The 288358-nt window shown below is 33.6% G+C and overlaps 2 protein-coding genes and 2 long non-coding RNA genes across 7 annotated transcripts; 1 reads left to right on the top strand and 3 right to left on the bottom strand.

Moving 5' to 3' along the window:
* Nucleotides 1–16131: 16131 nt before the first annotated feature.
* LOC122515602 (uncharacterized protein DDB_G0271670-like) lies at nucleotides 16132–17511 on the bottom strand. Its single transcript, XM_043633002.1, has 2 exons — nucleotides 17377–17511; nucleotides 16132–17142 (listed from the first exon to the last, which is right to left on the bottom strand). Exons 1-2 carry the CDS (start codon nucleotides 17509–17511, stop codon nucleotides 16132–16134), a joined length of 1146 nt encoding a protein of 381 aa, XP_043488937.1.
* A 111-nt stretch (nucleotides 17512–17622) lies between these two features.
* Nucleotides 17623–209835, bottom strand: LOC122515501 (neural cell adhesion molecule 1). Of its 4 annotated transcripts, XM_043632879.1 has the most exons (8): nucleotides 209711–209767; nucleotides 31157–31789; nucleotides 20610–22071; nucleotides 19107–20332; nucleotides 18733–18901; nucleotides 18354–18541; nucleotides 17940–18194; nucleotides 17623–17783 (listed from the first exon to the last, which is right to left on the bottom strand). In XM_043632879.1, exons 2-8 carry the CDS (start codon nucleotides 31227–31229, stop codon nucleotides 17623–17625), a joined length of 3534 nt encoding a protein of 1177 aa, XP_043488814.1. In that variant the 5' UTR covers nucleotides 31230–31789; nucleotides 209711–209767. The 4 variants fall into 4 exon arrangements, with proteins under 4 accessions (XP_043488814.1, XP_043488816.1, XP_043488815.1 ...); XM_043632881.1 differs by lacking the exon at nucleotides 31157–31789 and having other exon boundaries at nucleotides 209711–209835; XM_043632880.1 differs by lacking the exon at nucleotides 209711–209767 and having other exon boundaries at nucleotides 18363–18541; nucleotides 31157–31963.
* On the top strand, nucleotides 101632–137079 carry LOC122515503. The gene is made up of 2 exons (XR_006303287.1): nucleotides 101632–101854; nucleotides 136955–137079. It is a non-coding gene; the product is annotated as an uncharacterized LOC122515503 (long non-coding RNA).
* LOC122515502 lies at nucleotides 183249–184137 on the bottom strand. The gene is made up of 2 exons (XR_006303286.1): nucleotides 183414–184137; nucleotides 183249–183304 (listed from the first exon to the last, which is right to left on the bottom strand). It is a non-coding gene; the product is annotated as an uncharacterized LOC122515502 (long non-coding RNA).
* Nucleotides 209836–288358: the final 78523 nt, after the last annotated feature.

Raw genomic sequence — 288358 nt, forward strand, 5'->3', positions numbered from 1 at the left:
TCTATGTATGATATTTGTATAAGATATCACTCTCTCTCTTTCCCCTTCTCATACTTTTTATATTACTATTCTTTATGTTATAAAAGAAAAGAGATAAACTTACCACAGCTGATATCAATATAAAAAAGTAAACACAATTAGACTGTCAATGAATATGAATATTAATGCTGTATTCTGCCAATGTTTGGAAACCTAAAAAAAAGTATAAAATAACATAGCATTGGTAGAATATAAAGAAAATTAAATATATAAGTGTTTATTATACGTGTAACACGTTCCCTGTTAATATTTAAAAAATAATGTACAAAATAAAGACAATATACACTAAAAACTTTGTCACATTGCACAGAAAAACACAATCGTATAGATAAGAAACCAAGTTATAGAAATCTTTAAAACAAATGATATAAAACACTATAGCCATCCTTAAAGAATTAAAATATATTGAAACAAAACAATTGACATCTCTCATGCCAACCATGAAAGTATAAATTCCCATACTCTGTATTGATATGGAAAAACTCTTGTTATTTTAATTCTTGAAGGATGGCTATAATGCTGTATGTCAATTGTTTTTAAAATATCTGCAACGAGGTTTCTTTTCTATACGATTCTGTTTTTCTGTACGGTTTGTAGTGTATAACCTCTTTATTTTATTCCTTATTTTTTAAATATTATAAAGGAACGTTTACACCTAACAGGAAAATAAAATTATTTTTGATTTATTAAATAAATGAATTTTGTGTGTTTTTCTGTTCAGTGTGATAAAGTTTTTAGTGTATATTGTCTTTATTCTACACATTATTTTTTAAATATTAACAAGGATACTTTCATACTTTACTAAAACAAACTTATGATTTTCAGATTTGCAAGTATTTGAAGATTTGGAAAAGAACAGCATCTATTAGGCTTTCTTATTGTTTTGTGTATCAAGTAAATACATAAAAGAAGAGTTTACAAGATTTTAAAATGAATCCAGGCAATTTTTTTATGGTACTTAAACGAGCAAACACCTCAGCTTTCTTCTGTTATAATGGTAAACTTTAATAATTCACATTTTTCATTAGTATAATGTTTATTAATTGTTTTAATATATTAGTTATATAATTGTTTAGAAAAATGTTCTTTCTTTTTTCATTTCCATATACGTGTACATTACGTATACATTAACAATCATTTTAATGCACCAATGCATTTTTCTTATATTGCAGCTAAATTTTACCCTTCAAGTCATCACTGCGCAGAAGCATTAAAATAATTACACAAAATAGATAAAAATACGAAAATCATAACGTTATAATCTTAAAGATTATGTATTAGATGTATGACACCCTTTATACACATGCGCAACGTTAGGAAAATCATATAAACAACATTTAATAAAAGTACTTTCATAGAGGACAACGTCTCATTTCAACGGTGGATTTCGAAGGGGATGGTACATACGTCATATATTCCTAGTTCTTAGACAACAATAGACATTCCTATCGATTATTTAACAATTATTTTAATATTCTAATGCAATCTCTTTATATTTCAGATTGTTTAAACACATATGTACTGGTTCAAACATTACATACTTATTAACATACTTTGAATATAAAATAATTTTAATGGGATATTTTTCTGAACAAAAATTCTATTAACTGAAGTCTCCACTGCACAGGAACGTTAAAACAAAAGTACATTAGTTTAAACAATTACATAAAAATTGACAGAATGTTTAAATCAGAACGTTGCAATGTTATTAAGTTTTTAGTCTATATTGTCTTTATTTTACTCGTTATTTTTTAAATATTAACAAGGAACGCATACACCTAATAGAAAAATAAATTAGATAACAATAATTATTAATTGGATTAATAATTAGATAATTATAATAATTAATAAAATTGATATTTAATTTATGTAAAAAATAAATTATGTATATTTTTCTATGCGGTGTGATAAGGTTTATAGTGCATATTGTCTTTATTCTTTTCGTTATTTTTTAAATATTAACAAGATACGTGTACATTAAATAATAAAATAGAATAAATTTTTTATTTATTTAATAAATAAATTATCATATCTAGCTTGACTAGCGTGGTCATGAAGAATGTGCGTGAAATACATTTCTATATGGTAATTGGGAATTTCTGATTGGTCACTTGACGTCCGAAATGTAAGACCAAAGATGATTAGCGAATCAGTTCTTTTCTTTTTGGCCGTCGTGGAGATCGCACGGAGACTTCGTCGTCCCATTAATCTCAGGTAATTAAAAAATATTTTCTAACGTAAATAATTTTCTTATGTACTAATAGAATCTTCTAGCAAATGACTTCTAAATGATATAATCGAAAGATTACGATAATTTCGAGGATAAAAGATATTAACATAGAAAAAAATTCCATGTACATTGGTATGCATTTTTCTATGCAATTTTATATATATATATGTATCTTGTTTTACGGCATCATTTCTATAGATATCTACTTATAATGATCAATTTTGATTGTTTGGATTAATAAAGTATATATTTCGACAATTGTTATGTTCCTATATCCTATTTTTAACTATTCGATATTTTTCTATAATAGATGTAAACAAATGCAAAATCTCAAGTAGCCATTGGTCAACGGATTTCGCTACTTTTTTTGAAAGTGGACTACCGCGCATACTACCGCGCGCAGCAGATGCGCAGCAGAGGCAACGCAGTGGCAACGCTAGAGGGGTTGCAGGGGAAGAGTAGAGGAAACGCCATTTTCTGTCAGGTGTATATGTTCCAACGTACTGCGTCATTCCGTTTAATCCAGGTAATTAAAAAATAGTTTACACCTTCCTGTTATATATCAAACGATAGCTACATACAAGATTTTCATACGTGAGTGTTTTCAAAACGAAATATTGATAAGTTCGATAGATATATGTGAGAATATAACATCGATATATCTCGGCGTCCCGCCAATTTCACCAATGTTACTTAACAATATTTCTTCTAATTTCCAGCTTTTTTCATGGTATCGATAATTATTACCATCTCTAATGATGCTCTAATTAATTATTTTTCATAATTATGTATTCAAAGATCGCATTTCGTGTTAAATTTGATTTTGATCACATACACACACATACATGCATATATACATAAGTTAGGTTGCTCGTACACATACACTCATATATTTGATTTCTTTATATTGTACTAATGTAATTGTTTATTTTCTTTTACTTTTTTAGATTCCAAGCATTGGGATAGTCCAGCAGAAATACATATACTCAGTCAAACAATAGTGTTTACTTTTTTTTATCTTCATATTCATCGAGGTAAGCGTTCTTCTTTTTTTTAACCCATATAGAAATGTATAGAAAGAGTGAGAAAGAGAGTGAGAGAGAGAGAAAGAGAAAAAGAAAACAAAATATTCTATCTACGGGCAATAACGAATGTGTACGTATATTCCAGGAATTTCTCGAGGGAAAGAGAAGAAACGAAGACAGCCGAAAACAAAACGAAGACAGCCGAACGTTCGACATGAAGGACGCGGTAACGTGCTCATTCCCCTTCCGTCTTTCAACGAGTTAAGATCTAACAAACGTGACGTATTAAACTATTTAATAATTTTATTTCTAACGTCATCACGATTAATTTAATATTGAAGAAAGTTTATTATAGTATTGGATAGTAAAAGAATTAATATAATTGTTAACTTATTCTTCATTGAATTTACTGTAACAGTTATTGTCTTCTTTAGACAACTTTAAAGATTTTTATTAACAATTTTTATTAACATTACATCCTTTGTATGTAATTTCATACAAGTAGAGAGATTAATGCAATTAATATTGCTTGAATTTATATTGATTCTTTATGATAAAATATCTTTGAAAGTGTGCAATGCCTTCAGGAATGATTTCAGGAAATATTGTAATATTTAATTGTATGTAATATAATTTTTAGTATGTTTCAGCTTTTCAGAGATTTATTTAATTTTATTTTATTCATCGTCATCCTAAGGGTAGGATACCCATCCTGCAGTCATCAATGAAGACTGAAAGTAAGTATATTTTCTTATTAAACATTTCTATGATAATTTCAATAGTTTTTTATTGTGAAGGTGATATTAATTGTTCTTTTTTTTTTCTGTTTCAGAACATCATTGCAATCGAGCGCGTAGGCAATGAGGTACTCGTGTGTTGCATCGATAAAATAAAATATAAAAGAATCGGAAAGTAGAATCAGTGTTGATCGTCGCATGTTAAAGTTTCGTTTGCTCGGTTAAGAAACTCGCAAGTTTCTTTTATTCGGTTTAAACGTGTGCTCATCGTCATCTTAAGGGTAGGATACCCATCGGGCATTCATCAATCAAGATAGAAGGTACATTAATTTTTCTATTAAACATTTCTTTAATAATTACTTGTAATTTTTAAATGGTAACAATGATACTTATAATTTTGTTTTTATTTCTGTTTCAGATCATTATAGGAATATTACAGTGTTGGAGGCGTTAGTGAATTGTGTTTGTGAAGTGTTGCAAGTGTTCGTGCATTGCAATCGTGCGCGAGGCAATATACGGGAGTGTTGCATCGTCTAAATATGATTAAAATCTCGGATTAGAATCACGCTCGTTCGTTAATTTTAATTCCGTCGTGTTCGCGAACTATTTTTTACATTTTTATATTAAATTAACTGCGACCAAAGCAGTAATTGCATTAGAGTTTGTTCGAGTAAAGTTATATTTTTTATCTTTAAACAGTCGCACAGACTGTTCGCGTATTAGAATCAGTGCATCAATGAAGATTTTTTTACTTTCATTGACTGTGTGCAAAGCAGTCTTTGAAAACAGTTGTAGATTCAGTGATCGGGCGTAAAACAAATTAAAATCAAACGCGAATTAGAATCAGTGTTGTTCGCCGTATAATAAAATTTCGGTTTCGCGATAAGAAACTCATCTATAGTTTCTTATTTTCGTTATTAACGTGTTATTAGATTCACGCGAGGTGCATCGCCATGGTGCAATTGAACTTCATCCCATTGGAATGCATTGTAAGTATTCATTTTTATTAACATTTTATTCGTTTTTGTTTGATACGATTTTGGATCATATTGCATATAACTTATCATTTTGTTCTATTTTATTTTACAGATATGACGACGACTTTCTACCTTATCAAGGATGTTGGATGAATTCTTCGATGGATCTTCGATGGATCTTCGATGGATCTTCGATGGATCTTCGATGGATCTTCGATGGATCTTCGATGCATTTTTGGTGGATCTTTGATACTTGCATTCTACAATACTTGCTGCGAAGTAGGAGTGTTTTGGAGCCATCGTAGAACTTCTTATGCCGTGAGTTAAAATTTAAAGTCCCTCCGGTGCTCAATCATGTCGAGGATGAAAGGTCCTAATCGGCACGAGTTACTGGTTGTAATTATTTAAAGAAATTATTGACGAGCACATGAGTAATTCCTTTCTAGGAATTACTCATGAAAATTGCATATTGTATTGTATATTGTATTGTATATTTTATTAGTTCAGGATAGGTTTTCTTGTCTCATCGGTTAAATTCATTTAATTAATAATGCAATTAATTAATGCACTTTCTTTTTTATTACGTGTTTTGTTCGTGGTTAGTAGTGGTGAAATCGAGCATTTATTTACTCGTTTTCGTCCAGAAAAGCATGTAATAAATATCTTACATGCGTTGCTTCGTACTTAGTTTATCTAATCGCGATTAATTTCGATATATCGATTCTTCGATATTACAAATAATGAGCAAGAAAACAAACTCATTCGCGACGGATAGATTCTAGCAGTTAAGTGGTGGCTCAAAGCCCAGTTCTTTTATTAGAACAGCCAACTTAATGAAAGGAGTCGTCCGAGGTTTTGAAATAATTAAAAGATATTAAAAGATATTTAAAGTTATTATTTATTAAATAAATTGTAGAGTCCTTAGCCGCTTAGATAAATTTTTATTAAAATGTATTTATGTGTTATATATTTATGTGTCTTTCATCATATTTTTTAGATCAGGATTTTCAGCTTCTAATATACTAATCTCCCGTTTCTCCCCCCTATACTTTCTGCGTTCTCATCTATACGTGTGCCCAGGTGCTACTCGTATGGGTGAGAAACAGTTAGTATAGGTTTAGTTTTAAGTTTTTCCCCTATTGGCGGCTGTCATTGTGTTAGTGATTGCACGATGTACTTTACACCTGTGTGTGCGTATTAGGTAGAGTGTTTTGTACATCGTTTCGCGATAGTTTTTAATTATTGCATTATTTATCACTTAGAATATTACATAGTATAGCACACCTAGAGTTAGGTGTGATATAAAAAATACACATGGTTGTATTTTTCTATTTATATTAAATTTTTCTCATTTTTTTTGTAATATATAAAATCGTTTTGAATAGTAGAGTTACCGCATTTATTTGTGGAAACTTTGATATACTATATTACTAGTATGTATATTTTTTTTGCTGTAGTTTTTTATGCAATAATCACTAGCCTTGGCAGACGATTACAGCAATCAGTACGTATACCCTTTAGCATATAAGTTTAGAAAACGTGGTTGAACTAGGGTGTCGGAGGTGCCCCGGGGCATGCTCTCTAGTTTAGGCTTTTGCACCCTGGTGGTATGTGAGAGAATCGTGGAGTGAGTGGGTGGGTACGTATGTGTATTTGCTCTTTTTAAATATGGGTAATTGGCAGGCAGGTAGCATACTTCTTTGAGCGAATGTGAAAACTTTAATTTTAAGTAGGTAGGATCCAGGAAAGGCACGAGGTTTGCTTCCACTCCGGAGTGGAAATTTCGCCTCCTGGTTATACAGAACTGTTACAAAAATTTTTTTTTTTATTCATTCTATTATGCTTCCTTTGTAAATTTATTTTGTAACTCTTCTGTAATTTTGATTATGTATCATGAGATTCAAAGGAATTTGCAACGATTTGAAAGATTTATTTCTATTTCGATTCTATCTCGAAGGAGATACAGTCGAACAAATTCGCAAATACTTTGATCCATTTGATACTTAGTTTTAAGTATTATAATATTAGCACTTCGCACAGTCGCGATTTTCTCAATTAGAAATATTTGATATAATTCAAAAAAGGAATGAATGAAATTAAAATATTGCAAGAAAATGCATATCATTTATTGCATTATTTATTTCAATTCTATTTTATTTTTTGATATTAAAAGTGCGATGTGTTATTAGGTCATCGATTATTGACTGCTTGGACATTCATTTAATTGTGCTCGTGTATATATCAATGAATTCTAAGTTCATTGATGTTTCACGAGCTTTAATAATGAATAGAGAATGCAAATTAATTGTTTAATAATTAAGAATTAAAATCTTAAAAGAATACGAGCTAATTTGCAAAAGTAGTATGAAATATTTAATCTTGCTTGCACTTAGAAAATGTCCAATGTAGTTTTCAGGAAATGAAGAAAGAAGAGGCTAAATGCTGAAGAGGCTAATGCCGAAGAGGCCCCCACTTAAATGTGGCTGAAGAGGGCAACTACATAGACTATTGAGTTATTTTCAAAAGTTCAACAGCAAGTTCGAACTTTTCGAGAATAGCTCTCTTAGTCATAATTTATATTTTATTATATTATTTGATTGCTCGTCATTAATTTATAGTTGTAATTGGAGATGATGGACCATTCCATCTCCTTGGGACACCAAATTTGTGTCAATATCGTCCAAAAGATGCATATGTGTTTAGTTAGAATCAGAAATATTAAAATTCTCGTATTATTAAATTTTAAAGCTTAAATAACGTTCGGTTAATATTAAAATAATTTTTTTTTTCTTGTTTCGACTTTATGACTTTTCACTGTGATCGTTTTTTATTAAATTTGCAATTTATTTTTATATATTTATAACGTAGTTTAAAAGTATTTTATAATAATTAATAGATATTATTTTTGTTAGTAATTTAATATTTGTACTTTTACCTTTTTTTTTCTCTTTTTTTATATATATTTTATGTAAATGTAAAATCACGCGTTCAAATTTAATTTTATTGCAACGGTACATAAAGATTTGATAAAAATAGGTAAAGAATTCTATTGAAAAGTGCATCTGCGAATGGGACGATCTATATGTCAGGCTATTTCATCATTTGATTGTATGATTAATGAAGTTTTCTTCTTGTTGCAGGTGATCATCGTTGGATTTAACATCAAATCTTCGAGATTGCCTTCTATTTCAACGTGTTAAATGATTACTTTTTAAAATATATGTATAATATAAATGCATTTCTGAAGGCACACACATGTTTATATACTAAAAATTATATATAATTATTTAAAATCTTATTTCACACTGTAATTAATACATTAAATACTTTTTATTTTCAGCTTATTAACAAATGGTAAGATGAATGTTATTAGGAAACAATTGGACTTGTTAGCTTCTATTTACGTCTTTATTATTTGGAATTTTTTTATTTAGCATTGTATTTCTAGTCGGTAAGAAAAATGTCTTACCTCTTGAGTAGTATTTCTAGTCGGTAAGATAAAATGTCTTACCTCTTGAGTAGTATTGCTAGTCGGTAAAGAAGATTTCTTACTTACTCAGTAATATGGCTATGTCGGTAAAGAAGATTTTTAATTTTTGTTTTATGATAAAACAGAAATCTTCTCTCTGATGTATCATCCTCATCGATAAAACAGTTTTCTATTTCTATTAAAAGTTTTAATTTCGTTATTTTTAATGAATAAAATTATAAGTTATTGGCAGACACGGGTTTAAATATTAAATGCAACGTAATGAAAAGTATGCAGATGATAATTTATATACATCGAGAATGGATTTAGTTACATTTTAATCTATGTACATCTAAAAGTAAGAGAGAGTGTAACTCTGTTACATTTATTTTTTGCAATAATAATATTAATAATAATAATAATAATAATAATAATAATAATAATAATAATAATATATTAAATCGTTATGAAAAACGTTGATTTTACGTGTAATATGATAATACTAGATGATTTTATCAGAATTCTTTTTTTATAGATAAAGGGTGAGATATTTTTAATCAAACATTTTTTCGTATACATTATTTTTTACATTAGCATATCGCACATTTATACACGTTCTTTTTTTAAATCGTTCTTTCTATTATTTTTTTCTCCTTTTTTTCTTAATAAACAATAAACGATCTTTGATGATTCTAACGACGACACCGAGTGCTAGGATAGATTAAAATTATTGTGCAAACCCTATATGCTCTAGTATTTAATCTGAATTTACATAACGATCTATCTCGATGAATATTTTATTTTATTTATTTTTTAATCATAAAGTATAGGCTGAAAAATGTATATTTCAATAATTTTGTCCTATTGATGATTAAAAACGATATCAATTCGTTAATCCTTAAATATAATAATTAATATCTTTCGAATTTGTAATTCCCAACATTAGGATCACGTACATTTTAAGATCTAAATAAAATAACAAAAACGTTTGTATAAAAACGAAATAATTATATCCAATACGAAAATAGAAATAACACGAATATATCAAACGTAAATGTTATTGGGTAAAACAATGAACATTTTATTTTTTAATTAATTTTTATCTCTTACTCTCTCTCTCTCTCTCTCTCTCTTTCTGTCTCTCATACACGCGTTATGACAAAGATTTCTTTACGTTTTGAATCATTTTTCAAAATAAGATTTGAAATTGATTACTCGAGCAATTACTCACGAATTTTGTAGAAATTCGTTTTACGGTTCATTCGTGATGAGGGGATAGAGAGAAATGTTCTTTTTTTTTTTTTTTTGCTTTTTTGCTCTACTTTCTTCCTATTTTTCTTTTTTTTTTTGGTCTCTCTCTCTCTCTTTTTTTTCCATTGAAACTATATAAAAACTCATATGTGAAAAGCACGGAGATGAAAATCGAAAATCGTTTGAAAAGCGTAGAACGCGCGTCGCACGGTTCCATTGAACCGATATGAAACTCATCCATTCTAGGATTTTTATAAACTGTCCCCAGCTCGTTCTGTGTGTGTGATTTACAATAAAATTTCTTTTTACAATATGCGCGATAACGATGAATATCTAGATATCTAGGTTGAGAATGAACCCTTCCAGCAATTTGATTTTCTCTTTCTTTCCCTTTTTCTCTCTCTTTCTTTTTCATCTTTTTGTTTCTGATTTCGATCGGTGAGCAATAAAAAACACTTCAATCGCGTTATTCATAATTATTATTAATCAATTATAATTTGTTCTTTCTTCTTACTGCAACGAAAAATTTGTATATACGATACGTAATGATATTTGTTTAAATAATGTTTCCTCACAAAATTTGATGAAAATCGCAACGACGATACTGCTGCTGCTGCTGCTGCTGACGATGACGACGATTATAATAATTAGGAATTAATAATATTAAAAAAAAAAAATAGACAGGGTTATGCAACTTTTCGACGAATATTTTTCCAAACGATACTCTTCTCTTATATTTAATTTTACTTTCGGGTGAACAAAAGTTCAATTTACAAAAAAGAAAAAATTAAAATCATTCGTTGCTTATCGAGCGTGAAAAAAAAAAAGGAAAAATAGAATACATTTCTGCACGTTTCTATTCGACAATCTGACAATTCTCGTTTTCTAAAAGTTATTTAAAACGTTTGCATATATTTTTCAATTATGTCGGAACGAAAAAGAGAAAAAGAAAAAGAGGAAAATGCGATAGAGAGAAAAAATATAAAAAAAGGAAACACTAAAGAAAAATACCAAAATTAAAACGGAAAAAAAGAAGAATTAGATACGTTCGGATAACGAGAGATTCATTCATTGAAAATTTTCACTGAAAATTTGTCTTTTTTTTGGCGTTTAATTTTTTTTATTCTTTTCTTGTCTTTTTTTTTCTTTTTTTATTATTCCGTTATTATTTATAATTCAAAGTTAATGCACGTTATCGTCGTATATTTATAATTCGGCGAACGAATTTGGCCGAGATTATTAATCTCACACATTCTCACTCTTTCTCGTTCAATTCTTTCATACTTTCATACCTTCGACAAAAGAAAAAACACTATATCTCGATTATAGTTAACGCACGAGAATACAATTTTCAATGTGTCCCACCACTTTGTATCGTCATTTTTCATCCCTTCGTCTCGAGTTATTTTTTCTTCATCTTCTTCATCTTCATCTTCTTCTTCTTCTTCTTCCTCTTCCTCTTCTTCCTTATCTTTTTTATTTATATTTTATTTTATTTTACCTATCCTTACCTATCTTCGACTTTTTGTTTTATATATATATATATATATTTTTTTTTTATTTATTTCGAAAAACTTGACGTTTACGTTCTCTCCTCCTCTTCCTATACCTTTTTTTTTAATCTTCTTTATCTTCTTTATCTTCAGTTTCTTGTAGTTTTACTTATCTCGTTTTTTTTCTTTTTTTTTTTATTTCGAAGCACAAACAACAAAACATTATTTGTTCCCTTTTTGTACAAGACGACGCTCGTTAAGATTAATAACACGACGTATACACGTTTTAAGTACTGCAAACGATTTTCTATCTCTCTCTCTCTCTTTCTTTCTATCTTTTTATATATCTTTTTTTTATTTTACAAAAAAAAAATCCATCTATCCAACTCCACCTTTTATTTTCTTCATTCATTTATTTATTTATTTATTCTTCTCCATCATATACAACATTTTTTATCTTTCTCTCTCTCTCTCTCTCTTTCTCTCTCACTCGAGAGAACCTTTGATTTTTATTCAATGGAATAGAATAAAAAAAAAAAGAAAAATTATATTCTACGCTTAAACAAAATTTCCGATCGAATGAAACAAATTTTTTTTGGTTCATTTTCAATTATGGAAATGATCGAAATGCGTGTTCTTTGAAAAATCTACACACGGTTTGGTGCATCATTGTTCTTATTATTAAAATTCTTTATTCTTTTTTTTATTTTTACAAAGAAAGAGAATTGGACGAAAGATAAGAGAATGCGAAAATGAAAATAAAATTAATTAATATTAAAAGGATTAAGGGGTGGGGGTGGGATGCGGGGTGAAAGGGGATGTTGCGTGAAAATCATTCGAACGACGACGAGGAATAAAAAAAAGGAAAAAAAAAAGATAAGGATATCGTTCTTCTGAAATTGCATTACAAACAAATAAAATGAGATCACGAGGATAAATTCGAGCGAACGCGCGGTGTACGGTTACCTGTTTCCTGTACGTGTGTGGGTATGCGTGTGTGTGTGGGTGGGTATGGTGAATATTGTGTTTCTCTCTGTATAAAAAAAAAAAGAAAATAATTTCAATGGAAAATATCGAAAAATAACATAACAAAAATTTTCCTTTCTCAGCTCCCGTCTCGAATAATTTCAAACGATATTACAACTATCTATTAATTATTTCACTTATTTTATTAATTATTTCACTTATTTTATTAATTTTTTATTATTATTTTATTAATTAATTCCTCGCACTTGTATACGTTAAATGAAAATCCAAATAATTATTTAAATTAATCAAATCCAAATAAAGAAACGTTGACAAATTTAGCTGGTCGTTTGTTTTGCAGTATCATTGAAAAAAAAAACAACAAAAAAGAAAGTAATTTCGGTCACTTTAAATAATTAATTGCATTCGAATAATCGTAAGAAAAAGATTCAAATACAATCGTAAATAGAAATGTTAATAGAATTTAATTGCATAATTATTTGGAATAATAATCGAAGGGAAAATATTTGTTGTACAATTTTCGATCCAATCCTTTGACCAATCTAAATTGCATCCAAATAAAATTACAAATAAAAAAATCTTATTGTTAAATAATAAAAAAAGAAAAAACGTGCGTTAAGAAACAAAGATATATATAAAAAAAAAAGAACAATCTTTATCTAATCATTTACTGTACACTTAAATAACATTTAATTATTATATATGAGTGTGGGCGGGGGGTGGGAAGAGGAGAAGGAGGAGGACGAGGATGAGGGGGTGTCTTCTTTCAACTTTTCGATCGATAAAAGCTAAACGAACAAATTCACGTACATCGTACACTTCTGTGTGTGTGTGTGTGTGTATGTATGTGTGTTTCTCTGTGTGTGTGTGTGTTATTTTATTCTAAAGGTAATTAATATTTTTAATAATAATTTTCTTATCGAATTTTTTGTTTTTCTTTTTTCGTTAGTTTCGTTTGCGTTCGCTCACAGTTGGTAGAAAAATATAAACATCAGCAAGAAGGCGTCTTCTTCTCTACTATTTTTAAGTAAAAAAACAAAATCGACGATTATAAATGCGACGACAAAAAACTGAAAAGCGAAGAGACCGACTAATGTGCGAATAATGCACAAATGCACATGCACATTCTCTCTCTCTCTCTCTCTCACACACACGCATACATCGAATGAGACGCACTGATACGCACGCACGCACGCACACACAAAAAGATATTACATACCTAATTTCATTTTCTTAATAATCTTTATATTTCATCATAATCATCGTTATCATCATTATCATCATCGTCATCTTCGTAATTTTTTATTTTTTTTTAATATTCTTCTTTCCCTTTTGTTTTATCATTGTTCGTTTTTTGTTTTATTTTGTTTTGTTTTAATACCCCGTTCCATTATTATAATACACTCTTAAAGCGCGTTTTCTATTCTTTTTTTTTTATAATTAATTAATTAATTAATCATTTATATTTATATATTTATATTTATATTTATATATTTATATATTTATATTTATTTATTTATAAATTGTATTTATATTTATTTGCTCATATTAATCCCCCGTAATTTTAAATTGTCTCGGATTGAAATCATCAAAATCAATCGAATCATTTCGTACGATTTCTCCCAATTTATAATAAAAAAAATAAAATAAAATAAAAAAACAAATTTATAGTGGCAGTAAAAGGATCCTTCGAGAGTATGTGTGTGTGTATGTTTGTGTGTGTGCGCGCGTGTATATTTTTTTAATGATCGTTCGATCACATTTTTCGAGATATACGCGTTAGACGAAAGAACACACATCCGAGTTTTTTTTATTTATTTATTTTTATATATATATATATGTATATGTATATGTATCATGTATATGTATACGTGTAATATTTTTTAAGTACCTTATCAATGCTTAAAAATCTAATATTTACAGGCTCCTACTATCCATGTATGCTCGTGTATCTATTTGTGTAAGTGTGTAGGTACGTAAATTATCATCGTAAGCGAAGGATCCTACTTGATCGCGAGAAAACGTGCGTTATTTATCGTATCGAATCGAATATATAATGGGGTCGTATTAGTATGGCTTTAAAAAATAAAAAAAAGGAGATAAATTTTCAAACTTTGAATTTTAATATATAATAATATTAAAAGTTAATTAATTTTTCAAGTTAAAAGGCTCCAAGTTTTGCACAACCAAAAATTATTCCAATTTATTATTTCATTATTAATTACTTTTAAATTAATAATCCTAACACAAATAAATAAATAAATAATTAAATGATGTTCCCTCTCTACAAATATAATTTCCAAATTCTAAATACCCATTAATGAAATTAAATAATTCATATAAATATATATATTAAAAAACACGCGAATGTTTTTGAGAGTAGATAATAAAAAAAAACCCCATTCGTTGGAACAATCGACGATGTTATTTTTAAATACTTTTCTAATATTCTATTCGATACAAAATGCATCGTTACCTTTGATCGATTTCAATCCGAGTGCGAGGTGTATTTTTAGTTTATTGTTGTTGTTATTTTCGGGCCGGCATTAATTAGTTTTTCTGAACCCTCCTCCCCCCTCTCCCTAACTTTTTCCACGTTCATTTATAAACGGCATACATATACATATACTTTCATACACACACATATATATATATGTATGTATAAAGTAACTATTGCCTAAGGATACTAATCACGTCACATCGATAAATATAACCATTTTTTTTTTGTTTTTCGAACGTACAGCAGACAGAGAGGATCACAATCGTTCGTCCACGATATATAAAAGTATAAAATACTTGCCAAATTTGCGAGTTGGCTATTCGTCGGTAGTCGACGTCACCATATTTTATTATACACATTTGTTCATTCATTTGTTCATTTATTTATAATATTCTTTCCTTATAATTCTCGTGCTTTGAGAATCAGAGATATTTCTTTTCAACCAACTCAAATGCACGAACGCAAGAAAAAAATAAAAAACACACACACGCACACTCCCAATACTGCAGCAATAATAATAATAATAATAATAATAATAATAATAATAATAATAGTAATAATAGTAATAATAATAATAATAATAATAAACAATAAAACAAAATAATAATAAAAACAAATTGTAGACCAAAAAAAAATAGAATGAAATTGTTATCCAAAGTCCCCGATGCAAAAGAAAAAGAAGAAGAAGAAAAAATATAAAGAATATTTGCGAGTTAAAAATAAAAAAAAAGAACAAATGCAACAAAGACAAAAATTATCGATTTTTTTAAACTAATCGAAAATATCCCGGGGACTCGGGAAAACGTTATTACTAACATGAATTCCTACGAAGAATGGCACGTAAAATTGTCAGAGAGAGAGAGAGATTATTTTTTCCTCCACTTTTTTTTTTTTTTTTTTTTGCAATTTTTATGTTTAAACTTAAAGACAGGCCGATATAAAGAGAGACAGAGAGAGAGAGAGAGGAAGAGAGATAAAGAGAAATTGCAAGATCATTTGATGACCTCACTTTTTCCCATTAAAGTGACCTCGACTACCGACGATATTGAGAAATGCAATAAACGCAAGAGATCCTTCCGTTCCTACCTATCATCGTTTTTTTTTCATTTATTTATATTAATTAAATTAATTAAATTAATTAATTAATTAATAGTCCGAGACTCTCGTAGATACTTTTGTTCCTTTTTAATATTTTCTTTATTATTTCTTCTTCTTCTTCTTCTTCTTGGTTTTTGTTTGTTTGTTTGTTTGTTTGTTTGTTAAGTATGGCCTCTTTGTGGCATCATCATCGTCAGCCTTCGCACACACGCTACTTAAATATAATACACTAATAAACGTTCGGCCGTCCTTGATAAAAAAAATCCAATTGTGGATTTTTAATCGGACGGATTTTCGTTCAAGGGGACGACGAGGAGGATCGGCCTCACAATTGTTCCGACAAAATGATCACCGTTAACGTTTGAACGTTGTCATTGTGATAAAGTTTATTGTTGGTAGTATTGTTGAACGAAACCCTACCTTCTTCTAGATTCTCATTGGTCGTATTTTCGCAACCCTCTGCTTCGGCCCTTTCACCTCTCGGTACTACGTCGTTATCGTCGTTCTCATCATTTTTGTCATCGTCATTAACGTTAACATCAATTTTAGACGAGGATAATAATGATAATTCCGAATTAGTTTCTTTCCTATCGTCATTATTAATTTCCTTATCACGAGTAGAATCCATTTTAACGATCTCGTTGTTATCAATTTCGTTTCTCGAATTAGAAGTAAAATTAGGTGAATCCTTGTACGAGTATCTTTCTCTCGATAGGCCAAGCGACGATTCGATAGGAATAAACGTTTCGGTAGACGAAGAAAATCTTATCGATCTTTCATTTGGTAAACCAGAATCCCCATCAGCGCGACGCGTTATGTTAGCAGTTGGAGACATTCTCGAGGTGGTGGCGGTGGTGGTGTTGTTTATGGTGTTGGTGCTGGTGCTCGTTGTACCTGGACTAGGACTTTTCGTTGGACGTAAAAGGGACGGTGAAGGGTTTGAGAATCTCGTCGAAGAATCGTAATTGATCGTTGGCGAACGTACGAGAGCAACTACGTCCGGTGGTTTGATCATGGTCACTTCCTGTACGTTGTAAGGAGTTCGTAAAAGTTCATCCGAACTACGACGATTATTTTCTGGTAATTCCGGAAGAGCTTCTAATAAACCAGAACGATCGACTCGACGTGGTAGAGTACCAGCATGGCCAGCTATACTACTCTCGGCACCAATTGGTCTGCAGTGTCGAAAACGAGACGAGGATGTTGATGATGATGATGATGAAGATGATGGATGATCTATACTAGATATTTCTAACAATCCTGATCTGTCGACTCGTCTCATAGTATTTCCATCGTTGAAATCTTCGATTGTACAACTCAACGGACGAGGACTTCTCTGGGTTAGATAATAATCTTGTTCGGGTATGGTTACTGGCGATTGGTTACCGTAAATTATTGGCGTGCAACGTGACGAACGATGATAAACGTGTACCGCATTCGTTCCTGTCGTAGTTGTCGTTGTCGTCGTTAGTATTGCATCCAAAGATGTTGCTGTTGCTGCTGGTGCTGTCGTTATCGTCGACGTTGTCGTCGTCGTTGTCGTCGTCGTCGTCGTCGTCGTCGTTGTTGCCGTTATTGTTCCTGTCTCGGACATTGCCGACACCGCTGCCGCAGCTGCTGCAGCTGCAGCCACAGTCACGTGGCCAGTTGCAGCACTAGGTGTCACCGATTGACTTTCCGAAGGATTTTCGATGACTATTTCCATACGATGACGATGTTGATGTTGTCTGTACTGCGCCAACGGTTGCCGATGGGGGGCCTGCTGCTATAGCCAAGTAGTACGCGTGCTTCCGGCTCGCGAGCCGGTAGGCAGGTCTCAGACGATTATTTCTCGGATAATTCTACGTCCACGGCTGTTGGGAGTCGAATAACCGGATTCTAAACTCTCGTCGTAGGACAGGCTAACTTGTTGAGGTGGTTTCGTATCCTCGTCGTAATTTTCTTGGTAAGGTAATCCGGACACGTCGTATGGCGAATCTGAAAAATTATGGACAACAAAAAAAGGTAACATCGATTAAACTTTTGTTAGTCTGACTTTGTAGATAGTTAGATTGTAATTATACGGAAAAGAGGAAATAGTTCGTAGTCAAATAGTAAGGAGGAATTTTCCCAGTTAGAAACTAGAGTACCAACCAACGTGTTTCTGGGACTTGACAACCGTAGCAAATGGCTCGGGGCAGAATTGTTGCCGACTAAGATTATGGCTTTCCCTGTAATGTGGGTGCGCCGGATAATCGGACTCGGTGGTGGCGTATCCACCCAAATCATATGGTTGGTTGACGCCGTTTGCTGCCGCCGACTTCATCTGCCAGATAGAATCTTGAGAATTCACCGAACCCCCGTTGTTTGAATTTGAATAGCTATTGTCCATGTAACCCATATTGACACCTGGAATACGGAATACGCTTTATTAGAAATTTCTCATTTCACGAAGATGAATTCGTTTAGGGTAAAGAGAGACAATTATTGTTCCATTATAATACGTGTACGTGTTAGTTCAAACGAATAGGAACTTAAAAGTAAAGTTAGACGTATTTCAACATTTACCATTCTCACCGTTGATGTTATGATTAGGTTGATGATAACCATATCCAGGTTGAGCATAAGCAGGACTCTTGGAATCCTCCATAGCCAGTGCATGATCCAAACTATGTTCGAGTGCTTTATTCTCTGCGTAATAAGGCGGCGGTGCTTGAGTTTGTTGACCATTTCCAGCGACTAAGCTTGGTCGAACACTGGAGAAAAATGAACGGACATTTTTCAATACTCCGTCATGGCTAATCAAAAATTCATTTGTTCAAATCTACCGTAATAGCAAAAGCCCTACACGAGTGTGTAGAATTATTAAAATATTATATGCATATATACACAAGTGTCTAATGCAAATGTAAGATGAAAATATAATACGCGATAATACAATACTTACGCATTGGTATCCATTTCATAATCCTTGGCCTTGGCAGCGTGCTTTCGTCTGCATCGGCAGAACAAAAGTAAGAGAGCGGCGAAAAGCAAGAAGACTGCACCGCTAACTACCAGAGCGATCAACGTTGGCGTTGCTAGTGCACCAGCTTGCGCTATATAAGACGGGCCGACTGTTTAACAGAAAGATATGCGAAACTAAATATCAAAAAGCGTACCACAAAACAACTCGTATTGTACGAGATTTAAACAACTTCAACTAAATCAACAGGGTCAAGAAAAAAATAAAGATAGAGAAAGAGAGATAAGGAACATATCGTCGCGTACAAAACATGTTTCATGGTTTTGATAAAAATATTTTTCAACAAACACACTCACTTTCAGCTTCGGTGTATTCCCCACACTTTTGACGATCAGCCTTGAGACATAATCTGACTTTAATACGCGGTTCGGAGTCAGAAGATTCAGGATCGTCTAAGATATCCTCTCTTTGGGTAGGTGCGCTTCCCAATACTTCCAATGGCCATTCTTCTATGATTCTCGACGGATTATCCGTGTCATCGAATTTTTCGATAGAAGCTACCAATGCAAGGCAAGTAGCGCCAACGTTTATTGCTAAAGTTCCAGTCTCAGGATCATAGCTGACACGTAATGGTGCTGGTATTTTTGCTACCGAGGTAGTTGCAACTACCTCGTCGGAGTAATCCGAATGATTTTTCGTATTGTAGACCTTAACTTTGAAAGTATAGGTCTGGTGTTGCTCGAGATTGCTAACGTTGCAAGGATTCGATCTCCTGCAATCCATTTCCAACCACTGTCCGGCCGGTCCTCTCGGTGGTGCGCAATCAGGTGCTATCACTTCGTCACCTCCGGCAACTCTTCGGTAAGAAACGAAGTATTTCGTGATTGGTAGACCACCGTCGAAACCCAATTCCCAAAGTAATGCCACATGTGTCGGGCCAATGTCCATGGCTGTTATGTTGGTCGGCCTTTCCGGTGCACCTTTCGGTTGTAATCTTATCGTCGAAGAAATGCTACCTTGTGCGTTAGCAGCACGACACGTGTAATCCCCATAATCGGATTGTTTGATATTCGTCACTTTTAACAGGGAAGTGTACACGTCGTAATTGTCGGTGGTCGCTGATATTTCGTAATGACCGTCGCTCGATGAACCTTGCAACGTCGCAGCATTGTTCCCAAAACTCCATTGGAATTCTGGTTTAGGCCAGGCTTGAACTTTACACGCGACTTCTGCTACCTCCCGTAAATTGTACGCCACTTTGCCATGCTGATGTAAAATAATTGGCTCGTGTTCGACCTTTAACATCATCGTTGATTCTACCTTTTTAACTTCGTTCACGAATACACAGGTGTACCTTCCTCTGTCGCTCGCTATGATCTCATCGGTCTTAGGACGTGCATGACCCAAAAAGCTCAACGTCGAGTTCACGGTTATCACGTTACCATGACCTTCCGAAGCAGTGGTTATCACTTTGTACAATCTCTCGTCGGCTGTTAATTCTTGATCGTCCTTCAACCAACGCACGCTAGGCCTTGGCTTTCCCTGTGCCACGCACGATACTTGAAACGATGATTCTCCGACTCTGCGAATTCAATCGAACAATGGGAACATTATTAAAAAAAACATTCAAATGACGGTAAGAAAATCGATCGTGCAAAAATGTTGCGGTTTGGAATCATTTTCAAATGAATACTTTCAAAGCAAGTCTAAGAACTTTTTTATCTCTGCTTCGAAAATAAATTATCGATAATTGGTATCAATTTATCTCTTTGAAGATTGAAAATCATTAAAAATGAGATCGAAGGAATTCGTGCGAGAAGAAAAATAATTTCAGTAAATAATAATAACAGAATACGTACTTTCTCGTGACGTGAGGTTGTAATTTGGTGAGTATCTTCGGTGGTTGATGAACTGTGAGATTGACGGATGCAGCCTCCCCATTTCCAATCTCGTTCATGGCGTAACATTTGTAAGTACCTTCGCTACCCAAATGTATGGAATCTATTTCGTACTTAGGCCCAGAATTTTCCGTTCTAACGGGAATATTTTCACCGTCTCCTTCCTTCCACCATTTGTATTGAGGTTCGGGATAACCGGCAGGACTCGCCATACATGTGAGAATAACGCGTGAACCTTCAACGGCAACCGGTGAGTCTGGGGTAACTCTCGCGGGTCCAGGTTTGTGTCGAATTCTGACGGTGACGTGAGCTTTGGCCGAATGATTTCTTCGTTCACCGCCAGTCGGATAAATGGTATTAACAGCGCGACAAGTATAATTTCCAGCGTGATCGGCCGTGACTCTGGTCAATCTCAATATCGAACCGGATTGTCTGAATTCTGGACGACCTTCGCGAAGCCACTCGACTATGGACGGAGCTGGATTGGCCGATACGTTGCAGTGTACCGTCACGGTGTCTTCCACCTGAGCGATTCTAACGCTCTCACCTTCGATAGACACGGTAGGTGGATAGAGAACATCTAACAGCAGTGAATTCTCGTCTTTCTTTCCTAGACCGTTGTCAGCTTGGCAAGTATACTTGCCTGCATCTTGTAACGTTACCTTTTGTATAACGTGTTGAAAAGTAGTTGCTATGAAACTACCATCCCGCCACCAACGTACCATACCGACAACTGGTTTAGAATCAACGTGACACTCCAACGTTGCGGTACCATTAACTTCAACTTTCAATGGATTTCCAGGACCAACCGTAACGCGTGGAAAATAATTAACATCCAATGTAACAGTTGCGTTTAATGTTTCACCTTCCCTCATAGCACGATTTCTAACGACGCATCGAAAGATCGCACGATCGTCTTCTTTCGTTGGTTCCACCAACAAGGTCCTGCCGGAGTGAAGTAGGGTAGTATTGTTACCACGGTACCATCTTACTTCTGGTTCGGGACTACCACCGTTGGTGTTGCATTGAAGTTCCAATCGTTGTCCTTCGGTTGCCGGGGCTGACGTTGGTGATATCGTAGGTGGTCCAGGTGCTCTCAATACGGTCAAAGTGATATACTTCCTATGTATATCCATACCGGTACTACTAACTTTAACACGACACTCGTATTTCCCATTGTCCCTTTCGTAAGAAACATTACGAATTTGTAGATCGTAACGACCCTCTTCCAAATTCATAAATACTTTGTAATTAGGCGACAACGAACGATTTTCTATCGCCGCGTTGTCGTGATTGTTGTTGGTATGGGTCAACCAAAAACACGTGACATTTTCCTTAGGTGGTTCGAATCGACACTGCAATTGTACCGTTGAACCCTCGTGCGTGTCCATCTGCGTTTCCTCAACTCTTCCCTGGGTTAGAGCTGAAACATCGATAAATCGAATTAACCGTTGTTCTTGTTAATAATCGTTCGCTACAAAATCGATTTAATCAAAGCTCAGGGCTCAATATGGCCAAGAGATCGGAAGGGACGACGATTTTACGGGATACGGGTTACCGACACCGAAGTAAATCAGGCCGTGTGCGTTCTCTGCATCGAAGGGAGTCATCGGCTCGCTAAACTCTGCGAAGTCGTGCGACGCAACCATGCCCGATCGATAAACACTCTCTCTTCTCTTCTTCTATTCCATAAAATAAACTATATCTAATACTTTTGTCACGACATTTTATCGATCCCCTTTCGATCTCTATACACATTCTTATATACGTAGAAATATAATACACTTTTCATTTTTATTTTATTTCCTTTTTGGATTTATATTACGTTCATTGATAATTCATTTTTCCTAATAAAATTTCATTGTAATTCTAAACCCATCGTGTTTGTGTCAATCGAATCAAACACCGTTCGAAACGCCAACCAAATTCCTAAATACAAAATTAGACATAAATTAACAATTGCATCGAGTTAAGTATTTGATAATTCTCATTAAATCATTTAAAGATCCATTCTCTCCAACTATTACTCATTATTCTTAAAATACAAATTTGTATAACGTTTGCAAGCAACATTTCAATGCTTCCATCGATGAAACAGAATATTGGATTTAAACATACGTTTGTACGTGTAAATTACGATTGAAACTATCGAAGACCGAATGAGACGATTGAATGAATTGGTGAGACAGATTAGGAACGAAATGGATTGTTGGATTAAAACATTAGACGGGATTAGGATCTCGATAGCACTACGAGTACCGTTCGATAGTTCAGAACCACAAGACTTCTGGTGTATCTGCGAATGTGCTTCGTCATTGGGTCGCCTAACGGTAAAATCACCGGTTTGACTCTTTAACGATATCGGAGGAGACCTCTCTTCTTCCCTCCTCTCCTCTCCTCTCCTCTCCTCTCCTCTCATCTTTCTCTCGAACGTTCATTTTACAACCGAGCAACTGCGGTAGTCGGATTCTCTTTCTTCTTCTTTTCTTCCTCTTCTACTCTTCCACTCTCTTTCTATCTCACTCACACACACACACATACATACACGTATACACATCTCTCATAGGTTTATGTACCCCACTATCATCCTTTCCTTTTTTTTTTTTTCTTTTTTATTCCTCATCCTTTTTCCACCATATTTATCCGATCCATCGGTTTAACGCGATTTACCTCTTCGCGAGTAAAATTTTCATCCGTTTAATAGAAAAATATCATCGAAATAACATCGTGGAGTAAATAATGTTCTCGATGAAAATTCATCCGTACGAGGTTTATCTTTAGATTGATTGGAATATTGATCCATACGTTGGTAATGTTATCACAGGTGGTTTCTTAAGTATTACGAGTAGTGGGAATCAAGAAATAACGTCGTTTAGTTTTCAGTTTGGAAATAGAAATTATTTTAGATTAATGCTATTTCTTATTAGGATTGCGTTTAACGAATTTTTACGACTGTTGTTTAACGATCGAACGGATGTTAGCTTGAAAGAATAATTATATCTTTTTTTATTTTTTTTTTTAACGGTAATTGCTTTCTGTAACTTTCTACCAAAATTTAGAAAATAATACAAACATTTATTTTGTATATTAAAATCCTTAAACGAATTCGTTCAGTTTGTTAGAATTTGTAGAAAACAATAATTGATTTTTTTGTTTTTTTTTTCAATAAACGATACCCTTTCCCCATCGAAGTGAAAAACTTTGTTCGTTTCTAAGGTGTTGAACACGACAACGTTCTAAGATAACATCTTATATATTAGAACTGAAAATTTCGTATTCCTAAGACGCCTATGCTTCTTAGTTCGTTTCGTTTGGAACGAGCTGGCTGTATTTACAGTCTCTGTGTACCACCAATCCTCACGAGTATTTTGAATAATCCACATTGACTCCACTTCTTCTTCAACTTTTCATTCATTTTTCTTCTTTACTTTATTTTCATATATTTTTTTCTACGAACTATCAAATTTGTTCAAAAACGTGTCGTCATTCATCGGAAATTAAAAAACAAGTTGTATCAAATTGTTGTTAAGAATGTAATATTGTTTTTCATCTTCATCTTCATCTTCATCTTCATCTTCATCTTTTTCTTTTTCTTTTTCTTCATATGACAAAGAAAAATTTAAATTACTTTACCAACGAATATCGATTTTTTTTTGCATTCGTAAAAAAATATGTAAAAAGTAAACAATAAAAAGAAGTAAGGTAGAAAAAAAGATTTTATAAATCGATAGTGTTGGGGGTTATAGTAAAACTATAGTGATGTTCTTCAAGATTAGATTCGTTCGTAGAGGAATAGAAAGCGCCTACGAAATGACGGACGTCCGTCCTCGATTTTCCACGTTCCACGTGAATAAAAAAAGAAAAAAAAAAATAAGAGAAGGAGAGAGAGAGAGAGAGAAAGGTATATATATATAAAGTATACATATACATGCAGATAAAAATTGGATGCGACTGCGTACAACACGTTGGTTGACATTCCTCAGCGCGGAGTAGAAAATGACATAAACAGTGGACCGAGTACAACTACGAAAAATGGTAAAAAGCTTTACCCAATACACGTAAAGGGGAACCTTTCTACGGTGATTCTCTCGAATGAAATTATTCCCAAAAAAAAAAAAATATCGAATAAATTAATACAACAATAACAAAAAGAAGAAATACAAATTCTAGGTTGTTCCATATGTTCTTAACGTTTATTTAAATTGGAAACAAACTTATTGACAAATCTTTTATATATTAGGAGTACCCATAAGTAATCGATTATTTTGAAATCTAAAATAAACTTGATTATTTAATCTCCATTATCATCAAATTTTCAATCCCTTTCTTATAGAAGTGCATAGTTTGTGAACTAAAATATAAAATATAAAATAGGGGTACCCATAAGTAATCAATTATTTCGAAATTTAAAATAAACTTTATTATTTAATCTCCATTATCATCAAATTTTCAATCCCTTTCTTATAGAAATGTATAGTTTGTGAACTAAAATATAAAATATAAAATATATAACTTGATCGAGTGTTATTTAAAAGGATAGTTTTAAATATAAATATTGTTGAATTTGATGGAAGGAATGAAAAAAGAAAAAAAATAATATGAAAAAAGTATCGTTGTAAGTAATACGTTTTGCCAATGATTTCAACGAACGATCCAGTCGAAGTTTTCGAAGTAAGCATGAACGTGTAATGACGTAAGACTCGAAGAGTAAGAGGAGGAAATTGGTGGTGGTCGTGGAAGATCGGGGAGGTGGGGTGGGGTGGGTGGGGGGAGTTGGATAAGGTAAGAGGTAAATGGAAGAAGAAGGGGTATAGAAAACGGATGGGGGGAAGAGAAAGAGAAACGTAGAGAGAGAGAGAGAGAGAGAGTAATGGCGAGTAGTGGGATTAGTCAAGGTGAATAGAACCACGAAGGAAAGCTTCGATGTTAAATCCTAGTATCGTTCACGAGAATGTTTCGTGATTTAAAAATCGAGTTTAAAACCGTACCATTTGAAAAATATCCGTTCGTTTAAAAACAAACAACTCGGAAACAAATAAACAAACAAAACAAAAAAAGAATAAAGGAATACAATAGAAACGAATAACGTTGACTAATAAATAAAAATTACAAAATTGAACGCGAACGAGTTATAGTATTATTAATTTCTTTCTATCACGATTAAATACTCGAAATTATCTATTTGTTGGATGATACAGTCGCAAATTACAATAACGATTGGTTAAAGGGTAGTAACGAAAGAGGAAGGGTGGAAGAAGAAGGGTCGTGGGCGAGGTGAAAAAAGGGGTGGAGGGGGTATGAAGAGTGGACTAATCATTAAGGTGATTTATGATTTGAAAGTGTCATTTTTAACGAGTAACCTTTTCCCTGCAATTTCCACCTTCGCAACGTACAGTATATACCTAACTCGTCATTTGTTATAACTCTCTCGTGCATTCCGATTGGATTGCGTAAAACGAATTACGATGGACTTGTGTATGTATGCATGCACGCTTGCATGCATCATATATGTATGTGTGTGTGTGTGTACGCATTTATGTAAGTACAGATGTATGAGTATCTTCTCGTGTCAAATACATGTGTATATATATATATGTATATGTATGTATATATACATATATATGAGTGTGTGTATTCGTCATCACGAGAATCGAACGAAGAGTATAGGAGAGATGCTCGTTTCGATGCCTTTGCCGAGTCGTTAGGCGATTTCTCCCTCGAGGATTTGGATCCCTATGACAAATCGTTTCGGGATACGGATACGACGAGCTCTTCTCCTCGATGAATGGACCAACGTTCCAGTTTCGATGGTTTCAACCATCGGTATAACACCTACGTTGCTACTTCTTTCAATATATCTTCCTTACACAATTTCTTGTTAATATATTTTCCGTTGTGTTGTTAGTTTTTTTTTAATATTCAATCTATGTCATACGATAATTTATTTCAAAATATTAATCGTGTATCGTGATTATTCGATAATGTTTTGAGTGTATAGCTTTAAAGTAGTTGTTTGCACATATTGTTCGTTTGTTAATAAAATAATAATAACTGGTACGTAGATGTGTGTAGTTGACGTTACATGTTAGTTACAATAATACCTGGATGTAATTTTTGTTATAAGGAAAAAGAAATTTTTGAAAAAGTAAACTTTGCGATAGAAAAATGTTGTCTGATATAACACGTTGATGAAAGTTTAGGGTAGGAAAAGTTATGTCGGATTCGGTTAGGAAGTTTTTCCACGATACTGAAAGTAGAAAAGCATCTTATCGAACTTCATTCCGTTTCGCATCATTAACGGCCCCCCCAGCGTTCTTTTAAAAAAATAAAAAAAGAATAAAAAATATGAGAAAAAAGGATAGGAAACCTATGAGAGAAAAAACGCGGCATAGGATCGGTGATCTGAGGATGTTCGTTCATTCGTTCATTCGTACGTTGAGCCGGTTAGGAGAATACAAAACGCTTCGGGCAACTAGACACACGTTTTTCTTTACTTCACGTTCAAGACTGATAGCTTTCCTCGCGTTTTACGTTTCTTCTACTTTAGTTTTCATTCTCTTTTCAAAGCCAAGATCTAAGAAAAATCGTTTTTCTTATACTTTCAACGATTCTTATCTTCAACCACATCGTTTTCTTGTATTTTCTATACTTTTCTTTTTTTTCTTATCGGTTAGGTATATTTTGATCAGAAAAATTATTATTACGTGAAATCGAATTGAAAACCAAAAAAGAAATGGAAAAGAAAATAGAATAATAGGAAATTATTGGATCATATTTTCGCGTATTATATTTGTTGCATTTTAAAATATGAATTTTATTTACGTAAAAACGAATATCGTACGTCGATGATGTCCTCTCCCTTTTTTATTTTTTACTTTATTTGTATATTATAATATAGTAAACTCGTATTTTTATATATATTAAATAAAAAAAATAGGAAACGAGATAAAGATTTGACCCTTATGCATAAATGCATCTTTTCTGGTATCGTATTTCACGTTCGCGACACGCCAACACACACACACACAGACACTCATGCACACGTAACATAATTTTGACTTTCCTTCGCAGAGACGAACCCCCGAGACTCGTTCGAACTTTGATTCGGAATTTATGATTTCGCCCAGGATGCGTCGCGTCCTACGGTAAAGTGACATAAACTTTGCTTTATGCATTCGCGAATTCCATAAAACGATGCTTGCTTGCTTGCTTGCTTGCATTTTGCTTTAACGCGTTTCTAACTTAAACTTCTTTTTCTTCTTTTCTTTTTTTCTTCTTCTTCTTCTTTTCCCCGTACCCTTCAATTACGTTACCGAACCATCAAAGTTTGCTTTAATCCTAAATGAAATATTTTCATTTATAAGTTTAATCGATTTATTTCCTTCCCCCCCCATCCTCCCCCTCTCTTTTTTTCTCTCGAAAGTGCAGCAAAATTTGAATAACAAAATATTGCATTCGATGACGATGATCAACGATGATGTTGATGATGATGATGTGTGTGTGTCTGTGTGTGCACGATGGTATGAAATTTATTCGATAGAATAGAGGAGTAAACTATGTAGATTCGAAATATTTATGATTTCGATGGCGACACAAGAAACGAAAGCTAAGTATAAAATGGTATAACATCGTAAATCGTACTTCCGTTTGCTGGACTTCGGTCAGCACGAAACTCTGCCTTTGAGATTCGCGATAAGTCGAGTCGTTCAATCGCATAACTTACTCTTCTACCATACTCGTATTCCATGCCATCGTATTTACCGATAACAGAATCGCTCGAACGGACCACCGATCGTCTTTATCTCTTTCGACAGGGGAAAGAAGAAGAAGAAGAAGAAAAAGAAATCCTTTCTCGCAACCATAGTCTCTGGTAAACTTTTCAAAGTAATTCCCCCATACCCCACTCATCAAACACTTCAATACTTTCTTCTAAATATTATTTACTTATAAATTGTATCTTTGTAAATAATTTCGTAGATAGGTGTATCGAATTTTGTTCGTTTGATTTTTTTTAATTATTAATTATTTTATTTATTATAATGTTATCTGATTTATTAGGTTGATCAATAATATCCATTATAGTTAGTGTTATTATTATTATTATTTATATATTTTCGATACAAAAATATATAAATCAAGTTATTATGAAATTCAGTAACGTATTATTATTATTGGAAAAAAAAAATTATTACAAAAATGTGAAATACACGTTTAAAATATTTCTATATCGAAATACTTTTTATATGGGACACCAAAAAACAACAAGAAAAAGAAAATAAATTGTTAGAATGAAGAAGGATGTAGGATGCAACGAAATGTATGCTTATGCAATTATGTTTATTTTTAATTATTAATTATTTTATATATTATAATGTTATCTGATTTATTAGGTTGATCAAAAATATCCTCTATATAGTTAGTATTATTATTATTATTATTATTTATATGTTTTCGATACAAAAATATATAAATCAAGTTATTATGAAAATTCAGCAATTATATCGTACGTGGTACATTAATATTTTGTAACGTGTTATTATTATTGGAAAAAAAAAATTATTACAAAAATGTGAATACACGTTTAAAATATTTCTATATCGAAATACTTTTTATATGGGACACCAAAACAACAAAAAAAAAAGAAAATAAATTGTTAGAATGAAGAAGGTGTAGGATGCAACGAAATGTATGCTTATGCAATTATGTTTATTCGATATATCATGTACAGGTTTAGGTGTTAATACAAAAGCAAGGATATCCTTGATAAGACTGTGTGTATCATCGAGTTTCATACGACCGATCGATCTCGTTTTATTCGCGTTTATTCCTTCGAAAGAGCTTTGAGAAAATCGAAACCATTGACATCGATTCCTTTCCTAAAATTCGAGAGAAAATATCTTCAAAAGTATGATATTAAGAAAAATTTTCAAATTTCAAATGATTATATTATTACAACGGTGATAACATTTAAATATGATTTTAATCTGAGATAGAATTTAATGATTATATTTTTATGATTATCATCGTTTCTAATACCATTATCCTATTATAATAGTTCAGAAATGAATCGTTTAAGAGGTAGAGATACGAGAGAAAATTAGTGTTTCGTGACGTACGCACGTATAGTTTAGAAACATTACCGTCTAAATTCCTAATGCTTCTATACGTTGTTCTAATCGCAGCTAACCGATAATACCATACTTATATATATATATATGTATATGTATATATGGGGAAAATCGAATAAATCATAATCCAAATTTATGCCGTTTATGAGTCCAGATATTTTCGATGCAATTTAACGCTTCGTTTATGTATAATCGAATTATCAATTATTTAACTAACTAAATCTTCATTATAATATATATATATATATATTCCTAATATAATTGAAACTTTCTAATCTAACGATTAAAACTTTGAACATTTTATTATCCAATATGTAATAATTAGAAAATTCGTAGCAATAATAGAGTTTAAAATAATTATTATTAATAAAAAAAAGGCAAAGGAACAATTTTATTTCCATAGTTTTGACAAATTTTTTTCTAATATCTGGAACTCTGTCTTTGTTCTTTGAGAGTAGTTGTTGTTGGAAAGATCAAAAAGAAAATAGGAATAAATTCGTTTGGCTTATCGCACATTCTCGATAAAATCCAATCCCTGGTTATAATTGACCTCGATCATTTGAACTCTCTTTCTCTCTCTCTTTCTCTCTCTATCATTCACTTTTTATTTGTATAACGCGATGAAACGAAGCGCGAGCTTTTTTCACGCGGCCTATATCACGCATCGGTCATTTCGCATTTACGGAAGCGTTGACTCGTAGAAAAAAAAAAAAAAGAGCCACGTTACGCATGGTTGCATTTTGCAATTGCATGTACTAGTAATCTCTCTCTCTCTCTCTTTCTCTCTCTTTCACTCTTTCTTTCTAGTATTTCGTTGAGTACATTGAGTAGGTACGTCACGTCACGTGGTTTAACGATTTCATTGATATGCACGGAATCAAAAAGATCAATTGTTTTACTTATTTATTTTGAAATTCATCGTTACTATTTTTGTATTAATTAAAATACTCAATTACTATATTTAAATATCCAAGTAAATTGGAAGAAGAAGAAGAATGAACATATTTTGCGCGGAAAATAAAAATGGTGATACGATGATATCTCATTTATTATAAAAATATTTAATAAATAATTATAATTTATATGATAGAATAGAATCGAGAGAATATTAAAAACCTATCAATATCTAGAAAAAATATTCTTTTAATTGTATATATATATAATGAGAAACGATATCAAAACCTTATTAATTTTAACGATGATTACGAAAGATATTACAATAGAAGAAAATTCGTGGAACGAATAAATGTTTATCCAGAAATGAAGTAACTTCCTTTCTAATTATATACATCTATATATATATATATGTATATGTATAATTTGAATTATATTAGATATTATTAGCCTAATGAAAAGTGCAAACGTTCCGGAGGTACTCACCACTGCACAGAAGTAAAATGTGCAGCACCGCTATCCGTGTGCTCCGCGTAATCCTGAAGGCACGCTTATCCATATCGAATAAAAATGGAATATCGTATCTTCTTCGATTAATAAATCGAAATATTAAATTTATCCAATTAACAGCACTAATCTCAAGCCCTTGGTTCGTACAACCCCCACTGTACAAATTGGTTCCTCCCTTTTTCTTTTTTTTCCTTAACTATGGACAAATTACGAATTATTTGGTCTCACTAAACATATATTATTCACCTAATATAATATCTTTGATATATATTTTATTCCAATTGCGAATGAATAACACCAAATCGTATCTCCAACGATTCACCATAGATCCACGATAATAATAATCACACGTAGATCTAAATCTCGCACCAAAATCATCTTATTTAGCACACCCCCATAGTCGTCTCGTCTCGTCACGTTCTCCCATTAATTTATATGACAAAACAAAATGTTCACTTCAATTTACACCATCTGGATTGTACGAGAAGACAAACAAATATTCGGAGAGTGTAACACATTCTCTCTACTCTCCACCTTGTAACATTTTCCTTCTTCTTCTTCTTCTTTACGATCACATTGTCGTGGGTAATGATTTTCAATATCGTAATCCTAAATCAAATTTGAAAAATTCGATTTTACGTACGACGATGATAATTTTTTTTACACACACGCGCACGTGTACACCCAACTAAACGAATACGAATTCTTTATCGACGAGATAAATAACGAAATAAGAAAACACACACACACATATATATATATATATAAATACGAATGTCTCGTTTTAAAAAATATAAATAGGTACGCGCATATACGTATATATATAGATATATCTATATATATACATATATATATACATATAAAAATTGATTAAGGGTAGAATTAAAAAATGGAATTTAAAAAAAAAAGAGAGGGAGGTGACAGGAATAAGACGCGGGGTTATGAGAAGTTAGATAGGGGGGAAAAAAGATAGAAAAAGATAGATAGACAGAGATAGAGAGAGAGAGAGAGAGAGAAAAAAATTCAAGACAGTTTGAAGCAATGCGCGCCAGTCAACGGTCGCACGGCAACTGAGCGTGGGGTCGTGGGCTGCCGTTGCAACCCCCCACCGTTTCTCTTTCAAGCGTCCAACCCCCACCACTCTTCTTCTTACACATCAACGGCAATAGCACCATTACTACCCACTACCACCATATGCAATTTCACAAATACACCCGTTGTTCGTACTTATAAACTATACACACACACACACATACATATACGATAAACATATTCGATTGGTTCAATTTGAAAAGAAACATTTCGATTTTTTTTACAAATTTACGAACATTGTTTGAATGGAGGAACGGTGGGTGGTTGAGTAGAGGGGAGGAATTAATATTTACGTATATTAAAAATTAACACATATATTTTTAACAGAATATTATCTAAGTTTTATATATATATATATATGTGTGTGTGTGTGTGTGTAGCAAAACAATGTGAAATGAGTGAATTTGGCTCGGACCGTAAAACTATTGTTTAAATCCTACTTTTAAACTAAATGAATTCCTATTTAAATATTCAATTTAAATCCTATTTAATAAATTTAAAATTTTTTCCTAATTAATCATTTAACATATTTATCGTATTATTTTTTAATGATACACACATATTATAAGATATGTTAAATAAAATTAAAAATTAATGATATATATATATATATATAATAATTAAAATAGGATTATAGAAAAATTGATGAATAAATTGTACGCGTTGAAATGAATTTTTGTCGATTTGGTAGCAGAGTAAGAAACATTATTTGGCGGGGGGGGCCCTTGTAAAATGACGAAGGGACAACGACGGTTGCAATGATTTTCAACGTTGGAGTTAGCGCATTCTGGTGTAAGGGCAAAGAAGCTTAGGGCCTTCTCTTCCGTACCTTCAAATAAGTAATCGGGGGGAGGGGAGGGGTATCCCGCCAGGCAGGTGGGTCGGTCTCCCTCAGGCCTAGCCTGAGGGACGGACCACCGTCTACCCTCCCTTTTATATATATATTTTTTTTTGTCTCCCTTTCTCCCTTTCTTCCTGCCTCCTATCTTTTTTTTTATATTCCCATTTCTTTCTCTCTTTTCCTATAACGAAACCTGCCGCGCCCCGCTTATGGGGCTTTCTCTTTTTCTTTCTTTCATTTTCTTTTTCCTTTCTGTTTCTCTTTTTCTTCGTGCCTCTTAGACCACGTTTTTCGGTTCTTTTGGGTAAAAAGATGGAAAATGAGATCAAGATGGTCTTACTCGTTTCCATGAATATCCACGTTGGATTTCAAGAAGCTTCGAATTCCAGTCGAAAACGTGACTATTTGTATGAGGATACTTTCGAACGAATGAGGGAAAAAAAAGAACAAGAGAAGAATGAAAAGAAAAAGAAAGAATTTGAACATTTCTTGAAAATAAATCAACGCGTTTTCCCCTTATTCGATATATCGATTGTGTGCGCTTCCAATTGACGGACCGATAAAACGTGACAATTTTCTTTAGTTTTTCTTCCCTTTTTTTTCTTTTCTCTCGTCATTCCGAATCGGTTAACGAAAATGTAGTTTTCGGTTTTAGGAAAAAATCGGTGGATTTTATTAAAAAAAAAAAAAAAGAACTGGTGTGTGTACTTATGTACGCACGTAAGAAGTTATACTTCTTTGCCGTACTAAAACGAATATAACCTCAATAACCTCAAAAATAACTTCAAAAAATAACTTCAAAGAAAACAAATAACTTAAAAAAGAAAAATAATTATTATTATATATATATATATAGAAAGAATAAAAAGAAGAAAAAGAAAATATGAAAATATAGATATCAGTCCACACTAAATATAAGAGAAATATATCGAATAACTTGACGCGTTAACAGCCATGGCGCGGTTACAGCATTAATTCTCGCTCGATCATTTAAGTAAAGCAGCGCTGAGTACGATTAGTATTTGGATGGGTGACCCGCTTGAGAAAAAAAGGGGGGAAGAAGAATAGAAGACAACTTCATGCCGTATATTTGAAATCGCTTTGCCGCGCGTCGTTAAATACCGACAAACTTCATGGTGTCGTTTTTCCAGACGCTCGGAACAAAATCAACTCCCCATTACATTTTCCCAAACGCGCCAAAAGAAGTATAACTTCAAAAAAAAGGATGGTAGCAGCATTTAATGTTTATTATCGAAACTCGATGACAAGTTATAAGTGTATTGGGTCACTGGTATCACATACATACATACATACATACATATATATATGCAGATGTTAAAGAGAAAAATCAAAGAGCTTTTCATACGCTTCCTCTCGTCTACTTTTATCGTCGTTTATCGATTCCTGTTGCGGAATTCTGTCACAATTCGCTTCTACGAAGTCGACGTTCGGATATGGCGTATTTGCGAAGGGTTGAAACCGAGCTCAAAAGGATTCGCGAGCGTGCAAATCCGCGAGTAACTCTCTCTCTCTCTCTTCCTCTCTCTCTTCCTCTCTCTCTCTTTGCCTTTCGCACTTTGCCGTTTCTATCCCAAATATAGTTACGTTATACCTAACATACATACTGTCACATATATACAAACATATATACAAATATATATATATGTATATGTATATGTATATATACCTTTTCTTTGAGTGTATGTTTATATATATATATATATATATATATATATATGTTGGTGATATATGTTTGTGTGTGTAGATTGTGAAGCATAACGCACAAGGCGTCAATGCCGTATACACGGCTTCATCCTATTGGCGTACTTTGTCGGTAGTATGCCTATTACATTCCCGTCACAGACGACGGATCTTGTACTCAATCGGCCTATACAAATCATAAACAGTCCCCTATGATTCTACTAATACCGTATTCATATTGCGCATTCAGGCCCTTTTAGTTCTACAGACCGTTCGGAAAATCCCGATGATATGCAACTACGTTTATGTTACCATTTCAAAGCTTATTACATCTTTCTTTCTTTATTTCTTTATTTCTTTCTTTTTATCTCTTTAATATTCTGCATAGTTTTATTTCTTTTTTTTTTGTTTTATTCAATTTGTGTATACGCGAGTAAATATAATTTATTTTCTATTACAATGTTCTCCTACACGGATTTAAATTTTTGTTCTAAACAATGCAGTTTTAGTTTCTTTTTTATTTTTTTTTTATGGATCCAATTGTCACGAATTTTGTGGGTTACGTATATTATTAAAATATTAGACGTTGTTCGATTGAAAATAATTTTGATACTTCGCGTATAGTAAGAAAAATGTTCAGTAAAATTTACATTTTCGTATCACAATGCAGAAATTGAAATATTAATAATTTTGTAATTAATTTTTAATAATTAATTTTAATAATTAATTTTGTTATATTTGTACAATTAGATGACTATTATTTGATTTATTCAATCTAATCGATATCAAAATAAGCTTTATCATTCTAAGTTGCAAGTAGAGAAATGAATTCCTCAATTTAAAGTGAAATTATTCTTAAAATGATTTTTGACAAACGTCGACGCGATTTTTAAATCGGGGAGTATTTTGTGGTTCTTTTTTTTTTTTTTAACGTTTTGTAACTCGACGGGGTTATATATAGATCGATCTTTCGTTGTCGACAAGATGAAAAATTCTAATGACACATTTAAACCTTATCCTGATCTATGAGAACGTCGTCGTCTCGTACGAAAGAACGAACTAACTGATGATGGTGTTCTCATTCTTTCTTTTTTTCTCTCTCTCTCTCTGTTTCTCTTCTTTTTCCTTTCAGTGATATTCTACTAGACGACTTCTTTATCTGAACGACTCGAAATGCAGCTAAGAAGCAGCTAAACTACGACAAACGTAGTCGTGACACGCGAATTTCATTCGTATTAAAACGCGCACCTTGCATTACATTAAATGTACGTTTATTTCAACCTTCTCTCAACTTACTTTCTTATTCTTTCTCTTTTTTTTTGTTACAATTTTTTTACGTATACTACGACCAAAACTCGTGTTCTATTTATCGTTCTGCTTATCGTCGTTGTATTAAAAAAAAAAAAAAAGAAATATAAATAATTGCGTTAAATTTATCGAAAAGATAAGAATACGTCCAGGGAAGTTTAATAATTCACGATTATTATAATATCTAGCGTTTCGGGTTTATTGGAACAACCGAGAATGAAATATTTCATTGGGATCAATTAATTATTAACGATTTCAATCCTGTAATATTTCATTATCGATCGATATTTTTATAATTATCATAATTATTATTACTTTTTTTTGTTTTTTCTATTTCTTCTTTTCTTTTCTTTTCTTTTTTTTCTCGTTTTTTGTAATTAACATCGACGTTAATCAGATTATATTATGCGATTAAATTAGATGGGCGAATGAAATTTTAACGTTTCTCTCTTGGAAATATCATTTTTCGTTTATTGTCGTTTAAAATTTCATTGTAATTATAAGTGACCCGTGAAAATGGTATCTACGGTACAAGTTCATCAATGATTTCAATCCTTTTAATGAATGTACAAGGGTCTACGATATAGTTCGTCAACCATTCACAAAGTATCGCAAAGTGAATAATTCAAATTAATATTTCAAATATTTCGATCGTTGATTAACTTCATTTTAAATTCCTATAAATTGATTAAAGTGTCAGAAATCGTTGTTACTATTATTATTATTATTATTATTATTATTATTATTATTTTCAAGATTTATATTTATATTATTATAATAGATATTATTATACAGTATATTGATCAATTATTTCGTAAACTCGTTCGATCAAAATAAAAAAAAAAGAAGAAAAAATCATTGACAAAATTTATCGTAGACTCGTCGTACGTTTCAATCATTCAACAAAAAATCATTGATAAAATTCATCGTAGACTCCTCGTACGATTCAATGACTCGTCAAAAAATCATTGACAAAATTCATCGTAGACTCGTCGTAAAATTCAATCATTCAACAAAATATCATTGACAAAATTTATCGTAGACTCCTCGTACGTTTCAATCATTCAACAAAATATCATTGACAAAATTCATCGTAGACTCGTCGTACGTTTCAATCATTCAACAAAATATCATTGACAAAATTCATCGTAGACTCCTTGTACGTTTCAATGACTCTACAAAAAATCATTGACAAAATTTATCGTAGACTCCTCGTACATTTCAATCATTCAACAAAAAATCATTGACCAAATTCATCGTAGACTCCTCGTACGATTCAATGACTCTACAAAAAATCATTGACAAAATTCATCGTAGACTCGTCGCACGATTCAATCATTCAACAAAAAATCATTGACAAAATTCATCGTAGACTCCTTGTACATTTCAATGACTCTACAAAAAATCATTGACAAAATTCATCGTAGACTCGTCGTACGATTTAATGACTCGTCAAAAAATCATTGACAAAATATTCAGTATTCGCTCGTTGTTAGAATTTTGTTATATTCTTTGAGACCAAAGTTTGTTCAGGATTGAAGCTGGCCCGGCTTCCATCTTGAGCACGAAGCAGGTGTCTCGTTCTTTCGCTTCCGATTTGCTTCACTACCTGAAAATCGAACTTTGGACCATCTGTCGCGCGTCCTCCCCCTCCCCCCCCTCCTCATCCCCCCTTCTTCACCTTCTCCTCTTCCTCTTCTTCTTCTTCTTCTTCTTCTTCTTCTTCGCGTTTCTTTTCTATTTTAATTCGTTCGTTCGAACGAACAAACCGGCAGACGGATGCTAAGACGACGTGTGTGTGTGTGTGTGTGTGTGTGTGTGAGAGAGAGAGAGAGAGAGAGAGTTCTTTTCTTACTTTTTTATATTTTTTTTCTCTCTCTTTCTATTTTTCTTCAAATTCCAAACGTGTTCCTGCATACGATACACATTTTCGAATTTTTCGAATGCGTCCGCGCATACACGAAACTGATTATTTAACTGTAAAGTCATCGGGGAAACGTGTCTTTTTTTTTTTTTTATTTTTTTCTTCTCTCACTTCTCCTATTCTAATTTAAAATGGGAAGATAAATTTCGTTTCTTTTTTGTTCTCTTCGTTCTTTCTACGTTATTCGATAAATTTAACTGTCCTTGACTTTAGCACGAAATTTCTTTATGCTACTTCCTTTTTTTATATTACCTTTTCACGCTCCTTTTTTTCTAGAAATAATAGTAGTGCACGGGACAGTAATTTGTAGTGAAGTATAATAATATAAATCTTGTAGAAAAATGTTACACTTATCGAAACGAAATAAAAAATCACGTTTGAATATATATATAAATACAACGTTACACAAAAACAGCTTTTAAGGATGATTTGTCGGTACAATCGGAAACAAAAGTTAATGACATTTTCATCAAATCCATATCTCTTAATATCTGTTGAAACAGATGATTTAAACCAACTATTTTTTTTTTTTATAATTGAAATTTTCATATAAAGTTTCTAAAAGAATGAAATTTAGTGATCATTTTAATAATATTAACATAAAAATTAAAAAAATTTAATAATAATAATAATAATATAATATATATAATAATAATATAATAAATATAATTATTAATAATAATAATAATAAAAATTTTAATAATATTAACATAAAAATGATCACTAAATTTCATTCTTTTAGAAACTTTATATCAAAATTTTAATTATAAAAAAAATAATAGTTGGTTTAAATCATCTATTTCAACAGATATTAAGAGATATGGATTTGATGAAAATGTCATTAACTTTTGTTTCCGATTGTACCGACAAATCATCTTTAACAAATTTTATATATACATATACACACATATACATATAAAATAAATTAAACGAATATCTTTTAAAGTAATGAAGAAGATATTTTCCCAATGGTGAATTTAATTAAATACGCGTATCGATTAGACGATTAAATAAATGACATTTTAATCCGTATGAATTAATGTACACACACTTATTTATTACACATAGAAAAATTTATACATATACATATAAAGTAACGAATAAAGATAGGAAAATTGATATAAAGATAAAAAAGAAAAGTTAAATGTTCCCTGTGGTTGTTCGTATTTGAAAGGCGTGAAAGTTGTACTCTCTCTCTCATTCTCTCTCTGTCTCTCTCTTTCTCGCTATTGAAAATGATCGTTTGTCTCCGCAGAAACGGGCCTCGGTTCATCGTCGTTCGTTGCTAAAACCGTTTGCTCGGTACCAAGCGTATAAATATAATACATAGACGATTTCTGCGAAACACGCATTCGTAATTAGGCCAGCAAGCAAAAATACATACCGAGCCGTGCCGTTCAAAATGCAACCTCCTCTCTCTCACACTCTCTCAAACACACACACTTTACCCTTTTATTTCTATCAGTCTTTTTTTGTCTTTGACTAACACGCGTGTTCGAATTTTAGATCGTCGCGATATCGGCGTTCACAAATTTTTCCATTCTCTCTCTGTCTCTCTCTCTCTCTTTTTGGGTCTCTTTTGTTACGTTTATATCAACGTTAATATTTTTCTTTCCACTATCCCGTTATATACTCGAAATAATATCAACAAACTACTCCGTGAAACTTAATAAGAAAAAATAAACTTTTTCCATACGCACCTACGTTGGTTGGTTGGTTGGTTGGTTAAAAAAAATCCGACGAGCAGGGTTAGTTGGTTGGTTGTTTGTTTGTATGTATGTATGTATGTATGTATGTATATGGAAAGAAAAAATGAAAAAAGGGAAACTAAAGCTAACAATAATATTCGTTATTCTCGGTAATATTAATGAGATTTTTCGAATATTCTTGAACACAATCGGTGAAACTATTGGTAAGAAAGTGTATAATTAATTGTACGTAGTAATAAAAAAAAAAAAAAATTGAGAACACACAGATAGACAGACAGACATTCAGACAGACAGACGGACGGACAGTCAGACACCATTGTTATAAAAGTTAACGAGGAGAAAATTCTTCCACGACGTTATCTTTCGTTTCATTTTAAAAATATAGTCGACGGACGTTTGCTTGGAAACAAAATTTATTTTCCTCGATTAAAAATGATTTTTCCACGAATAATTATTCGCATGATAATTGTTATTTATTTTTTCCTCGTAAGGACAAAAAACAAAAGAAAAGAAAAAGAAAATGAAGCAGAAGAAGTAAATGCGAAAATATCCGTTTTGATTTGATTGTAAAAATAAACACAATCAGGAGGATTCGGAGGATCGAAGCTAAGTAAACCTGATATCGATTCCGATTTCGAGGTTTGCGTACAATCTCGATGGTCTTCGGGAGTTGACACGGTTCGTTAATGCTAATCCAAGAGTGAGAGATAGAGATAGAGGAAGAGTAGAGAGATAAACGAGAAGAGGAGGAGGAGGAGGAGGGGTTAAGAGGGGTTAGGAGGGTTAGGAGGAGTAGAAGGGGTAGGAATTGGAGGAAGACTATACCTAGGACGATGCAATTCGGAACGTGATTGTCATCGAGTCACGTTGCTTTGAATCATCGATGATCCTTGATCCTCTTCTATATATACATATACATATACATATACATATACATATACATAAACATATACATATATATGTATAATTGATTTTAGGTTAATACAAAGGCATCTTGCTTATTTCCATTTTCTTCGTTCCACCCTCTACCACTACCACCAATCCCTCATTTATCCCCCCCCACACACACATATACACACAACGAGTTCGCTCGTAGAAATTATTATTGATTGTATTCGACAAAAAATTTCATCCCAATTTTATTTTCAACGACATTATTTTTTGTCGTACAATAATTCTCATTATATTGTATACATTTTTGTATCGATGATATATACATTATTATTAATTAAACGAATCAAAATGTATATGTGTATAGAAACCAAGTCCCTCCCACCCCTTTCCCCTTCTTTTCCCCCGATCGTAGGAATTTTTATTTTTACCCCGTTTTACCAGCACCCATCACCCACCTTCTCGTAAGTTTTCCTATCCTTGTAACGTTTCCTATTATCCTATATCGTTGCGTTAATCATCTTTCGTTAGAATTTTCAATCATACCTATTTTCTATCTTTTATATCAGTCTTTCAATTTTACCCCTTTTACCAGCACCACCACCCACCTTCTCGTAAGTTTTATGTTTACTCTCGTTGCGTTAACTATCCTTCGTTAGAATTTTCAATCGTACCTATTTTCTATCTTTTATATCAGTCCTTCAATTTTACCCCGTTTTACCAACACCACCACCACCCACCTTCTCGTAAGTTTTCGTTTCCTATCGTTGCGTTAACCATCCTTCGTTTAGAATTTTCAATCGTACCTATTTTCTATCTTTCATATCAGTCCTTCAATTTTACCCCTTTTACCAGCACCACCACCCACCTTTTCGTAAGCTTTATGTTTCCTATCGTTGCGTTAACCATCTTTCGTTTAGAATTTCCAATCGTACCTATTTCTATCTTTTATATCAATCCTCTGTTTTAATCCTTCTCCTCTTCCTTCCTTCCTTTCTTCCTTCCTTCCTACTTCCTCCTGTAGCTTTTAACGCACGAACGCCTCGTAATGGTTGTCGAAGACCTTTACTTACTCACGACAAACGAGTAATTCAATTTGTTCGGATTGTCCCGTTAGAAAGATACGATTGGAGGAAGGCAAGAAGGCAGGCAGGCACACGACAAACCTTCGAAACGAACTAGCAAAGCATTGCTTTTGCCATCGATCCTTTTACTTCAACCCCAACCCCAACCCCAACCTCAATCCCTTCCCACCCCCTCCTCCTCCTCCATCTCCTTCTCTTTTTTATCTCTGCTTTTTCCCTATATTTTCTTTTTTTCTTTTTTTTTTCCCCTAGGAAATGCACAAACGGTTGCAGTAGCAGCACCAGGGGGTGGAGGGATGTGGTAGCCAGCTATTCGAACGAATGCAATTAGCTTTTTTTCCCCTATTCCGATTAAAACTCTGTGCGACTGTTTGGAAAGGATCGTTTGCCACTTACAAATCCTTTCCTCCTTCCTCCTTCTCCTCTTACTCCTCCTCCTCCTCTTGCTGCTATCTCTTTTGTTTTAAATTTTATCTCCTCTAACGAATATCGTGGAATAAAAAAAGAAGAAGAAGAAGAAGAAGAAACAAAATCTAATCAGAACGTAATTGATCAAAGCAAACGTGGGGTGGGGGTGGTGGTGGGGGGTAGGGGGCTGTGATTAATATATTTTAAGTATTGCAAAATATACTTTTCGTTGAACAATAATTGATCAAAGCAAACGTGGGGAGGTGGTGGGGGGTAGGGGGCTGTGATTTATCGCAAAATATATTTTTCGTTGAACAATAATTGCGATCAGGTCATCGTTGGTATTTGAAATCCAAAGAGATTTCCGAAAAGGGTTGTTCTGTTTTTGTAATCATTATCATTGTTCCAGTACAGGTGAATCTTGTCGTTTGATCTGACGATAGCGAAATCATCATAATCGTCATCGTCATAGTCGTTGATGATCGTTGCAGTTGCGTGCCCGATCAAGAATTAAGCCGCGGGCTGCTCGTGTTGATTTCCGTGTTATGCCAATAAACACATGCTTTATCTATCTCACTCATTCTCATCTACGATTATCTCTACAGATTTTCTCTACGTGTATGAGTATATATCTGTATATGTGTGTGTGTGTATGTGTGTAAGCAATTGCAAGATATGGCCTTCCGGCATCAAGTATGACCCACATCGAAGAACCAAAGCAAAACCGTTAGGCCGAATGAGCCAAGTTAGTATGAATGAGAGAGAGAGAGAGAGAGAGGTTCCTATGCAAGAGAAATCCGTATGCACTTTGGCAGCAGACAACATGGATACATAAACGCAAACATAAATGTTAGGAAACGTAAGCGAGAATGATTATGCATATGCGAGTGAGATGGATGGTAACGTTGTATCTTCTCGTATAATTTCCAAGAAAATCATTTGTAATCTGTATTTTGTTGTTGTTGTTCTTTCTCAAGATTACAAACTTATCGTTAATTTAAATGTTATTTTATTGTTTACGATGTTTAAAAGAACATTAATGATTTGTTTGTAGTGTTTTTTATTTTTTTTTCATACGAACGTGTTTTAATTATATGTTCAATTTATATTTGCATTTTTAACTGTAATTTATCGTGATAGGTTTAACGTTAAATTATTTGTAAATGTTAATGAAACGTTATTTATTAATTGTTAATATTTCGAAAAAATAAAAAAAAGTGTAGATTGTTGTTTATCGATATACAGGTATCGATCCAATTTCCATACTAACAGTATTATTGTTCTTTTTTTATTTTAACAATTACATCACCAACAATGTTTTATTAATTAATCGTTTACAGTTTATAATAATAATAATTATTATTATTATAGGATTAACATTTGTATTCTTTGATTGATACGTGAAAACGTATAAAAAAAAAAGAAAATTCATAGCTACTGCAAAGTGGTATTATCGAAGTTAGGATTTCACTTCTCTGCTTGATTTTAGCCACCTCCTCCTCCTCCTCCTCCTCCTCTTCCTCCTCCCCCTTCTCCACCTCTTCTATTTCCTTCCCCCTCGTTCTATACCCACCTTGTTAATCTGCTTACTCTATTTATCCGAAAGTTCATAAACTCGATATTGTCGAACCCCGTAGATTTCCAGCTAATCACGAACGACGGAAATTCTCAACGGATTTTCTTGATCACGAGAGCTGCTACTCTCTCTCTCTTTCATTCTCTCTCTCTCTCTCTCTTATAGTTTTCGAATTATCCGTGTTAGGATGCATCTTTTGCGATGCACCGTTATGAGTGCACTTCCATGCTCGGTTATATAATATTATCCTCTCTGTTTTTTTATTTTCATTTTAAATTTTATTTTGTTTTACGGGATACGTTAAAAATAATATTTTATCTCATAGATATGTTAATTGATCCTTGCTTGCAATTGATAAGACAAAATATAAATAATTTTCACCGTTTCGTTTCTTATTCTTACAGTTTATTATAATTTATAATAACAGCAGGAACGTTTTTAAAATCGTAGAAATTCGTAAGGAAATAATTCAACGAAGAAAAAACAAAATAATAATAATTGCACAATCGTCATAATTTCATGATAATCGTCCGTTTATTATTTATAAATATCGTTATCTTAATTTGATCTCATTTCTATCTATATCTATCGTATAATTTTCACCTGTTTGAAGATAATGACACGTAGTGGGTAGACAAATTCGATAAAAAGCAAGCAACCTTTCCGAAAATGATTAGAAATGATAGAGAGGAGTGGAAGGAAGAAGAGAGAAGAAAGGAAGAAAGGGAAGGGGAAGAAAAAAGAACAAGAAACGAGGAGGGGGGTAAGGGGGGTAAAAACTCTTCTAAGAGTTCGTCTCTTTGCTTACGTTGATTGCGAAGGCAAACGAGCACCCTTTTCTACGGCTTTTCTCACTCTGAATTTGGATCGCTTGATCGTCGTACCAAAAAAAAAGAAGAAAGAAAGAAGAGGAGAGAAGGAAAAAAGAAAAAAAAAAAGAAGAAAGGGTTTCTAAGCGCATTCCAATTGCACGTGTGTTGAATTGCACCACACGTAGGTGTACTCCAATTTCTGATACGAGTAGAAAAATGTATACGTGTGTGTGTGTGTTTGCTGTATACGTGTATCGATTGTAATCGTATATATGTCGTGTGTGCGTGTGTGTGTAATCGTGTGTATGTATATTCAAATATACCTTTCTCTGTCTGGTTGCTGCATATCTGTCTTGCGTCTGACTCTTTCTCTTTCTCTCTCTCTTACTTTCTTTCTTTCTTACTTTATTTATTTCTTTTCTTTTTCTTTCTTTTTAGAGCAACCGTCATATTCATGGGGAACGATAGCGCAAATACGATAAATGCAACGAGCAATGCTTACTCGAGTGCCACGAAGCTGGCGCATAAATATTCGTGCTGGCGACTCATTATCGCCGTCGTACTCGGTTCATTACCCTGGCAGGTCCTTTTGACCCCACAACTACCGAGGATCTCATCTTTTCTTCTCTTTCCTATTTTTTTCTATTGGTTTATATATTCAACAAATTTCAATCCAGAGATATATTTTAATTATTAATGTATAATATATAATTTAGATATATATTAGAAATGAATTAATGAAATTTAGATGATTTTAAAATGGTTTGTTTAAATTAATGCATATAAATTTATATAAATTATATTTATTTATTAATTTATAATATATAATTTAGATATATATATTAGGAATGAATTAATGAAATTTAGATGATTTTAAAATGGTTTTGTTTAAATTAATGCACAGATATTTATATAAATTATATTTATTTATTAATTTATAATATATAATTTAGATATATATATATTAGAAATGAATTAATGAAATTTAGATGATTTTAAAATGGTTTGTTTAAATTAATGCAAATACATTTATATAAATTATATTTACGTGGAAAATACATGTATACGTTTATAAGTGTATCTATGAACAAGTTATAAGTATAATTATATGTGGTATAATTTTGAAATTATTTCAAGTAAGATATTATATATTCAACAAATTTCAATCCAGAGATATATATATTATTTAGTGACGCAACCCTGACGCATTTTGTTCGTTCGAAGAACTCTCCCAATAAATTCGAGCTTCGATTTTGTTTAACAAATCGAGAGGTCCGGGGGGACTCGAACCCGGGATCTTTCGCATACCAAAAGAACGCTCTACCACTTGAGCCACGAAGACCTGTTATCCAGAGATATATATATTTATTAATATATAATATATAATTGAGATATATATTAGGAATGAATTAATGAAATTTAGATGATTTTAAAATGGTTTGTTTAAATTAATGCAAATACATTTATATAAATTATATTTACGTGGAAGATACATGTATACGTTTATAAGTGTATTTATGAACAAGTTATAAGTATAGTTATATGTGGTATAGTTTTGAAATTATTCCAAGTAAGATATGATGACGACTGTTGTGTGTCTATCAGACTCCAGTGAGCGTTAGATCGAATTAGAAAATTTCGTTATATTATGATTAACTAGGCTACGTTTTGTGATAAATGTATGTGTATATATATATGTGTGTGTGTATTACTATAGCAAGTTTGACTAAGAAAGTCTGAAGAAACTGTCCCGTAAGATTTTCATGATTCTCTTGAATTATGCTCTTTGATATATAATGCTTATCAACGAGAGTTATGATAAATCGTATTAACTGTTCTTCTTAAGAAACTTAATGATACTTTGCCTCACTTATTCCATTTTCTAAGATAAATTCTATTATCTCTTATTTCATTTTTCTTTTTTTCACTCTTCGATTAACAAATCGTTCATTTCTTTAACTTTCTTTTTATTTTTATTTTTCTTCCCCCCCCTCATATTTCTATTTTTTTTTCTTTGTCAATTTAAATATTCGTAGATCGTTAATTATATTTTATTTTAATTGCAACACGTTTCAAGTGTATCATTTTATTTTTACGCGTAACCCAGATGGGGAATAATTTATACGAAAAATAAAAAAAACAAATCGTTTCACGAATTAACGGATTTTACAAATTAACACCAACGTATGTACGTATCTACTTGTTCCCATATTTTTTCACGCCTCTCCTCGTCCCACCCTTTTTTCCTTCTACTACTTCTCTCTCTCTCTCTCTCACTACGAGTTTATTAAGATTGATGGAAAAGTATTGAGAGAAAGAGAGTGCTAAAAAGCTGCCTCGTGTTTTGATCTATGTATTGACAAGGGCAAAAACTAACTTTAGGAGAAACAAGATTAACGCATATACGTACACAGTAAAAAAAAAAAAAACAAAGTTGTTGGAAAATTTCAACCCTGATTTATAAATAAAATCTACCACTTTAATATATTTCATTAAACAAATTAATTAGTTTTTCCTTAGAAAAACGTTTAGATACGTTTCTTAGATTTTATCGAGAATTTATTTGAAATTAACATGATTATTAATTGATCATTTATACGATTTCGTTTGTTCATAAATTAAATAATAAAAGGTGTAGTATCGTTTTAATAGCCTTATCATTCGATAAACGTTCTAATCGTAATCCGAATTCTCAAACAATCAAGGGGCCGAAGACGCGTTGAAAATGCATTTGATTAAATGGAAACAATTCAGGAACACTGGGTGTATTAATCGATGCTTACCTGCTTTCCCCCCCACCCCCCATTCAATTCTACCGTTCTAGAAATGATTGCGGCCAAAATAATTGCGTTCCGATTTGCGAATTCCGTTGGAGTTTAGCGTTTATATCATTCTATCGATTTCTATGTTAACTATACATCAGAACACAAGTTTTCATAGTTATATTACTTCTATATAGATATATTTTATCACACGTTTCAATTGTTACGATATTATTTATACGTCGAATAAAATATGTCGCATATTTTTATTTTTTAATTTCATTATTTTAATCAGTGTTATTTAAAATTAATTATTATCAGTCTCGTCTAAGTGTTTAATTTTATTTCTCAAGACAATAATACACGCGAATGTTTTAGATTTAGAAGAAGAAAAAATGGAAATGTGTGTAAAAAGAAAAACAATGTGTTAAAAGAATAAAAGTAAAGAAAAAAAAAATGAGAGAGAGAGAGAGAGATAGAAGATGTTGAAGGGTGGCAAGGAAGTCTCCTTGGTGAAACCGTTCCATGGACAAGTCGTTGCCATTCGTCACTTCCGCTTGATAATCCACATAGTTTTTCCATGGCGGACAACGGTCGAGTAGCCGAGTAAAAAGTGCTTTGTCTTCTTAGAAATCGTTGGACGTCGAGTGAACAACGTTCCAACGTTTCCTTCTTCATTACATTCCTCCCTCTCTCTCTCTCTCTCTCTCTCTATCTTATTTTTCTTTATCATGATTTTTGTTCACCAAGAAACACCATCGTTATCACGTACTCTTTCAAATATTTCGTTAAACCAACAGTTACGTTTGTTCTAAACAAAAATCATTGAGGATACGATGATAGAATTACGATTTATTTTACGTATAGAAATATTATTTGATATTATTAAAATAAATAATAATAATAATAAACGTTTTTTGTGTTTGTAATGAATTGATATCATCGTTAGATTATTATGTGAAATTTTGATTAAATTGTAAGTAGGCAATATATTGTTTTATATATTTTTATATATTTTATTTATTTTATTTATTGTACACACGTGTATTATTACGAAAGAAATTTAGAAATTAATTTTTATATATTTTATTTAATATATTAACTGTACACACGTGTATTATTACGAAAGAAATTTAGAAATTAATTTTGATATATTTTATTTAATATATTAACTGTACACACGTGTATTATTACAAAAGAAAATTCAGATTAATTTTTCTATGTAATATTTATTCTATTATTTCTAGATGTGTATTAGGAAAATGTTATTTAAATCAATATTATCGATCGATGGAATGGATCGATGGATCGATATAATCGTAGGACGAGATAATGTAAAATCGTCGATTAAACCGATACAATTGGGAAACTGGAATAATACGATTCGTCTAACGGTTGATAGGAGTACCTATACTCGATCACACTTCGTTTAGTTTGAAATAAATTGTAATTAAAGGCACCCTCACCCACACACACACACACACACACACACACATACACATACACACTCTCGTCATTTCAAAATCGAAACACGAAATCGAACCTTCCGATCTTGTACTCGCAAATCCGATCGATCTATCGATAGATCGATCTTCGTAAACGTCCCTTTCGTTTGGTTTTATCAATGAGAACGAGTATGAGAGTGAATGTTAAAGATTGAATGAACGAGTGAGAGAGATAGCTTAATAATTAAGAGAAGGTTGGATACATCGTTATTGATGAACGACGACGAGTTTCTGTCATAACTTTGGGTTTACCGAATACGATGATCGAAACGTGACCCTTTTCTAATGACCCTTCATGTTCTTTAGATGTTGACCTGACACCTGTTAAAACCAGTTTTACGTTACGATATCGGACAACTGATTTTTATCTTTCACTATTTTTCATTCTATTTCGTTTCCCTTGTGTCTCTTCTTGGTATTTTTTAACGAGAAAAAATTCCATTAATAAAAATACGCTTTCGTGGAATTTATTAACGTCATCGACAGGATGGATCATCTGCATCGGATTTCTTTTCTTTTTTTTTTTTCTTAATCACGAAACTTTAGAAAGTTCATCACGGTTTCTCATTTCTTTTACCGAACACTTTCTTGCAACGTTGATAATTAATTATACAATTTAAACAAAAAATATAATAATATACACTCGAGACAAAGAGAGAGAGACAGAGATAGAGAATATTATACAAAGATTGTTTAATTAATATAATTAAATAAAAAAAAAAATATAAAAGATTTAAAAATAAATATGAAAATGTAACGTTCGTATTAATTTGAATTGAAACGATAAAAATAGATAATAGTAGAGATATCCAACGGTGAAATAAATCTAATAGACAAATTGTTAAGAAAATGTATTCTTCATATTTGATTTGATTTGATTTGATTTGATTTGATTTCTTTGTAAACGTAACACGAACTCGCGTTTATCTCGCGATAACGTTTACCACGGTTTATATGAAGAAAGAGAAAGAGAAAACCCTGAAGGTAATAGGAAGCTCCCAGGCACGAAAAAGGCTCGCAGCAGCCTCTGTTCGGTGTGCAATAACCACGGCTGTTGCCGTTGCTGTAGCCGCCGTTGCTGTAGCTGCCGAGTCACGCGACCATCAAAGATTCAAGGCCCCCGAGGGCCAGCAGATGGTCCCAGATCCAACGTGGTCCCGACTTCGAACCTCTTTCAGCCTCCTCTTCTTTTTCTTTCACTTTCCCCCTACTCCTCCTTCTGCTCCTCATCCTCCTCATCCTCATCCTCATCCTCATCCTCATCCTCTTTCTACTTTTTACTTCTACTTCTTCTTCTTCTTCTTCCTCTTGAACTGGCAACATTGCGTTTCTACCAGCTTCCTTCAAGACTCGAACCGTTAAAAGTCTACACTCCCATAGGATTTTCCATAAAATACGATACTCATAACACATTTGTAAATCATTTTTCCAACGATTTGTTTAAATACTTGGATTATTTTGATGTATTCGTTTGTTCTTCCAGTGTTATTCTTTTTTTTTTCTTTTCTTTTCTTTTCTTTTAATCACTTCGTAAGTTTTGTCCTAAATATTTCCGGTCCTATCGTGTACATGTGTGTGCGTGTGTGTTTCTTATCAAAGTTTGTCTAACGTTTGGTATTTGGTATGCAGTTTTGATTGTAATTGAAGAATATATTTTTATCTGTTGGTTGGGTGAACGCGTGGCAACGTTGGTTGGTGGTTGGCTGGGTTGGTAAGGCCCTCTCCTTGTAGTATACTATGCTCGTGCCGAGTACTCGTGCCGAGGCCTGATGATCAGGCCCGACCCTATTCAATTCCGCACCATTCCAAACGCATTTCAACATTCTACCGAACCGCAAATGCCTTTTGTTGGATTTTCTTTTACTCGGAAAACCATTTATCCAGACACATTTCTTTATCCTCTTATTGAAAATTTATATATGGGGATTTATATTTTACATAGAAATTTTTTCTTATACATTTCGCGTTATAGATTTTTATCATCGAAATTCTTCACCATTGGAATTTAGCATTTTCTCTTTCTATATTTGGAACGAACTAATATCGAAATTACTTTTCCAACAATAATTATCACACTAATTTCTACACGCCTGTATAAACGTTATAATTACTGTTCTACTCGTGATAAGAAAGCATCGATTAAGCAAGAAGTTAAATCGGGTCAAATTATACTACGTAAAGAGCGTGGTTTTAGAACGGAAACGCGTATCACTATTCCAACGATATGTGCGAAGAATCGTAAAGAAAAGAATGAAAGAAAGAACGAACGAACGAACGAACAAAATAAATAATTCCTATTTTGAATAATTAAAAATTCAAACGAACTAGAATATTTAACAATCGTAAAACATACCTTTTTACTTTTTCCACAACAACAAAAAGAAACCTCTAATAAGAATACCAAATACGTGTGATTATATTTCCCTTATTAACAATAAAATTAAATGAACTGAGGAGGCCCAAAAATCAACGAAATTTATTCATCCCCGCGTCTCGAAAGGGACAAAAAAAAAGGTATAAAAATTTTTTAGAAGAATGAGGAATAAAGGAGGACCCCATACGATTAGGTATGGAAAGTGTTGGGCCTTATTGGGTGTTGAGACGATCCTGAAGAAGTGTCAAGAACCGGCTGGCCCCTGACGCCGGCATTGTCTCGGCCTCGGGCGAGCAGCTATAGGAACCCCGTTCACCCCCGCCGTCACCACCACCACCACCACCACCATCACTACCTACCACCATCACCATCACCATACTCGTAGCTGTTATACCGGTATTTACTATCCCGAAGACGTGACCCCCTTTACCAAAGATATACGTGTAACGCCTTAGGGAGATGAAATTACGCCTTTGTCTTTATTATTCGGGACTCCTTCTAAATATCCGTAAATATTCTTACCCGTTAAACTCTATGATGATGATGATGATAATAATGATGATGATGATGATGATGATGATAATAATAATAACGAGATGGTATATACCAGATGGCCCATTTCACGAGTAGCATTTCTCTCCCGTTTCTTCCAAAAATAAACTTTTCCTATCTCTACTTTGAGTATCATCGAAAATAATTAAATACAGTGAGTGTTATACGATCATTTCAATAATAAATATTTCCTCGAGTTAATTTGTCCGTATTATTATTATTATTATTATTGTTATTATTGTTATCATAATAAATCCTGTTAATATTTATTCGATCAAATATATAAACCCATTCGTGTATTTTCCTTGTAAATCAAACTTTTCTCCTTTTCTCTCTGTTCGATCGTTCAGGTTACATTATTATATCGTTAAACGTTGATTTTTTCTTTTTTAATTTCAATTCAACGACACTTCTATATATTTTGTTTAAAAAAAAATTGGTGTGTGTACTTATGTACGCACGTAAGAAGTTACACTTCTTTGCTGTACCAAAACGAATATAACCTCAATAACCTTAAAAATAACTTTAAAAAATAATTTAACAAAAAAGAAAAATTTATTATTATTATTATTATTATATTACTATTATTATTATTAAAAAAAAAGGAAAGAAACATATTTTCAATCGATCGATATATTATATATATTAGAAAGAATAATAAAATATCATAATATATGCCATGGTACGGTGATAGTATTAGTTCCCGCTCGATCATTTAAGTAAAGCAGCGCTGAGTACAATTAGTACTTGGATGGGTGACCCGTTTGAGAATAAAAAAAGAGGAAGAAGAAGAGAAGAAAGACAACTTCATGCCGTATACTTGAAATCATTTTGCCGCGCGTCGTAAATACCGACAAACTTCATGGTGTCGTTCGGAAAAAAATCACTCCCATCACATTTTTCCCAACGCGCCAAAAGAAGTATAACTTCAAAAAAAGAGAAAAAAAGGGAAAACAAAGTATTCAAAGTATTTAAAGAAAAGATATTTGTTGGATTTCTTTCAGGTGCAATAAATTTCAGATATATATCCTATCCCAGCATTGTCTCTCACGTTCTCTCATTGTCGAATAGAAAGAGGTAAAAGGTAAAAGGGGTGAGGTGGGGTGGGAGGGTGGGTGGATGGGTGTTTGACGACGACGACGACGACGACGACGGTGCGAACTATCACAGGTCGTTGGATAATTTCTACCTTTCTCGCCATACGTCTTCATTAAGAAGTTATATTCGTGGTTGGTAGGTGAGTGAAGGAAAGGGGGAGGGTTGGGAAGGGGGTGGGGATGGTGGTAACCGAGTAGTATTCTCTTATAACGTGTTACGTCATAAATCAAATTTCGAAATTCGTCAGACCAGGAAATGCGGACTCTCGGATGACAACCGTGATTCCTATGGGGGTGGAGTAGGAGGAGGAGGGGGGGTGGGTGGGTTATTATACTCTTCGCATCTCTTTCCATCTCTCCTCCCTCTGTGTTCTTCTTATATTCGTGAAAATTTATTCGGGGAAAATTTGATGCATAGACCTGTCCGTCGTCCACCTAACAACCCACCCCCACCATCCAGGTACTGGTTGGTTTTAACTTTAACGTTGACGGGTAATATTAACGAAAATTTCGTTGTAAAAATAATGGATTTGTTTGGTTTCACCTTGCCTCCTCCCTATTAAATATATTCAAAGAAAAAGAAGACAAAATCGTTTAACCAGATACGCTTGACATTAAAAATGGAACACGGTCTGTCCGATAATTGTTCACAACAACGACAATAATAATAATAATAATTATAATAAAGTAATGATTCGATAAAAGAGAAGAAATTCATTCTCTCGACGTTAAGTCTTTAACGAATCCATTGATAATAATAAATGAATAGAATAATAAAAAATATGACCAATGAATGCATAATACGATTGTGATTAAAGAAAAGAAAGAGAAAAAGAAAATGAAAGAGAAACAGACAGAGACAGGAGGAGGGTGGTGGCTGACTGTGAAGAAGGGATAAGTGATGAGGGGGGGAGAAAGGGGTGGGTAGGAGGGTGGGGTGGGGTGTTCGACGAACTAACAAGGCTGTCTTTCATTTCACTCGCAACCAGCACGAGTCTTCTCTCGTTGCTTGCTGCTTCTAAAGATTTCCATGGACAAAGAAATGGAAAAAGTTGGGGGGTACGGAAAGAGAGTGAAGGGGATGCTGGAAGAAGGGTGGGACGGAGGGGGAAGGGGAAGGGCTGGAAGGAAGGAAGGAAGGAAGGCGCCAACCGAAGAAGAAGATTCACCAAAGCAACGTTTTAAGATTATAAAAGTTTAATATCTGTAGTGTGCGATAGAAACCACCCACCCCCTCCCCCTCTGCCCCTCTGGCCGTATAACCCTTTAACCTTCTTCCCTTCTTCCCTTCTTCCTTTCTCTTTCTCTTTTTCATTCGTCTATGGGAAAACGTTAATTGATGCACAATAAACATCTTTGAAATAATATATTGTTAATTATAATTGTGAATTAGATAATAATAATTGTTATATTTATCGAAGCATGTGATGAATAATAACGTCGATATGATTCGATAGAAGTAAAATTAATCAATTTTTGATAGTTGTTGTTGTTGTTGAAATAAAATGTATTTATTTCAAATTTATTTATGCAATCGACAGTTATAAATAATTTTTGTCTAGGACAGAGAATAAGATTTGGAACAACTGTAATATATATATATATGTGTGTGAATTAAACGTTATTAATATAACATAAATGGGTTAAAGTATAATAATCAATCGTTTAGTGTGTCAAATGTAGATATTTACAATACTATAAACAGTTGTGCAAATATGCTTTTGTTACGATTGTCAAGAGTACTTTATTAACGTTTTCTCATTTGTAATGTGCTTCTATCTTTTATTTTATTTTTTTTTGTAAATATGAATAATTATCTTCGAATACGTAAGAGAAAGAGAAAGAGAGAGAGAGAGTGGGAGAGTGGGAGAGTGGGAGAATGAAAGAGCGAGAAAGAAGAGAAAGGATCAAGGTAGGAGGAGGAAGAGGAGGGGGAGGAGGAATGAGGAGGGATAGGAAAGGGTCTTCGGGTTCAACGTTTCCCGAGAGACGACCGAGGCTAAATTTAACCCTTCTGGCGACTTCTCGCCACGTAGGATGCAAGGCCATGACGCGAGAAACACCAACGAACGAGATATATCGGTGATTTTTTTTACTCTATCATTTGTTCGAATTAGAATTTCTTCTCTATGTTTATTACGTTTATTCCTTATTTTCTTATCTATTTTGTTCTTTTTTTTTATTTAAATTCGCGTATTTATAGAATACCGTTTTAACACCTATATAATATATAATAATATATTATTATTATTATTTTCTCGCGAATCGATAATATAATTTAATATTTAACGTTTCTGATATTAATTGTTTAAATAGAAGAGATTAATTGTAAATTAATGTTATCTATTTATACTCGAAAATCATATATATATATATATGTGTGTGTGCATGTAATATGTGCATATTATCTAATTAATTTATTATAATTGATTTCTGTATTTTAGTGGTAACGTATCTACCTTTTGTATTCTTTCTTCTTCTCTTCTTTTCTTGGTTTATTATTTAAAAATATATATATATGTGTGTGTGTGTGTGCATCATATATATATATGCATATAATATGTGCATATTATCTAATTAATTTGTAGAATAATTGATTTCTGTATTTAAGTAGAAACGTATCTACCTTTTGTATTCTTTCTTCTTCTCTTCTTTTCTTGGTTTATTATTTAAAAATATATATATATATATATGTGTGTGTGTGTGTGCATCATATATATATGCACATAATATGTGCATATTATCTAATTATTTTGTAGAATAATTGATTTCTGTATTTTTTAGTGGTAACGTATCTACCTTTTGTATTATTTCTTCTTATTATTATTATATTATTTTCTTGGTTTATTATTATAAAAAAAGATATATATATTCGAAAAGAAAAAAGAAAAGAAAAGAAAAGAAAAGGAAAAGAAAAGAAAAGAAACGATCATTAATTCGCAAAACACACTGGTGAGAATCGTAAAAAGTTAGTGGAAATGACTTTTAAAAAGGTACATCGTAAAACTCGTGGGATAGAAAGTGGAGAATCGTCGTCTAGTCGGGCTTTTTATATCTTTTTTTTTTTTATTTATTTTTTTTCTCCTCCTTTCCATTCTTTTTTCGTTACTTTTTATCTTGCCCCTCCTCCTCCCCCCTGCTTCTTCTTCTTCTTTTTCTTTATATTTTTCTTTTTTTTTTTCTTCTTATATCACACAGGTGGAAATTGTTCCTCGGTGGAAACTCCTGTGTGCTCTTCTTTGAACGTAAGCGAGTCTCTTCTACGAACAATGGGCGAGAGCGTGGGACATATTCGGCCCTGTGCGCATGCTGTTCCTCCTTTCCCTCCTCCTCCTCCTCCTTCCTCTTTTATTTTTTTTATATTCTATTCTTCTTTATCGTACCCTCTTCCTCTATCAGACCTTCCTTCACCTCCTTCACCTCCTTCCTCCTCCTTCCTCTTCTTCCTACAACTACTCCTCCTACTTTTCTTCCATCTTCTTATTCTTCTTCTTCTTCTTCTTCTTCTTCTTCTTCCGTTTCTTTTTTACAATTTCGTCTGTGAGATCATCGAAGAGAAGAGAGAACTAACGAAAATAAAGAAGAAGCAAATAAAAAACGAAAAAGAATAAAAAGTAAGAGAAAGAGAGAGAGAGGAAGGGGGAGGGGGGAGAGGGGGAGAATGGTGTATGAAACTCGAAAGCAACCATGCGTGTTGCCTGTTACTGTCTTTTCGCACTTCTACCGAAGGTTATAGCCATGAACGAGAAAATAATCCACGTTCGGTGCTCCTATCTACTCCGATATTGTCTCCCCTTTCCTTTCCATTCCTTTCCTTTCCTTTCCTTTCCTTTCCTTTAACCTTCTCTTCTCTTCTTTTTCTTCTTCGTTTCTTTTTTTTTTTATTGCTAAAAAGATATGAAAGAAAGCGAACAATTCTCAGCACGAAAGTTTCATCCCATTGTGACATTATGAACGAGAAAGAATTTATTATTAACTTTAGAGATACGTTGAATTATTATTATTATTATTATTATTATTTTGTTTTTTTATTTCTTTTCTTTCTTTATTTAACGAACATTTTATTTTTCCTTGCGTTATACGTTTGACGGATTAATTATATTTTGTTGTTGTGTGTGTTTATATTTTAATTTTTTTAATTCAAATTATTTTTCCAACATTAAATTCTGTTTCATTCGATATTTTATAAGTGTATATACATTTATTTTTTTTTTTTATTATAACCGAGAAAATATTTAACGAAATCGTTAAGAGTTATACGTTTAACGGACTAATTATATTTTGTTGTTGTGTGTGTTTATATTTTAATTTTTAATTCAAATCATTTTCCAACACTAAATTCTGTTTCATTCGATATTGTATAAGTGTATGCACATTTGTTTTTTTTTTGTTTTAATATAACCGAGAAAATATTTAACGAAATCGTTAAGAGTTATACGTTTAACGGATTAATTATATTTTGTTGTTGTTTATATTTTAAGTTTTTAATTCAAATCATTTTTCCAGCACTAAATTCCGTTTCATTCGATATTCTATAGGTGTATATAAATTTTTTTTGCATTTTTTTTTAATATAACCGAGAAAATATTTAACGAAATCGTTAAGAGTTAATAGTTTAGTGTATCACAAAATTTACCTGGCGTCTAACATCGAGTTATTATTAACTATCGTGAAAAGTTTCAGCAAGACTTTCTCTATCTTTCTCTTTCTTTCTCTTTGCATTTTGCTACGAGACGTTTACTTGCCCGGTGTTGTTTTATCAACGTCGAGTTAGTAATCCTTTTTGTTTAAGATGCACGCGAAAAACTTTTCTTCTATGGCAAATTTTTTCTTTCTTTTTTTTCATATCGTTTAATTATATTCTGAAATATTTGTTGAGATTTCAACGTATGAACACTTATCACTTTTTATTTATGTCAAATTTATTTCATACATTTATGTTGAATAAATACTTTCCCATTCCTTTTAATATTTTTATTTCATATTTTTTATTACTTTATTCGTTATTCTAATGAAATTTTATCAAGGAGATCATTTAAATCATTTGTAAGATTATTCGTGTCATACGAATTGTTTCATAAACAATAATATTGTTAGATGATAACAATTTAGTATTTGAAAAGTAAAGATGTAACTCGGTTTATCTTAGCTTATTCAGCCATACTAATCGTTCTAAGGAGTTTAAATTCATAGTACTTGGGAAGATCTCTCTAAGGTATAGTTAACCAAGTTAACTTTCTTAAGGATTATTTAATCAAACGACGACGACTACGATTACAACGTATTCGAATTTATTTAATCGTACAAAATATTGTCACTTGTAATCATTTCCATTCTTACAAAACTTTTCATTCGTCGCATTCAATCGAACGCAATAAATAAAAAAAGAAAAAGTAAAGAAATATTTTTAATATTATTATTAATTTATTATTCGATAATTATATGTGTTATAATGATAAGACATTGTAAAAAACTTTATAAGTTGTGTAATAAAAACCTGATTATATAAAAATTTATTATTAATATATAATTAATAATTATATAATATATAATTTATTATTAATATTAATAATTAATTTAAGAATAATCGAATGTCAATAAACAAATGACAATATTTTACACGACGTAGAAATATTAATGGAAATACAATTTCCAAGTTGTTGAAATAAATAGACAAAAAACAGGGTGGGAGAGGTGAGAGGGAGGAGGTGGGTGAGGATCGTGGAATAAAAAGTTGGAGAAATATTTCGAAGTAGGTCTTCGGGTATATTTTACATGAAAAAGTAAAGGAAAAATAATAGCGTAGGTGAGAAAGAAATAAAGAAGAGGAAGGAAGGAAAGAAAGAAAGAAAGAAAGAAAAATATGTTTCTTTCTTAAGACAGACATTCGCTAAGAAGCAAAAGCAGTCTCGGAGTAAAGGCAAAAGAGGAATGGGTGGAAAAAAAAGTAGGAAAGAAAGAATGAAAGAAAGAAAGAATGAAAGAAAGAAAGAGAAGGGAATAAAAGAGGTGGGAGTGTGGAGAAGAGTCAAAGGGTAGAAAACGGGGCCACGCATCTGGATCACCGAGGACTCCTCCATTTTCGCGCGTTATCTCGAAACATCTGCGAATGAAAACTTCAACGCGAATAGGAGGAAACGTCGTCTACACCTTTTTCAAGAAAATATGAGAATTACCGAGGAATTACTTTGAAAAAAAAAAATAAAAAAAAAGAAAGAAAGAAAGAAAGGAAGGAAGGAAGTCGAGAATAAAAAATAAGATCACATTATATATATAATATAAAGTAGATATTATCTGAGTAGATTTATCATTAGAGAACTCGTTCTTCTACTTTTTCTTGCGTTTTTATTTCTCTCCTACATTTTATTCTTCAAACTGGATTTTTCGTATTTCGAATTTCGGTCAAAATTTGTGTCCACGAATAACGAAGAGAAAAAATTTGATTCGAAACGAATAAAACAATTGTATTACATTTTACGTGTTACTTTGCCGTACCAAAACGAACATAACCTCAATAACCTCAAAAATAACTTCAAAAAACAACTTCAAAGAAAACAAATAACTTAAAAAGAAAAATAATTATTATTATATATATAAGAAAGAATAAAAACTGGTGTGTGTACTTATGTACGCACGTAAGAAGTTATACTTCTTTGCAGTACCAAAAGAAACATAACCTCAATAACCTTAAAAATAACTTCAAAAAACAACTTCAAAGAAAACAAATAACTTAAAAAAGAAAATAATTATTATTATATACATATAAGAAAGAATAAAAGAAGAAAAAGAAAATATGAAAATATAGATATCAGTCCACACTAAATATAAGAGAAATATATCGAATTACTTGACGCGTCAACAGTAATGGCGCGGTTACAGCATTAGTTCCCGCTCGATCATTTAAGTAAAACAGCGCTGAGTACGATTAGTATTTGGATGGGTGACCCGCTTGAGAAAAAAGGGGGGAAGAAGAAGAGAAGACAACTTCATGCCGTATATTTGAAATCGTTTTGCCGCGCGTCGTTAAATACCGACAAACTTCATGGTGTCGTTTTTCCAGACGCTCGGAACAAAATCAACTCCCCATTACATTTTCCCCAACGCGGCAAAAGAAGTATAACTTGAAAAAAAGAAAGAAAGAATGAATGAATGATCTAATCGAGGAACGAGAAAGTAGGTTTTCAAAGTAGTAGTAATTGGAATATAAATCCGATTCGTCTGGTGGGGTTCGTTCGTGTTTATTCTCGTACGTTTACGAGTGTGCCATAGAGAGAGGATCGATATCGACTTTGCGACATTTCGTTTTGCTGTCGTGCCACCAAAACTGTACGAAACTGTACAGAAAGTGTACTAAAGCCCCGTCAGGGGCACCTGTTGCATGGATTTCCGGCACACTTTCCACCACCTTCTCGACTAGTAGACACGAACAGGGAAGGGAGAAACGTACGTACTCTAACGCATTTCTATACACATACACACGCACAAAACACACACACACACACATACACGCGACTATTTCTCTCCTAAACACACAATCGTTGATATTTCGCGTGAATATCTTACACCAATCAAGTTTCCCATTTTTTTATCAGTTAATCAATTATCATTTAGATTCAATTAAATTAATAACATATTTTTCTCATATATTCAATTTAAAAATGATCAACCATACTTAATCTTTATTAAAAATTTTCGTTGCAAAATTAACGTACGAATTTTTGTTTTGTTTTTTTAAACAGTAATTACATTCGTTTTAATCAAATAAGACTCCATATCGTAGATCTTTTAATGAAAAATGAGAAAAAACTTATACGAAACAACAACAACAACGACGAGAAAAAAAAGAGATGAAAGAAGAAAGAATAGGCCATTAGTCAAAAAGTTTTCGATGGTTTTCACGGTTATCTTAAGATGACAATGAACTACCCTTTTGTTTTCATCGTTCTCGTTTGGTCTTCACGAAGAACGAGCGAGCTTTTGATCTCGAGCAGAAAATTACGTACGATCTTTCTCTCTTTCTTTTTTTTTTTTTTTTTATTGCAACGAAGAGAGAGAGAGAGAGAGAGAGAGAGAGTGGTCTATCGTTCCTTGATTGCGAGATCCCAAGTTCAAAATGTTTTTCAACTACGCGATTCGTTCAACTTTTTCCTAACTCGTGTTCTCTTTCCACCCCCTTCCGCCCCCTTTCCCACCCGCTTCATTCTCCTTCAACTCTTCCGTTTCCTCTCTCTCTCTCTCTTTTTTCCCTTTGGTTTTTCCGAGCGGCACTTCGCGAGGAAAACTTTTAACGGCGAACACCTTGAACCCTTTTCAAAACGGGTCCGTCCGTCCGCCTTTATCGGAAGTTAAAAATTTGCAAACTTTTGCGAAAGCGTTCCTATTTCATCTTCTGTTCTTGATTCTCGACGAATTCGTTTGGGGTGTGGGTAGGTGGGGGGGTGGTTTGATGGTAAATCGTTAAAAAATAAAATAAAAAAATTAGTTACGTAATAAATATGATATACTTTTATTATCCGAGAAAAAAAAATGTGTGTTTTTAATTTAATCTCTCATAAATTAAATTAAAATATATATTATGTATCGTTGAAATATCTGACAGATAAGATTGAAATTTATCTGTAATAAGATATCTTGGAAGAAAAGGAACGTGTATTCGTAATAATAAATTTGAAAAGTGTAAAATACTTTTCCGATAAGATACAGATAAGATAGAATTTAATTATAAAAAATTTACATATATAGGACACACACACACACACACACAAACGAGCAGTTTGAAATATCCGATCGATAAAACAAAATTTATTGATAGGAATATACTCGAAAGTTGAAGAGAAGGAGTAATTGATTGGTCGTGGTGTATCCAAAAGTAACGAAATCAAAAATCAAATGATATTTTTGAGACGATAAGATCAGATCAATCGATTATTAGAATTCAAACGTTTGAAGAGAAAAAAAAAGAAGAAAAATTAGGGTGAAATATTTGACTGATAAGACAGGATTTAATAGCAGGAAGATATTCAAAGCTGTATGAATGTATGTGTGTGACGTATGGGTATGTGTCTGTAGCTTTATTCGTTTGAAATTTCTCTAGCAAGCGTTGAAGTTACGTTCAATGGACGTTCCATTGTGTCCCGTTTGATGCTTCTAAACGTGGCCTCATAAAGATTCAAATATTCGCTTTGCGATATATCTCGCAGAGTTCGAGTCGCTCGTAATCCGGTCGACTACTTATAAATATGGTAATTAGTTATCTAGTCGGCATACATCGATGACAGAGTATTGCACAGTTCGTTTAATGCACGCCCAAGGACGTGCATTTTTCATGCTTCAATGAAATGGCGTCGTCGCCAATGTTTTCGTTTCGTTCAAATTATTATCTGTTTTGTTTTTCTTTATACCACCCTATATAAAAGTTAAACACATTTTTTCATCCAATGAATATTCTAATCATTAGAAATGTTGTTTAATCAGATATACGAGCGAAGTATTTTTCAATGGTTTCAATTTTTTCTTTCTAATTAAATTCATTAAAAATATGAATATTTTTTAGTATGTTTATATTATATCAATTGTAAACTGTAGAATATCGAGAGTATTAAAAAAAAGAAACAAAAATGTTGTATAAAAGAATATTTTGTTATTATCCACAAAACATCCACAAAATTGTAGGATGTTTGATTAAAAGTTTACTAGCAATCACGACTACAAAAGGTTAAAAAGATAAAACTGTTAGATATATTTTTTTTGCTCGTTGTTGTTGTTGTTGTTGTTGGATAGAGGAACGATTGGAGGAAAGGTACGTCGAAGTCGATCGTTTGATTCCATAAAGCAACGTATTTCGTGACACGTTTCCAACGTGAAACGTGCAAGGTACTCCTACGTGACCGAGCACCTTGGATACCGTGTTTTTACGCGACAAGGAAGACAAAGTGAATTCTTCGAAGACTTTTCTTCGTCTTACGTCTCCTCAACCCTCGTTCTTCCTCCTCTTCTTCTTCTTCTTCTTCTTCTTCTATTTCTTCCTCAAGTTGCTTCACTCTATAACATCAACCTAACTTACGTTCATTTCGACAAAAAACCCAACTTTCTTCTTCCTCTTCTTATTCTCTCTTTTTTTATTTTTATTCGTCCAATCAGTTTTTTTTTCCTACTTCTTAAATTTTAAATAAATAAATAAATAATTCAAAAATTATTAAATCATATTAATAGATAAAAGTTATCATCATCATCGTATAGAAATAAAAAACAAACTTTCTCAACTCTCCTACTCTTCTAAATTAATAACTTCAATCTTTCGTCAAGTTTATTAGAAATCAAACGTTTGACAACTTCGATTAATTATCCTTAATTCCTTCTTTTTATTAGTTCAATAAAATTACGAATGATATTGCTTTTTAGTCTGATATAAAAGTTTAAGAAAAAAAAAAAGAAATGAAAACTATTTAGAAAATTAACAGATAGGAAGTAAGTAAGTAAGGAAAAGTTTCTTTTAATTATCAAAGATGCGAACGAAAACGAACGAACGAAAACGAACGAACGAAGGCGACCATTTTGAAGCAACAATCTTGATGCAAAAGAACCAATCAGTAAACGGCAGAAGGCAGGCAGGTTCGTCCAAAAATCAGGAGGATGCTTCTTTCTTAACAGCATCTTTCTTCCCTTTCCCCCCACCCCCCACCTCCCCATCACCTAACCATCCATACTTTCCATCTTTTCATATATATACATGTATACGCACACACGTTTAGATTTTTTTTTTACTTGAACGATATAATAAGGAGGAATTCAGCTACCAAGCAAGCAAGCAAGCAGTCAGCCAGCAGTTTTCGACCACATGTTGTCGAGGATGGTAAAGTTGGCAGTGCCGACGAGGGTCGCTTGCGCATCTGCGGACCCGTCATACCGGTCCCACTTTTATCATTGGCGTCAAACCCAAGGGATTTCTATTTTTCGACATTTCATTTTTCTCTAAACCCCCCACCCCCACCCCGCTTTCTTCCCTACTTTGTTTTTTTTTCTCACCATTGTAGTCACAATTTAACACCTTACACATTTTTTGTTGTCGTTGGGCCTGTTTATCTATTTGACTAGCCTTTTCACACATTCAAATATTTTTATTTTATAATAAATTGTTATCACAGACACACACACACACATACATAGTATTTTTTCAGACACATGTTTCAAACGAATATTTTCTTTAGTTCGTTGAACAATTGATGTTATTTTAATCATATACAGGTACTATTTCCATATTCTTTCGTATCTTCAAATTTTATAAGATATATATATAACTGTTTTTCTTGGTTCATTTTCTATTCTGGTCTCTGACAAACGAGGAGAGACGGTTATTAATAATATGAGAAAATCTGGCTGCTGATATCACTTTTGTTAACTTCGTTTATTATTTAACACGTTGTCTTAACTTTTGATTTAATCCTTATTTGATTTGTCATTAAATTTATTACAAACGTTCTCTCATTTAATTACGTATTAAAAATAATATCCAGACTAACGCGAAGAACACGTTTCATTTTTTTTTGTTTCAAGAACTCAAATAAGAATGTTGAATTAAATATTAATCATCGAGATATATATATATATACGTCTTGTCACATTAATTCGATATAATAATTATTGAATTATGAAATAATTTTAAAAATATGTACACTCGTTCAAAATATTTCTGTACAATTTATATTCGTAATAGAGAAAGTTAGGGGAAAAAAACTTGTCGTCATCTTCACGCTCGCACACTCACACTCAGATAAAAATACAGACACAGATAGATACTTTCCATCAAATTGATTTATTCGGGTAAATTTTTAGCTGACAAATCAGAGAGTAAGGTTAACCGATAAGATACGATGATAGATCTAGGGTTAAAGATTGATGATAAAGAATCAAATCTTATGGATCATGTTGTAGTGATCCACGCCATTGGTTTCTTCCAGTCGGGCCAGTTGCCGCTCCTACCACGCCGTTACCTTTCTTTCTCTATCTTTCTTCTTTGTCCCTCTTGTGGATTTACCACACGGTTTTACACTACCTTATTCTCTCTCTCTCTCTCTCTCTCTCTCTCTCTCTCATTTTCTTTGCTCTCTCCTATCGTATGTATCGTACGTATACACATATACACACACATATATGCGTACTTACAACATCGTCACCTAAAGAAACCTACGCTTACACACACACACTCACACACATATACACACTTTCATATATCGTATCCGCTGTGGTATGTCAAAGCATTAAGCTCCTTTCACAACCTCTTTGATCCTGAGATTTAAAGGACCTAAGTAAGGTATAACACACTCACAAACCATTGAAAATCTTTTTCCACTTCCCTTTTTATGTTTTTTTCTTTTTTTTTTTTCATCGATGATATAGGAAAAACATAAATTCATTGCAAATATTTTTATACTATTCTTCGAGTTATTTTATTTTATTTTATTTTTTATTAAGAATGATTGAAACAATTGAATATTTTTATACATTATTTTATCTTATATTTGAAATATATATATATATATATTTTTCATCGAGATTAGTATAATAAAAATATGAATTGGTTGGGGTAAATCCTTTGGTGTTAAATCTTAGATAAGAGGTACTCTCCTTTTGATATTTTAAGTTGGATCATTACTCGTATATTTCGCGAAAAAGGAATAAGTTCCTTTGAGGACTAACTAAAGAGTAGCCTAACTTTAGCTGCTTCTACTTTTTATTTCTTTTATTTGTTCAATTTTATAACGTAGAGTAAGAGAGAGAAAGAGAGAGACCTGGTTAAGAAATACTTTTTCCATTAAAAATTCTTTACTCGCCAAAGTTAGTAACCTACCCCCCCCCACCCGACTCCCCCAACTCCCCCAACTCCCCCTTCGGATTTTTTCATATATATACATTCAAGTATATTATATTTTATACACACGTATACATAGAAGAGCAACTAACCGAAGGAATTTAGTTTTCCGAGAGAAACTTCCCCAGCTTACTTGAATATTATTTTTTTTTCTACTTTTTTTTTATATTTTTCTACATTTATTTCTCGAATTAATTTACTTCGGTATGAAACATTTTTATCGATCGTTCGTTGAATCCCCCATTTTTTTTTTTTTGAAGTTATAATTCTTTTGGCGCGTTGGGGAAAATGTAATGGGGAGTTGATTTTGTTCCGAGAGTCTGGAAAAACGACACCATGAAGTTTGTCGGTATTTAACGACGCGCGGCAAAACGATTTCAAGTATACGGCATGAAGTTGTCTTCTCTTCTTCTTCCCCCCTTTTTTCTCAAGCGGGTCACCCATCCAAATACTAATCGTACTCAGCGCTGCTTTACTTAAACGATCGAAGCGAGAACTAATGCTGCAACCGCGCCATTACTGTTGACGCGTGAAGTTATTCGATATATCTCTCTTATATTTAGTGTGGACCGATTGAAAATATGTTTCCTTTCTTTTTTTTGTTAAGTAAATAAATAATAATAATTAGTTGCTTATGTTCTCATACTTCCAGACCAATATTTTTTTCAAGTTATAATATTTTTGAGGTTATATTCGTTTCGGTACGCCAAAGAAGTATAACTTCTTATATACGACAAATGAAAAATTACGAACGATATTTTTTTTGATTATTCTCGTTCGTTCGTTCGAAAAAAATAAAGAATAAATTTGTAGATAAATTGAATGAAAGTTTTTAGTCTAATGGAAATATATCGAAAGGTCCGAAGGGGGTTTTTTATTATAGAAGTAAAAACTTTCTTCTTCTTTCATGTTTTTGATTGTTCCGGTTTGTGTTCTATTTGAAACGAGTTAGACTTGATACTTTGTGTTTGTTCTGCCACTCGAATTAACCTGAGACCTTTTTGAACGTGTCGTTAACGATAAGAGTGTTGTTGGCCTTTTTGCTTCTCTTCCTGTTTCGTTTTTTTTTTTCTTTTTATCGAGACAATAGATCACGTTTGTTCGTACGTTCTTTCGTTCTATTCGTGTTTCAAAGTACTTGCTTGGCTAGTCTTGACGTAATACAATAAAAAATGCTTTCACATGTCGACCGAGTGAACTACTTCTTTTCATAATGGAAAGAAAGGAATGGAATAATTTACTCTGATTGCTGACACATCTTCTCTACTCTCTTTATATTTTCTTTGACTTATTTCAAATAACTTAATGCGACGTTTTCGATACGCTAAAAGTATCCCCGTTGCTTATTTACTTTCGTTAGTACGTTCTAACGTAAGTTCATTCGCATAAAATGCAAGTTGCTTTCAATCTCTAAAGAGAGAGAGAGAGAGAGACTGTTCTATGTGCACTCGAGCGAAAATTAGGCACGAAAGCGTGAGTGTTCTGTTGTAACACGCGAAAATATTTATTTCTTATTTAAATATTTAATATTTTTATATCATTAATTAATAGAAATGTATATTTGAATATTATACAAAAATACTTATACGTTTTTATAAAATAATAATAAATTAATTTTAATTGATATAGAACAGATTGAAAGAAAAATTATAATAATTCGTACGATTTAAAATATTTTATGGTATTTGTGTTAAATGGATTAGACACACACAGGTGTGAAGAGAAAATATTTATTTCTTATTAAAATATCTAATATATTATTAATTAATAGAAACCCATACATTTGAACATTATACAAAAATACTAATACATTTTTATAAATAATAAATGAATTTTAATTGACATAGAAAAGATTGAAAGAAAAATGGTAATAATAATTAATACAAATTTTTGTATGTTACTCGTGTCAAAAGGTAATATTTGAAAGATAGTTGATTAGACAGGTGTGAACGAAGCTTATAAACTCGTTGAGTTTGAGCTCGTAGTACTCCGATCTCTTATACGCACTCAAAGAACACGGTTCACGTTTGTGACGCACGAAGAATTACGAAGTCTTCCTGCGAACACGCGTAACCTCCGAGTTACGGGATACCATGCTTCTCCAATATATTAGTAAGTTTCTCTATATCACCATGCATATGTGTTTTCACATACACATGTGTGTATACGTTCGTCTCTCTTATATAGAAAAGCTTCTAACATCTCGTACGCGGATACGAGTCCTAAGAAGTATCTACCGGGTGACTCATTCGACAATTTTTTACAACACTTCTTTCAACAATTTCTAATCTCTCTCTCTCGATGATTAATCTCTCAAAATTCTTCGCTTCTCGATCCTTCCAACAAATAAAATTTCCCCCCCCCCTTTACAATCGAATACTATACTTTATCGTTAAAGTAACGAAATTGTTTTAACCAAAATAATTTACACTTTGTTGAACACGTTTGCCCGACAAATAAGATAAGAAACTTCAGAAGGATGATAGGAATTCGTGAATGCTATAAGTCAAGGAATTCCACCCAGTATATATCAAGAAAACATATATATACATGCATACGTATATACCAACATACCTTTTCACGTGCACGTAAATACATTTACGTATGGTTTACTCTTCCTGCATGTATGGATGAGCATCTTCGAGTCTAAGTTGGTTTACTTGTTTTCTCTTTCTCTCTCTCTCTCTCTCTCTCTCTCTTTCTATCTCTCTCTCTATCTCTGTATAATACATATACAAATTCACCACCTACACCTTTCTCACATTTTCCACCGAGTTTCTCGTCTTTTGAATTTACTCACTCGTATCTCTCCTCTCTCTCTCACTCTCTCTTCTCTCTCTTTCCTACTTGAAACGTTATCGTGTCATTTTATAGGATATGTAATTTAACGAGAAATCTTTTCCACGACGTTTCCTCCTTTTTTTTTTCTTCTTTCCTATCATAAAAATCGTAATAAGCGAAAAATTGACAAATCTGTTTTAACGAGTTCGTACAAATTGTTGTTTATAACGAGTAGAAAAAATTTGTTTTCGCGCGACGAGGATGGGGAAAAAGTGGATGGACCGTAGGTGTGGGAACGTGGGAAGAGATCGGAAATTAAAAAAATACGCACGTAAGAAGTTATACTTCTTTGCCGTACCAAAACGAACATAACCTCAATGACCTCAAAAATAACTTAACAAAAAGAAAATTTATTATTATTATTATTAATTTAAATTTATTATCGATATATTATATATATTAGAAAGAATAATAAAATATCATAATATATCAGTCCACACTAAATATAAGAGAGATATATCAAATTATTTTATGCGTCAACGGCCATAGATGGCGCTGTGATAGCACTAGTTCCCGCTCGATTATTTAAGTCAAGCAGCGCTGAGTACGATTAGTATTTGGATGGGTGACCCGCTTGAGAAAAAAAGGGGGGAAGAAGAAAAGAAGACAACTTCATGCCGTATACTTGAAATCACTTTCCCGCGCGTCGTTAAATACCGACAAACTTCACGGTGTCGTTTTTCCAGACGCTAGAAACAAAATCACACTCCCCGTTACATTTTCCCCAACGCGCCGAAAGAAGGTATAACTTCAAAAAAAATTAGAAAAAAAAACAGAAGGGGATAATTACATACGCGGTGTCCTTTTTCTAACGTATCAGGAATTCGAATAGGTTGTTTCCATTGGGGTAAAAAGAAATCAGTAAAGTTCAGAAATACTTGGGTCTGGTGAAACCGAAGAGAAGAGAGGAGAAGTGAGGATACACTTCGATCGGTATTCCCAGTTCGAACTCAACTCCGAGGGAAGAATATCGATGATAGTCTGCGTTTCTTAATACGACGAGGAACGACTTGGAACGACCACGTAGGGAGACATCCCTTTTAACTTTATTCCCACCTCCCTTCCCTCTCCTCCCCCTTCTTCTTCCACTTTTTCTATCCCTCCTTTACTATTTCCTTTACTTTTTTGATCTATCCGTTTCCTTTTCGGTGTTTGCGAAAAGAAACTATTTCAAACTGATAAACACGATTCAATTTCATTTGTAAATTCATTATTAATAAATAAATGGAAATAAAATATGATTTAACGTTGCCGCACAGTTTTACTTTGGTTTCTTTTTTTTTTTTGAGAGGAGGTGGGGGGGGCAATTGTGGTTGCAATTTGTCGGAGTTTTATTATTCGAGATCGGTGATAATTTCCTGATTGATTAGTTAACGTAATTTCGTTTGATTATATTGTTTAGAAATGTAATATTTATTTTCTTTTTTTTTTTGTCTTTTCAATATTAGGATTAAAATCGATGGAAAAATAAATCGTTACTCTCTCTCTCTATTTCTTTTTTTCTACTGATTTCTATCGTTGGGGAAGATTAATTATCAATTCGAACGATTAAAACAGTAGTAGAAATGATTTATCTGACGTTATTTACTGGTCCTTTCTTCTCGACGAATCGAGTAATGATTCGATCGTATTTAATTAAATTTCATTTGATATGACGTGCACTCACACACAACACACACACACCTAGAAAAAGGGTGGTGGGGGGTGGGGGAGGGGAGAACAATGATCTTTTAATTAAAGAGTAAAATGAAGTGCAGTCAATTGGAAAATTCGTAGACTATAAACAAGCCACTGTATACAAATTTTACACACACACATGCATATACACACACACAACGACGAAGAAAAAAATGCACAGATAGGAAAAATAAGTGTAAGTAAGTAAGAAGGAAGGAAAATATTACAAAAATAGTATTCATTGATGATAAAAAGCCAGAGGAAAGTGGGCTATTTTCGTTTTTCCTTTGGCGTTTGCCCGGTAAGGCATTTTTTTTTTTTTTGTTCCGTGAAAGATAAATTTGAAAAAGAGGGACGTGTAATACCTCGACTGTCGGTCGTAAAACGACTTGGGAGAGAAAGGGATAGTGAAAAGGGTGTGAGAAGGAAGGATGGTTTATCTTCGTGCCTGTCCTATGACGCTCGTCAGCCATGAAATATTAACCCAATAAAGGTCTTGCCTTTAACCCCTTTTCCTAACATCGAATGTAGGCCAAACAGCTAAAACACGCTTAATACTCTTTTTTTTATTACTCGTCTAATACTTCAACGAACTATACTATTTCTAAATAATTCCTCATAATGCATAAGAATTTTTTTATCAACAGTTATTTTTTATACACATCGTCTAATTGTTTAATATTAATTATTACTCGTTTAATACTTCGACGAACTATACTATTTCTAAATAATTCCCATAATGCATAAGAATTTTTTTATCGAGAATTATTTTTATACACATCGTCTATTTGTTTATTGTTAATTATTACTCGTTTAATACTTCGACGAACTATACTATTTCTAAATAATTCCTCATAACGCATAAGAATTTTTTTATCAACAGTTATTTTTTATACACATCGTCTAATTGTTTAATATTAATTATTACTCGTTTAATACTTCAACGAACTATACAATTTCTAAATAATTCCTCATAATGCATAAGAATTTTTTTATCAACAGTTATTTTTTATACACATCGTCTAATTGTTTAATATTAATTATTACTCGTTTAATACTTCGACGAACTATACTATTTCTAAATAATTCCTCATAATGCATAAGAATTTTTTTATCAACAATTATTTTTTATACACATCGTCTAATTGTTTAATATTAATTATTACTCGTTTAATACTTCAACGAACTATACTATTTCTAAATAATTCCTCATAATGCATAAGAATTTTTTTATCGAGAATTATTTTTATACACATCGTCTAATTGTTTAATATTAATTATAACTCGTTTAATACTTCAACGAACTATACTATTTCTAAATAATTCCTCATAATGCATAAGAATTCTTTTATCAACAGTTATTTTTTATACAAATCGTCTAATTGTTTAATATTAATTATTACTCGTTTAATACTTCGATGAACTATACAATTTCTAAATAATTCCTCATAATGCATAAGAATTTTTTTATCAACAGTTATCTCTTATACACATATTATTGTATTAATATTTTTTATCTAATAACAATGTTGAATTATGTTCGAGTATATTTCTTATTTTCTTTTCTTCTTCTTCTTTTTACGTTCAGACAAATGCGTAACAATTTGTTAAGAAGAAACTACGAGATGAAAAAATACAACGAAAATAAAAAACATGTATATATAAGTGATATGATGATTATTATTACCATCATAATAATTCACATTATATTTGTAAATTTGTGGTATAATAAAAATTGATAATAATAGTCAAAGTATACGTGTAAGGTTTTGGTAGGCACGACAAAGGGTTTCCTCGAACGATCTACCGAAACCCTCTTGGGGATACTTTAAAAGGAAGAAGAAAAAAGAAGGAAGGAAAAGTAGAATGAAAAAGAGAGAGAGAGATAGATAGATAGGAAGGTAGATAAAGAATGAAAGAAGAAAATAAAACCATAAGAAATCGTAGAATGGGGTGATATGTCTCTTGAAAAGCATGGGACGGTGGCGGCAGCTCGTGTACCACGATTAAAGGGTTTCGATCAAGAAATAAAAAGGGATTCGATAGATCTCTTGTTGAAAGATCCAATAATCGTTTTCTTAGGAGTAAATTCGTGCGCCGAACTTCTTCTTCCTCTTCTTCTTCTTTGCTTTCAACGCGAAAACATGTAAAAGAGAAAAGAAACTTAATAGAAAGAAGGAATAGAAATAGAAAATAAAAGAAAAGGAAAGATAAGAAGAATTCTTTTTGATATTTCGCTAGTAGTGGGGTTATAAAAGTATCGCGAGTTAAACGTGTTTCAAAAACCTGTGTGTTAGTGTGTGTGTGTTAGAACGTTGAGAAGAACTAAAGATAGAAATGTTCGACGCTTTGTTAAGAATCATGAGAATACTTCTTGAAGAAAGATCGTACTCTCTCTCTCTCTCTCTTTTTATTTTTTGTATTTTTTATACGTTTTCTTTGGTTCCCGATCTTTTTGACATTTCAGTTCACGAGAAAAGTGGATTCCGAAAGGAACGCGAGAGAGTATAGGGGTCTCTTTCTCTTCAACAGTGACTCCATTGTACGTTCCCTAAGCATCCAACCACGGTCCACCATATATTTTACTATACTCTAATACGATATAGTATAGTTACGTTATAGTAGTAGTTTCTCTTAGAATATTTCGACCACTTCTATAACGAAAAGTAACGAGAGAGAACACCGGACCGATGAAATATTACAGAAGTACCCATAGAAACGAAACGAAACACATTCGACTTAGAGTCAAGTTTCTCATATGTGATTCCTATAGAATATATGTTACTCTAACTTCTCAAACTTACTACACACACACACCCACACACACATGCACACATATATATATAAATGCATATTTGATAGGGGAAAAAGTTTATTCGTATTTCAATGTATAAATCAAACTTTAATTTTGTTCATATTTTATATTTATCGTATTATTCATGTGATTTGAAATTTATTATACTTATCGATGATAATTAGATAAAATATATGAAAAGATTAGAAATGTATTCGATTATCGATAGATTATTTAAGTTAGAAAATTTGTAAGTAGTCTGTTAAGAAAGATGCGATTAAATTTGTTAGCCTAATTCAATGTATTACTTTGAATGATACGAATTATATTTTGTTCTTTATAAAAATCAGTGGAGTAGTTTGAGAATATACTCGTTTGTTAACATGCTTGTTAGATAAGTCGCTAAATTGACTGGGGATTGCAATATAAGGGTGAGTTTGCTTATAGCAAAGCTTCGTTCAAGAGTCAACGACAATCTCGTCAAAGTTTTATTACCTTCACCCTAGAATTGGATAAATTATTAAATGGACGTTTGAGGGTAGGTTCGTTCGTTCCCTTGGTTGGTTGGTTGGTTGGTTGCTTGCTAGCTTGCTAGGTCGGAGTTCACGTTAACCTCTCGACACGTTTGAAAATCCTAGTTTTAAGAAGAGAAGTACAATTTTCCTTGAAATTATTTAGGTTAATATTAATAATCAAAAAATATGAATTTAATAAATTGTTCTCAAATTGACAAAAAGAAGATTAAATCGAAAATGTGATTTCATTTTGACCATGAAATTATTTCAAATAATTACATTCATTCGTAATTTGTTTGTTTATGCGTTTAAATAAAATAAAGTGAAAAAAAGATAGTAAAAGAATAAAAAAATGGAAAACCTGATGAAAGATTTGATATGTTCGTGTATATTCGATTATAATTCGTATTATTTTTCCTCTCGAATTGAGTTTAAAAATTTGCTTAAAAATCTCACTCGGCGTGTTCCTCCATCAAGATTATTTCCCTTTAGACGGATTAAATCGTCCCAGTTTATCTCGGTTCCTATCTTTTATCTTTATATTTCACCTTCTCTACGTTTGATTCTTATTCTCTGGAATTTTTCTCGTCAGGTTTCTTTCTTCCTTCCTTTCTTTCTTTTTAGAAAGGGAATAGTCAAGGAGAGCAAGCAATAGACTTATTTCCTTCTCGTTCCTATCATTCACTTCCTCCTTCTTCTTCTTATTTCTTATTTCTTTATTTTTCTCCTCGGTCAAAGAATCACGTTTCTTGTTAAGTCGTAACATTAAGCAGATGCCCCCTCCCCCTGCCCCCCGACCCTATCCCCCCCCACCGTCTACGAGAAAGAAGAGAAAAATATCTCTACACTTGAACTCACGTTTCGTAACCACGACGAATAAGAATAAGAATAAGAATAAGAAGAAGAGGAGGAAGAAAATATCATTCGATTTGAAAGAGAAAAACTTTTTTCCTTTTTACGAGACTTGGACAGTTTTTTGACGAAAGTTACTAGGAGAAGTATTCAAATAGTTTGATGTGTACGAAAAGTGTCGAGAAGTTTAGTTTGGGATAATAAAAAGATTTTGATCCGTTAAGTTTTATCTCTTAGAAAAATCAACAAATGACGTTTCGTTTGGTAAAACTATCGAAAGATAATTTATATCGTTCGAAATTATTCACAAAATTATATTCAAAAACAAATTAATGATAATCATTTGATCATCAAAAGAATGCACAAATAAAATTCATTTAAATATTACATTTATTAAACGAGTAACAAAATTATTTTATTTCATTTTATTTCCTTTTCTTTTCTTTTCTTTTATTTTATTTTATTTAATTTGATTTCTTTTTATTTCAGCTCATAAGTCGAGTTCTGCTTTCTGTTCCGCGGCATAGTCTCAGAGAGCTTCTGTAAGAAATAGCAATTTAAACATCGCCACTTTAAATTCTCGCACTCTCTTTCTCCGAACGGATGCATATTCCGGAAGGGGGGAAGGGGGAGGAGGGAGGAAGGAGGGAGGGAGTGGGTGGACGAGGTGAAAACTTTCATAATGAATTCAGAAGCCGAGAAACCGTGAAGAAAACTCACGTGGCAAATTCGCGATATGACCGGGAACCCCTTCCCACCCTCCCTCCCTCCCTCCCTCCCTCCCTTCCACCCTACCAACCCTCTGGAAATTATTATTACGTCCGACGATAAGTATTATTAATAGTTAACTTTATTACTTATAGAAATGATGATAATGATGATGATTATTATTATTATTATTATTATTATAGTTTTGAGTTATCAAAAAGAGAAATAAAGATGATTTATAATAAAAAGAATGAAAATTAAACGATGGGGGGAACGGGGGAGTGAGTTAAACGAATGTTTGAAAATTTCTGCTGCTGCATTGCAACTCGCCAAGTTCTGGTTGGGTAAAAGGGTGGGAGGGAGGGAGGGAGGGGGTGTAAATCGTTTAAAGACTCCGATGTTCCATTAATGTTCGCCATCGACCTCGTAAATATCTTCTTCTTCTTCTTCTTCTTTCAATAGTGAAAGAGAATGAGAAAGAGTAAGAGAGAGAGAGAGAGAGAGAAAGATTTTATGAGTTTTCGGGGTTAATGGCACTTTGATATAACTTCATTCGCGAATTTCTTTTTGATATTTCATCCCTCGCCATTATTTTCTATCCAGATTTCATACTTCATTAGTTAGAATATATTTAATATTTCGTTATTATTATATATATATATATATTTTTTTTTTATTGTCATTGTTTGTTATTTTTATAGTGGTCACTTTTAACTTTTTTTATATTTTTTTTTTTTTTCTTATAAATATATCATAGAAAAATAGATCATAAATCAAAAATATATCATAGAAATATATCGTAGAAATATATTTTTGTAAAAAGAATTTCTCAACGAAAGAGAGAGAGAGAGAGAGAATAATAATTAATCACCGGAAGATAACACAAAAGATGATTATAATAACAATCGTTATAAATGATTCTTCGTTTAAAAGCTTTTATGAATCATGGAGAGGGCCTGTAATTGTACGCACGATAATTAACCAACCGTATCCGGATTATTGTTTAATAATATATCCGATATTATAACACGATATTTGTTTAATACACCTATCGTGAAAATATCTTAATAAATAAATTGTAATTAAAATTTAAATAATATAAAATAAATGTAATTATATAAAATTTACAAATTAATTATTGAACAAATTTAAAAATACAAAATAACAAAATAAACTTATTTCAAACGAGATAATCGTGCGGATAGAAAAATCAACGTTCATCGAAATGAAAAACGTAATTAATAATGTCGCGAATTTATTATTTAACGAACAAAATTATCTATCAACGTGTTTCTTCTTTAACCCTCCCCCACCTTCCCCTCTCCTCAATTTTTTTTAAATCAAAATTTAATTTATGCATGATGTTTTTCTTTTTTATTTTTTATTTCTTTTTTTTTTTTTAATTCCCAACGTTGAACGCATTCGAAAGTTTCAAGGTAAACGCATACACAACGGTAGGTTGCATAGAAATGAAAGGTTAATGGGTGAAGTTGTTAGGAATATGCATTATTCAAAAGGTCCGCACCATTTGGTAACAATCGCACGGCAATTACATTGCCAGTGTCCAACGTAGGGAGATTGTAAATTATTAAAATTAATAGTGCTAATTGGTGGTAAACTCATATATATATTCACGTATACACACGCGCACACACATATACAGAGAGAAAACGTATGACCATAGTACTATAACTAATAGTTGGGAAAATCAACCTGTAAAAGAAAATAACAACTAACGGACACTCTCGTTGAGTAAATAAATTCAATTGTTTTTTCATGGCTAATGTATATTCGGGATAAAAAAAAAGAAAAGAAAAAAAAATACAGAAAAACAAGAATTAATATCTCAGGTATGCGTTTGATTATTATCGATACGCGTTCAAATATTTATCACCAAAGGGAAAATAATTTTCATCCCCCCCTGGATGTTTGGTTGCATATCTTCTTGTATTTTGCATTTCAACGTAATCGAGAATATTTTCATATTTTATGTCCCACGAGGGTGGGAGGGAGTGATATCTATTTATACAAAATAATACAAATAAAAATCTAGGTAAATAGAAATATTTTGTATACGCCAATCGTTTGATATTTAATGTATTTTTCAAATAGAAAATTTCATCCATGTTAAGTTTGTATAATATATTAGAAACAAAATACGAGAATTGATTCGTTGCATTTTGCAAAATTTCAACGAAAAAGTGATATCGTTATTTTTATTACATAATTTTCAAATAAACAAATAACGCAAGTGAAATTTACGAAGGAGAATTTCATTTGAAAAAATAAATCCTACACTCGTTTAAATACACGTTTAATTCATTGACAATTAATTAATTCGTGTGATACATTTGACAAAACCCTTTTTTTTTTGTTTTTGTTTTCAAATCTCTCGACAATTAATTTTACGTAAAGTTGAAAAAATAAATTTGTAGGATAACCGAGTAAAATCCTTTTTGTCTGTTGGAAATTTTTATCTTTTTCTTTTTTTTTTCTATAATAATTTAACGACGAGGCACGAGTATTCCTAAAGGTTAAACTCCTAGGCATTTTGTTTAAACTGAAAATCCGTTTTATTCGCGGCGTGTCGTGTCGTGGGTTTCGCGTTAATCCGAAAAGCTTTGGAAGTTGGCTCCCCACCCACCTACCCCTCATCCACCTACTGAAACCACAAATAATCGCAAGGACTACATAGGAAAAGGTAATGGTGGTAGTGGTGGTGTTAGTGTTAGCGTTGACGGTGGTAGAAAATATCTAGGTATAAGCATTCTAAATGCGTGTTACTCGCGAATTTAATCCATCTTCTGCTTTCCAACGAAATAATATACCAAAAGCACTCCGTAACACACTACTATTGGATTATCATTTTACCGTTTTCGGATTAAAATGAATTTTCGAACAAAATCTTATTTTCCTTTTTTCATTATTCCAAAACAAATAAAATATTCCATACGGTGTCGGAGTAAAAAAAAGAAACAAAAAAATATACTTAACCCCTTGGATAAATTTGACGTCTGAGACACGTCATTCACTTTTTTTCCCTAGGAGCGGATGACGTGTCTAAGACGTCAAACCAAAAATTAAACTCTTAGCTACAATTTATTTCATTTAGTTTTATTTCGTTGTTATTAATTTATTTTTGTTTTGGAATTGTAATTACTCGAAGACATCTTAATACTACATATGTCGGCAATATTTTAGAATTAAATACATTCTTACCCAAAATGTACTACCTTTACATACAATTCCAAGTAACCAAAAATTATTTTCGTTCCACATGCAAATATTTTCTCAAATAAATCCGTACCCAAGGGGTTAATCGAATATTTAGTATCCGATAGATAATTTTGCGAGTTTGCACCTTAAGTTTTAAAAAAACAAACGAATGTGGGATGCGAGCACCTCCAAGCCAAACACTTAAGTAGGCGTTCGTGAGGAGATTGGACGGTGGGCCCTGGATAGCTCAATTGGTTAAAGAGCAGTCGCCCGGAAAGCGGAAGCGAATGATCCGGGTTCGAGTCCCGGTCAGTCAATCCAACGGCCCAATTTTTTCACGAATCCTACACGAGTAAATAGGAATATACAAAAAAAGAAGAAAAAAATAACGATGAAGGAGGAAATTACGAAGACTCTCGCGAGTAGTCGTACACAATTTCAAGCTGGATACCTGATATACTTCTTGAAAGTCGAACTGGCAAGAAATAAAGAAAGAAAGGTAGAAGAAGAAAAGAAATGGAGAAAGAGAGTGGAGGTATTTTTATAATTAAATTTTTAATATTCCACCGACGAGAAGGAGGAGGAAGAGTAGAAGACTCGGCCAGTCTGGGCCGAGAAAGTAGAAAGGAAAATGAGTTTTCGCGAGTAATTCGGTCGTCTGCGGGACCCCTTCTTCTTCTTCTTCTTCTTCGTAAAATAAAAGAACAAAGAAAAAAGAAAAAAGTAAAAAGTAAAAGCGAGAAAAAAGGGGAATCGAAGAGTATAAAAGAAACGGAGAGTGAGAGAGAGAGAGAGAGTGCGGAGGGAGGGGGTAGGGAGGGGGGGAAAGGTGTGTAGGTGAAAAACAGAAGGGAGGAAAAAGTGGGAAACCGCGAAGGGTGGGGTTGGACCTAAAGGAGAGAGAATCAGCAGGGCGTAAGAACGTCAGAAAGTGTTTATCCTTGAGATTGGACGTCCCAGGAGCCATCTTCGTAATCCCCCCGCAGCAATCTCGTAATCCTACCGTATAACTTGTTCTCTTCTATCTCTGTTACTCCGTTTAGGTACTTCCTAAGAAAGATAGAAAAAGAAAGTGTAAGAATAGTAGCAAGATATTATCTCTCTTTCCTTCTCAAGGCCATTGTGTCCGAGACAATATTTTTCATTCATTTTCCCTGGGGTGTACACCGCAACGGAGGCTCGAATAATGGCTAGAAAGGGACGGAAAACACCACCCGCATCTTCCCCTTTTTTTTTTTTTTTTTCTTTTTTTCTATCTTCCGACAAGGGAATTCTCTTCTCTTTCCGAAGGACTCTCCCTGGACGTGGTATTTAAGGATCTCACGATGATCCTTGTTGTCTCACGATCGGTGCAATAACGACCTACTGGATTTTCTATAGTATGGGGTGATACATGAATGGGGTGCGGGTTATCATCAAAGTGGTTTTCAATTTCTCTTCGAAGGCTTCTTCTTTTCAGATTATATATTTTTGGTATATTATTATTAATAATTATATATAAATTAAATGTAATGGCAAGTATAATGCATCTATTTATTAAAGAACGTTTCAAGTTCTTTTTATATTTACTAATGTTTTTATTATGTGAGGGGTGTAATATGTGTAGGTGTTAGGGGGAGTTTATCACTGACGTGTTTGAAATTTTACTAATTTGATTTCTTTGATTTATTTTTACTATACTACGAATTACTATTATTTCTTTTTAAACGTAATGATTAATTATAATTCATATATTATTAAATAATGCGAATGATAATTTTGTTTACGTAAGAAATATTAAATAAATTTTGATTTTGTTGATTTTATTTCGGATGACAATGAAAATAGATCATTTCTTTTAAACGTAATGATTAATAAAATATTAATTATAATTCATATATTAAATAATGCGAATGATAATTTTGTTTATGTAAGAAATATTAAATAAATTTTGATTTTGTTGATTTTATTTCGGATGACAATGAAAATAGAAAGAGGTCTATCAATATTTAACGAGATAAGAAAAGGAATTATTTTTGTATTATAATTACCACCCTTCCCTACCACCCACCACCTTTTTTTCATTTACATGATAGCTCGTCGACAAACCCTTGGGGATAGGAGTCTACTAATTACAGACAAACGATCTCATCGACTTTCTCGAGAATTTCAGCATAGCATTCGCGAGAAAGACAATGAAATAGGTTCGAGATGGTAATAGGCTGTTAGGCTATCAACGTTGATTTAACGAGAAGTAAACTTTTCTAACTTGAAGATATAGATATATTTAACATTTAACATTTTCCATTTAACATTTCCATTTAACATTTCCATTTTTTCCAAGGGACTATTTTTCTCCCTTTTTTCCTACTTCATCATTTTCTTCTTCTTCTTCTTTTTTTTCTTCTTTTTTACATTTAATATACTCTAACCACATTTTGTTTTATTTCAATGAACACATACAATTTGAATATTTTTCATTTTATTTTTTTTATAACAATAACCAGTGAATTATTTTATTCGAATATTTCACGAGGAAACATGTTTTTTCTTTGAAAGATGGAAACGCACCACCCACGGCAGAGAAAAATGCTGTGTGTGTGTGTGTGGGGGTATGGGGGGGTGAACCATTCGAAGAGAATTTCGAACTTTAAAAAGTCGAATAAAATTTGTCGATGGGTGACGTTGAATCTATACGAAGGAGGCGTTACCGAGTTCTCAAGGCTGCTTTCTGCATCATGGGTAGTTTCTTCTTAGGTTCGTTTGCTCGGATGCGTCGGCGTTCTTTTTCTCGGGAGGAGTGCCAGAAAAAGAGAGAGAGAGAGAGAGTGGATGCTTTTCTCACTCTTATTCTAGACCATCGTAAGATTTATCGGTTCACGAGCACATTGGGCGTGTTCGTTGCTTTGCCCTCGAAATGAAAGGGCTCTTTGTTTCTCTATCTCTCTGTTTCTTTCTCTTTCTTTCTATGGTTTTTTTTTATTCATTTTCTCTCTCTCTTTCTTTCTTTCTAGTTTTATTATTTAGACTCTAGAGATTTTTATGCAATTTCATATTTTCTATAGTATTTATTATATTTTTGTATAAAAGACAAATTGTTTGCAATGAAATATCGTTTACAAGAAATTACGATTGAATTTTATTTCACTTTAATATCAGATATCATTTCAATTTATATAAATAGAGATGATGTATATAATCTCAGAGAGAATAATACGTATGTGGTGTTAAATTTAAAAAAGGTACGAATAGAATTGAATTTTTTAATCGGTCGAATGAGACCTAAATTCTATAAATCTGTCGTGTTTTATATTTTAGGTTTTAAGAAATATATTTACAAAATTATTATCAACTGTATAATGATGTTTTTGTTTTGTTTATATGATATTCAATTTACTATTTAAGAATATTAATCATAAATATTATTTTCTTTCAGTAATTCTTTTTAGAAAAATGAAAACGATTAGATAATTGTCGCGTTAAAAAAAAAAAACTAATAAATTAAATCATAATATTGAATTTAGAGTTGTCCTTGAGTGTATAAAGTATGAGAGATGTCTTTTGAGGTTTCAACCTTCGTGCTAAACGATACGCTGAGAAAAGGGACGGTACTCTCGGTAGTAGTAACTCGATAACCTTCTCATAGGAAGCAAGTTGCGCAAAAGATGCGCTTGCTCGATCGAAGGATGCTGTAATAAGAAGAGCTGAGTGAAGGAAGATAGAAAGAGAGAGAGAGAGAGAGAGAGAAGTAAGAAAAGTAGAAGAAGAAGAGAAGACTTATCTTCTTTGTTTCCCAGTGGTCACGCTCATGGGTCGAGAAGAGCAAGCTTTCAAAAGGGCTTTGTGTATAATCTCATCTAATAAGAAATAATATTTCTTTATATCAAAGTTTTTATCGGTTGCTATCAGGGATTTAACAAATATTTCAAAATAATATTCAATTATTTTTCCTTATAAAAAAAAAAAATAAAACAGATTGGAGAATATATTATTTCATAATTAAATGAAAATATTATTTTTTTGTAAGATTAAAGTGAAACTCTCAATTGAATATGCATCAAATAATAATAATAATAATAATAATAGAATTAATTTTCCATACGACATTATAATTAATATTTTCTTTCAAATTAGATTTAAAAATTGAGAAGTATTATTATCTATGGGATACAGATAAGAATTTTTCTTCTATAATTAAATATATAATTAATTAATTACGATAAGAGAGAGAGAGAGAGAGAGAGAGAGAGAGAGAGAAATAGATTGAACACGTATATGAGAATTGAGAACGTTGTCGATGCAAAGGGGGGAAAGAAGGAAAATGGTAGGAGAAGGTAAAGTCATCTTGTCGGAAAAGGGTTGTTGTGTGTGAGAAATATAGGACGACAGGGATGCATTTAGAAAGAGATAGAGAATTGGATGTAAATCGAGTGAGATGCAACTCGTGGGAAAACCGAGTAAGATTCGATACCGAAAGATCTATCGTGGTATTCAAGAAAATAGCGAACACGTGTACACACACACACACACATACATACACACGTTTATTCAAACATACTCATTTCTATACATACACCCACACATATACAAAATACAATATATATAATAATATATATAATTCGTGAAGGGGAAAGGATGAGATAATAGGTTTGAATGTAATGTTAGTTTCCTTGTCAAACATCGTGATGCGTTTCATCGTCAGTTGGATGATGGTACGATACATAGTGATCGTCTCTAATCGAATTATTCCAGTATAGTTCGCGTCGGATAGTAGTAGTAGACCTTCTAGCTAGCTAGCTTCGGCTAATTCGATCGTTGAAACGGGGGTGCAATCGGACGGACTTGAGAGATAACTCGTTTAAAAATTGTCCATCGTTCATCGTCTCCTCTCAACAGAAGCTCGTTTTTGCTTCGACCATTTTCTCTTTCTTTTCTTTCTTTCTTTCTTTTTTATTCCTCTTTTTATTTCCGAGTATTTTACTCTCTCTCTCTCTCTCTCTTTCTCTTATTTTAGTTCTCGTCTTCGTATTCCCTTTTACTCGGTGATCCACAAAACCCACCCCCTACTTTTGTACCACTCCTACCTCTAACCATTCTCGTTCAGACGTATTTTCTTACCAGACGAGAACACCGTGAGACTCTTGGGGATCTCTACTCTCGTACGAGTATAATATTGGAGACTCGACCAACTATATTTCTCTCTCTCTTTCTTTCTCTTTCTTTTTTTTTATTTCTTTTTATTTCTCTTTCTATGTCTTCACGTTTCAAGAAATACGATTATAAAAGTGGCCTTTTTCTTCCAATATTAACCATTCTTTTATGATATATATTTACTTCTTATTTATGTTTTATATATATATATAGATGTATTTTATAGTCACCCTAAATATTTTTGTAGGATTCGTGAAAAAATTGGGCCGTTGGACAGACTGGAGGACCGGGACTCGAACCCGGATCTTCCGTTTTCCGGGCTCTTAATGCTTAATTAAACTGCTCTTTAACCAATTGAGCTATCCAGGGCCCACCGTCCAATCTCCTCACGAACGCCTACTTAAGTGTTTAGCTTGGAGGTGCTCGCATTCCACATTTTATTCATCAGTTTTTCATCTCTCATCTTTTTCTTCTCTTCCTTTTTTTCTTTGTGATTTTTCATATTTTCAGAGGCACGCGATTATTTTGATTAATTTCAATTTTCTTTTCTTTTCTTTTCTTTTTCGTTTATTTTTTAATCTTTTAATTTTCATTATGCGACCCTACGTTTTGAACTTTGTAAATTTGAATGAAAAAAAAGTTGTTGATTCATCGATGCAAAAGCACGCGTGCTTTTGAAAGGACGACTTAATTATCCTTTGGTAGTGCCTCGGCTTGATCTTATCCACTTGTTCCTTTATTTTTTCTCCTGTCTACAGAAGAAAAAGAGGAAAATAAGAAAGACAGTCTAGACGTCTATATAATCTTTCTTATCGTCACGTAACGTCCAGAACGTTAGAAATCAGCTGTGTCACGAGAATAATGATCGAGGAACACAACCAAGATGAATTACTAATTTATTGTTGACTCAATCTTATCGTACTTAATCGTATAATTACTTATTAATCTTATTATTCGTTATTTTGATTATTATATCACGTAACTTGCAGGTAAAACTTGTGTCAATTTAATGCAGTTTCGAATAAGAAACGTGTGAAAAAACTTCATCTTCTATAATCATCAATTTTATAATCACACTTTGTATATATTAAATTATAATTTTATTAGATATCAACGAGACGCGATGAGATATTTTGTTGCAAAATAAAAATTAATTAATTAGTTTTATTTATTATTCGTATTATTGTTCAATTATATTGTCTATCAATCTCTATCAAATTTATTCTAATCATTTATATCAATCATCATTTATATGTCGATATTATTATATCAAATACGTAATTGGTTCAGTCTCATTTTCCTCTCTGAAATGAGACAATAGAGAAATATATATATATATATATATATATATATATATATATATATATATATATATGTGTGTGTGTGTGTGTGTTTATGTGTACATAGGTAGTTACTACTTTCTAGTTCAACCTCATTAACGTAACGTTCGTTGTTTCATCCTCTTGTAGGTCTTCTGTGTAGATCGTACGGCCTCACTCATTCTCAAGGCTTAAACATACGCCAAAAATTCTCTCTCGTCTTTATAGTAATTCATAAGTAAAACTAACACTCAAAGTATATACCTAAACTTAACGTATTCGTTATAAAATTGGTCTCAACCAAAATTTTCATGACACACAAAAGAAAAAAACATCTCGAGAAAGATATTTAATACAATTTTTAAATAATAATATTATAAACAAATATAATATATATTATTATTATTATTATTATTATTATTATTTATATATTATTTTTTCTATATATATATTAGAAAAATAATTGAACATTTTTATAAAAAAAAATATAGAAAATATATTAGAGTGAATTGATGAGAAATATTTTAGTATTCGTATTTGAATATGTTAGATTGAAACTTAAACTATGCTTACCCTAGATTAGAAGTCATGCAAGCATGTATTTCAACTTATTAGCTTCTATTTAGGTCGATAGAAAATAAAACAAGAAATGGTGGAGACAAAATGAGAAAGAGAAAGAAAAAGAAACAGGTGGAAGGGTGGGAGGGTGATAGGGAGGGAGAGAGGGATTAACTTGTAGGGTTATCGGCCTCTTTTCTTTTCTTTCTTTTTCTTTTCTTTCCTTGTCCTTTATTTTTCTATTTTTCTCTTCCGTTTTAATGGACTTCAGAGAAAAATTTGTCGAGCGAATAAAAACAGAGACGGCCGACCCTTCTCGAGTTTCCTATTTAGGTCAAAATCAATATTCCATACTATTTCTATATAGGAACAAAAAGGAACAAAGAGAGAGAGAGAGAGAGAAAAGAAATAGTATTAGAAGAATTTCATTGGAATAATTTGATTTTACGTTTGATCATATTTTTTACCAATGTGTATATTTGTATTTAATAATAGGATAATTTAAGTGTTAAAAATAAAAACAAAAATACTCCGATGCATTTTAGAAACTGCGTCTCGTATTTCGAGTGCATAAAATAGAGACAAAAATTAATATGACAAATAGAAAAGAGATAAGAATTTGTTAAAAACAAAAATACTGTTTGATATCTCAAACCGTCCTACCCTAACAGAAAAATACCACAAAAATTAAATAAACTTAGAAATAAATTGAATTTCATATTTGAAAATATATAAAATAATGGTTGAAAACAATTTAATTAATATCTCCAATGAAATTCGTTATATAATATTTATTAAAACAAATCAACAATATGATAAACGTTGCTAGTATAAAAAAAAAATGTTGATTATTAAAAAAGAAGTAAAACGAACGTTGCGAAATTTCGTTTCTCTTTCGAAAATATATTTTATTAAAGCTCGTTAAAAAATAAAAAAAAAAAAAAAACGAGAAAAAACGAAAGAAAAATAAAATGTGAATGAATTTTCGTTATGAATTCGTGGTGTCCATTGTTTGAAGAAAATTGCAACGTCCAGATGTTGTTGTCTAGAAATCTCGTAGAGGTATTCTCGAAAAATTCTCGAGTATATCCTTGCCAATGTAGACGTCTCGTCGTGTTTTCGTCTGAAGCATTCGTAACGATGTCCAGAGGGGGTTGAAGGAGGGGGTCGGGGGGTTGGGGGGGAGGTGGTGGTTACTCGGTGGTGTGTTGTTTCTAAACATGGCTTACACAGTACTGACCACTCCTCGAGTTTTTCTATGTACGCTTGAGAAAAAATACGAGAAATAGAAATAGAAGGAGGAACGGCACGAGAAGAAGCTGGTGGAGGGAGGAGGAAGAGGAGGAAAAGGTTTCGGGATGAGAAAAGTAGGATCTCTGTTAGAAAAAAAAATAAAAAAACTAGAGAGAGAGAGAGAGAAGATAGGAAAAGTAGATAGGTGAAATTTCAAGCGAAAAGCTTCGAATGTTTTACTCTTTCTCTTCCCTATTTCGAACTTTTTTCCGAATGTGTATTCTCCCCTCCCCCCACGCCACATCACCCCATAATTATCTCTTTTATACTATCTTTTATTTAACGTATAGTTCTTTGTTACATTTTTTATTTATCACATTTATATTTAGTTTAATAATTTTTCTAAACGAGATAATTATATGGAGAATATGTGTTTTTTTTAAAAATGAAAACGAGAACGAATCTCTAATTTTTTCCCAAATTTAATATTTAATTGAATTTATTTTTTCGTTCGCGTATATTTTTTTTTGAGAAATATTTTTTATATTATTTATATTTGTTTTTTTTTTTCATTTATTATATTTCCGGTAGATTTTTGTTATTCCATTAGTGTTTCTCGTTACTCGCGTTGAAAGAGTACGTATATGGAAAATAAAAGGATTAATTTTTTGGGGTTTCTATCGTTTCGTCTTTCTCGTTTCTATACTTTTCTTGATTTTTCATTTTTTCGTAGTATTTCGAAGAATTAAGCGTGCTCCCGGGCCTAGCAAACGACCAGAGAAAAAGGGAACACGCGTAATAGTAATAGAAAAAATACCGGAGAATGTGTCCCGTTTCGTTTCTTATTCGGCATTCTTTACCTTTCCTTCCGCACGAGTTTTTCCTTCGTTCATTTTGATTCTCTTTTTTCCCTTTTATTTCTCTTGTTTTCTCTTTTTATTCTTCTCCTTTTTTTTTTTTTTATTTGTGTTTGTGTACGTTCTTTTTCTCTCTCTCCCCCTCATCCCCCCCACCACCCTCCCGAGCAATTTGTGCCAACGTAAAATCTGTAAGAATATCTTGTTTCTCAGTTTATTTCGTGGGGGGGGGGGGCACTTTCGTCGGTCCCTTTTTTCCTAGTTGAACGAAACAAACCTTCCTTTATTTTCTCTAACAAATATTAACACACACACACACACATACGCGTATACACACATATAAGTACGCGAGGAATACGCGTGCACCAATGCAAATGCGGTGGTACAGGCCGAGGAAAATTTTAATTTTCCTTGAAAAATATTATTATTATTATTATAAAAAAAAACAAAACAAAAAAACACAAGGGGAAGTTTTTGTTTTTTGTGCTCGAGAAGTTAACCACCGACGACAGTCAGCAGTGTAACTTTGAAATTTGAGTGTTCTCTCTCTCTCTCTCTCTCTCTCTTTCGTCTACTTTATGTTAAAGTTAAAATAATAAAAAAGAAACAAGAAAAGAGAGAGAGAGAGAAATACATCGTTTGAAAGTATTTACATGAATTTTCTACGCAATGCACAATGCTTCTTCTTCTTCTTCTTCTTCTTCTTCTATTTAAATTCGTTAAATAAAAACTTTTCTCATAGAGTTAAACTTGCTGCTCGGGACAAATAGAATGGAAAAAAAAAAAAGAAAAAAAAACACGAAAGGAAACGGGAAAATAAAATGTAATAAAAAAAAAAATCCTCGCGAATAATCGTTTGCGCGACATTTTTATTGCTGGGAAAAAAAAAAAATAAGAAAAATATTTCGTAACGAATAGTATTCGTTGAGTAATAATATTGCGATGATACTTTTTTCAATAGGGAAAAAGAAAAAGGAATAAAATGTATGACAGATTTGAATGTAAAATGAAAAAAAAAAGGATAAATAAACGATATTAGTTTAGGGGGATAATAAAAAAAAATTAAACAAAGAAACAAAATGAAATGATTGGGTCTACGAAACGAGTATGAAGAAATTTCTCGTGAAAATTAGAATTGGAGAAGAAGAAAGTATTTCTGTTCGAATGGATGAAAGTAAGAACTCCTACCCCCACCACCACCACCACGACCACCACCCACTAGGAGATAAAAAGAAAGAAAAGAAAAGAAACAAAATGAAATGATTAGGTCTACGAAACGAGTATGAAGAAAATGTTTCTGTCCGAATGGATGAAAATAAGAACCCTACCCCTACCCCTACCCCCACCACCACCACCACCCACTAGAGGATAAAAAAGGAAAGAAACAAATGAAATGAAATGATTAGGTCTACGAAACGAGTATGAAGAAAATGTTTCTGTCCGAATGGATGAAAGTAAGAACCCCTACCCCCACCACCACCACCACCACCACCACCACCCACTAGGGGATAAAAAAAAAACAAAGAAACAAAATGAAATGATTAGGTCTACGAAACGAGTATGAAGAAAATGTTTCTGTCCGAATGGATGAAAGTAAGAACCTCCCCCCTCCCCCACCACCACTACCACTACCACTACCACCCACATTTTCAATTAATTCGCGGTCAATTCCGATGGGCACGGATCGAGAACGTGGACGAGTGATATCGAGTTTAGAGAAACGATAGGGGAGAAAAAGAAAGAAATAAATAAAGTAAGAGAAAGAGAAAGAGAAAGAGAAAGGTAGAGAAAGGTGGAATGGAGAAAGTGGAACGAAGAGAAGGATAGATAACGGACGAGTAGCAGGAACGAACGATCGTGGCGGTGGCAGCAACCTGGAAAAGCAATTCAATCTACATCGGCAACGGGAAAATAATCGAACGGTCCCACTCAAACGGTTCCATTACCGTCGCAAGAACAACGAACAAAAATAAATGTCTAAAACCGACACGCGAGTTACACCGTCGCGAATAATTTCCTTTTTCTCTATGCGGAACTCTCTCATTTTTCTTTTCTTTTTTTTTTCTTTTTTTTTTTCCCATCATTCTACCTTTCAAAAATTCGATACCTCGAGTACACCTCATTTATTCGTTAATTATTCTTATAGTATTTAATAATTGCAATAGTTTTTTCAACTATTCGTTAATTATTATTATAATATTTATTTTTTTTATATATTATTTTTATAATTTTATATTTATTCGTTAATTATTCTCATAATATTTAATAATTGCAATAGTGTTTTCAACTATTCGTTAATTATTATTATAATATTTAGTTTTTTTATATATTATTTTTATAATTTTATATTTATTCGTTAATTATTCTTATAATATTAAATAATTGCGATAGTTTTTTCAACTATTCGTTAATTATTATTATAATATTTAATTTTTTATATATTATTTTTATAATTTTATATTTATTCGTTAATTATTCTTATAATATTTAATAATTGCAATAGTTTTCTTCAACTATTTTTATATTTAGATAATATCATCGTTGTTCGTTGATAATATTGGTTTTTTTATTTTTTTTTTTTTCTTGGATGTTAACTAACGTTTACTTTGCTGCGCGTATTTTTTTGTTTTTTTTAATCGATGTTAACAATTAGATAGAAAGTTCGTACCATTTTTAGAGTTTATCACCATTCTCGTTGTTTAGTTTTACACCATTTTCTTTTTTTTTTTCCTTTTTTTCTATTGATTTTGATATTTATATCCAATACCCTGACACATTAAATTGAACAAACGAAGGTGTTGTCCACAAATGTTTGCGTACTCTCTAACAGTGTATTTTATATTTAAAAACAAAAAAAAATAAATTCGTTTTATTTTCTTTTTTCTGCCTTTTCAAATAAAACGTTCCAAATAGAAGCATTCATTCATTCATTCGTTATTTTAATATCAATAAAAATAGATTTGATATTAAAAACCCGAGCATTTAAAATCTGTTTTGAGTATTGCGTATATCGAAATAAAAAAGAAGAAAATAAAAATCATTTTTATTATAATTTAATCATATATCTTAATTAGAAATATTTTGTTTATTGAAGAAGTGAAGATTAGAAGAATTGAAGATTATTCCAAACGCAATAAACAAAATCGTTGAATAATATTTCAGTAAAAAAATGGAAAAAAAATATCAAAGTATTATAATTACAAAAGTTGTGCAATTACCGTAAAAAAGAATTCCTTCTAAGTATCCGTGCTATTAAATATTTTCTAACGAGACAATTTTTCCGGATAACACAAGGATGAATAATTGTCATTCTCTCTCTCTCTCTCTCTCTCGTTTTCCTTGAAATCGTTAAAACGGACTCGCAGAATCCTTCCTCCTCCTACGACGTGCATTATGTTCTAAGCTCGCGTTGAACGTGCCTGTCGATAGAATATCCTACGACAGTTTTGCGTTGTCTCGAAGGAGAGTAGAATGAAACAACCGATCGTTGCTAAACTTATCGACATTTCCTTTTCATTTCTGTCGGAAGGTCGAACATTTTTACTTAATTACATCTGTAACACGTATGCACAGTTACACGCTCGTCTACTTAATCTTTCATTCTATTCATTCTAATTTTAATCGTATATAATAACATTTATCTTAAATTTTATTTCATATTTTTTATATAAATATATATAAAATTTATATAATATAAATTTTATATAAATTTATAATCTTATATAAATATATTTAATATTTTTATTTTTTTTATTTATTTTTTTTTTTATATAATATATTATAATATTTATATAAATTTATAATTTTATATAAATATATATAAAATTATTTTTTATATAAATTTTATTTCAATATTTCGTTACTTTTTTATAAATCCAAAATTTTGTTCATTACATTTCCATTCGTTCAATATTTTGTCCCCTTCTTTCGATATTTGATTTGATTTGATTTTAATGTTAAACAATCGTCGATCTAATTTTCTTTCCATTGAAATTTCAAAATTCGATCGACTAATACAATTCGAAGGCAGATACTTCTATCGTTTTTTATTGACGAATTAAAAAAAAATCATTTGAAATTATGATTAGTTGGATCAAATCAAATTTATCGATAGAATCAAAGATCAGATTGGATTAGAATGGATTAATGTTAATCCGATTAAATATTAGATTTTCCAGAGAAAAAGGATATCCTTCTGTTTGTTTAAAACCAATAACGGGATATACTATTTAAAGGTATTCGTGTGATACGTAACAAAGTTTGTTATAGAATCTGAAGCATTGGAAAGGTTTCATCATCACGAATCGCATTCCATCGTGACTGGAACCCATGGTTAATTCCATTTACAGTTTATACCGAGTACTTAACCCATGACAAAGAGATTGGATGTCTTTCGCGAAAGATTCATTTTGATATTAAAACGCGAAAGAGAAATAGAAAGACAATATTCTCGGTTATATCGAGGAACTTCGTTAAGCTTCTACGCGAATTTGTCTTTTGTTCGTTTGAGTTTAAAATTCAAAACGCATTATTAGACTCATCCAATAATAAAACGCGTAATCAACTACACTTACGCGTTATTTCAAACACGAAATTGTATAACTTTTTTCTTCGTCTCGTTCATATATCTTTCGATCCGTTATTTTCTAACATTCTTGAATTATATCAGCTTATCACATTTCTTATCGTAAATTTAATTATTAAAATACAATGGGAAAACTAAGGAAAATTTTCTGTTTAAAAAAATCTCTAAATAATTTCTCATCGTAATTTGCGAATTATTATCCGATTAACGTATAAATATTGTTAATGAAATTATTCGTGACATTTTGGTCTTCGAAATAAATCCCATATGGAATATTTATTTTAATTGGGGAATAAAATATCTCGATACAGATTATATATATATAAATAAAAAGTAATTATCGAAAATGAAATAAAATAAGATGGTGTCACATTTATGGGGTAGACTATTCGAGAGTTTCCTGTTATAAAGGTAGGAATATTCTCTAATAAGAGAGAGAGAGAGAGAGAGAGAGAGAGCAATGTAGGATAATCGAGGAATTAAAGTTACAAGCGGTGATTTCCTTCGAGTATAACCATAAGGTTAGTGTCTCTCTCCTTTTCCATGGGTTTTAGATTTGAACGACGTCAACTCGCCATGAAACTACTATACTTTTTGATTTCATAATAAGAATTCGATTGTGCCCTTTAAGAAAATTCTTTCTCTCGCATATTAAATATTTTCAATCCAAACCTCAAAATATTTTCTTTTCAATCACGATTATTTCGTTGAAAGAAAAATATTAAACGAGTACGCAACAATTTTTTCAAATGCGAATCGATCGAATAAATCCATCTTTTTTTCTTCAAATGAATATTTTTTATAATCCTTCGTAACGAATGAAAATATAAAAAACCAAGTTAAAAGTAGACAAAAATGAAAGTAAAATTTATTTCCGAACGAAGACTGTGTATTATATGTGTGTATGTATATGTGTGTGTGTGTGTGTGTCGACCACTTGGAATCGATTTCATCGTAGACTACGTGCGTGTCTTTGACCCGAAGTGACCTCTTCTTCTTCTCTTCTTCTTCTTCTTCTTCTCTACTTCTACTTCCTCTCGTCTCCCTTGCTCCCCTTTCCCCCTTTCCCTATTTCTGTCTCTCTTCTTATCGTCCTCGAAAGGTTCGCCAATGTGCTTAGAAACAGGTCGTTGCTTTATCTCGAAAACTGGATGGATTTCTTCTCTCTCTCTCTCTCTCAGGTTACGAAAAATAGCGGCACGTTTATGGACCGTGACAAAAGTTTGCGAATCCTGTCCACGACAGTAGAAAAGAATATTTATATATTTTTATTTATTTTTATATATATATATATATATTTTATTATATTTTTTTTATATTTTATTTATATTTTTATTTATTTATTTTATATATATATATTTTTATATATATTATTTATTTTTTTATATATTTTTATTTATTTTTTTATATTTTTTATTTTTTATTTTCCCCCTCTACCCCCTCCCCTCCTCCCCCATCCTCCGTTTCTTTTATATTTTATATTTAGTAGTTTTCATTTTTCATTTTCAAGCGGAGACCTATTCTCTCTCTCTCTCTCTCTCTCTCTTTTTCTTTCTCTCATGGATTTAATTCCAACGAGAGTTGAACTCGTCGCGAGTCTTTCTATTGCATTCGTTCGTTCGTTCGTTCATTTGAGGGGAGATAGGAGGATATAGGAGGAGGAGGGTGGGCTGTTACGTATTTTAAAAAGCTTCTTTTAATTAGTATTCCTATCTTTCTTTCTCTATTCTTCATTATTTCTTCTCTCTCTCTCTCTCTCTCTCTCTCTCTCTCTCAGAGTTTTATTCATTCATTCTATTTGTAGATCATCGACGTTTACGTTTTCTACACGTGGTCGGTGTTACTATGCATAACCATAATTCTCGTATTCATTGAAGCTTGACTAAAGACAAAGATAGAAGATAAAGAGAGTGTAAGTGTAAGTGTAAGAGAGAGAGAGAGAGAGGGATGGAACGAGTCGGTCATGCGAATTTTGCTCTACGTACGCTTATTTCTCTGAAGTACTGCTGCTCTTGATAGGCGCTTAGCTTGTTAATGGGTTTATAGAAACCACCGTTTTCACTACGCAACTGTCTAATTCAGACCAGTTTAATAAGTTTCCAAGTTGACAGAGAGAGAGAGAGAGAGGAGGGGGAAGGAGAAGAAGAGGGAAACATTGAAGTAGTAAAACTCGTCAATCGTAGAAAATACCCAAGAGAAATGAGTAATTAATATTTCAATAAAAATCTGCCAAGCGTGTGGTTTTTTTTTTTTTTTCTCAACAATTCCCCCTCCTCTGTCCCTCCCTCTGTTACCTCCGTCCCTCCCTCATTGTTTTGGAATATAACGGAAACCGTGAATATTGATAGGAAGAGGTTTTATTTTATTCCAGATTATACGTAAAAGCATTGGAAATTATTGTTGTTGTTGTTGTTGTTATTATTATTTTATATAAATATAAAAAGAGAGAGGGATATAACGAGGATATCTCGAAAATACTACTCGTCTCGCATTAATTGCACTTCAAAAATTCAATCGTAGAAATTCTATTTCGAGTATCAATAAATGAGAGATGATTTCGTGTTTTTTCTTTTTCTTTTTTTTTTTTCAATTTTATTTTCTAACTATTATTGTTATTATTATTATTATTATTTTTGTTCAATTTAGCGATCACGGTTTTTTTTTATCAAAAGAATATTTTTTAATAATTAATATTTTTGTGTATCGAGAGAGTCAATCATTTTGCAAAGGATTAATAACGATATAAATATATCGAATTATTCGAAATGATAGCAAAAATATATTTGTGAGTACCAATAGAAATATTTTTTCGATCGTATATTCACTCTAGTTTTGTATAATGAAAATGAATTTTTTCTTCTCTCTCTCTCTCTCTCTCTCTTTCATTCTGTTAATTTTTCTCTTTATTTTTATTAGATTTTATTTAGTTTTCTTCCATCCGGTTATAACTCAGTGCCACTATTTCAACATAAAACAGTAAACTTTTCATCTCTTTTAGCGTATCGCTCGTTTCTATATCAATAAGCTAGCTGCCGTGTTGCGGCAGAGATACTCCATTTCATTTTTAATTAACCGTAAGTTATTTTAAACCGTTCTATATCTCTCTCTCTCTTTCTCTCTCTTTCTTTCTTTCTTTCTTTCAATAATATTGCTAAGATTATAGAGTAAAACTTCCTTAGAAAATAATACTACATATATTTATTATTACTATTATTATGCACACTTTTCTTCATATATGTTCAAAAGTTTTGAGAAAATATTTAAATTAACGGGTAATAATTAAAGTATCATTTCAAATTCTATATTTTCTAATTTCCCAATTCGTTCTTTGATTTTTCTATTATAATAATAATTAATAATAAACGATAAATCGGAAATGTATACTCGGTTTGTACTCGGGTCATCATTTTCTATAGCAATCGTTTCGGTTTTATTTTCAAATTAACGCTAAACCAACAAATCCCCCCACCTCTTCTTCTTTTTCTCATTTTTTTCAGTTCAATTATTCTTTTCTTTACCCGTTTTATATTTTTTTTCTTCTCTTATTCTTCTGCGTCAAATCTTATAGGAAAAATATAAAATAAAAAAAAACACAGAGCTCGAATTTAAAATAGAGAATAGAAAAAATATATATAAATAAAAAATTTAAACGCGAATAATTAAGAAAGAAAACTACGATGAATAGATTTGTTTGAGTTTGACAAAATAACAAAATAAAATAAAATAAAAAACAAATACACAGAAAGACAGAATGAGAGAGAGAGAGAGAGATGATCGTTTCGTTGTAATCGTCGAGCCGTTAACGAGACCACGATTAAGGTCTTCCTGTATACTCTTCTTTGTTTTACATTTTTTTTTCTTCCCCCCTCTCTCTCTCTCTCTCTAACACTCGTTCGTATTTTCCGTCTCTTTCTTTCTCGTATTATAAATTCGCGTGGCTAGTCACGAACGAAGAAGTCGTTTAATATCCGGTGAAGCCAATGTTTTCGTAACCCTAGAAAGGGTACGAGCGTACACGTTTCAAGCACGAGCCATGAAAATGCCATGAAAATGCCATAGGCTTATTTCCGGACTATCTCTGTTAAACTACCATTACTTGAGCAGCTTCTCGTGTTGTATCACATGCTGCTACCAGATGCTGAGTGTGCATCTTCTCTCTCTCTCTTTCTTCCTCTTCCTTCATTCCTTTCTTACTTTTTATCCTATTTTTTTCTTTTTTTTTTTTATCAATCACCCCATAAAAACTTCTCCTCGTCCATTCGTTTTCCTCCTTTAATTTTCTTGAATAAAAATGTTCGTTGTGATATAGCTTATTATTGTTATTAATAATTAACTTTTGTTAACGAATATTTTTCATTCTTCTTCTTCTTTTTCTTTTTTCTTTTATTTTACATAATCTTTGGTATTTGTGAATTCGAGAATTTGATAAAAATAAAATTCAACCCAGGAGAGGAATGTTTAAACAACTCGTACCACTTGCAATTGGAAAGATGCGATTTGAAAAATAGATGAACATGGAAATTATAAATTTCTTTGATTTTTTTCTTTATACTTTTTATTTTCTTTCTTTGTATTCGTATTTTTCGATGACAATTGTGAAACAGATTCTACCTGTTCTTTAACTTTGTTTTTTTATTATTCTGGATAGGTGTGTTTCTATTTTTTTTTCCTTCTCCTTCTTCTTTTTTTTTGGAGGAAACGAGAAGTCGGGCAAGGGTTCTCCGTCCTCTTTCTTTTCGTTTGTGCCTGGGAAAAAAAAGGAAGAGGGAGGGTGAAATGAATGGATGAAGGGAGGGAGGGAAGAACTCCGTGTATTTTTCCCATTGAAATTATAATAGAATCTGAAACGGAATTCGTTACCTTTTTATTTCGCATCTCCCCGCTCACTTGTTTCTGAAAATGGGGGAAAAACGGGACGGGAGTGGGAATTCACGCTTGAACGAGTTGAAATTCTCTCCTCTCTCTCTCTCTTTCATGTTTTTTTTTGCACGTAATTAAATACGTCGTTATCTTTTTAATGAACTTTCGCAAATATTTCTCTCATCTGGGATGCGTGCGTTTTAATGGTTTTAGAAAAAAGAACAAAAAAAAAATACAACCTTTCACCCTCCTCCCCTCCTCCTCCTCCCCTCCTCCTCTTTCCGGCCCTTTAAAAGGTTAGGCCACTATTATATCGTACACGCTAATAAGTTCGACTCTGGCTTTCGGATTTTCAAATTTGTGTATTTTGTGTACTTTTGATAAGAAATAAACGTTTATACGTTGCATGCATGCATGCATAGATGCATACAAGCGTTTATATTAACGTTTAAGTCTATCCATTATCAAGGATAAATATAAACGTGTGTATGTGTGTATGTGTGTGTGTGTTTGTATCTTCAAAGTATCCGCTTAAGCATTCATTTGAGAACCGACGACTACAACGTCGTTCGTAGAGCAGAGCTGATTCCATTTTTTTTTAATCTTTTTTTGATTTTGTTTCATTCTGCTTTAGAAGAGAACTTCAAAACGAGGAGTATTAAAAAAAAAAAAAACCATTCGGTAGAAGTAGAGTAAGGGAGAGAGAAGAAGAAGCGTGCTATGAAAAAGGTAACGACATGTATAATTACGAGAAAAAAAAAGAAAAGTAGAAAAATAAGAAAAAAAAAATATAATAGAAAATTCATCCTGACACAGACTCATTAGATTTGGCAAGGTAATGAACCACCACCACCACTACTACTACAACTATCATCCCATATGACGTGGATGTATTTGAATACTATTTAAACATTTTGTCATGTTCTTTTGAAAACCGAGTATAGTTTTTGGTTTGAAAAAATAAAGAAAGAAAGAAAGAAAGAAAAGAAATTGGAATAAAAAAGATGAGCAAATAATTCGACGGTTTTTTATTTTTTTTTTGGCTCGAATAATATCGAAGAATAAAAGAAACGTAACGCGGCGTATTGAATGAGACAATTAAGCTCTGCACATGTGTGTCTGTGTGTGCGTGTATAGAATTGAAATAGAGAATAAAATGAAAAAAAACTCTAGCGCTTTTCTCTGATTATTTTCAACTTTGAAAATACGTTTCATTTCGTTTCGTTTCGTTTCATTTTCTCGCGCGCTTCGACGGATTCGCGAATTGCGAGTATCGTTTTTAGGATGTGCACAGTGGTAAGGGGAGGGGGTGGAAGAAGAGGGTGGCTTGTGGGAAATAAATCAACAAATAACAACAAAAAAATATATATATATAATAGTGTTGGTATACGAATGGGTTGGGAGTTAGTGATAAAATATCTTTTCGTCGTGCTTGAAATAATAGTATCGTATAAAATACTATTTTTAGATCATAACGAAGTGATCTATTATCATTCCTATTTTTTTTATTCGTTCGTTTGTTCTCCGTCCAATAGATTATAGGAAAAAGTAAAAAAGAAAATATTTGTCAATTTGAATTTGAATAAAATGACGTATTTTTTTTTTAATTCTATTCGGTCGCACGTTTGGATATTAAAAAATAAATAAATTTTTGTAAGAAAATGATCAACGTATAAATCAAATATAGATCGATAGATCTTTCGTATAGAAAAATAAAAAAAAAAATAAAAAATGTGCATAATTTTGTTTCACAAATGTTGCATTCGAAGTTTTCTTTCCTTTTCTTTTTTTTTTTTAATTTTATTTGGTCGTACGTTTGGATATTAAAAAATAAATAAATTGTTGTAAGAAAATGATCAAAGTATAGATCAAATATAGATCGATAGATCTTTCGTATAGAAAAATAAAAAAAAAAACAAAAATGTGCATAATTTTGTTTTACAAATGTTGCATTCCAATTTTTCTTTCCTTTTCTTTATTTTTTTTAATTCTATTTGGTCGTACGTTTGGATATTAAAAAATAAATAAATTGTTGTAAGAAAATGATCAACGTATAAATCAAATATATATCGATAGATCATTCGTATAGGAAAATAAAAAAAAAAAAAAAAATGTGCATAATTTTGTTTCAAAAATGTTACATTCGAAGTTTCGTTTCCTTTTCTTTTTTGCTAGAATTTTTATTACAGGAAAGAGAAAATGAAAAAGGGGCGTCGTTAAACGTAGAAGTTGAAATAAATGATTTGAAAATAATGACGATATAAGTGACAGTAAGAAGATGTCTGTTAGGATACCGACCTACTCAATTTCCTTTCGTCGAATGAAGACATTTTGTCGATGACAGTTTCTCCGATATCTCGCATTGAGAATCTCGACGTTCTCGAGTGACAATTTTTATCTCAATGAATCGACAAAAGGATGATTCCCGTTTGAAAATCATTCTATCCTATTCGCAATATCGTATTCGATCTAAATATCTACACGTCATATCATTCCTTGAATTATTAAACAATATTTAACGCGCATTCATTTTTATTTTTCTTAAATACATTGTTTTTTTTCTTCCGTACGTAAAATTAAGAAATAAATGGGAGAACAAACGCACGTGCTTGCCGTTCATTCGAAAAGAAATAAAAGATTTGGATCATACAAATATTTAAAAAAAAAAAAAACGTACATTAAAATTACAACAACCCCCTCTTTTTTTTTTTTCCTTTCGTACGTAAAATTAAGAAATAAATGGGAGAACAAACACACGTGTTTGTCGTTCATTCGAAAAGAAATAAAAGATTTGGATGATCACAAATATTTAAAAAAAAAAAAACGTACATTAAAATTACAACAACCCCTTCTTTTTTTTTTTCCTTTCGTACGTAAAATTAAGAAATAAATGGGAGAACAAACGCACGTGTTTGCCGTTCATTCGAAATGAAATAAAAGATTTGGATCATCACAAATATTTAAAAAAAAAAAAAAACGTACATTAAAATTACAACAACCCCCTCTTCTTTTTTTTTTCTTCTTCCTACGTATATATTTTTACAAAAATAAATGCGTTGGAAGGGAACGAGCGTCGAATGGGGAAAATTTTCGAATGTAAAATGTTACCTCTCGTCTTTTTAAATTTCGATGAATAAAAAAAAAAAATGAATTCGTACGGTTTCATTTTTTTTTTTTTTTTGAAAATTCTTTTTCGTGTTAAGTTGAACGAAAGCATATGTATATATATATATATGTATATGTATATACGCATAACGGTTAACGTTCTCGCATAAATATCAAAGCTCTAATTAGCCTGGCGGGCACGCACGTGCTGCTGCAGGGCCGTCCCCGAAAACCCATCGAATTCGTAATTATGGGTTTAATTGAAAACGCCGGCGGTGGCTTCTCTCTGTCACCGTCACCGAAGTAGCTCGCTTTGAACGTGGGTGGTATTCCTAAAGGGGGGACCTGACAAAGAGAGAGAAAGAGAGGATAGAAAAGAGAAGAGAAATGAATCTTATGGGGGAAGGAAAAGTATTCCATGCTTTTATCCTACGAATGAAATTATTGAATATTTTCTTTCGTTTTGAAAAATGAGTTAGATGGAAATAAGATTAAACAATTTGCAAAGTAGTATTTCTTATTTGATTTAACGAGACAACGATCAAGGTGTGTGTGAGAATCCTTTATGGGGGTAGTAGGGAGAAAAAGAAGGTGACGCTATAAGAAAGTTGCTTGAAGAAAATCAAACGAGAATAAAGTTGTTCATTTTTACGATAGTTTTTTCTCATACGCCTGCGAGTTACCTTGTAACCCCCATAAACGATTTATACTCGAACGATTAGTTACCCCATCCTCGTAACTTAGTTTTAACGTTTAGTATTAGAAAATATTGACACGGGAAAGGGAAAGAATAAAAAAAAAAAAGAACACATTTCATAGGATTGTTTGTATTGTTTTGTGAATTACGATTTAATTTAATTAAATTTTTTGTTTTTTTTTCTTTAAAACCATATGTTTATTGCTTCGAATCAATACTACTATACTACTATTATAGAACTGTTATACTTTTATTTATTATTTACTATTTTCTTTTTACATTAATCTACTTACAGTGCGTTACTACTAATATAATGATAATTTTCATTTTTGTTTTGTTTTATCTATACATTACATTGTACTATACTGTAATTAATGGCCTTTAAGGAGCCTAGGCTCTAGGGTCAATCAAATATTATTAAATAAAATAAATAAATAAAACGAATAATAACCGTGTATAACAGTCGGTTAACGATTCTAATTCAAAAAAAAGAACAAGAAAAAGAAAAGGAAACCATTTTATAGAGAGGGGAGTGGGGGGAGTGGCAAAAAGATGAAAAGGAAGTACCGTAGAAGAGATTGAACGGGTCTTCTTGTTCCCTCTTGTTAATCCAGAAGTCGTCGAACTGTTTGTTTCTCTTTCGAGTCGGAGTAATAACACGAGTCGATCTCGGTTAGATACGAGATGAGATTGTACGTTTAGAAAGAAAGAGATGAAAGAGGAAGCAAAAACGTTATGAAGTCTGCTCGTGAAACGAACAGAAGTAACACAACGAAGGGGGGAGGAGGAGAATAGGTGGGGGTGTGGGTGTGGGTGTGGGTGGGAAGGTTGTGGGGGGGGAAACGTAGTTCAGTTTCGTTCTTTTTTTCTTTACCATCTCAGCCTCACCTTCTTCTTCTTCTTCTTCTTCTTCTTTTCTTACCCTTTGAACCCCACCCCACCTCCCCCTCCTCCCACGTCTGCAACTCTTCTCGTAACTCATATCCAAGTTAAACAAGCAACTGCGAAGCGTTGGCGCGTAAACGTGCGAGCTAGTGAATCCCCTCTCTCTCTTTTTTTTTTTTTTTTTACAGGTTGGTTGGTAGCTAAGTTAGCTTGGTTGGCTAGTTTTCTATCTCTACTTCGTCTTTCGTTTCGGAGAAAACCGAGAGGAAAACGATAAAGAAGAAGAAAAGGAGGAGGAGGGAGGAGGAGGAGGAGACTGGTCAGATAAATCACAGAGGTAAAACGTTCCCAACGCCTTATATATTTTATCGTTTTACGCTTGCGCAAAATTTCTTGACAGAATGAACGTCATCTATGGTTCGTAAAATTTAATAAACTTTTCCTCATTCTCCCCCTCCCACCACCCCCCCATGCCCCACTTTTATCGTATTCGTCGGGTGGGATACTTTTATACGAGGAATATTATTTCATTTCATTTGATTTATTTATTTATTTTTGTTTTATTCTCGATCAATGATTTTTAACAACGTACACACTCTTCTCTTCTCTTTTCTTTTCTCTCTCTTTTAAATGAAATTAATTACATTTATTATAGAATTTTATTTACAGTATCGTACGGTCTGTGTTTTTATTAATCGACGAATTTTTTTTGTTTAATATTCTTTTTTTTACAGAATAAAATAAGATATAATAATTACACGAGAGATTATATAATATTATATTACGTTGATTATATATCTTTTATATTAAATTATATTATTTTATATTATATATATGAATAATAATAATAATAATGATAATAGTTGTGTGTGGATTGATAGATAAATGATAAAGGGATTGTTTAATAGAAACAACGATAATGGGAAAATGGAAATTTTACCAAACGATAATTTCATTTCTAAACGATCATTATTCATTACATTGATATCAACGTATATTACATAATATTCTCTCTCTTTCTCACTCTCTTTGTCAGTCTATACGAGCCTTTTGTAACTCAAATATCTGTCTCGAAGTTGGCCTTGGAAACGTTTAACGGATAGAATACATAGAACGATTGTAACTGCGATGAAAATGATTCAGAAATGCGTTCTAAAGCTAGATCTGTACGATATTTGACTATCCTACTGGCCGATATAATTTTGTAGATCTATCTATCCATCTATCTATTTATCTATCTATCTTTCTCTATCATTTTATCCGAATATCATTGTAGTAGTAGATCGCAAACGTAGAGGAAGATAGAAAGAGAGAGACGTGGATTTGGATATTCGTGTAGAACATGATATCCGAATTATTACGTAGCCGTCGTTCAGTTAGCATTCAAAGAGCATCCACGCTCGAATTAATAAACGTATGGAGTTATTTCATGCATGAGTATTCGCGCGGAAGGGTTCGATCAATGTTATTTGGGGTAGAAGTAATAAACATTCGATCACTGTGCTCTCTCTCTCTCTCTCTCACTCTCTCTTGTCATATTTTTCATCTTCATTTTTTTTGTATTTTCTTTTTCTTTTTTCTTTTTTTTTTTATATGTAGACCACAATTTTTATGATCAAATGAATATCACATTTTCATATTTGACTTGATATATCAGATTTTAAATATCGTTTCTGCTTTTTTCTTTTATGTTTATATCGACGAAAAAAATATTACACGCGTGTTTAATTAAACAGATTATAAAATTGTTCGAATATTTTTTTCGACACCTTTCCATTCGTTCGCGTTTATTTTTTTTTCTTCCATAGATTAAGTAGTTTGAATAATATGCAATTTTAACAGTGTGTACGCGTTGACTGTTGCAAACGTACACATTTGTAGATTCTTCTAAACTAACGGTAAGACTCTTGGAACTGTGCAATGCCAAAAGCTGTCTAATTTCTATTCTTCCTCCCATATATATTTGAAATTCAAATTTGTTATAAACTTTTTATTCTCATATATGTATTTGGAAATGAGGTTCACGGTGTAATACGTTAACAGCTGTCTGCTCTACATGAAAAATATATTTCCTTTTTTTTTTCTTAATATATCATTCGATCGAATTGTAAATTCAGGTTTCTATGCCAAGCTTTTTAAAATTCTAAATATTTCCAATAACGTTCCATTCTTCTTCTTCTTCTTATCATTACTTATATAATACAATAATAATATTATCGAATATTAAAAAGAAAATTAAAACGATAATAGTGATTCACAAATTTTTTATTAAGTATAATAATACATTGTAATAGGTTAATGTTTAATAAACTGCTTGGGGAGGGTTTGAGAAGAAATTCATAAAAGAAAAAAAAAAGAAAAAAAAGGAAGGAAGGAAGTAAGAATGAGATAGAGAATCTTTGAACTTCCTTTTCTCTTTCTCTTTCTCTCTCTTACTCATCAACAAGCTTGAAACAACGTCGCACAAACATTCGCGATATTAACGGCCCGTGAGAACGAACCGGTTGGCTTAATGGCATCATCGTAGGAAACGCGTAGTTACGAACTTGCCTTCTCTCTTTCTTTCTCTTTCTCTCTCTCATCATTTTTTTTTATTATTTTTGTCTCCGTCGGATCCTCGTTATCGTAGTAATTCATGTTGGAAAAAGAACGGACGACGTTTGTCCGATGTACGCCTTCCGGAATACGACGAGGACGAGAAAATGTTCGTTCCGGATGGACGAGTTGTTCATCTTCGATCTGGGAAAATGAATCTAATCGTATGCATCTCTTACGACATTTTAATCGAAGAGGGGTGGGAGGAGGGAGGAGTGGGAAGTCGTGGAATTATCTCTTTCTGAGAGGATGTGAAAATATCTTTCGAATTATAATCGTAAGATATATTTTTATTAATTAAATTTGATTAATTCATTGAATCGAATTGCAGTCATTCAATTCTCGTTATAATTGGATAAATAAAATTTTCTTTTTCTAATTTATTTATCGAATAGATTACTTATCAGTCACATAAAATCATAAATTATTATATTTGTTGATAAAGAAAATATTATATAAATGAGATATTAATATAATTTATAATATATTTTTTTTTGTATTATTTAGTGACGCAACCCTGACGCATTTGTTCGTTCGAAAAACTCTCCCAATAAATTCGAGCTTCAATAGTTTAAAAAATCGAGAGGGCCCGGGGGATTCGAACCCAGGATCTTTCGCATACCGAAAGAACACTCTACCACTTGAGCCACGAAGACCTGTAATATATATTAAATATAATAATTATAATACTATATATTATATATATAAAATATTAATATTTATAATATATATTAAATTATAATTATAAACGAAAAATAAGATTTTACATATGAAAATGATAATAAGATAATATTTAATCGCGTATCGTTTTATTTTTCAAAATGATCGGCGTATGTGTGTTATATATGGGAACGAATATAAAAGTAAAGTAGGATATTGCATGTGTAATAGATAATGGGAAATAAAGATAGGGAACGATTAGGGTTGTAGGTTTATACATGGCTCATTTGTAACGATTCACTTTGACAGTTTTCAGGTACGGGAGAGCTTGCGTGGAACTTTTGTTTATACTATGAACAAAGGTGTCGTGTTCAGCGTGACACGAGTGCATACGAACGCATAGGAGAACAACCGAAGGATTAATCGTTGTCCCGTGACATCTTTGGTCGATGTTTTTGCGTGTACCGATCAGGATTCTCGATAAGGATAACGGTTTCCTGCATAATCGTTCTGTCGAGCTATCGATCGTTCGCTATAGGCTGACTTTACCACCGATTCCTATTTCTCAACGAACTTTAATGACCTATCATTCCATTTAATATATTTGATATTTAACATTTGAAATTGATTCCCAACTTCAATTGTACGTTCCAGCAATTGCTAAATTTATTTTTCAACAGATTGGATCATTTTTGTTTTTATCGTTTTTGTAAGAATGCAATTAAACATATGATCGATGATATTGTTCATTTTCTTTTGGTATTTTAACGTAATAATTATATTTTATTGTTAATTATCTGGCACGTATATATGAGTTCAAATCCTAACTAACTGGTTGTGTTATTTTAAAAAATATGATTAATAATATCGTTTATTTTCTTTTGGTATTTTAACGTAATAATTATATTTTATTGTTAATTATCTGGCACGTATATATTAGCTCAAATTTTAACTAACTGATCGTGTTATTTTTTCTTCTTAATTTCGATGCAATTTTATTTATATAAAAATAGAATAAAATGCAGCGCATAAATTTAGTAAGAATAGATAAATGGTGGGTATGATGATTATTATAAAGATGATTAGAATATATTATATTAGCAAGATAAACAAATCCAGATTCAGATTGAAGTTTCGAACATGGAATCGCTATGCAGAATTTCGTGAAGTTAGAGGTCGAAAGGCATTTCCTGATTAACGCGAGTCTCGTCTGGCCCTTCGTCCCTTTCTCCTCCGCCCTACGCGTTGGCGGTTGTTCGTAGACCGCAGAGAAAATAGAAAGGGATAGGATGATACGAGAGAGAGAAAGGGAAACCTACGAAGGTCGAGGTTCGCGTAAAGATCAGACTTGAAAAAGCTCGGTTTCAAACTGCGAAAGCAAGGAAAACCCTTTTTCATTTCAAGATGGACGGAGTCTCTCGATGCACTTTTGCAAATTGCACCAGCGCCCCTACTCCGAACGGGGTTCTATTTTATTCATTTTAAATTCCAAAATTCTATAATGATCACTTTTCTTTATTTCCCACACATATATAGTGTTTTTTTTTATTTTTTTTTTTATTTAAAAAATCATTTCTTCGTTAACACCATGATATCTCATTTTTGTTCTGTTTTTTTTCTTAAAATTATTTATAATATATATATGATTATTTTGTTGAATAAATCCATACGTATATATATTAACAAATTGATTAATAAATATATGTTGCATTATTAATTGTGAAAATATTCGATAATAATTAGATTTAATTACGCAGAACAAAATTTGACAAAAGTAATTTCAAGATACGTTGCAATTCGTACGCAACCGAATCTGCATTTGCATTTATTATCATTATCCTGATTCGTAAATAAAATTCTCCCTTCCTCTCCTCCCCAACATATATCAATAAAATTAAATAATCAATAACAATAAATAATAATAATAATATTTCATTATAGTTTGAAAAAATCATTTCTATTACACTCGATTAAAATTCTTTTCAAAATTCTTAACAAATTACATTAACAATTCGTTTTATAATTATTTTAATCGTACAATATTATTAATAAATAATATTAGTAGTAGTAATATTATATTATATAGGGTGTTTTTAAGAAATACGAATCCCCATTCTAAGTACTCGTTTTCTTAAAGGATTTTTAAAACCTTCTTTAGCGTTCATTTCCTTTGTAACAGCTACGCGTTTTGCTTTCCTCTTTCTTTCTTTTCTTCGTATATTTTTTGTTGTTCTTCTCCTTTTTATCTCTTTCTTTCTTTCTTTCTTTATCGTATGGTCGGGCAGGTGCGGCCACAATACGGCGAGTACGAAGTGGCACCAGCAATCGTTCTCTCCAGACGGTATTCAAGATGTGCTGTGCAATGAACGTGGTCAGGATGCGGGGGTGAATTTCACACTCACATAGATGTAGATATTTGTGTACGTGTGTCTGTGAGAAATAGAGAGAGAAGGAGAATGAGATTTAAACTCGTCAAACCAGATCGAATTATTAAACCCTTCTCACTGCAGACGACCTTTATTTCCCTATGAATGGGCATCGATTGAAATTCGCGCAAATTCATTCTTCGTACAATTTGAGAATTGTACGAACACGTTTTGGTTGGCACGTTTCCTCTCTCTCTCTCTCTCTCTTTCTTTATTTCTTTCTTTTCTGCTCACCTCAGACACCTTTTTTACACCTCAATTTCATTTAATGAAACATTTTTTTTTAATTATTGAAATTGTTTAACCGCGATCATTTGATTTCAATTGGTATTCTTATTTAATCGTGAAATAATTATCTAAATTTTACATTTGACTCATTTTCGAATTGGGTATTATTTGAAACGCGTGTGCAAAGGGATAAAATTTGTCTAGTTTTTTTTCTATCGAATAATAAAATTTTGATCTCGTTAAAATCATACGGGAGATCGATCACTCGGATTTTTGTTTTTTAAGGTGACCTAATATTTTCATATACGTAAAAGTGTTAATTTATATTCAATTATATTGAAATATGTTTTATACGCGATCATTTGTCTCACAATCGGATTCGATTTTGTATTACTTTCATTCGTATATAAATTTATCGATACATTTGTTGGTAAAGAAAAAAAAAGTAGATAAACGAGTGTACTTTAAAAGATCCAGGTGTAATTTCAATCTGTCATATTTTTTTGTTCCCCTCCTTCCTTTTTTGATATCAACAGTAAGATACGAGATAAAAAGATAGAAAGAAGAATAAAAAAAAAAGAAAAAGAAATAGAGTAGGTATGCTCGATTAAAAGAGGAAGTGAAAATCTGGAGAGATTCAGTGACAGGATAAAAAAGAAAGAAAAAAGAAAAAGAAAAAGAAGAAGGAAGAAAAAAAAAAGTCAAGGGGATGGTATGGGAAGAAAAGGGATGAGTTATCGAGAAGTCGAAAGATAAAGTTGAGAATCACTAGGAGAGTTTTCTAAGACGCGTTCGTAAAAAGATGTTAGGTTCGATGTCATTTATCATATTATCTCTGAAAGTAATTGAACTTTGATGATAGTTTAATTAACAATTAAATCACTATTTTTGTCCCCCCTCTCCTTCATTTTTTATTTTATTTTATTTTTTTGGCGCATATCGGTATGACTGTCACGAGTCGAATCGTCAAACCACGTGGTGGAAGGTTTTCGGATATTAAAATGTCAGATGTGATTAGTTCATTTACTTTTATCCAATAATTTCAATTGAAATGAAAAAGGAAGGAGAGAATAAAAATGAAAGAAAGATTTTTATTCTCTCTTTGTTATTTAATTAATATAATTTGCAAAGAGTAAAAGAAGAAGAAGAAGAAGAAGAAGAAGAAGAGAATGAAGGAATACGATTAACGATGGGAGACATCGTCTACGTTGAAACTCATTCCTTGCCAAGCCAGCAAGCAAGGATTTTGGCAAACTCTCCCACGTTTATATTCCTTGTGTCCTCTTACAAGCTTCTACCAACTTTTTTTTAAACCCTCTTTACCCTCACCGAGATGTCCTCAGCCAGAAAATGCGTTCTTTGATCTTCCAAAAAGGAAGAGGTAGTGGTGGTAGTAGTATAAAAGAAAAATAAAAAAGAAAAAGATATGCAAAGAAAATTCGATTTTGTCCGGTTCCTCAAAGTTTCAACATCTTCGACAAAATTTATTCCAAGTTCTAAGACCCATTTTTAAATTTATATTATTATTTTATATACTCGTAAAACAGTCCGCGTCGATAAAATTTCTAAACAAAATTCAATACGACTCTTTAAAGAATGTAAAATATCGTACGAATTTTTGTTCAAAATTCTGACAGACAATTTGATTAGAATTCAAACAATTGACAATGTTTTATTTTTCTATCGAACGATTAGATTCCAATAAAATAGAAAATAATAATTTTGACGAATCCTAAGACAGACAATTTGATTAGAATTGAAATAATTGACAATGTTTTATTTTTCTATCGAACGATTAAATTCCAATGAAATAAAAAACATTAAATTTAACAATTTCCAATTACTAACAAACGTATGACTATATATGATAGTTAAAATTGTAAAAGGTAAGAATATTAAGCATAGCAAGTGGCTTTCTTATTTCCTTCCTTCCTTCCTTCCCTCTTATTCGTTCGTCCTATCGTGTGGTAGCTTAATTAAAGAGGAAAATTCAATTTCCTTGCTCTCGTGGTCGCGAGTTTCATCTCCCCCCATAGAGAAGAAGAAGAAGTAGTAGAAGAAGAAGCACCATGGAAACCGTAGGACCGACAGAGTGGAGAATCTCGATCGGAGAATACCGAGTGTTCGGATATCTCTTCTTCCGAAGGGAAATCCGATAAAGGAAGCAAAACGATCCCTTCCGTGCTTATGATAACATTGTTAGAAAAAGACAGAAAAAAATAGAAAAAAAGGGGGAAAGAGAGAAGATTTTTCTTTTATTATCTGCTTGAGAGAACGTAAACGTCGATTTCAGCCGATGAAAGTGGACACTCCATTTTGTCCCCGACCCTCTCATCCACCTCCACCTCCTTCTCCCCCCTCCCATCTCGAAGATAAGAAAAAAGACATCTGTTTTTGATGATCGATCGGATCATCTTTTGCAACTTCTCTTATGTAGATACTTTAAACGTACTACATGAGATAATTTATCTTCGTTCAAACGTTGGAGATCTGTTATAAATCGTAAAAGTCATGCTGAGGAAGATTTTTGATAAATATTCGCGAGAAAATAAACCCACCACTCTGATTTTACCACTCCCATCATTTTCCTATTTCATTTTTAATGTACTTTATTTTTTCTTTCTTTTTCTTCTAATAAAATTTCGATATTTTTCTTCTTTTTTTTTGCGTGTGTGTGCAGATATCTCTCATGTATCTCGCATAATACAATTTATCTTCTTTAAAGTTAAATACGTTCTAGATCGTAAAAGTCATCATGCTTGTACTGTAATAGTTTCTTTTTTTTTTTTAAATTATTTAATGTTAGAAAAACAGATCTCTCTTGAAAGAAAAAATTATATCCGAATAAAATACGTCAAACAATTTTTGTTCCCCTCGTAGAAAATCATTTAATCTTCCAATTAATAATTAATCGATAATATTCACACGTAATTCATTAATAGAGCAAAGTAACGAATTCAAAGAAATTTCTAATGCATAATGGAATAGGAAGGGGAGGAGAAAAAAAAGTACACGAAAAGAATGGTTTTAAGAAAATGAATTTATCGATAATAAAATAGTAAATAATCGTAAGAAAATGTGGTGGAAAGAAACGTGATCTGCTCATCTATTGCGATCGGTGTCTCGAAAAATCGATTTGACGAGTAAAAGAAAGAGGATAAGGGTTGAAGCAGGAGTAGGAGGAGGGGGAGGAGGAGAAGGAGGTGGAGAAGGGGGAGAAGGGGAAGAGGGGGTGTAGTAGAATACACGATGTGTTTTTCCCGATGCGATGCGATGTTACGAGGGCTTAGCTAACCGGGCGTGCAACTACCCCCCATCGATCATCCCTCTACGGACTCCTACTCGTGTAATTTTTCACCGACGAAGATACATAGGCTTGTGTGGGCACTCGCTTTGTCGCGCACGCGATACGAGATCGCGTCCAACTTGTAACAAATGCCCCAAGGTTGTGTATTCTACGTTGTATCGTGTATCGTGTGTGTGTATCATGGGTGTGTTTGTGTGCGCACACTTTCTATACTCGTATAATTCGGGGAATAACTATACTTGATTGTTACCTTACTTGATTTCTTCAATAATCAAACGTTATGATATTCCAACTACTTTTTTACTCGTGATAACGTAATTATGATATTCGAAGTAAGGAATAAATATAATTGTAATATATTTCAATATTTAAATGTTATTGCAAGAGTTTTATTAGAACGCGTTTATGTGGGTGTTTGAAAAACAAGTCACGCTTACGTATAATTAATTAATTAATTAATTATCGTTCGATACTTTTCGTAGATTCGCGTTTCATATTTATTATATTTGTTTGTAGTTTAAATAGAATATATTATTATCGTACATAAATAAAGAACAGTAATAATATTAGAGAAAATAAATCGAATAAATGATTTTATTCTAACTAAATTTATTCGTCCTCTTTATCAAGGATTAATTCGAATGATTGATAACTGAACGGAATAAATGGACAAATTAGTATAATTAATCAGATGCAATCTATTCTTCATTCTATGATTTATAACTCGGTGTCTATTTATTTTTATTTCTTTTATATAACATTTCATTGTAATTACCGAGAGAACGTTGCAATGTAACGTGCATAAGTGCAAGTAGAATCTATTAAAAAAAAAAAAAAAAAATACACACACACATACATACAAATCCAACAACAACAGGGCTGCAATTTCTTAGGAAAATTAAAGTTTGCGAACGAACGACAAAAAAAAAAGGTAAAATAATGAATCTAACGTTCGGACTTTCATTCTTTTTTATTTTTCTTTTTGCTTTTCCGTTTAGTAGAGTTAATGCAACGTACGAGGACTAGTTTTTCGCGATAGTAGTAGTAGTAGTAGTAGTTTTTTCCTATGGTGGCAGACGATAAACGTGGAAAAGCATCTTCAAACGTAGATCGGTCGACTCTATTAGCATAAATCGAGACCTGGCCGTACAACGACTATAACAGCTGACTTTTACAACTACTTTTATTGCACTGACTTTATGCAAACGTTATACGCATTCCCCCTCCCCCTAACCCCGTTCTTCTTCCTCCTCCTCCTCCTCCTCCTCCTGTCCTCCTACCTCCTATTGTTTGTCCCACACTTTTTTCTATTTAGTTTTGTCCGCGTTGCTTTTGCAATTACCGTAGGGATTTATTCTAAAACGACAAGGCGTAACAAAAATTGCCTCTGTCAAAAGTTGGGCAATATAAAACCTTGAGTTAAGGGTGGAGGGGAGGTTTGGAGAAGAGGAGGAGGAGGGGGTACTTGTAAGGAATAGAAATAACCATGTAACGTCATGGAATATATTTTGTGGCTCTCGTTTTCTCGTTTATTTATTTTTTTTCTCTCTCTCTCTCTCTCTCTTTTCCTTTTTCTTTTTTTTTTCCTGCTGAAGGTGGAGTAGGAGGAGGACGAGAGTTATTTTTCTTGTTTTTTATTTCTGTTTCCTTCTGTGATCTCTCGACTAAACTTTTTTACTCTTCCCCTGATCTATTTCTTTCTCTCTCTCTCTGTTCTTCGTAATCCTTTTTTTCGTTGACCGGAATCCATATCGATGCTTGTGCACTGTGCTCGTTTGCTTTAACCTTTGTTCCATGGGCTTTCCATTTCATCCGATGATGAAAGGATCAATCATTCGACTCAATCGACTTTTCGAGTGACCGATCATCCTCTTCCCCTTTTTTCCTTTTTCTAGTTTTTTTTTTATATATTTTCCTCCCACCCCCTGCTACCAATTTATCATTTATATTTATATATATATGTAGGATTCGTGAAAAAATTGGGCCGTTGGACAGACTGGACCGGGGGGACTCGAACCCGGATCTTCCGTTTTCCGGGCTCTTAATGCTTAATTAAACTGCTCTTTAACCAATTGAGCTATCCAGGGCCCACCGTCCAATCTCCTCACGAACGCCTACTTAAGTGTTTAGCTTGGAGGTGCTCGCATCCCACATATATTTTTATGTCTTCTAAGTATTATAATATTTAAAGTATTAGGTGTAGTAAAAATTGGATAGAAGAAAAGAAAAGGGTTGGTTACTTCTACGAAGTTTCACTTATTTTTTCTTTCCCACCCTTCCCCCTCCTCCCATTACCCTCTAAATTTTGCTCTCGTTCTCTTCGCATTTTGTTTTCTTGTATATTTTTTTTTTCTTTCGTAGTTTCTTCCACGACTCGCTTTTTACGCGAACGTTTCATTTTCTATTATAAGATTTTCTCTCGTTTTATCGAAGAAAATATCTCGAATGGAAAAATCCTATTCTTCGAGTGTGCGTATAAAATTTGCGTTTTCGTTTGTAAAAACGAGTAGAGAAAAAGATTGGAGCTCGTTGATTCTTTCACGCTCGATTTTGCATCAGACGATAGTATCGTTGCAACGTTCGGATTCGGATTCGGATTCGTTATGCATTGCACGTCGTTGAAGACTTCGACAACGTACGCGTATTTCTTCCCACTCTCTCTCTCTTTTTTTCTTTTTTTTTTTTCTTTATCACACGTCGGTACTCGTACGCGAATTCTTGCACGTTCCGGGATTATAATCGCGTAGTTCTACGTACTTGCATGCATTCTTAACTTAAACGTCATTTCGAATACCCAATGTATCTACTTACTATCGAAATATTTTATTTATTCGACAATATCAAATTGAAAATTATTTGTAACATCATTTTTCATCTTGCGTCACGTGTCAATAATCAAATATTCATTAATTATTCGTTATAAATCAGATTAGTTTAGTTTGATTATTTTTTTTGTTACGTTGGTTAGGTGTTTTTCATTTGATTTTAATACACACATTTGTCTTTTCTCTTTTACGATATACGTATTGTTATTTTGAATACAATTTTTGGATACAAAAGGTATTCGTTTCGTGCGTATATCACTTTTACGTTTCATGAATTACGTTTAGTTTGTAGTTTGATTTTTTTTTATGCAATTTGACAGTATTACACTCGTTTTCATTGGGCTTATCAAAAGCGAACGAATAAAAAAATATAGTTTAAAAAGTAAGTTTAGTTTTCGATGGACGTAGAAGAGACTCGTAAATCATCGCAATAGAAAAATTCGTCAATGTTCTTTGCGATAAAATTCCTTTGCGATTGCGTATGCCGTTAGGATATTCGATATGCGCGGAGATAAATTTCATGAGAACAAATGTCTATCATATTGTATATCTAAAACAAAATATAAAAAAGAAAAAAAAAAACAAGCAAGCGTATAAATACAAATAACAAATGGGAGAATGTATTTCTATCTCGAATTCGAGAAGAAATTTATTTTAAAGCGAGATATTAAATTGTATTTTATCGTAGACAATAACGAAAAAAAATAGGTCTAACGTTTTAAATCAAATCGTTTTTTCAAAGATTGCGTTTCGATTTTTCGATTTGGAAAAATTCTTCGAATGTAAAATCGAAATAATAATAATAATCTAATCGTAATAACGATTCCTTAATATTCGTCGTATTATAATTAAAACAAAACAAAATAATATACAATAAAATATCTATAAAATGAAATAATTCAATCGAGTAGTCACTCGTATAAAGTGAACCTTTCGTTAACCATAATAATTTTCAAACATTAGACAGATTGTCATTAGACTTATCAGAGAGGTAAGCAAGAAAAAAAAAGAAAAAGAAGGGGTGTACGAAACATATGTGAATATAACGATGATAGAATGCAAGTGGGGGTGGGTGGTGTTGTGGGTGGTGTTTATTATTAGTAATATAGTATTATAGTTAGATGAAGGTTCGCACGGAACGGAGAATATTCGGAGATGGGTTACCTATAGAGTTAGGTAGGTAGGTAGATAGATAGGTAGGGGGTTTTGATGGTGGTTTGTAAGCGATCCTAGTGTGTTAGGGTTAGAGTAGGCTAGATATCGTAGCCTAACTCTGGTGTCTCGAACCGATCGGATCTAATAGTAGTAGTAGTAGTAGTCTCTGGGTATGGGGACGACGATGAGGACGAGGTTGAGGACGAGGTTGAGGAGGAGAACGAGGACGAGGTCGTGGTTGTCCCAATAGGTAGATTTCGGCATCGATGGCATGCCACCATCGCATATATGTTCCTGTATAGTAGGACTCTGGACTTCGACTCTCCCCAACCCCCAAACTGTGGACAAGCCTCCTGCTATTCCGACTATTCTAATATCTTATGCTCAGCTTAATGAACCACCGACCGATATTACACCCCCATCTGCTTTGCTCTCTCCCTCCATTAAACGTCCATAACGATTCCAACCAGCCCCAACACTCTCAACCTCTCAACCCTTCAACCCCCGTACCCCTCTACCCTCCTTTATTCCTCATCGATCTTTCGAGGAACGACCATTAACCTCTACGTATAAGAAACTACAATTTATTCATAAAAAAAGAATAGGAAATATAATGGAATAAAGAAAACGTAAGGTAGTTCATACTTTGATCGATATATATATGGGGATTATATTATGGGATTTCATCGTTTTACTTCTCTTTTAAAGGGAATATTTGAAGAGTCAAAAAATAATAATAAGAAGTAGAAGAAGAAGCGGTATAAAAATTTTTAATCAACTGAGAATAGTATGGAAGATGAAAAATACTAGCGTATCATACACATACACGTACACATAGATATAGGATCACGTTTTTAACAATGGAATACCCGTGTATACTTGGACTCAAGTTCTTCATCGAATTTGAAATGGACCGGTTATGGGTACTCTTGTTACTTTCTTTCTTGCTGCTGTTGAACGATATCGTAAAGAAAAAAAAGAAAAGAAAAAAAAAAGGGAAGAAAAAACACATACTAAGGTCGTAAAATAAGACGATATCGTTTGGATTGGTAGCATAAAGACGTTGATAGAGGTAGAAAAGCACTAGTCTAGTAGTAGTAACGCCTAAAGACGAGTGATTTACGCGGTGTCCTGTGCTTTTTCTTTTATGGTGATATCACACACACAGAGATACACAGACACACACATACATAAATAGCACGGGTTACACGTTTACTATCTCTTTCTATCTATCATAGAATCTACTAGGAAATTTATGGGTTCCGAACGTTGGAGAATTGGAGACTCGACCGATGACGTATGGGTTTACTGGTGCTCACCAGTTATGTCATTACCTTTGCCTATTTTTTTTTGTCTTTTTTTTTAGGTTGTCGTACTCCTCTTCTTATTCATGGTATGTACGTTCATGGTATAGTACAACGAGTATGGGGAGGAAGGAGGGGAGTAGGGGAGGAGGGTTACAACGAAACATTGTGAAACTCGTCGAACATGCCAATACGTATCCTGAATATATTTGTTGTTTCTATCTTTCTCTTTCTCTCTTTCTATGTCTCTTTATCTTTCTCAATACGATGCATGGTGGACCGATATATCTATCCACGAAAAATATTCGAGATAGTAGACCTATGGGATTTCGTAGTACCCCCCTTTCTCTCTTTCTCTCACTCACCTGTACACATACGACCCCCCTATTTCTCCTGTTATACAAACAACCAACCCACCCACCCACCCACCTTCCCAGAACGTTCTTTTAATCACATTTGCATAATATTAAAATATCTTTAATGAGCGTGCTTCCTCGGTGCTAGGAATTAACGACCATACTCTTGGGTATCGTCCACTGTTTCTACTACTTCTTGTTTTCTTTTTTTTATTATTTAAATAATAAACATATTTCTTTTTTGTATGGTAATGGTAAGGAACAAATATGTACCAGGAAATGAACGAGAAATAATTATAATTTACTTACGTTGTTTCATTAGAATAGTGTTATCCCCCATCTATGGTGAATTAATATTTATAAATTTATTTTATATGAATAATTATATTATTTTATTTTGTGAATAAATCGTTTGAATTGTTTAGAATCAATCAGGTGAATTAATATTCATGAATTTATTTTATATAAATAATTATATTATTTTATTTTGTGAACGAATCACTTAAATTGTTTAGAATAAATCAGGTGAATTAATATTCATGAATTTATTTTATATAAATAATTATATTATTTTATTTTAAACGAATCGTTTCAATTGTTTAGAATCAAAGAGAATGTTAGATTTAATTAAATCGAAAAGATAATCGTATTGGAAAGAATGATCATCGAATGAATCAAAGAAATGAAGAAGAAATGAATAAGAAAAACGCGTAATACGAATTTTGGGATTACTCTTTTCTATTAGATTTGTATAATTTGAGAAATAGAATGAAGAGAGAGAGAGAGAGAATACTTGAACAGTTCAAAGATTCGAAAAGAATCAAATACTTTCGTAAAATCGTAAGTTTGATCCTTTTTTTCCTTCCGATGTTTCCCTTTCTCGCGATGATTCTCATTTATTCGATTCCCACCCCCTCATCTCCTCCTCCTACAACCTCCTTCACTCCTCTCTTACTTTTCATGGCGAGGAATAATTTCGTTGCAACTCGCTTGGGAACGTTTACCGATTTGAGAAAGACCAAACCAGATTCTTCCTTCCACGCATAACGTTTTCGTTATGGCACCCCAAACCGGGTTATAAACCTTACGATATCGTCTCGAATGTGAGAGAAAGAGATAGGTAAAAGGGGGAGAGGGGGAGAGGGGGGTGGGGGTGGGGACAACGAGGAGAAAAAAAAGATTAAGAAAGAGAGAGAGAGAGAGAGAAAGAGAGAGAGAGAGAGAGAGAGAGAGAGAGAGAGAGAGAGAGAGAGAGAGAGAGAGAGATTGAGGAAGAAGATGGTTACGGGAACGTTTACTCCCACGCGCGAAATGGAACTTTTGCGAAATGAGATTACCTTGGCTTGTCCAACCTCTCTCTCTTTCTATCTATTTCTATCTTTTTCTATCTTTCTCGTTATAGTATTCTACTCGGTCTTCTTGCTGATGCTACTTTCACGGACTACGACGTCTTACCTTCGCTATGGAAATCGGTAAAGAGACCGTTATGCTGATCCTAAGCTTTACCTTCCTATCTACTAACTAAATATAACTATTTTATTATTTTCTTTTTTTTTTCTTGAGAGAGAGAGAGAGAGAGAGAGAGGGAGTTAGAAATTCCTTTCGTTAATATCCAACCCTTTGAAATTGTATCAGTAACATATTAGTGTTTTTAATCGTTGGATTTTTATTTTATTAACTTAATATACAAATATTTATTTTATTAACTTAATATACAAATTTTTATTTTATTAACTTAATATATAAATTTTTATTTTAGGAAGAGGGAGAAGTGCGGTGAGTTCTTTCTAAAGTATTTAATTTTTTATATTTATTCTATTAGAATAATTATTTCTTCGTGAATATCCAACCCTTTGAAATTGTATCAGTAACATACTAGTTTTTAATCATTGGATTATTTTTTTTAACTTAATATACAAATTTTTATTTTAGGAAGAGGGAGAAGTGCAGTGAGTTCTTTCTAAAGTATTCGATTTTTTATATTCATTTTATTATATTCAACCCTTTGAAATTGTATCAGTAACATATTTGATTTTAATCATTGGATTATTTTATTAACTTAATATACAAATTTTTATTTTAGGAAGAGGGAGAAGTGCAGTGAGTTCTTTCTAAAGTATTCGATTTTTTCTATTAACTCTATTAGAATAATTATTTCTTTTTTTATTCTGCGAAGGGATAAAATCTTTCGGGAATCCTCCTTTTGAAATAGTCGATCCCTTTCTTTATTGACAGCAATAGAAAAATGACGTGTTTCTTTTATTTCTATTATTATTCTTTTTCTTTTTTTTTTGTTTTCACGTGAATAAGGTAATACGCGTTGATTAACGATACGAAAGGTAGAATCATCGTAAATTTCGTTTCGCCATACACGTCGAATCGCGTAAAAATGTATGGCATTTTTCTTTTGATCTTTCTCGTTAATCTTTTTTGATCGTTAAATCAAAGAATAAAATTCGATTTAAAGTCGAACGTGTATGCACGTATGTGTGTGTGTGTATGTATACGAGTGTAGGATAATTTTCATGATTATTCGATCGTTAATATTACGATTTGTGTTGTGTTTTTATATTTTTTTTCTTTTTTTTTTAATTATTATTTCCATTTTATATTTTATATACACGTACTCTGTACATTCACATTTCCAATCGACGAAAGTTAATTACGTTAGATTATATTTTACTTGGTTTTATTTTTTAATTTCTTTTTTTTTTAATTTTGCGTTTTACGATTCCACAAAGTTATTATAATTAATGTTCATTAGCGGAAATATGAAAATGAAATGAAACGGTTTCATTGGAAAGCAACGAGATTGGTAACCAACATTCGTATATTTCCTAGAGAATGAAATAGAACGGGAAGGGAATGAAGGGGGAGGGCAGGGGTGGGAGGGAAGGAAGCAGCTAGTCTTTGGGATAGATGGAAATTAGGCGAATTCGAGGATGGCACTCACCCGTACAGAAAGCATAATTCTATGGCACGATAATAATCCAAACAGCTCAATCTCGAAAACGAGCAACCCGAAACTACTCTACTAGTGTTTTGCTTTTCAAGAACGTATGGCATCTCCTCGGATAAATTTACTATTATATTTGATATCTAATTCCTATTCGATTATTCAGATATCCTATGATATTCTATAATATATTTTCACATTCGTTTAATATTTTCTAATAATACGTATTCAAAATCTTAAAATTAGTAATTAAATAAAATGTGCAATGAAAATATAATATATAATAAATATATAAAATTTGATGTTTAAAAATAATATAAATACGTGGTAATTTCTTCATTAATTATTAAAATAGTTAATACAATTGATTTACGAGAAATAGAAAAAAAAAAGAAATCAAATTTTCTATCACGTTATTATTATTTGGAATTAAGTTATAGATCGTTGAATATTTCATTTACTTGTCAGATTATAAAAAAAAAAAGAAAAGTATATCGAGAAGTAGATGGTTCGATTATAATGGGAAATATAATCCAACGTGAATTCGAAGAGAAACGTATCGCTTTCGAGCTCATTATCGGACGGGGGGTTCAATACGACGACGATAAAAAGATTTTTTATTACTTTCCCTTTTTCTTCTCCTCTATCTATCTATCTCTCTCTCTCTTTACTATTTTTTCTCTTTTTTTCTCTCCGTTCTATTTATGAGTTCTACGTTTATACCTTGCTTCCGTACGATCCGAAAAGATCTTACGGAATAACGTCATATTCTATTTTACGTTAGCTTTATTACGCACGAAATCATTCGTTATATTACGGATCACAAATATAAAACGATTTTAGCCCATTTGACTTTTTTATTCTTGTTAATCGAAACTCATCCTTACGAAGATTAAATTCTTTTCAGTATATATATGCAGCATATGCACTTGTACTTGCACATGCACTCGTGCACGTTTACTCGTCTACTCTCTCATATCTTATCTTATTTTATATTTTCAACAGTTCAGTGTAATTATTTCAGGGTTTAACTAGTCATTTCACGATGTGAATTTTCTAGTAAAATTTCTAGTGAATTTTATTGATTTAGTAACGTTTAACATACACATATATATACATGTTCTTATATTTTATAATAAATGTTCATGTAAGATAAAATATAGAAAGTGTGTGTGAGAGAGAGAGAGAGAGAGTATTAGTACGTTCGTTTAAAGGTATATAAAAAATAAAAAATAAAAGAAAACTTTCTTTCTCGTTTGCACGAGGAGAACATTTGTTCTTTGCGCGACAAACTTTTTCAAAACGTCACGATATACTTAGTTTTCTTCTTCTTCTTCTTCTTTATTTTTCATTTTTTGTTCTTCTTACGTCCATTTTCTTTCTGATACCCAGAGTATACTTCTTCTTCTTCTTCTTATTTTCTTTTTATTTATTTAAGAGATTATTTCTCATGAAATATTGCGAGGTTTTCTTATTTTTTCTTTTCTATCTTTTTTTTGGGGATTTTTTTTTGTTTTTTTTGTTTTTCTTACGACTATCGCATTTATCTCGAGTAAACTTTACGAGAGTGCACTTTTTTTTTTTTATTTTTCTTTTATTTTATTCCCAAGATAAACTTCTGTCATATTTAAATTTATTAGCGCCGTCCAATTTTTTCTATTCGAATGGACACAGTTTATTTTTTTCCCCCTCTTACAATTCTATTAGTAACATTATTTTATATTCTCATTTTTTATATTTCCTATATATATATTTTTATTTTTATTTTTATTTTACAAACATACACGCGAGCGAAGAATAAATCCAAAATACGCGATTACATTCGAAGATATATTTTTATACACGTGTACCGCGCATGCTTCTCAATATTAACAACGCATTTTTAATTTTTTTCTTTTTCATTCGTACGTTAGTAGAAAGTATTATTGTCAGTTCGTAAGATAATATTCCGCGTTCGCAAGTTAGAAAAAAAAACAATAACAACTCGCGGTCTGTAAGAACGTTACGTGTTTACGTTTATCTTATCCGAAACAAAGCTCGAGAAAGATCGTTATCATCACCTCTACTCGAGAATAGAAACATCTAGTTTAGTGTTAAATCAACTGTCGAGGTGTGCGGACGTGCGTATTCAAACCCCTCCCCCCCTTCTCCTCTCTCTCTCGAAAAAGGTAATTTCGTTTAATTAATAAAATTATCTCATTATTGTCATCGAGAGATCGTTATTACGAATAATTATACGTTGACGTTTTTATAATTCTATTGGAAAAAAGGATTGATAATTAGTTTTTCAAATTTGCGAATACATACATACATACGAACGTGTATACACACACATACACACACACACATATTTAGTTTCGAGTGAATATTTACGTTGGACGTTTCATTACGTGTTGCAGCATAGCGCATTAATGTAATTTACAATCAGTAGGAAACAAATTCGTGCTTTTCAAGCGGAACCTCGTATTTGTTTTTCATTGCTAACATTTCCCTCCCCCTCCCCCTCCACGCCACTCATAAAGCTTTTAATTTGTTATATATATCTATCTTTTTCTTTTTTTTTTTTTTTTCGTATACTCTTTCGAAAGCATTTTTTAAGTTCAATAAATTAATCTATTTATGTTAATTGCGTCAAATTGAACGCGTATCAAATAATTAGTCTCTTTTCCCATTCTATTTATATAAGAGCTTTTAAAACATAGAAATAATTTTCTTTGGATCAAACGTTGTTCACATCGATTTCGTTTAATTTCATTTTCTTTTCAGAGCGATCAAGATTTGTCCAACACCCACCACCCACCCATCCACCCACGTCACCACACGTATATATGTAATTTATTATATTTTAATTTATTTTGATATCAAGAAAAAAAAAAAGGATATTTATTTTCATATTAAATGGGAATCGAATTTAAGGGGTGAAAATAGTATAGTTATGCGATGTTGCACGTTTTGTCCAACACCCACCACTCACCCACGCCACCACACTTATATATGTAATTTATTATATTGTCTAATATATATTTTTTATTTTGATATCAAGAAAAAAAAAAATAGGATATTTATTTTCATATTAAATGGGAATCGAATTTAAGGGGTGAAAATAGTATAGTTATGCGATGTTGCACGTTTTGTTCAACACCCACCACTCACCCACGTCACCACACTTATATATGTAATTTATTATATTGTCTAATATATATTTTTTATTTTGATATCAAGAAAAAAAAAATAGGATATTTATTTTCATATTAAATGGGAATCGAATTTAAAGGGTGAAAATAGTATAGTTATGCGATGTTGCACATAACTTTGCATATAGACTTACACACGCAAGCAAGCACGTACACGCACACGCATAGACACGGAAACACATATAAACATATACACAGTGGTTAAGGTAATATTAAGGTAGAATATTGCACGGCAGGATAGATCACCTTTCGTATGAAATAACAGTGCATCACGTCTTACGCTTGCACTAACATAATACGATAACTTTGTATTATAAAGGTAACGTTTAAATTCATCATCCTGAAGCAGCTTTTAGAAATGATTTTTAACGATCATATTAAAACGTTAACTTTATAACTTTATAATTCATTTGTCGACCATCAAATGAATAATTGACAACGATTAACAAAGTGGGGGTCTAATGGTTATTTACATTTGAAATATCATCGTCCACGAGTTTTGATTGAAATCTACGATTTAGTTCGTTCGTTCGTTCGTAAGTTCGTTAAAGAGAAACTGTTGGTTGGATTTTCAAGGACTTGGAAGAAATGATCACGTCCGGGTTGCATGAACGAACGGTCATTGTACGGATCGTAAACCGGTCGTTCCTTCGTTTCTTCGTTCGTTCGTTCGTTCGAAGAGAAAAGAGAAAAGAAGAAGAACATCATCCGCGTAGTTGAAACTTTCTTTTAAATCTTTATTTCTTTTCAAGTATTAGAAATAAATTGGACACCGTATATAATCGATTTTTTTTTTTTTTTTATTTAAGTAAGATAGTTCAATTTAATCTACCATTCGTTAGACTTTCTTTTTTTCAAAAAAAGATATAAGAAGAGACAAATTTCGGAAAACACATCAACGTGATAACGTTCCTCTTTCATTTTCTACATGAAAAAGTTTCGGGAAAAGCATTCGGTTTCTTTTTCTTTATTTTTTTTTTTTATTCTGCTGCTTCTTCTTCTTCTTTGAGTTCTCATCGATCGTAACTCGGAGAATCAAGTTCTTCTCGTTCGAGCCGACACTCTTGCAACCGGTGAGATGATTAAATTTCTACTCGAAACTAACGCGTACCTTCTTACGTAAGAAGTTTGTCATTTTGGTAAACCACCGTCGCGTCTAACAAACAATCCTTGCAACCCTAATTACTCTTTAAACGAATTACGAGATAGAGAAATTGGAATTAATACTTCTACACCATACGCGTGTTGCGATCTTTTCATTATTTATTATTTCGATTAAGTTTCCTCGACGTTTCTTTTCTTTTTAAATATATTTTGTTAAGAATTGGTTTCGATATAATTTGTAGTTTTTTATTTTATTTTTATTTTAATTATTATTCATATATTAAAAGTTCATTTTTTAATGAGTTAGCATTTAAGTGTGCAAGTTAGAAATTTCTATCCCTCGTATTTTAATTTATTTTTTTGTTGAATTTATTTTATAACGAATGAACGAATTTATAATTGAAAGATTTTTATTTTATTTTATTTGTATTTTTATCTTCCTACACATGGAATATTATAATTTGATGAAAAATTCATGGAAGTACCGAATTGTAAATCGTTAGAATCGTCGCCAACTCTGGGAATTCTATTCGAGAATCGTTCCTCTTACTCTGACGAATATATTTCTACGAATATAGTAGAGAAAAAGAAAGAAAAAAGGGGGAAAAGATGCACTTGCATCGTGGAAGAATGCGCACCGGTGGTGGGGGAGGGGAAATGAACGAGCGAATTTTGGCAACGAACACCAAAGTCCACTGTTGTTACTGGGAAAAATTTGTAAGCGTGTAATTTTGACTCGTTAACGAGAGAACAACGATCGTTAAGTTTTCTTATCAAATTATTCTGGATCATTTCAACGTTTTATTAAGCGAGGAAAATATAAAAAAATAAAAAACAAGCAACACCACACGGTTATTACAAACGTTAATTTTATTTTTCATCCAATTGACATCGCGATATTAATCGATCAATTTTATTTCCATTCCCTTTGTTTCTTTTTCTTCTTTTTGTGTGTTTGTTTGTTTGTTTTTATTTATTTATTTATTTCTAATTTAAATCATTCGGGACACGCGTACGAAAGAAGTTAGTAAATTTTCATCGAATATTTCATTCATTTTCATTTATTTACATTTACTGTAGGGGGTGGGGTGGGGGAAATTTCTCGTAAAAGCAGAATGCAACTCGTTAAAGTGCGTTCGCTCTATCGTTTTTTCATTACATCATTTAACATGATAATCGGTCGGCTGATTATAAACTTTATCTACTGTTTTTTAATTTTATTCGAATGAACTTTCTCGATGCAACGTTACGATCGATTTATCACGAAACTTCTAAGGTCATTAAAACTTTTCGTATTATTAGATCGAAAAAGCGAAAACGAAAACACGAAAACGAAAAAAAGAAGAAAATAAAGAAAAAACAAATACGTATACGTCATTCTTAATTTTTATTATATCGTATTTTAATTATTAATTTATTTATCAATGAGATGTGAAGCACCACAACATAGAATAAGTTGAAAACGAGGAAACACTTATTTCCGTTCTATTGTATTTCGCACGATAAAACGCATAAAACTTTTTACCTGAAAATATGTGAAAAGTTACAATTATTCGCGAAGATGTATCCCGTGGCTAGGAAAAAAAAGAAAAAGAAAAACAGGAAACAGGAAATGGAACAAAAAACCAACGAAGAAGAATAAATAAAAAAGAAAAGAAGAAAAGAAGAAAAATCATAATATTAAATCAGTCTCTTATAATCTAAAAATAAACTTTTCCCATTGGAGTAACTTTTCCTTTCCCAATTACCCCCACCTTCCCGAGGTGTCGTGATAATTAGAAAAAGAAATGCATGAGATATTTTCAATCGAAATAAAAGAAAACTTAATCACACAAAATGTACTTTTCAATCAAACGAATCATAATCGATGTTTGAGTGACACGAATCTACAATTAGAGTCAGGATTGGTTAATGCGATTTTGTTCGTGCACTTATGTGTGTGTGTGTGTGTGATTTATTGTTAGAGACAATTTGTAAAATAGAAGTTGGCGGGTAAAAGGGGACGAGTTAGAATAATTAGTGGTAAATTTGTAGACCCGATTAGAAGCGTCTGGATGGGTTTCTACGCAACGACTACGACTTCATGTCTCGTGGTTGACTACGACTTTGCTCTAATTTATCGAGATAATGTTACCTTCTGGCGTTACGAAGCTCTCAGTTCAGCTTGCAAGCTCTCTCTCTCTCTCTCTTTCTCTCTCTTGCTTGTGGTTCGACCCAAACGTAACGTTGCACTTTCCTTCTCCTTCCTTCCTTCCTTTCTTCCTTCCAGTCCAATCGAAACTTTTCACCCGGTATATGTATAACTTTTATACTACGTTTTAATATACTTTTCATTTAATCCAATACCATTCACCCCTACACTATTTTTATTATTTAATTATTTAATTATTTAATTATATTGGGGAATGAATTTAATTGATTTTTGTTGTTGTTGTTCAGATGAGTTACGTGTATTATTAAAAATACAAGAAAAATATATATTTTTATATATAGAAAGTAAGATTTTATAATTATTAGAACGAACACGCAATTCTTTATTTTTTTTTTTATATAAATTACAGAACACGATCATTTGATATCTCACGTGATAGGTTTAAACCCATTGCACTCTTATTCATTCATTTTTAAATGAAATAATTTAATTTAATTAAATTTGTGTTTCTTCTTTTTTACATATTTAAATAGCCTTATGTTTTTAATTGAAGAATCAATTTCAAACGAAACATTTAAAAAACGTTGGTTAATTGTCGGTAACAAAAATTGAAATATAATTTCTAATGGGGGAGGGGAAAAAAGGTTAAACGTTGAGAATCGTTTGATTTGTAAATGAAACAAAAAACAAGAAAAGAAAATTATATAATAATATATTAAATATAAAACTATAGAAAAAAAAGATAGATATACATTTTAAGTAGCAATTAGCAAGAAACAGTTTCTAATGAGCCAGAACGTATTTCGATTGATGTTATATCATAGCATATAAATTTAGGATAGTAATAGGAGAATGAGAGGCATTCGAAACAATCCCATTCCGGAGGAAATGCAATCCTCTAGAGAGAGAAGGAGACAGAGGAGAGAAGAGAGAGGGAGAGAGAGAGAAAACATTCGTGGAACATAGGAGGAAGAGAATAGAAGACAAAGATAGAAACTGATAGTACAAGATAGAGATAGAGATAGAAGTAAAGTGAGATACGAGTACTCGAATCGTAATCGATGAGCCGCGAGAATTCGCGTACGGCATTGAAATTCGTGTGGGTGCCTTGTAGAAACGATCGTCTAGGTCGAATTTAGAAACAGAGATAGAGAGAGAGAGAGAGAGAGAGAGGAACTACTATTTCAATGAAAGAGAAAATCACCATGAGAAAGGACAATGACAGACTAACGGGACAAAGATACGAATAGGATGTATATAGGATATATAGGATAAAGATTGAAACGTGATAAATTTACTATTACGAATAGGATACATACATATATATATATAGGATAAAGATTGAAACGTGATAAATTTATCGGGCCGAGTAAAATGCATTTTCCCTTTTCGCATTCCTTGCAATGTAAAAATAAAAGAAAAAGAGAAGTGGAATCGCAAGTTGGAGTCAATAAACGGGGGGAGGGGGGAGGGGGTAAACCCCAATAGAAAATATAAGAAAAAGAAGAAGTAGAAGAAAGAAAAAGAAGAAAAGTGAGAAGAAGAAGATCCACGGAGATATCAAAGAAGATGCGCAATTCAACGGGACTATTGCATACTATGCAAGTTTCTTCTCTATTCTTCTTATTATCCCAGTGAAATTTTCTCTTTCTCTTTCTCTTTCTCCTATGTTATATAAGTATATATGTATCTGTCTCTTTCCAACCCAAGCTCTTTTGTTTCTAGCGATTAGGTATTATCGATCGACTTCAATTTGCATTGTTCTGCTGTAAAGCCGAAGATTTAACGATTCCTCCCCTCCCCACTCCTCTCCTCCCACAATCCTCCTCCTCCTTCTCGTGCACCTTTTCCACCGGTTCGTGTCCCACGAGAACTCAGGAGCCCTGTCTATGCCTACGTTTCTACTTTTATGTATTCGTCGGAATCTCGAAATAGTGCAAGGAACAAAGATGAATATTTTTGATATTTATGGTATGCATGTATACGTAAGGGGAAAAAAGAAAGATAGAAAGGATGATTATTATTAACGTGTAACGTGCTTAACTCGCATTATTTTTCTTATTTTCTTTTTTAATCAATACTCATACTGTTGTTTACTTCAAATTTCAACAGATTTTTCTTGATCATTTAACTGAACGTTAAATTCGTTGATTCGATATAAACGAGAGCTGGCCTTTTTTATGGTGAAGTGTATTTTTTTTCTCTTTTTTTTTTTACACGCGTTTCTCGTTAATACACGAATGAAAATTGGAACTTTGAGAGATGTTTTATCAATTATTTCATTGTACTTTTTTCTTAACGCAAAAGTTTGTTATTCGAAGATCGAAATGAAATCAATTTCGTTCTTAGAAATGTTTGAGAATATATACTTCTATATATATATATATTTTAACAAATTCTCTTATTGGAGATATTCTATAGAACATTTAGTGATTTGAAATTGTAGAATTTTGTAATATTCTCTCGAAGTTATAGTATTATATTGCAAGTTAATAGTAACTTTCTCTCTCTCTCTCTCTCTTTCTTTTTCTCTTTCTCATCGATGATTCAAACGAGTTCTCGAACGATTTCGTCACGTATACTTTTCCTCGTTTACTTCTCTCGAAAGCAATTAATAAAGCTAGCAGCATGAAAGGAACGAATCGTACGGAAGCTCGTGAAAATAATTCTACTGAAAGGACTCTCCCTCCCCCCCCTCTCTCTCTCTCTCTCTCTGTCTCTCTCTGTCTGTCTTTCTTTCTCTCTTTCTTTTTCTATTTCTTTTTCATTCTTTCTCATTCTCTCTTTATCGTCGAAGTCACGTCTCGTCGGTGAGAACGCTGAGATATTGAATTTACATACACCATCACGCAAGAACATGAGATATCCGTACTTTTTAATATTCACCACGAACTCTGTTAAATTCTTATTCCATTGTCCTGAACCCGGGCACACGTCTAGCATCCTCGAATTCGATTATCGTTACGTTACATCGCTACTCTCTCGTAATTATACTTGGGATCCCTTCGTCATCATCAACGTCGTTTCCACTATCCTCGTCGTCATTGTCGTAAGCACACTTGTACAACGGTATATATATATATATATATTATATTATATATTGCATCTCTTTTTCCTATATATATTACTGAGAAAATAGAGTAACTATTATAATTATTATGATTTAATTAACAAGATTATTATTACAAAAAAATATATATTTATATATAATAACCTATTCTCATATCATTATATCATCACCTGTTTTATATCCGCAATTTCCATTTCATTTCGTGCACACCACCTGTGTATATGGGGATTATTTTTTTATCGAATTTTATTTTGATTTATTTATATGTGTATGTATATATATATAGAAACTATTTATGCGTTAAATTTTATCCTTAATTAATTTATTTAATATTAAATTTTAAACATTTTTTCACGATTTTTTCGTTAAATTAATTAACAATGTTTCTTTTTATATTCATTTCCATTATATAAAACATACACTTATACGTTTACCATTTTCAATGTGATATATTCTATATATAAATGTGTATATATCATTCGTTTTTATTTTGTTGAAATCAAAGAAAACTTTGATGCATACAATTTCTATCATTTGTTAGATAAAACAGAAATAAAAGATACGTTTTGTACGTATGTACTTGCAGACGGTGCATAATCTAACAGTAAGCACATGTGTTATAACTAAATAGATACCATGCGTAATGCACGTTCATAGGATATACATACTACAATGCAGTCGAAAGGAGGAGGAGGAGGAGGAGGAGGAGGAGGAGGGGGGTGGGGTGGGAAATTTGTGCTTCGGCGATAATACTGCGTTTCCTTTGACCCTGAGTCTGTGTACGTGTATGTGCATACATATGTATCACACGTGCATCTACGATACATTTGTGCGTGTATTAGATGCATCTATATTAAATCTATGTATACACTTGTTGTATACATGTATATGTATATGTGTATGTGTGTATGCGTGTGCATATTCTAGGTAGCACTTCGAGTCGTTCCACGCCGTTACGGAAAGTGCATAGTGAAAGGATCGTAGAATTTCAACTGGTGTGTTAAACATATTTTCCTTTGTAAAATATAACGCATAAAGATAAAAATATGTGATGGCATGGTATGGGGCTGGTAGACAAAACTATTTTTCCATATATATATATATATAATATTTAAAAAAAAGAAATTAAAACGAGAGATTGCACACGTCAATGTTAATTAACATTTGATCGACAAATATTTAATCGTCCAATTTAATCAACGATCGGATCAATTCTAACGGTAGTATAATTAATACTCGATACTTTCTCTCGTATCGAATGAAATGAATTTTTTTTCTTCTTTATCAAAATGAAATCTTTCTTTCCCTCTCTCTCTCTCTCTTTCTCTCTCTTTCTCTATTTCATTTTATTATTATCTTTTTTAAAGTGAGAGAGAGTAATACCACGTTCGTACGTATGTCTACGTGTATATGTGGATTACACACGTGTATATAGTATATAACTGTATATATATAGCGTTCTCTTTCGTTAGCATAGAAATAGCCAAGTGAGTATACTAATTGTAAGAGTATTGCACAATCGTGAATGCACAGCTCGAATAGTAGTCGTTTGCTGCTGCTGTTGCTGCTGCTGCTTCATGTTACCTTGCGTTCCTTCATGCTCAATGCGTAATACTTTTAATGATTTATATTCTGCGTAAAATAGGTAGCTCGAATATTTATGTTACTCGTTTATATATCTAACCTTCTTTTTTCCTTTTCTTTTATCTTTATCTTTTACCTTGAGAATGATATACCATACGGTTTTATCGATAGTCAATTATATATCGAAATAATTATTATATCGTTTGTAAATACGCACCGATTTATTTATCTTTGTTTTTTTTAAGAAGATAGAAAGATATTAATTATTACTTAACACGATCTTGTTTCTCTAATTATTTATTTATTATAATAATAAATAACGATACGTCGATATCGAATTTATTTGAATGCATTTGTGCAATTATGATTTTTGTTTTTATTTTTTTTAACGAACGAATATTTAACGTTTATTTCCGAATTACACTTAATTCCTAATTTTTTTTATATATAAAAAACAAATTGATTATATCACGATAGGGAGAATGATTTTAAAATCGAATATTAAAACGAATCTAAGTGCGTCGTAAATATGAAACTTACGAGGAAATGATCTTAGGTGTCCCATTATCGTGAAAGCACGTGCGATTTTCTTAGAGTGTTTAACGCCTTCGAGAAATAGAAAAGGAAAGAATAAAGAGCTAGTAGTAGTAATAGTAATAGTAATAGTAGTAGTAGTAGTAGTAGTAGAGTAGAGAAACTGTCTCGAGTAAAATCAGAGACTCGAAACTCGCACCACTCATTCTCTTTCTATCCCCCACCTCCACCCCCTTCTTCCCTCTTCCACCCTCTCACTTACTTTCTTCTTATTCACTGTTAGATGACAACAAAATTGAGAGGAAGACAGTAAGATGAAGGGGATGAAGGGGGGTTGGACGGGGGGGGGATGCTTTACTCGAGATTTGAGAAGAACGTCGAAAGTTTCGAACGAATTGTTCAAATAGAAAAGAGAGAGAGAGAGAGAGATGCCGAGTTCTGGGTGCTCTTAATTATCGCAAATGTCTACGACTCGTTTTCTCATCGTGTGCATGCAATCATTCTACACACACACACACACATAAATGAAGAAGGTGCTGGGTATGCGAATGTGTGGGCTTTTCGCAAAGGTTGCGCGTGAGAAGAGTCGAGAATGCTTACGAAGAAATACGAAAGTGAAGGATAGGATGGTGAAGGAGGTGGTGAAGGAGGTGGGGAGAGGGGGAACGGGGTGGGTGGTGGTGAAGGTGAAGAAGGAAGGAAGGAAGATGGTACGCGTTCGAAGACAATGGGAAAGAGAGGTTTGTCTCCACGGATTACAATGCAAAACTTTTCCTTCTCTTGCGAACGAAGAAGGTACGAAGGTACGAAGGTACGAAGGAAGGAACGAACGGACTTGGCATCGGAACACAAAGTATTTAAACCGCGTTCTTCGTTACGTCAACGAAGAAATTCTTAATAGCTGACTGGAGGAATAATGTAACTAATTATTTTATCAAAATGACGATGTTTTCTTTTTCTTTTTATATATTTGTCAATTTACATATGGGTATGTTAATTTAGGTTTTATTTCGTTGAGATTATTTTTAACATCGTTCGTTCATTTTTTTTCGATATTTTTTGTCCGAGATATTTTCGCGTATGAAAAAATGTATCATTTATTTTGATCTCGATATTTTTCAGGTTTGTTTTTTTTTTATATTTAGAATTTAATTGGATAAAGTGTATAGGGTATTGTTTAATTACGGTTCGTAATTATTTTCCTTACTCTCTGATCGTTTAATATTATTATTAATTGAGTCAAATATATACAGCTTAATTTTATTTGATTTTACTTTTTTATTTTCTTTTTTTCTTCTTTTTTAATTTCTCATTTAGTACGTAATTATTTTCTACACTGATCGTTCGTATTATAATTATTCGAATAACATATCCCCAGTTTTGATCTTAATATCGTTCAATTGTATTTTTAATAAATTAAATTATTTTTTGTTTTTATTTTTCTATGACAGTGTTTTTGTGTATCGTATTACAATTATAAAAACAAATTACAATATAGAATTCGTAGAACGCGTATTCCCATTTCTACGTGTACAACGTTTGAGAAAACGATCAGTGGGGGTAGAGAAGGGGGGGGGAAAGGAAAAAGGGGGATTTTTCCATCTGCATATCTACGTTCGTATTTCTCAAAGCACATTATTTTATTATCTTTTTACATTTGCTCGACATGTGTACATTCAACGTACGAACAAACGAACAAACGAACAAACGAAAGAACGAAAGAACGAACGAACGAACGGGAACTTTGTACATGTTACGAGACAAAGGGGGAAACGACGAGATATAATAACGCGACGAAAAAGCCAAAGATGTGTAGTAATAGTAATAGGAAAGTACTACTACCACTCCTAGTAGTTGTTGCAATAGTAGTAGTAGTAGTAGCTTCGAGTTTCCGAGCAAACGAATCCCTAGAACTGTGGAATACGTCCGATATGCTAGAATATATCGAAATAGAACGAAATTCCCTGGGAGACGAAACAAAAATTCGTAATAATTTTTTTTTTTTTATTCCCATATCTCGTCCCCTATCGTTTTAATTCGTTTTAAAATATAAAACAAAAGAGAGAGAGAGAGAAAAAAAAATAGACAGACAGATAGAAAGAGAGGGGAAGATAGACGTTAATAATAATAATAATAATAAGAAAAATTTGTAGATCTCGATAGTTATTTCTTCGCGAAATTTAATTGTACGATTTACATTTTATAACGACGCGTACGCGGATTTTATGGATAACACGCGAATTAAATATTTAAAAAAAAAATAAAAGAAAAAAAAAGCAGGAAGAGAAGAAGTGAAATATTCTTGCGTATTCCAGGCAGAAAGATTTGCATTCGTTTTTATATGGGAAAGCATCGGTGTCGTGTTGGAACGCAAAAGAGAACGATCTCGACGACTACTACAACTACTACTACTACTACTACTACTACTACTACTATTTCGTTAAGTATCGGACGAGGTTTGAGGGGTAGTAGTAGATACGTGCGACGAGTCATTTGCATTCCCCTATGCCAATTCGTGGGTGGAGATACGAAAAGCCTCCGACCTGGCGCCAAACTGTACCTACACATACAAACATACACACATTCACACGTATATCTATATATATAGATGTATACTAGATTTATAAAGAGAGAGAGTAGTGCTGTGCTATATCTGTGGACTCCTATCGCACCCCTCGTTAAAATCCAGTATATGTATTTATGTATTCCTCAGTAATTCAATACACCACCTAACTCAATCCCCCTTTTATTCCTTTCTAGATCGTAACTGAGATCCATAGAAAAAGAAAATGATTTAATATGATCACTTGTTGTTGTTCGATATATTATATATATATTTTTATTTTTTATTTTTAATCGTTTAGTAGTTTATTGAAATGATCGAACGGTTTAATACCAACACGGTGTATTTCAAATTATTTTGAAAATTTATTTCATTGTTATTACTCGTAGGATTGATTCGTTTTACATTGTTTTTTTTAGATTTATTCTATATATATATATATAATAAAATTGTGGCCAACACCAATAGGGTGTATTAAACATTGATTTGAAAATTTATTTTCGTTCTGGTTATTCATAGGATTCAATTAATTTTTAAGTATAGTTGTTTTAGATTCATTCTTTTTCTTTTTTAAATTATTGACCACCCTTTTCGCGAGATATATTTTATACACATTGTTATTATTTTTATATTAATATCGATCGAGTATTAAGATAAAATTTGATGTAGATTTTTATAGATATTATTTTCAGTTTAATTTGGAGTAAAATTTTAAGAGTCTCTGATATTTGAGATCTTTAAAATTCATAGACGACGACGAGGACGAGGACGAGGACGAGGACGAGGACGAGGATGAGGACGACGATAGCAGTCGGCAATAGTTAATTTGATTTCTCATTCTGCTTTCCTTCCTTCCTTCCTTTCCTTACTTTCGAAGATTCATTTGAGATAGCAGTCGTGGTTAGCAATCGATGTGTTTACCCAACGTCATAGTCGTAGTAGTAGAAGGTGACAGCAGAGTTTTCATTCGATATTTGCAATTTATTACCAGATCGAAAGTAATAACCCGATGGTACTTTCGGTTCTACACAGTTTGATTACACGTGCAAGTATATTTTTGTAATAACTTTCGTGCCTAAAAGCCGATAGGATTACGTTTAACTTATTCTGTATATACGGGTGTCGGATAAATCCGGCGTCAATCCGATGACTTCGATGTATAACATCCTCGGATTATATTTTTCATTTAACGTTCATTTTTAAATAAAAAAATAATATTCTCTCTTCGATAAAATGAAAAACATATTAATTTTATAATAATTTTTGTTTTTCGTGTCTCGAACGAACGTTAGAATAATTTGATTATAAAAAATGAGGATATTGACGCATTTTCTTGTATATATTTTTCTTTTGTTTTTCATACAAGAAAGAACAAACGAGTATATGAACGTTGATATTTCGACGTTAACAAAATTAGATTCAAACTCTCCCTCTAGTTGGGATAGTTCAAAAGCTAGGAGAGCAAAAACGTATTTTCTCGATTCCCTTTTCCACGTTGAAAAGTTCGGTGAGGGGAGGAGGAGGAGGAGGAGGAGGAGAAGGAGAGGGGTAGTCCAGCCATTTAATTCGTTCGTTCCGTTCATTCCGGCAACGATTATCCATTAAAATTCATGCGTCGTGGATGACTGTCCTTGGTGGAATCGGTTAATTAAATTTATCGTATCCTTTACCCCCACCCCTCATCCCTTCCTGCTCCTCTCCCCAACCCCAACCCCTTTTAACGTTTCGTTTAGTACGATATTATTCGCGTTGAAAGAGAATAACCAGTCAAAGTAACGAATAGTGAAATAAGATTAAAAATAATAGTCGAATCTTTTGAATCATCTTCCTGAATATCTTGGATTTTTTTTTAATCGTCGTATATATGGAAAAGAAAATTAGAAAAAAAAAATAAGAAAGGGGAATAAATCTTTGATCAAATAAAACTCGTATACTTTTGTAGTTAACCCCCCTATCAACCAACCCCCAAAGTGTTTAAAGACGTTGACGAGAGATGACACGGTACTCGAATATTCTTCTCTTCATTTGTATATCGTTTTATAAAGAAGATAAGATAAAAAAAAAAGAAGAATGGAAAAAAGCAGCAAAGTGGGGGAGTTATATAAACGAGATCAAAGTTAAAAGTGGACGAGTGGAGTAGAATTTATCATTCGATCGAGTATGATCGAGCAACGAGAGCTCGATTTAACGAGGCTCCGACGACAAAGACAGAAAAAGAGACAAAGAAAAATTAGATAAGGATAAAGAATAAGAAGAAGAAGAAGAAGAAGAGGAAGAGGAGAAGAGGCTTTGTTATTAAAAAAAGAGCTCTGATTTTTTCCGTTGTTATCTCCTAGAAAAAAAAAAAGAAAAAAACGAGAGAGAGAGAGAGAGAGAGAGGGCTGGTCAGAGAGCTTTAATTATAGCTTTGCTAAGCGATTATAAAAGGCACCACCAGGTTGAAATATGAAAATAATTAACCGTGTTGTGTGCTAGGATGTATGCGTGTATGTGTGTTTATACGTGTGTTGTTGCGTATCACTCCTCCCCTTGTGTTGTAAGCCCTTTTTCTCTACTTTTCTCCTTTCCTCCTTTATAACGATGGACTTTTCAACGAGTATGTTTTTTTTTGCTCCCCGTGTGTGTATACATACACTCCACATACATACTTATTATTATTATTATTATTATCATCATCAACACAAAGTGGGTAAGAGTAACTTGCGCACAGAGGGTGGCAAGTAAAAATACATAAAGTGCAGATATGCGGTACATTGCTCACGCCAAACGACTTGCCACCATCACCCACCACCATCACCCACCATCAACACCAACACCATTACCATCACTGACAACACTATCATCGTCATCGTGTTTCTCTTTTTTACTCTCTCGTTCATTCGTAAAACGAACTGGTGCATGTCACACTAGTTCACGATTTCAACTGAAACATGGTGTTTTATAAATTATTATTTGAATAATTGTTCCTTTTTATTTGTCTTCTTGTATTTATTTTGTTTTTTTTTATTTTTCTTTTTCCAACGAGACAATTAAACATCGGATTATTAGCAGACAGTTTTGAAAAGAAACAAAATAAATATCAATTATCGAAGATTAGAATAATTTAGAATTATGAGAAGAAGAGGGGGAAGGGATTGTAAAAAGGGTTGATTAAGAAACAGGACGATTTATGGAAATTTGAGAAAATTTATTTGTATGATAAACCTTTTTTCACAGTAGTAGTAGTAGTAGTAGTAGTAGTAGTAGTAGTAGTTTGTACTTTTGAGTAAACAAAATAGTTGATCAGCCACTTATTCGTTTTTATCTTCCACTTTTTCAACTACTACTACTACTACTACTACTGCTACTTATTTTCTGCTTCAAGTTTTTCTTCTTCTTCTTCTTCTTTTTTTTATTTCATTCCTTTTTCCGTCTGTGTTTCTAGGTTTATGGAAAAGATTAAGGAGGAAGAGGATAGTTCGTTGAACAATTCGACGATACTCGACAGTTAGGAAAGTGCTTTCTGATCGGTCGATTTCTTTCTTAAAAAAAGAAGAAGAAGAACAAGAAGAAGAAGAACAAGAAGAAGATGAAGAAGAAGAAAAGAGCAACAAATATTCTCGAAACGCATCGAAAAGAAATATCGCCCTTTATTCTTCCCCCCCCACTCACCCATCCCTTCCTCCTTCTACTCCTTATTATTCTCCTCCTTCTTCTTATTTTTCTTTTCCTGGGTTTCTTTTCGCTCGACTTGATGCACACGACACGGACAAATGTTATTTCGAGAAAAGACACGTTTACGATCTGATCGTGCGAGTATTATATTAAAAAAAAAATAATAAAAAGACACAACGGGGTGGGGGTAAATATTTTCTTTTCAAATCCTTACGTCAAAAAAATTAAAAACGAAGTAAATCTTTCGTACAGTCGAATCGTATCGAATGGAATTTTTGTTGAATAAAAAAAACATTTAATTTCGAATATTTACAACCCCCCCCCCCAATAAAATAATTACAATTGAGTTGCATACGTTTCAATCTCGAAATTAAGATTGACGAATTAAATCGACGATGGGAAATCTTGATTCAAAACGAATAATGAAATATTTTTCTCGTGTTTTTTATTTATTGCAAATCGATATAATATTAGAAGAAAGAATTAATCACGTTTAACTTGACCATATTGTAAAGCAGGTGAGTGTTGGTTTCGTCCAATTAATCGTAACTATGGCAACCCGTAGGAGGAGGTGGAGGAAAGCTCAGGTGCTCGAAATAACCCCCTGTTCTTTTCACGAAGAAGAGAATAAGAGAGATAGATAGATAGACAAAGAAAGAGAGAGAGAGAGAGGAAACGTGCAATACTCCTTGGTAGCCTTGTTAAAACGTAATTGGTCGGAGCTTTACGTACGTTCAACGCGACCAAATTACAGAACCTGGCACCTTCTCGTTCTCACCTAGGTGATTGCTTCTAGCAAACGATCGGAATGTGAACTCAACAAAAAGAAAAAAAAAACGAATACAACGAAGAACCGATACAAAAATCCGAACAATATTTAAAAAGAAAAAGCGTACACACTGTATAGAAAATAAGGGGAGGGGGGGATGGGTTTGATTGTACTCGTCATTGTTTTTCGATTAATATCGTCTGCTTTCATCCCTACAACCCTTTTCCTACTGTTCCTTTTAGATACGAAGATAAGAAAAAAAGTAAAAAAAGAGAAAGGGAAAGAAAAATCTCGGCTAGGAATGGAAAAATGTTGGATAATAAACGGTGAGAATTATCGAACGAAGTTTCTCAACAATTTCTCTCTCTCTCTCTCTTTATCTAACACGCACACACAAACACAAACACAAAACATATATGAACCCATACCATGTTATGACTCCATTTGGATGATAGTACTACTAGAGCGTGCTAGAGCTTACAGAGAAGCTTGGAAGCTTCGCGGGGATATTATTAGCTCGATGGTATTGCTTCAGGGTTGTAAGCTTATGCGAAAGAGGAGGCGCCTGTTCTAACTCATCCGTGATGCGATCGTTCACACTCTCTCGCACATACCCATGGAAATAATGTCTGTGTAAAATCAACCCTCTCTCTCTCTCTTTCTCTTTCTCACTTTTTCCTTTTCTTTCTAACACATACACATACACATACACATACACTTACATGTACACTCTTTATACACATCTCTTTCTATTTTATTATTATATTTTTCTTCGTGTGCGTATTATTTTCACGCAATCGTTTATTCCAACATTCATCTTATCCACTCGCGATTTTCTTCCACCTAATATTTCACTAATATAAAAATAATAATAATAATTATAATAATATATATAATATATATATAATAATATAATTATATATATATATAATAATAATAATTATTATTATTATTGAATTTATTTTAGATTAATCATGATTACGTTATAGTTTAGCTAGATTTTTTCTATTTAATTTATAATAACAAATATATATAATAAAGCTTCGTTCTTTAGATAATGTATTTATTTAGATGATTAGAAAATGTTTCAGGTTTACGTTGGCAACTTATATAATTGTTATTTAATTTTTAAATGAACTTTTTCTTAAAATTAGAAAATTTACAGACAGTACAGACAGTAGATGTGATGATTATTTATTATTTAAGAATATATTTTTGGTTTATCCAACGAACGTTGTATTTTTATCTCTTTTTTCACAGATAGAAAGATAAATAATATTTGTGAACTCGATCGATCGGATCAATCATTTGCTCGGAAATGATATCAGCGTCAAATGAGAGGATAGAAAAAAAAGAGGAATAGTGGGTGGAGAAGGGGGTCGCAGGATGGGGGGGTGTTGAGAGGGTGTAAGCAAACAAATGCGTCATTCTCTTCGCTTAATTACGCTTTCGTTCTATTGGTTAATGAATTTATTTCGATGGATATCCTGCAAATAGTACTAACATCGATTTTTATTCGATAAATCGTATCAACGAACGAATTTTTTTTCTACCCCCCCTTTCGTTCTCGACTATCCGAGTTCTTTCTCTCTCTCTCTCTCTTTATTTTTTTTTCTTCGCGTATTTTGTTGTTCGTTAATTTGAAATAAATAGTACGAGTTTGTCCGGTGGGGGGGGGAGAATTTTTTGTTATCGATCGTTCGATTAAATCCGACGATTTTATCATTTCCCCCTCCCCCCCTCACTAAAATGTCTTCCGATTAATTTTCTTTCGTTTTTTTTCTTTTTTTTTGTATTTATTTAAATTTGACAATTTTAGATAAATTTTTTTGCGAGATTAAAATTGCGATATCTCGCGATATCTCGAACGAAATGTAAAAAGAAAAAAAAAATAGGCGAACGAGTGAATTATCGTTGGTCTTACAATTTTATGTTTTTTTTTTTTTTCATTTATCGGCAAATTATTCAATTAAATTAAATATGTTATATAACTTGTACTTTTTTTTATCCCTTTAGTTTGTATCGATTTAAATCAATTGACAGTAATGCGTTGGATATTTTCGATATTCGACCACAAAACTCGTACGATCGATACATTTTTTGTTCGAATTTAATCAAATTAGTTTAAAAAAAAAAATACAAAAAAAAAGAATTTCAAAGGGCTGCTCGCGTACGATCAAGATAGAAGATAAAACGAATTAATGGAAGAAAATTTCTATGAGGAAAACGCGGAGCGGGTTAAAGGTGGTGGGTGGAGAAAGGGTGAGAGGGAAGGGGGGGGGAAATAATCGATGAGTTATCTCGTTGAAGAAAATTCTTGCGGTTCGATACTATTATTACTCTTTTAAGTTTCTTTCATAGAAATTACGATGTGTTTTGGGTTTGTATTTTTTTAATAGAAAATACGATTATTAAAAATCATTCAATTCAATTAATTAAATTATTCAAATTCAAAATTCAATGAAAACATTTAAATGAAACACGATTGATCAGAATTTTGGGTTTGATCGAAAGCTTATTAAACTTTTCATTGGATTTTTTTAATCGAATATATAAGAAAAATACGATATATATTAAAAAAAAAGTATGAATAAGGGTTTTATTTCATTTCTGTATGTGCATGTACGTGTCGTAAGAATCTCTTGAAAAAAAAGAAGAAAAAAGAAAAATTTCATCTAAATGACAGGCATGATATTACTTGTGTCCTATATTTCTAGGACAACGAAGTACCTAGGAAGCTAGCTGTCGTCGTAAATTTTCTTTTAAACGTTCCTCGGACAAGACTTAATAACAGACCACTCGTATAACGTTATGTGTATCCTCGAAACCTCGTTTTATAGATGGGGCGAAAGAAGAATAGCAAAAATATCTTCTTCTTCTTCTTTTTAGATTATTTTGTGTGTCTAACTTTGGAAAGAATATAACACGGAAGCCCTAAATTTAAATTTAATAATAAATTGTTACGATGAGATTGGATAATCCGTTATAATCAATCTACGAGAATCAGATGGTAAAGAAGAGATCTTCTTCTTTTCTTTTGTTAAAAAAAAAAAAAATAGAAAAAGAAAGAAATCAAAACGAGCTCACCAGATTCCGCAAATGGTTTAAAGAAGAAAAAGATTCCGTTGGTTCGGTACGTTTGTAGAGCAGTAATTGCTTTTATGTAACATACACTTTCGTGTCGGTTTCTCGTATCCCTGTGCGAGATCTCTTACCTGTAACAAAAACCAAGGTCAACGATCGGTTAGTCATTTTAATTAATTCATTATCCAGGTCGACGCGTCCTAACCTACTTTCTTCTCTAACTTTTTTCTTTATCTTTTTTATTTCTTCACTTTATTATTTAATTCTACTCGCGTGTCAAACACACACGAGACCCAACCGAATTTCGTCGAATTTTTATTATATTTTTAATATATTATATTAATTAATAATAATTTTTATTAATAATTATTTTTAATATTTATTTATTTATTAATTATATTTTTAATATTTTTTTGCAATCGTCAAATACATTTTCGTAGCTGTTTTTATTAATAAAATTTGAATGAGGATAAAATAATAGATTAGAAAACGTTTAGCACGAGATCTAACAGGTGTCACGTTACAATCCGTTATCGTAATTTCTATCAAACCTCTTTTGATTTGTTTCTTTTTTTATTTTAACTTTCTTTACTTTTTGTTTCTACCCCCGATTTGTAAAATCCGTAGAAACGAGAGTAAAATAAAAATCTTTTTCATATTTTTATTTTGTTTATTTCATCGAAACGACCAAAGTGCAAAGTTTATGGATAAATAATAGTCCAATAAAGTAAGAGGAAGGAAAAAGGATATTTTTCTATTGAAAATAGGGGTTGGGGTTGGGGTTGGGGTTGGGGTTGGGGTTGGGGAATAGGATATTCCTTGCTTACTTAATTCACTTCACTATCTTCTTTCTACTAATTCTTCGACGTTTCATTTTCCTTTCCTTTCCTTTCCTTCACTTTACTCTTTATTCTTTTTTTATTTTTTATTCTTGCTTACCCAGAGAATATTTCTTTAAAGGAAAAGTACGACATCGAGAATCAAATTCTCGCATCGTCGCGTCCGCCTCTCGTTTAAGATACTTTCGGGGTCTATTAACAAGTTTCAAACGAGTCCCAAGAGGGGTATTTCTGTCTGCCACTAAATGTCTATCCCCCACCACCCCCTTCTCTCCACCCCTTCACCCCCTCTTTCACTTATTTCTTTTTTCTTCCTCTTCTTCTTCTTTTATTTTTACTTTTCCTCTCTTCCTCACTTTCTTCGCTATATTTACGTCCGCGAATCGTAGAATAAGAAATAAAACGATGTAGAGGGGGTTCAGGGGGACGGAAGTGGATGGATAAAGATGAGCCGAAAGGAGGGAAGAAAAAGTACACCGGGGGTTGGAAAAAGAGGAAAAAAAAAGAATGGATGGAAAAATGAAAGAAGAGGAAGAAGAAAATGGAGATGTGGTTTGTGGAGGTAAAATTTAGCAGCAGCATCCTTAGGAGGATGGGTAGAGGTGGGGGTTGTTGGTGGTGGTGCACCTGTCCAAAGTCCCTCATCTTATTACTTCGACAAACTCTTAAATACTCCAAGGGCCCGAAACTTTTAAATTCCAATAAATATTTAAGTTTTCTCGCATTTTCCCCTTTCACCATTTCCACCTCCACCTCCTTGCTTATATCTAACACGTTCTACACCCCCTACGGTAATACATCCTCCTTTATTTTTCTTCTTTTCTTTTTTATTCTTTTTGTTAAACCACAATCGAGAAGAGAGATGTTTTTCTTTTTCATTCGTTCGGGGGAAAAGAAAAAAAACACATATGTGCCCCCATAATTATAAAAGTGGTCTAAATCATATTTCTTGTTTCGAGATATTTAAAGGATTATATTCCTAATAATTCATTTTTGACAATATCTTTAAAATTATATTGAATTTATTTAGTTTAAAATAATGTTGTGTGAAATAAATAATAAATTGTATTTTTTAATTTTTACTTAGACCACTTTCATAATTATGGGGCACGTGTGTTCCGTTTTGAACATTACATTCAATATTAAATAAATTAATATTGAAAAATAATAATTAATGTTATATTGATTTAATAATAATTAATATTATATTATATTAAAAATAATAATTATTTAATATTAAATATTAAATAATTTCTATATTACGTTTTATTAGACAAAAATTTTATCTCGGAAGTCACCACTGCGCAGGAACGGTTAAATAATTAAATAAAAATAATAAAAATACGAAAATCGTAACGTTTTATTCTTAAATTTTATTGATTAGGTGTATGATGCCCTTCATACACATGCGCAACGTTCGGAAAATAATATAAACATCTTTGAATAAAAGTACTCTCATAGACAACTACGCGTCAGTTTGAAGGAGACTTTCGAAGGGGACGGTGCTCCGAACATATACACGGTGCTTCTAAATTACAATACACATTATTTTCGATTAATTAACAATTATTTTAGTTTTTTAATACATTCTTCTTATATTTCGGATTATTTAAACATATATATACTAGTATAAGCGTTATATAGTTATTAACATATTTTATTTACTTATTTTAATACTTTATTATTTATATATTATTTTTTTTTTATTTACTTTAATTATAAATTTTATTATTTATATATATTATTATTTTTGATTAATTAACAATTATTTTCATTTTCTAATACATTCTTCTTCTATTTTAGATTGTTAAAACATTTATGTACTAGTATAAGCGTTATATACTTATTAACATATTTTATTTACTTATTTTAATACTTTATTATTTATATATATTATTTTTTTTATTTATTTACTTATATTATATACTTTATTATTTATATATATATTTTTTTTATTTATTTATATTATATCTTTATTATTTATATATATTATTTTTATATTTTTGATAGTTTTAATACGTAAGTTTTAAAAAATCCGCATTGACTTAGTTGCCAACCCCAATACTACTCGAATCGAATAACTCATTTAATCATTGTAAGGTATAACATGAGACAAAAAAAAGCCGATGAGGTGAGGAGACAGGGGAGTGGAGGGGAAGAAGTTACTAACTGGGCGGAATCGAATCGTTCAAATGAATTCACTTTTAAGGCCATATAACCCAGGAATACTCGACGATTACACACCCACACATACACACATACATACACACATACGTACACTTACATATACGTTTATATAAAAGTCGATATTAATAGCTTCAACGTGTTGTTAATAATTCACCAGATGGTGTATCAACCAGACGATCACATTACTATGGTCGATTCGTTTGTTCGCTTACAAAGTTCATCTATCGGTTTAAAAAAAGGAAAAAAAGAAAAATCCCATAAAGAAGAAGAAGAAGTGGAAGAAGAATTTAATGAAATTATTCGTTTATTTTCATAAAATTTCTCCGCGTACGTTGACCATACGTGCAACATCAAATTTTAATTCGATTATTATATTCGATGGTACTACTTATTCATCGATGATAATAATAATAATAATAATAATAATAATTGTCTCGCGTTGACCAATCAAATCGTTCGAGATCAAATAATTTCGATAATATTATCCACGTCAAAATTTTGAAATCAATTTCGTATCTTCGTATCGAATCGTTTGAAAGAATTTTTCTTCCTCATTTTTTTTTTTTCGATTTGTTTTTTTCTTTTTCCATCTTCGTTTATCGTAGAATCATTTAACGAGCGCGAAGAAAATGTATTTTGAATAATATCAAGAATACCTCACGAAAAGGCTTAACTTCGTTGCGTGTAGGAAGAGAAAATTTGACCATAGTTCGACCCAATTATCCAAACTAGCAATTAGGTTTTAAGGAACACTATAATAAAAGGTTTCTTCGGGGGTCTCTCTTTTCGAGTGAGGCGGCAGCAGTACCAGCACCAGCAACCAAGGTTTCTTCAAATTTACTGTTTCTCTTTGCACATTCGATTACTTTCTTTGTTAAACGTCAAAAATATCTCTAAAGTGATTTACGGAATACGTTTAAAAACGGAACGTGTAACCAACTCGTATTTTATTACGAGACACTATAATATACAATTTAAACAAAAATGATTAAACATTATAATCATTATAATCATTATTTTTTACGATTTATCTTTACGCGAATAATAAATCGTTCGAAATTATTGATCGATCATCGAATTTTCAATCGATTAAAATTATATTTAATTAAATTATACTCGTTTATTTTTTAATATTTAAATTTGCAATAATAAATACGATGACAGTGAGTTGTTTTTTTTTTTTAAATTATATTTAATTAAATTATACTCGTTTATTTTTTAATATTTAAATTTGCAATCATAAATACGATGATTGAGTTGTTTTTTTTAAATTATATTTAATTAAAATTATACTCGTTTATTTTTAATATTTAAATTTGCAATAATAAATACGACGATAGTGAATTGTTTTATTTTTTAAATTATATTTAATTAAATTATACTCGTTTATTTTTTAATATTTAAATTTGCAATAATAAATACGATGACAGTGAATTGTTTTTTTTTAAATTATATTTAATTAAATTATACTCGTTTATTTTTTAATATTTAAATTTGCAATAATAAATACGATGACAGTGAGTTGTTTTTTTTTAAATTATATTTAATTAAATTATATTCGTATATTTTTTAATATTTAAATTTGCAATAATAAATACGATGATAGTGAATGTTTTTTTTTTTAAATTATATTTAATTAAATTATACTCGTTTATTTTTTAATATTTAAATTTGCAATAATAAATACGATAATAGTGAATTGTTTTATTTTTTAAATTTTATTTTATTAAATTATACTCGTTTATTTTTCAATATTTAAATTTGCAATAATAAATACGATGATAGCGAGTTGTTTTTTTTCTCTTTTTTTTTCTTTCTTTTTTATAGACACGTAAGAAACGAATTGCACTTTTCTTACTTTCCTCTTTAAATTCTCTTTATTACCATAGGAGAGATCAAAAAAGATTTTACCAGAGCGAGCTTGTTTATTGGAAAATCATTTTCCATGCTCGTAAAGGGTCCGCATGGATCCATCTACCATCCTTTTCCAATGTAAAAAGGGGATGGGGATTGGGCTGAATTGTGGGTGGTAGTTGACGGTGTTCCCTCAGCCCTCTCTTTTCTCGAGAAGGGCGTTTTTCATTTTATCCTTTCTCTCTCTCTCTCTCTCTCTCTCTCTTTCTTATTCTAAGTTTTTTTTATTCCCTCCCCTTCTCTCTCTCTCTCTCTTTTTTTTTGTCGTTCACTTCCAACCGATCCATATTTTCCCTCGAAGGAATTTTCTATCTTTTTCTTGACTCTGATGCATTCGAGGCCCCGAAACGATCGGTTTCCCGCTTCTTCGAACGGTAAAGGGCCAACGTATTCGATAAAAAGCAACAAAGACGACTTACTTTTTCTTCTTTTCCTTTTTTTTAAACCCTCATCCTTCTTTCTCTCTCTCTCTCTTTCTCTCAGTTCCAAGACGACCCCAACCACCATCAACCCCGTTTCCACCTCTTTCCTTTCCTATGGAAAAATATGCGCTGTGTATCTCGTCTCTTCTTCTTCTTCTTCTACTTCTACTTTTACTATTCTTTTTTTTAACCTCGTCTTTTATTTATGCGTTGTTTTCCTTCTCCTTTGACCTTCCTTTGACCTACACACACACACACACACACACACATGTGTGTACATCATCGGACCAGAAACACACAGAGTTAGATACACGTTTCTCGACTCGTTCTCATTTTCGTTCACTTTTTCGTCTCGTCATCGAACGAAAGAGATCTACGATTTGTTATAAACAACATAAAATCAAACCAGATATATATATATATATATTTCAAACAAATTCGAACAATTTTGTATCGAGTGTACATACATATAAAACATATTTCAGAACGAAGACAAATTTCTATAAAAGATTTGAAAAATGTTTTCTACCCCAGACGGGTAGATCACAGCCCCATCCCTTCGGAACCCTTTCACCATTCGATATATTATTCCTTTTGTTTTCCTTAACAAAACTCAAACGTAAGTAGCGGTAATAGTAGTGGTAAATAAAATAAAAAAAATAAAAAAGGATATAAGAAAAAGAAGGGTGACGAAAGTTTACGAATTTTGTTTCAGGTCAAAATCATCGTTTTGGAAAGTGTCCAAAAGAAAAGTTTAGGGTTAAGAAGTCGTCCAAACCTCCTCCTCCTCCTCCCCACCTCTTCTTCCTCTCCCCATTCCTCTGCCCACCCTCTAGTTTTCTACGTTTACACGTGGGGATATTTATAAAGGTGGAAAAACGGGGGCAACGTGGGAGAAGGGGGATGGGGGAGGGGGAGTTGTTGTTCTCTCTCTCTCTCTCTCTCTCTCTCTCTCTCTCTCTCTTATACTGCGAGTAACATACTTCCTCAGTAAAGCAGTTTAAGACGTTTTCTTGAAAAATATACGAGATACTCGATATTTGGGTCCGAATTTACCTACATAAAATCAAACACATATACACACATACACATACACATACGTACATACCTAGGTTGGAATTTACATCGGATTTCAACGCGATACGTTGATTTTTTGTTGTTAGTATTGTTTATTTTTTCCTTCTTTTTCTATGAAACATTTTATACAACGCATCGAATACACATAAATGAATACATTTAATGCTATAGAATACGAAGCTTAACTTTTAGTCTAAACGTTTGCTATAGTTTTATACATCGGTTATTGTTTTGTTGTTTTTTTTTTTTTTTAGTTGAAACACTGCATTCATTTATTTATTAATGTCATTTATTTAGATCGGTTACGATAGTGGGAAAGGATTAATGGTTTAATAATAATGTTAAACACACACACATTTGGATAAAAATATAACAGGAAAGGATTAATGGTTTAATAATAATATAAAAAGTTCTTTGACACACACACACGTACACACACGTACACATACGTACACACATTTGGATAAAAATATAAAATGAAAAGAAAAGAAAATAATGTGTAAAAGAGAGGATGCTGTTATCGTTAACAATGCATTCGTAGAGTTAACTGTGTCCATCTGTCCATCTGTCCGTCCGTCTGTCTTCTCTGGTTAAATGGTCTCACGTCTGGTATCGTTATTATAACCCTTTGTATCCCTTTACACGTTCCCTTGTATTTAGTTTTTATTTTTCATCATATTTGGTCCACAAACCGAGCGGTGGTTGGACGTTCAGTTCTTTGTATATCTGTTTTTAGATTTTTAGTTGAAGACAAAAAAAAGTTTATATAGAAAAAACAACAGAAGGGGAAGGAAAGGGAAAAAGAAATAAAAAGTTGGTGTCACGCGTTAAAGGGAAGGAAGGGCGTAGGGAATGGTTAACGTAAAACGAACAGCTCGTTAACATATATCTCGCGAAATGTGTCAAAAGCGTTAGGTTGTCTCATTAAAATAATTCGTCAGAGAATTTCTCTAACTCGTTTATTTTATAATAAATGTACGTTAGTGTGCGTTGGTAGGTGTTTGTATATGCGTATAGGGGTTAGTAAGGGAAGGAGGGGTTGATAATATAATACGAACGCGTAGTTTATGCGAGGGGGTGGTGGTGGTGGTGGTGGAATGGCAAATGGTTATAATGGATTTGGTGGTTTGCAATTTGAAATTTATATTTTACGCTTACTTACAGATCGGGGGATGATTGTTCAATTTATTTTCATTAACTTATTTCATTGTTATTAACTTGTTAACATTTTGTTCGTTCTTTTTTAATATTCTATCTATTTAATAATTATATCTAATAATATATAAGAAATATATATTTATTAATTTATTAATTTATTTCTAATCGTTCATTCGTCACCAAAAAAAAATAATTGATCTGAAGAAAATGGAAGAAAAGGAATATTTGAATTCGAGCGTAAATGAAAGAATTTGTCAACGTTTTATCGGATTGAAATACGAAAGATGGATGGATTATTTTTCTTTTTTTTTTTAACGTTGATTTATTTTTTCTTTTTTTTTTTTATTAAAAGTTGAAGCAAAAGATGCAGCAGTAACAGCTAGCGTCCGATTTGATTCGACAGGTTCGAAGATAATCCGCCTAAGGTGTCTTCGAAAGTTTCGTTTCTTGGGTTATACAGTCTTTTTTCTTTCTCTTTCTTTTTTTTCTTTTTTCTTTTTTTTTCTTTTGGCAAAGGGTCTCGCGTGAACTTTTTAAAGGACTTTACTCTCTTTCCTTCTCAGAGTTATCTTTTTCTAACCATCTGGCATCGTTCTCACGCGATTTCCGTTCTTATCTTTCTTTCTCTCACGATTCTTGCGATACCAACACCAACACCACCACCACCACCAACACCATAACCCTTTTACTTCTTCTTCTTCTTCTTCTTTTTCGAGGTCAAGGGAAATAGATCGATCCTTTGATTTCTACTTTTATACTACTCGAACTATTCGAAATTGGAACATTCGGAACGAATGCAAAGCACGCGAATTTTTTTTTTACCTTCCACACCGAACAAACTTCAAATCCGTGAAGACAAAAAAAAGAAAGGAAAATCTTTCCAAATTCCTGTCGTGCTATCCAAACTAAAAAAGAATAAGAAAAAGAAGAGAATAAAACGAACGGAAAGAGTTAGAAGTGTTATTGCGAGAAAAGGTAAAGTAAGGTAAGGTAAGGTAAGGAGTAGGGGGGGGGAAGTAGATCGTTCAAGGTAATCCGATGGACCGAACGATTTAGGTGAGTGACTACGTCTATGGGTGATTTCAAGTTGAATTTTCTCGAGAAAAAGATCGAAGGACCAATCAGAATCATCCAGCATTCTCTATAAGTTTTTTATCTCTTACCATGGTTAACCATGGTTAACCATTTGTGGTTTTAAAGTAACACAACAACCCTTTTCTTCTCCCATCATTCTCTACTCCTCCTCCCCCACCTTCCTCTCTTTCCATCATTCTTTTTCATTGTTTATAAAAAATCATTTGTTGCATAACAGAAGATATTCCTTAAACAATACACCAAGAAAAAATAAAGAAAACTTTTCAGTGTTATACTCGACACAGATAATATCGTTCAGGATCGTTGAAAATGATCGATGGATAGAGAGAGAGAGAGAGAGAAGCATGGGGTTTTCTTTTTTTCTTGTATATTTTTTAACCTTGGCACGTTCGAACGTACTTCATTGGCCAATATCGAGAAAAATTGTGGAAGGAAGAAAAGAAAGAAGGAAGGAAAACGAACATTCGGAAGCGTTGTAATAAAAAAAAAGAAAAAAAGGAAGAAAAGAAAGAAGAAAGAAACAGACGGGGTTGGTCGATGGGATTGGTAGTCTAAGGGAGGTGGGAGGAGGAGGAGGAGGTGTGTGAAAAATGTTACGAGGTCTACGTATAACAACCTGGCGTAGGATGCTTTGACCATCGGCATTTCCGGATGGAAACTGAGGAGCAAAGGGGTTGGGGACGGGGGTGGATGGGGGATGGTGCAAGGTGAGATCCGGTCGCTTTTATCGAACCGTTGTGTGTCCTCCTCCTGAAAGCAAGCACACAACCCTCCCCCTCCAGACCACTGAGAAAATTCTCTCAACGTTTCCGAGGAGCAACCGATTTCATTCTTTCTTTCTTTTTTTCATTTGGTTTTTTTTTATTCGCTCGGGAAAGAAAGAGAGGAGGGTCAGAGGGTTGGGTTACGGGGGTGGGTTAGTTGATATCGCTTTCTGCGTAACCACTTTACGCGATAATCGATTTTATCAACGATCACTTACGTCCACCCCCACCCCCCACCCCCACCTACTCCTGCCATTTTTTTTTCTTCTTTGTTGTTTTTGATGAACAGAAACACATGAAGAAGAATGATTGGTTAGAATATTCTAATTATTTTGGATTATTACATTACGGTGATTTTTATTCACGTTTTTATTTAATTAAATCTGATATCAGAGATAAATTATTTGAATAGGTTTGTCAAGATTGATCGATTATTCAATCTAATACAATTATCTTGCGATGTTTAATAGATAAGATAGAATTACTCTTGAGGTAGAACAATGGGGTTGATGAAAAAAATAATAAAAATAAGAATTGCAATACAATGCAATATTGTTCAATGCAAATGTGCACAAAATGTGAACAAATGCAATTGTAAATCTTTGATATTATTTTGATATTTGTTCTAAATAGGGGGTAAGGTCTCCCACCCCCTACCCTATCTCTACCTGACGCGTTGGGCAACATTTTAAACGAGCTTTCTTAAATTTTGTAACAATAATTTACAACAACAAGAACAACAATAAAAATAAAAGGAAAGCCAATTTGCAGAGCGTATGAAACAAAGCCGGGGAAATGTAGGACCCGTTTCTATTTGCCCGCTGGTCTTGGAATAAGCCATGGGGAACGTGAGCTTTCAGACCGGAGAAAGATACACGCCATGGTTTTTATTTCCTCTCTCTTTCTCTCTTTCTTGTTCTTTTTCTTTTTTTTACTGTCGTTTTTGTCTGTCTTTTCTTTATTTATTTTTTGCTTTTTTTTTTGTGAGAAGGAAGAGAAGAGATGAATTTTTTTCTTTTCGTTACCCGTTAGAAAATTGTATTAATTAATGCTAGGGCATACTTTTATATACCGTTTTTTATATTTTCAACTCTTTCTTTTTCTATTTCCACATGTTTCTCGTATCTCGTTGAAAAAAGAATTGAATAATTGCGAAAGAAAAACAAAAAAAGAAATAATTGTCCAATAGTAAAATCAACGTTTTTTAAATGTCGAATGACCAAAAAGAAAAAAAAGAAAGAGTAGAAAGAAGAAAAAAAAGAAAAAAAGAGAAAAAAGAAAATACAAAAACACGTATCCTTGTTTCTGAAGCATTAAGTACGATAACGACACCGTTTAAAATCTCTTTTTCTTTTCTATTCCGTCATTGGAAGAGACGTTGGTAACGAGTAAAGCACGTGAGGTCCTGCTACGACGCCTAATCACAATGGTTAGTGCGATTGCTATCGCTTAATGACTGGAAAAAAAAAGAAAAAAAAGGAGAAAAAAAAGGGTACACTCTTGTTAAGGAATACCGACACGATCGTATTAGAAAAAAAAAATATTTTCTTTTCTTTTTTATTTTATTTTATATTATTATCGTTCAACATACACCTACCTACCTACCCTCTCTTCTAACCCTACGATACTCGACGATTAATTTCTTCCACGCGAAAAAACTTTTACTCCCTCTAACTTTAATTATTATTATTATTATTATTATTATTATTTTTCGTTCTTTTTTCTTTTCTAATTATTTTTGTATGTAGATTTTATAACCTCCCCCACCATTTCCTGATTTTTCATTATACTTTTAATCGGTTAAATGTACCGAAATCGAATTTGCAAATAAAAATAATATAAAAATTGTTGGGAGTATAAAAAAAGAAATAAAATTATAACAGGGGGGGGGGGGAGAAAGCAGATTTTAAAACTCGAATAAAAATAAAACGAAGAAGAAGGAATCCTTGTTGGAATAATAACGTCGATGGGGAGAGAGTTTGATTTTAAAAATTGATTGAAACGAATTATTCTTGAAAGAAGATTTGCAAGAGAATGATATATAATTGAGGATTGAATAATTATTTTTTCTTTCCTTTTTGTTTTCTCTTTTTTTGATACGAAACGTTAAAATAAGTCACAAGGATCGGATTAAAAAAACAAAAAAGTGGTATGGTCGAATGATTTATAAGAACGTTAATAAATCGTTTCCTCTTTAGAAATCAATTCAGTTTATCTCTCTCTCTCTCTCTCTCTCTCTCTCTCTCTCTTCTCTCTCACCTATTCTTAAAATGAATAAGAAGGGGAAAATAAAGTGAAAAAAAAAAGGAGAAGTAAGAAATAGAAGTTAGGAATATTTGACTTGGAAGTGTTGGCGGAAGTGAGAATATCGTTATCGTTCTCCCCCCACCCCCCACCCTAACCCACCCCCGTTCATTTTCGTCTCTCCTTTTCGTTTTACTTTGGTTTTCCTTTTTCCTCGTAGTTTTCTCGAGTAATCCCGATAAAAGGTGGCCCACAGTCGAGTTTGCCGTACTTTGAATAGACCCCACGGTGACAAATTAAATGGCCGGGAGAAGACAGACAGGCCCGATGAAAGTAGTAGAAACCTTTAAGACGACGAAAACCCATGAAAAAGCACCTCTTTCTATGTGTGCGAGTGTATGGGTTCGCAAATGTTCTTCCTTCGCGTGTTCATACGACCACGTACGCGATTTATACGAATTTCAAGCCGATAAGGGTAACAAAATTAATAAAAATAATAATGATAATAATAATTACAATTTTATTGAAAATTTAGTTTAATCATATCCTAGATATATCGTAGAAAAATTGTCAATCGTTCTTCTTTTATTCCTTTTTTTAATATATCAAACCGAATGATCGAACAATCGTAACAACTTAAATTTCAATCCGATAAAGGTAACAAAATTAATAGAAATAATAATGATAATAATAATTACAATTTTATTGAAAATTTAGTTTAATCATATCCTAGATATATCGTAGAAAAATTGTCAATCGTTCTTCTTTTATTCCTTTTTTTATATATCAAACCGAATGATCGAACAATCGTAACAACTTAAATTTCAATCCGATAAAGGTAATAAAATTAATAGAAATAATAATGATAATAATAATAATTACAATTTTATTGAAAATTTAATTTAATCATATCCTAGATATATCGTAGAAAAATTGTCAATCGTTCTTCTTTTATTCCTTTTTTTATATATCAACTCGAATGATCGAACAATCGTAACAACTCAAACACGGTGAAATAAAATTAGAAAATTAGAGAAATATTTTCGAGTAATAGTTAATTTGACGATGAGCGTGGAATAATGTTTTAAAAGGAGGTTTAATTATGAAGAAAATGATCTTTCGTGTGGTAGCAATAAATGAAGACCGTTAATAGCGACTTATCGATTTCCCGAGGTGCGTTACGTTATCGAAACATTTCCGATAACCCAATCGGCTGGCTAGTATCGTTTATCCCGCAACTCTAACATTTCTGCTTCTTCTTTTTGTTTTCCTCTCGTTTCGTTCCTTTTTCATTTATCGATCGTATAACGTTCGACGTGTCCGTTCTTTGATTTTAAACAATTGAGGAAAACATCGGAGAATGGAGAGAGGAAAAAAAAAAGGTTGGATAAACTCTTTCACATTTTCACGAAACCACGCGAGTGGTTATTATAATTCGTTCCTTTGTGTTGTTGGAATGAATAAAAATTGAACAAACAAACAAGAAAAAAAAGAACAGAGTTAAATCCGAGTCGATGAATAAATGCCAAAAAAAAAAAAAAAGAAAAAAAAAAGACAGAAAATAGGATAAAGACGGGAGTAATTTTTGTGCTTTTTCTTTTTCTTTTTTTATTCCCCACCTACTCAACCACCCCATTTTATCTTTTTGTTAATTTTTCTCTTTCCTATACGAAGAAGACAATGGATTAGTTCTCAACCTACCCCCTCCCCCATTCGTTCTTTCCTCCCTTCCTCTCGTCTAGGAAAATTCCGTGTCTGCTGCTTGGCCCACCGATTCGAACCAGACGAACGAGATTTACGGCCGAACGCGACCACAATTTCGTCATAAATTACAGCGATACGACGAAATAGTAGATCAAAGAGAGAAAGAGAAAAAGAATATGAGAAAGTGAGAGAGAGAAAAAGAGAGAGAGAACCCAACCCACGCATCTACAATCATTATCCGTCAAAGTTTAACGTCTCTTGCGAGTATACGTCAGCTCGTTGCTTGAACAACCATACTTTTCCATCCTACACACACACACACACACACAAATACATACACTCTTTCTTTCTTTATTCGATAAAAATAAATACCACGTTAGTGTTGTGGTAGGGGTGTGTTTTCTTCTAAAAAGAAAAGTAAAAATATCGATCGCGTTTAATACTAATTTTCGATAAATTTATATCCTCCTTTATTATTATTATTTTCAAATTTTATTCGAATTATGAATTTTTATATTTATCATTTACATTTTGTTCTTGTCGAAAATACTTCGAAGATTTAATATATTCATTTTCTTGTTTTTTTATCATAATATTATATAATTAATTTTCAATTAATTTTAAATACCAGTTTTGACGAGGAGGGGAGGGGAAGGCCTACGTTCCAATTCATTGCCCTTTTCCGTAGAAAAACTACTCGAAGTGAGTTTCTATCAAGAAAAGACGAAGGGAGGACCCCCTCCCCACCCCTTTACCACCCTTTCCTTACGTAGAATAATTTCACTTTGCCAACGTTGATAAGGAATTGGGTGCATGTTACCCCAGGCCTCGCATGATTGCGGAATCGCGTGACATCTACTCGAGTCAAGAAAGAAACTACGAAACGAAACGAAACGAAACGAAACCATAAGACGAGCAGCAACCAGAAACGACCATACTTTTTACTCCTTGCTTGTTGTTTTTTTTACTTTTTTTTTTATTTTTTATTTTTCTTTCGTTTTGTTCTTTTTTTTTTTCTTATGTTTGTCTTGTACAAGCAAAGAAAGTTAACGTAAGGAAAGTAACAATTGATTCCAAGAAACAGGAAGGGTCGTGGTGCTCGTACACAACCATAACGAGTAACGGAAAACAAAGATGTTTGATTTACGAGAAAATTATCTACGAATTTTGAATGAAGAAATGAGTAGAAATAAAATAAAAATTAGGTAAAATTCGTAGACTATTTTTTTCATATTTTTATAGTTATTATAAAAGTAATACTAGGAATATTTTAGTTTGTTAAAGTGTTCTTATATAAATATTCATTTTTTTTGTCTTGTTCTTGCATTAAAAAATTAATTAAAATAATATTATATTATTAATATAATATTATTTTATTTTATTTTAATATAATTTATTTTAATATAATATTAATTTATTTTAATATAATTATTTAATATTATTTTAATTATAATTATTTAATTTATTTTAATATAATATTATATTAAAATAAAATAATAAAATAATATATTATTAAGTAAACATTAGTATAATTAATTGACTTCCTTGAGAAATATTGTCAAACGTGTTAGAATGAATTTTATGTTATTTTCCAGGAAAGGGGAAAACGAATTTTCACGATGGAAAATAATTTTGAAAGATTTTCGGTGAAATATGTAATTTTTCCTAGACGACAACGGGGTGGAAAGGGGTGGAAGAGGGGGGACAGGACGTGTGTGTCGTCCAGTAGCAATAGCGTGAGCTTATTTTATTTATCGATAAATCGTGCACGAGTATACCGAGATAGGATTATTACGTTTAATGCGCGAACCTCGTTCGTTTAAGTTAAATAAGGTTAATGGAATGCGATCGATAACTTTACTTATCAAGTACTTGACGTATGGGATTCTTAAATCAACAAGGGATACTAACCAACCCCCTTCTCTGTGATACATCGACCCCGGTGAAGAAAGAAAACTCTTTTCTAATCGATCTAAATCAATTTATAGTTTTATTTTTATTTTTTTGTTGTCCCACGATTAATCAACGTTCGATGCACTTAGAACGTTTTAAACAAATTATTCGAAAAAAGTATTGTGTGTATATATAAATCAATCGAATTCGTTGGATAGAAAAAAAAGGATCAACGTTTTGTTAAAACAATTTCAAATTGGAGATAAAAATTGAACGAGAAAATAAAGGAAATAAATCAAAAAAAAAAAAAAAAAAAGAAAAAAAATAGGAGTAACGAAAGATTGAATAATAATTTGACTTTGATAAATAAATGATATTCGCGAAAATGTTTTTATCTCCGATGTAAAATTAAAAGAAACGTGTAAATATATTTTCTTGTTCATTTTTATTTTTACTCCCATTATTATATATCAGAGAAATTCTTTTATCAATTAACTCGACACGTATTTGAGATTTAAATAGTAGGAGGAGGAGGAGGAGGTGGAGGTATTCGTGTCGAATAAATAAAACGAAAAGTTTAAAACAAAGTCGATAAAATATTTGCACTTATCGAGGAACGGTATTTGTAATCGCATATAAACTTACCCTGTTCAGTCGGGGACAAATGGGGGGTGGGGGGCAGGAGGCGCGTGGGGGGTGGGGTGAAGGAGGGTATTTGTTCGATAAATCCGAAATAAAACACAGTTCTTCTGGTGGACTATTTTAATAATAACAGTTCTTCGATTAAAAAATAGAAGAATCGAGTTTCGCGAGATGGAATAGGTTTTTTAAAAAAAAAAAAAGACCAAAAAAAAAAAGAAGAGTACGAAAGAACATTGATTTTGTTCCCTCTTGAATCAAAATACAAATATACGCGAAACGATCTCTTAACGAAAATAAAAAAAATAAAAAACGTTCGCGAAACAAACAGATTATTTAAAAGCTTTCTCTTTAGATCCATTTATATATCGGGCACACCAGGGGAAACTGGGATTTTTATTTTTAAAAACCATTTTATACATCTACGTCCCGTCCAATTCTCCTAGCAATTTTCATTTTTAATTCTTGCGGTCACTTTTTTTACGTTCCGTTAAACGCCGAACAAAAAAAACGCTCTTTAAACAATATCGCCATTTAACGTCAGATAGAAAAGAAAAGAAAAGTAAAATTAATAATAATAATAATATAATTAAACACCATGAAAGATAAAAAAGGAAAAAGAAAACGAATCTCGAAAACTCAACAATTGTGCAGTAGGGGGGGGGGAAAGGGTGGAATCGATCGCAGTGACAAACCAGAGTGCACAATAATTTTTCATTCGGATGATTTTCATCGGAACGTGTCGCGTCCAAATTAAAAAGTCATAAAAAAAAAAAGAGAGGAAAAACAAGAAAGGGGTGCGTAATCTCTGATTCATTCAAAAAGCATCGGGGTTTTGAGGGGGACGGGGAACGGTTGGGGGGAGGGGTGGAGGTATTATTCGTCGAATCGGTTTCCATCGTGTCCGTCCGGCATCGAGTTATTTATTTCCGGCAGAAATTGCGCATTGTTACCGCGTCACCCGTTACAAAATCCACGACATTATGCCGCGGAAGCGAATTGGCTAAACGACGGCGGAGTGGGGGGCGCGAGGCGTGGAGTGGGGGGCTGGGGACGCGGAGTGGGGCAGTTGGGTTCTATATTCTCGTCGAATGTACATTCAGCTTTTGGTCCTGGCACGCGTGCTACAGTTTATTGTTAATCGTTTTGAAATTTTTAATCGTTATCACACGGATTATTCAACATCGTCATCGTCATGGTACTTATTCGAAGCAATTGACGATACTCGAACGATAAATAGCCCCCCCACCACCTCCACCACCCTCATTATTATTTTCTTCTTTTTTCCGTTTAATTAATAACGACACCATTTCGTATTTGATTTTATAATCGAATTTAAATTCATTTACTCTTTTGTACTCTTTCTTTTCCTCTCTCGCGATAATTTTGTCTTTAATTTCTTTCAATTATGATTTTTTTTGTGTTGTATGTATATATTTTATATATTTTTATTACCTTTTCGTGTGTACGTGCGTGGTTTTCTATTATATATTCAAACGTATCGAGTAATTAAAAGCAATTTGATTTTGATAATTAACAAGCGACTCGTCATTTTATCGAATACATTCGAATTATCGTATTATACTTTGTTGAAAAAGTAATTGTGTCATTTTTCGCAAAATGAAAATAAGTAATTGTTGTTTCGTTGTAAATCATTTCTACTCTCGTTCGATTATTATCGGTAAAAAGGGAATGGATTTTGATATTTTTCGATAGACAATTTACTCTTAATTTATTTCTTCTTCGATACCATTAATTTAAATTGAATTTTCATTTGCCTCGAAGTAGGAGGGTTGATGTACTGTTTGTACGAACGTGAATCTTGATGCAACCTTATTCAAATAAACCTCCCACCTCTCGGAGTAATTAAAATCAATGCAAATTTATTTGTTTTTTTCTTTTCTTTCTTTTCTTTCTTTTTCAAAGCTAAGATTATCAATGACACAAGTCGACTTAAATAAATTAAAAATAACTCTTAGAACATTAATACTTGGAAGGTTTTAACACGACGTTCTCGATACTCGGCTATTTTTAATGCTTCTATTTGCGTAAAGTGCTTTCTCCCACACGAAGGAAGTGGCATATATCGATCTATCAAAGAGGAGGACTATCGCATCGATAGTATCGAAAGAGAAAGTACATCTAGTCGAGAGATTCTAACGAAATTTAAACACCAATAAGTACGTGTTACTAATACTCGTAAGAAACCCTTATTGCATATTGATTCAGGACTGGAGGGGGAGGTTCAAATGTTTCATCGGTATTTTTAAAAAGAAATAAAAAAAAGAAAATGATTTTCAACAAACAAATGCCTCTCCGTACGAGTTTGACAGACGATCGATTTTTTTTTTCTTTACTTTTTTGTTTATTTTGCTTTTTAATATTTCCAGTCTCAAAAAAAAGTGCTTTTGAATTTCGTTTCAAAGTTTACTCGCGTCTGAATCGAAACTAAAGCTGGCCAGGTTGTATGCGCATTTTGGAAAAAAAAAAGAAACAAAAGAAAATAAAAATAAAAAAAAAAAAAAAAGAAAAAAAAAAAAAATGAAAAAAAAGAAAGAACAAACAAGGAGAAAAGAAAGAAAGGAATAAAATAAAAGTAGGACGACGAGTCGCGAAAGCCGAGATCGATTTTGCAAATTTCATGTCGTAAATATTGGGCCAGGATGGAAAAGAGGGTTGGTTGGTTGGTTGGTTGGTTGGTTGGTTGGTTGGTTGGTTTCAGAGCGTGGATGTCGCCTGTCGTTGGTGTAACGAAGACGGAACGCTATGAAGTTTTCGATATGAACTTTCTTTGTGTCGATCGGGAATACGATGCTGAGAGTAACTCATCTCTAGAAATTCTTTTTTTTTTCTACCCCTCACCCCTTAAACATTTTTTCTACTTTTTCAACATTGCGGTAAACAAAGAAAAATAAATTAATACGATTAAGAGGTGTCATTCTATTTCGTACATTTTGCTCGACCCAATAACCCTATAGCAATTTTAATGATGTATTTATGTAATACAATTAAAGAATAATAACGATATTAATAATTAATGATAACAAATATATATTAGTAATAATTCAAGTGTAGTACTATGTATATAAATAATTATTTAATTAAAAACTTATCACATGGGGTAAACCTCGTATACGAAAATGTGAACAGTTATGTTTAATATAATATAATTAAATAATAATGACGAGATATTAATAATTAATGATACAAATATATATTAGAAATATTTCAAGTGTAGTAATATATATATAAATAATTATTTAATTAAAAACTTAACACATGGGGTAAACCTCGTATACGAAAATGTGAATAGTTATGTTTAATATAATATAATTAAATAATAATGACGAGATATTAATAATTAATGATACACAAATATATATTAGAAATATTTGAAGTGTAGTAATATATATGATGGTGTTATTAAAGGTTAATAGGAATGAGAAATAAATCGATATAGATACACTCGATATCGATAAATCTGCGAAGGAGGTTCCATAAATACCTGGAAGATATGTACGTAAGCGAAAAGGGTGCGAGTTGGTCTGCGAAATGGGCAGAGCAGAGCAGAGCAGAGCACAGCAGAGCAGAGCAGAGCAGAGCAGAGCATAGCAGAGCTTGGCCACCAGCCAATGGATATTTTCGTACTCTTACCACCTCACCCCTCCTCTTTCGCTTTAACCCCTCGCCTACCTTCTCACTCTCATCAGCCACCCATTTTCAAGCTCTGAATTTCCTCCACCACTATTAAACATCTACCAGCATCGGACTATTTAAATCATTCGAAACATGCCCTACCACCTCCTCCTCCTCCTCCTCCTCCTCGTTAGATTAGCATGCTCAGATTTAGTACGAAAAAGCAACCTAATTTCCATGTCAAGAATATTTTCCTATTTATATTTTGGCTCCGGTGTTTTTCCATAAGTTTTCTTTTAAGTTTAAATGATTTGGAAAATCCGTAAAAATAAAACAAACGAATATAAGAAATTTTAAATCGATACTTTTTTTTTTTTCTCTCGGGAATACTTTCACGAATTTATTCGACGTTTGGTGGAATTGTTAAATAATAGCGGTATTACGTTCAAACGGAATTTCAATATAGTAGAGAAATTTGTAGTTTTCGGGGTAGGGGGAATCTACTCGTGCAGCAACTCAACAATTTCCATGTGCTGATGATGATAGTGGTGGTGGTGGCGATGAAAAGCTAGATTGGGGGGAGAGAGGGTGGTATCTATTCGCGATCTACTCAAATGTAATTGTAAATCGTGTAACGCAAGTATTAATACAGAGAACAACTGATGGCCAGCCAGGCCCATTCAATGCAGCTTCCCAAAATGCATCTTTATATTCGTATCCATTGTATTATCAATTAAATATTTGAAATATTTTAATTACATATTGTTCATCGTATTTCAATAGATTCAAATATAAAATATAAGAATCGTATTACAATGCAAAAAAAAATACAAATGTATCGAACAATTTATAAAGATAAAAAAGAAAAAGAAAAAAAAGAGAAAAAGATAGAAAATTTCGAAGTAAAAGTAATATTGTCGTTCGATCGAACGAGTGAAGTCTACCTAATGCATAATAATTATTATTAGGTTCCTCGAAGATAGCTTCGGCGCGTGTTAGTTCTATCGTAAACCGAGCGTGTCTCAAATTACGTGGATGGCTGAACGCCAATGTTGTTGCTTTCTAGTACGCGAGCTTTTAAGTTAGTTTATTTTCCATGGGATTGAGAGGAGGAAGAAGAAGAAGAAGGGAGAAAAATATAAATTTCATACCAGTATATTGAATATCTTTCATTTATTTTCAATCTATTTTAAAAAACTTGATTAATTATTTTAGATTAGAGAATATGATTGAAGTTAATCAGAATAATAATTCTAATAAATACTAATCTTTGATTAATACGATCGAAAATAATAATCGATCGGGATTCTATTGAAACTATGACAATAGTGATATGGAATATGACATTCTCCTCTCTCTCTCTCTCTCTCTCTCTCACATACACACCCACACACCCACACACAAACACTATCACTATGACTATGATAGTTGCGACCTAGCTCTAAATTAACAGCCTTGATTGCGTAGCATTGCTGTTGCCTTCTGTATGCCGAAGGAAAACGAGCTAACGTTCTAGAACGGAATATTTACATAGTAAGATACATTTAGAAACTTGATGGTAGAAAATGAAGTGTAACTTTGTGCGGCTTACAGATATATACATGGATGGTGGATAGATGGATAGATAGATGGATATATAGATAGATAGATAAAGATAAAGATAGTCAGAAGTTAACTACTAGGATGAGGATGAATACCACCACCACCACCACCACCACCTCCTCCTCCTACCGAATGGTATCGGTTTTAAATTTACTTAGAAACGAGTTAGGACCTATTCCCTTAAGGAAAATTCGTTAGGTTAAGTACTTGGATAGTCTTTGCCAAATGAAATCTCACGAGTATTGGTTAGACGTTGATCTCTTTGAAGTTTCAAGATAGTTTTGATATCATACGAATTCTCTCTCTCTATCTATCTATAACTCTTATTTTAATTATATTATATAGTGACGCAAACCCTGACGCATTTGTTCGTCCGAAAAACTCTCCCAATAAATTCGAGCTTCAATTGTTTAAAAAATCGAGAGGGCCCGGGATTCGAACCCGGGATCTTTCGCATACCGAAAGAACGCTCTACCACTTGAGCCACGAAGACCTGTTTAATTATATTATATATATACTATTTAAATATCATCAAAGATTATATTTATTTTCAATGTACACACACATACATACACATACTGTGTTTCTTTCTTATATATTTAATATTATTAATTTTCATTATATAATTCAAATGTTAGAATTTATTTAGATTTAGTATGAGTATACTGTTTTAATTGAAAACATGAAATTAGCTGTTTAAAAATTCACGAAAGATTGAGATTAATCGGATAAAATGTTTCAAAGTTAGAAGTGTTAAAACAAATGGTCGCATAATTTGTAACCGAACATGGTTTATCGTAAGACCCCTTTCTCTTCCCTCCCCTCCCGTTCTCTTCTCGTATTTGAATTGTGTTAGAACCTATGTATGATAAATAATAGAAAATATAACCGTGTGCCAACAATGGAAGTTTAGTAGATATATAGAATGAATGCATCGAGGCAATTCACTTGGCCCGTTCGAATAGAGGAAGGATTAATATTTACTACTAGCTGTCCGGCTCGTAAACTCGTAGAAACGTTAGAACAGTATAACGATCTTGAAAGCGTTACGATCGATATCATTTCTCTCTCTCTCTCGGTTCCTGTCCTGTGTTCAAAGCGTGCCAACCTTGCCCGTTGGCCTAACTTCTCGAATTTCCATGCAACGATTATCATAAATCTTATTTCCTATAACTCACATCGATCTCCTACAGTGCGAGATATGATACGAAAAATCAAATAAAATGTACAATCTTTTTTTTCCACGAGATAATCGTAAGCATAAGTTTTTGTGGGTTTGAATTATCTTAAACGTTGATTGATTAGAAAAATTATCGGTCATTCCAATAAATTCCAATATTTTTCTACGATTATTCTAAAATACGTGCTTATAACCATTGCGGTTTTAATCTCAGTATTTCTCTCTCTCTCTCTCTTGTTCTCTTTTTTTACTCACTTTGGTGTTTCTGTTTCTCTTGGAAAAATAAATTAGCTCGTAATTAATCATTCCAAGTTAATTTCCGAGCCAGTTTACCTCCGAGAAGAGAAATGGTTAAGAAACACGGCAATCCCGTATTAAGTTGAACGAACTACTAGCATTCTCTCTCTCTCTCTCTCTCTCTTTATACGGATTCATTGATATTCCTATAGAATATTTTCTCTTGTATGAATTCGTACGCGAATAAAACGCGTGTTTTTACTCGTGGAATCTAGGTAAACAGGTGTTAGATTACATAGGATTGTTTTTGTCCGGTTATTATCGTACAATATCGTTGCAATTAATTTTTCAATTTATAATAACAATCCTTCCCCCTCTCTCTCTATTTTGTTCTTTGTGACCTGACCCTTCCCTCTACTTCTCCCCCAACCGACTGCATGGGTCGTTAAGAATAATACGGTTTAATACGAAAATTTGTTATTATAATTATATTCGTAATAATTCTTCTCAAATGAAGTTGTTAAATATTATTATAACATATACGAAAATAATTTGATTACTTGCAATAAATTTGAATAATCGTATACGATACCCTTTTTCTTTTTTTTAATACGATCTCAACAGATCGCGTACAATTAATTGATTTATATACGAATAATAATACAGGGTGTAACAATTATGTTTGATCGATAGAATCGTTTATTCAATTGCTGAATAAAAAAGTGATCAGGTGGGCGGGGGGGGGGAGTGTTTTTTGTTGTCGTTAGATGCATTTTCTTGTGGTGGTGCACCGAGGAAAAGGTTTGGAATAAAGGAAGGCGGGTTTTACCTGTTTCCCGAGTCAAAACCGATTTTGCATGGCATGAATATAAAAATTTGCGGAGGTATAGTACTATCGTAGGTGTAGGTAGGTATCTAGCCAGCTAGCTAGCTAGCTAGCTAGAGGCTATATATGTCCGTCAAGTTATATGCGATGTTGATAAATGGCGGTGAGTGTTGATTTATTGGACGTCGCTTAATCGAGACGTCGTTTAATACGCGGGCTCGATTAACGATCCTTTCGAAAAATGAGAACGCAAACGGGACGGGGAGGGGGAGGTGGAAGGGGGAAGGGGGAGGGGAGGGGGATAATCGAGATTTTAGTTTATCACGTTTAAATTGTCTACCATAATATCCAATATACGTTCTCTGTTATATTTTTGGATTTTGATTTTTATTTATTATTAATAAGATACTAAACGTCAATTGATCCTTTTAAATGCACACACATATACATACATACCTTAATTCAATCGTTTAGAGATTTATTTATTTATTATTTCATTATCGTTTTAATTTATTGTAGAAAATTGGTCGATTTAATATAAGTTATAATATCACGTTTAAATTGTTTCGACAGATTATAATTATTTATTTTAGAATTTTGTATTTATTTTTGATGCACTTGCAATTTTGTTTTGTATATTAACGCACGATTGAATTGAAATAATAATAATAATTAGTGCAGGAAAGGAAATGATTATCGTCGGCGTTTCTACGACGACGACTACAACGTTGTAGTCAAAAGTTTTCGAATTTTGTTGTAGAACAACCGGTTTTAAAGGAAAATAAAAGTAGAAAAAAAATGTATAGGAATAAAAAAGGGTAAAGTCAAAAGCAGTTTGGGGGGGAGTAAAATTGTGTAGGAGGAGATAGTAATAGTAGTAGTAGTAATAGTAGTAGTAGTTGGGGCTGGTTTCGAAAAGCTCGTCTGATTCGTCGTCGGGACAGCTGCCAAATCTCGAAAGCCGTCGAAAGTTTGTACGACGAGCGTCGATTTTGTCGACTCTGGTCTCCCCCCCTCCCCCTCCAACCCTCTTTTTATCCTCGAACGACCACGATCCAGAGATATGCGTCCTTTTAAAATGAAATATTCGTCAGGGGTAGGTGGAAATCGAGCGTGCCCGGTTGCTGTTGCTTGCTTGCTTGCTTGCTTGCTTGCTGCTGCTGCTGTTGGTTGGTGGTGCTGCTCTTACGTACCGTGAGTTTTTCCAACCGAAAATTTCGGGACGATTGCCATCTTTTTAGATCCCCAATTCGATAAATCGAATCCACGAGAGTTTGTCGAATGAGACATCGGGACAACATAAAAATATAAATAAAAGAAAAAAGTAGGAAACAATAAAAATAGACTGGCACCATCGATTGAGCAACAAAAAGAAAAAAGGGAAAAAAAAAGGGGGATGAGTAGATCGAATCAGCTTCATCGTTTAGAACACGATTGACTTTCGGAGAAACCTATATATGCATTGCATGCATCCATGCGTGTATGCACACGTATGCATGCATGTATGTATCGTATGTATATATATGTTGAAAATAAATAGAGAGGAAAAAAGAAGGTAGGAAAATGTAGAATGAAATTTCAACAAGCTAGAAATCCTATTGGTCACATCTCTCTCTATATGCAAGCGAGTGCATTCGGTGACAGACACGTAACTACGTGAAAGGAGAAGCAAGCAAGCAAGCAACCAACCAACCGACCAACGAGACCTGTTATTGGTAGGATGTTGGTATTGGTGTTGGGTGTTGCTGTTGCTGTTAGCGATGTTCCGCGTTTTGATAATTATTACTGTCCGTTAGTTTATCGAGTGCACCATGCGTCGATCGTTCGTGGACACACCGTTGCATCTGTCACGTACGTGAGTGCACCGAAGACACGACAGTTTAATCTCTTTTGGGAGACTGCGCTTCTATCTTCTACAACATCTATCTCTATCTCTATCTATCTAATCCATCACGTAATTTCCAGATTCGTAAGCCCTCCGTTAGAATAATTTTACGATAAATGACCCTTTCATTATTGTAGGAATTTAAAAATCATATTTTCATTTAATACGAAACAAATTTATTCGATTGTTTCGCGATAAGAAATGGACGAAAAAATTTGTTACGAATCTTAGCAGAAATTTATTTTCAATTCTTTGAACGAAAAATTTGCGTAGCAATTTAAATTAACAATTTTTATCTAACGAATTTTGGATAAATTATTAATACGTTATATGTTAATAGTAACGAAAAAATAGAATTTGTTGGATCGAAACATGAAAGCAAATGAATCGAATATAAATTTCATCAGATAAACGTTTACGAATACCTTTTCGTTTACCAATTGTTGTCCCTTTTCCCTTTTTCTTTATTCGTACTATTTTAAAATTTTTACTAAAGAAATTCATTTTTTATACGAAATACAGTTGAATTCGTTTTGAAACGATTGGAGATTTGTAAATCTCTGCTTTAAGCGATCAAAATGATTTGCAAATTCTTTTCTTACCGTTGTTCAATTTCAAGTAATGCGGGGACAGGAGGGGGAGGGGTTGGTGGAAGGGTGGTGGTGGTGGGTGCACCACTCGCTAGTGCAATTCATTAATTATTTCGTAAAGTATCCTAAAGGTAAACATTAGCGTCGTTTAAACTAACAATAAGGATGGAATTTTTTGTTTATTGTTGTCTCACTATGGGTCCGAAAATACTCGTTTAAAAGCCATTAGAAGAACGTACGTGAGTGTAGAAAGCGAGTACGTGTGTCCACATATGTCTCTCTCTCTCCCTCTCTATGGTGAAAAATGCATTAACGCTTGGAAACCACTTTTCCTTTATTTTTTTATTATTACTTCTTTTTTTCCTACTTATTCTTTCATCTTTTTTTATTTAATTTTTCTTTTCTTCCTTCCTTCCTTTCTTCTTCTTTCTTCTTTCTTTTTATTTATATATCCTCGCACTTTTCCATCTTTACTTTTTCACTTGGAAACTTGGGTTCGTTGTTTACAACTCTCCTCCCTTCGTTCGACTCAAACTCACCCCCCCCCGTTCTTTATCTCTCTCTCTCTCTTTCGTACACGTTTCTTCGCGAGACATTAACACGCGGATATATTTGTTGGATAGGAAAAAAAAAGAAAAAGGGAGAAAAAATGTACGAGGAATATGGTTGAGAATAATAAAAAAAAAAAAAAGAAGTGTGTCACAACGTGTAAGGGTAAGAATAGAATAGAAAAGAAAAGCAAAAGAAAAGAAAAAGAAAAGGAAAGGAAATAAAAAAAAGACGAGTTGAATCCGTGGTCGGGGTAGTGGTGGTGGTAGCGATGCACACGAAGGGTTGAAAACTGCGACTCGACTTGATCGATACGCCCTTATCCCACTGGCTCGATCGCGTTCATAAATTTCTAAGTGGGGGGGGGGTCGGTGATAGGAAGGGCAAGTGCATACGTGTGTGCATACATGTGTGCATACGTGTGTGCATACACGTGTGCATTTGTATACAAGTATGCATGTGTAGATGAGGACCAAAGGAAAGAAAGGGGGAAAGGGTGGTAGAAGGGGGGTAGAAGGGGGGATGTGTGTTAGGTGAAATGTTCGCACGCGAGCTTGTAACTTTCTTTTATCGTTTCATTCTTCGTCTTCTTCATTTTGTATATGTGTGTGTATGTGTGTATGTGTTTTTTTTCTTTCCCCCTTTTCTCATCCCCTCCTTAACTTCTTCCCTACTTCGTCCGAATCTTTTTTCTTCTTCTTCTTCTTGTTCTTGTTCTTTTTGTTCTTCTTTTATTTCAACATCGTGACAAGGGGGCGGTTCATTGACATCGAAAAATACGGTAATTATACGTGCTCTCATTATCGGTTGCTAACGACGCGAATACGTTCAACCCCTCTCCCTCTCTTTCCCTCTCTCTCTCTTACTCTCTTTATTTCTTTCTTTATTTCTTTCTTTTCTCGAGTTAAAAAGAAGCAGCCAACCGTTTGCTTCAAAGTCAGTTGCTTGTCTCGTTTAAAAGACCGTCGTTTTCGTAATAGTAGTAGTAGTAATAGTAATAGTAGTAGTAATAGTTATAGTAGTAGAATCTTCGGGGGCCCTGTTAACCAACCTCGAAGGGAAAATACGCGCCCTTACGAGAATACCTTCGTACGTATAGTCATCTTCTATCCTATTTCTTCTTCTTCTTATTATTATTATTTTTTTTTATTTCTTTTTTATTCTTGCGACTAATCGAACGAACAGTCAAAGACAAGAGTAATCCGTGATCGATTCTTACCTTTTCTTTTTTTTCCTTTTTATTACCTTCGATCGATTACTCTTTCCTTTTCTTTTCTTTTCTTTTATTTTTTCTTTCTACATCTTTCAGGTGGAACTTCTTTTTCTTTTTCTTTTTGTAATCACCATTCGAGTCGTGGTAAAGGAGAACCAACGTTTACCTTCGTCTATAACACGTTGGGGCTAGTTTTCTAGCCTTGAAACCGTAGACGCTCGATACTTCACCGGTACCTTGACGTAATATATTCGTGCCCTTTTTACCTACGAAATGAATTTCACATTCGATGGATGATCTCTCATATTTTTCTTGCTTTTTTTTTTCTTTTTTAGGAATACTAAAAGATATATCTTTTTATTCGCAAATCTATGTAATATCATTGTAGATATTTTTTATTTAAAGAATTTATCGACGTAAAACAAAATTCTCGACAATTTTTATAATTTGTAAACAAGTGGTAAAAATCAATCGTAATCGTTGTTAATAATAATTCCACTAACACTTCTAGAAGATATATCTTTTTATTCCTAAATTTATATAATATCATTGTAGATATTTTTTATTTAAGAATTTATCGACGTAAAACCAAATTCCCGACAATTTTTATAATTTAATAAATCAATCATAATCGTTATTAATAATAATTCCACTAACATTTCTAGAAGATATATATTTTTATTCGCAAATCTATATAATATCATTGTAGATATTTTTTATTTAAGAATTTATAAAACCAAATTCCCAACAATTTTTATAATTTAATAAATCAATCATAATCGTTATTAATAATAATTCGACTAACATTTAGTATCGAACATTTTAAAGTATTCAAAAAGAATCGTATTTTTATTATCCAAGTATTCGAAATTGTTTGCTAGATACCCCGTAATAAAAAAAAATGCATAGGTAAAAGGAGGAAGAGGAGGAGAAGGAGGAGGAGGAGGAGGGTGGGTAAAAAGATACAAAAATGTATCTTCTGTTTGTCACCATTTGTGTATTCGAAATACAAATTGTCTTTCTTTCCTATCTTTCTACAAGTATCTCGTACCTTTTACGTCATATTTTAACGCATTCGTCCTGGGGTATCCTCTCAGGTTTTCCTTCCAACTTCTCTGTTGTGTCGTCTACGTCGTCGTTAACATTTTCTTTCTTTACCCACCTCCCCCAACCCCCCTTTCCTCTCTCTTTCTCTCTCTCTCTTTCTCTCAACGGCATTGCACTCGGATGGATGACTTTTCCGGAAAAGAACCCGAATCGCTTTGTACGTTTTTCCTTCTACTATTTCATCTTCTTCTTCTTCTTCTACTTCTACTTCTACTTCTTCTTCTTCTTCTTCTTCTTCTTCTTCCACGTTTCTTTGAATGTTTTTCATGAAACGGCTTTGTCGAATAGAAGGAAATCTATTTCTTTCTTGTATAGGAAAAAAAAAAAACCATTCGTTCGTTCGTTCGTTTCTCTTCTTCTTATTATTTATCCACCTCCTCCTCTTCCTCCTCGTGTTCCTCATCTTTTTATTCTTTTCAACGTTGAAAAGAAATTTCACGAAGCAAATAAATATAGGAGTAAACCTTAGTAGTGGTATTATTTCTTCGTTTATACTAAGCGTATAAAGAATGATAACAAAACTGACCGAATTTTTCAGGATACGTGTATATATACATATATCTATGTTTCTTTTACCATTTACCTTTCCTCCCCCCCCCACCTCCCCAATAGTCTCTTTCTCTTTCTATTTTAAATTTCGCGTTATCCTTTTCGGTGTTTCCGTTACAGTTTTCTGTCAAAGCTTTCCGATCTTTCAAAGGGTGAACAGAGATAGATAGATAGATAGATAGATAGATAGATAAATATAGAACAACATTGAGTGTGGTAGGTGGCAGGGTGAAAGGGAGACTGGGAGGGTGGGTGGTGGTTTGAGGTGGATGGGTTTATACACGAATGCAACATACATCGTCTCTTTTATTCCCCCCTTTTCATTTTCAGTATCAATTACAGCGTACTTTTACCGGTTTCCAGTTACAATCTCCCTTTTCTTCCCTTTCGTTTGTATTACTGATACGCTTCTAATGGACTATGTGCATCCTACCTATCACCGTCACGATGCTCGCAAAATTGGAAATCGTTTCCCATGGGTCATGATGAATTCTGAAGAACTTTTTAATCAAAAATCCTATATATAGTATGGGTATATATATATATATATATATATATATGTAAAAATAAAATTAAACAAAAGGGTAAAAAAAAAAAAAGATAAACTAACGATTGAAATTCAATCATCTTTTTTTCTCTAATCGTTCGACTACTCCTATTTTAAATCTATTAATTAGTATTTGTTACACGAATTTATTTTCTATTAAAATAATTGCATAATATTGAAATGCAATTCTATAAAGTGGGTATATGTATATATATGTAAAAATAAAATTAAACAAAAGGGTAAAAAAAAAAAAAGATAAACTAACGATTGAAATTCAATCATCTTTTTTTTCTCTAATCGTTCGACTACTCCTATTTTAAATCTATTAATTAGTATTTGTTACACGAATTAATTTTCTATTAAGATAATTGCATAATATTGAAATGCAAGTCTATAAAGAAAAACAAAATGTAATTTTCCTTTAACGTTTCATTAACAAAAAAGCAGGACACGATATCGAATTATCAACAAAAAAACTTGTAATTCTTTCTCGTTTCGAACCGATCGATATACGTCTTACTTTACTTACAACGATATGCATCTGTGTGTGTGTGTGTGTGTGTGTGTGTACGTATTTTTAATGTAGAAAAGAAATTAGAAAGCCCGATATGAAAAGTAACGAAAAGTGATGAGAAGAATGAGATAATAAAGAAGAAAACGAGAAAAAGAAGATCAAGAGAGAATAGTTGGGAAAGAAGGTCGTGTTCCAAATTATCACCAACACCACCACCACCACCACCACCACCCCTCAGGGGGGTTTATTTGTCCGCTTGGGACTCGTGAGCAGAAAGATAAACGTGTGCCGCGTTTTTTATTCGAAAATAAAAAGACAACTCGTCTCTGAGTTTGCATACATTTATATAAACGTGTGTATATGTGTGTGTGATTGAGCGAAAAGTTGGATAACGGTGGGTTATTCTTTCGTTATTCTAACGTTCCTCTCTTCATTTTCATTTATTAATTATACTTATTCTTCTTTCGTTTTTAGATTCGTTAAGATTTGAATACAATTTCGTATGTAAAATTAAACAGGTTGGGGGGGGGAGTATTGAATATATAATTCGAGAAGTATCGTAAGAGAAGACGTTTAAATATTGTGTTATCGATAAACCACTTTGTGGAAATCATCGATTGATTCTGCTTTTATTAAAAAATAAATTGATGTGCTATATGGAATACCGATCGTTCAAATATTTCTCTTATTAATATAATATTTTAGGTATATCGGTTGAAAAACGTTATTTCAAATTTTTAATTGTGCATAAATTATCGAGAAATTTTTATTACCATTAGAACAAAAAAACAAAAAAAAAAGAATATTAATCTTCGATCGTATAATAATCGAATAGAAAATAGATTTGATCATTTTCAAAGGGGGTGGTGAACGCGTTTATGGCGAACAATTCTTCGATATTTAGATAATATATACCTGTGTATGATAATAAAAAATTGAATAGAAAAAAAATAGAGATAGATAGATAGATAAAGAGATAGAAATAACACGTGTCCCAGATTTCTAAGCTATCAGAATTTTCGTTTGTACAAAGCTAGAGAGACGACCATTCTCGCGTCGATGTTTTCATCGCGTGCCGAAGGAAAAATGCGCAAGGTTTTTTCGTTGTTCGTTTCTGAGCCCTTCTCTCTCTCTCTCTTCGTGAAAATAGAAACAAAAATTCGGTCCATTTGGGGAAAAAGGGATGTAGAGTAATATAAAAAGAAAAAGAAAAAACACACGAAAAAAACAAGGAAAGAAAATGAAACAGACACGAAACGTTAGTTTTTTGAGGAATCTCGTTAATATCAACGTCGATCTACGAATTTTCTATGAGATTTATGGCGGTTAATGACGCGTTATTTAAATTATCGATAAAATTCAAATAAGTTTAGTTTTCATGCATACATAGATATACGGTTTAACTTTTTAATTGTCTCGTTGATTTAAATTTTAAACAATTTATTTTATTCCTAGTCGTCGTATTTCTAATATTTTTCTTCTCAACGACATAATTCATCCTCCCGTATTATATTTCAATTTTTCAGATAGCATATAATCGTTGAAATAACGTTTTACGATTGTTACGATATCGATCGATAATTTTTATCGATTTTTTACCAATGCGAGTTGAAAAGTCTTGAGCCTAACATCAAGTGGGTTGAAAAGTTCTGAGCCAAACAAGTTGAACGGTTGAAAAGTTCTGAGCCTAACGTTATGGAAAAAAAATCATAGAACGATAATAAAATAAAAATTCTATTGAATCGTAGGAAATTTCTATTATCGTCTGAAACTTGAAATATGTAATGTTACAATTACACGTGTAAAAAAAAACTTCCCCTCGTATAATATTTTGTCTAAAAAATAATCAAATATCAGATATCTTACTGCTTGCATAATGAATATAATTAATTACAATTGTAAGAACAGTATAGAATTTAAGTAGAAAAAAAAAACAATCGGTATTCCGTTACACCTTGTCAACGAGAAAAGAAAGGTGTCCTTGAAAAAGAAACGGAAGCGGAAACGGAAAGGTAAGTGCAAAGAATCGGTCTTTCGTGGATTACTCGCGGATGTGAAGTGAAGGAAACACGTAGTTAGTTTTAAAGGATCTATCCTAGACGGAAACGAGCGTAATCGTTCGTCTGTGTACGTGTGTGTGTGTGTGTGTGAAAGAGAAAGATAGAAAGGTTACTTGATCGTATAGGCGTAGATACTATTACAAATCCTGAGTAACATAGATGGTTCCTCTTTATTGGCCATGAACGAGAGAAAGCAGATGAGAGAGTGGGTGGGAGGAAGGGTGGGAGGAAGGGTGGGGTTGTTCCTGTGAAGAGAGGAAGAAGAGAGTGAGAGAGAAGGGATGATAGGGAGGAAATAAATCTCGAAACAGGAACAACCTCACGGCACCACCACCAACTCGTCCTTTGATTCGATCGGCCCTTTGACGTTCTCTGCTCATCTCTCTCTCTCTTTCGTCCCTTTCAAGGAAGGAAACGTTGCTATAGGTCCGATTCCCTGAATTTACCCTTTGGAAAATATCTTACTTCAAGGAGGTAGTTCTATCACGCTTATCAAGCTTTCGCTTTATCAAATTTCTATAAAGGAATTTAATTATCTTCTAATTAAAAGGGATTATTCGTTAAAAGGAAAGGGAAAAAAAAAGAAGAAAAGAAAGATAGAAAGAAAGGAAAACAAAACAAAAAAAATATTGTAAAGTAACCGTAATAAAATTTTATCGTCAAATTGAACGATTATGTATTTACGTAATAATTAAGTTGTTCCATTAAGTGTATTCATTAATTTCTTTTCATATAAATTGTGGTTTAATCAGAGTTTTTCTTAACAATTCGATATAAAAACGATAGACAATTATTATTATTAACGTGTACAGAATATTAGAAGATGGAACGTTGATTTTATTTAATTCAAAATCCGATCACATTTGATTCCTAAACGTCGTCTCAAGTTTATTATTTAAAAAAAAAGAAAAAACATCTGATCGACTAAAAAAAGAAAATCGATTGGACGTTGTCGAGTGTCTCGAACAGCTGATATGCGAATGGAATGATCGATTTTCGAACTTTCGACACAGATTTCGACGAAAATTTCACATCGTTCCTGTTTCATTTAATTTGACCGCGTAAATTTTTTACGATAATAAACATATATACACACACACACACACATACATACGAATAGACAGAAACGAAATTGGAAGTTGAAATCGAAAGCTCTTCTCTTGTTAACCACTAATTGACACTTTCCCAATTAAAGAAGGAATTAAGAGAAGAGAATCATTATGTAGAGGGGGCAAAGGGGGGCAAAGGGGGGGGGCTGGCTCTTATCCGTTGCATTTATTAATTAATTGCTTGCTTGCTCGAGTAACAATTATTTTCATTTAACAATTAGACGAACGGACAAATGAACTGGTGAAAATAATTATCTAATAGGATATATTTTATAATTGGTACAATGATTCTCTATAATATTATAATATTATTTGAATATATATCAGTGATCAACGTTATAAATAGTGATTAAATAGTGATTAGTGTGTCATCATTATTTTCATTTAACAATTAAACGAATAGACACAAATGAACAGGTGAATTATCTCATAAAATATTTTCTATTAATACGCAATTATTGTGTCTATAATATTATATTATTTAAATATCAATAATAAATGTTCTAAATAGGTATTGGATAAAAAAAATCTTATTTTATAAGAGACAATTAAATTTTGTTATAATATTTTATAATAAGATTTGATTTGACACAATTATTGTGTCTATAATATTATATTAAATTATAATTAATAATTATAAATTATTTAATATAATTATATAAATTATATTAAATATCAGTAATAAACGTTTGAAATAGGTATTGAATAAAAAATCTTATTTTATAAGAAATATAATATATTTTATAATATATCTATTAGAATAAGATTTGATTTGAATTTAACAATAATAATACTATTGTGCAATTATTTGTTAACTGTTAATGATTAAAAAAAAAAAAAAGGATAAAAAATATGACGGGTAAAACTAAGGGAAAAGATAAATAATAAGATGCAAATTTATGTGATTAGAGTTTTAGTTTATTTAAGAATGATCTTTTCTATCTGCAAGATACGAGGGTACGTTCGCAGTTCATTGGCAAGCACTTTGCAGGTAAGCTCGTATTTCTTCGAGTATATCACTTTATCTCAAGCTTTCTCTCTCTCTCTCTCTCACACACACACACACATAGACATTTTCTCGCACCCTTTCTTTCACTCTCGTTGTCGCGAACTCGTGGGTGTGATGGTGGAAGGAAGGTGGTTGGAAGAGAAAGCGCGTAAGTGCCTCGTCGTGTTCTCCGTGATATTTTAGGTTTCCGGTTTAACGTTGCTCACCGTTTCGATGCCTCAGGGAAAAATGTTTCAGAAGGTCGAACGTCTACTTCACCTAAGATCCTCATCGAATCTTATTTTTTTTTCTTCTTCTTCTTCTTTCTTTTCTTTTCTTTTTATCCGTTTCTTTCTCTCTGACGTTATTTTCTCGTCTTAAGTATAAAAGAAATAACATTGAGAAAAATATATAAATGATTTATAATTAATAAATATTAGAAACAATATAAAATATTGATATTAAATCAATTTAATTTCAATAAAATTAACAAATAATTTAAATAATAAATAATATACGATACAATATATATATAAATATATATTTTATATTATATACTCGAGTTGATAAGATTAATTAATTTCCATTCTACCCTATAGATAATATAGATAATATAAATAAAAACAATAAAAAATATTGATATTAAATATATTTAATTTCAATGAAATTAACAAATAATTACAAATAATAAATAATACATGATACAATATATATAAATGTATATTTTATATATTATATACTCGAGTTGACAAGATTAATTAATTTCCATTCTCCCCTATAGATAATATAAATAAATATCGCAAATTGGATAGGGAAAATGTTCATTTGTTTAGCAAACGAGTCGAGTGATCGTTCCAGTAGAGAAATTAGGCTAGCGAATAAGACGTGTTGGTGGAATTCGATAAATAGAAGGATGAGAATGAATAAGAGAAGATGTAGGAAGAGATAGAGGTGTAGGAGGAGGAGGTGTAGGAGAAGGAGGAAGGTTGAAGCTAACATAACAAGGTACCTCGTTCATTCTGAACGTAGATTTGCGAATTTCACCGTCTTGTGTTTTCCTTCTCCTACACTTGGAACAATAATCAAGGGGTTTCGGTGTGTGTAGACCCTTTAGACGAAACGCACCAGCTAGCAGAAGACGACGACGACTACGACGTTCTCCTTTCAAAGCTTATATTAGAACATGAGGTTGTCCTTGGAAAGGGTTCTCCTAGTTCCTCGTACGAGACAAGGAACAGCACCGTTAAGAGCTTAATTCGGTCCTGGTTAAAGGATGTAAACCGCTTAAGGTTTACCGCAAGCTTCGAGAGGACCTGGCTATTTACCGGCTATGCTTTATACTTTCTCCACCAATTAGCATATCGTTTTCCAAACCTTTATTCTCATCCTCATTTTAATCCTAAATCAATTTTCTTACACATTTTTCTTTTTACTATTTTCTTTAATATTTCTCCTAACGTCGGATTTTTATTCAATTATTCTATCAATTCTATAATAAAGTGTGTCTATTTATTTATTAAATGATTAATATTATTGTTGTATCACATTTAGAATAATTTTTAAGTAGTACGATACGCGAATAAATCATCGAAAATTTATTATTCTTACTCTTCCAATTTCAAAGTTGTTTCAACGCTTCTCTCACTTTGAATTCATTGTTAAATCAATGTGTGAGAATATTATCTTCGTTATTGTATTGAATTTTTCTACGAATCGTTCTTACAATTTATATATCTAATTTAGAAAATGTTTGTTTAAAAATATTTTGTTTAAGTATTCCTCCCTCCCCCTTCGTCCTATCTCGAAGGAAAATTTTTTTAAGTAATTATAAAACTTAAAAAGATTCGACGATTCGTGAAATAAATAGTTGTAATAGTAGTAGTAGTAGTGGTAGTAGAAAAAGTAATGCTTTTTAGAGCTTTCAAGAGAAAAAGATAGAGAGATTTTTCCAGTGGTTTTCTTTAACAAGCGCGTTGACATTTTTAGGTAGAAAGTTTACCCTGCAGTTTTCTTAACTACGGGCTTCTTCTTCTAAGCAGAGTACTCTACTCGAATATAGTTATCCTACTTTTTGAGATTTGGTTCTTTTCGAAAAGTGTACTACGCAGCTTAGTCATGTTTGATCTTTTTGACAACAAAATAAAAAGAGACATCTTTCATGGATTTCACGATTCGAATTGCATTAGATTTCCAATAAAATATTTGACCATGCAACGAAACAAACCAAGCTTCCATTTTTATGCTCGAACGAATTCGAAAATTTGAAAAATATTCGTTCGTCCCACCCCCAACCCCCCACCTTCGATTGTTACGTCTATCGTTAAAGAAAATAAAAAGAAAAAAACTCTCCTTGAAGGAAAAGGAAAAGGAGAAATGATAAAAGATAAATAAATGAAATAATAAAAAGAAGGAGGAGGAGGAGGAGGGAAGGGAAGGGGGTTGAGTATAAAAAAAAAGGAAGAAAAAAATAAGATTGAATTGTTCAATCGATTTCTGCAAGAAAACCGGATTGAGGCGTTGGAAATTTATTGGAACGTCGATATTGGATTTCGTAGATTCCTTTTTATTTCCTCTCTTTGTCCGATAATAACGACGAAAGAAAAATCCAGACGGGCTAATGTTCCAAGAGAAAAGGGAAACGTATAAATGGCTAAATCTATGGAATCATCGCTAGCGTCTGCGGTTTTTATTTGTAGCTAAAAGAAAAAAGAAAAAAAGAGGAATAAAAGGAAGTGGAAAGAAGACATCGAGCTTTTATAAAGTAAGAAAGTTCACGGAATACCGGAGAAACGATTTAGCTTGCAGAAAATCTACACACACACACACACACGCACACATATGTATAAGTATATGTGTGGAACGTGAGACAAAGTGCGCTTGAAAAATATAAAAAAAAAAAAAAGGAGACGTGCCTTTAGCCACGTCGTTAACCCTCCGTACTGCTAAAATATTTCAACGTTATTTTTTGAAAGGTACTCCATGACGTATTTCAAACCGTTTCGTAATTTTATTCATTATTATTTATCCTTCGGAGTACTATTTTGTATTTTTTTTTTTTTGTTAAAGTAAAAAATTCTTTAAAATCGTACAATCAACTCATTCATTTTACGTTTCTTTTTTTTTTCTTTTGTAAAAGTTTATATTATATAACACGCGTGATACATCAACGATTGATTCTTTATACGCGTGTTAGGTGAAATAAACATTTGATTATGTTTATTATCGCTCGGTGAACACGTGTACACGTGAAAAAACAGTTTGGAATTAACTGGTAAGGTGAGTGGGTGGGGACAAGTAGGTGACTCATACATAGACCGTCATATCTTTGCAAGTAGTATGAAAAAAGAATGAGAGAGAAGAAGATTTATCTCGTATTATCGAAATCGAAATAAGCTGGTAACGTTTTTGATAGCAACATTATTCCCCCATACTATTTTTCACTTTATTTCTTTTTCCATCAACGATGAATCGATAAACTCGTAAAATATTTCTTCGAGATGGGTCAGAGTTTCTCCTCTATAAAATCTCAATTCACCAAAAGTTCGAGTTAATGCGACGGAACAACAAACTACTGCCATTACTACTACCACTACTACTACTACTACTATTACAACGATGTCATCATCATCATCGAAGCTTCAAGAATCGAAATAAAATGGTAATGGGTGTTACATGAGAAAACTACCAGAAAAAAATCAAATAATAAAATGAAAAAAACACAAAAATATCACCATTGGTTACGGTAAACTCGATGGAAATGTAAAAGAAGGAAATCAAAGTTTGACAATTTGTGTGTCGGCGAATAGAAAAAGAAGAACAAAGGGTTCAGAGGGGGAACAAGGGGAAGAGGGGGAAAAAGGTAATTGTAGAGTGTCTTATTAATATTTTATTGATATTTTTCTTTTTCTTAAATGAAGTTTTTTTTTCTTTATCTCTCTTTGTAGAATTTATTTCTTCTCGTTTGCTAATCTTTCTATATTTTTGTCTCTTAGGTAAAAAGCTAATAAAACTGACAAAGATTATTCCTGGCATAAGAAGAAGAAGAAAACTGAGAATAAGAAGGAAACACAGAGAAATTTACTTTTGTAATATGGGACCCATTTCTATCTTCTTCTAAGGTTTCCTGATACTAGGAGGATAATCATAAGATATTCAATGGATCAACACGCACAATGGATCGACCACATTAGTTTAAGAACAACGTACAACGTTTTTTTAATTAATTATTATAAATTATATGTTATTTATCTTAAAAATCAGATCTACATTAAAGAAATGTAAAAGAAACTTTCTGTACAAGATTGAAATTTACAAAATATACTTAAATTAAATCAAATAATTTGTTGAATTATTTATTCCTAACATTAACAATTCCTAAATCCTTTTTCCTAAGAAATGAAGATATTTAAAGAACTTAAAAGTATGATTTAAAAAATATAAAAAAAGGATGGCGCGTGCCACTTCCTCGCACATTATGTGATCCTGTTACAAAATTAAATTTTCGACAAAATTTTAAAGTTTCCTCGAAAATTGAGAATGTTAACAGGATCACATGATGTGCGAGGAGGTATCTCGATTTCGGACTTTTCCAAGAAATGACGTCATCTGAAATTCCAAGAAATGACGTCATTTCCAAGAATTTCGGATTTTTCCAAGAAATGACGTCATTTCCAAGAATTTCGGACTTTCCGAGAAATGACGTCATTTCCAAGAATTTCCGAAATTCCAAGAAATGACGTCATCAAGAATACCTCCTCGCACATCATGTTATCCTGGTAACAATCTAAATTTTCGAGGAAACTTTAAAATTTTGTCGAAAAATTAATTTTGTAACAGGATCACATGATGTGCGAGGAGGTATTCTTGATGACGTCATTTCCAAGAATTTCGGACTTTCCGAGAAATGACGTCATTTCCAAGAATTTCCGAAATTCCAAGAAATGACGTCATCAAGAATACCTCCTCGCACATCATGTTATCCTGGTAACAATCTAAATTTTCGAGGAAACTTTAAAATTTTGTCGAAAAATTAATTTTGTAACAGGATCACATGATGTGCGAGGAGGTATTCTTGATGACGTCATTTCCAAGAATTTCGGACTTTCCGAGAAATGACGTCATTTCCAAGAATTTCCGAAATTCCAAGAAATGACGTCATCAAGAATACCTCCTCGCACATCATGTTATCCTGGTAACAATCTAAATTTTCGAGGAAACTTTAAAATTTTGTCGAAAAATTAATTTTGTAACAGGATCACATGATGTGCGAGGAGGTATTCTTGATGACGTCATTTCTTGGAATTTCGGAAATTCTTGGAAATGACGTCATTTCTCGGAAAGTCCGAAATTCTTGGAAATGACGTCATTTCTTGGAAAAATCCGAAATTCTTGGAAATGACGTCATTTCTTGGAATTTCAGATGACGTCATTTCTTGGAAAAGTCCGAAATCGAGATACCTCCTCGCACATCATGTGATCCTGTTAACATTCTCAATTTTCGAGGAAACTTTAAAATTTTGTCGAAAATTTTATTTTGTAACAGGATCACATGATGTGCGAGGAGGTATTCTTAATGACGTCATTTCTTGGAATTTCTGAAATTCTTGGAAATGACGTCATTTCTTGGAAAAATCTGAAATTCTTGGAAATGACGTCATTTCTTGGAAAAATCCGGAATTCTTGGAAATGACGTCATTTCTTGGAATTTCAGATGACGTCATTTCTTGGAAAAGTCCGAAATCGAGATACCTCCTCGCACATCATGTGATCCTGTTAACAATCTCAATTTTCGAGAAAACTTTGAAATTTTGTCGAAAAATTAATTTTGTAACAGGATCACATGATGTGCGAGGAGGTATTCTTGATGACGTCATTTCTTGGAATTTCGGAAATTCTTGGAAATGACGTCATTTCTCGGAAAGTCCGAAATTCTTGGAAATGACGTCATTTCTTGGAAAAATCCGAAATTCTTGGAAATGACGTCATTTCTTGGAATTTCAGATGACGTCATTTCTTGGAAAAGTCCGAAATCGAGATACCTCCTCGCACATCATGTGATCCTGTTAACATTCTCAATTTTCGAGAAAACTTTAAAATTTTGTCGAAAAATTAATTTTGTAACAGGATCACATGATGTGCGAGGAGGTATTCTTGATGACGTCATTTCTTGGAATTTCGGAAATTCTTGGAAATGACGTCATTTCTCGGAAAGTCCGAAATTCTTGGAAATGACGTCATTTCTTGGAAAAATCCGAAATTCTTGGAAATGACGTCATTTCTTGGAATTTCAGATGACGTCATTTCTTGGAAAAGTCCGAAATCGAGATACCTCCTCGCACATCATGTGATCCTGTTAACAATCTCAATTTTCAAGAAAACTTTAGAATTTTGTCGAAAATTTAATTTTGTAACAGGATCACATGATGTGCGAGGAGGTATTCTTGATGACGTCATTTCTTGGAATTTCGGAAATTCTTGGAAATGACGTCATTTCTTGGAAAATCCGAAATTCTTGGAAATGACGTCATTTCTTGGAATTTCAGATGACGTCATTTCTTGGAAAAGTCCGAAATCGAGATACCTCCTCGCACATCATGTGATCCTGTTAACAATCTCAATTTTCAAGAAAACTTTAGAATTTTGTCGAAAATTGAATTTTGTAACAGGATCACATGATGTGCGAGGAGGTATTCTTGATGACGTCATTTCTTGGAATTTCCGAAATTCCAAGAAATGACGTCATTTCTTGGAAAAATCCGAAATTCTTGGAAAAGTCCGAAATTCTTGGAAATGACGTCATTTCTTGGAATTTCAGATGACGTCATTTCTCGGAAAAGTCCGAAATCGAGATACCTCCTCGCACATCATGTTATCCTGTTAACAATCTCAATTTTCGAGAAAACTTTGAAATTTTGTCGGGAAAACTTTGAAATTTTGTCGAAAAATAAATTTTGTAACAGGATCACATGATGTGCGAGGAGGTATTCTCGATGACGTCATTTCTTGGAATTTCGGAAATTCTTGGAAATGACGTCATTTCTCGGAAAGTCCGAAATTCTTGGAAATGACGTCATTTCTTGGAAAAATCCGAAATTCTTGGAAATGACGTCATTTCTTGGAATTTCAGATGACGTCATTTCTTGGAAAAGTCCGAAATCGAGATACCTCCTCGCACATCATGTGATCCTGTTAACATTCTCAATTTTCGAGGAAACTTTAAAATTTTGTCGAAAATTTAATTTTGTAACAGGATCACATAATGTGCGAGGAAGTGGCACGCGCCATCCTTTTTTTATATTTTTTAAATCATACTTTTAAGTTCTTTAAATATCTTCATTTCTTAGGAAAAAGGATTTAGGAATTGTTAATGTTAGGAATAAATAATTCAACAAATTATTTGATTTAATTTAAGTATATTTTGTAAATTTCAATCTTGTACAGAAAGTTTCTTTTACATTTCTTTAATGTAGATCTGATTTTTAAGATAAATAACATATAATTTATAATAATTAATTAATAAAACATTGTACGTTGTTCTTAAACTGATGTCGTTGATCCATTGTGTGTGTTGATCCATTGAATGTCTTATGATTATCCTCCTAGTATCAGGAAACCTTAGAAGAAGATAGAAATGGGTCCCATATTACAAAAGTAAATTTCTCTGTGTTTCCTTCTTATTCTCAGTTTTCTTCTTCTTCTTATGCCAGGAATAATCTTTGTCAGTTTTATTAGCTTTTTTCCTAAGAGAGAACAATATAGAAAGATTAGTAAACGAGAAGAAATAAATGCTACAAAGAGAGATAAAGAATAAAAAACTTTATTCCATTCGATTCAGCGTCGTCGACTTACCCTTAGATCAGTTTCCTCCTTTCTACCCCCAATTTATGGTGTCTGACTCTATTTCAATGGACTACTCGTTCGTAACCGAGTTGTAAATATCTCGAAGGAAATTTCAACCCTTCTTTTCTTTCTTTTCCTTTTTCTTTTTACATGCACGGTGCACTGGGCTTCTAGGTTAATGCATTTTAGGTGCCTCCGCCGTTTACCTTACGCGTCCAAGTTTACTTTACTTTTGGTGTTACGTTTTTTTTACACACCACAGAACAAAAAAGAAAATAAGAAAAAATATACGTGTAACTATAAATATAGTCCAGTTTCATCCCTTCTTCTTCTTCTTCTTCTTCTTCTTCTTCTTCTTTCTCTTAGTCTATTTTTATTTGATATTTTTGTATATTTATTTTTTCGTTACCAGTTGAAAATCACGTAATGTATCGCTGCGTCTGGTGTTTTATACCGGATAGAAAAGGTAAAGGAAATAAATCCTAAGTAAGTTTGTATATCGTTAGTTTCGAGTAAATGTTATTAAAAAGAAAACTTGTACGGAGGATGTAAATGGGTGGTAAAAGAAAGAGGTAGGCTAATATTTCGAATATAACATAGAAACGAAAGCAAATTAAGCGAGCCTTATTTTTGGTTTTCAAATCAATAAAAGAAAAGTAAGGATTGAACAAAATATTTGATCGACGATGATAAAGAAATTCTTGTTAAATGCCATTTAGAATTTTGCAAATACTTCAAAATAAAAGAAAAGACGAAAAAAAGTAGTAATAGAATAGCGAACGATTAAAAAATGCAAATAAATATTTAAATTGTTCTTTAATAAACGCGAGGAGAAAAAAGAAGAAGAAAAAAAAAATAAAACAAAAGATTATTTATAGAAGAAAACGAGATTTGTCCGGGGCTCCTGTTTAATCAGAGTACACACAAAAGAATCAGAAAAGAAAATGTCGAGAGATTCGACAAAGCCTTTAAACTATATAGAAAGAGAAAGAGAAAAAGAAAGTAGAAAAAAAAAAATAGGAATAAGTTAGGTGAGAGAAAGAGTAGGAAGGAAGGAAGGAAGGCCAGTGGGTGCATTTTCATGCTATTATCTCGCAAATGAAGAACCCTATCCGAACTTAATTAAAATGCAATTACAGGGAACTTCTTACCAACTATTTCCAGACTTAAGTCCCCATCGAATGGAAACGCAACGAATGGATGGATTAGATTAATCCAACTAGTATTGGTAATGGTGGTAGTGGGGAAGATGATGGTGCTGGTTCTGATGGTGATGGTGCTAGTTCTGATGGTGGTGGTAGTGGTGGGGATTTATTCTTAAGAAAAAATCTATTTATCGAGTAAGATAGAAAAATAATGAGAAGGAATTAGAGAAGATAAGAAGAAGGATTTTATTTTCTTTTATGAGTTTCGCGTCAAAATCGTTAAAGAATAGAAAAACGGGATGGGGAAAAAAAAAGAGTGGGAGATATTAACCATCTCTGCATGGGGGGAGGAGAAGAAGGGGGAAGGGGAGGCAGTTTTTATCGTAACGTTTATTATCCACTCGTTTGAACGCTCGATTCGCGCGTACGTAAAAAGAAATAGGCTGAAAATAGATAAGTAAAAAAAAGAATTATTCGTCGTTTTGTTCGATAAACGTTTAGCGTGAATTCGTTCTTTCCTTTTTTATTTCGTTTCTACCTTATGGTGGGTTCTTTCGATATTCGCAAAAGGTTCAGAGAAAATTCGAGAACAAATGAATGAAATGAAATGAAATGAAATGAAAGAAAGAAAGAAATAACCAACGTTTGTGTATATAAATATATGTGTGTGTGTGTGTGTGTATGCGTGCGCGTATGTGTGTGTGAGAGAGAAAGAAAAAGAAATTAAGAAGAAAAGAAGTCACGGCGAGTTAATTCGCAGGCAAATTAAGAGCCTGCGAAAACTCAAAATAGGCGAACTCTGAGAGAAAGAAATGGAAGGAAGAGAAGAGAAAGAGAGAGAGAGAGAGAGAGAGAGAGAGAGAAAACAGAACGTCAGAGGGAATATGCAGTTGGATGAAAGAATTCTAGTAGAAAAACTTTTCAATTTCGTCGACTCGGAGAATTAAAATGGCTTGCAGTCTTCCTACACCCCCCCTCTTCCTCACCTGCACCCTCCCCCCCACCTACACCTCCTGTCCCCTTTAACCCTTCTTCTCTCCTCTTCTTTCTCTCTTCTTCACCCATCAGAAATCCCATCGTCTTTGTTCTTCAACCGTTGTTGATGACGACGAGAATATAAACGGGGTTGTTGGTGGTGGTGGTTTCGTTTAGAAAACTAATTTCTCGTTAGATTTGTCAACCGGAAATTCAGATCTTTCTTATTCTTTTCCTTCTTCTCTTTTTCTTTTTTCTTTTTTATTTTTTTTTTTTATTTCAAGAATATATCTCAACGAAATTACGCGGGAATTATCATCCATTTGACTCGTTCAATATTGTATAATTTTTATTACACGTTATTATTCGTGAAATTATTTTTTCCGTCGTATCAGTTCTTCCATGGGGGATTATTTTTTCTTCTTCTTCTTCTTCTTCTTCTTTTGGATTAATTATCGACATTGTTTTATCATTTAAATTTACATTTTAAGATAACAAAGATTAATTAAGAATCTTACTAAAAAAAAAAATAATAAAAATAAAATGGAAGCATTTATTTCGTTTTCTTTCTCCTTCTTTCGTCCAATTTTTCATTTTCTTTTGATTAAGATAAGTCTATGTATGTGTGTGTGTGTGTTGTAAGTTTCTACTTTGGGGTTTTACGAATGTGAAAAGAAAACTGAATAGCTTACGCATCGTATGAGGCTATTTAATTTGTTCCTTTTGTAGTAATATGCACACACACACACACACACACACCTATACATTTACTTGTATAATATATAGAATGAGAAAAAGTGAGGTCAAGAAAGATCTGAAGTGGATGGTAAATTAAGTGGCTTTCTGTAGAACCAAACTAAGCATTACTTCTTTCTATATACATAAACACACATACACACATACACATATATATATAAATACATCTAATACGTAAACTCGTATTAAATTCAAGTAGGTAATATATGTATTTCTATGCAAGTTAATGTACGATTATTCGCATAGATTGCACGTGCATATAAACCTTCGACCGAATTAATCTCGACTCTTAACTATGTTAATGTTTAATGATAAATAAAAGAGTGTGTTCGTATAAAAAAAAAGAAATTCACTTGTTAACGTTGGTAATAAAAATAAAATCATACGTCTCGTCGTACAAGTTTTTTGAAATGAAATTTAATTAATTTTTCTAATTTTTGTTAATATTAAAATAAATTTATTTAACTGTGTTCAAATATTTGATACCAATCGATATTACTAAATATTAAAAAACTTAATATTTATTCCTCGTACCTTCTTTCTTTTTTTTTTCTACGTTTAAACAATTGTTCAAAATGTAATATAAAAATGATAGAAACGCGAACTTAACGGGTTCTTTGTCAACTTAAATATGATTAAAGTTTCATTACCAAGTACGCCACGTGCAACCATAAACAATCCACTTGTAACTCCAAACGAAAAAACAGAAAACAAATAAAAACGGGTTAAATGCTAAACAAAAATTCACGTACAGCGAAACGTTAGATTTCGTTTTGTCTACCTCACAATAAAAATTGAATAGGGATCGAATAAATAAACGTTTAAAAGATCAAAGTAACTTGCACGAAAAAATAAAACAAAAACAAAACCAAAAACAAAAAAATAAATAAAAAAAGGGATTCCCCAGTTAGGGTTAGGGTCACGTTAAAGAGGAAAAATAGAATCGTAAAAGTTTGATATCCCTTTTCTTCTAATTCGTAACCAGAACACGTTTCCACGTTCATACGTTTCGCGAATCGATGTACAACGCGTCGTGCACGTTGCTAGAAAACCATTTTGTGTTCTCCATCTTTTCCCTTCTCCCCCCTCCACCCCTCTTATCCCCCTTTCTTCTCTCATCCTCCACATTCTCTTTTCTCTATCCGTTCTTTCTCCTTCTATACCAAACTCGTTTTGATTCCTACTATACCTCCCCCACTCCTCCTCCACCCCTCCACCCACCCCCCTCTTCTTTTCCCAACGTCAATGGCGATTTAATTCATCGGGTTAACGAGTAACGTTTTCCAATTTGTGAGCCGATAAATTGTCGGCAATTATTTGCACTTTTCGGGTGTGCAGCTGCAAATGCTCGGGGGTTGTTGTGTTCTATCCTTTCCACCCTGAACACTATCACCACTACAACCACCATTACCTTTCCCCATAGACTACTTTTTTCTTCTTCTTTTTCGTATCTTCGTCATCGTATTTTCTTCGTTTAAAATCTTTTTCTGGGGGATCAGATATCTTATCTTATTTTTTCTTTTTTTCTTTCGAGAAAGAGAGAGAGAGAAATTATTCTTTGATCTATCTAATAGTTTAAATAGAAATATTGATAATATCTAGTGTGTTTGCTTATAATATTTATTAATTATTATTATTATTTATTAAATGTTTAATAATTTGATTTGATTTAATATAATGGTGCGAAAGTGTTCGTTTAATTTTCTTACCATTTAGTAATTATTCGGTTGGATAATTGAAAAATCACGGAGGGTGGTGTGTGTTTTTCGTTTAAAAACAGATAAAGGAACGATTTCATTGGCAATTAAGCGTTTCCTTAAAGACTTCTTCTTCTTCTTCTTCCTTTTAAGTATAATTCAATAAAGTTTTTCTCGATATCTTGAAAAGTTCTCTTCGATGGAGTACGGGTGCACGCGAGTTTTAATTTTTCCACGAGGAGAAGTACGAACAGAGGGGTTGGCGGGGGTTCGGGGGAGGGACGGGGGTGAACGACGCGACGTGGTTAAGCGGTTTTCAAAGCGTTTGCTCGAAAGGTCGCAGACAGAAAACATCTGATTTTCCATTTCTTTCTCTCTTTCGAAGAAGAAGAAGAACATATAATTTGTTCTTTTTCTTTCTATTTTATTTTTTATTTGTTTTTTTAATTTAACAACTCTTTCCCAACATCTATAAAGATACGAAATATTCGAGAATGGTATGGGGAAAAATATGAAAAGCATTTTCAACGGATAGTAATAATCTACTTTTTATTCGAATAAATAGAAATAAATAAATAAAGTGGAATATAAAAATAAAATAAAAGAACAAAAATTAGAACGAGAGAATAAGTGAAACGTCGAACAAACGGTGGTGGGTGGTGGGTAGGGGGAAGGGGGAGAGAAAAATACTCTAATTTCTTTCCTCTTAATTTCATTCGCGTCCGACCAATTATCCGTGGGGAGAAGGGGGTGGTGGTCGTCTGAAAAAGTAAGAGAGAAACAAAAAATACGAGACAAATAAAGAAGAAGAAGAAGATGATGATGATGATGATGATGATGATGATGAAGTAAAAGTAGAAAAATAGAAGAATAAAATAAAAGAAAAGAAGCACACGAATTTTCTCATTCCGATAAACGAGAGTCTTGGAGGTAGGAAAAGGAAAAGAAAAGGAAAAAAAGAAAAAGAAAGAAAAAAGGATTTATATAGAAGCGCATAAAAGTGGGAGGGGGAGGGGGTAGGTGGCTGGCTGGCTGGCCCCGTTTACGTCGTTAGCGAATCGCGTAGAGTCATTAGCGTGGGCACGTAAAACGAGACCACTAGGTTCGAGTGGTGGGACATTTTCATCCACGAAACGGTGCTGAGGTAAGCACACCGTTTTACCCTGGCCGTGATCTCTTTTCGCGGTTCCTCTTGTTTGCGTGCTCGAGTATACTCCACTCGGTCATGGTCGTTTACGAGAAAAGGTACTACTAGTACTACTATATACCACCAATACGCGAGTACCACCTAACTTCTCTCTTTCTTATTCGTTAATAATCCTATTTTTTCTGTCTCTATTAATATCTATTATTTAAATATCATTTTTATTCCATCTAACTTTTATATTGATCGTACATTTTAATATTTTATGATTAGTATATAAATTATATAATTTAATTGATATATAATATCCTTTTTTTATTTCTCTATTAATATCTATTATTTAAATATCATTTTTATTCCTTGTAACTTATTGATCGTACATTTTAATATTTTATATATTTATTTTATGATTATATATAACTAATATTAATTGTTTTACGTTTTCTGTATTATTTTTGTCATTATTTTCTATTTTATTATTTATTATTATATTTATTATTTATTATTTATTATTATATTTATATATTTATTATTTATTATTTATATTTTATTATTTATTTTATTTATTTATATTTGTAAAAAGTATATGGAATAGTTTTGTAATTAATATATTTTCATTTGTATTATTTATTTTAATGATTTCGCAACGTTTTCTAGATTCATTTAAGTCGCATTCTATTTGAATATTTTCATCATTCAAAAAATAAGAATATATATGTACTATTTAATTCATATTTCTTTTCAAAATGATTATTTTTCTTCAAACGAGTCACGTAAATGATCAGATTATAACTGGTTATAAGATTCGAGAGATGAATTACAAACGTTTCCTCGGTCTTGTTTTTTTTTCTTCTTTTTTTTATTTTCTTTTTTACTCCTACTTTTACTTTTCCTTCTCCACCTCCTTTTTCCTCCGCCTCCTTCTCCTCTTCCTCGTTAACCGTCCATGTCATTTTATCTCTTTTAATTTCTCCGTTTCCTTTTATGTGTATTTTACGTGTAATTCCTCTCTTTTCTACGACTAACTCAAACCGCAGGAATAATTATTATTTCAAAGCACAAGTAGAGACCAGACACAATCGTTTACACGCTACGTTAACAAGCGTACACGCATATATACGCACGAACTAACACATACACACACACATACACACAAATATATATATTTATAATACATAGATGAAGTAATTTAATAACCTCGTCAATTTGCTAATTGATTTAACGTGTGGGGCACATTTTTTTCTTCCCAAAGAATCACGTATTACATAATACCCTTTGATAGGTTTACCTGTTTAACTTCGTTAAGTACAAATTATCGTCGAACGTTCTACACTTATATTTGATCGATATTAACATGGTATAATAAACCAACAAAAAAGAAATATAAATATAATTATCATCGTGTTACATTTATATAAAATAATGTTTTATATATAAAATATATATAATAATATAATATAAGATAATGTTTATTTGAATTATTATTATTATTATATTCTTTTTATCATATATACATTTTACAGAGAATAAAAAATTAGATAGGGGTGGTTGGTCTTATGGGAAAATTTACGAATAAATTCTCGCACGCGTACACGCAGGGGCATGTAAAGCGCATGATTTTATTGTTAATTGAGAAACGTACGAATTTACGAACTATTGGCAATGTCGATAGATCGATGATAAATCATAGATCCTCCAGGTAAAATTCGTCAAACATATTCGGTCGTTTCGTTCGTTCGTACGCGAAAGAGGCTTTTGTGAATGTGTCAAAGCTTCGACATTGATTGGTTCTACTTAATTGAAACGACGTTGTATGTCTATTACGTATAAAATATATATATATATATGAACTATTTCTATTTTGTTCGATATTACAAAGGGAACATTTACGAGGAAAAAGTATAAAAATTCACACACACACACACAGACACACGTATATACACATCTCCCTTTTTCTATTCTTTGATAAAACATACAACAATTTACTTATCGTCTGTTCGATTACAAAAAATCAATCCTAAGGTAAAGGGTTCGAGGGTTTTCGATAAATGTTTCAACAATATAGGACAAGGGTTTTTTTTTACCCCATCATAAAATGATTACAATTCAATATATATATGTGAGGATTTATATAAACGTGTATGTTTTACAATTAAAAATAAAATCTCAAGTAGTAACATAGCTAATGTTTAAAAATGTACGACATTATTGTGCAACGCTCGAATTGATTCCTAGAAGAAAAAAAGGATAAGAAAAAAAAAAGGGGGTTCCCCTATCGCTCAGGAGACCTTTGAAAGATTATTTCAAAGAAAACGCTTTCATTCTTTTCTTACAAAGGTCACCACCACCACATACCCCGAAGGATCAAATTTTCTTTTAAACGATAAAATGCCTTTCTCGGTTCGCATGTTCCTTCCTTCCTTCCATCCTTCCTTCTTACCTTCCACCTACACGCTAGATTGGATATTTTTATTAATCGATTTATATATATCAATCTTAAAGTGTTCAACTATGATTTGAAAAAAAAGAAGAAGAAACAAACAAACAAAGAACATAAAAGGGTTTTCAAAACAAAGAAAATAAAAGGGTTATTCAAATTTTGCACAATTTTATCAATGACCGATCCGTTTTACTCAATTGAAACTATTATATATATCAATCTTAAAGTGTTCAACTATGATTTGAAAAAAAAGAAGAAGAAACAAACAAACAAACAAAGAAAATAAAAGGGTTATTCAAATTTTGCAGAGTTTTATCAATGACCGATCCGTTTTACTCAATTGAAACGACAAAGGGGGTAAAACGACGAGATACAAAAAAAAAACAAAAAGAAAAAAAAAACAAGAGAGAGATAGAGTAAAAGAGGCTAAGGATTACCGATGTTGTCTCGTTGTTCTAGACAAGCCCCGGTTGTGTGTTTGGTGAACGGATAAAGGACCGTACAATACCCGTTTCACTTGATATATTTTCCTCTAGCATAGAAACGTTTACCTAGAATTTACTCTCTCTCTTTCTTTCTCTATCTTTTAACGAAATTTTTTAAATAACACGTCATTCTCTACTCGTTTTTTTATCAACACACAGATACACAGAGCAGATAGACGCGTATTAAATCGATAATTCGAAACGTGAAAACGTTCATTGAGATCCCAAACGATAGACATAGGTAAATTCACCAATACCCAACCCCTTTCACCCCCCCCCTATTGAATATTATCGAAATTCGATTAATAGAAAAATAAAAAGTGTGCGACGAATAGGAAATTGATTATAAACAAATGACTAAATAAATGCGATATTTAATAAAGTTTCTTATTAATTCATACTTTTTCAATGATTTCCATTGAGATTATTATTTATTATTATTGATATTCGATACACTTTATAAAATATATATATAAATATATGTAAATTCGTTACGTGTATCTCCTGAATGTTAACGTTTTCTTTCTTTCTTTATCTCTCTGTCTAACTGTGTCTAACTCTGTCATTCTCTCTTTGATTTTGGATTGAAGTTAACAACAGAAGTTAGTAGAGGAGTAGGTGATCGGTCTAGTTAGGTACATAATTCAATCCTGATTCAACGAAGGAAGGAAACGAAGAGAACGAACGTGACTGGCTGCTCGAATGAAACCGCTTGTAATTTCCGACAGACGTGTGTGTATGCGTGTGTGCATGTGCACGGGCAAATGAATGTCCGTCGATCTTTCATCGATGCTTCATTCTTCGGAAAAATAATCTATTTTAATATATATGTGTGTGTGTTTGTGTATATTTTTATTAGGTTACTTGGACAATTCGCGTATCAATGAATGGTTTAGTTTCTTAATTTTATTTTTATCACGAAAATATTCGCACCAATTTATATTTCGTATTTTCATCGAATATTTATAATGATTAATTAGGTAATAATTTAAATAAAATAAAAATCAATAAAATATATTAATTTACATTGCGTTCATATTAATTATCATTAATTATCATTACCATGAATATATTATTCATTATTCATGTTTTAATCGTATCAAATGTATCTATTTATTACGTAGATATATCCTCTTTGCGTATTTGTAAGCAACCAATCTGTAATTGTGTCTGTATTTTCTTTTATACGTACAAAATAATTAATTAAATTATACCAAACGTAACCGCCCCCCCCTCTTCTCTCGAGGATAGTTTGCAATGTTGTTTATCGAACGATTAGAAAAAATCCTTACAAAATTGTATAATTAATTATATTTTTCTTTCCAGATAATTTCATTGATTATCGATCGAAGCTATCTAACATATTTTTCGTCTAAATTAACATTTTTACCGACAATCCTATTCGCTTTTTATATTTAAATATACAACAAATTTCATGTTAAAATTTGTAATAATCCTTCGACAGGCATCTATCCTAGATTTTTACTATGATTTTTATTACGTAACAACGTTGTGCCGCTGGTGTGCCTCCTTAATCACGATAATGCACGACCCTTTCCCCCCTCCCCCGTTCGACTAGCATGATTCGATCACGCGAACTTCCTATTTCGTGCTTTATTCTCTCTTTGAAAAATATGATAGATATTTCTTTCACCTTTTCATCGTATTATCGCAAATTCGAATTTTCCATTCTGATAATATGATCGTTTCGTTTCATTTCATTTCGTTTCGTTTCATTTCGTTTCGTTTCGTTACATTTCGTTTCGTTTCGTTTCATTTGATTTGATAAAAATGTTGAAGAAAAGTTTAATAGACGTAGTTGATTGTTTAGTAAATGAGGTAAATTGGTATGCAGTTAATCGTGCTTGATAGGACCTTAGAAACATCCCGACGTCTCATACTTCTTCTTAACGAGATACGATATCTCTAACAGTGACGTATGCGGATTCCCTAAGCACGGTATCAACATCTTCGGAATTGCCAGCGAGAACTATTTCGATAACGTTAGCCCATTCGAATGATCTATCGGAACATATGTAACCCAGTAGCAACTACGATTTAAATGCTTTCAATGTAATAGTAACACAGTTACACTGTATTTTTATAATATTATATATTAAATCATTACAACAATAGATTATATCCGATCAAAAATTGTTCACATTTATGGTAATTAATAATCAAAATATTTATTATTCTTGACGACAAAAAGAAAACTTCATTGAATTGGAAAATATTTGATATTGAACGTTTATTAATACGTTTAAGTTAAATTTTAGTAAGAGAAATAACGATGTCGTATAAGACGTGACGTTTTAGAGGGTAAATGTTAGGAAAACGGAGTGGGTTGTGGGTGGTGGTGGGAAGGATAAGAGAACGTTCTGGCAAATTCGTTCCTTTCTAACGAGTGTGTATATCATAGAGAGTAGTAGGAAGGTAGGATAAGTGACGGGGGTGGGGAGAGGAGGTATGTTTTTTTAGGACGGCAAAGTACTCTTCTATCTGGCACGAGGAGGAAGGTTGCTCTGAAACGTCGAGGGATCGAAGTGTGATGCGGTGTTCCTCTCTTATGCACTGGGAGAAATGTTAGGAGGATTGGTACGAGTGCTTTTTGGCTGAATGAGGGAGTACGGGTGTAGGGATTGGGGGGTGGGGGTGGGGAAGAATATACACGAGTACCACGCGAGAGAGAAGGATGGGAATATAACATCTATGTAGATGTCGGTTGTTAACAATGAAATATTGACCATTTTCGAAGCCACAGTCGAGCAGGAATCTCACGGGATGCAAAAGGGCCTCCGTTATGCTTATGATATTAACGCGTTAACTGCCGCTCGTTTCCTGCGGTCAGTCGAAACATTAGCGTACGTAGCCCGCGGGACAACGCGTTACGATTTTGCGGTCACGCGTGGTAATCAACTCGAGTGGTTCTCTCGTTTCCTTTATTCTTATAGCAAAATTATGATTAAAGTATATTATTATTAGTTCGAGAAAATACATTCCAATCTTATATCTGTGTTATCTTATTAATTAGATATTGCGTCTTATAGTTTGCAATTAGAAAATGTACAAGATGATATTTATATTGCATCGAGCATTTTAGGAATGAAAATAATCAATAAATTCTATTTCTCTCTTTGTTTCTTATATATAAATAATATCAATTTCAAATATAAAACGTTAATATTGAATTTTAATAATTAGAAATGAGGTTAATTAATATTTTAAAGAGTAGTAGTAATATGTAATCTCATTCACGAGAGTAAATATCCTCTACGTTCATGATTATTAATGATACGTAATGAATGATTTAAATTCTAGTTAGTAGTGTTCCCCTTCGATCGAAATAAATGCAGTTTGCGTGAAGACGATTAACGATTTCATGCGATATATGAAAACGACACCATCGGTCTACGTATTTGTATTTTGCTCGGGTTTTAGAAAGGTATACAGGTTAATGACAAACACGCCCACGCGAGATAGAAAGTGAGAGAGAGATAGAGAGAGAGAGAACGCATGGGAATTCGAGTATCGTCCACTCTCCGCCAAGTTTCATATTTCCTCGAGTGTTTCGACAGAAATACGAAGCCCATCGGATAGGATGAGGCGAAGGGGGTTGAAGTGGATGCTGAACATTCGCCAATTTCGTACCGGGATGATACGACATACTCGATTGCATTAAACGTTTAGTCAAACAAGTAACATCGAAGGATACGACTTAAAAGAATCGATAAAAAAGATTATAAATATTTTTATTTCCCCTTCGCATCCTACCTACCTACCTACCTACTTACTCGATTAATCGTATTATTTAACGATCATAATATATTCGCAAAATAAAATGGGGCAAATCACGTAGTAACCAAAATTCAATTCGCGTGCTCGTTGAGAAGATAGAAAATCCATTAATCGAGCCACCACGACGACACGTGCTTCTCCATAAATTGCGTACTACTGTAGAAACGGTAGGACGGTGTGTGTGAGAGAGAGAAAGGGCAGTTTAAACACAGCAAAGGGTAGGTAGGCACGTTACTGGCGAGTAGTAGTCAAGCTGTTAGTGATGGTGGAAGGGTGATGCTGCTGTTGCTGCTGGTGCTACTGCTGTTACTACTACTGCCGGTGTGTTTCTACTAGGCACGAGTTGGGATAGGTCGGCTTTATCCCGGAAGCCAGCTCGTACCTTCCGACTGGAAGTTAATTCGTGCCTCGATTTAACCGCCGGAAAATCCATCGACCGATCACCCCATAATACGCTACCCGTTCGCAACAGGATGGAAATCATCGAGAGAATGAGAGAGAGAGAGAGAGAGAGATGAACGGGAGGGGAAGGGTGGGATGGGGTGGGTCTTTGCGTATATGACTCACACATTAACTCTTACAACCCTTACAAAGCCCTCACTCCAAACCCTCTGACCCAACCACCTTTCCGTTTCTCCTTCGTCCCCCTGCAACCCTCTACAATCTCCCAGCCACCCCTCGCTGCCGCGTCACCTTTCTATCACCCTGTTGTTGTTGTTGTTGTTATTACATATTACTGGTATTGCTATTGCTATTTCTGTTCCTGGTACTAGCCGATGCTAGTGTTGTTGTTGCTGCTGCTGCTATTGCTGCTAGGGTGGTTCGTCGATTAAGCATAATAATTAATTAATACTGCGAATCCCGAAGGCTAACGTCGAGCTCGTCTCTACCCACAGGCACCATCTCTCTTTCTCTCTCTCTTCTCTCTCTCTCTCTCTTCTCTCCCTTGTGTGTGTTAGTGGATGGAAACTGCAGAACGTTTCTCTGCCGTCGACGGTTTATACGTGCCTTGCGTTAATGCCAATTTAACGTCTTTCGTTGAATCGCTCGTTGGTAAAGCATTTTAGAACGCATTGTAAATGGTAATCATGCTTGCGTACCCACCATTCCCCCTTCCCCATCAACCACGATCATCATCGAGGATCATTCTTTCGTATAAATAATCGAATAGTTATTTAATTCTTATTTTTTAATATTTAGTGTATATACATGTAGGATTCGTAAAAAAATTGGGCCGTTGGATTGACTGACCGGGACTCGAACCCGGATCATTCGTTTTCGCTTTCCGGGTGACTGCCCTTTAACCACTGAGCTATCCAAGACCCATTGTCTAATCTCTTTACGAATGCCTATTTAAGTTTTGCTTGGAGGTGCTCGCATCCTACATACATATTTTTTATTTTTTTTTATATATATTCTATTATATTTTATTATTCTATTTATAAATACGTATTTTATATTGTTTTATATATTTTATTTCTATTATAGATATCGTCGCGATAAAGAGAGCGAAAGAAATAAAAAGAAAAAGAAATAATAATCGATTCTCGACGAGTTGTAATCAATTAAAAACAATTCTCCATCTCTCGTTTATTTTCCCTTTCGAAGTTATTTTCAAACCAGTGTTTATTACCGTTTCCGTGAGATACTTCGTCGTCGTCGTCGTAATCGAAGCCATTTTTACGGTCAAGCACGATATGGGGGGTGGGGGGTTGCACTAGAGTTGGAAAAAAGAAAAGGGAAAAAAAAAGTTTTTCTTCGAAAGTTATCCAGAACTGTGGGATAAAAAGTAGTAACATGGGTGAAGAGGGAGGGGGAGGGGGAGGGGTAAGAGTAGAGAAAGAGAAAAGAAAAAAATTAGTCGCTTACCAACGCTTAATGAAATAACTACGTTCGCTGGAAAATAGGTGGGTTGAGGTGAAACAAAAGTGAAGGGGGCAAAGGGCTGTGGGATAAAGGGGGAAGGGGAGAGTGCAAGAAGTTTGAAAGTCACGATCATTTCTCTTTCATTCTTTCTTCCTTGCTTGCTTGCTTGCTTGCTTGCATTCTAGACGTTGGAAGAAGAAAGAAAGACAAGAAAAAAAACTTAAAAGATATGGAAAAAGGGGTGGAAAGTTACGTTAAAAGAATCGGAATGGCAGGGAGGGAAGAAACTGGTGCACGATCGTTACCAACATTTCTAGGAAATAGCCGATTTCTCGAAAGCCCTGCTTTTATCCCCCGATCTCCTTTATGTCTCTCGATGTAATCTGTCGTTCGTTTCTTTTATCCATTCGTTTGTTTGTTTGTTTGTTTGTTCGTTTGTTTGTTTGTTTTTTTTTCTTCTCTCTTTCTTTTTCTTTCCTTTTCGAAATTAGATTTCACCGTGAACGCGATTTTCTAACAGCAACCTCCCCCCCCTCCCGTCTCATTTCTCCGTACCCCTTTCTTTTTAAAATTGCATATCCGAAAAGAAAAGGCGCGCACGATGGAAATGAGAATATGGGGAGAGTATGGGGGAACGAGAAAAAGTTGTTAAAAAAGTTTTACCTGGAGGACGACCACCACCACCACCACCCTCCCCTTCGAAATAAAAGAAAACATTTCCTACTCCCCACTCCCCTCCTCCTTTCTTCAACCCACCCCTTGAGTAAAATGTCTTGTTTCCTTTTTTCTTTTTTTTTCGAACTATAATTTTCATTTCACGTGTAATAAATCCAAACGATTTCAAAATTCAAATTCGGGAAAATTGGAAATCGTCATCGCGTTAAAATTAAATCTACTTTGTGTATCTCGATTATCGATTATCGTCGATATCGACTAGACAATTTATCGAGTGATAAATAAAGTTAATGTCGTAGGAAAATAAATAAAAAAAAAAAAAAAAAAGAAAAATAAAAGAAAAAATCGTAGAATTTATTCGCGCGAGGGGCATCATATATCTCGGTACGTTCAAATCGGGTATCGCATACTCTTATAACATTCCGATAACGTTAAATGCAATTCATATACACATATATATATATATTACATACATACATACACGCGTGCACATATCCCTCTACGCGCATATATACACATTTATATATAAAATATTATACACGTGTAAACGGAATTAAAGTCCCACTAGAAACGTTATCGTAGATATGATCTCACTTGGACGTACGTTTGATCGTATGAAAAAATCGGCATAGCCAATGACAATCATTCGTTTGAAAGTATCGTTCAAAATTGTCTGGTTTAACTCGATACATATTATATATATATATATAAACATCTATACATATTCATAAAGAGTTTGCAAAAACAGTTTTGAACGATTCATCGACACGCGAGTCACGTGGAATCAAACTTGAATGTTTGCTACTGTTTCTACTGTTCCTGTTCGTCTCGTTTCCCCTCCCCCTCCCCCTCCTCCTCTTACCCCCTCGATCTCGTTGGCTATAATCACTGATATTATTGTTCGAGTGTTGTATGCCAATGAAATAGGGTTTTGCTTTCAATTTGATTGAAAACTTTTCTGCTATCATGCATTCTATCAGAATGTTTATGCAATTTTTCTTCAATCCTCTTTTTTAATGTATCATCCCTCCCTCTCTCTCTATCTCTGTCTCTGTCTCTCTCTCTTTCTATTGCTATTCCCTTTCATATCCTACTCGATGAGAATCCATTTGTTAACATATTTTTATATATATATGCAAAGCCCATTCCCTTTCTCCCTACCATGATGCTTTTCATCGCATATTCGTTAATAAATAAAATATCGCAACGTTTGTTTTATTCGTTCGATATAAATGTGCGTTCACATCAAAAACACGGATTAATTGATAAAATAACGAAATTTGATCGAGTTTATCGCTTCTTTTGAAACGAGAAGAGAAATAGAAAGAGAAAAATAAAACGCGGAAACTAGTATGAAAATTAATAGAATTTAGAAATATTTTGTATTTCCCGTTTATTACCGTAAACGTACATTTCCGTCGCGAAATTGATTACATTATTTAAACGTTAAATAAAATAAAAATAGTCGAAGCTTTTTTTTAGTAGGGAAATGAGTCGCGAGTAATGAAAAGAATTGCACGTCAAGGGTCGTGTGTATATTCGCACGTTTATCTATGCGAATGCGTTTTATCAATCGAGGATTAAAAATGGTTGAAAGTTTTCGAGTATGCATTTGGAGTATTTTAACGATCGTTAGCATCAGAGTAAAGAAAGAAATCATACGAGAGAATGAGAGTGGGAGAGAAGGAGTGCTTATGCGTGCAAAAATTTGTCGGTTGGAAAGTAATCGAGGTACCGTAAGATAAAAAAATAGAAGAAAAAATTATTGCAACCGTTATGGAAATAAGAAAAATCTTGTTTTATCCTATCTATCTTTCTCTCTCTTTTTTTGTTGTTGTTGTGGTTGTTGCAGTTGCTCGTTATATGAACCACTCGAGTATTGTATTATTAAACATAAACCGAATTGTTTTAACCGAGTGGGAAATAGAAAGAAAGAAAGAGAGTTGCCTGGCTACGATCGCAAAAGTGAATTCCACGGAGAATTAAGTTATCCTGTCTATCTGTCCGTCTCTTTTTATCTTTCTTTCTATCTTACCTTTATTTCTATCTCTTTTTCTTCTACAGCAATTTTGCGATACTCGCTCTAACGGTAACGATCATTTGCGTGATAATAACAAATTACTCGGTGAAACTCATTCGCTCGGTTAGACTTTGCAAGAAACACCCTTTTATAAAGAGAGATAGAGATAGATAAAGATAATGCAAGAGGGAGAGAGAAAGAGATAGAATTATACAAACTTAACTTTCTCCACAATTTTACATTCCCGAGATTTCTCTTACAGGAGTAAGGTAGGAACCGTTTCTTGATTATTTCATACGATTGTCTCTCTACAATTTCTCGAGTATAATAATTAAAAAAAAAAAGATAGATTAATATATATATAAACAATAAAAAAAAATAGAAATGAGAATCATATCTTTACGTACCTAATTGAAATGAATTCGAGTATAATTTGATCCAAAAAGAAATAAAGAATAAGAAAAAGAAGATACGATGATAGAAAAAAAAAATCACGCGAACGTATTTGTTGCTGGTTCATAATAATGTAGAAGATATAAAAAAAAAGCAAAAAAAAAGAAAAGAAAAGAAAAGACAAGAAAATCCATGCCCATTAGGTAGATAAAATTAATTTAAAGAGAACTTTACGAGATAATAAATGTAGATAGGATGAGACGAGGGCAAGGGTGAGGGCAAGGGTGAGAGGGTGGGTTGTTCGGATAGGTGGATTTAAGGTAGCGATCCGCAAATAACAACCATCGTAGGTCGTTTGCCGGTTACGAGTAAGAATCTGACGACAAACTGAGGAAGAAAACGGTCGATCGTTAGACGAGTTACGAGCTAGCTAGCAAGCTAGTTACTTTTACTTTTACTTATATCCATCATCGATTTTTCCACCTGCGTATCGCAACGTATTCGTTCGTTCTAGCGTAAATTCTAGGAACAAAAAACAACAACAACAAAAAATAAAGAAAAAAGTAGCGAACGGTACGGGTTTAAACCCGGGCTTGTTCGTATCCAAGGTAAATTTCATACACGTGAATGTAAACGAGACACACGACGATGAACGGGGGAGTAGGAGGGGGGAATAATGGGGGGGGAGATGCATACTTTTATGCAACACGTTAATTATCGATCTTCGAATAAAATGTAAACTCTTGACGAGCTTGGAAAGATGATTTTTGTTCGTTGTAATGTTAGGATTAAATGGTGCCACGGATGCATGCGTGCATACACGGGCGGCATATGCACGGCACGCATGCATGCCTGCCTGCCTGCCTGCCTGCCTGCCTGCATGCATGGTTGGTCGGATGGATGAGTTCGATGAGTTGAATGAGTAGTTTGGATGGATGGTTGGATAGATGGATGAGTTGGTACGTTAATGCAAATGGTGATTAAAAAGGTAGGCTATGTATTTACCTGTACCTGTATCGTTACGAATAATATAACAAACTTTTCGATAGGACAGATTTTATATGTATGTGTGTATGTATGTGTGTGTGGGTGTGTGTATGTAGGAGATCGTCCATTAATACGCATCAATTAAATACTCGACGTGCAACGACGAACATAATCGCACGAACGAAACGAAACGAAATGAAACGAACGATAGTTGTGTAGTAGGGGGATCGACAGGGTGGAAGGGGAGAGACGTGGGTGGGAAAATCGATGGATCGATTGGCCTTTTCAAAATTGTTGATTGTGAATTTAAAGTATGGCAATGTGATACTAATGACGTAGGAGAAAAATAACTAAATAGGTATTAAAGAGTAGTCCTTTTGAGTGGAAAAGCAATCATTATAGATATTCGAGACCAAAATGTGAATATCAATCTACCTTTATGTAAATATATATATGTATATACATACATACATCGATACTTTCGATATATAATTATGTTTGAACATCGAAAATACGATCTAATCGATTAACGTCGCTTTTATTATCATGAATTTCCAAATAGGAAGACTGCAAAGCATTGCATTTATATATATATATATATGTATATGTATGTACTTAACACATTTCTCTACCACGTGGGATCATTTTTGGTACACGGTGAAAATTCATTTCCAACGTTTAATTTTTCCTCTCGTCAAAGGATAAATATGCGAAGGATAATCGTCGATATGATTTTTTTGTCTACGCGTTCACCGATCTAACGTTTGAAATATTTTTCCTAAATTGGTAGAGTTCATCTGACAAGAATTTTATCGGATAGTCGTACGTTTGATTCAGATGTTTTTGAAGATGTTAATTAAATAATATAATAATCGATGTTCTCTCGATCGATATCATGAAATGAAAATGTACGACCGTCTCGTCTCGTTCGTATCTTCGCTTTTCTTAAAATCAATCTAAAATAGAAAATGTTTCTCGGGTTTGAGATTGCATTGAGTACGGAAAGATTCTCCAGAGAGAAAGAGAAAAAAAGTAGGAAGAAGGAAGACTTAATACCGGTCGGAAATCTTTCGACGCTGGCTCGATTCAACCCTCACGAAGAAGAAGAAAAAAAATCTAGGGGAATGGGAATGGGATGGGGACGAGAACGGGGACAAGGCAGGGGAGGTAAAAAAAAAAAAAGGAAAGAAAGAATAAAGAAGGAGGCCAAGGTAATTAGTATGTGAAGCACGACGCGAGAAAGCACCGTTGGTACCATCCACTGGTGGTGGTGGTGATGGTGATGGTGGTGGAGGTGGTGGAGGTGGAGGTGGTGGTGGTACTCTTTGCTCTTAAACGAAGTAGCTACTCGTGATTTATCTGAAAAGCGGTGCTGGTGTCATTAAGTCGTAAAGAAAAAAGTAGAAAAAGTACGAGCAGAAGTAAAAGTATAGAAGAAGAAGAAGAAGAAGAAGAAGAGGAGATAGAAAGAAAGAGTAGAGAGAGAGAAAACTCGAGTTTCCTTCCGTAGTTAATTTAGAAAGCGAACTAAACGAGCGATCCGCCGTAATTCGAGACTAATTCCAGTACAAGCATCCTACCTAGAGCTTGGTTTTGAGCTTGCACGCTTTTCTACGAGCATTTAAACCCAACCAACCAACCAACCAACCAACCCTCCCGTCCAATCTCTCTTCCTCCTGGAGTTCTCTTCTCTTATCCCGGGTCCTGGTTCTATCGGACAAAAGGGATTCACCGTGAAACTGGGATCCCTTCGAATGAAACATCTTAAAAGGATATAAATAAGGGTTGAGAGAGAGAAAAAAGAACAAAATTGAACGAATGAAAAAAAGATAGAAAGAAAGATAGAGAGACGGAGAGAGAATTCAAGGAAAATATCAGTGAATTTACGCAGGCGACATTTCTAGGGGGCCGGGTAAAAGAAAGAGAGAAAGAGAGAGAGAGAGAGAGAGAGAGAGGTCACGTGAGCCATCGTATTGGGTTGAGAGGGAAACCCGACAAATATGACGAGAAAAGCTGAAAAAGGAGGTGAAGTTAGGTAGGCTTGGTTAGGGGAAGAGGAGGGAAGAGGGATGGTGGCTGGTAGAGGGTTGACTGCACAAGAGGAAATCCGCTTTCGCGATCGCATAACGGCAAACTCTGCTTTCCCTTACGGGAAGGTTGGGAGTCGATGGGAGGGGGAGAGGAAGGAGTGACGCGTGGACGAAGAGAAAAGGGGGAAGGGGTGGAATAGTAGAACAAGAATGAGAAGAAAAAGAAAAAGAAGAAGAAAAAGAAGAAGTAGAAGAGGAGGAGGAGGAGGAGAATTGAAATGAGAATGGGAGAGAGGACGGATAGTTAAGTTTGGTTGCGTCAACCCTAACGAGGGACAAACTCGAAAGGAACAGAGAAAATCCGAGCTAAGATATTCCTTTAGGATAAGACGTGAAGGAGAATGGGAAAGAGGGGAAGAAGAAGAAGAAGAAGAAGAAGAAGAACTTATCTAAGAATCCTTCGCGCGAATCGTCCACGCGGTTTTCTCTTATCTACGAGAGTTGGCACCGAACCAACTCTATTTCATTCTTCCTATCTTCATCTCTCTCTCTCTTTGCTTCTATTTTTTTTTTCTTCTCTTCTGCTTTCTTTTTTCAACTTAAAGGAATCAAAAGAAAAAGAAGAAAAAAAAATAGACAGAGAGAGAGAGAAGGAATTTTTATCCCAGCCCGAACCCGTTTTTCCTTCTTTATTTTTCTACCCCATTTTTTTCCGAACTCTGAATTTTTCCCCATCTCCCGGCTCCTCTTCTCCTCTCTTCCTACTATTTTTCTTTTTCTTTTTTTTATTCTTCTTCTTCTTCTTCTATCTCCTTTTTACAACTTTATCTTTCAACTCTTTATTTTTTACATCGCTTAGCCACGTGGACACCCTCTCTTCGCAGCTCGTGTTTAAATTCAAATTACGCTAATTCTTCTTACACGCCGCGTTGTCATCCCTCACTTTACGAATATATTCGTGCATTTACACGTGTGCGTGTGCGTGTGCGTGTTACTTTCCCCCTTTTATAGCTTCTCTCTCTCTCTCTCTCTTTTGTAAGAGAAGACATTCATTGGAGAATCGTAGAAGTTTGGTGAAATGAAAGCGGGTATGGTGTTTGGGTAAAACCGAAGACGTGCTAGCCCTTCTACTTGCTGTTGCTGTTGCTGCTGTTGTTGCTGCTGGTACTACTACTGTTTCGCGGTTAGGCAAAGCCCGTTAACGTACGGATATTATTATCATTATCGAATATCGAGAGGTAATAAGCGTCTTTGGTTAATATCCGCTTTGCAGAAGCAACCCAACGTCGATTTATCCCTCTCGTTCTCTCTCAAACCAACCAACCACACCTTCCATCCATTCCCCTATCCTCTCCTCTCCCACCCACTCAGTTTCTCTTCCTCCTCCTCCTCCTACTCTTCCTTCTCCTGGTGGTGCTCCTTTATCTTTCTCTCTGTCGGATATACCAACGTGTTAACGGCGATCGAATTTGCATTGTAAAGTGGTGGGAAAACGCCTTGGATATTGTCAGCCGTTATTAGCTCGGAACGTGCTTATAAGCTAACGAGAAGCTCGAGATTAAAAGGAAAATAGATATATATATAAGGGAAAGTGTGTGTGTGTGTATGTGTGAGTGAGAAGATAAGTGATAATCTCATTTGCAACAACCGTTGATTAGAAAATATATATATATATATATATATATATATATATATATTTCCAAATGTAATGTTAAATTTCTGCGCCTAAAGGTAATCGTTTAAACCAATCCTTTGGTTAGAAGCAACCTTTTCAAGGGAATATCTCTAGCACGTTAATTTGTTCGTATAATCAGATCTCATTGTAATAGTTCGTATCGTTATTATTGGTAGGGTGCGTTAAATAGAAATTTCAGAGAAAGGGAAGGGTTTTTCGAGGATGAATATCGTTTCTGTTAAAGAACGTTGTTATATTTTACGTATGATTATGCATATTTTTGAAATAGAAAGAGAGAGAGAGAGAGAGAGAAAATCTATACGAAGTTTATAAGTAATATCGTTCGGAAATATACAACCACCCCCTCTCTTCTCCTCCTCTTGTTGTTAACCGGACGAAATACAAGTTAACTCGTCACGGTGATTTAATTTATCTCTATCGTTGATTAAACAGTCAATATTAACGATTCATTAATTTTCATTTTCAAATCGAAATTCTCTTGATACGCTACGTTATATATACCGAACGTTCGATAATATTTTTCGGGGTGGGTGGGTGGTGAAAGGGAGTCAGGGGGACAGTTTAATTTGTAAAACGTTTATGTCACCTAATATGTGCTTCGTATATTTTTTTTTTTTCATTGATATTTTATTGCATTTATGCAACGCTGGTATCGGTCACTCGTAGCGAGAATTCATTGCCATCGAAACACGATTGAAACAATAACGTAAACAATTATAATAAGCAAGGATTATGAACGATATGAGTTTTTTTTTAATATAGTATAATAATATATATATATATTTTAATAAAAATTATATTAATAATAATAAATAAATATAATAAATATAATAATAATAATAAAATATATATTATGTAGTATAATATTTATTTTTTATATATCGAGTAAAGTAATTTATCTGGAATTTATTTCTTTTTTTTCTTTTTTTTTGGGAAGAAAGAAAAAAATGTTAAAGAATTGAAAAAGAAAGATGATGGTCTACCGGGGAGATCGGTTTTCAGGATTCTCTTGGAATGCATCGAGACACGCGATACCTATCGATTACGAATTTCGTGGTTCGATGTCTCTCGCGAACGAATTATACGCTTGAACGAACTCACGCCGCAACCCTCCTCCCACCCACCCTTTCCCTTTCCCACCCTACTTCTTCCCTATCCCTTCCTTTCTCCCTTCATTCACTCGATCTATTTATTTCTCTTGCCGAGCAACCCTCTTTCACTTTATTTCGTGGGTGTTACGCGTTTATCGGTTATGTGTTTGTCACTTTTGTATATCTGTGTGTTTATCTGTGTGTGTGTGTAAGTCTTCTTCGTGGGCAAATCGACACTCGAGATCGAACAGTGTCGTTCGATCAATTGTTCCTTCCTTCTTTCATTCTTTTTATCTTACTTTCTTTCTATCTTTGTTACTGGTTGCTTGCTTGCTTGCTTGATTCCCTTCCCTTCCTTTCCCTTCCCTTCCCTTCCCTTCCCTTAGGAGAAAAATGAGCCGGCTGACGCTACCCAGTACCCAAGACAACCTGGAATAACCTGTTGAGCCTCCTGTTTGACACTTCCGACCATCGATACAACTACTTTACTTCATTCGTAAATGTACTCGCAACAACACCTGTAATCGGCTAGTTTTTTTCTTTTTTTTTCTTTTTTATTCACCTCCGTATATTTTTTCAAACAACAATAATACGAACGCACGAACGGAAATTATTTCCAATGAATTTGGAATGAATAATTGAACGATTGATAGGATCATTTTTGTTCTCATAATTCAAACGAAAGACCTAATCAATGTTAGGATTCATTATTTTTTGACGATAGATCATTTTTTCTTTTACAATAGAAAACTAAAAACATAGAAAACAAAACACACACACATACACGATAAATTGAATCCGTTCATAGGAATCAATATTACAAAACGAACGTATGAGTGTGTGTGTGTGTCTTTTCTCGTAAAAAGTAAAAACATTTGTTTATCGGCGTATTTATTTGTTCACTCGAGTATAAGTTACAACATAGAACGGTGGGGAGTGAAGGGGGAAGGGGTTATCGTTTTTACCGAACGAACAAATACACGCGTAAACGTAATACACACACACACACACACACACACAGCTGGAAACTATAAAAAGCGTGGCGTTAGAACAAAAACGAAAAAAATTAAAAAAAAAAAAAAAAGGCGATCTCGCAATTACGCTAGGCAGTTTCCTTCGTCGCCCCTTCCTGGCCCCCCTGTCCCCTCCCATCTCATCCCCCCACTTGTGGACGGCCCCTCATCGGGGTCAAGAGTGCGCTCGAATATTTCGACGAGGCGCTGCGCTCTTTTTAATATCCGGTTAGTCGTATTTCGTAGCCCGAGTTATTTAGTCATCCACGCTCATTTCGTGAAATAAAGGGAGGTGGAGGAGGAGGAGGAGGAGGAGGTGGAGGAAGGGGAGATCGCGAACCGAGCAACTACGGAAAACTATGACAGGAATTTTTCGCTTTATTGTCTTGTCAAGAATAAAAAGACCACCACCCCAGCTTCATTCATTTTTTAAAGTTATTATTTCAATCAGTATTAATGGACAAGGTCGATGACCTTTCCACCGAATATTTGATCATCGAATAATATAAATGAAATAGTTGTTTTAATACGTAATATAAAAAAAACAATGTTGCTACGTGATTTCGGTCTGGTTAAATAAATTATTCGTAGGTCAACGTTGAGAATAAGTTTCATTACCTTTTTTGTGTTATATTAAAAAAGAAAAAAGAAAAAGTAGGTTCAAAGAAATAGTTTCGACGCAGGGATAGGATAATATCGAGAGTTGTAATAGTCCATCGTTTTCCAGTGGCACGCGGAAACGCGTTGCTCTATCGAATTCCATAAATTCCGGTCTTATTACCGTTACCCGTTAAAAGGCCCACCACCGACCAGCAAGCATGGTTCTAACGAATTACTAAAACTAGTTTTCAAACTTTCGAATAATAAGTTGGATAGAAAGAAAAACATCGTGTCATAAAACGAGAGAGAAAGAGAAAGAAAAGTGAGGAAGGGGTAGGAAGGGAGCGGGGGTGGAAAGTTGAAAACGGATAAGTAATGGCGTGTAATAGAAGATATAATACATTCTTATGGTACAGTATATATGGTGTATATATATACACACACTTGGATAGACGATCTGGCACGACTGGTATTAAATATTTCATTTCGCGTTCACCGGGGACTATAGACAGAGAAAGAAGAACTACTCGGCACGCGTTGGCATAATTTTCCGCGAGTACGACGATACGTTTCGATCGACGATAATATTACGGTGTAAAAAAGAACGGTAGGAAGAATAATGGTGCTGAATTACCTCCCACTTTTGACTTCGGAGTCGTTTACTACTACAACCCCAACCCACACACAGCACACTTTTCTTTTTCTTATTACACCTTTTCTTTCTTTCTTTCTTTCTTTTCGTCCCTTCTTCCATTTCTTTTTCTTATTCTTCTTGTTCTTTTCTCGCGCGACCCTTTTCCCACCATTTCCCAACTCTCTCTCTTTCTCTTATTGTTTCTTTCTTCGCTTAGTACCATTTGGAGAGTTTCATTAGTGACGTTGAAACATCGTACGACCAACTCTCGAGTAGTCTTTTTCGACGTTTTATGCACGCCAACTTTACAACGTGTAACGTTTACAACCCCTCCTCTATCCCCACCCTTTTTCACCAACACCTAACTCTCAAGCTCAAGCAACCTCGGCTAACCTTTCTCTTCTCATTTACAATTAAACCTTCTAACTTCTACCTATTATTTTATATTCATTTTCCTAACTTGCGCGCATTCTTCTATTTTTCATTACCAATTTTACCCCTACCCCTTCAACCATAAACTTATGTATTATTCAAGAGAAATGTTTTCCTATCTTAGCTAGAAACTCGTTAAATAATATTTATTTGTGTTTGTTTTCGTTTGTACTTTTTAATAGAGAAAACGTACGAAACCCGAACTGGGATTTTTCTCTGTCTACTTTATTATCATCTTTTTTATCCTTATCTTTTTTTTTTTTCTTTTCTTTTGGCGGAGGGTAGTTAGTCCAAAAGGGTGGGTAAATAGATCGCAGCGAATTAGTCAAAAGAGGAAAGAAAATTTCAGCTAGGAAATGAACCCAACGAGAGTTACAGAAAAAAGAAAAATAAAACAAAAAGGATAGTAGGATGATGTTGAACACTGACCTAGAACTCCGAACAGCGTGAAGAGAATCCTCCAGCTGATCCTCGCCACTGCCATGATTCTTTTTTTCTTCTTCTTTTTCTTCTTATTTTCTTTCTTCCTTCCTCCTCCTCTTCTTCTTCTTCTTCTTCTTTGTTTACTCACCACTAGTTTGTTATTTTTTTCTTTTACGTTTTAATTTTCTTTTTCTTTTTTATGGAACTTCAATAATCACAGGAAAATAAAATCTTCGAACTGTTTGTCAATCAAAGTATCGAAACGATTTTCATCCCTACCACCACCACCCCATTTCTTCGTGTTCGATACAGTCGATTAAAATCTTACACTTTTTCTCGTACACATATAAAAGGGTTTAACGTTTTATCCGGAAATAAAATCAAACGATATTTGTTCAAGAAAATTGTTAGATCGCATCGAATGATTATTTTTATTCTGATGCATCGTATTATTTAAGAAAAAAAAACGAACAAAATTACATAGACAAATTTTCTCGCACGTTTTGACACACTTCACCGACACCTTTGGAAAATTATTCTCTCTACTTTGATTATCTTTTTCTTTTCGTTTTCTTTTTTTCTCAACGTTGCACTAGAAAACCTGAAGACTTTAGGATTTGAAAAATAATCACTGAATCATCTGTATCACTCGCGTTTTAATAATAATCGTCCGAACATTATTTATCATTTTAAAAACACGACGATGAATGTCGACGACAATAAGCTTTTGTTATTATTATTATTATTATTAATTTATTTCAATTTTAAATGATTATAAATTTGCACGTTCTCACCCCCTTCCTTCTCCCTCTTCTCCTCCTCCTCCTCTTCCTCTTACTTTTATTATTTTTATTTAAAAATTAATACGTTTACGAATTATTACTCTCGTCGTGACTCGTTTGAAATGACAAAAAAAGGGGGAGGGGGCGTTGATGAAAAATAACAAATACAAATATACAATTCTCGTCGATTCTCTCGTATGGAAGATGACACGAGAGCGCGCGCGCGCGAAAAGTTAAAAAGCCCTTTTTGTATCGAAAGGGAAGAAGAAAAAGCTCGAAGGTGTCACTTCGATAGTCGGCGGTTAAGTGCGAGCGTGGAAGCTTCGACGTGGATTCTGCGTTGTGTACGAGACGAGGAAACTAAGAGTTACAGGGTGTCGGAGTGAGAAGGAAAATCGGGAAAGGAGGAGGAAGAGGAGGAAGGAGGAATAAAAGGGAAGGGGTGGCGGTGGTACGCGCATGCCTCTGGGGTTAAACTTCCAATCGTGGATTCGCAAGCTCGCGGGCTTATTCACCGTTTTACCTTTACGGCATACGCGTCGTCGCAATCCCTAAACTTTCTTACAGATTTTACCCTTATTTTATTTTTTATTTTATTATTATTTATTATTATTATTATTTATTATTATTATTATTACTTCTTTCGATTGAACACGTTCGTTCAACGCGTTGTAATTAATTGTCAATGTAATTGATTTTTTTTTATTTATTATCCTTTTATTTTTGTTTCACCCTTAAATAACATTTTATTTAAATAATAACGTACGCGTTGTTTTTCCTTCCCTTTTTCTTTACCTTTCTTAATACATATTTTCACTTGATTTATATTTTCGTTATAATAACGTACGATAGCTTCGGGGAATTTCTTTTTCTCGTTATTCATTTTGTTTTATTTTGTTTTGTTTTGTTTTTCTTTTTACTTTTTCTTCTTCTTTAAAATTACTTACTTGCCCGAAGCCGTTCGTTCCACCTTCTCTTCTCTCTCCTCCCCTCCTCTTCCTCCTCTCCACCTCACCTCCTCATTGAAAGAAAACGTAAACTGCGTCTGGCAGGTTAGCACGAGAATCATTTTACATCGTCTGGAGTTGATCGACGATTTAAAGCATCGAAAGAGAGGATTTTGAAAAATTTAATTTCGTTCAAACTCAGCCATATCAGAAAAAGAAAGAGAGAGAGAGAGAGAGATTAAGTTCGAAAGTATCAACGATCGAGTATCGACAGAGAGAATAATTTCAATCTCGGTACGTTTTATTCCCTCTTTTTCCTAACCATAACTCGTTGGAATAAATTCCGTTAAACGTAAATAAATAAATAAATAAATAAATAAATAAATAAATAAATAAATAAATTGTCGCGTAACTTAAGAGTCGTATATCTACATTTTTATACGATCGAAACGATTTTATTATATTTTTACCATAGGTACCACCAGAAGGTAGAGAAAAAAAAAAAGAAAAAGAATAAGAAAATGGATAAAAATCAATTCTTATAAAATCTTAGACATTTTCTTTCGACGTATGATATTTCGATCGACGTTATGCGATTTTCTATCGAAACTTTCGACATCGAATCTATCACAGTCTTTGGTAGTAAGATCGATCGACCCCACTCGGCACTCTATTCCCAGATTCACTTTCCCCCGTTCCCACCCCCCACCCTCTTTCTCTCTCTCTCTTGAAGCAGCACATTTCGCACGTACGCAAGTCAGACAGACAGTCGGACAGATAGACACGGAGAGGGTAGGGGAATGAGGAAAAGTGGAATGAAGGGAAGGTCCTGTAGGGTCTTGGGCAAGTTACGATATTTCAAGCAGGGCGGAACAATGGCCGAGCTTAGTACGGGCAGCAGTATCTAATGGGTTTCTTAACGTAGTGGGTGTCAGCGTTTCCATGTCGTGCGACAACCATTAATATGCCTACCGGGCCGTGCAACGAGCATGGGCTCCATGCTACCGTGAAATACTAGCATACATTCCATACTGACACTTTCCTACCGTTTCCAGTCTCGTGTCACATCTACTTGTACGAAGTTCAGATCTACTAGAATACTATACTATACTATTGTTTTCAATTTTAAATATATTTCATTTTTTTTATAGGATTTTTTTCTTGACTGTTAATTAAAATATTTTCTCTACAAAAGAATCTTATCTACCGAAAATATTCAATCTAATGGGTTTATAGGTGAACCCTTTTCCTATGCTGGATTTAGAACTTTTTAAACATCCTTTAAATATTATAGATAATATATTTTTTATTACGTATAAGTATTATTTCTATTGTTCTCCTATGCATACTAGCTTTTCTATACGTAAAAAAACTGATCTTCTTTTATACATTTATATAAAATAATTGTATACATTCCACGTGTGTAAAAATGTCATTCGGTGAATGCACGTGAATTCAAATGACGATGATTATTATTATACCGTGAATTAATTAATTTCCTTATTATTTTTTTAAATAAATTTTCTCTCGAGAACTGATTTTTATGTCATAAAATAACGATGGGATATTTTTCTCTAACCATTTCCCGATATTTTTTTTCGTAACACTTTTTTCTTCTTTTTTTTTTCTTTTAGGTAGGATGTTAAGCAGATTGCAAAGGTGGGAGAAATGCAGCAGCAGGATGAGGAGGTTGAATCGAAGCAACCTGGTGGTGCAGACTCCGCATCCGCACGCCGCCCGGCAGACCGTAGAATTGTCTGGCATTGTGCTTGCAAATCAAGCGACCCGAATTTACATGAGATTTATGGCATTCCGTTTGGCCTTCCCCCTACCACCACCACCACCACCCCTCCTCCTTCTACCACCCTCCTACCACCATAGCTAGTACACCACCAGGCCGCTCGTCGTCCAACCACGAAACCACCCTCCGAACCGACTTCTCGAATCTCGCCCTTCCAACCCTTCCAACCCTTAAACCCCTCTCTCTCTCTCTCTCTCTCTCAGTTCTCAACCCCTTTACGCGTAATACACTGCTTCGGGGTGAACTCCATTCTAGGATATATCCACCTGCGTCGTTCGAACATACGTAGGAACGAACCTAAGTACCTCTCTTCCTCTTTTCTAATCGCTTTTACGTGCGTTGATAACCAAAAAGAGGGAGGGACAAAGCACCCAATCGTACACGCGAATCTTCTGATTATACCACCTGTATACGAGTATTACTATACTTAATTGTTTATGTCACTTTCCATTTAATATCATTTTTATGAATATTTTTGTTTAAATATATTTCAAGATAGAGCATATGCAAATCCAAAAATCATATTTTTTGTACGTCAAAGTATTAATCAAGGTTCCTTCGAGATTATAACAAATGATTTTCATTTTAATTCGAAATTTATCTCAATAAAATATAACATAATTATCTTAGAATAATCTTTAAATACACTTATGGTAAAAAATTCAAGTTATTTAAACTATCCTAGAGAAATAAATTACTCGACGATATACCGAGTGGGATCTTAATAAAATATCAATATTTTACAATACGAATAGTGTGTGTGTGTGTTTAGTTGTTTTAATAATCATAAATCGGGAAAAATGTAATCGCGTACATTACGAAGCACTTATCGAATTTTCGAAATAAATCCAAGCAATATAGAAAGGGGGATCGTTTTCACGAGGATCGAGTCATCGTAGAACTTTTCACAAGGAAGGAAGGAAGGAAGGAAGGAAGGAAAAGTTCGTCGATTCTTCTTTAACCACTCGAAGAGATTACTTTCTTGAACGAAGGATCATTTTTCGAGTTCTCTCTTCCTCTCGTAAAAGACGTAACGCGTGCTCTCCCTCCTCCTCCCTCCTCCTCCTCCTCCTCCTCTTCCTCTACCATTCTCGGACACATCTTACGAATGGCTTTACAAAAGCAAGCTCAAGATTTTTCTTCGAACGATTCGACAATGCTCGAATCCACGTTTCTTCGAATAAGACGTCGAAAATCCATCCCGGATTTTTCCCTCTTACGTTTCTCCGGTATTTTTTAATCCCTTTTCTTTTTTTTCTAACGTAGGTGTATAATCGTGAAATTTATTCAACCAAATTTTTATTCTTAAGTGTAAATTTTTTCATAGAACTAAATTATTATCACCTGTTGTTATACGTTTTCCATGGTTTTTTTTGTCTAGTTTCATCTTCTTTTTTTTTTTTTATCACGATCGTCTGGGAAATAGGAAAGAAAGAAGGAGGAGGATCTATTTACGAGACTTTATAAAATCTAACAAAAAAGTAAAAGGAAGAAATAAATAAATAAAGAAATGAGAGTAAACAGTTAAGAAGTGTTTAATCTAGCGAAAGTTTCTTGACTACGGGTTGTTCAGGAGTGCAATATTCTTCCCGTGATTATTAGTCTTTTTCAATTTTACCTTTTAATTGATTCGCCATTATTCATCGAATATAAAAAAAAAAAAAGAAAAGACAAAACAGACAAATAAAATGTTCAATTAATTAACTTATAAATATAAATAATTACCATTCATTTGATACCAACAATTTGTAACTTAATCTAAATTTTCTCGCACCCTTTCGTTTTACGTTTCATTGTCAGACTACTTGAAAATGGAATTAACGTAATCGACGATTAATTTATAGAATGATAAATAAAAGTTGAATAAAAAACGTTCGACTATTTCGTAATGTGGCGAAGATAAAAAATGAAAGGAGTCTGGACCAGTTGAGGAGGAAAGAAAAAATAAAAAAGAAAAATATAGTAGTATGTAGTTAAGAAAAAGAAAAAGAAAAAGTAGAAGAAGTAGAAGAAGAAGGGAAAGACGTGGAATAATGGCAGGAGACGTGCAAGGCCACCGTAAAAAAGGCTTGGAAATAACGGGCTTGCCGAGATCCATGCGGCAGATGCAGCTGCAGTAGTAAAAGGAGTTGAGAAAGATGCATGGCTGGTTTTCTTACCATCTCTTTGCCACTGCATTCACGCCGGTGTCATCGACTTCTCTATACAACCATAGTATTTCTAAATGCAACGTTAGAATAAGCATACTCGATCAAAACCATAAGCTCGTCGTCGTCGTCATCATCATCATTACCTATTTGTTCTATTTTTTTTTTTATTTAATTAATAATATTTTATTGAAAATTAATAATATTTTATTGATTGATTTAATAATATTTTATTTAATAATATTTTATAGAGCCTAGGCTCCCTAAAGCTCCATTAATTACAGTATAATACAATGTAATGTATAGATAAAACGAAACGGATCTATTCTATCTTATCTATCAATGTATTTTTTATTTTTCTTTAATTTTTATTAACATTGCAATATCGAAAGAATCAAATCTCGGGAATGAATTGTTCAATCGAAAGAGTATAAGGAAGATATTATTAATAATTATTAAAAATAATAATAATAATAATGAATTTTTCTTATCTTTTAAATGAAATCTTCATCGGTGCATGAACATAGTGCAATTATATTCTCGTGATTATTCGAGCATGATGTTGTATCTATCTCAGATATCGAAAGAAACTTTAGTACACGGGGTTCAGGGGGGGGGTTTCGATCGTAATCATTTATAAATCGATCCGACCTTGATAAAGATACAGTATCTATCTAGTTCCTATATATTTGCTATTATATTTTCGAATAGATAAGAAACATGGGAGGAAGTAAGAAATGTTTGTAACAAAAAGAAATAGAGAAGAATACTTCTTGCCTTTTTAGATCTTAGAAAAGATAACTTTTATCATCGAATTCTTCGTTTCGCTTTGACAAATAAAAATCCGATTTAGAAAAATAATGTTTCAAACAAAAGAATATAATATTTCTATAAATCGTGTGTTTGAGAAGGACGTTAAAAGCGCACCTAGATCATTTTCAAGCTATTACTATACTCGTAGTCGTAGTCTAACAGACGCGAAAAACGAAAGAATAAAGAATATCGTGTAGAAAGAAAGTAATAAAAGGTTTTAGGGAGAGGGAAGGGTATTGGTAAAAAGGCAAAAGCTATTCCCCGAACACGAACGTGAACGCGTTTGTCTCTTTGACCGATTATCCGTCCGGCTAACCGTCAGGAACACGACGCCAGGTATCGACGAATTTGTTTGAGAAACTCAAACCATCGAGAAGAAAGAGAGGAGAAGAAGAAGAAGAAGAAAAACACCCCGAAAAGAAAGAAAGTATAACCTGGTAGTCGTGGTATCTTTTTAATTCGTTCATTTTTAGATTCAACTATTCATTTTGTTTCTAATATTATTAAATATATAAAATATTATTAAATAAAATATTATTAAATTCAATAAAATATTATTAAATAAATAAATAAATAAAGAAAATATATAATTTTTAATTCGTTAAAAATAAATAAACACCAACCGAAGAAAAATATGGAAAAGAGTGTAAAAGAAGATTAACAAAAAAAAGACAAAGAATAGTGGGAGAGAGAGAGAGAGAGAGAATGGAAATGGGAAAGAGGTTTATTGAAAATACCAAGGTTCCCGTAGCTCGTTTAAAACCGAAGCAATACCAACATATTTTCGTAGGGTCTTCTTTCTCCCGGTAGTATACGAGCCACGTACACACATCTTCGCTCGCTACGAGAGAGAGGACCACCATGGTAAAAAAAGCTTCTTCCCTCCTACGCATAGCCCCGAGCTTTTTTTTTCATTCTACCTGATTCGAACGATTCCGGAATAAAACGCGATTCTACGATTTACCTATGGCGACTTCGATTTTTCCGTTCAATCGTTCTTTCATTCCCTGTTCTCTCTTCAATCCCAATCCTCCCTCCCTCCACCTCCCCCTCCGACTTCCTTTTTTTCTATTTTTCTTTTCCGATCTCTTGACTTTTTTCAATCGAATTTCTAACGAGCCTAGGTCTCGAAATTGCACCAATTGGATTTTCGGAAGAACGTCGAGAGGATTTTCCCTGTTACGGTTTAATCGTACGATAAAAGTATAACAAAGGGATTTCGAAATGATCCTATCGGGACGTTTCTTTCTATTTTTCTTTTACAATTCGTAGGAATCTTCGTAACACCTAAAAGCACACGTTAAAACGTAATCTATTTCTAATTCGTTCATCGTTCATTTTATTATCCGATCGATATTACATTCATTTTATTCGATTACGATAAAAGAATGTCATAGTCTGATTGTAAAAAACAAGAAAAGAAAAGGAAAGCAAAAAGAAAATAATCTTTCGAAGGAGAATACTTAGGAGAGTGAGTAACCGGTTAAACCACGCTCATGAATTCTTTTCTAACCAATACCAATATTACTCTACTCACATATATTACGTTTACATATCTTTATGCGTATCACGTGTGCGTATATGTAAATGCATACGCAAGCATGTACGGTCGAGCAACTAAGCGTAAAGTTCATGGATTTTTCAATGCTACGAATAGAAGTAAAGGAATGAAAGATAAAGATAAAGAGATCCATATTGCTCTTCCGTACAAACTTAAATTTATCTCAATCTGTTAGGTAAAGAAGGCGTTTATATATTGCACCTTCCAACTTCTTTTTTAATCTATTTTCCTTTCTCTCTTTTATTTTTCTTTCTTTCCAAGATACTTTTTCCTTTATTTTTCTTTTTTTTTCTTTTACGAGATCCCAGCATTGTCTTATGGAAACTTATATTAATGTTTCCTGTCGTCTTAAATACACGAATACATACATGCACACAAACTCATATACACGAAGAAGTGAAATCAGGTTGAATGAAGAAAGGGGTCGATAACATTTTTAAAAAATAAAACAAAATAAAATGCAGTCGTTGGTTTCCCTTCAAACCACAGACACCTTTCTTTTTATTTTTTTTTATCATTTTCCCACTCTCTCTCTCTCTCTTTTTTCTTGTGTTTAGTTTTGTCTAACGTAGATATAATCCTGTACTATGTGTAGATATATATTTAAGGGCGTAGCTTGGAACGAACAACCGGCTTCCTTTGGTCGTAGTCGTTTAAAGAGGAACACCCTGTATACTTGGTGTTACTACTACTGTCAGTGAAAATTCACGTTGTGAAATACATTCTCTCTTTCACTCTCTCTCTCTTTCTCTCCCTCTGTCACTCTCGGTTGGTGAATTCAATGTTAAAGGGCTGTGCGAAGGGAACAACTCTCTTTCCCTTTTCCCTGTTGTCAGAGCCCTTCCTTTTCTCGTGGAAATAGTTCGACTCCTGTAATTATATCCATCTATTAATTAGCGAGAAAAAGTCGTCCAACCTTTCCTTGTACGATGACCCCCCTTATTACCCATACTATTTCTCACACACATACACAAATATTGTAGAACGTTTAGAATTACATAGGCTTCGTGGTAGGCTTCCTTGTTCCTCCATCTAACATATATAGAAAGATAAAAATTATTTAATATTAGTTTATATTTAATTTTGAAAATATATTAAACGTGCGTAAGAAAAGTTTAATGAAAGTTAGAACGCGAGATGGATGGATGTTAAAGAGAATGACAAACGAGGTTGTAAAACGAAAAGAAGATGGTAGATGATAGGTATACCTTTTTAGTGTAGTGGTACTTGGAAGAAACTTTGTAACTTCTCAGAGAGATGGAAAAAAGAAGATGAGAGCACACACACACACATAATATATTTATTTTATTATATGTTTCATAAGTTATATACAGATACACGCGTATTTGTATTGTAAGAAATACCCTGAATTTTACCCTGAACATTATTTTGGACAATATATATGACAATGAGAATTAACCTGAAAATTAACCAAAAAAATAACCTAAACATTACCCGGAACATTACCCTGAACCATACCCTGAACATTACCCTGAAAAATATCCTCAATATTATCCTTATTATACCCTGAATAATACCCTAAACATTACTGTGAACAATATGCTGAAAAATACCCTGATGATAACCCTGAACAATACCTTGTACAATACCTTGAAAATAACCCTTTCAATTACTCTGAACAATACTCTTAATAATACCCTGAATATTAACCAGAAAATAACCCGGAAAATTACCCTGAAAAATACCCTGATTTTTACCCTAAACATAACCTTGGACAATATATTTATATATAAAGGAAATTTTGGGAAAGATTTAGAACTGTAAGTTAATGTTCAATCTCGATAGGTATTTTGAAAATAACATATATAACGGAATCGTTGAAATTTGTGTGTAAAAGGTAGAGGAGCAAACGAAAGTGGTGGTGGTGGGTAAAACAGTAATTTACGAGTTGTCGTCGATTCGGCAAACGATTTACGGTGACCCGCGATAACGTCCGGATTACAAATGCTATCTCTCGACTATCTCATTTCGTATGGAATACAGGATGATTAAGCGGTAACTGCTATCCCCCGAGAAACTTTAATTGTTTCGGCTAGTTTAACGCAAGTCTGAAGGTAGGTAGGTAGGAAGGTAGAAATCCCTACCGACGAAGAACAAAATCGCTCTCTCTCTTCTCTCACTTTGAATTCTCTTCCAATACTTCCCTTCCAAGAGAAATACAAAGAGAGAGAGAGAGAGAGAGAAGATTCTCGTTTCGATCTTTCTACAATTAAGTTACGCGTAACCCCGATATTGCAGGAAAACTGCAATCGTCATCCTTCGAAACGTTCCTTGCCGAAAGGATTGGAATGAATTTTTGTTCCTATCTCTTCCATCTCTTAATAATTATTAATAATACAACTTTTATTTACTGTACGTATTCTTCTTTATATATTTTAATTTATTTATTTATATTATCTTTCAATATTTATTATAGTTATATGATTATATTCAATTTAAATTACAGAATTAGAAAAAGGAACAATTATTTTCGTATATAAAATAATAATAATTTGAAACGATTATATTTCTGCATAGAAAGGTGGGGAGGAGGAGACAGACAGAGAGACAGACAGAAAAATAATCCACAGAAAAGGAAATAAAAATAAAAGGAGAGTTTAGAGCAACGTCAAAGTAATTTCAGGTGTTTTCGTATATAAAATAATAATAATTCGAACGATTATATTTCTGCATAGAAAAGTGGTGGGGGAGACAGACAGACATATAGACAGACAGACAGATAGACAGACAGAGAAATAATCCAGAGAAAAGGAAAGGAAAAAAAATGAAAAATAAAAGGAAAGTTTAGACCAACGTCAAAGTAATTTCAGGAAGATGTAAAGGGGGCATATTCAGTTGTACGGCATATCGCTAGGAACGATAAAGGATTGCTTCCAACGTCGCGGATATGTAACGTTAATGGAGCGAGCGTGTTGCGTTACCTGTCTGCGTGTGTTTGTGTGTAATAGTGTTGGTAGAGTTGTACCGTCGACAGTCGAGTAGGGCTCGTGTGCACACGTTCATTGTCAGAGAAGAGAACGTGCTTTTGGTCCCAGTACTTCTCTTTCCTCGTTCATTCGCGATTGCAGTGGCTTTGTATCGTAGACGTCTACGACGATCTCGAACGACTAACGTGTGATACCACGACGACAGTTGGAAACCAACCGTGTTAGGATCATGGACGACTTTTGACAAGAACACAACCAAAAAATATTAATAATCCCCCCCTACCTATCTATCTTTTTATTTTTTTATTCCATTATTTTTCTTTTGCAACGAAGAACGATGTTTGTTTTTTATTTTATTTTGGATTTTTATTTTATTTTATTTTATTTATTTTTTGTTGTTATTTTATTTTGGATTTTCTGTTCTTATTCGAAATGATATCTTTTCTTTTTTTATTTTTCTATACATTGTTTATAATATTTGATATTAGTATTGACAATTTTCAATGGTTTTTAATATTAGCCCTGGTTTTTATCGACGTATTTCTTTTTATTTTTTATTATTTTTAATCGGTATTTCAACTTATGATGGTAGAGAAAAAATTAATCATTTTTAAGTAGCGATCGCGGTAAAGTTTTCTAAGAATTTGGCAGAAGGAAATCAAATCTTTTTCTTGAAGTACTCTAAAAGAGAGAGAGGGAGAAAGTGCGTCAAACTGAGAGAGAGTTTTTTTCGATGAAAGGTACCAGTTTTAGTAAGACTCTTTCGTCGACTTAATGGCTCACCTCGTTATCCACCTCTTCCTACGTCTTTCCATGAAAGAAATCGATAAAAAATCTCTCTCTCTCTTTCTCTCTCTCTCTTGAATTTCACGTGCACGACCGGTCACATTTGTCGTAGATGGTTTGTTAAAAAAAAAAAATTCAACTTCTCTACGGTTAAAGTGAGGATCGAGAGAGAAGTTTTTGCATTACATAAAAAAAAAACAATCTAATTGAAGATAATAAATAAGAAAATTTATGGTTATTATTCGATTGAAAAAAATTATCCCCCGTCCGGATAAAAATGAATAATATTAAAAAACTTTGTAAAACTCGTAGAATTTTTTAATACTATATTCTATCAACGTTTCTCTGATATTTCCAAATCGATTTTCTAGTTAGAAACAAACGAACGAACGTACATCGTACGTGCGAACATCGACCGATAAAAGACTATGCCAACTGGTGGCAGGTAAAAGGGGATGTGAAACTAACTAAAATACTTCGAACCTTTTTCCCTATCCCGTTTGTTGTGCGTTGGATAGTTGGGACATGTTTGCGAAATATCCCATCGAGAGGTTCCATCAAATTATCACAAAAGCCAACTCACCTATATCGGATGTTAATGTTCACCGATGCGTAATTTATGCGAAAGTAGTCGATTCGTTTTAAGAGTGGTGTGTAGCAGGAAAAGGGGGAGGGGGGTGCAGGGGGAGGGATAGGGGGTGGGGAGCTTGAATTCGAAAGCCATATCGATAATGAAATATAACCACGGGCTCGTGCGGTTCCGACGAATACGAAACTTTTTATATTCGACGTGTATATTTTTTCCCCTCACTTTTTTATTGTTTCTTTTTTTCTTTTTTTCTTCTTCTTTTTACCTCATTTTCAAATTAATATATTATCACCTAGATCGCATAATTTTGCGTAGTTATATAATTCATTCGTACTCACGAAATTCCTATTACTTTGTTCTTGTCATCGTAGATTGGGAACATTAGATTTTGGACATACTTCCGAAATATTTTCCACGTGACTCTAGGACTTTTTATTTCTCTACGGCGTATTAAATTCCCTAGAGTATTTTATTATCGAGCGTTTAGATCGTTTCGATGCAGGATGATAGTGGGAGGGGGGACAAGGGGGATGGGTGGCAGCATGAGAAATGAGAAAAGAAGAGAGTTAGTTAATTAAATAGACCGGTTTGTAGAATATTTAGGATATGTTTAATTAAATTCTACGAATGTACTATTTGCTTTCGGTGTTTCCTCTCTCTCTTTCTTTCTCTTTCTCTCTTTTACTTTTAGTTAAAGAATAAATAAAAGAGAAATAAAACAGTCTAGTTTTTCGTATAATTTACTTAATTAGCAGCCCCTGTCTACATTTTTTCCTTGGATAAAGAAAAGAACGACAAAGAGGATAAGAGGAGGAGGGGGGGAGAGAGAGATAGAATCAGAGTTTTAGTTGAGAAAAAGAAGAGGAAAAAAAAAAGTCTAAATTTTTATTTATAACGAGGATCGAGTTAAGAACGAGACCAACTCTAACGCGTCTGATTTAAAACAATCAAAATAATAATAATAATAAGTAACAAAATTATAAAATAGAACACGTAACGTGAACAATTAAACGAACAAATGGAATATTTCGTTTAAAGATAAGTTTGATAAGCCTATGATGCTTTTGAAATATCGAACGGGATGTTTGGATGCGCTAGTCGATAAAGTGGGGAGAGTGGGGAGAGTGGGGTTGAGGAGGAGGAGGAGGGTAGGGGGGGTCACCAAGCCTAAATTTACAAAGCCTTAAGGCTAGACGAATCAGCCAGCTTTACTAGCAGCACTTCCAATGGTGGTGCCACCACCACCACCACCACCACCACCACCATTGCTACCGTCTTTGAGGCTTTGAGCTGATCTTGCCGTGGGAGTATTGAATTTGCATGTTATTCGGTGGCATGTAGTACCAGGATCCCTTGTGAACTCTGAGCGAGACTTCCTTCCTGTCTTCCTTCCTTCCTTCCTTCCTTCCTTCCAAGTGAACCCAACGAGTGAACCCAACGAATGAACGAACGAACGAACGAACGAACGAATGCGAATGAGGCTACCAACCAAGCAACCATCCAGGTTAAGATATCCCGGAAACGAGGACAACCCCAGTCCAACCCAGTCCAACCCAGTCCAAAGGCACAAGCCTTTGTCACCCTCGCTAGCAGTTGTCTAGACAACTACGACACCTAGGTTGTTCTCTTCTGTCTTTATCCACGTGTTCCATGTGTCTGTGTCTACGTCTGGTTGCTTGTCTGTCTGTCTGTCTGTTTGACTGACTGTTTGACTCCTATCTCTCTTTCCCTTTGTTTCACAGTATTTCTTTCTATCTATCTATCTTTCTCGATCTCTCGTGCACGTGGTTGGAACAAATCTTTTTATCCGTTACTAAAAGGGTTTTCTATAAGGTGTACTAAATAGTTCAGGGGTTGCTTGTTTATATGAAATCTTGGTATTAAAAGATCGTTAATAATTATTTTTCATTATTTCTAAAAATATGAACTTTAACGATCGAACTAATATTGAATTTTGTTTGATAATATGTATTATTAAAATTGTAATATATATTTTAGTTGGTGTTAAATAAAAATTGTGTGTTTGAGCAAAGGAAGAAATTGATCGTAATTCCTACCCCTGTTTCTTTCGTCTTCTCTTTTCATATGATATTTTCTTTATTATTATTATTATATTTTTTTTTTTATTTTTTTTCCTTTTACATTTTCATTTACGTCGTCCTATATATATATATTTTTTTTTCTGTATGTGTGTGTGTGTGTTTTTTTCTTTCTTCTTTTTTCTATCTTAAGGTAAAAAAAGGGAGCAACATTTTAACGAGCATCAGCCCTTTTTGTCCGGCGAATACTCAAAGTACGGTTTCGTATTTTTCCTCCGATTTTATTTTTCATTCGTGCACACACGCACGATCTCAAAAGAAAGTAGTTTCTACTATTACAATTAGACAAGAAGTTAAAAAAAAAATAGGTGTATATAAAAAGAAAAAAAGAAATATCTGGAAGACAGGAGAGAATGTCATTTCCTTCGAATATGATTTTATTCGATTAATTTCAATCCCATATCATGTTTTTTTTATTCATAGTTGACGATCCTGAGAGATTTCGCGAAAGATCCTTTCGAAAATGATGGATCTATTTTGATAACCATAAACCATAGTCATTTTTTCCTTTCCCCTTCTTCTTCTTCATCTTCTTCTTCTTCGATTTTTCTGCTTGCTTCTTTCTTTCTCTTCGTCCGATCGACTAAACTCAGACTTTAAAGGAATATTGGCATGCGAAATAGATGAAGTTGCGTGTATTTTCCGATACACGGGACGACGGCGTAGCAATTTTGATGAAATAGAGCAATATGGAACGAGGGATATGGATAATCGATAGAAAAAAAGAAAAAAAAGAAAAAGAAGAAAAAAAAAAGACAGTAAATGCAAAAAAAAACGAGAACAGAGGGTTGATATATAAAATTGATTAAGAGAGTTTATCGAATATATATACAAAATCATTTATGTTTATTCCCATTAAAATACGATACGATAAATGTGAGAAAGATATCATTGAAAACCCATAGAAAAATAATAAAAATAAATGCACGAAGGAATGCACCGAATGTTCGTGCATTTATTGCATTGTTTATAAAAGTCAATCAAATTAAATTAAATGCACTTTAAAAACGAACAAACTTAAGGTTCACCCTAATATATACTACTATTATAAAACTATTATACTTTTATTTATTATTTACTATTTTCTTTTTACATTTATCTACTTACTGTGCGTTACTATTAATATAATGATAAGTTTAATAATAATTATATAATTTTAATTTTTGTTTTGTTTTATCTATACATTACATTGTACTATACTGTAATTAATGGCCTTTAGGGAGCCTAGGCTCTAGCATCAATAAATATTATTAAATAAATAAAAAAATAAATAAATAAATAACCATTCGATAGGTATGATTGAAATTTTTCGAAAAGTAATTTTTTATTCTTCTCTTCTTTTTTTTAAAATAAGAGACAAATGGTAAGAAAATTTGAAAAAGGTTGGAAACTTAATATCGTTGTCGTCGTCTTCGTCGTCGTCGTAGTTCTTGCGATACACACGCATACATTTAAATGCAACACACATATATTCTCACACACACATATATATATAAATATAGGGAAAGAGGAAAAAGAGAGCTGTTGTCATTGTCGTACGTCAACGTAGTCGTCTTATGCATTATTCAGAGTTACTTGGGGAAGAAAGACTCGTTGAGAGGAACCACGATCTTTTCCTTTCCCTTTTTCTCTCTCTCTTCCTCTCTCTCTCTCTCTCTCTCTCTTTTTCTATCTTCTACTTTTTTCTAACCTTCCGTTCTTCACGTCTTTCAGGTAAAAGTAAAAGATGCATGAGGTGCGTGCGGCAAAGCGCGTAAACATCGACATACGAGAGTTGAATCGACCCAAAGAAACATAAAAAGACACGGACAGACAGACAGACAGACAAAGAAAAAGAGAGAGAGAGAGAGAGAGAGACAAATGGAAGGAACAAAAAAAATTCATGCTCGTATCTCTCCGTCGTTTCTTTGAATTTTACCGTTCATTTTGCTAACGGATAAGAAACGGAAAATACAAAAAATTGCAAATTGCAATGATGCGCATCGAGTCTCTTTAATACTCAACACCATAGTTATCGAAATTTATATAAACATATGTAACACGAGGATAAAGATTCGATAAACTATAGTTATTTGTTCTACGCGTTATTTTCGTTTATGAAAATTTGTATTTTGTTTCATTTTGATGATCATTTCAATCATAGAAAACATTTCGTATAACGAATGGTTTCCTTCTACGAAATAGAAAAATAATTTGTGAGACGCGGAATCATTTATCGTTTATGGGATTATTTCGATCTACGGTTGTAACATAGATTCGATCTATAGAATTAATTTGATTTTTGATTATTATCTTCGTCGTGGATAATTTATCATTATGCGAGGAATAGTCGTAACAAATCGAGAATTCCCTAGGGACGAAGTAATTCTATTAGATTAATCGATTCGAATATTGTTCATTTGATTAAAGACAATCGAGTGGATAGGATTGAATAAGGCAAGTGGGTGAACTTTTCCTCGAGGAAAATATTCGTTTGGAAAAATACGCGATACAGTTGTAGATAAAGAACTGATAAACGTATTGGTCGTGTGTGCACACTGTCCTTTCTCATTTATTTTCACACTCAACACACACACGGATACACGCGCGTATCTCTGTGTTAACACGGAACAATTAAAAGTAAGTACTGGTCGATATTTTGTCAAGAATTTTCGACGATGGGGAGAGCACCGAGTTCTCCTCTTCACTTTCCTATAGTATAATTGTTTTTATCGATTGGTTTCCATTTTCAAGAATACACCCACCCACACACGTATGATTTCTTTTTTTCTTTTTCTTTCGTTCTTCTCTGGGAGTAATTAAAAAACGATAGGGACTCCATATGTAATTTTATACACCTTGCTTTAACGCTCGCGTTTGTATCTCTCCTATGTGTCTATGTGTGTCTATGTGTGTGTAATTATAAGTAAAGAAAAAACAAACGAATAATGAATAATAGAATCGATGGAATATCGATAGGAAGAAAAATCTAACGAAAGATGGCAGGTGGGGAATAATATTTACAATCATATGTGTTTGCTTGCAGATCGGTTTTTGCAATCCTGCCCAGGAACGTGATTTTTGATGTACATCGATTTTGATTAAATCTAGATAAAAAAAAATAAAAAAAAAGAAAAGAAAAAAGTAGGTATAGGAGAGGAGAGGTCGTCTCTCGTTAGAAACGAATAGGATTTTCATTCCCCAATTTTTTATTCGATGACCTAAATTTTTGTTTCGAGAGTATGTTTTATCATCGCAAAAAAAAAAGAAAAAAGAAAAAAAAAGGCCGACGACAATGATTGGTGGTGGGAGGGGTGGGGGAGGATTGTTCTGGTAATAATAACGAGAATAAAAGGAATAAAAATGTACGGCAGCCAACTTCGACAATGATATCGGTGGGTGAGTAGTAGTGGGGTGATAGTGGCGGGAGGAAAAAGGGGTGGGTGTTGGGATGGGGAGGGAGACGCGTGTTGGCGCAATGTTATTCGCGGTAATTTGAAAATTTATGGAAATGGAGTCCGAGCTCGTCGATCGAAGCAATTAACGACAGGGCCATTGTACCGCTAACTCGTTATGACTAGGCATACCGCTACCACCCACCACCCACCTGACCCAATTTTCAAACATTACATTAATATTGTGACGTGGTTTGGAAAATTACTCTTTTCCGGCTGGCTTGACCAGGACGCGTCAACGCGAACGTTCGCTGATAACTATCGAGTACCCTATCTCATTGCTATCCTATCAGAACATTTCACAACATTTTTCTTTACCTTTTTTTTCCTGTTTATTTTTGATATTTGTTCGGTTGTTCGAATACTAAATAGACGCGTTCGGAAAAAATTCGTCTCTGGTACGGGGATGTTTAAAATAATCTCAAAATGTTATATTCATTCGATTGATGTGCATTTTTATTATTATGCAACCAATAAATAAATAAGAAATAAAACATTTTAATATTTTAAACGTACGAAATTCGACATTCAATTCCCCTGACTCGTACGATTTTTATAACGATAATAAGTAATAAGATAAAAATAAAAATGAATAGAATAGAATAGAATAGAAAAAGAAAAGAAAAGTAAAGAATAAGAATAAGAAAAGAAAAGAAAAAGAAACGGAAGTTTAAAAACCGAAGTAAAAGTAGTGGAAAGAAGGAGGAGAAGGGAAAAAAAGAGAAGGAATAAGAAGTGAGGAAGGTGTTGGGTAGGAAATTTTGTGGTGCCACGTCATCACCGTAACGACGTTCCCAGAGGCTTTTCTTAAAGGACATTCCGAACGGATGAAGCTTTCCAAAACTTCTTCTTCTACTTCTTCTTCTTCTTCTTCTTGAAAAGTTCTTATGAAGAACACGATATCTCGCGATCCTGTGAAATGCCGGAATAGAGAAAGAGAGGGAAGGAAGTGGGGTCGGGGGTGGGGGAGGAGGAGGAGGCTGAAAGAGAGAGAGAGAGAGAGAGAGAGAGAAACATTAATGCTTTCTTCTCGGTAAGAATAAAACTAATTCGGTGTGCGTTCTCTGGCTACATTCTCTTTCTCTCTCTTATCCTTATTATTCTTCCTTCCTAGTTATCCGGTGTGTTTGCGAGAAATACTCGCGTTAGATGATTTCGCTATTCACGTATCTGCTGCTACTGTTGCTGCTACTTCTACTTCTGCTTCTAGTGTTGATGGTGGTAGTAATAGCAGGGGTGCTAGTGGTGGTGGTGGTGGTGGTGCAGGTGGTGATGGTGGTGGTGCTGATGCTAGTCCACAGGTTCCGCAGTTAGATTAGAGAGAACAGCTCCCCAGACGTCTCTTCGTTAGACTCCATCGTAGCCGTTATCCTTCCACGTGATACGAGAACCGAACTCTCCTCATCCTCCTCATCCTCCTCATCCTCTTCCACCTTCTTCTTCTTCTTCTTCTTCTTCTTCTGCTGGTGCTGGTGCTGCTCCTTTCTCTATCTTTTATCTCATTCTCTCTGACTATCTTCCTCTCTCTCATGAAGCTTTGCTCAGAAATCCTCCTCTGGAGTCTTCGATCGGTTCAGCTTGTTCTCCTTTCGCGTCACGCTTCGACTCCTGCGACGAGTAGCGCGTGAAATTTAACTAAACGAATGCGAATTCGTGAATATATACTCCTCCCTATCGATGAAATTTAAATTGTGATTACTTAAAACCCATCCGGAACTTTTTCGAATCTCTAATGTCTTTTCGATCGAATGTAATATCTTATCTTATCTTATCTTATGTTTTTCTTTGTGTTCTTTTTTCTTCCCGTTCGCTTTAATATTTGGGAAAAATTTTCTACAATGATTTGATTGCATATTTTACAAGTTTCTGATGTGGGACGTCGTATCGGTTTGAAGATTTTTTTGCTTTTTTTCTTTTTTTTTGTCATATTAGATAGATTTATGTTGGAACTTAAGGAAAGGTTACTTTTCCCCGAGAACATTCGTATTCACGTCTATGTTCTACTTGTTGTATTAAAATGCATAGAATGGGACGATATGCACGGCCACGTTCGCAAATTCTATGCAGTGAATGTAACAAATCTTATATGTTTGGCTTACCTTAAAGAAGATTCGAGCTTGCAAATGTTATACGAAATATAAGTAAACATCTAAACTTTACCGAGGACTGAGACTCGTTATAATATTCGAGATATTCAAACAATATCTCAAGAAAAGAAATAAATGTAAATGTGTGAGAAAATGTTGACGAGGAATTTAGATCGAAGAAAAAGGATTGTTCGGATATTCGATGAGATGTCGTACGTAAGTGGCGATGAGAATCATCTGTATTCTGATTTGAATTGACGAAGAGCAAGTGGTTAAGAAGAAGTAGTCGATCACTTTAGATCAGACGAGAAATCGGTTGAAGGTAAGAATAAGAAAAAGAAGAATAAGAATAAGAATAAGAATGAGAAGTAGAAGAATAAGAATAAGAAGAAGGAGGAAGTAATGATACGATTGGTGGATACTTGCGTTGGTTGGGTTGAGTGGGTTGGTTAGAAAGAAAGAGAGAGAGAGAGAGAGATAAAACTAGAGTCTTGTCTTTAGGAATTCTTCGGTTGGATGGACCTAGAATGGGTAGCAGAAGTGGTAAGGTAACCAATGTAGATAAGCCATCCAGTATTCGTGCAGCTTTAATTACCGGAACAAAGTTTCAGCCCGATTGGAAAAGTTTCGACGATGCCTGCATACCTGATCGAGCTATAGCAACGACTAACGAACAGAACGATAGATAAAATGAGAGAAAGAGAGATTGAATGAGATAGATAGATAGATAGATAGATAGATAGATGGATAGATTCCTTCTCTTATCATTCTTCCTAAGATCTCTTCTCATATCCAATCGTTCATCGTCAACCTGCTGAGTTTACCGCTAAACTGTCCACAGACTTTCCACGATTTCATTGGTCAATTTTTGATAAATCTTACTTACAATTATTTCGCGTAGACAATTATTTTATATATATTTTTATCATATTATTATTTTATATTTATATGTAGGATTCGTGAAAAAACTGGGCCGTTGGATTGACTGACCGGGACTCGAACCCGGATCATTCGCTTCCGCTTTCCGGGCGACTGCTCTTTAACCAATTGAGCTATCCAGGGCCCACCGTCCAATCTCCTCACGAACGCCTACTTAAGTGTTTTGCCTGGAGGTGCTCGCATCCCACACACACACACACACACATATATATATATATATTATTTCGAAATATATTTTATCTGTTGGATATATTGTCCGTGAAAATATTTCTAAAGGCTCGCACATAGGAATCGTAGAAAAATTTTCAAGGAAATAAATATCAAGGGGGATTAGGTTAAAGAAATATTGTGGAATAGTATTGAATAGAAAAGATGCCTCTTCCTTCGAGATGGGGGATTATAAGACGTCAAAAGCATCCCCCGATGCTCGGATACAAGGACACAACTCGTAACTATGTTAAAGCTGAATATAAAGTACAACAGATACATAAACAGGGTGAGAAAGGGGGATGAGATGAAAAGGGGTATACGAGGGTTGGGCAACGGGGGGGATGGCGAAGAGAGGGAGGGAGGGGGGATAAGTTTACGCGTACACGCGGCTTCGCATTGCTTTTGCGAGCAAGAAAGAGGGTTGGTAAGGAGCGGGGAGGGAGGGGGGAAGGAAAGGGGGACACGTGTTTCCGACAGGCAATCTTCCGGCATAAAATAGACGTCGTGCTTTACGGGCAAACGCGCAGACTCTGCTTACCATCCATTCCTCCTCCTCCCCCCCGTCCCTACCCTCCCCCCTTTTACTCTTTTTCTTCTCTTTCACCCCGTTTTTATGACGTTTGCATAGGGGGTGATTTTTATAGCCCCAACGACGACCTCGTCTTCAATCGACGATTGCAGACGAGAAAAATCAAACTTTAAACGATAAGCTCTCCCCCCCCACCACCCCCCCACACACTTCTTGTTTTATATTTATATCTATTTCTCATCCGTGTTAACTTTTTCTACATTTATATGTGACATTTGTAACAATGATAAATCAATCGAAGAATCACAATCGTAAAGAGAACATTTTTATATTATAATACCTTGTAGTTGTTTTTTTTTTTTATTTTTTTTCTTCTCTTATTTCTAATAGAATCGAAAACTATATGTCACGTGTTTGTCAAACTACGTGATCAGAAATCTGAAGAGAGGATAGGTATATGATGGTATTGCTGAAATCGGATGAAAATGTATGAGAGTGAGTGAGTGAGAGAGAGAAGGGCTGGAAGGCAAGGAAGACAGGTAGGATCATTAGGAACTAGAATCCAATTGGCAACCGCAAGGATACCTTCGAATTGATTCGAACTAGAGATAGATATATATATCTATATATATATCCATATATATATATATATAGATAGACAAACGTGAATGTCTAGCATTGGCCTTCTGTAACTCGAACCTGGATGGTACACGTCAAACATTAGGTAATGAAGTTACAGTAGGTATGAGAAATCACCCTAGTTACGGTATGTCGCGGTCAGTTCGCGCATCACTTACCATACAGTCAACATCCCTGGTTAAGCATTGTCGAAGCCCTCTCTGTTGTGTATTGTAGTATATGGTGTATATGAGGTATATGATGGGGTGTGTGTTCTATGCTTAGAGGATTAGAACTTGCGAGAACTACCATTCAAGATCCTCCTCCTAAATTCTCAACATGGATAGAAAGAGTAAGGACTAGGGAATATATTGGTTGTATGTAATTATTAAAGTTCATTTCATCTGACAGGAAAAGATAAGACGGGAATGACTAATCTCTCATTAATCTCGTAGATTCGTTTAGCGCTGAGTCAAGATACAACTCGGAGAAAGAGAAAACGAAGTGGGTGGGTGAGAGAGGGAGAGTAGTTTCCCTGTCAACTAGTGAAAAGCATAGAAAAGTCAAGACCTTTCTTAGGAATAATTAATAACACCGACAGACTCGGCAGATTTTCGCGAAAAGGGAAGAATAAAACGGGAGGGAGGGATGGGAGGGAGGAATGGGGGGATATGTCTTTCTCCGAGGGGGTAGTTCATTTAAATCGACATAAATCAGAACGGAAAGAGAATCTGCGTGGGAGTTTCAATTTCGGGGAATATTCAAAGATAGCGTATATTCGACATAGTAGTAGTGCTACGTGTCATAGTAATAGTAGTAGTAGTAGTAGTGGTGGTGGTGGGATGTCGAAGGGTTGGAGGTAGGAGGGAAGATCGTTTCGCTGACGGCGCAAGTTTAACAAGTGTCGAAGGCATTACGGCGTTTCGAGATATCATTAACGAAGCAACGGCCTAGAAGGATGAGAGAGAGAGAGAATGAGAGGGTGAGAGAAGGAAGCATAGTCTCTTTGAGCTTTTGCTCGATATATAGATAGCCACATCCGGCACTCGGGGAGCCCTTGGAGTTAATAAGCGCCTGAAGCACCATCAAAATTTGTGGCCCCTGCTAGTGCAGTCCTAGTACACTGTAGTACCTACAACCAACAGCTAGCTAGCTAGCTAGCTAGCTTGCTAGGAAGCTTCCTAGCTTACTATCTGCTAAGCTAGTGATGCCACAATCGTGTGAGTAGTTTGCTATTGGCAACACCATCTTACAAACGACTGAAACATTTCTCCTATCCTTTCCCCCTTCTTCTTCTTGTTTTCTTTTCTTCTTTTTCTTAAGCTTGGTCTCTCAGTGGTGCGATGTTTTTCCTTTTCTCTTAACATCCTCCTTATGTTCCATCGAATTCCCATGTGATACGCTTATAACACCAAGCTACCACCAACCCAGGGGTCGGGGTCACGGTATATCCTCTTATACCAACCCTTCGAACTTGCTCAAGTAGGTACGTCCAAGTTTACTTGGACGATATCCCGCTGGGCTTCGATATCATCCGTTATTAGAACGTTAACCTGAAATATTCTAGGCTCGTCTACTCGATCCGTGTAATAATATCTGTTTTATGTCACCTATCTTATTCTTAAGATTCTAATTGTAATTCTTAAGATCTAATTGTAATCTTTTTTTCTTTCTTTTCTTTTCTTTTCTTTTTTTTCTTGATTTTTCTTATTTTTCTTATGTCAGTTAAGTATGTTCGTCTTACGGAAGATCTTGAATCGATCCATTACACGATGTTAGAAGAGAACAAGGTCCTTAGAACATGATTTACCAAGGTTTCGATCTTCCTTGTTCGACATGCTGCTTTATCGTCTAGTTTCAAGTCTCTTGATCCTCTAATCCTTGTCATCCTTGTAGATCCAAAACCAATTACCTTTAGCGATCATCCGATAACTGGTAAGATCTCGACAAATCTTTTTCTCATTTATTTCTCTCGATTTTTTATCAGATGATTTTACAATCATATCTCCTAATCGAATAATACAAAATTGGCAAGGATATTGTGTCTGGAATAATTATACGTCTGACCGTGGGTATTCTTTTGAAAAATCTAATAAAAACAATAATACGAATACACACGCATATATCGTACTATATTGTCTCTCGGCAAAGTAAAGTAAAGTAAAGTAAAGTAAAGTAAGCAAGTAGACGACGTACGAAACCATGAATCGACGAACCATAACGAAGACTTCCGGTCACACGGCCTACACACGCACGGGGAACTCACGGGGAACTCACGGGAAAGAAGATAAAAGAAGAAAAGGTCGAGTCGTGTGGTGTGCTGTGCTGTGCTGTGGTGGGGGGGTATGGTGAGCCATAGTTCTTTACGTTGCTTTACACGAGAGTGAATAGTATCAAACCCAAGAAGAGTTAAAAGGTTGAGAGAAGGATGGTAGAGAGGGCTGCTCGGTTGAAGGGAAGGAAAGGGGAAAACGAGGTGAAAGAGGAAGGAGAAGGTGGAATAAAGCAAATGGGTCTCGATCAAATACGCCTTTTATCGTGCTATTGTCCCGTGAAAATGCTACTTTATCATAGCTCGTTGAATTCTTTCGATGAAACACAACCGGTTGGAGAACCAAGATTAACAACCACCTATTCGTCAAGCTTTATTATTATTATTTTTTTTCTTTTTTTTAAACATATACCACATTGGAAACGTGGAAAATTGTGTGTGAGTGTGTGTTTTGTCTCGTATAAGACACTTTGTCGAATATAAGAGAGGAAGAAACTTTAGCTCGGATGAATTTAATAGGTCTCTTTCTCTCTCTTTCTTTCTTTCTCTCTCTTTCTCTCGCATCAAAGTGATTGTTTCGTGGGAAACGAATAGGGGGATAGTCCGATGCTAGTTTGTGTAAAGGATATATCTTTGACGATTGGATTTTCTCCACGGGGGAAATTTCATTTCGAAAGAACGGAAAACCATTTAACCGGACTAAATTCTCCTTGTAATTAAAATTGACCGTACCCATTTGTGATATTTGATTTTTAACTCTTGGCTTTACGAGAATCTGCTTTCAATTTGGATGAAAGCTATTAAAGGTTTTGTACCAATACTATTACTAACTACTACTATCATTGGGCAAAGTTATGTTATCTAAAATCTATGTGACTAGTTCTCGAAAATAATCTTTCAATTCGTTCTATTTCGTTCAATAATTTCTATACTACGATAAAAAAAAGAAGAAGAAAAAAACAATTAAAATTAAATCATTCGCTTAATTAATATGTTCAATGATAATACGTTTTAACAATCGTTGAATATTTTATTTTATAGATTTAATAAATTACTTCCGTATAACTTGGCCAACATTGTCCACAGAGAATACTAATTTAATAACAATTATATTTATTAAAAACCTTTCCTTATTAGAAACACTTTCCCTTCTTGTTTTTTTAATTGTAAACCAATATTTATTTGATTATTTTATCGCGTAAATACATCATTCGTCAGGGTTGTATTTTCTTCAAAATGTAAATATAATCAACGCAAACAGCATAAAGAAGCAAAATGGCGTACCACCTCGGCTAACTACTCATCGGAGACCTCTGAAAGTTACACACGGCAAATGCTAGAAACGGAAGTGGATACACTAAAGGAGAGACGGAAGTCAAGCATTGGCCAAACAACGCAAACGGAAGGGCCATGGGATGACACGGACTTGTCTCGAGCATATCTCCACTTTTCTCATTTTTTTTCTTCTTTTATTTCTTTTTGTAAAAAAAAAAAGAAAGAACAGAAAGAAAGAAAGAAAGAAAACAAGTTGCTTTCCTTGTCTCCATTCTACTACCTCGTTTGAAATCTTTCCTCGTAAAAAGATGATGATTATCTTTTTATACGCTCGACAAACAACGAGCTTTTTTTCATCTTTTTTCAAAACAAGACGTGACAATTTATTTGTCCCGAAAGATAAACGTTAATAACATTTTAATATAAAATACGAAGTATAAGTTTATAAGTTTTTCCCCCTTTTAAAAAATATATATGCGCGCGTGTGTGTGTGTGTGTCAGGAGGGAAGAAGAGGGTCGTTGGTTTTTTTTCTTTATGATTTCTTCAAGAATTTTCATTTCACTTTGGTACGATGGTTGATCTTGAAAGCTTCCGAAAGGCTTTTAAAGGTATATTCCCCATTCTATTTAATCCGATGATCCAATCTCCTGGATGCTTGTAAAATCTTACATTGTGTTATTTCTTCTAAGTTTTATCAAATAAAATAAACGACGAAAACGAATTAAACTTTTTGATATGATTCTAAAGATGAGAAGATAAAATAATATTTCCACGAGAAATATATAATTTTAATAATAATAATAATAATAATAATAATATATACAATTTGTATTATCTTTTATTATACGAGTAGAGATTATTTTAAATTTAACATCAATTTATAAATTGCAACGATAATTGATCAATTTTATATCAAAATTTCGATAAATTATTATTATTTATTTATTATATAAATAAAGGCAGGTTCTCAAATAGCGGTGTTAAAAGTTTCAAACGCTCGTATATAGAATATTTTTAAATATAAATTGATAAAGTTTTTTAATCTAAAATATCACGCGATGAAAGAATAATATTCAAAAAGGTAAGATGAATATATTTTTGCGAATTAACTCGATACGATTACATGAAATGCAAATCTATGGTTCGATATCTAATAGAAAGTGACGTGAATGATGACGAGTTGGAGAACAAGAACGGAATTCACGATCCAGATCGATGTTTCTCCTTGGTTTCCCCTTTACAGAGACGTACCACCTTTACCCCTTGTCACGAATCACGTAATAATTTATGATATGGCTTCGTAATGTCGGCACTATGTCCCATAAATTCAAGAACTACCTTTTGAAATTCTACAAAGCGAGAAATGTTGACAACCGTGTAAGATACGTCTATCCGTGTAATCAAATAATTATTATTTTCATTCCTCCCCTCTACCCTTTTTTTCTATTATTTACTTTAATTATTATTAAATAATTCTAATCTTTAAAACTCTCCGCATAATGTGATGCAAAATCGAAAAATCAAATTTTATCGCAGAAACGCGGCATTTTTCTATTTTTCATTACAATTAAAATATAATAATTTATACAATAATCAATAATGGAAAATAATTGTGCAAGATATTTGAAAGAAAATTAATTATAATTTCATTATAAAAACGACAAGAACTTATTAAATTTAATTGATCAAATGTTTCATTCACATACACACACACACACAAGTTTACGCGGATTAAATTTGGAATGAACGAAGAAGAAAAAGGAAAGAAAAAAAGGGTCAATAATAGATTTTTTAATAGATTTTTCTCGGTTGAAGTTAAAACAGTCAATAAATAAAAAAGGCTCGATCTAAAAAATGCGTGTTATGAATAATTATTGAAAAATCTCACGCGAAGGGTTTATACTATAGCCCCCCCCCCATACTTCTACTAAGTCCTCGGTGAATTTAACGCGAGATCGAAAGAGATTCCTGTCGGTGTAACGTTCGAGGAGCTCGTTTTCATGATCGCCTAGTGCATAATTTAGGTCGTAAATGGTTGTGATTGTATCGCGATATCGTATGCGAGTGCTTCTCAACATTAAACCACGGATACGTGTTTTCCTCTCTCACTCTTTCTCTCTTTCATTTTATAGTATATATGGTTTTCTCACGAAAGGCTAGAAAATAACGGAAGCTCTGAGAAAATTCAATATAAGAACACGCGAGCCGTCACTTTGGGCCCTTATCCTCCTCCCCCCTCCCCAGCCCTCCCCCCTTCACCGATAGTTATTGCGAATTGATTTAAATTGCATCGACAACTATTACCTCCGACACGATTCTTTCCCTTTTTTTTTTCTTTTTGTATTTTCATTGATAATGGTCATTTATTTTTATTTGCAATTAGAAATCCTAGCAGAATTGAAGAGTCCACGCGAATGATCGCGTGTGTGTGGACGCCTACACGAAAGGTTGGGCTGTCCAAAGTGTTACACTTATTATTTTTATCAATCTTTTTATCATTCAATAATAATCTCTTATCATATCTCGAATTGAATATAAGAGGAACACGCTCGTAGTCGTTTTGTATCGTTTATTCTGTTGATTTTTGTTGTCTTCTTTATCGTCATACTTTTGATATTTCTATGTAGTTTATACGTACGTACGTGTGTGTAAGTGTGTGTGTGTGCGTGTCTCTTGCCGGGATATATCATAAATCACTATGATATCGATTAAGATCTGTATACAATGTTACTAAGGAAGATTTGTATCGTAAATCATTTGTAGCCAATGACATATCATTTTGCTGCAAGGGATAGTAATTTTTTGTATTAATAGTATATGATTAATTCACTATACACACACACACATAGACACAGACACATTCTCTCTTTCTTTCTCGGAAATGAATAATAATATTGAATTTAAACGGTAATCCGTGATAGGATATTAACGTAATTTACAAGGAAAAATCTAGGTTTATTTATAATCAATCGAAAAAGAGATTATAAAGTTTATCGCGCGGATTAAACGAAACTTTATTGTCTACTTTTCTTACGCGAATATAAAAATACGAAAAGAGAGAATGAGAAAATGAGAGAGAGATAAAGAGAATGATACTAAATGGTAATACGTTTTTCTCCGTTCACATATTTAAACCAGTTTTATTTGCTGGATATAGAAATTAACGGTGCATTGTTTTACGAACAAATCGTATACCCGGTTAAATCTGAATTTATTTATTCAACTCGTTTTTTTCTTGTCTTCTTTTTTTCTTTTTTTTTCTTCTTCTTTTCTTCTTTTTATTATACCATTTCATAATAACGCCCAAAGGATTTTTATATATTAAATCCATGATAATAAAAACGAAATCGATGGATAAAATGCTCGCGTATTTATGCAGAAACGCATATTTCTATTTTATTATTTTTTACCAGTCACTTCGGATTAAATCTCTACTTCGATTAAAAATAATTCCCCCGGCACAGCGTTGTTTGTAATATAAAATTAAAAGGAAATAAGAAAGAGAAGAGGAGAGGAGAGAGAAGAAAAAGAGGAAGAAAAAAAAAATAAATTGACAGATAAATTTGCAGGTGTCGAGGAATCCAGAAGTTTAACGTTCTTATTCTTACCTGGTTTATGAAGTGGGCCAGGGATAGGGGCAGGGGTAGAGATGGAAGGGGGGGGAAGTTAAAGATCCGTAGAAATAAAAGGAGTAGGATTTAATTCGATACATCGGGCAGGTAAGGAAGCGTGTTGTTTTAATGCAGGCAACGGTTTTCCGGCTCTCAAGCGTGTCCACAACGGTCGTAGACGGATGTCCAGGAACACGTGGCGGTTAACAGGTGGCAAGCATAACGTTTGGCTGCATCCCGGCACACGGTTAACTTACACACCTATTTATATTTCTACACCTATAATACTTATCTATCTTTTTTTACCCTCGTATATCTAACTCACACATTTATTTCTAAAATATCTACGCACATGTGTGCACGCGTGTGCGCGTGTGTATGTGTGTATGTGTAGATAAGTGCATCAATATTTTTCATTTGAACAACACCAACGTGCTTGATTGTAAATACGTTTAACGTTAGATCGTAAATATGAGAAAATGCAATATGTGTGTCTGTGTGTGTTTTGTATCATTTGTAAAAATGTAGATGCATCAAGATAGTTTTGTGTTCGCGTGTGTGTGTGTACGTGTTGTTTAATTTGCAGCTATCTACTTCCTCGCAACGTTAACTCGTAATTGTGAGTGTATTTTAGTTTAGTGTAAGTGTGAGAGTTTTGTTGTGTGAACGTTGGAGGAGTCAAGGTTCGAAAGCCCTGGTGACCCTGAATCGAGTCAGAGGACCGTGACGAAGAAAACGAACACTTTTACAAACTTCCATTTAACTCTTTATTTCGTTCGACTTATTTTCTTTCTTTCTTTTTTTGTTTGTTTGTTCAGTTCTCGTTTAAGTGAATCATCCTGATTTCTATTGTTCTTTACCCTTTTTTTTCTTTTTCCCTAAACTCATATTCTCACGGTTTTATTTGATATGTCGGAGGAGAACGATCGGACGTTTTATTTGTTCGAAAAAGGTTTCAATAGTTTGTTATATTGGATTTGATTGTGTAGACCAATTAAATTAGGAATACAATTTTGATAACCCTTAAGAACTTCTTCTTCTTATTCTTATTCTTCTACTTCTCCTTTTTCTTTTTCTGCTTCAATAAAAATGAAAAGCAAGCACTAACGATAACAATAATGATCCAACAATGGAAGGATCCCTTTTAAGTAGTGAGTTAAAACGAATGTAATTAACTTTTCGTTTGATAATACTTGACCTCTCGATAGTAGTAGCAGCAGCAGCAGCAGCAGCGAGAGGGTTAAACCAATTAAAAGATTTTTCCTTAATTGGAAAAATAATTTTCTATCGTAAAATATACAATTTTACAGAACAGGATTATACAGTACGAGTAAAATAATACGTCACGAATTATAACAAATTACGCGTAAGAAAAACGAATGTAAAATATCGGATAAGTAAAGGAAGAGATGGTAATCAAAAAATTAGCCTAAAGGAGAGAAGAAACGTCAAAAAGATGATTTTGTTCTACTCGTAGAAGATATAAAAAAGCCTAGTTGGAAAAAAAGGGCTTGAGGCTTTTAGTAAGAATAACTCGTACTTTTGCTAGGAGAGACATACAGTGAAATCGGTCGATTCAATTTTTCTTTCTTTTTCTTTTCTTTTATTTTTTATATTTCTCTCTCTCTCTCTCTCTTTCTTTCTCTCTTTCTTTTTAACAGTCTTTTTATCTTCGATTTCCGTCGCGACGTCGCCAAGGACAAAGACATTGTCAGTGCGTGGCACGATGAGAATAAAGAGTCGAGAGAAATAGAAGAGGAAAAGGGAAGTATAATAAAATAAAAAGAATAATAATAATAATAAGAAGAAGAAGAAGAGAAGAATAAGGAGAAGTAGTAGAAAGAATAGTTGATAGGAAGGGGACAGAGGGGGGCAGAATGAGGGTCGGGGGTGGGTGGACGAAGGAAAAGTTAAAGATAAAGGATAGAAGAAAGTCTGCGAACAAAAAACGTGCTAGTAGACAGAGAATAACGGGTGAATTTAAGTATTAGACGCCTCTGGGGCCTCGTTTAATCATTTAATCGACTCGACGCAATGTCCACCCCCCTTCCCGTTCATTTTTTCTTCTTTTTTCTTTTTTTTTCTGCTCATTTTCTCCATTTCTACAACTCTTCTACTTTCCCGATCTAGGAAATTATTTTCACAATTATTACAAGTTTTATAATAATAATTATGCGATCCTATATAAGGTTTCATCGGTTTTTTTTATATTAAAAAATGAACATACAAAAATCCAGGGACAAAACAGTGATCGGAATGAGAAATGTAGTAAATAAAAATAAAGCAAAATAACAAAAAATATTTGGAATTTTTGAAACTTTTGATAGACTAAAAGGGTGTTCGAAGTTTAGAAGAAAAAAAAAAGGGACGAAGCCGTCGAAAGTCGCGCCCATCTTTGTTCGACAACGAATATCGTCGTCCGCGTCGGTCCTTCCCTCCCTCCCTCCGTGCCACCCTCCCGGGATATTTGTTCCGGACAGAGAGACGACGATATTCAAATACAAGCGGGGCCCGGTTGTGTGTCGGAGACTCGAGCGTCTCTCGAGAGCACCGCAAACACTCGAATACCAGCGGATCGATGGGAAACGTTGCATTCACCGTTGATAGTGAAAGATTCAAAGTGCATAAATATCAGCTTCTATCTATCTCTCTCTCTCTCTCATTTTCAGTCGCGAAACCACGAGTGAGTCCACGCCATGCCACGCCATGCCACGCCGTTCGAGAGATCGACGCGATCAAAGTGAAATGAGGAGGAGGAGGAGAAGGGGGAGGAGGAGGATGGGTGACGAACATAGTCGGCGGCGGGTGTTTCATTTTTTTTATTTTCTTTTTTTTGTTTTTCTATGTTCGATACAACCGTTTCAACGAGAGAGGGAGAAGGACCTCCCATCGAACATCGCGTGGATTGTTTTCTAGGAAAAGCACACGTTCGAGAGCAATTACATCCTTCCTGACACACACACACATATGTATATACACACACGTCTTGTTTCTGACACCGTTCGTACACAAAACTCCAATCGAACGAGATAAAGTGTTCTGTTTCTATACGTAGTATGAATATGTGTGCAAAAGAGAGAAGGAGGAGGAGGAGGAGGAGGGGGAGGAAAGAAGAAAGGGAATACCACCCACTATACTCTACTAGTAGCAACTTTTGTTCTATCCTCTTCCCTTTTCTATCTATTTATTTACACTACAACCCCTTTACTCCCCTTACCCCCATAGTGTATGCGTGCGATAGTAACAAATCCATTCCGAATTGTTCCGGTTAACTTATCGGAAGATAAAGAACAAAAATCGGCCGAGTTAAATCATAGTATTTACTTTCCTATCCTAGAGAATCCGTGCAAAATTTCTTTCAGTTTTTTTCTTTTATTTTCTTTTTTTGCGAACGACGTACTACGCGCTGGAAAAATTCGAAAATTGTTTGGTTCGATAGTAACGAATTAAATTCGTGGATAAAATATGATGAACAGAAATGTGAGAAAGAGAGAGAGAGAGAGAGGGAGAGAGGTTCCTATGCAAGAAAAATTCGTATGCGTTTTGATAACAGACGCAACATGGATGCACAAACGCAACCATAATTGTTAACCGGCTCGTAGTCATACTACACAGGGTGACGCGGAAATAACTTATGGAATAAACTAATATATTTTGTCTGAAAGCAATAGAAAAAGGAAGGAAAGGAAGGAAGGAAGGAAGGATGGGAAAAGAAAACTCTGGTGCAGTTTCGATCGTGGTCAATTATATAATATATCGCATTTTCTTTTCTCTATTTCTCATCCCTTTTGTCTGATTTTCTTTTGTTTTATCACATTCTCACATTTATGTCGTCGTCGTCCTGGCTAACAGCACGACGACGGATTACAGAAATGGAGAGAGAAAATGGAAGGGGGAGGGGGTGGGGTGGGGTGGGGGTGGGAAAACGCTCCGAGCGAATAATAATTCGCCGCTAAACGTGGAAGCAAAACCCCGACCACATAATAGTAGTCTGACGTTTCTCCTACCAAAGTGCAAAAAGAGAAAGAAAGAGAGAGAGAGAAAGAGAGAGAGAGAGAGAGAGAGAGAAAGTAATAAGCGTAGAACGGTCCAGGAAATATACCCGTCGAAACGTCATTTCTACGACTTATCGAACAGTCCCACTATTCTAGAACAAAAATCCAACCCTTGTTCTTCCTCTTTTTCATCGAGCCTGTTTCCACGAAATTGAAATCCTTTAAATTATCACCTTGTCAAACCCTGACACATCGAATATTCTTATATAATACCTTTTTATCCGAGAACATTATAGGGGAAGAAAAAAAAGGAAAAGTATGATTTATGCGAATGAAATTTCAACGAAATATATATCGATACATCGTAATAATAATAATATCTTTTCTTTCTAGTTTTTCTTTTCTTTTATTTTCCCGAACAAAAGCCCCGTTCGTCGTTGCGAAGTATATCGAATATCGATCGAAGATATTTCAATCGGTCGAATAATCGATCGCGATCGAAATTACTTTTGTTCAAATTTTGTAATTCAATCTAAAGTCTATTGGTAACCGCTACTAAGGGTTGAGGCAGGGGGAGGTAGGGGTGGGTGGGTGGGGGAAGATCGATAACGTCGTTTAATTAATTTGAAATATTTCACCTAAGTGAAAACTAAACGTTACCTGTATAAATGTGTTCGTGCATTAGTATCGTTTCATAATGTACATACGATCCATCCCTTATACGGGTCAGGGTTGTACCTTTGCACGAACGCACGACCCCTATATTAATATACGATAATAACGAAAATATTCAAATAAATTCGAACAAAATATAATAATTATATTTAAATAGATATAAAAAAATTGGTTGTAAATATATTCAAAATATTAAAATAATAAATTTGGATATTGAAAAAATGATACGAAATGAGTAAAAGAAAAATATTGAAGGGAAACGGGGAGTGGGGGGAAGAGAATGGGCTGAGAAGTGTTCGATAAAAAAAACAAAAAAGTACGAAAAAATAGGGTCGTGTTGAGTCGAGTTTCTTGCAGCAAGGCATTCGCTTTGTCGTCGTAAGATTCGTGCAATCGGAAAGAAATTATTATCCGACAGCTAAGGGAAGTAGAAGAAGAGGTAGAAGTATAGAGAAAAGAAGGTGGAAGCAAAACGGTGGATGCGAAAAATCTCTGTGTCTGAGGAAAAAGAAAGAGGAGGAGGAGGAGGTGGAGGAGGAGGGAAGGTTAATGGAGCGTTGCGAGTAGAGAAACGATCCATCGACGTGGCGCGACTCCTCGTCGACTTTTTCCAACCACCCCCCACCCCCACCCCTACATCCCTTATATTCCATTCCTTTTTTCCATTTTAAGATATAATTCTAGCTAGTAGCTTGACCTAACTCGTCCTAACGTTTTCCTACGACGAATTTTACTTACTATTCATTCGTACAGTTCAAAATTTATTTAAAGAATTAACGTTCCACTTACAGGAAACGTATTTTTTCTTTTTTTTTGAAATCTAAACAAATTTGTTGTATTTAACTCATTCATAACTTAACTCATATATAAAATCATTTCGTATTGTTATACATATTATTACTTTGCGAAAATATCATCAACGATCGTATGATAATATATTTGGAAAAATAAATGATAGATTCTTCAATTGAAAATGATTTAATTCGTAATTCCCAATGATTTATAAAAATGACGATAATCGTTGATATTCTGTTAGAAAAAAGAAAAGTTTCCTATTCGTAAGAATTATGATTAATTGAAATGTACGTTCGAAGATTATATCAATGGCCCCATGGTTTGTCGAACATTTGCGAAATAGAAAAATCGTATCGATGGGTGAAATCCGTGAAGCCCTTTACCCTTTTTTTTTTCTTTCCCTTTCTCTCTCTCTCTTTCTGTGTGTGTGTGTGTAAGCATTCTAGCTCGATTAATTTCCGAGCGGATAAGGTTTCGACAGGAAAGAGAGGAAGAGGAAAAAAAGAAAAATAGAAAATAGAAGACAGAAGAGCACGGAGGAAAAAAAAGAAGAAAAAAAAAAAAAATAGAAAAAAGAAGAAAGAAAAGAAATAATCAGTTTTATTTCGGTTGGCAATTTTGACGAATCCTACGACGATAATAATTCACGTGGCTCGCATTTTCACGTCCGTTAAATCTCGTTATCTGTTTCCTATAATTCTTTAGCAGATCTGATTAATTAAAACGGGTGAACTTATTAATTGGATATTACCCGATTGGTAATATACGAGCAAAACTCGTACATTCGTTCGTTCGTACGTTCGTTCGTTCGTTCGTTCGTTCTAATTATCATATTGGAACACGCGATGAACGAACGTATGCGCACATTACGTAGAGGGTTGTCCTTATTATCGAATGGGGTAAGTGTTTTTATAGAATTTTTATACACACACCATAGACTGGATATGGTTACTCGACTGATCCACAAAAAAGAAAAAAAGAAAAAAAAAAGAAACAGGGAAAGAAGATAATCCATCGAGCTTATCGTTTTTCGAGCGAGCTACAAAATAGGAGTAAAAGGGGGGAATGGAAAGGGGTGGGGAGGATAACGTAGGGGTAGATCCATCGATCGATGGGTGGAAGAAGATGGCAAAGGTTTCGATGAAGATCGAAGATCGGACGTCTACCGTTGGTCGAAATCTGCCCTTCGGCCGAGCGGTGGTTTCTACCGGCGCCACTGTTGTAAATCTTCTCTCGCCAATAAAGCACTCCTAGAAGCTTCGAATAAAAAAATAAAAAGAAATAAAAAAAAGGTAAAAAAAAAAAGAAGCGGCAGAGAAAAGCTCGATAAAGCGCCAAAGAGTTACGAGGACGTTGGATTTTCGACAGGGGTGGTGGTGGTGGTGGTAGTGGTGGTATGGTTGGCCCTTTTCGTTTGAATTTTTAACCGATAGAAAGCTTTAAACATAGTTAGATGTATATACATATATATAATAAAAAAAAAAAGAAGAAAAATAAGAAAAATTAGGGGTGGAGGGAAGAAGGGAGAAGATAGAAGGATAGTCTTTACCCGTTTCACCTTTTAATTGGGATTTTATACGAGGAATTAGACTAAAAGGGTATCCTCGGTACGATTTAACTGCCCCTTTTTTATTCCCCACGACGAAAAAGAGGAACGCAAAAAGGTAAAATGAGAAAATCAGCACGGCGTTTGACGATAGTTTGCATTCCGGTTTCAACTTTTCGGAAGAAGATGCACGTGCATCTAAATCATAAGTGCACGCTTCGGGAATTTTGTATTCCTATTTCTTCTTCTTCTTCGTGTTCGATTCACAAATCACAGAAAAAAAGAAAAAGAAAGAAAGAGAACTATAAAATGATAGAAAATCACGCAAACACATCTTGGTATTTCCCACATCGAATATAAAGTTAACGTCGTCGTCTACTGTGGCTTTTCTATCTATTTCTATCTCTCTCTCTATCTTACTTCTTCCCTTCCTCCTTCTTCTTCTTTTTCTTCTTAGGTATCCCTTAATGGATTTACGAGGAACGATTCTTCGACGAGTAGTTCCTCTCATTCGATCCCATTGAAGAATAGAGAGACACTACTTTACTACTGATTCTTCAATCTCTTACAAATTTAAGGGAGGAAAATGGTGAATCCCCTCCCTTTTTTCAATTATTTATCGATTTAACGTTCAATTTTATATATCATTCTTTTCTTCTTATTTTTTATTTTCATATCCTTCCTATCCATTTTTACTATATCTTAATTTTAAATAAAATTATCTAATATTTCTCTCGTCTGTTTATTATATTTGAAATTCTAATCAAATTTGTGATTAGACGTATTCCTCTATTTTTCATTCTAATAATCATATATTATTCGACTATACGAGAATAAACGTAGAAATAATTTTCAATGCAATTTGTTTAAGGGGGTTGGAGGGGGGGGGAAATAGAAAAGTTTGACGTATAATAGAAACGTGAGATCTTATAGATGAGGAGATGAGAGGAAAATCGTCGTTCTCGTTAAAATTTTCGTTATCTAGTCTCTCTCTCTCTCTTTCTCTCTCTTCACATTTTATCCGATTTTAGAATAATTCTTTTTTTTCCTTTATTTAATTCTTTTCTTTCTTTCTTCCAATATCCCGTAGCGTCGATACGAAAAATAACATAGCTATTTGCTTTCGCGAACGGACGAACTCTCATTTCGGATTAAAATCGAACAAACGTTTGTTCGGGGAACCGTGGCAAGCTTGCGAAAAAGAGCCGGAGAGATAAAAAAAGAAGAAAAAAAAAAAAAGAACGAATATAAATACATATATAACTATATAGTATATATATATATATAAATATAGGTAAAATTTGATCGAAAGTACAGAAAAAAAAAAAAAAAAATGGACAGCAGATTAAATTTAAGACTCTATTAACTATCCTTATAATACAATATTTATCTTCGAATTAATTGACAAAGAATTTTTTCAAATTAAAAAGAAAAAACAACGTATTAAGTATACGACAAATGATAAAAGATTAATAAACATTGAACAAATTTGTCCAATAGAAATAAATGATATTATCGAAGAGAAAATACGGAATAAAGAGAAGAGGTAGAGGGGGGGTGAAAAGGTTTTAGGAAAAATAAACCCAAAAATCTGGCGTATATCAAACGAAGAAGTTGGAATTAAAGGAAAGTTCTCAGATGAAATGAGACACTTAAGAAAAAGAGAGACACACACACACATATATATATATAAAGAAAACGTGAAAGAAAGAAAGAAAGAAAGAAAGAGAGAGAGAGAGAGAGGGAACAGAACGAGGATACAAATAGGTTAAAAGAAAATTTCCTTTTCTACTAATGCTCTTTATGTATTCTCAGAACGTTTTCGAGACGGTTGCTGTGAAAAGTCTCTCCTCTATTTCACTCGAATAGAACGGATTCTCCAGCGATCTTGGGCAGATTTCGAATTTACTCGCTCGTGGTCCACGAGATGAAAGAGAGAATGAGAGAGAATGAGAAAGAATGAATGAGAAAGAGAAAGAGAGAGAGAGAGACATTGGTCGTACTGTCTCCTTAATGGATTTACGAGTAGAGCAATTCACTGCGTTTCTTTTTCTCATTCTAAAAGTAAAGTAGTTCGTAAGTATTTAAAAAAGAAAAAGAAAAAAAAAAAGAAAATACAAAATCACCGCAAGTAAGAAGGGATAAGAAAGAAAAAAAAAAATTCAACGACCTACTCCATGCAAGTACCCCCTCCCCCACCCCCTCGCCAAACCACCCACCATACCTTTTCATACTTTCTTCTATTATGTTTTTTTTTTTTCCAAAGTACGATCATTACAGCAATAATATAACTTTCCAATAATTTGAATTCTAATTTCTGTACTATAACTTTGTACGCGTAGTAATACTTCGATTAGAAACTCGTACAAGCGTAATCGATATCGTAAACACATTCCGTAATAATATTTCTATCACCGTGACGTTTAATAACGCGAAACGTTAAAAGCACAGCCAACGCGCATGATCGAATGGAATCTAATTAGCGATAAATTAGAATGATTATTATTGTTATCGATAGAAATCAACAACAGCCCTGTCTCTTTCCCTCCCTCCCTCCCTCCCTCTTTTCCCTCCCCCTCTATTCTCTTTCCTCTTCCCCCCCCCCCCATTCGAAATTCTACGTCCGAGTAATTGGCTTTCCATTGAAATTTAGATCCATAGAGAAAATCATTTCGTTGGATTGTATTATATGATTAAATGTAATATCGTAGAATAGTTTCCATTGTCTAACGTTAACATTGCATTCATTAGATTTGTCGGATTTAACGTGTCTTATGTTGCTAGATGCACGTGAAAGGGTTTAGGAGAAGGTAACAGCCCGTATTTGGATTAAGACACCGACACCTAATAACCCGCATCTCTCTCTCTCTCTCTCTCACACATTCTCTCATTCACTTTCTTTCATTCATTCTTCCTCTAGAAATTTCCCCTAGAACTACGGGGAATTTCTTTGTTGGCTTTATCAAAAGAGAAAATCGTCCCGTGATTCGAAATCCTCATGACTTCATTCGAATTCCATTGAAATACTGCACGCTTGTATGCGTTGGAAGAATGCATCCTCCCTTCCTCTCTCTCTCTCTCTTTCTCTCTCTTTTATTTTATTTTCCTAATTTGAAAAGAAAATCAAAGTAGAAATTTGTGACAGTAATTAACGTACACATAATTAGATCTTTGATATCAAATAAAATGGAACTTTCACTTTGAATCATCGGGGGTTGCATTTGATAGAACCTTTGACAAAAGCATTTATGAGAACACACCCCTATTTGATACAAGGATCAAGGATCCCAACCCGCACTCCAACCTGTTTGCTCAACCGATTCTCTTCCGTCAGTTTGAATCTGTTACAAAAGTTGTGTTATTCTATAACACGTTTTAATCATTTTTATTTGAATAATCTTATAAATAGTGAATAATATCAGATTTATAATTAAAATTTTGACAAAATTATTGACTATTTGACGCGATTATAGAATAAGAAAGAAAGAAATCAACGTTTCCGTTCGATAATCCAGTTATATAATACTTAATCAATTTTCACGAACAACGAAGAGGGGTTGTCATATTAATTGATAAAAAAATACAAATAAAAATTTCGAAGCTTAAGACGCGTATTTCGAAATTGCTTCTTTTTTTTTTTGTTCTGGCATAAGCTTTTTTTTTTATTATTCGCGCCTAAACTATTCTCTTCTCGCGGGGGAGAGAGAAAAAAAGAAAAAAAGAGGTGTTATTCTCTCTCCTTTTTTTTTCTTTTTTTTTCTATATTTTTTTCTCTTTCAGAACCATTTTTTTGTCACAGACAATATATCATAACTCGCGATGCCGCGATCTATCGTATTGCGAGTTTCGTATCGCGTTTCGAAATAAAATTCTAACGCATAAAATCCCGTGCGAGTAAAAGATAGTGAGAGAAAGAGAGAGAGAGAGAGAGAGTTATATCAGCTAGCTAGGATGATCAAATATTAAAAAGTCCGATGAATTATAAGAAAAAAAAAAAAAAAAGGTTGAATAAAATTATTTCCTTCTATATCATAGAGGAACGACGATAAATATTATTCGTCTCTTTTATCAAACTGCACTGATCCCAAAATTTCTCTCTCTCTCTCTCACTCATTCTTTCGTTCTCTATTTTTTTTTGTAATTTTTTTTCCTTCCTTTTTTTCACAGATATTTCAATTTGATCGATCGGCAGAGAGTTTAACACAGTTTATATTTTTATATTGTTTGACGTTCACATTGCTTCATGGTGGGACACCTACAATAAGGCCTACCCTTTTATTCCATTTTTATTCCGTTATATTTTTCCTTTTTTTTTCATATATATATATATATACATAGGGTTTCGTTAAAAGAGAGAAATGGTAACCTTGAAAGTGGGAGAAAGAGAGAAATATAACGGGCCCGATCGAAATTGATAAAGCCTTCGGTAGACTCGGCTGTGGATTTTTTTTCTATCAATTTCTCGGCTTCATTCCATATTTGAGTGCATTGTACTCGACGAACAATAACTCATCTCGATATTGCTAGTTTGGCTCTCGCATATATCGATACTTGCTGCCTACTCTCTCTCTCTCTTTCTCTCTTTCTCTTTCGTTTTTCCTTTTCCATTTCCCCTTTTCCCCTTTTGCCCCTTCTTCCTACCAACCCCTTTTACTCGCATCTTTTTTCTTTTTTTCTATCTTCCCACCAATAACGTTCGTATCGTACGAGCTTTGTTTTTTATCCCCCCCTAAGAGATAAACTTTGCTTATTAACTCGCGCGTGCTTATTAATCCATTTTTTTTTACAACTAATATATTTATGTATAACTTTTCTTTTTGTTTCTCTTTCCGTCCCCCCCCCTCTCCCCCCCCCCCACTCCGCAATTGCGAAACTGAAACACGTCGAAGAAAAATAATCAACGAAAAATGTCGCGCATCATTTCGTACTTTTATTATTACCGCGAATGAATTTATCGTACAACTTTTTCTCTCTCGCATCTAAGTTCGGGAAACGAAATTTGCATTAAGAAAAAAAAACAAAAAAAATAAAAAACTAATCCGGAAAATTGTAACGGACAGTACCGAGAATACGTTTCTTCTTTATATTCATATATTTTTTTTTTGTAATTTGTTATTTTGTTCTTCTCCTTCCGGTATTACGATTTATTTGAATCAAAAAGCGCACATTTTTAACGATTTCCATTCGTTACCTACGAATCTCGGAATTAATCAGCAAACGTTAAACCAACACGCTTGCGGCAATCGTTAATTACGAGATTCAAATTTTAATTTGTAGATTTTTCATTGTCTTTTTTTTTTTTTTTTTTTTTTTGTTATTCTTTTTTTTCATTTACAGATAAAAATTCGAAAGATTATTGCAATTAACCTTCTTTCAGTTGTGGACCCGAAACGACGAATTCGACTAGTATAGTTCGCGATAACAAATTTAATGAACATACGAAAATAATTCGTAACGAACAACACCGAAAATTTGATTAATTTAACATTCGCGATGATTTAATCTAATTGTAAAAATAAAGGAAGGGACAACAAAATTAGGGGAACGAAAATATATATTTTTACGAAAATATATAGGGAAAGTATTTTTGAAAGTGATCGAGAATAGTACTCGTTACTATCCTGACTTACTCGAAACGTTTTAAAAGAAGAAAGCTTTGAAAAAAGAGAAGAAAAATAGAAGAGAAAAGAAAGGGGGAAAGAAAGTAGCTACTTTTCATGTTTTCGGAAGGTGAAAAGGGGTTGTTGCACGTATTTTCTACCCGTAGTGTGTACATTTTGTGTAGCCGGTAGTAAAAGATAAAGAAAGAAAGAAAGAAAGAAAGAAGACATTTCTTTGGTGGATGTCAGCTCGTCGATATTCGTCCACACAATCGGAGAGGGGGCAAAGGGAGGGAGGGTGGGGGACGCTTTCAATCGTTTCCGGTTAACACCGGACTCCATTCGAAGCTTCCGATGTGCAACGTGGTGGTACGTAGCACTACTTCTTTTACCTGCCCGAGGCTTTCATCGTTGTTTAGATTCCAAGAAAGTGGTCGAAAGAAAAGATGGATAGCAATTTTGTCTCTTGTACCTGTTGTTTAAGTGTGTGTGAGTGTGTGTGGAAAGAAAGGTGTTTCCATCGACAGCTGTTGCTTAGAAACCAAACTTACTTTTTCCTCTATAGAAACATCTTGTTTTATCCCTTTCTCGAAGATTTGATCAAATGCACCTGGAAGGGAAAATAATAAATACATAGAATGTCCAAAGGGTTTTGATCCAGCTAGAATATATGCTTCGATTGGTTGTATTTAGAACACGAAGAGAGAATAGGGGAATTAAAATAAAAAAGTTTTTATAATATTATATAAATAATAAAAAATCATTGCAATATAATTATTACCATATAGAATAAAAAAAATTGTAAACCTTAATGTATTCATTTACACGAACAAAATAATAATATAATAATGAAAATAAAATATTGTTTAACAAAAAATAATAGAAATAAATATAAGAAAAAATAGAGTAATATTGAAAATAGTAATAATAATAAAATAAAAGGAAGAAAAAAGGGGGGGATAGATAAATGAAGGAAGATTAGAAATGGTAGTGGGAAGCTGTTAAAGCTCGATGGATTCATGGCGTTTACGTTTGCGTGGCACGTGGGGGCCCACTCGAGAGGGAAACTCTCAGCGGGGTGGCAAGCTCGAATGAGAAGGCAGGTAATGAAGGATGGAGGGGCCAGTGAGTCGGTGTTTGAGAAGCACTAGTCCGTTCCCTCAGGAGTGGTCGGTCTTCTCCAGGATATCCAACGAGCTAGGGACGGATATCCACCGTAGGCCACTTCCCTAGGGATTCTTTTCCTTTTCCATCTCTCTCTCTCTCTTTCCCTCTTTCCCTCTTTCCCTCTTTAAAGCTTGGCAAAGCCTTTCTCTTCGGTATATACCTACTTTTTCTTTGCTCAACGCAAGTACCTCGAACTAGAGTGAGAAACCGGGTTATATGCAGATACGCATACGCCCTCCTCCCTGCTTTTCGCATTTTACCAACCCTCTCCACCCATTTGCCAACCCCTCCAGTCCTCTTTCCTTTCTTTCTTTCTTACTTTTTCTAGCTAGTAACGTTGCTACTACCACCACCACCTTTCTTCTTCTTCTTCTTCTTCTTCTGGTGGTGGTGCTAGTGGTGCTACTATTTCTTTTGCTTTTTCTTCTTCTATCGTACTAGAGTCTCACCCAACGATACCCTCAGGAATGCACGAAAGCTCTTTTCCTTCGACGTCTATGTTACCTTCGTCATCGTGCATCTACTTTTCTTTCCTTCCTTCCTTCCTTCCTTCTTTCCTTCCTTTCCTACCACCACCACCACCACCACCATCATAACGTTTAATGAATTACTGCACAGTACTTTGCAACTTTCTAGAGAATAGATATTATAGAGGATTTTTCTTTTTTTTTCTTTTACCATCTTCTTCTTCTTTTTCTTTTTCTTCATTTTCTTTTTTTCTTTTACTCATCCCATTCTCGTTTAATATTCTTAAGATAAATGAAAAGAAGAAAACAAAATGAATTCTTAATTAAACAATTAACATTCTCATTTCTAAATTGAATTTAGAAGAATCGTTCGTGGAAATTATTATTAAATGATGATAATAATAATAACGATCAATTTATATCAAATGTATATTATCGAAAGACAAAAGGACAGTTTCTTAACGTCAGTTGCACGTATCGGTTTCGTAATCCGCAACGTTCCGTGCTTTGATAGAAGTTTGATGCGATCTGCATAATATAACGATGCTTGAGGAGAACGATGGGAATGCCACTTTGGTTAAACTTTAGAGAATGAAAACTTTTCCTTACAATGTGATAGAGTAATACTAAAACTTCTCTCTCTCTTACTCTCTCTTACTCTCTCTAACCCTCTCTGTCTGTCTACGTGTCTTCCAAAGGGTTGATGGGCAGAAATAAGTTTATATGTATACTAGAATAGTACAATTCGTTACATCTACAATTTCGTTGGATTTCTTGGCTCTCTGAAGTAGAAATCAAGATAATGGCGAGTTGAATGTTGTGTTTTCCAACTGGCTTGGGTATAAATTGCCGCTGAAAATTACGTTCAATTTCTTAGGTAGGATCTCGCAACAACAACAACTACTTTCTTGCTCAATTTACTCGCTTTCCCTTTAATCGGTAAACTCGATAATCTTGCGTTGTAGGTTTTGAAAACTCGATGAGTTCTTCTTCTTCTTCTTCATCTTTTTTGCTTTACTCGGACCCTCTAGAAAGGTTCGAAGATTTAATTGCAAACGTTGTTTCTCGAGAATGACACCTAGCCAAGGTAAATAAATTTATTTACGGATAAACAGTGGCGCAATACCGGTGTATATTTAGCAGTCCCTTACGAAAAGTTAAATACAAGGGGAAACCTAATTGTTTCTTCTTAATAAAAAGGAACGAAAAAAGAAACATACACACTTGAAATAAACGAATAAAGAAATACAAAAGGGGAATGACGGAAGTGGTGGTTGGTTATGGTTAATAGTTAATGAAACGAGATACTCTAACTAGTTGAAAACTTATTTGATTCGCTTATCTACGAGAGTCTTTCCTTGTCGTTCTGGATGTATATGTGTATGTGTGTGTGTGTGTTCTCTTCCTTTAACGAGATGACCCAGATTTTCGATTCCGCAAAGGTGAGATAGTCGGAAGAGCAGCACCAGGACTTCCACTAGTGGAAACCGAACTTGTCTAATTTCTTAGGTCGCTGTGGTTTGTTTCGTACAGTTTTAAACTATAGTTAACTACTAAAATAGAAAGAGAGAGAGAGAGAGGGGGGATGAAAAAGATATAAATTCATAAAAGTATCCCAAGCAATATACTACTACTTATGTCTGATAAAAACTCCTACCATTTCTCAGATAATTTCTACTTTCCTGTTAATAATATTAAATTGTAGACTTCTTGGAATAAAAGGAAACATTTTTAACAGAGTTACAATGCAAAGGGATGATTATTGTAAAGTCAAACCAATTGTTCACTTTTATATTGGAAAATAAATATTATTTTTCTACTATTTTCTAGGAATGAATAATTAAACAATCGTAATCGGTTAAAAATTTCTAATAGAAAAATCTAACACACACACAAGTTACGTGTAATGGATTATTGAAAAGAAAAAGAAGTTGTATGGTCACGTCTGAGAGTTGGATAGGACAAGAGGGGTAGGGAGGGGGAAGGGAGGAGGAAGTTCTAAAATTCGGAATTCGAAGATCGTAGGAGACGATCGTCTGCAAGAGGCAGAAACGTAGGAGTTAAAGGTAAAATATAGCTGGTGGTTCACGCCCATGCATCGAGAAGGAAGGTGGTAGAAGGGTGGCCGAAGGGTGGCCGAAGGGTGGCCGAAGGGTGGCCGAAGGGTGGCCGAAGGGTGGCCGAAGGGTGGCCGAAGGGTGGCCGCGGTTAAATACCTAAATACCATCGAACCTCCGACAGGCCGATACGCGTTCGCGCACGGCTTGTTAAACGATTAATCGCGCTGATTGGATTCCAATTAGTCTGCTAACGACATCCCAACCAAAGCTGATATTCCAACCAATACTTTTCGACATTTTCCCCCTGTTATCTTTTATACATCCCATTTTTTTTGTTAATCTTATTATTTCTCTTACTTACATATCATTTTCGTATATAATATTTTATATAAATTACAAGATAGAACAATTATTATATTTCGTATTTAATAATTAATATGCAATAATAATTGTTTATTAAATCAAACGCCAATCGTATTTTCAATAAACGTTGAAAATATAATTGCGCTAGACAATTTGGAAAAGTTGATTTATTCGAGAGTAGTAGTGATCTCCGTTGAATTCATTTTGACGAGTTGCGTTTGACGTTAACACGTAATTTCTGGTTAATGCTTGCTCCATTATCACCGTCGTTATTCTTTTGGAAAAGCTCCTGTCGTTGGCAGAACTTTAGGGCGTGTGTGATACGATCGAGCAGCGAGAAGATTTTCAATCGTACAAAATCACTGGGCGACCCTTAAAAGCTTTCAAAAGGGCAGCACCTATTTTTTCTTTTTTCCTTTCCTTTTTTTATTCTATATCCCCATTCCTCAATTTTTTCGTCCCCCGTTCGTTTCTAACAGTTTTATAGTTCGAACAAAGTGTGTTCAAATATTATTTCTGTCATTTAAATCGATTAGTATAATTAAATGAAATGTTGATTATTTGAATGTTTATTTCAATCGAGTGATTAGAATAAAAGAAATTAATATTCAGGACATTTAAGCAAAAGTTCCCACCATCCTCCCACCCTTCCTTCCTTCCTTCCTTCCTTCCTTCCTAACCACCCCTCGTTGTTCTAGTTTTTCCTGACAAGTGGTACGCCGCCGGAAAGCAACGGGGAAGACAAAAGAAAAGAGATTACCTGATATTAATTAATTTCGCTCTGGGCGAATGAATCTTTCCCGTTCTATATACGATTGTGTTACCCGGGTATACAACAATGATCATAATGAAAGTCGCTTTAAAACAGCTCACCGTACCGGCCCAAATAAAAGATCATAAATCTTTCCAAATGTCCAACAAAATGAACGTTTTAACGTCACCATAGTCCCTTCGCTTGCAAATTCATTTTCCATCGTTTTGTAAACTGTTCAACAACAACCAAACCACAGTGCAGGCCGGGTAGACAACTTAATCAATTCGTACGATCGAACAAAAAAACCAACAAAAAAAAAGAAAGGGTAAGAAAATAAAACGCCACCCTTCGTTCGATCATTTCTCGCGTTTGTGTACGCGCGCGTGTGTATTTAAAACATTGCATCGCAAATACGCAACTAAACTATACGCGCATTCGTTAATTTTCTTTCTTTTATTTCTATTTCCACCGTGCGTGCATTTAACCGATGATGCCGAAACTCTCCTCGTAGAGTCACATTCAGAGATTTTTTTTACCATGTAAAATCGATTCCGAGCATTGTAAGTGAGGCGCGCGAGCGCAAAAAGAACAAAAAAGAAAAAAGAAAGAAAGGAAAGGAAAAAAAAAAGAAAAGGAAAAAAAAATCCGACAACCCTGCCTCGGGTTTTTTTGACGGGGCAAGCAACGAACGGCGAAGATTATGCGCTTGCTTCAACCCCTCCCCCTCCCCCTTCCCCCGCCACGCCATTCGTACGCAAAACTATGGCACGCACTATGGTAAGCGTGTACGCGTAAAACGATATCTCTCGATCAGTGGTGGGGGGTAGGGGGTAGGGGGAAAGGGGGTAGTATTCGTTCGGCGGAATAAAAAATGGTGCGACGATTTTCGGTCGAGATTCGACTGTTCAACTTAAAAAATAGCGGGCTAGGTTGGACCGATAAAGCACCTAGGGGGTACATTCATCTCGTACCTTCAACCAATACGCGAATCTACGAATATCCGTGTACCTTTTTTTTTTTTTTGTTTTTTTTCGTGCGTTTATACATGAAAACGCCACACGCGCACGCACATATACAAAATACCTGCGTACATCTAACTGAAATATGTATAGGCGTTATCTCTTTCCAAATTCTACGATATTTTATTCTTTTTTGGTGGATTTTTATTTTTTTTTTATTGCGAAACCACCCCTTATCCCTGCTCTCTCCATTCCTTCCCCCGTTTCGATCTTCTACGACGGAAACGACCGATCGTTTTTATTATTATTATTATTATTATTATTTTTATACCACTCCCCCCACCCACCTCCCCCGCTACGATATTATCCAACGAAACACACTTTGACTATTTTATTTTTAATTATAAACAAAAATAATATGACATCGCCACCCTTGCGCGTCGGAGAACGTGAAAAATCGATCTTCTTTTTTTTTTCGTTCGTACTTTTTTTTTTTCTTCGAACAGTTCAATGGACACAGACTGCACACCTTTCAGAGTTGAAAGAATTTCTGTAAATAATCTTTACAGCCAGTCCCTTTTGTTTTTTTTTCTTTTTTTCACGCGCAGAATTTCTATTCGTAGTTTTAACGCGTGTAAAGCTCGCTACGGAAAAAAAATGGGGCCCCGATCCTTTTTTTCGAAACTGACCACCCCCCTCTCTCTCTCTCTCTCTGAATCTATTTCTATTCTATCATGTTATATTTTATTTCATTTTATTTATATCGTTCTAATCCATCTTCGTACCTTCTTCTCGTTCATTCACTAACGTTCAATCTTACCAACGAAAAAAGTATTAAACAATTTTCTACAATAAAAAAGTGGTGGTTTAAATTTTAAACGAAAGGAAGCATAGAAGAAGAAGAAGAAGAAGATAAGAAAATATTGTTCGAAGAAAATAATGCGAATAGAATTTCGAAATAAAAACACCGGTTCGTTTCTTAGACGACGTCACGTTGCAATTTTCTATTCGTTCTAAGTGAAATCGTCTAGGAGATAAATAGAAAGAGAGAGAGAGAGATAGAGATAGAGATAGAGATTGAATTCGAAATTTCGCGGAAGCCTTTCAGCAGTCGCAGAGATTCAGCAGACAGCCACCTGCTAAGCCGGACTAAGCTCTTGCAAAGTGTCGCACGACTTAGGGGCGGGATGTGGGGGAAGGGATGGGGGGGGTGAGGGTTACGAGTGGGTCCGTACGATTGGCCGTAGTTCGAAGGAGGAAGCGGATGGCGAATGGGCAAGCAGTTGGGGTCGTTGGTATGTTGCTTTGTGTGTACAACACACGGCAAGTAATTCTGGTTAGTCCGAACGGTGAATTAATAAAGAAGAGGAGAATTCCAGATTCCCATGGGACTTTTGGGAATCGTTCCTACTCCAGAGAAAAAGAGAGAGAAAGAGAGAGAAAGAGAATGAATTTTCATTCCCATTCCCAGCCTTAGCTAAAAAAGAACCCCTCGCCCCGTTTCAACACCCCCGTTCAAACTCTCTTTCTATTTTCTTCTTTCACAGGGCCTATCCAATGAGAGGGAGGGTTTCCCCCCTCCCCTGTTACTTCTCGAGATCTGCTAACGCGTTCACGTTAGTGAGTGGAACGCTAAACTACTGGCCAACGCACACGTATTACACATACATGAGTGTACACACATACACACAGAGAGACGTTCTTCTAACATATACAGAATGAAAATACACAGAGAGAAAAGGAGGACAAGGAGGGTGGATTTGTAGGAGAGGGCCAGCAGCAGCAGCAGCAGCAGCGCATTGCCGACGTATTTGCATTCAATTTCTTTCGAAGGGTCCTCGAAGGCAGCAGCACCCCTTGTCGATCGTGAAATAGGGTCTAGAGGATAAAACGAACGTACTTGGGCAAACATTAACGTGAGGGGGAGGACGAAAGGGTGGCAGAGTTGGGAGACAAGGTCGAAGAGTTTTCGCAATAGCTTCTTCCTTCTCTCTCTCTCTCTCTCTCTCTCTTTCTCTCTCGTTTTCTTTTCCTTTTCATCTTTTTATCTACTCATCGATACCTTCAGGAAAACTCAGGCGTTCGAGTGGGTAGGAAGAAAAGCAACCACGTGGACACCCCACTACACATTCAACTTTTCCTTCAATACGTTGTTAGTATTTCTTAGATGCTCCTTTTTCGGACAAGTGTAGGTACTACCTTCTTTTATATCTTACGAATGATTACCTTACGAATTTTCTAACATATTTTTTCTTCTTTTTTTACGAAAACAAAATCTACTTAATCATTTACTTTGGGTCAAACTTTTCGACGTTGATGAAAGAAAGGATTAGTCAAGCAAGAATGAAATCTTTTCTTTGCGATACAATAATATATATGTGGTATTATCTAAGTTTTGATTTCGATTTATCTGTAAAAATTAGAAACCGTTCGAGCAAAAAAAAATCAAATCAAAAAAGGAAAAACAGACAGGAAATGAAAAAGGTGTTTCGTAATCTGCCACCTTCGGCCTCGTTACAAAACCCCAATTTTATCTGACATAGGAATTACACCTTATTCCAAAATGTATTTTATTTTACATTTAGTAAAATAAAAAGAAAGAGAAAAGAAAAAATATTGTGCACACCCCTCCCTACCTCCTTTCCTCCCCCTACACGCACACACACGTATCTTTATTTTTATATGTACGTGTTTGTATAATACTTAGACGGAATCGTATTCCATGTGAAAGAAAAGTACGAGAAGAATTGAAATGGGGGGGGGGGGGTGGAAACAAACACGCGGAGTCGAAAGTTTCGCGAGAAATGTCCTGGTTGGTAGGGCAAATTACGTTGGTTTCGAGGACTCGTTCCTCCTTCTTCCTTCCTTCCTTCCTTCCTTTCTTTCTTTCTTCCTATATTTTCTTGAATTTCTTTTTTTCTTCTTCTTCTTCTTCTATTTTCTTTGTATCCCAGACCTCTCACTCCTTCCGCTGCGTCCGCTTCCGTTTTACGGTACGATGGGTTTCTAGGTAAGAAAAGGATAACGAAGTCCTCCGAACGCATCCACTGGGGACAGGAAAGCCACTGTAACGTCCGGTTGTGAGTGTCCTTCGAAGACAAACGTCTTCAAATGTCTACAGGGATGTCAACTTTTGACTAGAAATATGACGAATAATACTAACCCCGCAAATATTTTATCATCGTCTCTGTTATATTTTGACAAATATTATATTCGATATTGTTGCACATTTTCAAACGAATTTAAAAAATATTATTTAACTGAAAAATCATTTCGATAACACGATCCACCCCTCCCCCGACCCCCGTCTTCACCGTGTTCGTCAGATCAAACACGCGTATACGAAAAAAAAAAGAAAGAAAAGATATATTAATTAATAATAACAATAATAATAATAATAATATCGAAATACACGAGAGATTGATATCTTACCAAATTCCATTTGTTCGAACATTTTCAATTCTAGTTGAAATTTCTATTCGAATCCCTAGTTGCATTCGGGCCGTTGGTTTTGTTTTATTCAGCGAGGTTTGCTTTGATAGCAAACATGAGAATCTCTTTTGCAACAGAAGGAGACGAGTTTCGGAGATAAATCGACGCTTTAAGATGTTATTTCCTTATCACAGATATATTCCAACGTGAGATAGAAAACACGAACTTTGATCTTTGTAGATTCTTCTTCCCATCTCTCTCTCTCCCTCTCTTTCTTTTTTCTTTTTTATTTATTTTCTCTTTGCCATCGAAAAGTCGTGGGGTACATATAGACACTCCCACCCCACCCCCTCTTCACCCCTCGCGTGAAGGGTAGGAAGGAAGAACCGATACTCGCGAGAAAAATTCTACTCGGCACTTTTCAATTTCCTACGTTATTTCGTTAAGAACTCGTCTCGAGCTTCTTCCATCTTCCACATTGTTCTCACAATGTTCTATCTCTTTCTCTCTCTCTCTCTTTCTTTCACATTCTTTCATCATTTTATTCTTTTCTACTCTTCAAAAGAGGAAGTAAATGCACGTACATGTCTGCTGAATCTTCTTCCTTACACCCCCACTCACCCCCCACAGTTCCTTCTTTATCTTCTTTTTCTTTCTCACCCTCTTATTTCCTATTTATATCCTTTTTTTTCCTTTCTCTCTCTCTCCTTCCGCCTTTATTTTTTATTTTTTTTTATTCGTCCTCCCCTTATTCCTCTTGCTTTCGCGTTGTTCATGTTTCTCGTCTTACTCAAAGACGTAAGAGCTTGCAATTTTAATATTTAACGTCCACTCAGGTTGCACTATTCGCTAGCGAATAGGTGACAACAGGAAGGAAAGAATAATTGCCATCAAATAAGTTGGCATTTCGTATTTCGAATAACGATTTACTATTTTTGTTGTTGTTATCTCTATTTTCTTCATATTTTCGAATAAGTATAGTAATCAAAAAGGTTCGAACGGTTCGTTTTACTTTACCCCTTCCCCTTCTCCTTCTATCATCACTCCGTTATGCATCTTCATATTCAACGTTAACCGAGAGACTTTACTTTACTTACACATGCAGAATAGATAACAAAAAGTTGGAGTGAGTTACGTCGAAGGGTTCTACTAAAAAGGGACTGGTCGCACGTTGTCCTCCTCTCAGGCGAAATTATTAAAAAGGAATTTTTGGGTTACCTCGAAGGCATACACACACACACACGCAAACTCTAATAATCTTCAAAGACTATTCTTCAAAGAGGACAAGAATTGAAGATCATATATATGTATATGTATGTGTCTTTGTGTGTGTGTTTGTGTGTGTGTGTGTGTCTCTTTGAGAGAATGAAATAAAAAACATCGAAGAATAGAATTATAAATTGGCGTAGGGGAGCACGAGACAAGGATGAGAATAGGAACAAGGTTGGTAGGACTGGTTGAAGTAGATGAAGAAGAAGAAGAAGAAGAGGAGGAGAAAGAGGAGGAGGAGAAGAGGGAGAAGGGTGAGGGTGAGGGTGAATTCTTCCCATCGTCACCAACCTCTACTTGACAAATGACTCTCGGCGCCAAGTACGACACGACAAGTCCAATGGAATCCGAAACTCTTCTTCTTCTTCTTCTTCATCTTCTTCTTCTTCTACTACTACTTCTCTTGGGGTTGTCTCTTAATAATCTCAGAACCCTTCGACTTTCTCTTGATCGTATTAAACTTCCACCCTCGTGAAAGTCAGAGTATTCTATTCTAAACGAGATATTTTACACCTAACAACCTCACCTCATTTTATCCGATTTTCCTTTTGATATTTTCTAACGTCAAATATTTAACACTTATATTATATACTAAATTACTATTATTATTAATACTAAAATACTATTATAGAACTATTATATTTTTATTTATTATTTACTATTTTCTTTTTACATTTATCTACTTACTGTGCGTTACTACTAATATAATGATAATTTTAATTTTCGTTTTGTTTTATCTATACATTACATTGTATTAAGGGAGCCTAGGCTCTAGGGTCAATAAAATATTATTAAATAAAAAAAATAAATAAAAAATTATTGTATATATATAATATGATATTAGTTGCGCGTATTAATATTTCATTTAATATAATAATCTAACCCAATTTAATTCGAAATATAAAGATATACATTTATAATTGCAAAAATTTAAAATTATCTTAGGAAAAAAAAACAAGAATCGAGAGAACTATCGAGAGAAAAAACGTATTTAGAATGAAAGAAAAAGATGAAATCTAATTGAATATTTAATACGAGTTTATTATTAATTAGTAAGAATGTTAATCGACGACGTTAAACTCGCTGGAACTCTTACTTTGTTTTATTTTTTGTTTGTTTTTTGTTATCGCAAAAAAGTCACTCGTACGCGTAATTTCGTAATGTCGGAAAGTGCACGCGTTAGTTAGTGGTAGTCCTTTCGAACACGCTCACGTAACGTGGCTTTTCCGTTCGTCGATTCCACCCCTCCTCTCAACAGCCCCTCCTCTCAACACCCCATGTAAAAGGCGACACGCAATAGGCGGAGGAGAGACGTTTGCAAGGTAGTCACGCTTATGTTCCAGATTCTTATCCGATTTCCTCGAAGGAAGTGCGCTCGAATTTGCCTCATCGAATTGCTCTCTTTTACTCTCTATCTGATTTCTTTTTTCTTTAATATTCTTTTCCTCTTTTTTTCTTTCTATTTTTACATTGAATATTTTCTCGTCGAATCAAAACCACTTAGTAAAATTTATAATCGAGCCAAAAACGAGAATATTCTTCCTACGAATATTTTCATCATTTTTAAATCGAATTCGAATTATTTGAAGTAACTACGAGAGATGAGGAAAGAAAAGAAATGTAATCGAAGATTTTTCGATCGATGATTTTTTTTATTAAATGCGAGAATTTTTAACGACGAATAAGTTTAGCGACGAGAGTTAAAAAAAAAAAACAGATCGAAGGATAAAAATCGTAGGAATTTTCCTGCTCCCCTAATCCACACCTCACTCTCTCTCTCTCTTTCTCTCCCGTCAATTTTCCAGGTTCGTTCTAGTTTATTTAACAAACAGAAGAGCAATAACTATACCGGTGTGTATACATAAGCCACTCCTACTCGGTCCATACTTAATCGATAGCTTCTGTCTCCGAACATCGTCCCACTTTCCGCGAGGTCGTTCGTTTATTCGTTGGTTGGTTGGTTGGTTGGTTGGTTGGTTGGTTGCTTGCTTCTGGTCGAAAGTTAATTGAAATTCTATTTTTGAAATACATATATCTACTACTACTACTACTATTACTACTTTGCGTTTCCCTTTCTTTCTCTCTCTTTTTATTGTTTCTTTGTTTTTCTTTCTTTATTCCAAAATATTATATTAAACAATTAATTTTTTAAGATCTAGAATCAAAACAGCAAGAGGAAGAAAAGAGGAAGGCAGAGTTTCTCTTCGTACTTTCGATAAAATTTCATTTCAAAATTCGTATAATTAAATTGAATCCCTTGACAATAATACCTGCGAGTATATCAAACTGAAATATCAAAGAATAAAATGAAACACAAGTATGTTTTCAAACGTTTAGATCAAAGATATTTTGTGTACGATCTATCGAATCGTTGATGAAAATCGATCGAATGATTTCTTTGATACGAAACGATACGAAAAAAGTTACCCCCTTCTTTCCACTCCCCTCCAAACCCTGTGCCCCAATGACGATGCGCGTACGCGTAGGTAAATACGTAAAATTTGATTCGAATCTAACGTTGAAAGTTTTAAACCTGGAGAAATTCATTTAGGTTCGAAATTTGCGAATGAGAAGAATGCGAGCCGCTTCTACCGGGGGTTGGAAGGGGTGAAGCTGACTAGCTGGGGAGGGGGGTAGGAGGAGGAGGAGGGGGATCTAAAGCAGCAGTCTGCGGTAACTAATTGCAAATTCCAGCTGTTCGGACGAGTGCGAATCGAAGTTGATTAATCGTTTGACCGATTTTCGTTAGACTATTACACCCACCCACACACACACACACACATACACACACACTTATCTACCTTCGATCGTGAAAGATAATCGATCATTCGTTTTTCCAAAAAAGATAGATTCGCGCGATCATCCCGTGGTGTTCTTTTCTGATTTTCGGAACGAAAAATCAGGTGTACCCCTTCCCCCTTCTGTCCCCCCTTCCACCCTAAAGCCGTAGACCTCTGTCACACTTTGCAGGTACCCTCGCATTGGACACGCTCGTGTTCTCTGACCCTACTTGCTGCTTCAGGGACCAAAACTTGGCTGGTAGTTTCCCTTCTCGTGACTCATAGCGATTTATCTAACGCCAAGATGGAACGGCGTCTTGTCATCTACGATAATCTCCGACGATCGTTCATTTCGAACACTGACGCCTTTTGATCGAAACGCTATAACATGGATTATCACGTCTTTTACCAACGGAAAACTACCCCACTTCTCCTACCCTCCACCCCCTACCCCCCTCCTCTTCCTCTTACAGCTACTCCTTCATCCCATTCACTTCTTCCAACCGTGATTTACTATTTATTATAGTATTTTGCTTTCCCGATACCTCGTCATCTAAATCTCTCTCTCTCTTTCTCTTTTATTTTTTTTTTGCTCCTTATTCAATATCGAATTTTTTGACATATATTTATCGGTCTATAAATTATCCGAACACATCCTCTCAGATAGATTCTTTTTATTTCCTCATCCCTTATATCTCGAAAATAAAATTGCATAGAACGTTATGCACTTGTATTATTCGACATAAAATAATAATCCGAATTTAGATTGTACAAATGTTTTTCTAACAAAATAGAATCTAAAATCGTTCGATTAAATCCCTTTAAATGATACTTCATTCAATTACAGGGATTCGTTTGCGGATAATAAAAATACTGAGATGAATGGTTTTCTTTTTTTTAAATATTTGACAGAGAAGTAGACAATTTTGTCTAGTATTTCTATTTGCGTGTAGAAAAATAAGTTGGACATTGGGAATATGGTTTGACGTAATCGAAGAAGGAAGAAGGAAGAAGAAGAAGAAGAAGAAACGAAGTGCTAGGTAGGAACGGGGGGTGTTAGAAAACGTCTCACGAGAATTCGGTAACGTCTCGTTGATCTTGACGAGGGTTTCTCCAGGCCAAAGTGAGTGTCGGGGGAGAGTGGGGGTGGATGGGGGGGGGCTGGGTGGTGAAAGAAGGAGGGGTTAGTGCGAAAGATAACTCCGATTTCGACGTTATCGGCTGTCGCGGCCCCAATCGTCGATGACGTTAACGACGGTGTGTGTCGCGAAGACAAGTCGGCTTGAACGAACAGGAAAAAGGGAAAAGAAAAAGGGAAAGAAGGAGAAAAAGAAAAGGGAAGACAAAGCTATCGAAGTTATCCGAGGAACGCGATAGAAGAAAGCCAATCGACCGAAGTGATGCGTCTTTTCTTCAAACGGATTCAAACGGAGTTCCTATTGTTGGATAAAAACGTCTAAAACCTTTTACAATTCGTCCAATAAATTCCTGTCATTCGTCCTTTAGTACCCTTTTACAAATTTACACATTTTTCTATTCCTTTTTTTCCTAGTTTTTTTTTTTTTTCTTTTCTTTGTTTTCCCGGTCAATATTTCGCGTCATACTTTCGTCGTTTGCATGATTAAATTAATTGTATCAAATATAATTGTATAAAGTGAATTTCGTTGTATACATTGTTTAAATGTAAAATCGTATAATCGTACGTTGAAAATAGAATATTTTGATAATGGGTTTGAAAAATGTACCTTTTGTAAGTTCCTCACGCAAGGACACTTAATTCTAAGGCTTGGAAGGAACAACTATCGCGTGAAACGGCATGCTAGAAGTGGGAAAGGGCGTTAATCTAAGCCACGTTACACCTTCCTTGAACGATAGATTTCTCGAAAGTTTAAATGCGAGTAGGGAGACGGTGCATCTGTTACCATTCTCCACCCAGTGGAATGCCGATAATTCTAATCGTTTGGCTTCCATTAAATCTTGCACCGAACTAATCCTCTCTCTCTCGTTATCATTGAAAAATAAAAAAAATAAATAAAAAGGAAAGAAAGAGAATTTTATTCCTAAATAATCGTTCACGACCAATTGAATCTTGAAAACGTATACTCGTATTAATTAATTAATTTGTTTAACTATTAATCCGAGAAAAGGAATCAAACGCGTGTTCGTTTCTACGAAATTCTGAGGATAATCGAATGGAAGATTAACAAGTATGTGTAAGAGAGAGAGAGAGAGAGAGAAATAAGTTTCGTATAAAGTTTACAAGGGTGAGAATCGAGGATAACGGCAAACGTTAGAATTCCAATCGTTCTATAGTTTACAGGTTATTCATTACACCGATATTCAAATTTACAAATTTAATTAGCGATATTTAATTATCGGCTTTATGCATCGAACGGAGGAGAAACTAATACTCGAGGAGTCCAGCAACGAACAGGACCTTCTCCATCCGGGAAATCTCGTTTATTAGAACCCAGCTATCCTCGTTATCGAGCTAAGAACGATGCTGCCCATGGGTCATTAATATTCATTCGCGTAATTTTCTCCGATAGCGGTGGAATCCACCCAAGAAACGACCAAACCGTCTGGATAAACCCACCCAACGGAATAAAGACAGAAGATTCCTTTTTTCTTCCTTTTTTTTTCCTTTTTCTTTTTTTTTTTTTACTTCTTGTCCACCTCCTCCCCCCTCCCCTCCCCTCCCCACTCCTCCCCACTTCGATTTTACCTCGACGCGATTATCTCGTTATCGTACTTCAAACTACGTCCGATCGATAGAGTCCTTTCGTTACTCCGTTAAAAAAAAAAATCAAACGGGAAGAACTTTGTGCAAGATTGTGAGACTCGACTAATTTTGCGTACAGTATTTTTTTGTTTTAATAATTTAATTAATCCTTTGAGACTTTGAGATGCATCGATCGTACTCGTAAGAAAATTTTTCATAGGGATGCATTTCTTTTTCTTTGCCGAAGAAATATTATTTATTTGTATGCTATAAATATTAATAATTTAATGGGCACACACTGTAGCCTAGGGTTTAAATACTTAGATTTATTTCCTTTTTTTTTCCTATTATTTGATTCAAATGATTTTTTTCTGTTTCGTTACGATACTTGGAATACAAATTTTGGTACTTTCCTTTTTAATAGATGATACTTTTCTCAGTTTTAAAAATAAGATAAATTAATGATACACGTTGTACTAACGTTGTATTATCATAACTCATAAGAAACTTGGTAACTGATAGTTCCAAGTTAAAGATCTGAAATTAAAGCAGTATATTAGAATTTCTGCAGACCTCCTGTCGCGAACGTAGCTTTATCCTGCGTTATTGAAATCTTAATGGCAATGAAAAGGAAACATTATAAACTCTAAAATTATTTCTCTCTCTCTCTCTCTCTCTGTTTTTTTTAATCCACCATTCCTAATATTAATAAAAAGTAATGAATTTTCTTCGTTACAAAAAGCAAAAAGAAAAAGAAAAAGAAAATCAAATGTTTTTATATAAATCGGATCATTTTTCAACCGAAAAGAATATCGTTCGTGTCCGCGTTAGATTTTTTTTTCCCCTTCCTCTGAACTCAACAAAAAAAAAAAAAAGTAAAAAAGAAAAAACAAAACAAAAATGATAGATAACTATAGAAGTTGTATCTCGATCGGTATTATTTTTCCGTGAAAGAATAAAAACGAGAGTAACACGCGAGAGTGGTAAGATGAACGAGGAAAAGAATAAGACGAGATTAATGATTGGATCCTCGTTGAAACTTCGCAAAACACGCGCACCCACCACCACCCCGCACGTGCGTTTCTCGAAAAAGGTATCGTCTTACTTTTGTTGAAATCGTTTTTAGAAAAATACGTTTCTTGTAAAATTTCGAACGAAGATAAAGAAAGAAAGGAAAAAAGAACAAAAAAAAAGTACAACAAAATTCAATGAACGAGGAAGATTGCAGTGGGCTACGTTGGCAACGAATTTGAATTCTCGACAGTTTGATAAGCTGGTGTTGGTGTTCAGTGCTGGTGTCGGTGCTGGTGTGTCCCGAAAATTTCCACCTGCTTTTATTTAAGACTTAATGCTATCCTTCGGTGGCAAAATTTACCCTTTTGACGTTCGCCAATCTGCATAGATTAATTTACATATGTACATCTGATTATACACGAATATTCATCTATATACAGAGACGGAACGAAGATGAAAAGATAAAGATAGGAACGGGTAGATACGATAAAAAAGAAAAAAAAAGAAAAAGAGTACAAGAGAGAGTGTGTGTGTGTGTGTCATGAAACTTGACCCTTCGCGACGATCTCGTAAAAAAAAAACGAGTTTGACACGAGTTGAAAACATTTCGGATGGCTGCATCAAACATTTCTATCCACCCCTCGTATGCATTTCTAACGATGGTACTTTTCCACCACCTGACTGACTGACTGACTGACTGACTGACTGACTGACTGACTGACTGACTGTCGTGCATCGTTCCCCCTCCCACCCCCCCCAAAAAAAAAACAACCAAAAAACGAACACGCACGCACAGAGAAACAAAATGCGAGCCTCGTAATTGGCCTAATTTAAAGAGAAAAAGAAATAAAGAACCATTCTCTCCCCCTCCCCCATCCATCCACCCATCGATTAATCCAAAACAATAAATTCAACTCATTGATTCGAGGATCATTCGTAAAATGTGGTCAATTATTTTGGATAGTTACGATTGGAGAGTCCCTTTGATGAAAGTTTACTGTGTTAGGCAACCAACGAGAAGTGTCATTTTGTACGTTCGATTAAAAAGTGTAGGAGGCGAGGATGGGGGGAAGGGGCGGGGGTGGATTGAAGAGGGCTCGCCGATATACCGATCGAGCAAGTGAGATGGAAAGGATAGATTGAATGGAAGTGTGTATGTGATGTTCTATGGGGAAATAGAGGGGGTTGTATTGAGCAGGTGGTAACGAGAGAAAAGGGAGAAAAGGGAGAATTTGAGAGAGGGGAAGGGGATGACTACTGTGCGTAGAGTAGTCGCTGTAAAAGAGAAAACCTCTGGTAGTGGTGGTGGTGGTGGTGGTGTAGTAACGAGAAACGTTAAATACCAGAACACAGAGCGAGAGCCCACCATACCACGGAAATTCAATCGACTGAGACAAAAATAGTAGCCGAATCGAAAAGTTTATGCATCAGCGAATCGCGGAAGCTCGCGGCTCGAATGCCAATTAGTTCGGATTTATTAAAATGATCGGTTGTCAGTTACCGTGAACGCGTCACACGCGTATACACTCTTTTATATATATATATATGTTTGTGTGTGTATATGTGTTTCCATCTCTATCTATGTATTTCTATCTTTCTCCGATGGTTGTTTCCTTGCTTCGCGTGCGAACTAGATGTACGATTTTAATGAGTTTCCCATTCGGTTCCTCATGCCACCCCGTTATTATTATAGATCCGTAGATTTATTGATCATACACCATTGCCATTGCTTCTCCTCTCTCTCTCTCTCTCTCCCACTCTCAGTATGCGGTGTGTTTTCAGAGGCTGGACAAACGTTGTTCATTAATTAGTGAGTACGATTTATTGTTAATTGCTAATCGACGGCATGCATAATTCAACGGGCATTCGATCGCGCGTGCCGGTTGTTGGTCTTATCTCGTTAGTTTCCTGATATTCACTACATCTATATATTGTTCCTTTTTTACAAAAGAAACGATAATAATTTTATTAATATTATTATTATTATTATTATGATTATTATTTAAAAAAAAAAACTTACAAATTGTAGTCACCCCCTTTGCTGACTTTTTTTCTCTCTCTCTCTCTTTCTTTCTTTATTTTTTTTTTGTTTTTTTTTATTTTGTCATTTCACTTACAAGCGCAAGCAAACACGCGATAGCTATTTTTCTACGTTCCTTCCAAGTATCAGCGAATTTACACACACACACACACACACGCGCGAATGTGTGAGAAAGTTGCAATGTTGTAGGTAGTAGGACTACGAGCTCGTGACGCAGGACAATTCGATTGCCTTCCCTTACTCGCCTTACTTCTATTATATATTTTTTCGAAAGCAAACAACGTGAAGCAGCAAACGCGTTGTTCCTGATATCTACTATTACCACCATAACCAGTACTACTACTACTACTAATATTATTTTACTGATATTACTTGCTTTACGTGACCCCCTTCCGAGTAAAGTTTTTTTTTTTTTTACTAAAAGTACGCCTATGCACATGCACGTGGTTTCCTCGCTAGTTGCTTATCTTTAACTAAAGAGAAAATAATATATATGTAATGTGAAAAATGTGTTAAACCATCGCGTGAATCTTTTTTCAACTTTGAAACACATACCTACATACGTAATTTTCTTTTTCTTTCTTTACTTTCTTCTACGATTCTACGATTTCTTTTTCTAGTAATACGAAACAAAGTGTTCTCTCGTTTGAATGTACTCTTCTAACGATTAAATCTTCCCCCATGCAATAATAAATCGTTCAATAATTTATTTATCCCCGATATAACGCAACTAGTTTGCTTAAAAAAAACAACAAGAAAGAAAAATAATGTGAAACGTGTGTTTCTATGTTTCTTCACGCGCGTATACGAACCGGCACGAACGGGTGGCGAATGGTGGGTGGCTGAGGGTGGAGGTGGGTGGTAACAAGTTGGGTTATTTTCGCGGAAAAGGGAAGTCCCTTCGTGCCTTGAGAATCAAGTCGGGCCCCGTAACAGAGTTGGAAATTATAACGGACTTTCCATTTAAATCCTCTGGGAAAACTCGGGAAACCTGAGTGGCTCTTTCTATGCAAACTCGACTGACTCTTACTTAACAAAGCGTAATTTATCGAGGCTCCGAGGGTGTACGAGGGAAAGAGGAAGAACAAGAAGTAAAAGAAGTAGGAGAAGAAGAAGAAATAGAAGAAAAAGAAATGTTAAAAGAGAAATAGAAAGATGAGATAAAAAGATAGAACATTAACGGAAAGGTAAGAAAGAAAGAAGGATAAAAATAAAGTTGAAAAGAAAGACATAGGACAAAAAGAAGAAGAAAAAAAAAGAAAAGGAAAAGGAAATATATAAATACTTAGTATCGTTGTATACCTGTTCTCGATATTACGCACTTTCCTTTCAGTCTTTCTCTCTCTGGAGAATAATTCTAAGAAACGTTTTTCTCTCGTTCCTTATTTTCTCCAAATCTAAAAGATGAAAAAGAAAAGAAATAGAGAGAGAGAGAAAGAGAGAGGAATATTAAACGATCCTCTAGGATGCATTTGTTATTATTGCTTGAGATTTCTTTAACGATTCGTCAGTAAAAAAAATCTGGAAACACTAGATTTTATTATAAATAAATTTGATACTTTCTACGTTTTTTAATTTCTAATTTGATCAATTATTTATTTTAAATATGAAATATTTCATTTTTTTGAATATATGTTATTTTTTTCTGGATTATAAAATGATTAAATTTTGTACGTTTGGTGAACCTGTTAGTCTCATGGAACCTGTTACAAAATAACAATGTTTCATACGTGCATATATATATGCGTATGTGTGTGTGTGTGTTTTGATGAAGGGTTTATTAAAAGAGATGGAAAAGAGAAAGATAAACGAACACTGAATTGCACCCTACTCTTCTTCATCTTCTTATTCTACCAGTGGGAAAAGTATATCGAGGACAATGGGATCTCATCGAGAGCCTGTTCTCATCTTTCATTTCAATGTGGCACGCGCCAACTTCCCATCTGCCAACACTACCACCACCACCACCATCCACCATCCACCATCCACCATCCACCAACCCACCAGGGTGCAATTGTGAAACTGTGACTGCTAGAAAAGTGCTTTCTCCCTTCTTGCTTTTTTAACTTCTTCTCTAACTTCATTACTTCCAACCTGTAATAAATACGTCACATGTGTTTATTAACGTTTGTATATTTGATATATAACAAAAAAAAGAAAGAAAAAACTAGTCGTATCATTTTTATTCATTTATCTTTATCAATTTTTAAATGCCAACCGAACTTTTTTCACAAGCAACTAATATAATATTTAAAAAAAAGTGATTATTCTAATCTAACGATAATAACAATATGGAAAAATTAATTGCGAAAAGAAATAATTGAGAACGCGTAGCGGATATTAAACGATGATATTTCATTTAACAAATTCCAATGTATAATAAGGGATGATAGAATCGTATAGAACTCACGTGATAGGAGGAGGAGGAGGAGGAGGAATTGCATCGTCGTCGTCATTCTGGCAAAGCTCGGATTAGCTCGTACGTGTGGGTGGGGGTGGTAGGTAATAGGGGATGAAAAAAATCGCCGAGTAAGTCCGGCCGGAGTCATAGAAAAATTTCGTTTCGTCGGCACGAGCCATTACCATGAGAAGTAGGGGGTGGAATAAAGAAAAAAAGAAAGGAAAAGGAAAGAAAAGGAAAGGAAAGGAAAATAAAAAGAGAGAAAGATAGAGATAGTAGATAATAGTCTCTTTTCGTGGGAGTCGATAGATCGATAGATCGATAGATCGATAGATCACAAAAAACAGAGAGGGGCGGGGGTGGGGGGAAGGGAAATAAAAGAAGGAAAAAGACGACTCATTTGAATCCGAGATACGACAGTAATTGAACTCGTTCGATCGAGTAATAAAAAGGTAATCCGCGGATGGTTTTATTTTCTCCGAGAAAGAATGAAAGAAAGAGAGATAGAGAGAAGGAAGAAGAAGAGTAGGAGGAGGAGGAGGAGGAGGAGGACCCTTTTTATTCGTTCCCTTTTCTACAGGTACCAACCTACGCTTAACGTCACTAACACATCCGAAAGATCATGCTCAACACATTCTTCTTAGGTTCTCATTCTACGTGACACACACGAATGACTACTTCGGACTATTTCCTTCCTTTTTCTCTCTGCAGGCATTTTTACTTCCTGCCACCCTAACCTTGTCCACCCTTTTTACTCCACTGTCCTCCCCTTTTTTTCCTTCCTTTTTTCTTTTTTTTTTTTAACCGGCTCTCTATCCCTCTTTTCTTGTCGTTGCGACTCAACTCGAGACGTCTGGCACTGGCGGTCTCTGATTAACTCGAAAAATCGTCCCATCCAACCGACCGAGAAACTTCTTCTTCTTCTTTCTTTCTTTCTTTCTTTCTTTATTTCTTCTTTTACTTCTACTTCTAGTTCCTTTCTTTTAACTTTCTTTCTATTTCCTACGATCTTTTAAGAATCGAGTACAATAAAATGTGAAAGACGGACGAATGAAGAGTTTAAAGGCAAATAATGGCCAAAGGGAATGGTAGAAGATCAAACTAACCGCCACCAACTTGATAAGGGAAAATCCTTAAGTACATTTTTTTTTCTTTTTTCTTTTTCTATTTTCTCTTATCCTTTTTTCTATTCCTAGAGAAGAAACTAAGTCAAGTCAAGTCAAGTCAAGTCAAATCGAGTCTAGTCAAGTTGTAGGTTTGACTTTCGTTAGAAAAGATTCGAGCTATATGATGTCCCTTTTCTCAGAGGTATATGAACGTACTTTTATTATTATCAAGGGATAAAGAAAGTTACCAACTCGTTTTGAGATTGTTCGACGAGTTTAGAAAAGCTAACCGAGTTCTATTCTGAAATAAAAGCCAAGTATTTTCCTATTCCTAAGAGAATGTTCTCTTATTTCTAACAATTATTACAAATTCATTTCAATTGAATTTCTATCTAAATAATAACAAACAATAATGCATTGTGTGATGTTAAAAACTAAATGAAAAATAAAACAAATGATCTATTCCCCCCCACCCATTCTAAATATCTATTTTTTCCAATTGCAAATAAAAATTATAAATAATCTGGATAGATATACAATTATTATATAAAAAAAAAACATCGAGAAAAGATTAAACGATACTTGACGAAGAATCTAATTGAAATTACCATTAAAAAGATTCTAATTCGAGTTAGAGAAATTTGTTAAGAGAGAGGTCTCACGTGTTAGTATCTTTGTCTAGTTTCCCGATTACTCAACCTCGACCGAAATACGTAATCATGATCGTCGTTCTCGTCGTCGTCGTGACGGCAGGAAAACGTGCAAGCAAAAGCGGTCTGAAAGCTTAAGCTTGGTTTACTTTAGCCAAAGCAACCAACGATCCAACCAACCATCCAACCATCCAGGCACCCAGTCAGAGAGGCAGGGAAGGAAGCAACCAGGCCTCGCGATGGAAGACTAGAAGGGATGAATAACGAACTGTAAGAGAGAAAGAGAGAAAAGGGGGAGATGTTAGGGGTGGTTTGGGGTGGACGGGGGTAGGGAAAGGAAGGGGTGGGAGTTGGTTTAATTCATTTACCGCAAGGACGCACGTGGAATATAGGTCTCTCTTTCTTCGTCTCTTGATGCCAGGAGCTTTCGAAAGCTTCTGGCAAACATCTGCGAACTCTTGCGGAGTCCCAAGGAGACTCCCTAGGGAAGGAAACCCGATAATATTCCCGCGGGCGGTCCGATCAACCCAGAGAGAGAAAGAGAGAGAGGGGGATAGCAAAAACTAGAAACGAAATATCGTGAGAAAATTCGTGCAACCCTTAAAACGCACGCCACCGAACTATATACACCCCCATTCCTATCATTTTTTTATTACTTTTTCACTTTTTGATCCTTTTTTTTTGTCATATTCTCTCTTTCTCTCTCTTTCTATATATCCTTTCTTTTATTATTTCTTTTTTATTCTATCCGTTTTTCTTCTTTTCCGTTCGTTCGTTCGTTCGTTCGTTCGTTCATTTTTCGGGTGAGAAAAAGGGAGGAGGAGGAGGAGGAGGAGGAGGAGTCTGGACCGATGCAATCCGTGTTGATAATCGATATCACGGAAATGCGGAACGTTCGTTTGAATGCAGCAGATAAATCGAAGGTGCGCGCCTTTTATGAAACGCTCTCGTTAACGCGAATATAAATTTGTCGATCGCAATCTCGGATAATCTAGCAACGTTTTACTATTGTTTGCTTCTTCTTCTTCTGCTTCTTCTACTTTTGCTTCTTCTATCATTTTTATTTCTTTGTTTTCTATTATTTTCTTTCCCCTCTTCATCTATCGAATGCATACGACATCTACAACATTTTTCTTTTGTTTTAATTGCATATACTTGCATCCTACATTTGATACTTGTACGTGCACGTGTACGTGTGTACGCGTGTGTGTGTGTGTGTATATGTTGTTAGAGAGGATCAGGAATAAAAAAACAAAAAAAAAGGGGGAGGGGATAAAAGAATCATCGTATGATTTTTCAAACGATAGAAACATGTACGAGCATATACTACGTTCGTTAGAAAAAAGAAATGGAAGGTGGGGGGAGGGTTAAAAAAAAAATAGAGAACAAAAAAATGTTTCTAACGATGAGTGAAAATTATTTTCGGTTTTTCGTTAATGAGATTTGGTATAGGATGTGGATATTATTTTTATAATAGTTGAAGTAGTAGTAGTAATACCTGTTACCTAGTAATTGTGGTAGTGTTGAGAACCAACCCGATCGATCGTATTAACATTTGGCTCGTGTTTCCATTGTTTAAATAAAATCAACGTCGCCTTCGGCCGAGCTCGCGAATATGACGTAATCAATTTAACGAAGTTTTCCAATTTTCCCTAGTTTACGTTCGCGATATTTCGAGTGCACTCTCTTTTTTTCTCTCACACGCACCCACGCACACGTACACGCAACTCTCTCTCTCTCTCTCTTTTCTTTTTCTCTCTGTGTAAAAGTCGATTGTGCATCTCGACTTTTTATTATTATTATTTTCTTTTTCATTTTTTCGTCTCGTTAGTTTTTATCTCAACTCCCCGAGACCCCCAAGGCACCCCCCCCCATCCCCCCGACCCGACTCCTACTTTTTCGTTTTGTTTTATTTTCATCGTTTTCCTCCTGTTAGCTAGTAAAAAGTGTCGTTTATGAAGGATCGACATTTACTTTGTCTCTATCTTTTTCTCTTTCGATATGTGTGCTGTTTGCATGTGCAACATGCACGCGTGTGTATTCAGTTTAAACGGATAATCTGGCAATTCGGATTTCAATGGAAAACACGACGACAACACATTCTGAAACGACAAACGCGTTACATGCTTTCCCTACATCCAAATATTTCTCTATATGCTTCTCTCTCTCTCTCTCTGTGTATGTGTGTGTATGTATGTTTGCTTATATGTGTGTACGAATTCATATAAATCTTTTACTTTTTTTTTTTTTGTTCTCGTTCGATTCGCACAAAAAGCACAAAATTGAATCATCGTTTTAATTCGTGATATGTTAAAATACGCGTATTACATGTCATTTCCATTATTTTATAAAAATCTTATTTGTGATATTAAATATTCATTAAAACGTACATTTATTTTATAACATCTCTCTCTCTCTCTCTCTCTCTCTTTTTCTCTTTTTGCTTTATCTCGTTTATTTATTACTAAACATAAATTCCAGTATTTTATCTTTTAATGTCGTGTTTAGAAACACTGAGTGAGAAGGGTTACACGCACGAACGTTTTAATGCTGTTATACATACTCCTTCTTCCTTTTCCCTTTTACGTTCACTTCAAAAACAACCAAAATATCTCGCCACAACGTCTTTCCACTTTTCTTCCACATACTTTTTTCCTCCCCCATCCCTTTTTCCCATAACTTCGCACTTAACTCTTCATCAAGCCACATCTCATTCATGAAGGCAGGAACATTTTCTTTTCTTTTTTTACTTCTACTTCAAGAAAGAGAGAGAGAAAGAAAAAAAAGAAAAGAAAATATTTGATAAACAAGTTTTCAATCTCAAAACAATGAGAGATCAGAAAATTGAATATCTGATATATTGAATAAATTGAATAAAAGATTTATAGAACACATTATGAATTATAATATTATTAAATTAAATATTAATATTATTATATTATAAATGATAATATATCTAAAAAAATTGTGGGGTGTGTTGAAGAGATTTGGAAAGTGTAGAAAAGTGTCAGAAGGGTAGAGAAATACTAATGAGATGAGATGAGTTAGAGAAAGAAAGGAAATAAAGTGAGAATAACGTATTAGGTGGATCTGGGGATAAAGTGTCATGTTGTAACGTTCTAGGGTGAACTCGTGGGACAGGATTTACTTAACGGTGGAGCGTTAAGCTGTCGGAATAATCCACGCAGGGTAGAGAAGAGTAATAATGGACTCGAGTGCAAACTTGCTAGTGTCTCGCAAACCCTGACGTTGTAAATAATGCACGCTTTAACAACGTCAGATCTACACACGCGTCTTCTTCTTCTTCTTCCTCCTTTCTCCCTCCCCCTTTCCTCTTCTCATTCCGGCAGAGCAATAATTTTCAACGAATTTGTAATCCAAGTTATCGAACAATTAATAGAATAATGTTTCAAATGATTGCAATCATTCAATCCCATTCGAGGAAACGTTGTAGATTTTTAATCAATTTAATTTTGAAAAAAGTAGGTTTTGCTTGACTTTTCTTTTCTTTTTTTGGTTAATATAAAAAAGTTTTCATTGTTAACCCGTTCAGGACAATTTGAAACTTTAAAAATTGTCCATATATATATATATGCGTTGCTTATTTTATATTTCATTTGATAAAAAGTCACGTGTATATATATATATATGTATATGTATGTGTGTACATTGCCGTTTGACAGAAGTTTCATATTTTTAATTGTCCAGTTCCTCCGTGTGTATACTCTACACTTATCCCGTTGAGTTAACTTGAAAAATATTTTAAATTCCAACTATGTTGAATTATTTCCATTGTATGTCCTCTTCCACCTCCTCCTCTTCCTGCTCCACCACCTCCCCGTTCAACCACCCACGTACGTAAAGCGTTTGGATTTAAAACGTGGTAACGTTTATTAAAACGACAAGGGGATAAAAAATATATACGAGTACGTAGTTCAATAGAAAATAAAAAAGAAAAAGGGTATAAGAAACTATTTGTTAATCTTTTTTTTTTCTTCTTTTCAATTTTGTTACCGGGCGTAGTAAAAATAATTTCTGGAAAAGGAGGGAAAAAAGAGAAGAAGAAGAAGAAGAAGATAAAAAAGGAAATCACGGGAAAGAATTAGAGACAAATCTTAAACTTCCCGTTCGGAGTTTGACCGAAGCACGCTAAAATAGGTATAATAAGCGATTAAATGGCACTACTACGAATTTGAAACGGAAAGCCCCCGAGGTTTACGAGCTCGGTGCTTGCTTGCTTGCTTGGCTTGGCTTGGCCTGGCTTGGCTATTGGTTACGGCACCGTGCCCACTGGCAATTTATTCTCGAGTTATTGCGTTTCCGTCGATAATTATAAACGCCGTATAATTTCGCACCGAGAGAAATCGCGATACAAATCAAACTTACTGGTCAAATTTTACCTTCCCCCCAGGCTACCACCACCACCACTACCACCACCACCACCCCGTCCTCCACCTTTCCTCCTTCCTCCCGTTCCCCTCGCAATATCACCTAGTTAGCCTCGGGAATACTCGAATTCGAAAGATTTCAAGCGAAGATTTTAACCAACATGTTTTTCAATTAACAACAACAAAAAGTATGACAAATTTAATCCACAATTAATATTTAACGCGCACAGTTCATAAGAAATTAACGAAAAATATTTTACACTTTTTTAAGAGATAAAAAATAGTCAAAGAATAATTTCGTAATTAAAGAATGATTTTTCCCCATTCGCCTATGATCGCAAAATAATTTTAACACTTCCATACTTTCTCCTTATTGTTAATCGTAAAACAAATGTATATTTCCAATAACAACAACAACAAAAATAGAAATGAAAGAAAGTAAAAAATAGTGACTAAGATAAATTTACAGGGACATCGTTAAAATATAAAAAAATGGTTGGAAGAATAGGAAAGGGGTTGTTGAAGAAATGGGAGGCTAGTGGTGTCCTTGCAGTTAGAAAATCAGACTAATTACTTTGTACGTGCAGCTTTCAGCAAAATGGGATCGCGATTATTTTCGCGAGTAGTGGGATCCTCTCTCTCTCTCTCTCACTCAACTCGTTTTTCTTTTGCATATGGTGGAAAGCTGAGAAAAAGAGAAAGAGAGAGAGAGAAGTTCATTGTCGCACCATATTCGTGTTAAAAGCAACGGGCAGAATGCTTGCAAACCCACCCCCACCACAACAACCACCTTCTACGGATTTTCCCTGACACCCAAACCCCACCCCACCACTTTTGCCAGCTGTAGTAGCACCTTCTCAAACTATATACACAAGCTTCTTCGTTTAAACTCCAGTGGACCACCGCAACCCCTAAAACGATTCTCGGAGTCGGTGAATCTCGAGTTAATTGTACGAGAATCCTGACGAAAACGTATAAACCTGTTCTTGCGATTCTCCTAACTCCCACCCCACCACCCCCCTACACTCCACTCCACTCGACGAATTAATTGTTAGATTATTCTCGTGATATTCTATTTTCTTCTCTATTATTTGTTTTTCTCCTTTTTTCTTTACTCCCGTCCGATTATTCGTAACAAATATCTTACGTGTCGAGTAATTTGTTAATGAATTTTTTCATATGAGCTTTGGGGAAAAAAAAAACAAAAAAAAACAAACAAGTACGTTTGAATATTCGCGCAACGAACGTTTATTAATTATTCATAAGATATTTATAAAAGAAAAAAAGAAAAAAAGAAATGAATTATTTATTTCAGAGAGAGAGAGGATACGAAAATAATGTGGATATTTTAATAGTACTCATTAAATTCCTATAGATTAAATATATATGAAAAATTTAGGTAGAAGCGCGTTTCATTTTTATACAAATGTACCATCCCACGTATGTCTCTGATCGTTTTTAAATTTGGTATGTTATTTTGACACATATTTCTCGTTCTCCTGTACAGCAGCACACGAAGAACAACCGCATAGTAGCGGGCTTCGTTCGCATGATATTTTCAATTGATTTATTCGCTGGCATACATAAAATATGAATGCAATTTTATTTCTTCCCTTTTTATCTCCTTTTTATTACCTTTTTTATTTTTCTTTTTTCTCTTTTTTTTTTTTCTTTTTTTTCCTTTTCGTTCGTCAGTGGACCACGATGATTTCCACCTGCCCAGTCCCATTCCCGAACCGCACCAGCATTTCGAGTTAATTGCACGAACCACGGGCACGGAACGTTGAAACCTTCCTCCGATTACGTGTTCCACATCGAGGCGAAATTATTTGGCCACTATTTTCTCCATTGTTTCGCGCACGATTCGTGGCAATCCGAAAATTTCTATAAAAGCCATCTGCGGCTGCCACGATAAAGGCATCTTCTTTCTTTCCAACTAATTTATCACGAATTTTCCCCTTTCTCTTTCTCTCTTTTATTATCCTTCCTTTTTTTTTCTTTTTTTTCTTTTCAAATAAAACCAACCATACAGCAAAAACAATTTTTATTAATAAATAATATTCCAGACGGATATAAATCTTTCTTTCAATTAGAATTTCAATGGAATAATAATATTCGCGGGAAAAAGAAGAAGAATAAAAAAGAGAAAAAAAAAGGAACGAATTATCGGATATCGGTTTTAGTTTGTCAAAGTTCCGATTCCCATAATAATCTTCGATTTATTCGACACCGATTTTTACGTAATCGCCTCCCAAAGAGAACTGTTTTTTCTCAAACACTCCTGACTTTTTTTCTTTTACCTTTCCGTTTCACAACATTTCGATCTCTGTTTCTAAAACGACTTGACATAGAAAAACAACTCTTAAATTAAATCATTCACAGACACACACACACACACGTACACGTACACATGCATACGTATATATATATCTTAAAAATAAAATATAATATAATTAGAATAAACGTGTGTGTGTGTGTGTGTGTTTAAGGAAATTCATTCTCGATGTACAAGTTCTAGTAAATATTTGAGAACAGATCTGCTGGTGGTATCCTAAAACGTTCCTAGATTTTTCTTCCTTTCGATATCTCATAGATCTTCCCTACAAGTTATATCTATGTTCTCCGATAAATGTAACTATTCCTGAATTCAATCCGCAACACTATCTCACTCGATAATTTACAATCATTTATTCATTTGATTTTTTCTTTTACGAATCCGACACAAATAGCACACATTTCTTTAAATATAATCAATCGATACAATCTTACACACGTGTATGACACGTGTATACGTATTTGATTAATAAAAAAATATATAAACTGAATCGTCATCAAATTAAAAAAAAAAAAACAAAAGAAAAAGAATTTACTTTTAGATTTTTATTTTATTCGATTAATTATATATTTTTGATTGTATGGATACCATAGGACTAAGCAATTACGCTATCCTCGGGACAAAAGCATAGGGTATTACTCTCAACTCACTCATTATGATAATGAATCACACATGTATAGTATGACAGAGCGTGTGAAAGAGATATACGTAGGTAACATACATAGATCCCGATTTACCTAATTCGTGGTAACTCCGGCTCTGCATTTAAAGTAGCTCTAAGTACGTGCTTCTAGATTTACATGTGCTCTACACGAAAGTACTTGGAGATACTATTTCTTCTCTTACCCCCCAACCCAACCCCCCACCCTACTGCCCGGCCCCTAACTTCTTCTTTCTTTCTTTCTTTCTTTGACAAAAACTTTTTCTATTCATTTTAAACCTTTTCACCCCCCTCCCATCATTTCAATCTTACATATTATTTATTTATCCGAATGAAATATTATTCAAGAAAATGATTCAATCGATTGAAAAAGATATAAGAAAATATTTATCTAAGAGAAAAACTATAGAAAATAAAAAGATGATGATGACGATGATGAAGAAAAAAGTCGAATCTCAAAGCTAATGAAAAAGACGATCGTTAAAGTACTCATTAAAATCTTGTAAAATCGTTCTTAACTTTGATGCCAGTTACAAGGATCTTAATTAACTTTTGAAGAACGTGTAAGTAAAGGTAAGAAGCGTGTTGCACTTTCTCTCTCTCTCTCTCTCTCTTTTTCTCTCTCACGCTCTCTTCTTATTAATGCTTTTCACCGAGCGTATCGTCGCATTAAGATCGAGTGTTTACACGTTGGATGAATTCAAATAAAAAGATAATAAATAAGAAGTAGAAGAAGAAGAAGAAGAAGAAAGTACTGGAGTATTTAAGTAGGTTACTTTTGCATTCAAACTGTCCCCTTTTATTTTATTTTTTAATCTCGAGTGTTTCGTGTCGTACAATTTATGAATGAACAAAATCTTTACAGGATAAAAAATGAAACTCCATTAATAGAAACGTAAAAACCACTAGACAAAATAATGATTTCTAATTGAATGAATTCGAATTAAAAATAATAATAAAAATCTGGAAATATATGATCGAATATTTAAGCTATATTATATTATATTATAGATAAAAAATATATAATATAATATATTTATCTATAATTGTAAGGTAAACAAAATCTTTGATAAAAAGATTCTTTCTCAGAAGAGTCATCTCAATTCGTATCTACTTGTAACGAGCTACCGCCCCCCCCCTTTTTTGCGAGCCTACAACCACCCTACAACCACCACCGTCACCATTACCACCACTACTATCACACGCACACTCCTGTTCCACTCAGTTTGAATAATACAAGAATTTTCAGATCCACGAGTGTACGTGCTTGGAATTAAAAGAGGACTTACTGCGATTAAGGGCGCATAAAGTTTCGTCGATCCGAAGGTATACGTGAGACGTCGTCCTTCTCTTTCCCTCTCTCGTAAAGATACGATCCCTAACACACCCACACACACACACTCGCACACATATAGAAACAGATAGAAACGCAGACTCACACGAGGTTACACTTTCTTTCTTTCTTTTTTTCGAATAAGTAAAGATAGGTGGACCGTAGGTGTTGGGTTATGGGGATAGAGAAGGTGATAGGGAATTGCTAAAGACGAGAATGGAAGAAGAAGGAAATGGAAAATGAAAAAAAAGAAAAGAAAGAAAGAGAGATGGAAAGAGAGTATTCGCTATCGACAATTCGCAGGATCGGAGAAGCAAACGGCAATGCAGACACCTTTTTGGATAGAATTGCGTCCGAGTTGGGCGTGTGGATTTTCTAAGTTCCTATTACACTCACTCACACACACACACACACACATGTATACACGTATACAGAGAAATACATTGATATCAAGTATTGGAAAAAGATAGCGTTCTTTGAGGAAAGGGGGTAGGTGGTAGGTGGTAGGTGTTCGATACTTTCTCTCTCTCTCTCTTTCATTCTCGTTTTTCGTTATTCTCAGCTTTTTCGATTGCTCAGAAAAGGTAGGAGGACAAGAAGAAGAAGAAGGGACGAAAAGATCGCCCGGAGGAACTTCAGTAAATTGTCCTGCATTTTACTTTACTTCTGTCTCTTTAAACGCGTATAAGTGTAAGTATATTTGTATGTGTATATGTGTACGTGTGTGGATGTCGTATGTGTAACAGTGTATTGGTAAAGTCCTAGAGAATGTACCTATGTACTTTGGATTACTCCCAGAATCTATGAACTTTCTTCGTATTTGTGGAAAGGTGGAAAAGGTGGATACGTGGAACGTTCTATGGGATTATCTTGGTGTTACCGGACGAATCCGGATCCATCTCGTAACCGAGAGACCTCGCTACTTCCATCTTTCTTTCTTTTCTTTCTTTCTTTCTTTCTATCTATCTTTTTCTTTTTTCTTTCTCTCTCTATCTTCACTATTTTTAACAAACTTTAACTCTAGGTGATCGTTACGATCTTACACTGAGAGACTTCTCCTATCTTTCATCAATGATATCCTACTACTCTTCTCTCTTACTTCCTTTATTTCTTTTCTTTTTTCTTCTTCTTCTTCTTATTTTTTCTTTTTTTTTCTTTACTTTTATCAGGACATTTTTGATTACTACCACTTACAATCGTATTCTTACTTTCGAACGATTACTACGATAGTTCTACGAAATTAAAGATGATGATGATAATAATAATAATAATAATAATAACGATTATGATGATGATGATGATGAGGATGATAATAAAAAGATAGAAAGATAAAAGACTGCGTGTATCTGTCGTCGGTTAGAGATACTTTTTTGTGTTTTTTTTTAATTAAAAGATTATATGCCAGAATCATCGCCAAGAGGACTTTCGTACCTTTAAGCCCTTTTAAATCCCTCGGCTCGTTCCTTCGATTAAAAAACTTTCGAAGGATGCACCTTTTCTTTTCATTAGATCTTTTTTACTTTCCTTCTTTCTTGTTTCCCTTTTGAAAATTTGAACTCGCGAGGATATGTTAAAAATAAATGAGAAATATTTTCCGATGTAAATATTATACTAAATAAATATAATATAATAAATTTGTCTTACTTTATCGTTAAAATTTATTAGATACGAAAAGGTTCATTGAAGTTCTATTTGAATTCAAACATTTTCATCAAACGATACGTCAATTAAACGACTAGATGAAAATAGGTAAAACAAAGAAACGAAGAAAAATAAAAAAGAGGAAGCAATGGTTTAAAAAAGAATTACCCACTTACCCACAACTGGAAGGGATACCTACGGGTGCCCTTAGCGTGGGTGAAACTTTGTTTTGACCTAACGAGCACGTTTTACGCGTACACTCGCTCGCAAAAATGATTAGAAAAAAAATCATTTTATTTGATTAAATATATTTTCTCTTTTTTATTAAGAAACGAAGAAATAAATGAATGGTAGAAAATTTATTAAACGTTACTCTTCTCGATTATTTTCAAATGTTAAAAATTAATTGAACGTATTTCGCGTGATTTTTGATTTTATTTTCTTACCATTTTCGACACAACTTTCGTCAATTTCAAAGATCTTTGGATAAACGTACGTTTCACGAATGAACGAGAGAGAGAGAGAAAACCCTTTCTACCTTCTAGGAAGCTCTCGAAGGCAAAGCAAATCTCCGCTTTAAACGTCACGATTAGTTTACGACAAATATTTGCGGCCACGTAAAACATTCGCAGAAGCAAAGTTAATTAAACGAAAAACCGGGGAGAGGAGGGGGTGGGAAACAAAAAAAAAAAAGAAGGACAAAAGTGACGATGCCCACTTAAACGGGGAATTTGAAAAGCGAGGAAAACCCATAATCAACGAATAATCATCCTACGTTTCTATTCAAATAATTAACATTCCTAAATATAAATAACTTTAATCGAGTTGTTTTTTTTCTTGTTTTCTCTTTTTCTTTTTTTTAATTTGCTCGTTTAAATGCGTCAAAAGTAAAACTTCATTCTCCTCGCTACTTTCCTTTCGCAAACACGAATTAATTCAACAAAATAATTGCAAATATTTATACGTGTTATATTGGATTGTTTAAACAAAAAAAATATGACTCTGTCATTTCTTCACTAACGTAACACACATAATAATTGTTTTAAAAATAAATGAAGACAAAATATTATGAAATATTATATTAATCGTTGAGAACCTAAATCCATGGGGAGAGTGGGAGGGTGGGAGGGGGTCATAGTCGTAGCGACAAAAATCAATGAACTTTCCTTGACGATCTTCGATGTCCATCGACATCGAAAAAAACGATCGCAGTGCACTAGAGAAAATGGGATAAGAGGAATCCATTTGTAAAACGGTGCCGAACTAACGCCACCAGGTGGATAAGGCCAATTTCAAGCCATCTTCTATCGACTTCTTCTTCTTCTTCTTCCCTTTTCTATCTTAACACTGGCAACTACTAAAGAGCTGATAGAATGTGAAGAAGAAGAAGAAGAATAAAAGAGAAAAGAATCAAACGTTTCTTCTTATCAAACAGGACTCATCTGACCGATCACCACGTACCACCACCACTTACAAGTTACAATCCTCTTTTCTGACCACTTCTTCAAGTGTCCTAACATCTTCAAGAATTATAGTAATTTTCCTTATAAAAAAAAAAAATAAAAACAAAAAGAAAAGAAAAGAAAAGAAAACTAACCCTTACCAAAACGTTAATAATAATTGTTAATAAATTAATATTCTTTTTCAATTATTACGATGATAAGCTAGGAATCTTCTTTGTTTTCTTTTTGTGTTGATATCAAAGAAGAGAAAAAGAGATGGGAATAGTTTTATTACAGGATCCCACTTTCATATTTGTGTTGTTCCCTTTTTCCTCTTTGCACTCTCATCCACCAACACTATCCCTATCCCTCCAACCTTCCCACCCAACCCCCCAAAAAACCTAGCTAAGTCCCGAGCTCGACGTTGAGTGGCTGCGCACTCGCTCGTGAGTTATTGCGAGTCACGTAGCCTGCATTCGTGAGGGTATAGAGTACCATTATTATGACGCACAGCAGCGAGCGCACTGTATACTAACTTTACTTGTATTTTTTTCAAAGTGCGCTTGCACCTTGAATTTGTGGTTGCGCATGCGTATAACATATTTTTAACAACTTTTTAATGCTAGACAGAAGTACATAGAAGCTTACTACTCCACTTTTCACGTAACCACATTCATCTTTGTTACTAACCTGACCATCAATGGACGATAGTAGATACTTAATACGATGACGGTACAATTCTGTAAAAGAATGCAATATTTTTTGATAGTATATATAGCATAGTTATATTGTAATATAGAATTTCATATAATTATATTTAATTTTTAATATATAAACATGTGTGTGCCTTCAGAAATGCATTTATATATATATATTTTTAAATGAAGAAATTTAAGACACTCAAATAAAAAAGAATCCAGAAGGTTTGGTGATAAATCCAACGATGATCACCTGTAACAAGAAGAAAACTAAATTAATCATACAATCAAGTGTGATACAATAGCCTAACATATAAGTGGTCCAATTCGCAGATGCACTTTTCAATTGAATCCTTTATTTACTTTTTATCAAATCTCTAATTACCGTTGCAATAAAATAAATTTAAACGCGTGATTTTACATTTATATAAAATATATAAAAATAAAGAAATAGGAAAAATAAGAATACTAAGTTACTAAAAAAAATAATATCTATTAATTATTATGAAATACTTTTAAACTGCATTATATAGAAAAGAAAAATTGCAAATTTAATAAAATACGATCAAAGTGAAAAATTTTTAAAGACGAAACAAGAAAAGAGAATTTACTGTAATATTTACCGAACGTTATTTAAGCTTCAAAATTTAATAATACAAAAATTTTAATATTTCTGACTCTAACTAACTAAAAACTTGTGCACCTTTTGAACGATGTAGACACAGATTTGGTGTCCCAAGGAGATGGAATGGTCCATCATCTCCAATTACAATTACAAATTAATGACGAGCAATGAAATAATATAATAAAATATAAATTATGACTAAGAGAGCTATTCTCGAAATGTTCGAACTTGCTGTTGAACTTTTGAAAATAACTCAATAGTCTATGTAGTTGCCCTCTTCAGCCAC

This window comes from Polistes fuscatus, unplaced genomic scaffold, assembly GCF_010416935.1.
Source record: "Polistes fuscatus isolate 324 unplaced genomic scaffold, CU_Pfus_HIC Scaffold18, whole genome shotgun sequence".
Lineage (NCBI taxonomy): Eukaryota > Metazoa > Arthropoda > Insecta > Hymenoptera > Vespidae > Polistes > Polistes fuscatus.

Bases quoted from the DNA above. Each gene is read 5' to 3' on its own strand.
- LOC122515602 (XM_043633002.1), bottom strand. From the start codon at position 17,511: ATGGAAATAGTCATCGAAAATCCTTCGGAAAGTCAATCGGTGACACCT. The intron at 17,143-17,376 runs GCAACAACGACG...TATCTAACCCAG, and splicing joins CCGAGACAGGAACAATAACG to AGAAGTCCTCGTCCGTTGAG.
- LOC122515501 (XM_043632879.1), bottom strand. From the start codon at position 31,229: ATGGATAAGCGTGCCTTCAGGATTACGCGGAGCACACGGATAGCGGTG. The intron at 18,902-19,106 runs GTGAGTGTGTTT...TCTGTTAAACAG, and splicing joins GGAATACACCGAAGCTGAAA to TCGGCCCGTCTTATATAGCG. The intron at 17,784-17,939 runs GTTGGTACTCTA...ATAATTTTTCAG, and splicing joins CAAGTCCCAGAAACACGTTG to ATTCGCCATACGACGTGTCC.